The 239,691-nt window shown below is 40.8% G+C and overlaps 9 protein-coding genes across 19 annotated transcripts; 5 read left to right on the forward strand and 4 right to left on the reverse strand.

Moving 5' to 3' along the window:
• Positions 1–20,955: 20,955 nt before the first annotated feature.
• cmklr1 (chemokine-like receptor 1) lies at positions 20,956–23,554 on the forward strand. The gene is made up of 2 exons (XM_038704177.1): positions 20,956–21,109; positions 21,252–23,554. The coding sequence occupies exon 2, from the start codon at positions 21,281–21,283 to the stop codon at positions 22,316–22,318; it is 1,038 nt and encodes a 345-aa protein (XP_038560105.1). The 5' UTR covers positions 20,956–21,109; positions 21,252–21,280; the 3' UTR covers positions 22,319–23,554.
• A 4,067-nt stretch (positions 23,555–27,621) lies between these two features.
• Positions 27,622–70,444, reverse strand: wscd2 (WSC domain containing 2). 2 transcript variants are annotated; one of them, XM_038704008.1, is made up of 9 exons: positions 70,328–70,444; positions 42,840–43,772; positions 39,939–40,053; positions 37,213–37,397; positions 35,524–35,645; positions 35,270–35,444; positions 33,799–33,963; positions 33,495–33,695; positions 27,622–29,380 (listed from the first exon to the last, which is right to left on the reverse strand). In XM_038704008.1, the coding sequence occupies exons 2-9, from the start codon at positions 43,225–43,227 to the stop codon at positions 29,028–29,030; spliced, it is 1,704 nt and encodes a 567-aa protein (XP_038559936.1). In that variant the 5' UTR covers positions 43,228–43,772; positions 70,328–70,444; the 3' UTR covers positions 27,622–29,027. The 2 variants fall into 2 exon arrangements, with proteins under 2 accessions (XP_038559936.1, XP_038559935.1); XM_038704007.1 differs by lacking the exon at positions 70,328–70,444 and adding an exon at positions 66,167–66,685.
• Positions 70,445–98,984: 28,540 nt separating this feature from the next.
• si:ch211-225b11.1 (uncharacterized protein LOC561694 homolog) lies at positions 98,985–113,619 on the reverse strand. 4 transcript variants are annotated; one of them, XM_038704601.1, is made up of 14 exons: positions 113,529–113,619; positions 113,064–113,216; positions 110,261–110,395; positions 106,915–107,125; positions 106,261–106,393; positions 104,890–105,024; positions 104,320–104,423; positions 103,309–103,433; positions 101,898–102,010; positions 100,637–100,777; positions 100,398–100,497; positions 100,100–100,200; positions 99,807–99,974; positions 98,985–99,207 (listed from the first exon to the last, which is right to left on the reverse strand). In XM_038704601.1, exons 1-14 carry the CDS (start codon positions 113,542–113,544, stop codon positions 99,094–99,096), a joined length of 1,749 nt encoding a protein of 582 aa, XP_038560529.1. In that variant the 5' UTR covers positions 113,545–113,619; the 3' UTR covers positions 98,985–99,093. The 4 variants fall into 4 exon arrangements, with proteins under 4 accessions (XP_038560529.1, XP_038560528.1, XP_038560531.1 ...); XM_038704600.1 differs by having other exon boundaries at positions 113,064–113,601; XM_038704603.1 differs by lacking the exons at positions 113,064–113,216; positions 113,529–113,619 and adding an exon at positions 109,047–109,167 and having other exon boundaries at positions 110,261–110,391.
• Positions 113,620–116,173: 2,554 nt separating this feature from the next.
• limk2 (LIM domain kinase 2) lies at positions 116,174–134,685 on the forward strand. The gene is made up of 16 exons (XM_038702747.1): positions 116,174–116,417; positions 116,680–116,776; positions 123,748–123,883; positions 127,241–127,350; positions 127,710–127,895; positions 128,144–128,249; positions 129,626–129,840; positions 129,932–130,118; positions 130,234–130,320; positions 130,551–130,682; positions 131,165–131,221; positions 131,683–131,748; positions 132,243–132,417; positions 132,516–132,571; positions 132,934–133,091; positions 133,444–134,685. Exons 1-16 carry the CDS (start codon positions 116,402–116,404, stop codon positions 133,655–133,657), a joined length of 1,998 nt encoding a protein of 665 aa, XP_038558675.1. The 5' UTR covers positions 116,174–116,401; the 3' UTR covers positions 133,658–134,685.
• A 751-nt stretch (positions 134,686–135,436) lies between these two features.
• pik3ip1 (phosphoinositide-3-kinase interacting protein 1) lies at positions 135,437–143,859 on the reverse strand. The gene is made up of 6 exons (XM_038702748.1): positions 143,748–143,859; positions 143,450–143,578; positions 142,920–143,036; positions 140,114–140,302; positions 139,900–139,978; positions 135,437–137,214 (listed from the first exon to the last, which is right to left on the reverse strand). Exons 1-6 carry the CDS (start codon positions 143,857–143,859, stop codon positions 137,007–137,009), a joined length of 834 nt encoding a protein of 277 aa, XP_038558676.1. The 3' UTR covers positions 135,437–137,006.
• Positions 143,860–145,510: 1,651 nt separating this feature from the next.
• On the reverse strand, positions 145,511–160,626 carry si:ch211-225b11.4 (thyroid adenoma-associated protein homolog). Of its 5 annotated transcripts, none has more exons than XM_038704495.1 (31): positions 160,446–160,626; positions 160,162–160,342; positions 159,994–160,080; positions 159,883–159,910; positions 159,639–159,787; positions 159,415–159,537; positions 159,188–159,308; positions 158,820–158,965; positions 158,632–158,716; positions 158,419–158,555; positions 157,934–158,131; positions 157,116–157,845; positions 155,617–155,769; positions 155,336–155,445; positions 155,094–155,254; positions 154,836–155,005; positions 154,570–154,734; positions 154,331–154,479; positions 154,062–154,199; positions 153,877–153,981; positions 153,573–153,773; positions 153,334–153,484; positions 152,837–153,089; positions 151,761–151,997; positions 151,479–151,683; positions 150,084–150,272; positions 148,888–149,147; positions 148,611–148,775; positions 148,270–148,536; positions 147,984–148,186; positions 145,511–147,883 (listed from the first exon to the last, which is right to left on the reverse strand). In XM_038704495.1, exons 1-31 carry the CDS (start codon positions 160,565–160,567, stop codon positions 147,636–147,638), a joined length of 5,637 nt encoding a protein of 1,878 aa, XP_038560423.1. In that variant the 5' UTR covers positions 160,568–160,626; the 3' UTR covers positions 145,511–147,635. The 5 variants fall into 5 exon arrangements, 3 of the variants coding, with proteins under 3 accessions (XP_038560423.1, XP_038560422.1, XP_038560424.1); XM_038704494.1 differs by having other exon boundaries at positions 151,413–151,683; XR_005442536.1 differs by having other exon boundaries at positions 147,811–147,883; positions 147,984–148,098; positions 151,413–151,683.
• Positions 160,627–162,646: 2,020 nt separating this feature from the next.
• Positions 162,647–167,833, forward strand: tctn2 (tectonic family member 2). 3 transcript variants are annotated; one of them, XM_038704497.1, is made up of 18 exons: positions 162,647–162,806; positions 163,008–163,121; positions 163,805–163,875; positions 164,055–164,256; positions 164,348–164,448; positions 164,547–164,746; positions 164,854–164,974; positions 165,068–165,221; positions 165,329–165,412; positions 165,502–165,624; positions 165,718–165,792; positions 165,876–165,974; positions 166,062–166,179; positions 166,268–166,371; positions 166,540–166,687; positions 166,780–166,923; positions 167,058–167,146; positions 167,518–167,833. In XM_038704497.1, the coding sequence occupies exons 1-18, from the start codon at positions 162,707–162,709 to the stop codon at positions 167,637–167,639; spliced, it is 2,169 nt and encodes a 722-aa protein (XP_038560425.1). In that variant the 5' UTR covers positions 162,647–162,706; the 3' UTR covers positions 167,640–167,833. The 3 variants fall into 3 exon arrangements, with proteins under 3 accessions (XP_038560425.1, XP_038560426.1, XP_038560428.1); XM_038704498.1 differs by having other exon boundaries at positions 166,786–166,923; XM_038704500.1 differs by having other exon boundaries at positions 164,109–164,256.
• A 1,087-nt stretch (positions 167,834–168,920) lies between these two features.
• On the forward strand, positions 168,921–188,116 carry LOC119892300 (V-type proton ATPase 116 kDa subunit a2-like). The gene is made up of 20 exons (XM_038704501.1): positions 168,921–169,477; positions 175,080–175,158; positions 175,518–175,615; positions 175,767–175,904; positions 176,035–176,132; positions 177,837–177,963; positions 179,191–179,273; positions 179,435–179,528; positions 180,201–180,413; positions 180,803–180,953; positions 181,279–181,418; positions 181,550–181,707; positions 181,909–181,999; positions 182,561–182,679; positions 182,777–182,984; positions 183,131–183,250; positions 183,336–183,455; positions 183,582–183,699; positions 186,233–186,404; positions 186,512–188,116. The coding sequence occupies exons 1-20, from the start codon at positions 169,364–169,366 to the stop codon at positions 186,612–186,614; spliced, it is 2,544 nt and encodes an 847-aa protein (XP_038560429.1). The 5' UTR covers positions 168,921–169,363; the 3' UTR covers positions 186,615–188,116.
• Positions 188,117–189,669: 1,553 nt separating this feature from the next.
• Positions 189,670–219,801, forward strand: dnah10 (dynein axonemal heavy chain 10). Its single transcript, XM_038704502.1, has 78 exons — positions 189,670–189,994; positions 192,034–192,149; positions 192,280–192,388; positions 192,480–192,595; positions 192,721–192,937; positions 193,158–193,315; positions 194,353–194,583; positions 194,707–194,897; positions 195,046–195,244; positions 195,364–195,558; positions 195,700–195,870; positions 196,277–196,453; positions 196,530–196,688; positions 196,812–196,978; positions 197,080–197,231; positions 197,350–197,514; positions 197,601–197,808; positions 197,896–198,052; positions 198,162–198,641; positions 198,729–198,887; positions 198,984–199,100; positions 199,223–199,325; positions 199,434–199,612; positions 199,729–199,940; positions 200,121–200,277; positions 200,382–200,615; positions 200,693–200,815; positions 200,908–201,141; positions 201,223–201,446; positions 201,540–201,809; positions 201,919–202,102; positions 202,209–202,343; positions 202,627–202,779; positions 202,958–203,146; positions 203,430–203,576; positions 204,913–205,104; positions 205,377–205,495; positions 205,585–205,743; positions 205,889–206,024; positions 206,109–206,231; positions 206,302–206,433; positions 206,563–206,779; positions 206,951–207,070; positions 207,199–207,344; positions 207,426–207,578; positions 207,683–207,943; positions 208,035–208,207; positions 208,312–208,405; positions 208,607–208,774; positions 208,936–209,124; positions 209,382–209,553; positions 209,646–209,849; positions 209,931–210,011; positions 210,135–210,332; positions 210,464–210,625; positions 210,740–210,914; positions 211,162–211,343; positions 211,472–211,608; positions 211,698–211,915; positions 212,056–212,277; positions 212,457–212,604; positions 212,765–213,044; positions 213,158–213,387; positions 213,493–213,766; positions 213,878–213,982; positions 214,095–214,249; positions 214,337–214,491; positions 214,722–214,902; positions 215,024–215,224; positions 217,239–217,448; positions 217,584–217,679; positions 217,774–217,945; positions 218,038–218,169; positions 218,337–218,548; positions 218,662–218,829; positions 218,944–219,124; positions 219,196–219,341; positions 219,449–219,801. The coding sequence occupies exons 1-78, from the start codon at positions 189,751–189,753 to the stop codon at positions 219,593–219,595; spliced, it is 13,758 nt and encodes a 4,585-aa protein (XP_038560430.1). The 5' UTR covers positions 189,670–189,750; the 3' UTR covers positions 219,596–219,801.
• Positions 219,802–239,691: the final 19,890 nt, after the last annotated feature.

Here is a 239,691-nt window from a genome sequence, read left to right on the forward strand (position 1 = left end):
CAGTTTCTCTTTACTGATTAACATATTTGGCCTGAGTTGGGACACTTAAAGGGGTACTCCACTGATTTTTCATGTCAAAATCAGTTTACTTGTCATGAGGATCACTACAAAGCCTGTAAAAAGGTTTTCTGTGGCTCTGGAGGAGCTATGTCAAGTCAACTTTGTCATAAGGGTTATCTCAGCTTGGTCTTGAAGACAACAAGTTGACATATGCCACGGGTAATGGGTAAGTAAAGCTTAAAAAATAGAAAAGGAACAGAAAAAAAGAGGTTCTGCAACTGTACAATTTACAAATACAGAGAGTTGATTAGTTTGAGGTGAGTGGTGAAAATTTTGTATCTTTCTTTTTCTTTTTTGTAAATAATGTTTTGTTGGATAGCATCGATGGAGACATTTAAAAAAGACTTCTCATGGTTTGTTTGTGATCAAGTATCTTGAAGACAGCTTTTTTTCGACGGATATTTGAGACAAACCGTCCACAGTAATGCATTACATATTGACTGGTGACAAGGTCTTTCTAAAAGGAGGGATGTGAGCCTACTGTTCTGGGTTGAAGGGCTGGATGAAAAACATATTTTTCCTACCATGGTGTCATTCAAACTTAGAGAACAAAACAAAAGAGATTCATAGTTACCCTTAAATAACATCAATCCACCTTTAGCAATAGCATCCACTACAACAGCAAATTATTTTAGGGTGACGGGGATATTATAAACAGACAAAAAAAAACAAAAAAAAAAACAGCTAACTAGAAGACCACCTTAATTAAATAACTGTAACTGGAAAATTAAAAAATTATTGTTAAAGATGTCTGTGAAGATTCTCAGTCATCCAGGTCATAGTTATCCACCAAGTCCAGTTGCTCTTGACTTTAACCTTCTTTGGATTATTGTTAAACCGATTTGTTTTTGACCAGTATGCCATGGTTATTGCATTGCAAATGAGATTTTTATGCAGAGAGGAACCATGATTGAAAATAGGAGACCAAGCTAACAGCATTTGTTTGTGGAAATTAGCCTATCTAAATGCTAATTCTTCAATACTGTAGCTGGACATTAGCAAAAGAGGAAATTAGAAAATTTGCAATGATGGGTTATAGAGCAATGTTTTGATCACTCGATGTTAAATGCTCCGTATGTGTATAGCGCCTTTCTAGTCTTTTCGACCACTCAAAGCACATTTACACTACATCTGCATTCACCAGTCATACACTGAGCCTAAGTGCTCAAACGGAAACTAACATTCACACACAATTCAGGGTTGAGTATCTTGCCCAAGGACACTTAGACATGTAACCAGGGGGAGCCAAGGATTGAACCGCCAGCCTTCCGATTAACAGCCAACCCACTCTAACTCCTGAGCCACAGCCGCCCTACATGTTAAAGGTGAAGTGCAAGATTGTAAAATCTAACAAGTTAAGGTCACCATCAATAGCATTCACCATCACTGAGTTTTTAATATAATGACTTCTGTTTTTGTTTGAGTAAGGAACGGTCTAATGACAAGGTGCTATCTGTTACATTGTGGGAAATGTAGGATCCAGTGTTTTTGGAGTTTAGCCCATACTACAGGCCTCAATCTGGCTCTAGTGAATCACCCAATTTATGGAAGTGCAAAAGCATTGTTGGAGTGCCCCTTTAAAAAAAGTTGTAATTCTAGTGAGTGATGCATCTTCCAGATCTCTGTGAATAAAAAAAGTGCTTTATGTTCTGAAAAATTTAATTAATTTAGCTTGACAATGCTTCCTTTGAAGCTGACTTTGTGACTGTGATTTACTTTCTTCAAAGTGACACCCCCCCCTCCCCTTTTTTTATTACTGGTAGCGCTGAGGAGGAATATTAATTAAGAAATATTTACCTAAATTGAGGCTTAACAGAATAAGTGGTTTCTAAACTAGTGTGAGACATCAATTTAGCTCCTTTTTTGGACTCTGTTGTCTGGCTGCAGTCCAGTTGCTTACACCAGAGATGCCCATCAAAGGGATGCCCTGGCCACTTCTCCATTTATGGCTCCAAAAGAATTGATAGACTCTGCTTTGGTTGAAAAACAAGTAAAAATACGGCAGAATGGGCGACTGATGAAGGAGAAACGATGGCATGAAAATGAAGGGCCCTTAGGTCATATTGTGGACTACTTCTTTGCCCATCTGGCATATGCTCACACAAGCTAGAATCTCCTCAGCTGTGGAAACCGACAAAACCACATGGGTCTGAAGTTAAAATCATTGATGGGTGCTAATTCTGTTCTGCTGTGTTGATGCAATTAAATGCCTCATGTCACTTTGGGATTATTATCAGAATGGAACAGTCTCATGAAAAGTTAGGCGTGTGTTGTCTTTAATGCATTCCTACAATATGCTTTTATCTCCTGTATCAGTGTTGTGAAATGACTGTGATGCATGGAACATGAAGTACAGGCTTTCTCACTAATCTGTGTGGAGAAAATAAAACTTGTTTCCACTGAATATCTTGCAGATTGTGTGAAAGAATAGGTTGCTACATGCATCAGCATGGTCCTCACACAAGTCGACATGTTAAATTGAAGCGCACTCTAGAGATGACCTGTCACAGACTATTAAAATAACACCTTGTCTTTTCACTACTTGCTGGAACTGTGCTCCAAGAGGTAGAAAATCCATCTGCCCACCTGGAAAAAAAGTGACCTGTCAGGGCAGGGTATAAATCCCTCTGGCACAGACGCCTCGCCTCCTCCCCCACTGCTCACGCTCTTCTCTCCAGCCTCAGTGGAGCCGTCGGCCTGCTTGCCTTTCTGTCTGAGGAGAGGCTTTGTTCTGGGTGACAGAGCTGGGTGTCAGAGATAGAGGATCTCGTTAGACAGTCAGAGGGAAAGGGATGGTGTCTCTCTTTGCACTCTCTGACTATGGATGGCTCAGAAAGCAGGGAAGAGGGGGGCCATAAAATGGATGACAGAGTGAAGGAGAGCTGCACTGGGAGCAACAGCTGTCCTCATCTGTCAGCATCCAAAATACCTTTCTAAATAGAGGAGTTGCTCCAAAATGCGAGACCCACACACCCATTGGCAGGCTGACAAGTGCTGCAACAAGACGATTTGGGAGGTCAGGACGTATTTTTTTTTCTTAGGTGACAAGAGGACAGTGGGATCTTTGGTCTTTGGTTGACCCCAGTCTGTCCAGGAGCTCCAACAAAATAGCTAGTTTAAAGGCTGAAAACTCTTTCACAACAACAGTAATCTTGTGTTTCCTCCATCTCCCTCTGATCCAGCAGCCTGGTAAGTCTCATGCTGAGACTCCCCTCTGCTGCCTCTTCTTAAAGGGACTCAGAGAAGGTCAGAGGAAATCAAAAAAGATGTGGCTGCCTGGGGTCAAACAGGTAATTACTGGAGCTGTGTCCCTACAGTTTTCCTGCACCGGCAGAAGGGCCACGCTCCACGACAATCACAGTGCGATGCTGAGGTTTCTCCAGTTGGCCCTAGCTATTTTATACCCCAGTAAGTAACTGGTTCATTGTTTATTGTTAATATGAATATTTAAATATTTACCAAATATTTCTCTAAACTACACACAGTAAAGAAAATTGTTACTGTATCACCTCTGCATCAGTCCAATTAAAACTAAACATGACATCCAAACAAAAGTACAACAATTGAAAGTAATGTGACATCTGATTGGAGCTGTCTTGGCTTTGCCTCTCTGTCATCCCAGCGCTCCCCTGGCTGTCTCTGTCTGTACGTTGGTGTGTGGGCGTGGTCTCCTCTCCCAGCTCAGCTCCTCCTGCACACTGTCTGCTATCAGCTTGACACCTCTCAGCCTACACAGTTCATCAGCCCATCACCTCAGCAGTATATCCTGGCTCATCTCCCACTTGTACAAGTATAGCTCGGTCGAGTTTCCAGTATAATCTATTTTTTTGTGTGTATTTAAATACTTCATATACACTACTGTGTAATTCAGATACCCTCCATAATGTATAATTCCTTGCTTTTAATTCACAGCCTCTTCCTTATCTGTGAAAACACTGCAGGAATGCATCCATCTGTCCCTGACATTTGGTTCTTAATACATCAATGTCTGCAAGGATGTTCAGGCACTCAACAGGCCACAACACACAATATATTCAACACGGCCTTTATAGTAAGGTTGTCTATTTGAGACGTCAGTTCTCCGCCCCCACCCTTCTGCTCAGTTCCTTTTGTGAACTCCACTGCAAACACTTGCTGCTACCACTCGTCTCATCTGGCATTTAGGTTGTCCTTCAGTCATGTCCACGAGCTTCATGAAGACTCTGTAGAGGAATATACCTGAGCTGGCTGGCTGACTTTACATCTTAAGAGAGTCCCTAGAATTTCACATAGAAACACCCTTTATGAATGACTAAACAAAGACACACGAAATATTTTTTGGGGGAACAGACAGGCAGTTTTTGCATGTGAGCTTTTGTCTTGGCAATAGGCTTATCATATATCATATCAATAGGCTAGTCATATTTGCTTGTTTGTCAGTTTTTAGCATATACTACCCTCAGATTAGATGCCGTCCCTCTGGCACAGTCTCACATACTCGGTCAGGTCCTGCTGTTCACCTGCTCGAGGGCCTTAGCAGGGCTTACAGGTGAGTAAATTATCTGGTGGAAAGACAGGAGACAGAAATAATTATGTCTTCGCTGAGGGCCAGCCATTACAGGGGACCTTCCTCAGGCGCTTCCTGATGTTTCACTTATTATCTCACATCCACACTGGCCTGTGCTGCTCAGCAAAGTGGGTATGCAAGCCGTCAGCTCTGTCAAATGTACCAATTCCAGCACTAACAGGCATATCTTAAAGCACGCACCGATGACTCAGCAACTGTGGGTGGCTCGTTATTTTTCTTCACCCACCAAGAGATGACTCGCTGGATACTTTGTTTGGTTTCTTTGGTAACGTACAAGCGGGTGTACAAAATACAATTATAGCACCTTATAACACGATTAGACACACAATAGTACCAGATGACTATGTTTGCTTAAGTTTTCTCCTCTGCTCGCTTTTAGTTGTTTTGTAAGATGTTCATGAGATTTTGCAAATGCAGGCTGATGATTTTGTGGCAGGGGAAACTAATCCCAGCATCTCAAGGGGAACTGTAAGTGCCTGTCTGCAGCCAAACACATTATTATAATAGTCAGTCATGTAGTCTGCATTGAATGCCTGCTGCCATAGAAGTCACAAATCAATCATCCGTTTTGTCATTGTACCATTTAGACCTGCAGGTTAATATTCTGATTAATCCAGTACTTAGGTTTATGACCAAATACCAGCAAAAAACTACATTCCCCTCACCTTCAGTTGTACTTTGTGTTGAGTGCTTATCAGCACATATTAGCATGCTAAGACGCTTAAATAAGATGGTGTATAAACTTTATACCTTTTCATTCCATTTTCATTTCATCATTTGAAAATAACATTTGCAGCAGTGAATTTTCTTGACACTTTTGAATGTAAGTCACATGTTTTGTTTTATTGTCACTCTGAAGTGGAACTTTCACAACTTAAAGAAAGGCATGAATACCATATTTTTTTGAAGCATGTTGGTTTTTGAAAACCAACATGCATACATATTAGAAAAACAGCTGATTTTAAACTCATGATGTCAGAGGTTGTTAAAATAGAAAGCCATTTTCATTTCCTGAAAATGTTTCAAGCCAAAATTCATTGTTTCATTTCTACAATCACAAAGTGGTAGCAGCAATTGAGGCAAATTTGTGAGATTGGGCTATAGCAATCCAACTCCAACGGCATCCAGTGGGCCCAAATGGTAAGCATACAACAACCCCATATGGATGCCGACTTCAACATATTAAACAAAGGCAAATAGCCAGTGGGACTTTCATTTCCATCCTTTCCCTCCAGCTTCACATTTGAAGTCCTGCATGTCAGAATCTGCTGCGTGCCTTAGAGTTCAGAGGCCCCGACCCAGCTGCGACCTGAAGAAAGTTTCTCCTCTTCCTGATTATTTTCATGAGTCCTGATTCATATGATGTCAACTCCTTTACAATTAGGAGGCACAACCTAACGTTGTAACACTGTGATTACAGGCAGAAATCCCTAGATCATGTACCTGGGTCACTTTGAGGATTAAAGCGTTAACTAACTTCTTCAGTGCCGTAGGATCTCTCTGATCACTCTAACAGGATTAGTTAGTAACAGGACAGATAAAACCACACATCCGGGGCCATATTGCATTATAAAAGATGCATAATTTATAACATTTCTGCTATATCCTATTAGCTTAATTTCCCTAATCTAAAAGCTAGTTAAATGTATAATATTTATTTTGGGGTACATCTGCCATCGTACTTATAACAGTAAATGTGGATTTTAGTAAAGGCAGAACATTTTTCTTAGACTGTCTTATCTTTTGAATGGACAATGTGTACAACTGTAGTAACAAAAAAGTATCTAAGATACAATTTACTGGCATCCAAACAGTGATAAAAGATATAAAAGATGCTGATATATTTTTCCTTCATCACGGACCAAAGGGAGTATCCATAAATTAGCAAGCCGCTGTTAGATATTTAGTAGGTCATGCAGCAATGTCATGCAGTCACTGTTTTCCTGAGAGAGTAACAATAAAAGACATCCAACAACAAAGAGGTAAAAAGAGATGAAAGAAAGGTAGAGGGAAAGGAAGAACAAACATTTCAATCCAGAGTTGTTTCATTTGCAAAGAATACAAGACTGGCTTCATACATACATACAAAACTGTTTTATATCTGGATGCTGGTTTTATATTTTGTTCCAGCTTTGTTCTGGCCGTGGGCTCATCCTCTGTGTTTTGCACTTTACTTTCCATCAGTGGTCACCAATACAGACTTAACTGTCGTTTGGCATCAGCTCTGCTTTAAAGTTTAAAGTTTAAAAGCTCCTTCAAAAGCAAAGAGGTCAAAGGCACCAGGTTGGTGAAGCAGTTTCACAGCAGCAGTTTTCTCCTCAGTTACTCCTGTGTGTCACATGAAGTCCACTCCTGCAGGAGAGTTCACAGGCAGTTGACCTCTGTCAGTTTCTTGTACTTCATACATTTCTAGTTTTTCTAAATAACAGTAAGACCTGCTATGTGGAAAAACTATTATGTATTATGTATACTATTATGAGCTATAATAATAATGTCAAGGATTATAATGTAGTGCATGTCCTACTGTCTCTTGTCTGAATGAGAGGCACATGTATCTCTAAACTGTTCTCTTCCTTCTGTGGTCTGGATGAATAAAAGCCTGTTAATGTACTGATTTTAACATGGAGCCACGTGGGTCCATCTGTGCATATCACTGTTGGCATACAGCCAGCTCTAATCCTTCTAAGTATAGAGCTTGTATGTGTGTGTACTCTCACATATGTCAATGCATGTGTGTGTCCATTAAAGGTTCAGTGTGTAAGATTTAGTGTCATCTAGTGTGGAGGGTTGTGAATTGCAACCATCTGTCCAGTCTACCACTGCCCCCTAACCCTTCAAAGAGCATAGAACAGCTACGGTGGCTGACACAGCACAAAAGGTATCTCCTCTGAGACAGCACAGAGTGGCCAGTCAAGAAATTAGGTTTCTTTAGGAGAAATCATATTTACTTAATTATTCAGTAAAGTAAATTTATTGTGACTTGGCCACTGACAGATAACATGGAAAATGTAAGCCAAGAGTGCGAAACACTGTCACTGCTTCTGCACCACAGCCCATTTAAATCACACATTAGATTAAGTTTAGACAATCATTGACATGGGAAACACATTAATTCTCTCTGTGATTATGGACCATCCAAAACTGTTCGCCAACAATAATATCTGGCCCACTGCCAGATTACGGTGCTTTGATAGTGGCAAAAAATATAAAAAAATAAAATGCTTTGATGGCGGTGCTGAACCGGATCTCAGTCATGACAGCAACAGTTACTCACATAATCACTTCCTCTTAAGTGGTTTTGCCTACAAAATAAAAGCGAGAGAAGCTTGTTTACTGTTATGCAGTATTTGAAGTTGAACTGAGCTTTCACTTTGAAAAATTCTGAATGACATTAAAAGAGTCTGCAGCCAGCTTGACACACCTCTGTTGAACTCCTAACCCTTAGGTTGTGAGTCCCATACCTTACCAACTGAGCTAACCAGACAACATGTTGATGTAAGTCAATACTATGGCTTATATTCTCATCCACCATCAAACAGTTGAAAATGTTTCTCTGATGCAAAATGTATTTGCAGACCCTTGCTGTATATTATTACTACTTCTTCTTCTTCTAACGTACGTATTCAACATAGAGATAAGTGTCTGCACTGCCTGAATTCTACCAGAAGTAGAAGAAGAAGAACGTAGTGACGAAACGCGCTCTGTAGTGCTGTTTGTCCATTTTCAGCTACTGTAGAAACATGAAGATGCAATGTGGCGACATCCATGGAAGGGGGTTATGGAGATATAGATGGCTCAATCTAAGGTAATGAAAACATAATGGTTTATTATGTAAGGTCTTTACACACCACTGCAAACATAGTAATGGATCTTATATTGCATTTCTGTCCATAGATCCTCAGAAATATTACACACTGAACCTTTAAAAAGACAAACAAACATTCATGACCGGAGCCTCTTTTGATCTGAACTCAATTTTCTGAGAGTATATCATTTCCTGCTTCATGGTTGGATGATTGATAAAGATATATAATAATAAAAAAATTATCATGGGATTTACATAGATTGATCACTTCGCTTTAAATGATACCAAAAAAGAAAACAAAGTACAGCTGGACATGAGAAGTTAAACTTATTTTTTAATTAATCTTCATCACTTTCACTACGATGACAATCAACTTTATTGGCCGCATATAATTTTTACGAATTGGTTCTCTGCATTTAACCCATCCTAATTAGGATCAGTGCACCCAGGGTCAGGGCCTTGCTCAAGGCCACCTCCGGCAGTGAACCATACTGTATATATGTCGGTTCCCAAGCCAAGTCCCCACAGAGCTAATGACACCTCTGGAAAAATATAGGTTTCCTCAGCATACCAATCTGTCCAAGTTTACTCTATTACCATAAAATAATTGGTAGCTTTAAAACTCTGCTGCTGCGTCTCCATGCCTTTTAGTTTAAGCTTTAAGAGGAGGAAGATATAGAAGAAACAAATGTGCATTGTCCAAAAAAGTAACATATGTTACCTTGAGAGAATCCAAAGATACTGTTTCATTACTAGATACTAGCCAAAAAACTAGCTACTGATTACTGCATTATATTCCATTGTATATATATATATATATATATATATATATTTTTTTTTATATATTTTTATCATATAAAAAAGACATTTCCACCATTAATTGGTGCAGACTATGTCTCCAGAATGCAGAAGCCTACTTTAAGAGTAGAGTTTAATGCTCAAAATCTTCTGGGGGAGGACCACCAGACCCCCCACTCATATATTTCAACATCAAATATTTCTTTAAAATAGAGTACACCTGAGCTTTTACGCTCTGACAAACCAAAATGTCTGCTGTGAACAAGGTCTGTTATAGCCCAACTGCTTTACACATTCAAATATGCACCTTGTAGAAATGCTGCAGAAATATTGCGGTTCTAATAATAACGTACGAAATTCAGATGTATGAAGTTCCAACACTTCCTAGGAGGTTAACACCACCTCTTTGTTCCACAGATCATTTAAGCACGATTACTATTTATTTCTGGTATTGTGACTCAAAACCTCAGTCCATTGTAATCCCCACTGTGGAGTTGGATTTTAGGTAAACAGATTTATCCTGATGAGTGATGCATTTCTGCTGCACTTTAATCTATATAATGGGTTTCAAGCAGAAGACACTAATGTAGCGATAATGCTCAAGTTACTTTGGCGAACAATTCAAATGGCGTATTGTCTGGCAGGAGTGGAACCTGATGTAGTCCAAAGGAAGACCTTCCATCACACTGCAGCAGAGGAGACCAGTCCTGATAGCAGGATAAATATAAGTGTACAATTGATTGTTACACAGTAGCTGACTGCTGCCCAGATGTATTTCACACAGGAAGGTATATATAAATGAGGATTAATCTATGAGGTCAATGATGTATCTGCTGTGGCTGCCATGACCGAGCTTGAAGACAAATACTTTAAAGCATATAGATGACTAATGCAGTATGTGAACTGTATACATTCATCGGTGGAGTTGAGTAAATGAATTAATATTAGAAAAACAGCTGATTTTAAACTCATGATGTCAGAGGTTGTTAAAATAGAAAGCCATTTTCATTTCCTGAAAATGTTTAAAACCAAAATTCATTGTTTCATTTCTACAATCACAAAGTGGTAGCAGCAATTGAGGCAAATTTGTGAGATTGGGCTATATCAATCAGTTTTGTGTAAAGTGCAGAATAACCATGCAGTGTGATCCCAATACATAATTGAAGAGAATACATAGGACAAAACACACAGCAAGCAAATCAAATCAATTAAAATAAAACAACCACATGACATCAGTGTTAAAGGGATGCTGAAAAAGGTGATTAACCTGACTGAGTTCAAAGTTCTAGGGTAGACTGAAATCAAGTGAATAAAGGTAGGTTTTCAGTCTTGATTTTAAGATTTCAACTGGATGTCTTCTCTAACATGTAATGGAAGACCATTCCGAAGATGAGGGGCATGGGCAAATGCTCTGAAGCCACCTGATTGTTTGTTTGTTTTTTGCAAACTGAAGTAATGACCAGGAGAATAGCTTCAAGTGAGTATAACTGGTAGAATAAATAATAATTATATAATTGGTACTAGCTCACAGAAGTAAGATGGTGCAAGGCCTTAGAAGCTAAAAGAAGAACCTTCAACTCAGCTCTAGTTTGCACTGGTAACCAGTGAAGAGAGGCCAGAATTGGATTCTAGCTGCATCACTCTGAACAAGCTGAAAACTTCTAGTAGCACAAAGAGCGGAGACATTGGCATTACAATAAGAAAGTTAGGCAGATACAAGTGTGTGGATTATGGTTTCAGCATCACGCAATGATGATGGATTTTATTACTAAGATGAAAACATACTGTCTTGCTATACAAATAAAAACTGACTTAACTTGAAAATCAAGGAAGATTGGCCTCATATCCTGTAGAAAAGCAGGCCACACACTGGCAGGTAGAACCGGTGACACTTCATTTCCACATCTTTCAGATCACTGTCTCTGACTCCCAAATGTCCAGAGGATGTTGTGATGGACACTTGATGTGTAACAGTGGTTTGTCAATGAAAACAAGACAACAGCTGAAAGCCTGAAAACACACACTCAGTGTCCAAATCTCATTTTAGAACCAGTGTCAGAAGTACAGTGACTTAGAAAATCTAATTACAACTGCATTTGAATGAATGTATATTTATGTACTTTTATTTTATGTATGTATGTGTAACTCATTCAATTCCTGTGTATACCTTAGTCCCTTTATTATCTTTATGGGAATGTAGAAAAATAAAATAATAATAAATAAACTAATAATAACTGTAGGAAATGAAAATGAACGAATGAATGAATGATTGAATGATTGAATGAATGAATGAATGAATGAATGAATGAACACCTGCTCTGCTTTACAATATAATGCTGTAAAAATACACAAAATACAGAATTTGATCCAAGGTTATGAGGCAACCTAAAATGAAACAGTATCTTTGTATTTTCTCAAGGTAACACATATGTTAGCACATTCGAATCTTCTATGTATTCTGAATCTTAATCTTTTAGTACAACCTATTTTTACTCCGCAGGAATATTCCAAAAATCAAATAATAATATAATATAATATAATATAATATAATATAATATAATGTAGTTCTTCAGATAGAGAAGGATGAAGTGAAGTCATCTACTGAAGGACGGCCTCTTTGTTTTTATTGTGCCATCCTGCTGAACCTCCGGTGTCACTGTGATGAACGAGCTAAAATATACTGGACAAAAAACTGTGTGTGTGTGTGTGTGTGTGTGTGTGTGTGTGTTATCATACAGAATGGATGAAGTTGAATTTAATGCCAGTATGAATCTACACTCCAATGAATCTTGAGACATATTTTTGAAACAGACAACACATGTTGCACTGTAATCAACCTTATCTAAGTGACCTCTTAACTCCTTAAATATTGTTTCTACATTTTTAGTAGAAGCAGGAAGAAAAATCACCTGCAGTTCTTTATCAAAGTGTGGAGCATATTCTGAAATATAAGGCATTAATCTACGTTTCCTCACTAGGGCTTACAGTGCATTTCCCAGAGAAACACTATACCTGATTATTGTGTGTTTGATTATTTATAACCTCAGCTACATTAGGAAATCTAATCTGCAGGATGTCAGCAGGTCTGTGTGTCCTCTGCAGTGAAAGTGATTTTGCTGAAATTGATCTAAATAGGTCAGATAGGCAAGTGAGCAATTCCTTATTCCCTAATTTACCAGAGAGCTGCATCTGTTTCAGGATTTTAGGATGTATAAACTAGTTTCCCCCAAACATGTAAAATTTTCTTGTTCATTATAATAATCAAGGGAACATTAAGACACACAAGGAAACGCTCAAAATACACTAAACATGCCAGGTGCAGCAAGGCGCTTCATTAGCTTCACAAAGAATTATTTTCTCCTTAACATGTTTTTGTATGTGGAAAAAATCTGTTACTGTATTTTTAGGAAAATGTTTACACAATTAACAATCTTATTACCCTGCTAATTCCAAAAACTGCAGTACAACAGCTGGAGATGAATGTCAATCTTAAGTCTGTATAGATGACGTGGATGCTATGGCAACTCTGTTTCCCAAGTGTCAGATTGTTTATTTTGAGGATGAAACTTTCATATTATCATCTGGTTGCTGCTGTTTACATTCACCCCAGATGCAAATTCAAAAAATGTACTGTTGAATGTTCGGTGTGTATATGCATATATATGTATATAAATAACTGTATGTATTGTTTTTTTATTTATTTTATATGTTACTATATTTTACCTACACTTAATTATAGCCTATGTTGTGTGTGTGTGTGTGTGTGTGTGTGTGTGTGTGTGTGTGTAGCATGAAAGAACTACAAATTGCATTTTGTTATGCAGCCTTGTGCTGTATAATGACTAATAAACAACCTTGTACCTTGATTTGTTAAAAATACGCAGCATTACTGGGAGCTGTATCTATAGTTGAAGTATTTTGTCAGGCAGCACAGAACAGTCTAACAAACGTGACCAGTTTAGCAAATTCTTCGGTTATTTCAGAGAACAAAATTAAATCTCTAGATTCTGTTTAAGTTTGTGACTGCCACTTCCTAAATTACATTTACAGGTTTTGTTTGTTTTAGTGTTTTGGAAGACTGTTCTGACAGAATAGATCATACAGAGAAAACAGGAGAGAAGAACATCTTAAGTAAAGATCTGTATGTGGGGTGAAAGATGCCAAAGAAATTGTTCATAAAATGTGTTTTCATTTCATTCAGGTTGAAAGTGGGCGACGCAATTCTGGAAATTATGAGATGTGAGACAACATCGACTAAGAATGGTAAAGGCTTCCCTGCCTACCAGGTGCAACAAAGCTAACAGGAGAATCCAGGAAATGTCAATCAAGCACAGTCTGTACAGGCCTACACAGTCCTAAGAAGAGGTCTCCCAGATTTATTAAAATCATCTGTGATTACAATGGGTTGCAGGGCCTTTAATACAGTAGCTCTGGAGTGTATAGGCTTTACACACTTCAGGAATATTACAGGTGAATGAAGGAATAAAAATAGCTCAGGATTTAGTTTTGAACACATCTCAGTATGTTGCTTTAAAATATTTGGCAATTTTGCTTCTAACATGTTATTGTCTACACACAAAACTATTTATTTAAATTGTAAAGATTGAATCTTTATAACTTAAAGCAGCAGCATCTTAATTGAAAAATTCAGTGCTAATTTAAATGAATTAAATATTTCCAAAGTGTTTCTATTGTTGTTATATTGTTATCGTGGAAAATTACATCACTATAATTATCATTATTGATTTATTACACAATACAATTTTTTGTGCAAACATTAGGTTTTCTGGGCTTCCATATTTGAGCATCCATTATTGATCTGCAACTTTGTATTCAAACTCAAAATTAGCTCTCTTAAAGTAAAGTGCCATATGCTTTTGCCCATTCAGAGCAACCTATTAAATGTACATTTTTCATAGCAGTGGTGGTGCATTACTCAGTTTCCACTCTCCGCTGTCACATCTCTGGGTTAACTCTCTCACCCAAATGAGGGAGCAGTACAATGGAGCGTAGCTTTAATGTTGGGAGCTGTATGCAGCTGACAAGTAGCTAATGGTGATGTAACTTAACTTACATATTAGCTATATACTCTGTATGTAGCCTGTCTCATCATTGTTTATCAGAAGGAAAAATGTATCTTAGGAACAAGTTGTTACCACATGTCCTGTCCGCTGTCTCTAACAAACTAACTGCATTAGCTACTTCCCTCAACATGTTAACTACATTAGGTAGCTTGTGCATCTAGCTAGGTGGCAAATAACTGGCAAGCAACTGAAATTAGTGCCCTGAAACATCCAGTATACATCCGTAAGCTTGCTAGCTCTGCTAACGTCACATACACATAGCATACCTTTCTTTATGCATTCTTTCTAAGTGGCAGTAAAAGTTAATAACGTGGTCCCTAACATGGTTGCTGTGTGTTTTCTTCTGGACGCTGTTTAACAGATTAATTCTTTCTAAATGCTATTACGAAGATTTTGTACATATTTTAGACATATTCTCCCGCTCCTAGACAGCCACATCTTGTCCTGTCTCCCCCTTTCTTGGAGTGCGTGTGAATCAATCATCCATCCAATCCAATCAAAGTAAGGACGTTAACAAATAAATCAGACAATGCAAAAGCAATTTATTGATACAAAATTTATGGTCTTGACTGATCTTAAAATAAAGTCTAGAGTCCTCTATGTGCGAGACCGAGACATGACCGAGCACAAATGCGGTCCGAAAGGAGACCGAGACCATCGAAAAGTGGTCTTAAGACTGGTCTCGAGTACATCAACCCTTCAAATAAGGACAGCTATACACATGCATTTGTTAGGATTTTTTGGCTGTGTTAGAACTTTGCTAACACAGCCAAACATCAAGCAAGTGCGACAACACAAGACATAGCAATATTACTTACTAGTCCAACTGTGTACAAGTACAAGGTACAAGGTTGTTTATTTGTCAGTATAAAGCACAAGGCCGTAAAACGAAACAAAGTTTGTAGTCCCTTCACGCTACACACAGAACTTAAAGAGGTGGTATTATGCTCATTTTCAGGTTCAAAATCTTATTTAGGGGTTGTACCAGAACGTCTTGGGTTACGTATGTAACCCTTGTTCCCCGAGAAGGGGAACAAGACACTGCGTCGGTGACGACACTATGGGAACGCCTTTGGGTGTGGCAGGGCTGAAACATGAATGAGACTACTCCAATCCTATTGGTGTTGCTAGAACGGTAGCGTGTGACGGCGTAACTGGAGGCGTATATAAGCACTCCAGGCGGGGTGAGGTGTGGCGGTTCCCTTCGAGGGAACTCAAACTGCGTCAGTGACGACACCATGGGAACGAGAATACCAACGCCTCCGCTTGCCCCCAGTGTGCAAAAACCTGAGGCACGACTAAGAGGAGAGCGCACGGGTGCCGGGTGCAGAGGGAAGGTCCAGACTGTAAAACAGGATAAAAGTGTGAGGGGTGGCCCAGCCAGCTGCCTCACACAAATCCTGGAGCGAAGCCCCTGCGAGGAGGGCCCTAGAGGCCGCAATGCCTCGGGTAGAGTGCGCCCCTACGGCCATAGGTGAAGGCAACCCACGCACCTGATAGGCCAGGGAAATAGTCTGAACGATCCAGTTGCTGATGGTGTGTTTAGAAGCGGGGAGCCCAGCCTTGGGGGACCCGAAACACACCAGCAACTGGTCTGCTTTCCTCCACCGGGAAGACCTCAGAGTGTAAATACTCAGTGCTCTGACAGGGCAGAGCAGATGAAGTCTCCTGTCTTCCGCTGTCACATGAGGTGGGGGATGAAACGCCTGCAGCACCATGGACCCTGCCAAACTGGACAGAACCTTAGGGACATAGCCCGGACAAGGGTGCAGGATGGCTCTAATGGCTCTAACCCTCCCCGGAGAAACTGAAAGTGCCTGGAGATCCCCCACCCTCCTCAGAGAAGTGATAGCGAGTAGAAAGGCCATCTTAAGGGTCAGGTGCTTGGCCTCAGCCGACTCCAGGGGTTCGAAGGGGGCCTCAGCCAGCGCTTCGAGAACCACCGCCAGGTCCCAAGTGGGAACCCTGGAACAAGTCATGGGTCTCATCTCAAGTGCACGACCAGTGGAAGCCTCCCCAGAGGCCCATCCCTCAGAGGGGCGTGGAACGCCGCCATGGCAGCCACATACATCTTGAGTGTGGATGGGGAAAGGCCAGCAGAGAAATGGTCCTGGAGGAACTCAAGTACCATAGTCACCGGGCAGGTCCACCGCCCGTTCTCTACACCAGGTGTCAAACACATTCCACTTCAGGCCGTACGTCCTCGGGCTCTGGAGCTGAGCAGCATCTCGACTGTTCCCGCCTCCAGGAACTGGGCCCCCTCAGGGGCCAGACCCACAGTCTCCACAGGGCGGGGCAAGGGTGAAAGACCTGGCCCTCCGCCTGAGACAGCAGGTCCCTCCTCAGGGGGACCTGCCATGGCGGGCCCTCGAGGAGCGATATTATGTCAGAGAACCACACTCAGGCTGGCCAAAACGAGGCTACCAGCAGTAGACTGACACCGTCCTGACGGACCCGCTCCAGAACCCCTGGGAGCAGAGCGACTGGGGGAAAGGCATACAGGCGCAGCCTCAGCCACGTCTGCACCATGGCATCCAGCCCTAGCGGGGCTGGGGGCGTGAGGGAGAACCACAGTGGACTGTGCGTAGTCTCTCGCAAACAAGTCCACGTCCATGGGGCCGAACCTTTCGCATAATAACTCCACCACCTGGGGGTGGAGTCTCCATTCCCCGGGCCTCAGCCCCTGGGTGCGTGCGAGTCCCACACCACCCCTAGGAACGTAGTCTGTTGGGCGGGCGTTGAGCCGCAGCCCCAAACGCTGAAGGTGGGCGAGGACAACATCTCGATGCCGAACTGCTAACTCCCGAGACTGAGCCAAGATGAGTTGTAAGAAACAAGGTAGTGTGATCCAAATCAAAGCCGCTTCAGACTGCGACCGTAACCTAGCAGATGGTAAAAGTTATTACCAGTCCACAACCACACAACATCATTGTTACACATCTTACCATTAGGACTAAACGTTGAACTGTTGCTGGTGTTCTGACGATCTATGCTGCCTTGCCGAAAAATGCTACCATAGCGCAAATCGATAGACTTGACTCTACTCTGCCCTGCTCCGTTTTCCATTGCAGGTAGTACCCAGAGATAGTACGTAGCTTGTCGTCAGAGCGACGCCACACACAACTGCCGCGACGTAATGTTCAATGCAACACACACCCGAGCTCTTAAAATATATCTACGGTTAAAACGTTTCAACATTACTCATAATGTAAAGACAGAAGTGGTATGAAAACCTTCCAGCTGTGTTTTCCTCTGCCGTTGTTGCTGTAGCGGTCTGTGTGATGGCGGGAGCAGAGGGCTCTGTGAGCGGGCGGCTGGCCGGCCTCACACACTCCTCCCACGGGTTGGCACAGGCTTCCCCCGCAGCCACTTGCGGAGCTCCTCAACTCCGAAAATGTTCAAGCACATTTTTGTTCCGCCATCACTTCTCGTAAAACTGTCAATATTCGAAATCTACACAGCTGATTTCTCCCCTCAAAACTTCTCAGAAGTAGATTTAGTGATGAAATTCCATACGAAAACTGTAAAATATAAAACTTTCTGTTGCTGGCCTGTCTGGCACACGCAATGATGATGCAGTGAATAGTGAATATTCTCTCTGACCAATCAGCAGTCTGTCATGTTTTCACATTACATTTTAGTAGCCCTCAGCTGGCTTGGAGGTGAGGTGATACGAAAAAAAGTACCTGGAAGCAGGAACAGGTACAGCATTTCTACAATGGAAAACCAAACAAAGGCGAGTCGCCAAAGGGCCTCCACTCAGACTAGCTTGGTTTGAGGGCGTGCCTTACCCCCGCAAGCTGCTTGGCAAGCTTTATGATGTGTTTTCATTGTGACATCACAAGTAAAGGAAGTGAAGGGCTGGACTACAAAGCAGTGCCTTCTGTGGGAGATGGGAATTACCTTTGGGCTGGACTTTGGGCTTTTTCACTTTGCAAACCTATTACATGCACAAAAAAAGAGATATAACTCAATAAAGGAGAGGGAAAAAGCCAAAAAGCATAATACCAATACAAAATATGGTAACATATAAAATAAAATTAAACAACAATACAGTTATTTAAAATTCTGCAGTGCTTTTTTGGAATTTGTGTCTGTGGTGAATGTAAACAGCAGCAACAAGGTGATAAAATTGGTGTTAGAGGGGTATGTATTTACTATTTCTAATAGTTTTTTCTTATTTCTACTTCATTCTCCACCACAGTTTTGATGCATCCATAGTCCGTCGTCAAAGTACACTGGAAGCATCTCAGAAGCGTTTCAGCAGCGGAGCAGGCAGCCTGCCCCACATTGTTTACTTGTTATTAGTTTGTCTTTTTTGTGCTTCTAGTACCTTCTTCACAGCTCTATGTGACCCTGTTTCGTTCCGTCAACTGCAGGCTACATTTCACACAGGGAGCATTGACTATAATGGCCATGATTAGCTCCGGCAACTGCGGCGCAGCCATAACGCAAACATTACAGAGTCATTGGATTTTGGATTTTAGGGGTTATATAGCCTACCTCTGCTGCAAACACATCAGAGTGCCTCACCTCTCTCTGTCTCTCTCTCCCTGTCTGAGTCTGCTACGTTGATTTTCTCCATAAGTTGTAAAACCCCCCCACAGAACTCTTCTTCTGGACTTTTCCACCTGTGATTCAATGTATAGCAGCAGTCATGCTCATAGACTGCATATTAGAAGTGGACATAGTCATCGTGACGTTGGTTTGTGGACTGCCATTTTGAAACCTCAAGTTTGGCCAATAGGGCGCCGCCATGCTGATTTTTTGCAACCAGCAGCCCCAGACGTGACCATATTTGGACGAGACAGTGGAGCAAACGGCCATGTGTGGAGCTAGCTAGCTTTCTTAGCTAGGTGTTTGCCATATAGAATCAAAACAAAACTAAAATCTACACATTCACCCCAAATCATTTTAAGAAAAGTCAAGGCACATAACAAGACTATGAAAACTGGCTTCCTTCAGTTATATTATAAAGTTTCAATTACGCGTGTAATTGAATTGAATAGATTGGTCCCAGTGTGGGCCCCTTGTCACAATACCCGATCCAGCTATCCAAGCTGATAATTTCTGGATATTTCTAGATATTTTGTTTATATTATCTGTCCCTTTATCCCACTGAACCTTTTCAGTTTATTATCTTCTGGAAATGGGGGGGGGGGGGGTTCACAGTCAGGAACCCAGTGTTTTGTATGAATGTTCCTGTCCTCTTCACTCATTATAACAAACTCATTCATTTTCCAAACTGAGGTACATCTGTGGTTCTTCTTGCTGCTGCTTTCTCGGGTTCAGGAGGAACACAGAACATTGTGACCGGATGCATCTGCCTCGATGATTATGGCTCCACGAAGCAGAACAACCATAGAGAGCTGACTCAATCAGAAATGATTCTGTGGCCTGTATTTATAACAGCTGTTGCTTTTTGTGTGTTATTAGAAACATCTGCATCAAAAGCTGGGGCTGAAATATCAAATTAAAAATCAGTGTGTTTATTGCCTGAGACTCATTTGTGTAATGAATACCGTGGCTCTAAATGCTTTCTTCCTCTGACTGCTTTTATCACTTAGGCCAGATGTAACTGTTTGTGCATGCAACATGACAGGGGGAAGTATATGTATCTGTATTCATTAAGAAACTTCTGTTTTTCATAGGCCAGAGGAACAACATACAGGTTCAATTCTTGGGGTGGCGATGGCGATGGCGCAGTGGAAAAGATGCCTGCCTTTGGTGTGAGACACCTGGGTTCAATCCCCCATTGTGACCCATCCACCATTGTGTCCCACTTAACCCCTTGTTACTCCAGAGGCGTGCGACCTCTGACATGTATAGCAATTGTAAGTCACTTTGGATAAAAGCGTCAGATAAATGTAATTCCATGGTATTAATATAATTTAAAGCCTCACTTGTAACCAACAACAGTATGTACTAATGCCATATTGTAAAGAAAGTACAAGTAAAAGTCTTGCATTTAAAATGTTACCTAAGTAAAAGTATGTAAGTAATGACTAATTGTTTCAGTAATTGTATATACTGTGGTGTAGTTTAATTTATAAAAAAGCATCATATTATAAAAGCTCTTCATGCATTTTGTGCAAAAAAATCTTAATTAGTAAAGTAACTAAAACTGTCAAATAACTGTAGTGGAATAAAAATATTTACATTTACATTTACTCATTTGGCAGACGCTTTTATCCAAAGCGACATACATTTGAGGAACAACATACAAGCATCAACAGAGCATCAATTACAGATCTACAACTGACAAAACATACTAGTAAGAGCAGCAATAAATACTAGTAAGAGCTCATAGTACATATCACATCAATGGGGTAAATACCTAGGGAAGGAAGTAAGAGTTAACAAATTGTAGGGGATAGAAGAAGAAGAGCACAGGAAGTGCATGTTAGGTGCTAGGAGTTAGAGGTGTTATAAGAGGAAGTGTTCTCGAAAGAGATGAGTTTTCAAGAGCTTCTTGAAGTTAGAGAGGCCCCCTGCTCTATTTACCAAACATTTATCCAAAATATACTAAAACAGAAAGTGACATGTAAATTGTCAAGTAAAGTTTCTCAAATTTACTTGTACTAAATACTAGTAAATTGTACAATTAGTCTGATTCCTTAAAGACCTCAAAATGCAGTACTGAAAGTATTCAGGGGACGGAAGCGTTGAGAAACTACTCAGTCAGCTGATTGCAAAGTAGATGGGTTGTGTGGTGTTAAAGGAAACAAAACGGCTCCGCTGACACAAAGCTCTGGACACCATCAAGTCAACAACAGGAGAAGGTCTGTGCTGCAGGTATGTCATTGTTCAATGATCTGAATATTACAAGAGTTCATTTAGATTCAAAAACATTTTCATTTAATAAGTTTTGTTTGAAAATGATGTACAATTTGATCAAATGCTGTACATTCTCAATGTTTTCCTTTTTATTTCACAGAAATCTATAAAACAGTTCATCGAGGCAAAATGGATTATTTAGATAATTATGAATTAGACTATAACTACACTTCTGAAAACAATATCACTCCACACGAGGAGCTAGTTTTTCAGCACAAATCGACTTGTTTAAAAGAAGGCTCATGTATGTCTTTGCTCTTGGTCAGCGTGGTCATTTTTCTGCTGGGCTTCTTTGGAAATGCTTTGGTCATCTGGATTTCTGGCTTCAAGATGAAGAAGACGGTCAACACAACCTGGTACCTGAGCCTTGCGATCTCCGACTTTGTCTTCTGCGCCTTCCTCCCATTCAACATCGCCCACATGGCGATGGAGGAGTGGATCTTTGGCCACTTCATGTGCAAATTTGTCCCCTTCATTATGTTCCTCAACATGTTCAGCAGCATCTTCCTCCTGGTTGTCATCAGTGTTGACCGCTGCGTGTCAGTGGTGTTTCCGGTTTGGGCCCAGAACTGTCGCACTGTCAAAAAGGCATCCATTGTTGTTTTTGTGGCCTGGCTTCTCGCAATCGCACTGAGCTTTCCCTCTGTGATCTTTCGGGATGTTGGCACTCACCTGGGTAGGACCATTTGCTTGAACAATTATACGTCAAACCAACACAGTCACAAGATTGTGGCAGGGAGCCGCTTCCTTGCAGGGTTTATTGTCCCGTTCACCATCATCATCATCTGCTACTCTGTCATCATCCTCAGACTTCGAACCAGCAGGATGACTAAATCCTCCAAACCCCTCAAAGTCATGACTGCACTCGTGGCTGCTTTCTTCATCTGCTGGCTGCCCTATCACGTGTTCATCCTACTTGAGCTGGACCACCAAAACCTTGACCAGGGCATTTTAATCATTGGACTCAAAGTAGGCACTTCTTTGGCAGCGGCGAACAGTTTCCTCAACCCAGTGTTGTATGTTTTCATGGGCAACGACTTCAAGCAGAAGTTCAAGAGCTCTGTGCTCTCAAAGATGGAGAATGCGATGGGAGATGAAGGCCGCACCACCAGCCGATACCTGTCCAGGTCCAGCTCCATGGACGCCAGAGCTTCTACACACATCTAGAGGCATCACTCCAAAGCTGTCTCACTCAGTGCACTCACCTGTACAAAAAATACTTCAAATGTGCAATTAATTGCTGTAACACACGTTATGGAATATGTTGTTGCTTGTGATAACACACTCGTGTTGCATTTTTATTCTGTTGGCCACATAGAGAAATCTGTTACCAGTTTAGGCTCACAAACAGATAATGAGGTTAAAGATCTACAAGCTTGCGCCAATATCTTAACATGTGCTAAGTTCATTTTTACATGGCACAATGGATGACATCAATTTCATCCAGCAGGTGTATTTTCAGAGTAGTATTTGCAAAAGTTTTGTAGGCAATTATAACTGTAAATGTAGTTGTAAAATACAAGGACTGTAAAATATGAGGTATATTTTCTGATAATATACACAGTATATGTGTAATCATTATATTAAGTATTGTCTGTAATTATATTAAGAAAAAGAAACACTTCCACTGCCTTTCACAAGTGCAATTTTGTGTGTATTTGGAATCAAAAATGATGGCAACATCACCTTTCACAAATGTTTGTTGAATGCATGTTGAAGATACATTTTTGAGTCTTGCAGGGCTCTTGCATCGATTGTATTTGCTTTGATTAGTGACACATGTCAAAATTTAAAAGGAAGTAAAATAATCCTATGTTTCAAATCACAGCTTGTATGTTTCAAATTTGCTGGAAGGGGCTCGGGGTTGATTGATTGTTATAAAGTTTTCATCTACTTCCTTGACCTCTGAACTAAAATAATAAGCACACTGGCATACAAGAATTAACACATGGAGTTTCTTTGTCATGCACATAAACCTCAATTGTCGTTCCACCGGAAAAGGAATATCTGCGGTTTTATTTACTGATACCACAGTACGTAACTATTTGTGTGTTGTAGCATTTATATATGTTATATCAGACTGACCCAAATACAATGTGCAAATAGGTGGAGGACTTGCTGCTGAGATATATGCAGTGAAGTTAGTCTCATGAATAAGAGGAGTACAGAAATAGCTGGTGTCTTTCACAGCTCTGCATACTATACAGTGTATAGAGTGAGATGATTGTATTTGTGAAACAGTACATACAACACATACCCAGCTGTTATTAGCAGTTACCAATGGACTTGTATTTCTGTTGTTTCATGTGTGACAGCTGCACAGTGAATGCTGTTTGTGCAATAAATGTTTTTTTTCCCTCCTTGTTTGTGTTTTCTGAAATAAAGATGTAACTATTAGAATCAGCTCTTGTTGTATTACTCAATCAGAATCTTGAAAATGTATTTATTTATAACTTATCCACAGCCACGATACTATGATCATGTTCAGATGAGAATTTGGATATAAGTTAAAAGACAAGAAGACTGGAAGAATTAGAGTATTTCATCTGTAGTTCTTTGCAGTCAAAAGGTGCAAGCATTTTATGCATTTCATTTCATGGACGGCATCATTTATTTCATTGAAACCTCACTTGTTATAATAAATGCAATGATGAGCTATATTATCACTGCAGTCAGCAGTCAGTATAACAGTGCAAACTCTTTACATAACATGTTTTTTTGCCAACACTTATGAGATATGAAATATGAGCTCAGTTTGTGTTTGACAAAAAAGTAAAATGGTCCATCATTGCAACATCTCCGTGGTCAAAATGAGGTCTTCAGGTCTTCCCCTTAAGGTGTAAATTGCACACGATTAATGTGTATCTGCAGTGAAAAGACAACATTCGCTTCCTACTCATTAGAGGAATCATAACAAGAAGACAAAAAGAAGAAGGCTGCCTGGTGATTTTCTTTGATGTTGAAACAGTGGACAGAAGGGGGAGGACCCAGACCATAAAGGTTGCACGCACTGAGTCGCAATGAAATTTTGGACCATGAGAAAATGTTAAAGGGTTCACTTGAAGTGACAAACCCACACATAATTATCAGCTCTGCAGTTCATCTCACATGTATGGGCGTCACTTTGTTTTGAAAAGTGGTGGGGACATAAGGGCTCAGATTAGGGGCGTGATGATACACGAGACATGACGATGCACGAGACCAAGGCGATAAGATTTTTAACACTATTTTGAAGAAATATGAAATGCTAAAATATAAGAGTGTGGGAAGGTGGAATTAGAGCATTAAACACTCAATTTCCTGCATTCTGGAGACATTTTTTGTTGTTTAGCTTAAATTACTTTTTGGGACTAAACGTTGAACTGTTGCCTGTGTTCTGATGATCTATGCTGCCTTGCCGAAAAATACTACCATAGCGCAAATCGATAGACTCGACTCTACTCGGCCCTGCTCCGTTTTCCATTGCAGACAGTACCCAGAGATGGTACGTAGCTTGTCGTCAGAGCGACGCCACACACAACTGCCGCGACGTAATGTTCAATGCGACACACACACCATCTCTTAAAATATATCTACGGCTAAAGGGTTTCAACATTCCTCAGAATGTAAAGACAGAAGCGGTATGAAAACCATCCAGATGTGTTTTCCTCTGACGGTGTTGCTGCAGCGGTCTGTGTGACGGTGGGAGCAGAGGGCTCTGTGAGCGGGTGGCTGGCCGGCCTCACACGCTCCTCCCGCGGGTTGGCACAGGCACCGCTGAGGTGTTGCAGCGGCTCCGATCCTGGGGATCACAACACGAGATCGCCGAAGGTGCCGGAACGGCTGAGCCCTTTTTCCGGTCCTCGTCCGCGGAATCCTCTTCCCCTCGTCCCCGATCAGGAGCCCGTTTCTCGGTTCCTCCCACTCGAGTGGTGAGTCCGGGAAGGCTGACACGATCTGGCTCTGAGGAGCTAGATGTGCTTAGCATGGAGGAAACGGAACGTCATCAGCCCTCACCAGGATACGAGGAGTTGTTGGAAGTGGTGACGCGGGCCGTGGCCAAGCTGCACATTTATTGGCCACAGGCGGTGCAGCAGCCATCAGTAGGCAGCAAACTAGATGAGCGGTTTCTGCAACACCGAGCGCCACCCCCACGTCGGCCCCTACCATTTTTTCCGGATCTACACAATGAGTTGTGTAGATCATGGAATAAACCCTTCTCTGCACGGCTGTCTACGTCCCCCCGGCTGAACTACGGCAACGTGACAGAAATCAGACAGCACGGCTACGGAGCGATGCCACGAGTGGAGGAGGCACTGGCTAGCTACCTCTCTCCCAACCTCGCCTCATCCCTCCGGACGCCGGTGCTCCCCACCAAGCCGTGTCGGATGACGTCCGATTTGGCGGGCAACGAGTCGAGCTGGTGCCAGCCTACATACGATGGCTGTCCTGCAGGCATACCAGGCCGATCTCCTTCGGGACTGTGACGTAGGGGGAGGTCCCTCTGAGGAGGACCTGACGGAGCTCCGTAGAGCGACGGACTTGCCTCTCCGTGTGACCAAGGAAACGGCCCGTTCCATCGGCCGATCCATGGCTGTTTTGGTGGCTACAGAGCTACATCTGTGGCTCAACCTATCGGGCATCCAGGGTAAAGGAGAGGGCTTTTCTCCTGGATGCGCCCCTCTCGCCTTCTGGCCTGTTTGGCAAAGCAGTGGATGCTGTCGTCAACAGGTTCCAGCACGCCAAAACTCAGGGAGAGGCGTTTAAGCGATATCTCCCCTGCCGGTCAGACTCCAGGACTGCGACGGCTCAGGAAAGGCGGACACAGCCTTCATGCCACAGCGAGAAGCAGAGCGTCGCTTCGCGGGATCCCCCTCAACCAACCTGGGACGCAAGACGGCGCTCTCGCCCACAGCCCCCCGGGAAGACGGATCTGAGGACCGTCATTCAGTCTCGGCGGGCCCGGGGGAAGAGGTCCTGAGACCTCGAGTAGGGGTCTTAATTTCCCTGCCAGTCAGAGAAGCTCCAGAGCCCCGTCCACGAGAAGGATGTACGGCCTAAAGTGGAATGTGTTCACCACCTGGTGCAGAGAACGGGCGGTGGACCCAGTTACCTGCTCGGTAATTGTGATACTGGAGTTCCTCCAGCACCGTTTCTCCGCTGGCCTCTCCCCGTCCACGCTCAAAGTATATGTGGCTGCCATTGCAGCATTCCACGCCCCTCTGAGTGATGGGCCCTTGGGGAGGCTTCCGCTGGTCGTGCGCCTCCTCCGTGGAGCCTGGAGGATGAGACCCGTGACTCATTCCAGGGTTCACACCTGGGACCTGGCAGTGGTTCTCGAAGCACTGGCTGAGGCCCCCTTCGAACCCCTGGAGTCGGCTGAGGCCAAGCACCTGACCCTTAAGATGACCTTTCTCCTCGCTATCACCTCTCTGAGGAGGGTGGGGGATCTCCAGGCAATTTCGGTGTCTCCCCGATGCCTGGAGTTGCCCCGGGGAGGGTCAGGGCCATCCTGCACCCTTGTCCAGGTTATGTCCCTAAGGTTCCGGCCAGGGTCCACAGTGCTGCAGGTGTTTCATCATCCCACCTCATGTGACGGCGGAGGACGGGAGACTTCATCTGCTCTGCCCTGTCAGAGCACTGAGTATTTACACTCTGAGGTCTTCCCGGTGGAGGAAAGCAGACCAGTTGCTGGTGTGTTTTGGGTCCCCCAAGGCTGGGCTCCCCGCTTCTAAACACACCATCAGCAACTGGATCATTCAGACTATTTCCCTGGCCTATCAGGTGCGCAGTTTGCCTTCACCTATGGCCGTAAGGACGCACTCTACTCGAGGCATGGCGGCTTCTAGGGCCCTCCTCGTAGGAGCGTCACTCCAGGATTTGTGTGATGTGGCTGGCTGGGCCACCCCTTTTATCACTTTTATCCGGTTTTACAGTCTGGACCTGCCTTCTGCACCCGGCACCCGTGCACTCTCCTCCTAGTTGTGCCGTCAGGTTCTGCACGCTGGGGGCAGGCGGGGTTTCGGTGTGGCCGAAGTGGGTATCTCGTTCCCATAGTGTTGTCACAGACGCAGTTCGAGTTCCCTCGAAGGGGAACGTCTCGGGTTATGTATGTAACCCTTGTTCCCCGAGAAGGGGAACAAGGGTGCCGGTGTGCTTATATACCCCCTCCGGTTACGCCGTCACACACTACTGTTCTAGTAACACCAATAGGATTGGAGTAGTTTCATTCATAGTTCAGCCCTGCCACGCCCAGAGGCGTTCCCATAGTGTCGTCACCGACGCAGTGTCTCGTTCCCCTTCTCGGGGAACAAGGGTTATATACGTAACCCGAGACGTTTCATTCACATGTGCAACTACACCTCTTCTCATGTATTCCTCAATAGCAACATCCGTTAATAGTATTACCAACACCTTCCCCAGTGGAAATTATGCCCTCGATTCTCTGGCTGCTTGGAGTTGTTGTTGTAAAAACCAGTTGACCATAGAACATAATTGTATGTACTCATTTATTTGGGCCTTATCACGACATTCATTCCATAGAAAATACATTCAAATGTGACACATGTTCAGAAAGTGCCAGCTTGTCAATGAAAGCAAGGGCCAATAAAGTTTAAAGCATGTGTTAAAAATAGAAACAATTTCTCCCATTTGCTTGTTGCAATACAAATATTGTTGTTGATGTGTCAGCACACATTATAAAAATATATTTATATCATACTGAAAATGGATGTCAGTTCATGTTTTCTGGCTCTCAGTCATCAGTGTTTTATTTATTTATATATTCATGTAATAATTTTTTTATATTTGTTTATTACTAAGCATATGGCATAGCACATTGAGTACCATAATAAGACGTGTTGCTTATAAATCTGAGCAGAATTTTTCACACATTTGTGGATTTTCTTTTTATTACGAAGAGTGAAATTATCAACAGCTTTAACTGTCTCATAGCTCTTTTTACAACAAAGCAATTTTTAAAAATCAGTTTTCACATTCAGTATGATTAACTGTTATTAAAATAAATCTATAACGATAACGAAATCTAAACTCCAATCTATAACACAAGTGTAATGCCTAATTCCTCAGTGATCTTTGGGGCAAGTGTTGCACAGAGAAGTGCTTTTTGGATTTCTGCATCGAGTCCAGTGTTAATAAAAACATATTCACAAACAATTTAGTCAACATGTGCACTGCACACCAGAGATAAATAAATGCTGTCGAGATAAATCCTCTTCTCTCCTTGAGTCAGTGCCTTCAAGAGGGATTGTTAATCTTCTTGAATATGAGGAGCTGAGCGTTCTTTACCTCTTTATCAGTGAAAACATGACTCCTTTTACATAAAGTAAGATGAATAACTTACAAAAACTTGGAAACACACAGTATCATCATTATAGCCTGCATATTGCATTTCCCCTCTGACAAAGGGCTGAACATTTTAAAGTTTTCAGAGAAGTTCATTTATAAAATATTATTATTCTGTAACTCTGATAGCAGCAGAAGATTCGTACAGTTTAATGTTTTGATTTCTCATAATCGTTGTTTCTCTTTTGCACAAAATAAGCTCATACTGCAGTATTATAATATATTTTGTGTTAAATGTTTTTTTCACTGGCAACAAATCACCCAGCACTGTCAGGCGAGCCTCTCTATAGTCAAAGCTACACAGCTATGACCTTCTTCGCGTTAAGGCATGTGCACATGCCTACACAGCACATGTGCATAGAGCAGGATAAGAAGTCCTTTTCATTCAGCCAAAGAGAAAAACAAACCTAATCAGTTAAAACTGCCTCTTCTATTAATGCATGAAGCTGGGGAAAATGAACTAAGATGGAAAACAAACTGAAAATAGGAGGGTAAAGAAAGAAAATAAAAAGAAACAAGGGGATCACATTCATCATCTAGGCATATAGTCCTCTGGAACTCCGGACATCTTCCTTTTCTTCAAGGCAGCGTCTACTGTTCTGATCAGTTCATTGATGTTCGCTCGCATTTCAGGAGTATAGGGGTCATATTCCAGCTTTCGTAGCCCTGATCGCTTGAAGTTTCCATCCTTCTGGCCTTCGACGCAGAGCAGGCGTTCTTCAGAAACCTTCAAATCCAGAAACTGGACCATCCCCTTCAGCTTGGAGAACAGGTCCCTCTTCAGATCCTCAAAGTGGACCACCTGGACGTTCTTCCCATAATTCAGCCAGTCCAAAGTGTGGGACGCCCACCAAGGGGCATAGTTCCTCACAAACTCGGGCCACTCTGCAGGACAAATGAGAGGACAGAAAATAACCAATATAATAAATAAAGTCATGATATTGTGTAAATTGAGAACAACCACTCAGCTCATCTTACTGAAAAAATCAGGACCTGTATTTATCAAACTTTTAAGAATTATACTTAAAAGGGTATTCACTTAAATTTAACGATAAGGCACATTTATAAAGCAACTTACTTCTAATTAAAGTGACATGTAAGAGTAATGTTAAAGAGTAGCTCTCAAGTGGTCACAGTTAATCACATGCTCAGAGCAGGAGTAGCCCCTCTGACATCTACCATATTGTTCATTCTTAAAACTCTCTTTTCTTATTTGTGTAAAATATTTAATTTTAGCTAGCAATAATTGGCTAAAAGGTAGCGTATACAAAAAAGCAGCAAAGGTGAGTATTATTTAGTTGTAAGAAATGTGTGAAATAGCTTTTATTCTTAAGTTGGAGCATACTTTGCAGAAATGACAAATAACTAATTTAAAAGTCAATGTGGGGGCAGAATGAATAAGAAGTGAGAGTCATGATAGCCATTTAGCTCGAGAGGTCTGCTGCAATTCATGGTAGGGTACGTTAAGTTATTTCTAAAATGTTTGGACTGCAAAGTGCACACTCTTGGTTGTTAGTCAAACTGCGGGGCCACTCTAGGAAAATCCTTTGCTTGGCAACTTTTACTCATTGATAATATACTGGCCCATAAAAGCAACGGCTGGCAGGAGCCGTGCTGCATTAGCACGCATCTTCACTGTTAGGAGAGGTTGTCGTTAAAGTTTAAAGCCTGCTGAGTTTGGAGTGCTGTCTCAGAAACCAATGAGAGGCAACTTTAGTACCACAGTGGACAGAATATTTTATACTAGCTACATGATGTACTAGCTACATCTAAAAATACAACCAGCTATATTGAAACACTGAGGAACTGCATCTGTGACCACACTGGGTCTGTTTTCCTTCCTATCAGGCTTTCAAAGGAAACCAGAGCTTAAAATAATTACAGCTCTCCACCATGAACATTCTGTTCTGCTAATGTTTGACTGAATATTTAATTTAATTTAGATACGTATGTTGTTATTAGGAGTGGTTTGAGTTCAGAAACCCGAATAAATGGGTTTATGTAAGAGCCTTTAACTAAATAAGCTTAAATCCACCAGATAACACTGAACAATAACAGACTGTGCTTTGTAAAATGACATGCCCTCCAAAATAAGTTACAATTGCCCCTGAGTTGACTTTATGGGGCCACACTATTAGGCATCAGTGTCTGTAACATCATCTGAGCCCCAGAGTATCCCCCCCCCCCCCACCACCACCACCACACACACACACACACACACACACACACACACACACACAATGTCACGCTATCCTTTCTGCGTATTCAAAGTGGCAGCTGTCAAAAAGCTTTCTCTTAACTGATGTCACTGCATCATTTCCCCACCAACACAAGGAATAAACATTCATTGGAAATGGCAGGCCGAATGTGCTGATGTTTTCACAAAGAGAGACAACTGCTGGGTCGGCAAGTCTCCAGCCTCTGGAAAATCGATTAAAACTCACAGACAGTCAGAGAGAAGATATGCCGACAAGACAAAACCAGTTTCCATGGTTACCAGGACACATTTTGGTGGGTGAATGCACTTAGAAAAGCTGAATATACATGAAATATAATGATTTCTATGGCAAAGGGCATAACATTTTATAGACAAAGAGTTACTGGTTTCACTTCTACAAATACGCCCATGAAGAATGATGCACAAGTTTAAAAACCTTTAATCATCAAGTGGAATTTAACGTGAATAAACTGTTCTGACGCATTATTAAATGGTTGCACAATGCACACTTTAGACAACATGTCTAAAAAAGGTCAAAAAAGGACATGATGATTTGTTTTTATGTCCTAGAGGAAGTTACTTAGATACATATACATGCACTGTAACATAAAGAATTTATGCACAAGGTTTTCAAATGTTCTGTTCCCACATGCCAACAGCTTTCTGAAATGAACAGTGTGACAATTTGGGAAATAAGCTTATTCGCTTTCTGGCGGAGAGTTAGACGAGAAGAATTTATCGCACTCTCGCATCTGTCCACTACAGCCAGCAGCCCATTAGCTTAGCTTAGCACAAAGACTGAAAACAAGGGGAAACAGCTGGCCTAGTCCACCTATCAGCCTAAAATGTTATATCTCGTTTGTTTAATATGTACAAAAAACAAAGAGTAAACACAATAATTCACTGTTTTATGAGGAGTGACTTCCTGGAGTCTCCTCTGCATGCCTGCAACTGCTCAGAGATAGTTGTTTCTCCCTGATGTCAATCTTTCTGCTAAGATAAGCTAACTAGCTGCTGGCTGTAGCTTCGTATTGAAGAGACAGATATGATTCAGTATCAATCTTCTTACCTAACTCTCCCACAGAAAACAAACAAACATATCTCCCAAAATGTCAACCTAAAGTGTCTGATCATCAGATTTGGGAAGAATTTCTGTGAAGAATGTGCACATTTTCTATACACACAGTCCACACACACACATACATTTCCCTAATTAAATGTAGCACGAGAGTCTGGGGAACAAGCTGGTTTCACTTGGTGACACAAATCATCTGAGTAACTACAGTGACTGCGGTCGTGGTTTGTTGGCTAACTGTTTCATTTCTCATTTCTTAAAACAGACAATTGTGCCTGATATCATGTTGGACAGTGTTGCGCATGAATGTGCTAAAAGAACGTATTCACTGAACATGCTCATGTTTTTGGTGAAAGGTAAACTGAACGTATCCATTTGCAACTAATGATCGTGAACTAAGCTTATGCGCCGTGTTTTTTTATACAGTCTATGGTTCTAAAGCAAACAAGTAACATGTGTTGCACCAAATTCTGTGACCCATCAAGTTCTGTTTTTAAACTCAAACCATAATCTTTTTTTCTGGTGGAGGATGCGATGCAATGTGCAATGATTGGATCAGGCCGGTGGAGCGAGGCAGCTACACACCTCATTCCATGCTGGGAAGACGAAAGCAAAACTGACCAGGCTGGTAGGAAAGTAGGAAAGTAGATCGACAAACCAGAGCATCAGAGGTCCATTAGATGACTATTTTCGTTGTTTGCTTGTTGTTTTATTGGTGCTTAGTCTGCCATGGCGGTAGCGGGGCAAAAAGATTTGGGTTTGCCCTTGGGGCAGACTAGTTTCTTGTCCTTGTTTTTGCTTGTTTGTTTTGTTGCCAACTGTTTGCTTCCCCCCATCAATCAATACTAACTCAAATCTCAGTCAGTCAGCCATTCAGGGTGGGCTGAAGGTGTGACTTACTTGTTAATTCTTTGCAGTGGAAATAATCACATGTGTAAATGTGTTAACTCAGTGTGCAAGACTTATTGATTTCAGTGTGCACTGGTGTGCTAGTGAAACTCAACCCCTGGCCTGTTAACTATGTGCTATAAAGCCTTTCTGACAGAATACCCAAGGGGCTTATCTGAATGATAATCACAAGAAATCATCAACAAAGGGTAACATCACCATCCACCCCTGGGTCAACTCAAAGCCTTCTGTAAAGAAATATAATGGAAGAAATGAACGCGAACTAGTTTATTTTATCTGTGTGAACTGATCAAGCTCTTGTGAAGTGTGACCTTGCACAACACTGATGTTGGAAATGGTTGCGGAACGTCTTCAAATCAAAACCTTTGCGCTCAGCCACACTGGTTAAGAAGGTCAAACCACCCTTGGTTTATTGCTCATTTCCTCCACTTCCTTAATATCCTATGTCACCATACAGCCAGTTCTTTAAATATTACCACTCTCAGTGAAGGCATTGATGACAAATTTAGTTTCCCATTATATTTTATTAAGCTGTCTTGTGTCTGTTATGTTCAGGAGTCCTTCTGTGAAATTTAAATGTAAATGATGGTGGCTGGTGGGTGATGACTGAGATTAAAACTGCTGAGAAACTGAAACACGATTCATTTGACAGCTTTACTCAAAGTCAGCCAATAACAATTTAAAAATGAAGTCATCAGTTGTTTAGTCTTTTACAGAATGTTTTTGTTTTTGTTTACATTAGTATGCAGAATCCATTGTTTTAAATACTGTACCATATTGTGGTTACAGCAACTCACCTTTCCCTCTCCAGTGGGCTTGGGAGGCAAATCCAATATGGCCGCCATATTTTCTGTTAAATTCTGCCATAAGGGCTTTGTAGGGGTTTCTGATCATGAGGATGCTGGCGTCAAATGCTTCGATCTCCTTCCTGCCGCTCTCATGTGTCTTAATGCAGATGGTCCTCCCACTTCGCCAGTGGTCGCGCTCCCCTTTAAATCCTATGAAACGACAACATTCCACAGTGAACGTATTTAATCCACAGAGTTGTATTCATGAACGAGTATGTTTGTGAATCACGTCAGATAAAATGTTGAAGCTTACCTTTATTATAAAGGGAGCCATCAAAGTAATAGCTGCCTGTGTAGAAGCCAGTGGCAAGCTCTATGAGGTGGCGAGCCCAGGTGTTGCCGGCTCCGGGGAAACTGGCGAGGGCCACCAGCTGCTTGGCACGAGTAGGGAGGAAGTGCCGGTCCATGCAGCGGTTATCTGATTTAACACAAAGACCAATAGGCTGTATTATTGATCTGTTGTATATATAACAATACTGAAAGAATCCACAGTGATACCCAGGGGCATGATATGCAACCGTGTTTCTAAATGTGGGGTTTAGGACAATGACCTATAACTTTCCTTAAGCTTCAAATAGATACTGAAAGTTAGTCACTTCCTGCTTATTAACATTCTGTAATAACATGGGCTAAAGAAAATAAATTGTTGGAAGTTTGTGGCAAAGACATTTAACTTCAAGAGAGAAAGAGAAAAGGTCAAAAAAGGTTTCCATACAGGGATACAGACCTATGATACAGACAAATTATGGTGTTTTTTTTTGTTGTGTGTGGGTCATCTTGATTCCTTTCACCACATATTGCCCAATAATTCCCTGTTACTGAAGTTTTTTTGTCTCTGTTTTTGCTAAGGGAAACACTTTCCATAACAATGCATATGCTAGAGCAGACTGATACAAGACTTTTGGGTTTGATAATGATATTTGGTAATAATAACAAACTGTTAATAATATATCAGTCAGTATCTGTTCATCATTTTTTTTTACAAAATCAAATATTGTTGATGGGTTATTAAAGTGTTGTGACAGGATACTTTACAGCTGAACTACAATGAAAACAATTATAAACGCAACACTTTTGTTCATTCATCATGAGCTGAACTCACATATCTAAGCCTTTCTCTATGTACACAAAAAGCATATTTCTCTCAAATATTGTTCACAAATCTGTCAAAATCTGTGTTAGTGAGCACTCCTCCTTTGCTGAATCCATCCACCTCACAGGTATGGCATATCAAGATGCTGATCAGACAGCATGGGTATTGCAGGTGTGCCTTACACTAGCCACAATAAAAGGCCCCTCGAAAATGTCAGTATCTGGGGTGACCACCATTTGCCATTTTTAAAGTGAACTTTATTGGAAATTAAACTATTATATTGATTAAAAACAAAACAAAAATATTTTTAACTTGAATTTACAAAATATTTAGGTTATAAAACATCAATTTGTTATATATTACATTATCATATATACGTATGTATACTGGCTCTACTATACACAGAGGTATGAAAAAAGAAACGTGTTGTAGAGTCATGCATTATGCATTCTAGTTTACAAGAACTCAGCATTTGGACTTTGTCACACGTGATTCACCAGTGTATGACTGTGCTGTCAATGTGCATGCAGGCTGTTGCTTAAATTTGACTTTCCTGACATGCCTCTCATCTGAATGTGCCCTTATTATACTGCTGTGACTGTGCAGCCAGGTCTGAGCCACCAAACTTTACCTTGGACCTGTGTCTGGTACACCACAAAGTACTCGTCGTTTCCGCAGCTCTCAAACTCTTCCCCTTGGCAGCGGTAGAGACACATGTCCTCGTTCTCCAGCTCATGAAGAGAGAAGAGAGGAGTCGGGAAGCCGCAATAACATCGGTCCCCAGCCAGGACGGCCAGTGATTTCTCCTGAAATACAGCAGTCATTACACACTGAACACACTAACATGCACAAATATACAGTGCATGAATACACACATGCCCTCACCCTCTCTGTGCACATGTCCACACACTTGTCCACAGACATGTTTTGGATGACCGAGCTGAAAGGAAGTGCCAGAGTGACGTTGTCTGGCCTGCGGAAACACCCTTTGAAAATGGCACTGCCATCTGAAACAGACAGAACCAAAATGTTTTTCACCAATAGGAAAAAAGAACCACAATATACTCCAGCTGTATGGTTACTGAGCTCAGGCTGTCAAGATGTCAGCTGTGCTGACGTACATATGAAGCGGTCCACAGACTGTTAAGCATTAACAGGGGATGGAAACCAAACACTAAAAGCTTTTTACTGTGACAAATTCCATGGTGCAGATGTCAAATGTCACTGAATAAAATAGGAGCTGTGCATCTGCCGTATTTCCTCCTATTTACAGTTGAGCTACTGTCTGCTTTTGTTTACTGAAAGCATAACTATCAGTGCAGTGAGGCTTCAAGACAAGGTGACACCCCCTAATGTTTTATTAATTTTTGACCTTTATCTCTGACCTACAGTTGCATTTTTAATGTCATATTCATGATCTCTTTATTTCCCTGTAGTCCCCTTTCTGCCACTTAGATCAAACGGAAATGCTCTGCTCAAACATATGCAGCATCCAAACACATAGCACAAACAAGGTCTTAAGAAGCACATAATGGATCATTGATGCTAACACAGAGCTACAGATGGTCTGTATAACAACAAAGAAAAGGAAAGAAATGCAAAATAATATCCATGCAGTGGATATTATTATAGCAGTGCACTTTTACTTAAAACACTATGTGTCTCTTCGTGACAAAAAAAAAAAGAAAAACACAAAACAGCCAACTCAACACATTTCCTGCATTTCCTCTCTAATGTTCTGAGCAGGGCTCACATGATGACCGGGGTCAGAAAACACAAACAAGAAGAGCTTATTCAGCAGTCTGATGATGTCAAAAGAAGCAGAAACGAAAATAATAACAAACAAACAGCACTGATCTGGACCAGGAAAGTAAGATTTAGATTCAGTCTAAATATTTGCCATAGACGTGTGTACTGACTCTGTCCTTTCATCAGCAGATTCTTTCTAAGAAGGCGTAAGCAGCTGAGGAAAAAGGAAGCGCAAAGCGAAGAAAGAAAAGTGTGAAAGTTACCTCACCTTGTGGCCGGGACTTTTTAAAATCTCACAAAAGAAAACTACACTATCTTGCAACCATTTTTAATAAACTGCCTCAACATACAGATATTTGATAATCAGACCTTCCTTGACTTCAGTTCAGTTTTCCAGCAGCAGGCAGCGAGTGTTTAAGATGCACACCACGGCTGGCTGGGCTACGTAGGTAGCACAGCTCTCCGGGGAAAGAGGTAAACACAACAGAGCAGCCTGCTCCCAACTGTGGCATAACCCTAAATAAAACAAATATTTTCCATCAAAACAGCCAGGCCTGTTATCATTTCTGGATCAAAATAGCATCTTTGTCCCTCAGTGAATACTGTCAGTATACTCAGGTCTGCTCATGTCTTTCTCAGCACATGGAAATCAATTCCAACATTTTCTAACATATCAAATACAAATTAAATACATTTCGGGTTTTTTATTAAAGTTGTTTAAAGAAATGATTAAAATTTCAAACGTGCTCTTTTGTGTGTATTTGATAGCCCCATGGGAAGCAGCATGTGGGGAGTTTTTCTGTTGCTGCAGAGCGTCAGACTCACAGCGGCGTGCAGAGTCCTGGCTCAGCTCCAGCCTATAGATGGACAGTCGGTTAGCTCCTCCACATTGGTTGCTCTTCTCTCCTTTGCACTCCATATTGCATTCGCTCTCTGAAGCATTGGGTGCCTGGATTTTGTGGCCACAGTAGCACTCTGCTCCGAACTCCAGACCCGCGTACATGTAACCTCTGGAGGCAAGTGAAAGGAAAAGGGATTAGCATCATTAGTAAAGGAAGACAGAAAGGCTCAAGTGATTGTTCTGAGCATTCATTATGCCTTAATCCTTCACAGGCCAGCACAGATTGACATTCAGGGCAACTGGATAAGCAGAAACAAGCAAATGATGCACAGAGGATGTTGAAGTACCGATGAGAACACATCCAAACATTACAACTGGAACAACATCTCTCTTTCTGGTGAAGATCAGAGAAATCACACTCTGTGAGGCAAAGCCAATTATAAATATACTTGAAAACTGAATCCATCACACACAATCTCTTCTCTCCTTTTTGTTGCTTCGTGGAGGATCTGACTCCCAAGAGGCCTTTCTGATGCAATTAGACGTCTAACACACCCCTCACACAGGAAAAATCCGCTGGGCTGTCAATCAAACCAAAACCCCTATGTGCTGTTGCCCCTCATTTGTTGGTCTTGCTTTTATTAACTCGCTGCTCTAGGAGAGGAGGCAGGCGAGCTACAAGGAGCGGGAAGCAAGAGGAGAAAGGAGCTCAAAACAAAGATCTCTCTCTCTCACTCTCTCTCGCTTTTGGCTCCTATTCTCTGCCATGTGAATCAGTGATGGGTGTAATTCAATGCATTCGATAGAGCCCTCCCTGTTATTCCTCAGGGAGAAAAAATAGGTGAGAGAAAGATGGTGAGGGAGCAGTCGGACAGGATGTGGGGAAACAGGAGACACACGGAGGAGACGAGCAAAGGGATAAATGCTTTGAAAACTGGAGCATATGTAACTTTTTCCCCATGATTTAACCTGATGCAATCACCAGGAATTGACAAATACAGATACAATTCAAAACAAAAATTTTGATTATAAAGTACCAGCTGATGTTTTCATGTACATATACATACATTAAATTGAATGAATTAAATTTGCATCAGGTCTCCCTCCAATTTAATAAAAGAAATTGTATGAGGGTGCTCTATATGACCTAAGCCGACACCTGAGATTTACATCCATATGTCACTGCTGAACATGCAAAGCAATGCACTGACATAACAACCTCTGGTCCTCTGGCACAGCAAGACACAATATTTTTGGAACCTGGCTGCAGGTTTTTGCTCCCATTCAGACACGAATGCATAACTGAGGTTGAGTGCTAATATTGGCTGGCTTGGAGTTGGCTCTCCAATTCAGCCCTAAGGTGTTGGATGCAAGGCTGGATTATCAACCGAGCAAAGCAGGCAATTACTACAAGGCCAAAGAATTGCAAAAGGATTTGTGCTCGTGAATCCAGGCTTTTCAAAAGATAGAATCAAAGGCATTTGGCCAAAATCTACAGTCCCATTTTATGAACAAATTGCCCACACACTGACAAAAAAAAAGTCAGAGGCTCTTGAGATGAAAAAAGAATCAATTTATTCCACGTGCAAAAGGTTATTTTTGCATTTCAAGAGCCTCTTCTGCTTTTTGTATCAGTGTGCAAGACCTACCACACGGCCCCAGAACTCCGGGGGTCAGGCTCTAAGATTTCTGTGTGTCAACTGATTTATTCTAGTTTAAGAAAACATTTGTGTACGAATGTGACTTTAAAGCATAATATATACTGACATGATGTAGGCCTTAAAGTGGGTCCTCCTTTACTGCAGAACTTTGGTCATGGTTGGATGAGGTATAGGCTCTCCAGTCAAGTTCCTCCTCATAAAATTCGAAAAATAAATTGTAACACGGGAGCATTGTCGTGTCGAAACAGGAAAAGGGCCTTCCCTAAACTGACTGAGACACATATTGTCTAAAATATTATTGTATGCTGTAGAAGTAAGATTTCCCTTCATTGTTACAAAGTGGACACGCACAAACCAAGAAAAACAGCCCAGTCCATAAGTACACAAATGGCAGGGCTGTCCACATATTTTTGGCCATATAGTATGTTTTTGTTGGACAGTAATGTTATTCTTCAGTGCACTGTTTTCAACTATGAGAAAACTGATGACTGACATATACAAACATACAATCTTTCCTTAACGTCCATTCAATAGCTGTCCTGGAGCTTTCAACCATATCACATGATCTTTATCGGCAGATTCTGCCCAGTTGTTATATGAGCATAGATGCTCAAATTTCATATTGTTTTCAAACTTTGTTAAACACTGTTTCCAAGGTAAAAACAAAATTGAATGACTTGGGAAACTGGGAAAACGTGATAATTACTGAAAGCTTCTGAACAGCTAAAAATGGCCTTTGAGGGGAGATTTTTTGCTCAACTACAAGAGCTTTTTTGTTCTTAAGCCTTTAATAGTTTTTTAAAATATTTTGCACGTCAAGATATATGTCGATATTAATGTCTGTGACAAGCCTGTATTGACCAAAAACCTGGGATCATTCTGGCTCAATAAACCACCACAAATGAGGAAGTACCTGTAATTCAACATCAGCATTTTTAATTTCCATATAAGTTCTACTTCATTTCTCAGCCTGTCAGTAGAAATAAAAAAGAGAGGAAAAGGGATATCTAGTGTTTTAGTGATTTTGTTGTTGTTTGCTGCTGTCATACCTTTCCGCGCAGTTGTCCTGGCAACGAAATACAGTCATTTTTTTGTAGTCAAAAAAGGAAACTCCTCTCAGCGCTCTTTTCTTTATGTCATCAATGTAGCAGCCGATATACTTTGCTGAAAAAGAAGAAAAAAGTTGTAAATATATAATAAAATCCATACAGTAACTGATATTTCTAGCATAAGAATTTACTGCTACTGTACAACCCAGTTGAAATTATATATATATATATATATATACACACACACATATGTACATATAAATAACTGTGAAACAGCTGTTTGACCATGAAGTGAATAATACCCGCAACAGTCTCTTCTTCATATGCCTTGACAGAGTAGTAACAAAGCACATGAGGAGTCCAAAACTGGGCCAGAATCTTTATTTATTTATAAAGGCACACATCCCCTTCTAGTGGCCTGTAACTGTAGTGGCAGTCATCTCTCTCCGCATTTTTCAGTAAGTGTGTGGGGGTTGGGCTTCAGTGAACCTCTGCAGAGGGATACAGTAGTCCTTCAACACCTTCTTCACTCACATTAAACCACTGCTCCTGCTGCATTGGTTCTACTGTACCTTTAACAAGCAAACCTCTCACCATCTGTGTTGTGCCATTACCCATCTGAGCCTCTGTTAATAGCTAAATGGGGAAAGCATAGAGTCCTAGTCTCCTGCATTAATTTAATTGTTATGGTCTAAAGACCTGCATATGAGCAGCATGCGATGTGCTGCAGGACTCAGCTGTAATCTTCCTCCTGACTATTGTTGAGCTGAAAAATAATCTGCTCTACGATGAAGGGAAACATTGATTTAAATGAATCTGGAACCTCATTTTGAATAACTTAGTATTGCATGAGGGTAAAGGATGAAACAACAGATGCAACCAATGTCTCCATATTATTATTAGCTAGTGTTATACATTCAATATAAAAACATTGCACAATAACCCCCCTGTACCAGGTGGATTACTTTAACTAATGTCAACAGTGTTTCAGCTATAATCCTTCCCCAGTCTACTCCTGTTTTCCCTTCAGTACAGTATACATCTGTGCTACTGCACCACAGAGTGCAAATGTGTTTATGTGCTGCGGTCTGCATCTTTCTGCTGCAATATTCTCTCTAAATTAAATTCAGAGCCAGTGAGAATGAGTTTATTTGCAGTGAGAGGAGAGTAAAGGAAAGGGGGGGGGGGTCTCTTAACCCAAACATAACAGATTTCTAAAGATGGTTAAGACTGCAGAGTAATGAGTGTGGCGGGATGTATAAGAGCAAACAAATGCTTTGAAGCTACTAATTACTATATTATCACTTTCAGCTGCAAGCCTGTGAGGTTGGCGTTTTTTAGATAATGGAAGGATGGGAGGAAGAGGAAGACTAAGCCAGACTGAAAGAGCTTCATTTGATCAGCTTGAATTTACACTGTAAACATGTTTGTTTTGCTAGCCTTGAATAGGAAAATAAAATAGCTCACTGCTGTATTAGATAAACATTGTTGTTTAATATCAGACACTCTAATGCGCAGCAGGCTGCTGTAGTATACTGTGACTCAGAGTTTTCGTAATAGAATCACTTATTTGTTTTCTCTTCAGGCTCAGAAAGGCTGGAGTCTGTCCCGGAGCATAGTGAGTTAAAAAAAAGGACACATTTTGTCATAGCGCTAACACAGACAGAGCAGCAGTCACTCACACTTATTTTTCATATTTATGGGCAGTTAAGATTCTCCACCTGTCTGTACTGCACTCTGGAGGGAAACCAGAAACCCATATCTATGGATATTCAGTCTCTAGTTTAGGGTTTTGTTTTTAATAATTTATACTAGAGGAGGAAGAGGGAAGTGAGCCAAGTGAGTAAATGATATCCTCTAATCAGCTTTTTGATCATGTTTCATTAGGATAGGAATAAGTCAGCAGGATATTCGTGCCTCCCAAGGTCAGATATGTTGGCTGTGTGGACAGACACTTCCCATACTCAGGCTGGTATTTTCAAAACGTGCGATTTGATAGGATGTCGCATGCAAGTCAGGAGTTTATATGTAAACCTATTCTGACAGGATCATGTAGTTTGGTACACATGATTGTTTATAAAAAAGATAGATAAAAGTGTAAATCCTAAGATCACGGAATTGTTAAGATGTGATTGTGCTGCAGCTCCAGCGTGGCTGAACGTGTGCAGAGCTAAGCTGCAGCTGAAACACTGTGGGTGAGACCTTTGAAGGATTGACTCTGAGAGTGAGTGACAGAGGACTTAATCACAATCATCATCTCTCTCCACTCTCAAGAGACTTCCTACAGGACCAATGACAACGACAAATTCTCAGTCATTAAGATGGTGCAGTTTGCAATCAGAGACTAATTTGGATTGATTTCATATTAACATGGAGTGTTGGAGGGACAAATGCTGCCTGTGTGTTTGCCAGCGGATGTGCATTATAAATCACCCTGTAATGAAACAGTCTTACAATGTGTTGAATATTCTAATTAGCAACCGTGACAAAAACAATGGGGGTTGCTATAATAATTATTCTAAAAATATTGTACACAAGGATCCAGTCCTGCACAGTGAATAGTCATTAATGTTGCAACATTGTAATTATGTTTGCAATTGTTGGCACATATTGTGATCATTACCTTATTTAAAATTAATTTACTGTCCCAGTAAATTCTACTAATTAATCTACTTCTACTTTTGCTTTTGCTGATGCACACTGCATAGAATTATTGTTTTTCTTTTAATGGATTTTTTTATGTGGGAGAAGTAAAGGGCAAATTTCAACCACCATGGACAACTCATTTTGAATTGTGGGCTGTGGGAGAAGATCTGACAGGGGTCAGGTACTGAATTTGGACAACTGCCAAACTGAAAACAACAGTACTGAGACAGTATAGTAAAGCTTGGTTTAACCCACCTCTTCCATCGTCCATGTCTTTGGCATTGCGTCCTTTCAGTGCACGGTTCCAGTTGCTGGTGTAGTCTCCCCCCCTCTGCACCGTCTCCTGGCCCACCTGCCTGGTATTCTTCATCCATGGAGGGCCATACCTTCGTCCAGACCTGCGCGTCTCCTTAAACACTCTACTTATGATGCCAAGCCCCCGAGTGTCTGACAACGTCCTGCTGCCCATCTCTGAAGCTACCACAGGGTCCCTGCCCCCTCTGGCTCTGGGGCCGCTGTCCCCGACGAAGCCAGAGTGCAGGAAGACGAGGCTCCCGGCGGTCAGGTAGAGGAGGATGAGGGAAAAAAATCGGACAGGTTTCCTACGGAAATAGCGCTGTATCTTCAGCAAAGGCTTGGCCATGCTGGCTCGCCCTGCCCCTCAGACACAGACACGCTCTCCCAGTGATGAAAACTCATAAAGCAGAAGAATCAACACCAGCTCTCCCTGCTCCCACCACACAGCCCCACTGGGCCCCAACTGAAATGAAGAAAATGTCAGTTAAAGTGTCTTAATCCGGTATGAAGGTCATCCGAACAATAGCATGACTTTTCCCGCATGTATGCTTCTTCAGTCTCATGAGGAAGATGCTTTACACATGTAGACTGTGCAGCTCTGCCTGTCCTGTCCACATAAGAATCTCTCTGCTGACAGTCTAGCCCTCAGAGCTGGCTGCTCGGCCCCGGCCTGAAAGGTGAGTGGCTCAGAGTGAAAGATGATCGCTCAACACAGCTTTCACTCCAATTATCAGCCTACGGAGATGCCACACCAGCACAGCAGTGGCACTTTCTCCCACGCTGTGCAGAAGGTAGAGGGTTTTATTTAGCGGCTGAGCTGAGATCCTTTCTCCTTTGTGCGTCCGGCTATTCACTGAGCCGAACCGTGAGAGAGAGGGCGTTACTCACCATCTGCAAAAAGTTCACACAAAAATGGAAGAATAAGTATACATCTGACTAAGCTTTATCACAGGTGGAAAGGGAGGAATAACATGAGCAGGTTACGAAAAGATGAAGTCAGTGCATCACCAGCAAAGAAATACATAATAACCTTCATACTCAGCTTTAACACAAGAAGTGTCGCCAGAGACACAGAAATTATGCTGCTGTTACATGGAGTCACAGGTTAAAATGTCCCAATTCTTTTGTATTCTGTCAAACTCACATTAACGAGATTACAATTTGGAACAGAGATAAACAAAGACAATAAAAATAGGATTAAAAGCAATGAAGTATCTGGGAAGTGAATCCCTGTTGTTACTTTGTGCACCAAACAGCTAGAATGGTTCACAGCAACAAGCTCAGAGTTCGACATTATCTTTAATAAATAAGTGTAAGCCGAAAGGGAAAAAACAGAAACAAAGCTCTACCCTGCAGCGTTGTCACCGATGTCTTTGGGAACTAATCTGTGTGAGAACTGGAGGGAATTAAAAACATTATTCAAGATGATCTGAAGTGATGCTAATTTGTGTGAATGTGTGACAGGAAAAGAGCCTCACTTGATTATTTAAAGAGGTTTTTAAAAAACTGCAAAGTTAAGTCTGCTCATCCACTAGCTTATACTGTAATGTCTTTATCTTGTCATAATTCAGTTTATGATTTTACACTGATTACTGCATTTTTCTGGGATGGTTGAATCCTGACTTCCCAAATTCTCCTCTCAAAGGAGTCTCTGTTCTGGGACGAGCCCGGGAGGCTACAATTGGAAGGTGTAACGCAACACTCCACAGGGTCAGGGAATTTTCCAGAACATTCAAGGGGACACTCGCCCTCGTGGCTCTCTGTCTGCCCTGGGACAAATCAGCAGAATACTTGTCACCTGAAACCTCAATGGCACTGCAGACCCCCACATTGAATTTCCGCCCCTCTTCCCTCCAGTAGTCTGGGACCCTCAAGGAGAAATGGATCACTTTCTGCTCATGTGCATCTGGGCACAAAGACAATCCTCATCCTCTCCATACTTTGCCCCTTTGTCCTGTTCATTAACTTCTATACACCTGAAAGGACAGGTTTCATTACAGACGTCTTTGTCTGCATTTTAATTATTCAGTATTTTGTTGATTTTAAGATCAAGTCTCTCTTTCCAAAGTCGAATTAAGTTCCAATATGAAAAACTTTAAGGTTTAAACGAATGGCGTTGCAGCTGATGAGTCAAAGTTAATAATATTAATGAAGTTCACACATAGGACATAAAAGATTAGAGAGTCTCATTAGTTCAAGCTTTACAGTTTCAAAACAAGGAGAGAAATACTGTCCTAGAAATAAATCTTTTATGGCTACTTGCTGTAATATGATACAAGCGTATAAATTACCCACTACATTTCAGAACATCTGCAGTATTTTGAAAGAATTGTTCAACATTATGTGAAAATGTGTTTATTCGCTCTCTTGCTGATGTCTGTACACTAAATATAAAGATAGAGCCAGCAACTGGTTAGCTAGCTTAGCACAAAGACTGGAAACAGGGGGAAACAGCTGTGTCCTGAGTTAATAAATACCTTTAAGGGTTGTGATTTCACAGGGTGTTATATACCTGACTATTTCTTGTCCATTTTAAGCTAAGCTTAGCTAATCAGCTGCTGGCTCTAACTTCATATTTAGCGGACAGACACAAGAGTGGTATCGACCTTCTCATCTAACTCTCTGCAAGAAAGCAAATAAGCCTTTTTCCCAAACCATTCCTTTAAACATCTGTATCAGATTGATGACTTTTAGTTATCTTCATTCCCATGAACGACCTCTGTTCCAAAGGGATTCACATGCATGCAGTTACACTCTATAATCATTTCTCATACTCGTTTTTACAGCTCAACAGCTGTACAAACAACATGGAAAAGTGACTCCTACACTCTATCTGTAACCATGACGATATTTCAGTCCTGTGGCAGTGCTTTGCTCCTTGTCGATTGAGAAATGATTTATATTTCAGGACGAACGGCATGCAGTAACTCTCACACAAGCTGCCTTTGTTTCGAACTGAATACTTTGTTTGCCTCTGAGAAATTTAATCATATCTAGGTTAGGTTCCCTACAGGGTTTCAACGTCTAAATACAGTAAAAAAAATAAAACTGCATATTTCAACATGCCTCTTTTGCCTAACTCACTGCAGAGGGAAACAGTATCCTCAAAATATGTAGTTTTCTCTTGGTGGGATTGAAGCCCTGTAAGCAAAGATGCACAAGACAGCATTGTTTTAGGGCTGTGTGTGCAGAGGCCATGTTATGGTGCCTATAGCTAAAAAACAGCAAGGTGCTTTTGTTCAGTGAACAGGTCCGTGACGCTGACCAGATAGATAGAGAATGTTTGCATTTCATTTTCCCTGAAAAAAATATTGATGATATATATATAGCTCAGTGGTTAAGGTGATCTGATTCACTGAGATCAAAGTGGGTTCAATTCCCGGTCAGGGCGGGGTATCCAGGTGGACCCTTAGGCAAGGTCCTTAATGCTACTTGCCTACCTCAGGCATGAGTGAAACCGCAAATACAGCCATTGAGAGCCATACCGGCTCGGACTAGAGCAGAAAATATGGATCTGATGCAATGCTACTATACAAGCAAGCACTGAAGAAACAACTCCTAGCTCAGTGTTCTAACATCCGCAAACGGCAACTCCTATCACAACTAGAGATTGATGAGGTAAAAAAATATACTACGGCAAGGGGGAGACAGGACGACAGGTCAGCGGGGAGATGTCATTATCATCATCCCCTCACTCAGAGATTGAGTCCCAAATCACTTGACATAAGTGACAAAGTACCCTCTGAAAGTCTAGAAGATGTGAATGCATACTAAAGCCATAACCAAGACCAATGAGGGGAGCATTACCCCCCATGGAGGAGAAGGCTAGATGCCAAGATCAAGGCAACACGAAGAGAGGTTAGTCACCTCTCAGAGCTACAGAAAGGTGCAAGGAAATACAACAGCCAGACTTACTGCTCTGGCTACCCACCTAAAGAGATACAAGGGAGAAGCAGAAGCCAGGAGCATAAACCGGATGTTCTCCACCGAACCATCCAAAGTGTAGTCTCAGTGGCATGGTAATAACACAAGATCAGATCCACCCATGCCTGAAAGAGGCATCCCACAACACCAATGCTCAGTGGCTAGTGGATCTAAGAACAGATCACAGCAATCTCCCAGAACAAGATCCAGTACCCATTACAACGGCAGGCATCCAAGAAAGAGTGGCAGATATGAAGCGCTAGACAGCACCAGGACCTGACATGATCCACACCTACTGGCTGAAGAAACTAACTGCCCTCCATGAACGCCTGGCAGCACAAATGAACCAACTGCTGATGGATGGGACCCAAGGATGGACAGTCCTGAAAATGGCTCAATACTTGGACAGAGCCCAGAAGGGAATAGGCAGTAAAAGCAGGGGAGCCAAGCACCAGCTACTGGTTGATAGAGCAGTCACTCGAGACTACAAGACCAGGCAGACCAATCTGTGCACCGCCTGGACTGACTACATGAAAGCCTACGACTCAATGCCACATACATGGATACTGGAATGCTTGGAAATATACAAGATCAATAGGACACTAATAGCTTTCATCAAGAACTCAATGGGGCTGTGGAAAACAAGTCTGGAAGCCAACTCAAAGCCAATTGCACAAGTGCGGCATATACCAAGGTGATGCACTATCCCCGCTGCTGTTCTCCATAGGCCTCCATAGGCCTGAACCCCCTCAGCCAGATCATCACAAAGACTGGCTACAGATACCAGAGTGGAATAACCATCAGTCACCTCCTCTACATGGATGACATCAAGCTGTATGCCAGAAATGAGTGAGATATCGACTCACTGATCCACGCTACCAGGATCTACAGCAACGACATTGGAATGTCGTTTGGACTGGACAAGTGTGGTCGCATGGCATCAAAAAGAGGGAAAATGATCAGAACCGATGGGGTTGAACTACCAGAAGGCCACATTGCAGATGTTCAGGACAGCTACAAATACCTTGGGGTGCCACAGGCTAACAGAAACCATGAGGAGGCAGCAAGGAAGTCCGCCACAGCCAAATACCTACAGAGGCAGGTCCTGAAAGGTCAGCTGAATGGGAAGAACAACATCCGAGCCATCAACACATACGCCATGCCAGTCATCCGATACCCCGCTGGTATAATAAACTGGCCAAAGGAGATGATTGAGGCCACTGACATCAAGACACCTCACAATGCATCGAGGGTTTCACCCCAAATCCAGCACCCTGAGACTGTACACCAAGAGTAGAGAGGGAGGCAGAGGGCTAGTGAGTGTCAAGACCACTGTCCAAGATGAAACAACAAAGATCCAGGAGTACATCAGGAAGGTGGCCCCCAAAGATGAAGGGCTTAGTGAATGCCTCAGGCAGCAGAAACCTGAGGGTGAGGACAAGGAAGACGAAGAACCTTCATGGAGGGACAAGCCGCTGTTCGGCATGTACCACAGACAAATAGAAGAAGTGGCTGATATCAAGAAATCCCACCAGTGGCTGGAAAAGGTTGGACTAAAGGACAGAACAGAAGCACTAATCATGGCGGCACAAGAACAGGCACTCAGTACAAGATCAATAGAGGCTGGGGTCTACCACACCAGGCAGGACCCCAGGTGCAGACTGTGCAAGGATGCCCCTGAGACAGTACAGCACATAACAGCAGGGTGTAAGATGCAGGCAGGAAGTGCATACATGGAACGCCATAACCAGGTAGCTGGCATAGTGTGCAGGAACATCTGCCATGAGTATGGGCTGGGAGTCCCAAGGTCAAAATGGAAGACACCTCCTAAGGTAGTTGATGACCGAGCTAAGATCCTGTGGGACTTCAAGATCCAGACTGACAAACTGGTAATAGCTAACCAACCAGACATCGTGTTGATCGACAAACAGAAGAAGAAGGCTGCAGTGATAGATGTGGCAATCCCAAGCGACAGCAACATCAAGAAGAAGGAACACAAGAAGCTTGAGAAATACCAAGGGCTGAAAGAGGAGCTAGAAAAGATGTGGAAAGTAAGAGTGGTGCCAGTGGTAATCAGAGCACTGGGGGCTGCAATAGAGGCCACTGATATATATATATGTACAGTTTATATAGATACAAAACTATATATATATATATATATATTTTTTTTTGTTTGTTTGTTTTTGCTGTGGTCTCTATCACAGCCAGTTCCCTTATGTCTGGAGAATACAATGTGCAGGTCAGGGCATCTCTGTAGCACCACAATGCTTCATTTATAATGGTAAATTGTGACACACCCTGAAGCTCTTGCCATTTGGATATTGCATTTGGCAATAAGAAGATTTTGATAATATTTCAATTAAGTTTAATTAGGACACAAAGTACAGCTGAGAATGTCATTAGCTTCAATGGTATTTGTTCATAAACCAGTATTGAAGGAATGATAATTTTAGCTTGCTGATGACACTGGATGAAACGTTAAGAAATTACCAAAGTTATTACAGTTCATCCTGTTTTCATCCTGAGTTTCATGGCAGATGATGACTTTTCACTAAAAACTGCAAATGTGAAGCTCGTGGTGGTGCTAGAAGAAAAGTCAGACAGACCAACATTGCCATCCCGAGCTTTATGCCGCAAAAATGGCTACAACTTCTGGAGTCATGTGCTCATATTACAGCTTCCCATACTGCAAGTATGTGCTGTTAAAAGTAACTACAGGTGAACTTAATTCACTTGTGCGAGACACTTGTAAACAGACAGAGGAAGAGGAAACAGAACAGTCGAGATAAGAGGTGGAGCAGAGGTCTTTTTAGCAAATCATGGCAATTACTCAAGTGGAACGGACATGAACTCGCTGACTGAGCATTAATTCACATTCATATTAAATGAGCCAGAAAATATTTAATCAGAGCGGATTTAGGAGAGGAAAACGTCAAAGTTAATCTTTGGTGAGCAGGCCGACTGCCAGCTCACCAAATGGCTTCACAAGTCAATCCATAAATATTCTTCATATCTGTCGTGGGAATCATTGACCAGGGGCAGGGTTCAGCAAGACCGAGCAGTGATCAACTTTGTGACACCTCTCAAGTTCAGACATATAACTGTCAGCCAGCTTGGACAGCTGGTGGGTTCAACAAACAAAGAGTCACCTTACTGAAAGAAGCACTTTGAACACAACTGTGCTACGACAGAGATGATAGCAGCAGTAAAACCAGAGTGAAACAGTTTGATGGAAAGAAACTGCCAATCAAATAGACTGATAATGTGATATGAGGTAATCAAAAGGAATTGTTGTGCAAACGTATAATACCTCAGATACAGGTTTAGATTTTTATATGCTCAAAAAAACAAGATTTGAACTCTGAGGAGGTTGGAGATGTCGGAATTTGGATATTTTGTCATGATAGAAACAGATGAAATATTCAGTTTTGTTTCTTGGTTCTGCAGATGTAATCAATTTCCATTCCCCTGTCTCTCGATTGCCAAAAAGCATTATTTTCACTCAAACGTGGGTGAGGCTTTATAACTGCTATAACCTCAAAACCTCTAGTGCAAATCACCACCAGCTGAATTTAATTAGTTGTGATATCCTTGCATAGTTTCAAATGGTTTTGCTTGCTGTGCTTTCACAGTGGTAGAAGTTCGAAAAATACAGGAAACCGACTGTATGGTGAAATGTCAGTGAGGTTATGTTTAGTCCACAGTAAAACCAACACTGACAGTCATTAACAGTGGGCTTCTAGAGGGTAGAAACACACTGTTGTGATAGACGGCCAGTATTTACAGTAGCAGGAAGAAGTGGTTATCTGGTGCATAGGCACCAGCATTAGTGGGAAAGGAAACCATTTGAGTCTTCTCTCATTGTTCTTTTTTGTAATTCCCTGATTGTATTATGTGAAAACACAGTCCCATCCTGGAAAAGTATTGTGCTGTAACATGTAGAATGTCTTTGGTTCTTCAGCAGCAGAAGGGTTAACAGCGTTAGCAGCAGCAGCCCTGACCCTCCCATCACCCTGAGGCCTGTCTTTCCGCTCTCCTAGTGTGTTTGGTCTGCCAGTGCGCATTAGCCGTGTTTGTCAAATCAAACTAAAGATCACATTCCTCCCCCGGTGATAACGCTGGCAATGCTTGCGTTCATGTTTACAGAGCTTGTTCCAAGCCGTCCTACATGCAAAGTTGTCTGATGCCTCATTACTGTTCCAGGAGAAAACTCAAGACCACCAGAAAGCAGCAAGGCATCTCTGAATGAGAGCTGAATGCATAACATGTCTTTATTACGTATGCATAAAACAGTAACATGCATTGTGACACCATATGAATGTAAACAGTGTTTTTTTAATACATTTGCAGTCAAAAGAATGCAGTTCACATGTAAAACTGACAAAGCTCGTCAGCAGTTGGTTCAGTTAGTTGCCAAACTTTTGCTGCTCTACAGAACATATTCAAGCGGCTCGCTCAGCGCAGATGGCAACTCTTAGAAGCGCATGACCCCTGAAAACTGGAGTGTGAATATGACTGATTCCAATAACAACAGGACCACACTGCCAAGGCAGCTTTCTTTGCTTAGTGTTTGGCAAAAAAGTTACGCGCTCCAGTTTTGGCTTTGCATTTTTGTTTCAGCCATTTTAATTAAACCTGTCTTTGATCTCAGTGTGTGCCCGCATTAGTGATTGGCTTAATGCCCAATACACTTAATTACTGGTGGTCACTCAAAAGGAAGCTCATCAGCAAAGATGTCAACAGGAATCACTGCACAGTGACAGATTATATGAAGCTAGAAAAGCAGCATGAAACCAACAACACGACCATTATGCACGTTATCGTTTACTGTCTGTTATTTATCAGTATGTTATCTGTTACTAGAACCTCTGTCTACAATCCTCCAGGAAGTCTTGAAAATGTGGAACAAAAATGTGATAAGAGTAAACTAATTTTTGCTGTAATGATTGTAGACAAGCTGGAGATTGGTGGCAAATAAGAAATCCAGTGTCCCCACTCCCCCGTTCATTGACCTCTCATTAATGGCCAGCTGAAAGGTTAATGATACAAGATGTTAATGAAGATTTCTTACTTCTAACTTTAGATTTATTTTAGATTCTAGATTTTAGATAGATATTTAGATTTCCTCAAGCATGACCACCAAACTGTTGACCAAACCTTTGTATAATTTAAATGTACATAATACAATTAAACAGAAGTTTGTATGCATATTAGCAAACAAAGTGGCAGTTGTGCTGTGAAACTCTATTTTAACTAATTAAGTAAAATCCTGCCAGTTCTGATCTGGACAGAAAAGAAAGGAAAAATAGCCCTACAACTGACTGTAAAAAAATAAATAAAAAACAACAAAGACATATTTTTCAAAAAAACCCATATGGTTTAACAGTAGATGTTTGTCATGGTCCCACTGTACCTCTCCTTCTCTCCCTGTGTTTTCTTGTTTTGTTTTCCCTGTTTGTTTAAATCTATCAGTTCCTATGTGCACGACTGTCTACCGAACATGCGGTCATCTCTTGCCGTAGTAAGGGAGCACCCAGGTGGTCCTTCATATATTGATTTTAGAATAGGCCGACACACACCACCAGCGTTCAACACGTTCATGGAAGATCGCAAAACAGCAAAACAGCAAAGTCAGGATTTACTAATACTGACAGTAATACGGACATATCTGTGCTAATACACACACACACATACACACACACACACACACACACACACACACTGAGCACTGACAAGCTGAGTTTTATGACTATTTTTCAACTCTAAAATGTCTTGCTCTAAACCTAAACTTCCCATGGGAAAACAGCATGCAGCTTAAGAAGTAGGTTGAGCTTTTGGCCAGAAGGCCATCAGCGGTGATTGTAAACTAGCCTTTTCTCAAAAGAGTTAGATTTCAGATCCTGACTGACAGAAATCATGAGATTTGTGTTGTGTGGTTAACTGGGTTTTCATTTCCTGTTTTTGTGCAAATTTTGAAATGGACACTTTCTGAAGAGATTGCTATCATGATATGATTTCTGTGTTTAACCCTGTTACAGCCTACCAAAGCCTGGGGGTAATTAAGAAATGCCAGAGCATTTGGAATTGGAGAAGTTGAATAGACCAATCACTGGAAGAGTTTTAAGCACACCCTATGCAGCTTAAAAATTAAGCCCATGATGGCAGGGAAAAAGCTCATTGTAATCCTGATAATACTCAATGGTCCATTAAGCTCAGTGGTGACCTCTTACTCTGAAAGAGAAGAGGTAAATTAAAGGGTCTAAAAATAATGTAATCCTCTTCTTTGACTGGTGCACAGTAGCGTTAAGCTGCACCATTGTAATTGAGTGACTGATGATCATGTACGTTTCTAGCAGTATACTGTGATAAGCAACTGACACAATGAAATAGAAAATGGGAATGGAGGAATAATAGCTCCACTGTGATTGTGGACACAAAGCAGCAGAGTTAAATTAGGCATGAGCAAAAAAGACAACAACTTGCACAAAATCTGGATTAGAGCTAATTTTTCTACTTGTAGACTTGTTTGGTCAAGCAGTGTGGAGCCTGTGAATCTGAAGGAATGAGGGAGTGAATGGGGAGAGAAGTGCTGTAAGAAAATCTTTGATGCAAACAAGGAAAGACAGTCTGGCACTATTGATGTATCGCAACCCCCACCCCCCGTGGCAGCCACTCCCAGATCCTAGTTGGCCACATAGATGGACATTTGAGAAACAATCACTTGAATCAGTCCTCTCTAATGGCTTCATAAAAGAAGTAATTATTCTGCAGCGGGGAGGCGCTGTCAATGGGAGATCAAATGATGTCTTCTGCTATCCAACCTTAACAAAGCTCCTCATTCAGGGCTTTACAGAATATCTGCAGTTCAGTTTTTTTTAGGAAGGAAAAGAGCTTTTTCCTCTTTTTCTTCTCCCACCTTCACTAAGCACAGAATATCTCTCTCCTTTAATTAAAAGTGAATTCTGCAGCTCAGTGCTGCTGTGAACTTCACTGCTTCAATAGACTTAAGAGGGGATTGCAGAGGGTTCCAGCAAATGTTTAGTTGTAGAGGAGGAGGAATGATGGGGGAAAGAGAAAATGCCTCTGTATGTAACGTGAGGCAACTTTCAACAACACATCATTAAAATAAACTGTGAAAACCCAAAACATCCCAACAGTATACGACTAAGAAATACAGTTATTTATTAACTGAGAACAAGGCACTTTCTTTTTCCATGTTGGACGAGAAAACCTACATTTTTACTAAGGAGAAGTGTTCTCAACAGCACCAAAGAGTGGGTGTTTGGTTCAGTTATATTTGGAGCCACCTGCTACTAAATATTTTTAGTGTTAACATGACTCAGTATTTACTATTTGTGAGCTTTAACAACTGTTCTGTAAAACAAGAGGCCAGAAAAACACAACTTAAATCTGTGATGTCAATGTGAGATCTGAGAACGTTAGTCCAAATCTGAACATGTTAAATTATACACACACAACCATGGATATTTGTGGCCACCTTTACCCATGCCTGTCTCCTGGTAATTATTTTTATATACTTCTACTTTATTTTGCCAATTGCGTTTTGAGGAAAAATGTAATTTCTGCCTGGACTACGTTCTTTGGCAATGTTTCCTCTTCCTGTTTCCTGTACCACTCATCATTGGGACATGGACAGGAGGTGTACCAGACAGGGTTTAAATCCTCAGCCAATTAGTTGTTGCATGTAACTTTCCCCTAAAACCATAAATATACATTCCTGTTTCTGTACAGATCCAACCAATGAGATACAAAATTTTAATTAGTAAATATTTGAGGTTTTGGTAGTTTATGTATGACGAAAGTCGGGCCAGCTTTCCCCACGGCTCCAGTCTTTATGCTAAACTAAGCTAACCACGTCTTCCAGCTGTGAACTTAACTCACAGGCATCAGATTAATATTTATCTTCTCATCTCCCTCCCTGAAAGAAATCGAAAAAGCATATTTACCAAAATGTTGAACTATTCCTTAAACGGATTTAAGGTAAGTGGAAATAACCATCACCTTTAAAGTTGTTATGCCAAAACTGTTCGCAAAAAGTTGCTCATTTAAGCACGCAGCATTTACAGAGAAACATTCTCATACATTTGGTGTCGTGTTTCTGGTCAGCTGGTGGATGCACGTCGAATATTCACTCTCTTTCTGTTTTTGGTCTCCACCAACCCCTGAGGGATATATCTGTCTCTTTAGCTGCTAAATGCTCCACTGTGCTCACCAGCTAGTTGCTAACTTTGTCTGTCTGCTGTTTGGTGTTGAGCAGGTGGTGTACAATGAGTTTTAGAGCTTTTTCTCTGGAAACAGCAGCCTGCTGTGACTGGAAATCAGTAATGAGTGAACAGTGACAGTCAACAAAATGGTACATTTGCGAGGTATACAACCAAAACAGCTGCAGATAATTCATTGTAGGTTTATCACTACTAACGACCCCTCTTACATTACATAGTCATTTGATCCATCGTTGACATACAGTATTGATAAGAGCAGCTTTTACTCAAATTTTTTGGAGAACACCAAAACAAATACAGCAGTGTCTTACAGTACTATATCAATCATGTAGACTGAGTGGGGAAACTTATTCATCGAGGAAGACACAACTGTCCTTCTGTATCACACAGATTCTTCTCTGTTGGACAGAGTAAGAACAGAAAAACAGCCGAGTGCTCAGCAGTGCCGTGAGAGGGGAGACAGACCCTCCACTGTAGGACGCACATTAAACCTCCTGTGTCAACGAGCACCCACTCTGCTGAAGTGTCCTTAAGCAAGAAGCTGAATCCTCCAACACTGTTTTTCTGCAGCTAACCCTTCCCTCTGACCTGCTGTGATGAGAGAGAAATGAAAAGATCATTTTGGATTTGTTTTTAAAGCAATGTAATGAATTCAGTCTGAAATTACTTTTCCAAAGGCACCGACCATTACAGTAAATGTGTGCTTCAGAGGCGCTGAAGACAGTCGGGGTGAAATGAGATGGTGCCAGGTTGAGACTGGTTGAGTCTGAAGTGATCAGTATTGACAAAAATCTCCCTTAGCATTTGCTAAAGTCCTCTTTTTCCTTTTAGAAAACCACAGTGCTGTCTCATAGGCTAATGCTACACAGCTGAATCCATTTTCAGCTAAATAAATCTTTGCACTTGCCCTTTGCCCTGTTGATCCATTGAATTTTTCAGCTCACTGTAAACAAATGTGACATTTTACAATTTTAACCAATGTGTATCCATAAAAAGCCCGATCAATCTGCACATACAAAGCTGAGAAAAGAGAGGATTAGATTAGGCAACTAAAGATGCTGTCTGGAGTAAAGGGGTGATCCTGTACACAGCGCCACATGCTGGGATCACTACAGACAATACAAGCTGCTCTCTCAGCACGAAGCAAAGTTAACAGCAGGTATTCAGTAAAACAGTCAAGTATTTAGAATTTTCCAGAAAAACGGACAAACAGTATCCACTTGATACTGAATGTGTGTGGAAAAAATCTACTTTTCTTGGTCTTCAAAGACAGCTACTATACAACTGCCACGTCCCTAGTTCAATTCTGGCCAAGGTATTAAAATTACAGAGGTATTGACAAAAAGATGTATCATACATGCATTAAATTATCATATAAATCATGTTCTTCCATTAGTACTATTGATTGATTAAAGTGTAAGTAACATTTAAAGGCAGCTGGGTTTCGTAGATCTACTTTTAACTACATTCTGTTGCGTACAGTTTGATCTATAAAAGTGCATAAGATGCATAAGGTAACTGTTGTAGAATAGAATATGAAATGTGGTGGAGTAGAAGCATTAAGTAGCATAAAATGTAAATATTCAAGATAAGAAACAGAGTATAATGCAGCCAAAACATGTGTCATGATAGAAATCTTTTCTCCACAGGAAAAAGACTCTCTTGCTATTAGTATGCTATATGTCTATATGGTTTTCACCACCTATGTATCACAGCAGAAAAAGTATTTGACACCCGTGCTTGTGGAGGTGTTTGGGAAATTAACATTAACTGAAGGGAATCTGAATTGCACTGAACATCATCAGAGACACTTTCTGACGTCATGTTCCTTTTAATAAACTGACTGAAAGGATAGCATGAGAACAGGCAGCTCGTTTGTCACTCTGAGTGTTGTTGTGTACAAGCTATTTAGCTGTTTCCCATGAGTTGTTCAATGTGCACGATCACGCACGGTGCAGTGGTCTGGGTGCATTCATCTGAAGAACATGAAGTGTGTATGTGGTAGGGTGCTCTGTAAGCATGCCCTGCAAAATGTGTACTGAAGCGTGGGCCTTTTTCAGCATCACGCAAATCTGCCTGTAAAGGTCGAGCAGCACCAGAGGCCTGTTGTCAGCATATCCTGTCCAATTAAATATGAACGTCATTAGAGGCCTTGTTGCTCATACGTCCTATTTTTAGCCAACTGTTGTTGTTGTTGTTGTTGTTGTTAATGTCCTCATGTCCTAATTGTTGGTCCCATCACCTCCATATAAAAGGACAATTCCATAACTGGGTAAATTAACATGTTAAAGTCTGTACTTGGCACGATCCTGCCCTGAGTTCTCTGTGTGCTGTATTTTCATTCTTGTTTCTGTCTGGTTCTTGATTTTTGTCTTTGTTTTGAAGTTTCGGTTTTATATCAGCGTCCTCTCTTCTGTTCCGTCTTGTTTATTCTTATGTTTATTTGGATATCAGCTTATTTCAGTAACTACCAGTTCTCTTGTTCCTTCTTTCATGTCTTGGTTCTTAGTCCTGTGTCTTTAGTTTATGGCTTAGTGTGTAATCCTGGTTCTGTGTTTAAGTTCTGAGTCCTAGTTCTTAGATGTTCTCTAGTTCATTGTTCCCGTTTAGATCTATCCTGTGTTCTGTTTCATTCAGTCTGTTCAGTCTTATTTTGACATGGTCTGTGTTTCGTAACCTGTGTTCAGTCTTGATGGCTTGTTTCCTGTTGTATTTAGTTTGCCTTATTATATTCAGTTTGTATTCTGCATTTAGGTTTGGTTCTGTCTGTTTCTCCTGCTCTCTCCCTGCCTGCCTGTTTGCTTGATTAATCCACCATGTCTCTCACCTGTGTATCCCCTTCCTGCTCGTTAACCCTGTGTATGTGTTGCCTGTGTTTTCCTCAGTCTGTGTCTTGTCGTTGTAGCTTGTTTGTTGCTCTGCCTCATGTCATGTGTAGTTTTGCTCTGTTCTGTGCTTTCCTGGATCTATAACCCATTGGATTATTTCTGTTGGATAACTCTGTTCTTTTGGATTATTTCACCTTGCTTACTTTGGACTCAGCCACTCTACTTGTAAGTGTGCTCACTCTTGGTTTAGCCGTGAATAAATATCATTGAACTGTATCTGTCAGCCTTGTGTCCTGCATTTGGGTCCTAAACCTTCAACTACTACACCATTCGTGACGGTACTGTTCTATTTGCAACTTAATGTACTTCTAAAATGCACATGTATTTAAAAGTGGTCATTATGCACATTTTCAGCTAGCATTTTAGCTACCAAGTGAAGCATCTCATTTATATTTGATCATTGTTGGGAGTTGTACATGCGACAAGCAAAGTAGTGTCCAAAACAAAGCCACTTCAGATGGTTACCGTGGCTTCGCTATAGCCATTTGTGCAGAACAACCTGAACCAGCTTCACAACCTGGAGACTGAAGCAAAACACGAGTGGTATTTTTCTAACTAGCTTTCCCACCGGGTATAACACTACAGCTTTGGGTTATCTTCACCCTACAATGCTGCACTTGAACACTCGGTAAAGTTACATTGCCTTGTTAATTTTAAATATAATTAACAACTATTAAAGCGTACTTAAATGTTGTGGGCATCCCACACTAGCTTCTAGGTGAGCATTATGGCGCGTGTTACAAAGTGACGCATATAGGTTATAGAAGTAAAGGCTGGGCTACAGTCAAGCTGTTTTCAGGTAGTTCAACAGCAGTGATTTTTGCGGGAGATGGTAACTCCCTTTGGGATTTTCCACTTGGCAACCTATTACATGCGCAAAAACAATATAACACAATAAAGGAAAGGCAAAAAGCATAATATGACCTCTTTAATTCTGGACAAAAACAAGTGACTTTAATGTATGTTTAAGCCAAATCTTGAAGTAATGAGAGTACAGCTTGATTCTACAATGAGGTTATGATGATGGGCTCTGTATATGTATAGGCATTCGTTCTTTATAACTATTTAAGAGAACATAAGGGTATGCCATTTGGATCTTATTTTCTTTTATGTATTTCTTAATCAATAATATTTTATACATTCCCTTTTATATTCTCACTTGACTCACTTTTATTTTAGCCTATGTTTGTTTGTTTGTTTGTTTGTTTTTCAGCGACTTGGACAAAAAGTGGACAAAATCTAGTATCGGTAGCCATTGTAAATACAATTGTTGTTAATGCACACACAGGGCGCAGGGTTCAAGAGAAATGTTTTGATCTCTAATACGACTCCAGCCATACAAAACTGTTGTCATCATGACATCACATATACCTAAAATCAAAAGGAAATTGAGAAAGAGTCACTTCTTCGATGAGGGAAAGCTTATGTGTATAGAGTGGAGCACTGCGGTATGCAATGAGGGTGTGGGTGTGGAAGCAGAAATGGGCAAAGTATCTGGGGATTCAGGCTTTCTGACAGCTGCCTGCTTTGAGTTCGCACGAAGAAGAGAACCTCAGTGATGCAGCCTCTCCTACAATGAATAAAATATGACGACCATGCAGTGGTGTTTCACTGTTGCTCTGATGCAACATGGACAACATCTCTGAAGCAATGGAAGAAAGAAGAGGGCTGCGTGTGTGAATGTTTACAACTCTGTGTGTGTGAGGGAGAGATACAGAAACAGAAACCTCTGAAATAACCAAGCCAGATGACAGTGAGGTGCTCAATTGTTTTCATAAAATAATACTTGCACTTCTGTCCCAAAAACATATTTTTTCCTCTAGTGGCACTTTGCCATGCAGATAGTTTTGATTTTATGGGCCCAGGTTTTGAATTTCTGCCTCTGAAGCTGAAATGGACTCTTTCTTCAGTGGAAAGTAGTTTCAAAAAACATTTCTCAGTGAGCTCTGTGGATTTTCCTGAGTAACTGGGACATTATTTATGGAACAACATGCTGACTTTTTCAATACTGTTGAGTGCCAAAAAGAAATTTCCCTCTGTTATATTCGAGTGGATAAAACTAAAACTATCTGCATGGATAGATCACAGTATTTTTGTGAATTGGGTGAGCTGGCCGTTTAAGCTTCAGTTTGCACAGAATTCACAAAACTCAATGTTTATCTTCGCTGCTGATTGATCTTTAGTATAGTTGTTATCACAGTTAGTAGGAACCTTCCAGCTATGACAATCCTTCCAGCAACCAGTCAGTTGCAACACCTCAGCATCACAAGCAAATAAGCAGAAAAGCAGAAATAAACAGCTGTAAGTAATAAATAAATCACTGAAATGTTCATCTTCTGCTGAATGAAATGAATGCAAACTTAAGAGAAAAGCCTTAATCATCAATGACCCCGCAATCTCTTTTACAGATCCGCATAGCCTTTCTGGATTTCTTTGTGGTGAAACATTATTGAACAATTCAAGTGAACGTTTCTTGCTCTCAGGTCTCTCTTGGAGAAGAGATCTTAATCTCAATGAGACGGAATTCCATGAAGCCGTCCCATCTTATGATCGGATGCTTGAGCCCATCTGACAGTGCTGTAGTCAGACAAAAAAAAGAGGTTGAGAGTTTAAAACAGCAAATAATGCAGCCTGTGTTTAAGCCTCAACGGTTCAGCGTGTTTAAGTTGCCGCGGTTGACTGAGGAGAGGGCTGAACCCGGGAGTCAGTGAAGCGCTGAGCGGGAGCTCGAGCTGAGTCATCTCACCCTCAAGCAACCTGGGAAAGACATCTGCACAGTCACAGAGAGAGCGGAGGTGATGAGGGTTGACAAGGCGTGGCAATGGGCTCGTGGCTGACCAGGCGTGCTTCATTTACTGCATGTGATAGTTCCTAACATCACGGCCAACCTGGGCGGCTCAACTGACAGATGGAGAATATTAGCGCTACAGAGGAGCTCATATGTGTGTTCTGCTTACTGCCAGATTCAGAAAAGCAGCTGATAAGGGGGATAGGCTTAGGCGCTCATCCTGCTTGCTGCAGGAAATTAATGGAACAACATGTAAGGCTGCGTGTAAAAATAATAAGCCCTTACTTAAGTGTGTATAAATAGGCGAAGGTTGGTTACTGTTGCACATCTTTCAGATGAAATCCCAGTAGATGCAATTACTGAGCACAAAACTATCATGAGAATTTGCTACTATTTACCCTTTAATGGCATATTCCCAACAGGAAATAAGCAAAAGTAGTTTATCCGTTTAAAAGCTTGAACATCCTGTTACTCCATGATAATCACAGCCGTAGAGGGGTAGTTTGGGGAGGAATCAAGGGATGCACATCTTGATTTGGCCAAGTAGTTCATTTCACAGCAACTTGACAAATTTCTCAAGCAAGTGTGAGAGCTCAATTAGGGCCCAGCACGCTGAAAGGAGATCTGAAGCTGCGGCTGACACTGACTGCACAGGCTGACATACCCAGAGGGGGCTCTACTCTTTCTGATTCTGTCTCACACAGGGGCTCCTGCTGCTGTATTGCAGTATTGTTAGGACAGGGCTTATCAAAATCTCTTGACATCCTCTTTAAAGAAAAAAGCCTGTCTAATTCTTCACCGTGCAGTCTGGATGATGATGGATGTGTTTTCACAGATCAACTAACACAGCTTGAAGTGATGTTCTCGAAGCTCAGAAAACACCACAGGCCTGCTCACTAATATGGATATAATGTCTACTTTATCGACCTAATAGAGCTTAAAAAAGACTTATTTATATGTTTGCTGTCAACATAATTAAAATCAGAGGAAACAAATTATGACTTGTTATCTTTATTCCTACATTATTCTGTTTTCTTTCACCTATTAGCAGCTATATACAGCTTCATAGTGGGAATTTATACATCCATCCATCAATCCATCGTCAACCGCTTATCCTGCGTACATTTATTTAGGAGTATAAATGGTGCTTTAGTTTGAGGTCCAGCATGACCCAAAGATAAATGCTTCCCAGACTAACACACAGGCAGCACTCAGACCATTTGTGTCCTCCAGTTTCCTAAAAGTGTGGTAAACTAAATTTCTCTATTTAAAGGCTCGGCTGTTGCTCTGTTGGTGCAGCAGGTTCAGAAAACAGAGCCCAGCAGTTTGACACCAACAAAGGCCTTTTTGTGAAGCAGGGATCGAGTTGAAGAAAGGACAAGGAGGTCTGCTACTCGAGGTGAGCTATTACAGTGGTGATGTGCTAATCTCGGCGACTGGCACCATCTCAAGGTCGGCCATGGACCACAGAGAATGTGGCTATTATATTCACTGTTTTCTCCTTATGGTCTGCTCCTCATGTTTTTTCATTTTCTCAATTGCTCTCGCACTGTCTTCCCCTCTCTTCATTCTCTCTGACACACACATGATGTCAAGCCTGTACCTCCCCTGAGCGGTAAGTGTTGGACGTTTGAGTCAGTCAGTGTGAGACAGTCTGACGGTGCAGAGGGCAAACGGAGACTCTGGGTCAGACAGAGGGGAGCCAGAGTTGATGCTGCATCCCCGAGTCCCCGACTGACCTCCTGATAAGCGGTAAATATTATGATAATCCACATTTGGGGACAAAGTCTTGTAGGAATTTTTTTCTAAAACTGTAAATGATATATTTAAAAAAATAAACATGCTGCTGTTTGATTACAGTAATTATATATAAAATGAGGTGATTTAACAGTGGTTCTCAAAGTGGGGGGGAAATATGGAATATATCTAGCCAAGTGATCAAGATTCAGGCTTGTGAAAACTCAAAATGCAACTTGCATTTACATTTGCATTATTACCTTGAGAGTAATAAAAAATAAAATGCAGTTTAGGTTCTAGATAATGTTGTTTCAATGAAATTCAACTTGGCTCTTCATTTCCAGTTAATTCAGTTTACGTGGGGATTATTTTTGGTTTCCAAAGGCCTGCACTGATTTAAGACATTAGTCAGCAACAGATATTTTGTTGCACCATAATAGTTATGTTCTCTCACCCAATGTTGATATAAAAAATAATGGAAAACACACTTGCATTTGCACCCCAGCATGTTCGGAAATGGACAAGATGGAAACACACAAACACTCTGACTCTAGATACACACACACACACACACACACACACACACACACACACACACACACACACACACACACATCTCTCCCTCATATTAGCCTTTGTTGGATTAAAAAACATCCATACCCTCAGCAGGGTACCTGTCTCTGTCTGAGAGAAAAGCCTGAACAGCAGGTCAAAAATATAATTAGCTATTTAGCTTTCCTTCATTCCTTGAAGTCTGAAAAGTGTTCTTGACATACTGCCCATTAGGAAGAAAAGTACAGTATGACTAAAACTTAATACCTGACATTTGGTTTACACACTAGATGGACTTTAATACAATATATTTCGTTGGCTGTGTTGTCTGAAATTTCTTTTCAAGATTATTGGTTTGTTTTGGTCCCACTTTAGTTTGAGTCTTTCAATAAAACCCAGAGACTTGAGTCAAAGTTTAGGTTTTGGGTTTTCCCAGCTCTGTCTGATGTCTACCTGCCACCTGTTTAGGCAGTGATTATCTGGATACGTCTTACGAAAGAGGTCTGGTGCTGTGAATAATCCTCCTATAAGCTGAAAATCTGGCTGAGATGTGCATGCAGCGAGGCTGACCCACTCCTTGGATCTGTGTAACCGGAACACGGTTTTAAAGATGATCCTCTCTCTAATATCATATTTTATTTCGAGGAAAGGGGAAATAAGCTATTGCAAAATATAATGAATTAAGACATTCCCTTTATGTTGTGTATTCACACCAATAAAAGTGAGAAGAAGTGTGAAACTACTATTCTGCTTTTGAACGTCAGATACTGGAAACACTGAAATGTTCAGCACGTCTTTGGCGAAGAAGTATTTCATGCCAAGCTATTTCTGTCTAATGAAGATCTTGACATTCTTTCTTGATGGGGATGTTTCAGGAGTAAGTTCACCACCCAACCTACACACAGCTCGCACTGTGCCACTGTTATTTCACTGTCAGTTCCTCTGCCGATCTTCAAAGCCTGCGGCCACTGGATATGATCCATGGCACGTCCCTAAGAGGACACCAAGAGGATGAAGAGATAAGCTCTGGAGGAATTCAAAGCCTTCACTGCGGCCACCCCGTCTCTACACAAAGGCCTTCAAATCTGAGCACCTTTGAAGTTGTCCTCTGCAGCCACAGCCAAACGTGTGTGTGGAAAGTTCAACATCAAATTTACACAAAGCATTTCTGTCTTTCAGGATTCAGTCTTCACGGCGCAATCGTAAAGGCTGATGGCCGATGCTCCACTTAAATTCCAGAGGGACAAACTGCTGCGATTTTGATTCTGATTATTCATTAAATCAGCAGCAGCAGTGGGAACAGCACCTCCTATTCTCGAGTGCACAAAGACGAATTTCAGTTGTTGCCATAGTTCTCTCACGTCTCCTCACTTCTGCATCAGGCAGGACTGAGTTCATAGGACAGGACAGCTGATGTTAGCAACAATAAAATCTATGTGATTTTATTTTCTAAATGAGTGTGAACAGCTGAAAGCACATTATGATATAATATGGTAGAAACTGACATTACCAGAGGGTTAAATAAGAGTTACATTTACCTGAAGCTTTTATCCAAAGTAACTTACAGTTGCTATTTATCAGAGGTCGCACAACTCTGGAGCAACTAGGGGCTAAGTGTCTTGCTCAGGGACACAATGGTGGATGTGTCACAGTGGGGATCTGAACCCGGGTCTCTCACACCAAAGGCATATGTCTTATCTACTGCCCCATCACCACCCCTTTTTATGAATTACGGGGAAGGGGAGCTTCTATTTTCTATTTTACAGTGCCGTTCGTGGTATTGATCAGTTCTGCTTGGTTAGATTCCGGAGCTATGAAACGAGTGCTCCCACTGCCATAACTAGAGGTCTGTCATGCTCTGCTTTTTATTTATCAGTCTTTAGTCATTCCAAGTGCTGAACCAGCAGCAGCATGAGCAATTAGTGCCATTCATAAATTGATTTTAACAGCATTGTGATCAATCCTAACAACCATTATGTTCTTCTTCCTCTACTTTTACACTTCTCACTGAGCAGTTGGTTCAATACAATGATCTACAGTACACCCAGGTCATCAGAAACAATGAGGGGGAGAAGAGGCTGCTTAATTTGCATAATTTCATTAAAATCATAAGGAGTTTTCTCGTAATACCCTTGCACAGCTGAGGATAAATAGTGTAAGATGATTTTCATTATTATTCTGCATATTATGTTCTCGATTCTTTTTTTACCCTATAAAATGGCAAATAAATTGTGAAATATGCCATTTATATTATCTCAGAGACCATAGTAACATATTGAAACTAAGTGCCAAAAAGAAAAACACTATGTCAGACAGAGTAGCTGGACTCTTGGTCTAAAACATTAATACATGAATGAGCTCAGAGAACATGTTTTGTACATGCTAGAGTTGAAAATCTAGTAGTTAAACTAAAGAAGCAAATGAGGGGAGAAAATGCAGGTTAGCTTCTGCCTGTTTCATGAGTCTGATTTGTAGCTCTGGTTAAAAATTAGCACAAGTGCTCTAATTAAAGTCCACCGACTTCACACTTCTGGGAAAATGATTCAGTCTGTGAGCCACCAACCATGAACCTGGTTAGAGTCTAATGCATCTTTACTGCCCACTGAGCATGATAATGTACTGAGTAGAGAGCAGGGACACCTTACAGTCTGTCACACAACAGCATACAAACACCACAGGTGCAGATATTACAGATAAAAATATTATTAAGACCTCTGAACTGGATTACCATTACTGTAGGAGTCAAATTAATAGAAGAATACATTGGATTTTACAGTGCAGTGAATAGAAACAAGACAAGGCCGATTAAGGCACTACCTCTCTACTTCACTCAGGTATTTTTATCGCCTGAGGCTCAGTCTAATCAAAACATATGGCCTTTAAATAGACAAAGCCTTCTGCAGCTATACTGTACAGTCTTTCCTTTAACAAGTGGCAGCTTCTTTATTCGTATTGAAAACTAGGAAACGGATTTCTTGGTTTGTGGGTCTACTTCAGGGGTGTTAACCAGCTGTGTTCATACCAATGTGCCTCGACTAGTGACTTCTACAACACCACAAATACTCTGTGCACGTCTTACAGGACTGATTCTGAGCTGCTACAGTAAACGTTTCCCTCTGGGTTGTTATCAGATCAAATGTAACTTCACCTTACCTTAAACACGAGTCAAGAGAAGGCTTCAGCAGATGGTTAGATGTTGCAGTTCACAGGACGAAACTCAGCCTGAGGTTGGTCATCTCTCATGCTCAGGCATGTTTCATCTCCACGGCCATTCAGGCAGATATGAACAGCAGCGTGCTCTCTCATAACCAGCGTTTTTTTTTTTACTGTGCTTTCAGCCGCAGGCAGCTACTGTTATTTTATCAATCTAATTAGCTCGTGTCTCTCAGTGCTGTTCAATAATATACTGTACCGCATATAAACCGCTGCGCACTTCCAGCTTACAGTCGGAGAAGGAGGGAGTAACGTAAATGGCCCTGTAGGCTCTCCTAAGTCTACATCAGCCCCTCTTCGCTTCACTCGCTCCAGTCAGCTGTTCAGGTCAAAGCGTGGATGTGATGCAGGCGGTGGGTCGACCTGTCTGTTCTGTCGTCTGTCCGATGTGAAGGAAGACACTGTTTGACGCTGCGGAGAGGCAGCGCCGCACCGTGCGCCCTGCGCTCCCACACGGACCAACAGCACTGCCTGCTGTACTTAAAGAGACACAGCAGAGCTCACAGAGGCGCAGTGTCCGCCGCACTCCGCTCTGCTTTTTTGGGCCAAGCAGCACAGGTTTGGCGCGGTGACACACTCCCTGCTGATAAGCCAATTTAAGCTACAAATCGCCACAAAGTCTAAAGCACTCACATACTGTTGATTTGAAACGAAAGTCTTATCAGTGTATATGGCCCTCTGCTGGATTGCAGTGACAACAAGCGATGGACAAAAAAAAAAAAACATGTATACTGCAGAAATAACAGTGATATTAATAATTGTAGCAACAGTTAGTTTGAAGTGCAGCTGGGCCCTGGTTGTGCAAATGTTGGTCTGGGTAGAGAAAAGGCTCCAGCATTTACATCTCATGAGGCACCCTGTCAAGACAATACACTAACCATGGACAGAATATTATCATGTACTATCATGTATATAATTAAATCTAGTTTGGTCCTAGTTTTTAGTTTAATTTCTGAAATGTTATTTTATTTATGTCTTATCACACTTATACACACTAAAAATCTTTCACCCAAAATTGACTCAATTTGGGTCAATATAGGATCAATGTAATACTAGGTTATCTTTGTCCAGCAGGGTCAATTATGTGAATTTAATCTATTTGGGATTATATGTGTATGTAAAATATCCAAAGCTTTCCATGACTGCATGAATCCAAGAGCTGTGAGAGAATTGCACAGAAATTAATACATGGATACAAATTCACCCTTTTCTTCGTCTCCATGAGCTAAACATTACACACAGACATACAGTAAAACACCACTGGCACGTTTTGATTAACACTGAGAGTGTTTTTGCTTGCTCTGCATTCTGATTTTAATCCTGATTTCCGTTTCTGCTTCACCCCTCTCAAACCCACCTCCAGATGTTCAGCTGCTGCTGTGTGTGTGTGTCCCTGTGGCATGCGGAATTTCTAGTGTCAGATTGGGGTGATCATCCATTCTGTTTAATTGCAAATCTCCTTGGGTGTAAACTGCGCGCTTCAATCAGTTTTATCGTTCTGTCCCTGACAGTCACGACTGTTAAATCAATGGCTTAGAGCACTGCATTACACAGATCTTTAAAGGGCATGTACACAAATAGACATTCACATGCAAGCAGAGCGCACATAAGAACACAGATGGATAGCCTACAGGGAGTTTAGAGTCTCCATTCCAACTGGCTGGTGTGTGTTTTTGGAAACTGGGACGTCAAACAAAAAGATGAAGTTTTAATGAAAGAGTAGGCTATTGTGAGTTTGTCTCACCTGTATGGTTAGTCAAAGCCTACTTCTTCCCTTCGTCCCTTCAAGCTCCAGCACCAGCCATCTGTGTAAGCCACTCAGTTATTACAAGCTTATTGCTGCTCTGTCCTTAAGAGATGGTGTGCTGACACAACAGAGATGACTCTGCATATTTCAGCATCATCAATTCATGGGTTGGTTGCTGTCGCCCATAGCGCTGTCAGCTACAATTACTCTCATCTATGTGGTGACTCAGCGACGGACTCCAACTTATAGGGCCACTCTAGAAATCACCAGTGTGCAGTGTGTGATATTACTCATGCTGAATCAGGGAGACAGGACGGGACAGCGTCCAAACAACAGCATCCTATAACTCTCAGACTGTTTGAAGAAGGCAAATGGATTTTGTGTTTAGATTAACTGTACTGCAGAGTGCTGCTGATAGATGCATTTTTATGTCATTTTCAAGGGTATACACACATGCATGCATTGTTAAAGGTCAAACGTAGTGGGTAAATCATGTGGTGCAAGAGATAAAACTCCAGGCCAGCCAATATAATGTCAAACCCTTTCACATCTGCATCACAAGGCGGCAGTCGCTGCATAGAGTGCATTATGCACTGGCCTGTGTGTGACCGCCACTGGTTTATCTACCCTTCAGATGCAGAAGACAGAAGCAAATAAACAATAATGGGCTCTTTGTGTAAGATCACTGCCCTCTCATAAGGATACGTAGGTGGCGGTATTAAAGGGGGATGGAGAGAATGTTACTCCATTTTCAGATTGTGACTGGGTTAAATGGTTCTTCTGATGGTCTATTTCATGTCACAATCTGACAAATGGGTGTTGTGAGCACAGATAGCACACAATATGAAAAATAACTCCCTCTTCTACTCCCACGTATCTCAAGCCAAAATCTGTCAAAGATCATTTTATGCACAATCCCACTGTTGTATTCAAAGGGAGGTTTCATCCAAGAGACCAATCTAGCGTCTGAGCTGTAAACAGAGTCTCATCAGAAATCTACTAGAGCTACAGTATGGGAAGAAATTGAACAGTCTCATATTCTCACATACTCATTTGTCACACATTTTGCAATGTGACAGGTGTAAAACAAAATACGTCAAACTCTTACATACTGCTAAAAGAATGAAAGATATTCTTTTTAGGTTAGCAGTCAATATCACATGCAGAGACCTCGTATTGACGTCAGAAGCCAACATGAACTTCATTGTTGCTCCTGATAATCAGCTTCAGGTTTCTTAATGGACACTATTGTATAACCAAAATCAAAACCCCCACAGCTTTCAAAAACACTATTGTCAAAGAGCCATTGGGCCTGTTTTGAAGTGCTAAGACTCTTTTCAGATGAGATCAAGTAAAGACCAGGTAAAGTGCACTTGAAAACATCAGTGTACACTAAAAATATATAGTTAAATTATTACCATCAGCGTGCAATGACTATTGTCAAATGTTTTGAACTGACAAGGAAAATCTTTAGTCAGGGACAGACATGAGTTACACATACTTCTAGACTTCACACACGCATTTCCTGTATAGGTACAGTATATATGGTCTGTATAGTCAGACAAATTATACATTGTAAAGCAATTAATGTTGCTTGTTCAATGTAATGTAAAATAACCATCCAACTTTGCAGGCCTGAATCAATACAGTTGGAGCTAACTGTTGCCGGACAACAAACAAAATTGATTTAGTTTTCCTTTACTAATTATCAACTGAGATATTGCTGATTGTGCTGCATTCTTGTGTCAGTCAGCTTATAATCACGTGTCATGTTTATCGATCTGCTTAGTGATTTATTATCTGCCTGGTGGCCACACTCCCATGGGACAGATCAATGTTTCTCGGTGGTGTCAACAGTGAAACCTCCCTAGTCTGACATGTGTAGAAAGACGTCACTCCACCATGTCTACGTGTTTCTGCACTGTGATAATCATCAACAGCTGAATTGAAACCTTACCATTCCTTTCTGGAATAGTTCTCATTGATTTGACACAGGAATGACACAATCAATAAGTGTAGTCACTGTGCACTCAGTCTGACCTTCAAACCAATAAACACTTGCTTCCTGCTCCGCAGGCAGCTTTTTGGCAACAGTTGCTGTTACATAAGTGTTTATGTTGTGAGCAATTCTTTCTTTTAGTGTTTTCAACATGTTACATAAATGTTTTACTTTGCTGTGATTCAATTACAAGAACATTTTTATTGTATGGCACTGGAAGGATCTTACTGCTGAAAAACATCATGCTGAATTCCTTTTCCTAACCTAAAAAAACCCTAAAGATATTATCTATTTCTCTTCCACTTCCTTCTGACAATAAGGAAGATGTACGGCCGCAGTTATTCTTTGTTCTTACCTTGGTGTTGCCCCCTCAGGGATAAAGACACACAGCACCAAACCATAAAATGCTGCTCCAACTCAACATGTTTTGCTGCTAACTAGTGTTCTCTTATGACAGTTGCCTGCCAATAGCAACAGTTTCATCTCCGGTTTGAGTAACTCATCTTACGAGATGGCTCAGAGGTTTCACACATAGCCGACACATCCTCTGAGCTTCCTGTCTGCATATAGAGCACTGTGGTCCGGCTTCACCAACAAAAATCTAGATACATTTTAGGTCAATAAATATTTGTCATGTGGTGAAGTGTGTAGCTTTTTCCATCATGATTGTATCTATCTGCACTACTACATCACTGTCATTCCATATTCTGTTTGTTGATTATGACAGTCTGGATAAACTGTAATGCTGTGACTGACTGGAAGTCGTACATCAAGTATCAGTGACAGACAGCGACACTGACTTATAAGTGAAGCTGTGTGGGCCAGGACTATGTGATTGTGAGTGTGTTTTGTTCAGAGGGATATGCACTGTTCCTTTCTCTGAAAAATTAGGGCTCTTTCAGATAGCACATGGCAGTAGCATGACATACTGGGTTGCAGTATAAGGAATGGTGATGAAACAGTCTCAGATACAGATATAGTAAATGAGGGTGTGAAAAAACACAGGTTCCCGGTCTGTTTATCATGAAGGCCGAGAGGAAGGACGAGGTGTAGCAGGATTTACTGAGGCAGCAGTGCTCTATTAAACCGGGTGATGGATGCTGGCATTAATAATTCAGCAGTCTCTCTGAAAACTATCAAAAAATAGATCCTACATTATTTAAAGGGCACAATGAATTAATTAGAAATATGAATTAAGGATGAGATTATCCTGAGCATTCAACTTAAATCCCAGGCAGTAGCACTCCAGCAATCAACGGACAAATCAGTTTTTTACTGTAGATTTTACACACGCAAAAAAAAAAAATGTTCTGCTTCCACTGTAATTGCTATTCAGGCAGCATCTCAATGTCGTTGCTGCAGCCCGGGGTAGTATTACCAGAGACCTACAACTTTCAGTCACCACGAAAAAATAATGATTTTTTCACTGACTTTCCTTTAATCCTATTGACTCTACTGTCTGTCGTATCTCACACATATCTAACACAGTTTGGGATGTTTTGGTCAGTAGTCCTTTTTACTTGGCCGTGCTATCACTGACACACACACGTCATGTTTTTGATGATAGTGTGCCCTCACATATAAGCTATTTTTACCATCCATGAGATACTTCCTTCTGTTCAAAGACGAAAAGCATAGAAAATGGAGAAGAACTTTATTAATGACTAAGATGTGACACATGCTTTTAAGTGGCTTTGTTGCAGTTCCTCATATCTGCCTAACTGTCTGAAAGCCCAACCTCTTCTCTTATGTCTGCACTAACGCATGTCTTGTAATATAAATGACTGCAGTGTGAATGAAGTATGACAACAAAGACAAAGAAGAGTTGTAGAGATGGTTGTGTGAGTGTGAGCGTGTATTTCTCATGTTGTGGGTACATCTAATACAGTCACATTATGGGCACTCGCCTCCCTTATGGGACAAGATGCAAGTCCCCATAATCATTACATGGTGAAGACTTGGTTTAGGTTTAAGTTAAGGTCAATGTTAGGGTAATGTCAGGTTTAGCATTAGGGTAAGTCTCCAGGGAATTAGGGTTAGGGTTTTTTAATCTATCTCAATGAATCTCCCTATGTTGTCCGATGACTGTTTAGCTCTTTTAGAAACCTTATAGCTAGAAAAGTGCAGGATTAGAGAAATTTTTAGAAAATATCTTTGGTCTTTGGTAAATATTACTACACTTACTTGGTTAAATTAGCTGAATATGTTTGGATTCCCATTCCCAATTAATCTGAGAATTAATCAAAGATAGTTTACTTTGCACATCCTGATATTTAAGTAACATTCCACCAAGGTAACGCTGACCAATGGTGTCACAACTGCCAATCGTGATAAGGGGACAGGAAGATTCTGATTACTAATACTAATTCAATGATGCTTCCTGATTCAAAACCAATCTATTGACTTTAACACATTTTTAGTTTTTTTGTCACAATATAACAAGTTATACAAGTTATAGAGTGAAATTGAGTTTTGTAACTCCCTTCTGCTACATAGCAGACAATATACAATAATACAGAATCAATTATAAAAAATAGTAAACAGAAATAAACTATCATCACTGGAGCAGTGCTGAGGATAAATTAGAGTTTAAGAGTCTGATAGCTTGGGGGGAAAAGCTGCTCTGCAGTCTGGTGGTGTTGCAGCAGAAACTATATATATAACTACTATATATCTATATCTCTTCCCAGAAGACAGCAGGGTGAACAGGCTGTGGCTGGGGTGGGTACTGTCCTTTAGTATCCTATGGGCTCTGCGTAGGCACCTCACCTCACCGATATCACTGATGCTCTGGAGATGGGTACCAATGATCTTCTGAGCAGTTTTAATCACCCACAGCCCTCCGGTCCTGGGCCGTGCACATCCCATGCCAGATTGTGATGTTTCCAGTCAGGATACTTTCTATAGCTCCTCTTTAAAAGCTGATAAGAACTTGGTGTGGAAATTTGGCCTTCTTAAGCTTCCTCAAGAAATATAGTAGTTTCTGAGCTTTCTTCGCCATCGTGGAGATGTGAGATGACCATGTCAGTTTCAGGTTCTCTATGATGCTGATTCCCAGGAACACTGAAACTGTTCACCTGCTCCACCTCAGCACCACTGATGTTGACAGGAGTGTGTGTCTTTATCTCCTTTTTCCTGAAATCAATAATCAGCTCCTTAGTTTTGCTGACATTGAGCAGTAGGTTGTTTTCTGAGCACTACTCTATTATGAATTTCCTCCGGATATAAAGTCTCATCGTTGTTTGAAATCCGCCCCAATGATGATGGTGTCGTCCGCAAACTTCACAACAGAGTTCTCTCCATGTTGTGGGATGCAGTCGGGGATGCAGTCATGGGTGTACAGCGTGAACAGGAGGGGGCTGAGCACACAGCCCCAGGGGGCTCCGCTGTTGAGCACTAGAGTGGAGGAGGTGAGTCCACCAATTCGAACTGACTGGGGTCTGTTTGTGAGGAAGTTCAATATCCAGTTGTAGAGTGTTGTATTCAAACCCAGAGTGCTAAGTTTGCTGATTAGTTTCATGGGGGAGATTGTGTTGAATGCTGAGCTGAAATCCACAAACAGCATTCTGATGTAGATGTTGTTTGTCTCAAGGTGTGTGAGGGCTGAGTGGAGGTCAATGGAGATGGCATCCTCTGTGAATCTGTTGGTTCTGAAAGCAAACTGGTGAGGGTCCAGGCTGGCAGGGATGTTGTTGAAGAATGTGTTGAAGAACCAGTTTCTCAAAGCACTTCATCAGAATGGGGGTGAGAGCCACAGGGCGGTAGTCATTCCGACTAGGCACTGCAGACTTTTTAGGTACAGTAACGATGGTGGCTTTCTTGAGGCAGGTGGGAGATAGTGAGATGTTGAAAATGTCAGTTATTACATCAACTAGCTGATTGGCACAGGTTTTTAGTACACGGCCAGGAATGTTATCAGGCCCAGCTGATTTACTCATATTCACTCTCAGCAGGACTCTCCTCACATCTGCTGTGGATACTTACAGTAGCCGGTCCTCTGGAGGTGGAGTAGACTTTACAGCTGACTCCTTGTTGAGGAGATCAAAGCGTGCATAAAAGCTGTTAAGTTCATCTGGTAATGTGGCCTCACACATGATGGGGGAGCACCTGCTTTTGTAGTCTGTGATGTTTTTGATGGCATGCCACATATCTTTGGTGTTGGTGGTGTCGAGGTCTCTCTCCAGTCTCTGTTGATGTCTCTGCTTTGCCTCCTTGATGTCAGCTTTCAGTCTAGCTCTGGCGGTACTGTAAGTTTCTTTATCACCCAACCAAAAAGCAGCTTTTTTGGCTCCAGAGCCCTCACCTCTCCATTCTTCTGATTGGGGAATTAATTTATCATTTTAGTGATGATCACCACATCATCAACACATTTGCTGATGTATGATGTCACTGATGATGTATATTCCTCAAGGGTTATCTGGCTCTCCTGGGTGGCAGCCTCTCTGAACATACTCTAATCTGTGCTCCCAAAACAGTCTTGTAGAGCTGCTGTAGCCTCATCTGTCCACACTTTGACTGTTTTAATTGTTGGCAAAATGGGGACGAGGGAGGGCATTGTAGCTGCCAGGAATATTGGTGTAGACTTGGTCCACCGTGTTTGTTCCTGTGGTGGGGATGTGGACATGCTGGTGGAATTTGGGTAAAACTGTTCTGAGATTTGTTTGATTAAGGAGTCCACATGTGGACATTAGGAGTCCACATGTCAATGACAATGATACTTTGAGTCTGAAATGAAATGAGAGTCAACAAACTTAGAAAGTGACTCTGTCAGAGATCCATTTCCGGGCACGATAGGTCAGCCCAGAGGATGTTCTTATGGATTTTAGGAAGAGGGTGTATAACAGGCCGTATTGGGTTGTCTTGAACTATGTATTTATATTCCTCATCACTAGTTTGTCCCAATCGTAAGGCCTGTTGCAAGAAAGTCTTGATTTTGTTGCCAAAGGTCTGAGTGTAGAGGCATACACTATGTCACTTAATTGTCTTTCACTTTCTTTTATGTATAAGGTTTTATCCTGGACCACAATGGTCCCACCTTTATCTGTTTGGTGTATGACTATGTCCTCATTATTCATCAGATTTGCCAATCCCTGACCTACTTTACAGAGAAGGATTTTCCTTCTGTGCTCATTGAAGCGTTTGTTTGTTTTTGAATGTGTGTATCAAAAACTCATTCTAGTAATTGGGGATTGTGCAAGGAGTCACATTGTTTAGACAGGCTCAGAACACCGGCCCTTTTGCTGAAAATCATTCACACACACACTCACTCACATACACACATGCCCAAAGTCATGGCAACACACACACACACACACACACACACACACACACACAATTATTTCAGTTTTTAATTACCAACTATGAGAACCAATTTGTCACCTTTTTTTAAAATGCGTTTACTGACTGGTAAAAGTCAAGTGCTTTTGTTCACTTCCCAGTTTCTATGTTTTCTAAGACTGAATGAGAAGAACATAGATTTTATAGCAGCTGTCAAATGGCAGCTCAGTTGTGTCACCATCATCCATTCTGAGCATGCCCAGGAGAGTTGACCCACTTCATGGTGCAATTTGTCTCAGTGACATCCTCCTTCACTTCTGTCTTTTTCTGCCACTATCACCATACATAAATTCAGATGACCTCAAAAAGGAAGGAAAGTTTTCCTGTCCATGTTGACACTAAAACACAGTAAAAATCAATAAGGATCAACAAGAATCAGTGCTGCTGTTTGTTAATGGGTAGCGCATCCCTGGCCCAAGCTCTATTTTCTCTGCTACAGCATACATATCTGCTCTGTAAATCACTTATCCTGTGTTCTTCTTTGAGAATAAAATCAGAAACTAAAAGGGAGAAATAATTCGATAGAATACCCTTCCAGTATAGGCCTTTGTAGATAAATAAAACAGTAACGTCAGCACTCTGATAGGCAGAGCATATTTTTTTTGACAAAAAAAGTGATAATTAAATGTGATTTCAGTTGGACTTTAATTCTTTCATCCCATTTACACCTGGTATTAAATTGTGATTTATATCTGGATACACTATCCAGATAAGGAAAAACGCATGTCAATGCGAGATGTAAATGTGTTCGGATCGGATTTGTGTGAATCAGATCTGCCTCACACTGTGTTCTGATCTAAGGTAGGTGTAAACACAATCCATAGCCTTCAATGTGCTGGCATCCATAACATAACATTATAATGTCCAGATATTTGTTTTTAGCCAACATAAAATGTAGCAAGGGAGAAGGCTGATAGAGATGTGCCTCTAATGACTGATTATGCATCTATTCTGTGCCATGGAAATGCCAAAAGATGGTTTGGTGAGTAACGGTAAACAAAAATAATAATTAAATAATAATCAAGTAATTTATCTGTTGGACAAGGGTGTTCTAGTTTGTAAGTGGCCCCCTCGAACCTCTATTAATTCTAATGGGGATGCTGTCAATCAAGTAGTTGTTCCTCCTGCACCATTGCATCTGATACCTGTAGGGGAACCTTTTGAACGTGTTATAGACTGTGTCAGACCCTTGTCCAGAGTTAACAGCGGAAATCAATATTTACTCATGGTCATGTGTGCTGCAACCCTTGCTTTGCTGTTGACCTTACAACACCTTGAGATATATGCTGGTTCCAGTTCTCTGCCTGTGGTGACTTACATTGACCGTAACCCATGTGTGCTGCTATGCTTCATCAGGAGTACAGTATTAGTTGTAAGGTGGTGGTTTTGTTGCAAACTTATAGTTTGCATCTTAAGGGGAGGGGTGTTACGGCCACCACCGTTATCTGTATATATGTATCTGTGTTGTGCAGCTGTGTTTTATGTTAAGCAGGATGTGCGAACCCCTGCCGAGGATTGGCTGGCACGAGACCTGCCTACTTCCTGGTTCCGGCCGCTGATCTGATTGCTGCGGCGTCTGGCAACCTCCTCCAGTCATCTACCACCTTCAAGATCATCCCCTGTTTAAATAGCTGCCTACCTGTGTGAACTTGGCAGTTGTGATTTTCCCCTTCAACTCACCTCATTTGTATTGTGCTCTACAGTGGTTATTCTGTTAACTGCTGTAGAAGCGTTAGTTCAAGTGATAAGTTTTAGTGCTTAGTGTCTGTGTGTTACCTTTACAGTGAATTGTGTTAAGAAAGCAGGGCAAGTACCTTAGTGGTGGATTACTGATATCACCCAGATACCTGCAGTTAAGTTTGTTAGACACACTAGGCTTAGAGGGTGCTGCTCACTTTGCATTTTGTTTCTTACTGAACAAGTCAGAGTTTTGTTTAGTTTGATTTTGGAGTAGCAAGTGGCACTCTCTCAGTTGGAGAGACCTAAGTTATATTCGTTTCTTTGATTTGATTTAAGCAGCATCCACCAGCCCTTTTCCGTCCGTAAACCCTGTCAACAATAAACTTGCACTTTTACCAAAAACATTAGGGTTCCTGTTGCTTCTCTTTCCCCACGAGCCGGGTCGTAACAATTATGGAACAGAACTTCTTGAATAATGAAAGCACTACAGGTGGGAAATGAATGATATTGCTATGGTTTAGTCAAGCACAGACAAGGTTAACAAGGGATTAAGAACCAAAGTGCATGACACTAGGCAGAGCAGGTACATTTAATGTTTATTTCCAAGAAACAAACAATCCAGTGATTACGAATAAATAAAGTCCAGGGAGCATGAATATGCTTTGCTGAAAGTGGATCCGGCTGGAACATGTGGTTAGGGACTAGAAACCAGGTTGCTAGCAAGCTGAGGGCTAGCTGTCTGGATGCTTTCTGTTTCTAAGGCAAAGAGCAAAAAAAAAGCAAGGGAACTGGACATCCAAGAGTTTCTAATCAACCCAGGAAGTAGGGCTGACTCAAGAGCTGGAGCTGGTAAAAGGTTAGCCATCCAGGAGGTAGATTCAGGGCCAGATGCCTTTAGCCTAACTGACCGAGATGCAGGTTGGTTGCTAACAGGCCACAATGAGGGCTGAAGAATAGCAGGTGAGGGGGTAGTGACCTGGATGCTAGCTGACTGACAAACAGGCTGAGGAGCTGAAGCGTGGAAAAAGTTTGTGGCCCAGTATGCATAGTCTTTGAGCCAGGGTTTCAAAGAAACTGGACAAATTTGTAGCTTGCATTAATAGATTTCCACAAACTCCAATCTCTAAGTCCATAAATTCCTGAGAAGTTTCCACTGGGTAAATAATACTGGAGATTTTTTTTACTGCTGTAATTTATGGGTGGCACCCAAAGTGCAGGACACAGGCAGAGTATGTACAGTTAATGGCTTTTTATTTTTATTTAGTTTATTTGGCCAGTGATGAAAACTTTCAGGGATGTGAAGCAGGCAGTCCAAGGAACAAAACAATCCAATGATGATCAAAAATACAGAACAGAAAGTCCAAGTATATCTACAGGTAAATCCAAAAAAAAGGACAAGGACAATATAAGAGAAAACAGACTGAATGAATGAACAGCTGACAAAATGAAACAATCACAGACAAAGAAAAATAATACAGAGAGAGGGAGTGAAAAACAGACACATGAGGGTGAATTAGTCAAAATAAAATCATAAGTACAACATAAGACCAAAATCATAACGGAGACCGTAAGAAATAACTGTGTGCGCGACATACACATCATCTGTGCAGCTGATCTGTTACCAAGACATGTATCTAGTCACATAGTAGCTTATATGCCAGTACTGCAACACACTGAGACAAACTGACAATATTTTTGTCAGGATCCTGATGAGTGCATGTCCGAGGGAACCTAAACGCAAGACACTAGAGAACCAACGTCAAGTTCAGGATTTTAATCCAAACCAAAAACAAGCATTAAAGCTTACAGGTTGCAGAGACTGGTACATCCAAAATGATGAACAGGTAGTTCCAAAAACAGGCAGGACACACATCACACTACACATGACAATGACCAGACAGAGAATGGACAGAAACACCAAACATTTATACACAGGGACTAACGAGCAGGGCAGAAGCAACTCAGGTAACTGGGATCAGGGTTAACGAGTCAGAGAGACAGAAGGGGAAAACAGAGATACTGGATGGCAGGCAGATTACTGGAGGAAACAGAGAGGCAGGCAGGCAGAGACAGCAAAGGGGGACAAAGAGGCAGGCAGACAGAGTAATAACTGAGGGAACAGACGGAACACTTGTACTGGCAGACATGGGGCAAAATAATAACCAACACAGACAGAATACATGTAACAAAATACCAGACAAGAATGTAACTCAGACAATAACAGAAACCCACGTAAACAGACAAACACCGACCAACTATGACACAGGGATCATAACAGACAAAACCTAAACAAGAACCCAGAACTAGAACCCAGAGTACCGAGCAGACTAAACCAAAATGATGCAGAGAAAGAACTAGAAGCAAATACTACAACATGAACTAAGGCATAGGACTAGGAAGAAAGACATGGAACAAAAACCCAGATTCCCCAACAAGACACACAGACAGGACTGAAACCCAAAACCCAGACACAGAGAAAACAAAATCAAAACACAAAGAAGACATGGCCAAAATAATATAATCCAGACAAGCCCAGGACAGGATTGTGACAATTTTTATACAAAGAAAGGAATAACTAAATGTTTAACATGTGCCGAATTTACTTAAGAATAAAGTTTGTAAAGTTTGCCATAACTTAACAACTCACAAAAATATGTGATTTTTTAAAGCAGTCTGGGGCGGATTTGCTGCCTACCTTAAATTGCTCACGTGCAGGTTTTGCTCTGCAGGACAGAGATCAGGTCTCAGTGTTGATAACAACAATGCATTAAAAATACCAGGTATAAACACAAAGGCCATTTCGGGTCATTTATTATCCAGTAAACGTATCCAGATACAGATTACATTTTAATACCAACAGTAAATGGGGTATTTCAGACACCAGCACAGATTCTGAATGGACTGACTGCACCACTCGACTTGAACACTGCTCACACACGTTTTACCATCTTTACATTACAAGGACTTCTGCATCCTGACCCTTTTACTAGTCTGTCATCAAAGTTGTAGGACATCTACAAATATATATTAAATATTATCAAAATCAACTGGACAAATTCCTTAGTAATCGTAGAGGCTTCAGTAGTTTGATCTTTTCTTGAGGTGTCTCCAAAAGTGGAGATTACCAGTAGCAGATGACAGACATGCTCACAATCACAATCTCTATTAAATAAAACAAGATAATCTCAGTTACAAGTATAATGTTGATATCCACTTACAATAATATTAGTTGTCCTGTGCAAGCGTGTTTATGACTGCGAGAAAAAACAGATGAGTTATGTGGTAAGCATTTGTTAGTGTGGTACCATCTACTGTATTTGAAGAAAAAAAAATCTCAAGTAAGAGGTTAACAATACTGTGCAAACAAGAGGACAATATTTGGGGAAATTGTAGGGCAATATGAATAAGTCTGACCTAGGATTGTGTTCTACAAAAACCCATTAAAACTGAATGAAGGCACACACAACACCATCCTCAAGTCGAAAGGAGTGCAAATGCAGAAAGGCATGAAGTAGATTAATCAACATCAGGGCCAAATGCAATTCTCTGCCAGCTTTATGAAAGCAGACATAGTGAAATTTCTGTTAGACCTCGTGATGTTAGGATGATAGAAGCAGTTTATTCCTGCATCCAAAGAGGCAAGGGAAAAAAGTATTGTGGTGATACACAGAAAACATAGCAGACATTTGAGGAAATAAGAGACACTATCCTCTTTGGGAATTTGGGAATTAGGGGGTGCTGGGGGGCTGTGGCACCACCTAAATTTAGGCATAATAAAAACCGTCAGTAAAACTTATAATAACTTTCTCCTTTTTTACTGGGTCTTTATGCTTGGCACTAGTATTTGTAGTAGGAAAGAGTATTGTTTATCATTAGATTTTCACCGGCCACTAGCGGTAACATTGCAACTAGGTGTGTGCCATGCTCGCTTGAATTCATGAACATGCATAATCCGAAACACAACCGCTTTCATGCAAGATCCTGCAATAAACGCAGAATCACAGCATGCAGACTGTGGCTTTTCTCCAAACATGTTCAGACTCTTTCATGCAGCGCAGCAAGCCGCATATTGGCTTAATACTCCTGGAAAAAAAGGCACTGTGACAGCGTCTTTAGACTGACAGGGAGATAGCTTCACACAACATGCTGGAAACTCAGGTAAATTCCCACTTCAACCTTACAGTAATATTTTTTTATCAGCTTGAGGTTGACATAATCCATGCTCGTTACATGATTACATTAAATTTAATGTATTTAGCCGACATGCTACATTGTTAGCTCGCCTGTCTGGTGTAACCATAGACAGTATATTACTGGACGAAGCCACTCTGCTGATTTGAATGGAGAGCAGTGAAGCCAGTTTTGGACCAATAAAATACTACTACAGGGCTACTTCCTGTTGGCACCAGCGTCTACTGCGCATGATCGCGCAGCATAACCGTGGTTTAATGACGTAGAAAAACTGCAGAAATACCGTAAATCTGGTAGCTGCATTGCTGCACCAACAAAAAGTCTCATGGCTCGGATCGTCACTGTTTAATCAGCCCACCTACGAGGCTCACCTGCCAAACAACAACGCAGCTTCTCTGATTGCTCTGATAGTTTGTTTTTATTGCAGAGAGTTTATAATGTAAGCAATACGCTTACATCTCTCATGTGCGACGGGGTGTCACAGGGTTTTGATGTAATTTTTGGGCCTACATGGATCCCTCCATGCAGTCTTTGGTCAGCTTTACTGTCCGATCTCTGGCTTACCCCCTTGGGTGTAACGGGGTAGACTTGTATCAGCCTGATTTTGAGTGCAGTGATAATGTGGTGGGTGAGCACCTAGTGAGTGTGTTTGGTGGGGGTGGTTTTCACATGGGTTGATTGCATGGGGATGGGCTGATGGCAGACAGGTGTGCTTGGGCGTCACCTCCAATCTGCAGTCATTTAACCAGCCGCACACTAAACTCACTGAGTTTCTGCTTGTCTCCTGTGTGCAGGTACAGAGTTGTGATATGATTGTCTTCTTCCCTGGGTATATATAATGTATTATGTGGGCTGGTGGCAGTGTCTGTCATGTGTAATGTTTGAAAATTGCTGTTGTGTAAAAAGATTCTGCTTGTCTCCTGTGTGTGGGTGTGGGTCACAGTCTGGGGATTCACATGGTACAGAGCCACAGCTACTTAGTGGAGTTACCAGAGGCCCCAAGCAGTGAGGAGGCCACAACCCTCTTTATCTGACCACTGTTTAATAACTTTTGAGCTTGTATTGCTGAACTACATGCCATTTGGCAAAATTTGTTATACAAGATGTCTGTCTGATAGTGCTGTAGCTAAATTTAAGGATGCAATTCCATCAGATCTAAATTCATTATCAAGTCACAAAGTAACAGAGGACTCAGTCCCTCCCATATTGTTGGTGCTGCAGGCTCGCTGCGAATGACAATAAACTGTTGCCCCTCTAAAAAAGAAAATAATAAAACAAAGACGCTCCATGGTGTAATACTGAAACTCGCAAATTAAAGCAAATATCGCAGAAACTTCAGAGGAATTGGCGTTCCACCAAACTGGAAAATTCTCATTTTCTTTTCAGCACTGTAGCCAGGCTGACAGCGAGTCACAGCTCTATTGAGCCAAGTATTCCCATAGCTCTCAGTAGTTACGACTTCATGAGCTTCTTTAATGATAAAATTCTAACTATTAGAAACAAAATTCACCAAGACCTGCCCTCAATTGGCACCGACTTATCTCTTAACTCAGGAACCTTAGAAACAGCTGTAAAACCAGATACATGTTTAGACTGTTTTGCTTCCCTCAATCATTACCAACTAACTTCAATAATTTCTTCATCTAAACCATCAACCTGCCTCTTAGACCCCATCCCGACTAGGCTGCTTAAAGAAGTTTTACCCTTAGATTGATCGATAGAAGTGCTGACTGTCTTTATCTACAGGCTATGTACCACAGTACTTTAAAGTAGCTGTAATTAAACCCCTTCTGAAAAAGCCCAACCTTGATCCAGATGTTTTAGCCAACTATAGACCTATATCTAACCTTCCATTTCTCTCTAAGGTTCTGGAGAAAGCCGTTGCCAAACAGCCGTGACTTTCTACAGAGCAATAGTTTATTTGACTTTCAGTCAGGATTTAGAGCTCTTCATAGCACAGAGACAGCACTGGTGAAAATTACTAATGACCTCCTAATTGCATCAGACAAAGTCTCTGTACTGGTTTTATTAGATCTTAGTGCTGCATTTGATACCCTTGACCATCAGATCCTATTACAGAGATTGGAACATTTCACTGGCATTAAAGGTACTGCTCTAAGCTGGTTTAAGTCCTATTTATCAGATTGATTTCAGTTTGAACATGTTAACCTCTTTTCACCTACGTCATATTGCAAAAATTCAGGAACATCCTGTCTAAAAATGAGGCAGGAAAAACTAGTCCATGCATTTGTTACTTCCAGGCTGGATTACAGCAATTCCTTATCAGGCTGCTTGAAAAAGTCCATTAAGACTGATCAAGAATGCTGCAGCATGTGCTCTGACAGGAACCAGGAAAAGAGATCACATTTCTCCTGTCTTAGCTTCTCTGCATTGGCTTCCTATAAAATCCAGAATAGAATTTAAAATCATTCTTCTCACCTACAAAGCTCTTAATAATCAGGCACCATCTTATCTTAAAGAGCTCATAGGACCTTACTACCCCACCAGAGCACTGCACTCCAAGAATGCAGGGTTACTTGTGTTTCCTAGAGTCTCCAAAAGTAGAATGGGAGCCAGAGCGTTCAGCTATCAAGCTCCTCTCCTGTGGAACCAGGTTCCAGTTTGGGAGGCAGACACCATCTCCACATTTCAGACTAGGCTTAAGACTTTCCTCTCTGATAAAGCTTTTAGTTAGGGCTGGCTCAGGTTAGTCCTGAACCATCCCTTAGTTATGCTGCTATAGGCCCAGACTGCCGGGGGACTTCCCATAATGCACTGAGCTCCTCTTTCTTCTTTCTCTCCCTCTGTATGCAACCTCATCCTATTAATGCATGTTACTAACTTGACTTCTTCCCTTTCCCGTAGTCTTGTGCTTTCTCGTCCCTCTCCTCCTATCACTTTCTGCAGATGTTTCTGGCTCTGGAGCTGTGGAGTCTGGATCTGTGGTTGCGAGTCACCTGCTGCCCCCGTGTTCCTGCTTGACATCCTCTGTTCCAATTATTGTTATAATCATTAACATTACGATTATTATCATTAACACTACTGTAAATATCTGCACCATTTTTCATTCAGGCTATAGCAACATTACTGTGTGTGTGTGTGTGTGTATATTGTGTAGGCTCTCTCTTCTCCGCTGCCCCCCCAAACAGTTGAGGCAGATGGCCGCCCACCCTGAGCCATGGTTCTGCTCGAGGTTTCTGCCTCTTAAAAGGAGGTTTTTCCTTGCCTCTGTCGCCTAGTGCTTGCTCTTGGAGGGAACTGTTGGGTTTCTGTAAATAACATCTCAGAGTACCATCTAGACCTGCTCTTTTATGAAAAGCGCTCAGAGAACATTTTTCACACGTTGTCATGCCACGAAAATCAATTTTCTCAAAACAAATGTAACTGACAACTCTCCGAATTAACTCCACCCAGCTGTTGCGATCATTTAATTTTTCATGCTCTTATCTTGTTTTGGTTTTTTTGTATTTTTTACACTTGTTAAAGCACTTTGTAACTTGTTTTTGAAAAGTGCTCTACAAATAGGGATTATTATTATAGAGTTTTGCAATATAAACATCTGAAAACTCAGGTGCAACGTTACTGTTTGGGACTGTGAGCTGCACTTTATCAGAGGTGCTGATTTAACGTGTGTGTGGATTTGTGGTGAGATTTCTGTCCAATCAGGAGTGTTTCATTTTCCACCTCCTTGTCATTTTAACATGCAGTCCCACACACACGTTTCTGTGTCTGTCAGACAATGTGAAGGGGATTCTACCAGCAGAGCAATAATGTAGGCTAAAGCACATCAGAGTATAGAGCAGGTAGACTAATAATATGAATTCTCATTAAATGATGACATTAGTTATATTACTTTTTCTCGACATGTCAAAGAACACCGATATGTGGGATGGACTTTTGAATATGCAGAAAGTTTTGAACATGAGCAGAGAAGCTGCTGAAACACAGGAGTTATTAAAGTCCAGGAGTTTAACTGAATTAAAATTTAATAATTTATCATTGAGGTGAATAGGTGCCGCATGCACATTTAAAGAGGTCACTTTATTAAACAAAAGACACAAGAGGAGGAAAGACTGAATCATGCCTGCGTGTGTGCTTTGTGTTAAACTTTCATATAATTCAGCATTGAAGATTGCTTAAAAATAGTAAAATCTTGTCTCATCTCAATGTTGTGAACCCAAAATCTTGTCATCTCATCTAAGTGTCTTGTTACACCCCTAATTAATATGTATTAGTCTATATAACAACTTTATTTCCAACCCCAATTAAGGAAAGGCAGGCACATTGAGGTATTTAAGGGAGTTTAGAGTTTTTCTCAGCACATACACCTACAACATCTATTCCAGCCTCATCCAAAATCCAATGAAATTCTTCCCGGGAAGTTCCTTTGAGTGGGCTACAGCACTTGCTGCTTTTTAATACCGTCCTCCAGGATCCACAAACCAAGACTTCCTCACTGTGCAGAAGTCATTATTTGGAAAGCTATCAGTTCTGAGTGGTGTAGACCAGGCACATTCAATGAGATGTGCACAGACCATAGACTGTATATCCACAACTCCACATCCAGCCTCTAGCTCAGTCACTGGACTTTTTGAAGACACATTCTATTATGTAGCTAAAAACTGGACAATTCACCAATATGGCATGGCAAGACAACATCTGCCACACGTTAAACAGAAATTGGTTCCAAATGTTCCTGTCAAGTAACCTGTACAGTAATGTGACTGTTTAGACTCAGTGAAAATCTTTGAATAGTGACAACTTGCCAGAAAGCATTATAAATGTGTCATTTTTCCCTGACAATAAAACTGACTTTAACATAAGTGTATAACAGCAGTTAATTTTTGGGAGAAAGGCCAACTAATGCCGTGAGCTGTGGCCTCATTACCAGCAGGAGGTGAGCTCCATTTACGGGCACACTTATTATGCATGCACATCCCAAACAGCCTGAAAGAAAGCTACAAAAAATCCTCATTAAACAAAGGCAACCGGTGCAGCAGGGGCGCACTGTAGCATCCGAGCCTCAAAAGCGCTTATCTGCATATGAATAGTTGGCAAGATATACTCATTAGCATTTTAATGGGTTGAAATGGAAACATAAACAAATATGCTTATTCAGACATACTGGACAAATCATGTATGCACAAATATGAATATAGCCATGTTAAACCTTTGAATAGGCTGAGCATATGATAGAGAATTAATTCAAAACCAGTGGGATTCAAGCAGTTTATGTTCTCATCCTCTGCAATGTAAATACAAACCTTTTAACGTTTGTTTTACATATTTCTCTATGCTGACTGCTGTATCCCTATAGGTAACTGCCACCACACACGGCCCAGATGTGTGAGCTTTGTGCAACTAAATAGACAACAGGTTAACCACAGCAGCATTGCAGGTGCAAGAGATTTGTTTAGAGATTTGTTTCTGCAGAGTGGAAGTGTGCTTCATGCAAGTCAGAAAGCGCAAGGAAACTAGATAAGAGTGAAAACATGTATCAGAGAGGTAAAATCATAACAATACTGCACAAAAACATTGAGGAGTTTAGATACCGTGAATCCAGGAACAGACCTGACTGTATTTCATGTGTTTTTTAATGGAGGAAAAACATAGCAGATGCTCAACTTGCTCATGTCAGCTGACATCATGTTCACCAACAGTAGATGTCTGATTTGTTATGTTGATTATACTTGTCGAACGACAAACTAACACTAAGGCCACTGAAAAAAGACTACGAGAAGATTCACTATCTATCTAATGGTGTACATATGTGTCTTTGAATTTATCTCAATTATTCTCTTATAGTTTATTGAACATGAATTACATTCATTGACCATGTCCATACTAGGTTCATAACTCATATTATATTTACTTTGTATTCAGTTTATTCATACTGTATACTTGATCTTAAAAATTTAATCTTTGTTTCACTGTCCCATTGCCTGCCACTGTCCATTATCTCTTTTTTCCCCAGTATTATTTCAGTACTGCACTGACATTTGTGAAATACAACAATGAGGGGACAATTGTATTCAAACTTGATTCAAAACATTTCAGTCTAGTGCATTGTTCTTAATGTTAATATGGTGGTTTTGTGCCCGCATCATTTGTCGAATCCCATACTACCCTTAGGAATGTTGTCCGTTGGGTGGGCGCCAGCACACTCTTCTTTGCGTTGAGCCTCAGCCCTAAACGCAGCAGATGAGCCAGAACGGCATCTCGATGCCGAACCGCCAACTCTCGAGACTGGGCTAGGATGAGCCAGTCGTCGATGTAGTTGAAAATCCGGATGCCCTGGAGCCTCAGCGGGGCCAGTGCTGCATCCATACACTTGGTGAATGTGCGAGGGGAAAGTGCCAGGCCGAATGGAAGAACCCGATACTGGTAAGCCACACCCCGAAGGCGAACCTCAGGTACTTCCTGTGAGAAGGACGGATGGAGACGTGGAAATAGGCGTCCTTTAGATCTATCGTGACGAACCAATCCTCGGATTGGATGTGTGTCACGATGGCGGGGATGATGAGCATCTTGAACCTGAATCTCCTCAGAGACCGGTTAGAACCCGCAGATCCAAAATAGGGCGCAGCCCTCTGTCCTTCTTGGGGACTATGAAGTACCGGCTGTAGAACCGGCGTCTCTGTCTGGGGGGGAGACACGTTCCACGGCCCCTTTCCTCAGCAGAGTAAGAACTTCCTGTCCCAACACCGGACCTTGCTCCGGGCGGACCACAGTCCAAACCACCCCGTTGAATTTTGGAGGGCGGGTTTTGAACTGTAGTCGAAACCCATCTATGGCAGTGCGCAGGACCCACGGAGAAATGTTCGTCAGGCTCCGCCAAGCCTCTGCAAGACTGCCAATGGAACCAGCCCCTCGGGGCTGGTGGTCGGTGTCTCGTGTGATCTTCTGGTGGACCCCTGAAGCCCCAGAACGGCAGGGGAGAGCCGCTGAAGATCCACGGTGAGTGAGTCTGAACGCCGCCTGACTGCAGACCCTCGGGGCAGGCAGTATGGCGTGGACTCGATGGTGGCTGGTGCGTCCCGAACGTGTAAACCGCGGGATAACATCACCCGTTGCCACGGCGGAGGGGACCTCGGTCTGCCTCCGGGGGGGGGTGGGGGGGGTGCGGGAGGAGAGAAAGACTCCCCTACCCCGGTCTTCCCTGAGCTCTGTCGGGACTGGATGACGGTCCTCAGATCGTGTCTCTCAGAAGGCTGAGGGTGAGAGCGCCGTCTCGCTGCCCCAGCTCCTCGGGGAGGCCCCCCGAGAAGCGACACTCTGCTTCCTCTTCTCTCCGTAGGAGCTCATAGAGGGAAGGGACCTACGCCTGGCAGCCTCAGCTGCCGTGGGTCCAGACCGGCGAGGGAGGTACTGGCGGAACACTTCGCCCTGCGTCTAACGCTCCGTGGTTCTGCGAAGCTCCGCAGGATCTTCCTCAGAGGGACCCCCCCTCTGAACCATCTCCTGTAGCAGGTCGGCTTGGTAGGCATGAAGCACCGCCATGGTGTGCAAGCTTGCACCTGCCTGCTGCCATGTACGCCTTCCCCACGAGCGTAGATGTGGTGCGACATGGCTTGGAGGGTAACGCCGGCTTCTCCAGGGAGGACGCAAGTTGAGGGGAGAGATAGCTCGCAAGCGCATCCTCCACCCGAGTCATCCTCCCATAACCATGGTCCCTAACCCCCATCACATTACTGTAGTTCAGTGATCGGGGTGTGGAAAGACGTGTAGAGAAGGGTCTGCACCATGATTACTCAGTTCATCATGTAAATCAGGAAAGAATGGCAGAGACCGGCGTGGAGGTGGCGCGTGGTGCTTAAGAAACCTTTCATCAAGCTTACCACTAGCCTGTGGTGTCTGCTCCTCCTGTGGCCAGTTGATGTTGAGCTTAGCCACGGCTCTAGTCACCACCTCCAGCAGCACGTCATAGTCGGGCGCCGCCTGATGACGCCGCCCCGACACCCAGAAGTCATCGTCCACTACGCTGAGCACGTCCGCCTCCTCGGAGTCGGATTGCTGCAGCGTCTCCAGATCCAAACCGCGAGCGGGAGAAGCCGAGAACGGGCTCCCGAACGAGGAAAGGAAGCGTCGGAGCCAGCGGATGAAGGTCGGGAAAAAGCCTCCGCCGTCCCGAAATCCTCCGACCGATCACGCTGTGAACCCATGAGTGAAGCCGCCGGGCCGCATCAGCGGCCGCAGGGCCCGCACCACAGGGTAAACACATCCGGCCATCCTCGGAAAAGAGAGCCATGCTGTACCTCAGTACCCGCACGGAAAGGGCTTCGCAACGGGCGCAGGCAGCCCCCTCGAGAGGAGACATACTGCTTGTAGGACTGGAGCTTTGTTCAAACAACATACAGAGCGCCTGCTGAATAGAAAAAAGCTAATGATGAGTGTGTACAGGTGTGCTTTATACTCCTCCGGTTATTCCGTCACACCTTACCGTTCTAGCAACAAGCCAATAGGATTAGAGTGATTTCATTCACGTTCAGACCTGCTACGCCTAGAGGCGTTCCCATAGTGTCGTAACCGACGCAGTTCGAGTTCCCTCGAAGGGGAACCTTAAGTTGTCCCAAGGGAGTAAAGATTTTGCCGTTTCAAGTTTCTTCACAGGCAGCGTGCCACTACTTTGCCCTCTTCTTCAAGCACAGTTGTTATTACACTCTCATGATGCTGTATGTATGTGAAACAGGGATGATTTGATATGCCAGTGGATTTCCTGGACCGACCACACAGTTTGCTTCCATTCAAGAAAGGTCTGAAACAACTCCAACATGAGGCTCAGCTACTGGTTTAACTCTTTGCCTGGCAGAGACAAACATCTTCACACCCCACAGCAGGAGTTAGACAGTGACCCATCTCCCCCTTCATTGTCCATTCCGGGCCACAAACACATCTCTGCCACATATAAGCATTAATTTACTGCCTGTTGGGCTGCACAGTCTATGACTATTGATTAAACAGCGCTCCCAGCGCTAATTTAGTGCCCATGATACATTCTGTCATGAGGGAAGCAGGAAGGGAGCATTGATTCATGTACAGTTCTGCTAGGGGCACTTTTGTAGCACAACTCTACAACAAGGGTCTAATTAACTTCCAAACCTCTTAGAGCACTACTTTCACATTTGTCCTGGCTCTGCTCTCTTTTATCCGTAGTGTTTCTGCAGATCAGTGCGTTACCAGTAACATCATGTCGTTCAGTTCCCAGTGTGGCCATCCATACTGAAAATATATATACTGATGCTGCTTGGCACACTGTAAGAAACAACCTGTAGAATTTCCTGAATAAACATGAGGTAACAATTTGCATTTGATTTGTTTGGGTAGATATCACCATATGTTTTGAGTCTAGGGTACCTACATTTAATAACTATGACTCAAAAAAATTTGGCAAAGTCTGAGGCTGGTTGCACAAAAAACCTTAAGTTAAGATTTTCCTTAAAGTTGAGGTTTCCTTAAAATACATTTGGTTGCACAATATACCCTCAAGTCTTACCCTAAAGGTTTCCTCAAAATGTTTCCTTATCTTGTTCCTATACTTAAGGAATCCCTCAAGTGTGTTAAACCGTTGCACAAAGGACCTTAGCAACCAAAGTAAAGAAAATAATTTAAGGTACCTCTGGCTTTCTCTTAACTGCAACATAGCTGATATAAATACTTTATTTATCACAAGGGAAATTAGCATACGAAATATACATACATTGAACCTATATTAAAATAAAATTAAAATAACTTATAACACAGTAGCCACAGTAAGACAGTGCAAATGGAGTGCAGATGGAAGTAAAGAGTATAGATGGACGTAGAAATTGTTCTTTTGTCTATTGTCCTCCCTGCCATGACTAGGAGCTCTTGTACAGTCTGATGGCCAGGGGGCGAAAGAGTTTTTCAGTCTGTTGGTGGAGCTGGGCTGGGACAGCAGTCTGAACAAATCCCAAGAAGAGTGTTCCGCGACCAGGAGAATCCATGGACACGCTAAATGATGAGCAATTGCTTTTACATTATAAATTTGACCGACAGTCAATTCATGACTTATCCAACCGTCTATATGTGGATCACTCTACTTTCCGCAGCTGTGCTCTTCCAGCCCCTCTGCAATTAATGATTGCTCTGATGTTTTACACAATGGGGTCTTTCCAGTCTGTAATAGATGTTTGGTAGGTGTTTCGTGTACACAACGGCACAGTCTAGTTTATAGCCAAAATAAAGTTATTCTTACCAGTTTTATTGGACTCCCTCCTATAGTTGGCTCTCTCTTTTTTGGCGAGAACAGACAAGTTGTCATATTTCTTTTGGATCTCCTGGATGGACCTCTTAACAAGACTTCTTGAATCTATTTTTAAAGCAATTTCCTCCCACATCCGTTGTTTTTTGTTTGCCTTTATTTGCGGATCAAATTGACTTTTTATTACGTGCTTTCTTTATTAAATTCCTCCAGCGGAACAATTTTTTCCTCCTTGGTCCAATTTGGTTTTCCTTGTCTTCTTTTCTTCCATTTCTTTCCTTTCTTTCTAACTTTGTAGGCTACAGTGATAACAGGTCAAGTGCTGGTGCAAACAGTCTCTATGGTAACAGTAGAATTTTATTGCTGTAAATTCTCTATCAGTGTAGCAAACACCTTAATGCTTTTCCTTACCAAAGCAAACCATTGAACGGATACTGTGCAACTCCCTTAAGTAAATTCCTTAGCTATGGAGAAACTAAGACTTAAATGTCATACATAAGAAAGAAACTTAAGTTTTTTGTGCAACCGACCCCAGGTCTTTAACATTTTTTAATACATTATACAACTGATTAATTATAAAAATTGAGTAATATGAACACTTGATTGTAATGATTTTAATGATATATTATAATATAATATTAATCTAAAACATTGTACAATATAACTAACCAACTATTGCTTCCTAACAAGGGTGGCTACTAACAGTGTGGTGACACGAGTTTAATGGTTGCTCACCATTGCAAAACGACCTGCAGAGCAATATCAATATAAAATATAACATTAAAAAACATTATGGGGAATGTTGTTTTAACAAAGTCATCCTGAAGAGTTGTGTTCAATGTATAAATTAAAATTAAAAAAGTCACCAGTTAATATAGTATGAATATTAAAGCAATACTGCAGGGTTGGAAAATGTTCATGGTTGTCGGCATGCTATCTAACGTGTGAGTCCCAATTTCTCCCATTGCTGAAATATTTTGTGGAAATACTGAAGCCTTCAGGTATGCAAATATTCCATAACTATGTTGTGCTGCCACCCAGTGACTTTCTGAAGTAATAATCCAGATAACACTAATGTTGCCAAGTTATTCACCGACAGCAGAGAAAAAATTAAGGCTTTTTATTGAACAAAATGTTAGACACCACAAATCACAACAGGAGTAGAAATATTACAAAAGTAGTGAGAAACACACATTGATATGAAACATCTGCATTCAATTTGGTATAGCGACTGTAGATTTGTAGGAATTTGTTAAACACAAACATGATAAGTCTTGAAAAAGAAAAAAATGTCAACTCTTACAAATATATAGTTGTTTTGCATGAATACTGATTAGCATGTAGTTTGAGAACACTTGTGGTTTCACTGTGGTCACCAGCTTACAGTGCAATATAATGAAACTGTAACAAATTACACAACAGCACTGATGCACAATTTTGAAACGTCCTTGTGTATTATGAAACTAATCAGTGAAATCAGCAAGTTGAGAAGAAAACCAACATTGTCAAAACATCATGGTACATGTTTGTCTGACTTTCTAAATTTCTAAACAACATGATAACTGATGATTGTTTTAAAGCCTAATTACTTTAATAGCCCACTGCATTTTTTTATTTAGTTCATAGTAATAGTTCAAGTCAAAATACTAACAAGTGTAAACAGCAAACAATAATGTTTAAAATCAACCCATGCACATTTCAACAGCTGACAGAATCCATGACAAAGCAAAATAATAATAATGCATCTAACAAAATTAAAATATGGTGGAAAAGTTCAAATAAACTTCATTGAACCAGCCTGAGAGATTAATGGCTCAGGAAACCTTTGCAGATATTTTGCTCATGTTGACATTTATAAATTCTTTATTCTAAGATTCTATAATATTTTGAGATGCTAGACTTTTCCATGACTTTCAAATTTTTTGAGATGCATCTGTACAGTATGCCACATCTTAATTGTATTTTTAGTTGTCTATAAAATATATATAAAAAAAAAAACTTAAATATAAAAGATTTTCATAAAAGGCACTTGAGGCTACATTTCAACGTAACATTTCGTGTTACAACTTCTCTTTTCAGAAAAGCTCCAGATGAATTATTTTCCAAACCTACAGGTTAGTTTCTTGGACGAATAGAAAAAAAAATAAAAAATACGGCATCTCTAAATAGTGATAAAGTGGAAAATGTTTGCCTCATTGTTGGGAAATATCTTAAACTGTTCCTTGCGTCATTTTAAAATGATAGTCAGATGTTTAGAGCTTTTTTTTTGGTCAGAGCATGTTTTTAGTAATTTGGATAAAGAAGAGCGCATTGTGGGGCACAACATTTTAGACAATCTCGCATGAAAGTGTGACTTTCCCACTTACACATATCTCCCCTCTCCAGTTCAGGTAGTTCATCTACATTATACATTAACCCAAAGCTTACAGTTCCAACACTGACTGAACCCTTTTCTCCCCGTGTTAGACATAATTTAGACTAGACGGTCTGGTACAATCTAACCATAAACTCATCCTGCTCTCAGAGGCAGGAGGGTCAATCATTAAAAAAAACAAACATTATTTTACTGTACAATCTCAAAGTTAAAGCTTGAGTTAAAATAAATGATGTTTCCACCAAAGTGAACTTTTTGGCTTCCTCTTCTGTTAAGAAGTGTGAGACAAAACAGTGATTAACTGCAGGTTTCGAGTCAATAGAATATAAAGCACTCAATGGAGAGTTACCAGATAAGTGTTGCCCTCATTAGCCTAATTCAGCTTTATAGACGTAGATCAAAGGCACCATTTCTAATCTTTAAATATCTTGCAGGTTCCAAGATATTTAAAAAATGTCAAGTTGACTGAAAAATAATATTAACTCTGCTTAACCAGCAGAGATCAGACAGAATCCATGTGCTGATTTATCCTCATCTCATTACACATGGGTATCACATGGGTGGGTATTTACCTGCTACCCAGATCACATGTGAACGCTAGTGATGGTCAGTGAGTCTTTCTGAAACTTCTGACATCACTTTGAAATATTAACACAGAGCATTTGGGAGTGCAATTGTGTTTGTCTGGTTCTGTTTATGATTTTGTTTTTAGTTGAACACCTGTGCTTGTGTGTGTTCAAGGTTTTAACTGTTAAGTGAATGTTGTTCAGGCACTGGAATGTTATTTTGTCCCCACCACTTTTTTAAAGCATAATTTCTTCAGAAATATTACTTGCAGTTAGTAACAAATGAAAATGCCTTCACAAAGGTTTATTTGCAATGTAAATAAAACATAGAAGAAACAAATGTGCGTTGCAAAAAGAAGTAACTTAAAGGTTCAGTGTGTAAGATTTAGTGGCATCTAATGGTGAGGGTTGGGAATTCTATCCAGCCTACCACTGCCTCCTAACCTTTCAAAGAGGTTACACAGCTACGATGTCTGACACAGCACAAAAGATGTCTCTTCTGAGACAACAGAGAGTCGCCAGTCAAGAAATTAGGTTTCTTCTAGATTTATTAAGAAATTATATTTACTTAAATTATATTTACTTAATTATTCAGTAAAACCATATTGCGACTTTACCACTGACAGATGTGACATGGAAAATGTAAGCCAAGTGGTGATGGCGCATAGATAAGATGCTTGCCTTTGGTGTGGGAGACCTGGGTTCCCACTGTGAGACATCCACCATTGTGTCCCTGAGCAAGACACTTAACCCCTAGTTGCTCCAGAGGTGTGCGACCTCTGACATGTATAGCAATTGTAAGTCGCTTTGGATAAAAGTGTCAGCTAAATGAATAAATGTAAAACAAAAATAGTGCAGCACATGCCGTGATCTCAGAAACATTCACTGCAGAATCCATTTGTTACAGAGAGAAATAAAAAAATACAACAACAAGGTAATATTATGTCTTATATTCTCATCCACCATCTAATGGTTGAAAATATTGCTCCGATTCAAAACTTATTTGCAGACCCCTGCAGTATATTAGTACTACTTCTTTTTCTTCTAATGTACGTATTCAACATGATGAATGTCCGGACTGCCTGACTTCTAGTAGTAGAATTTTAAATTAGTTTGTCCGTTTTCAGCTACTGTAGAAATAGGACGATGCAAGGTGGCGACGTCCATGGAAGGAGGGGCCCGCGGTTATGTACATATAAATGTCTCATTCTTACATGTATTAAGATCTTTATACACCACTGAAAACATAGTTATGGATCTTATATTGCATGTCTGTCAATAGATCCTCAGAAATATTACACACTGGACCTTTAAGCTAAAAAAAATAAAATAAAAAGCTACGGATTATAAAATGACCCAAAAACGTGCATGCACCATAACTTTAACAACTTCTTGACACAGTTTCTTTTCCGTTGTCTCGCTTTGAACATGACAAAAGAGGAGGGAAGAGTAAATCATGCCTACATATGTGTTGCCTCAGCAGGGATGACAGTACATGAGAAAAGTTGATCTATAGGAGAAACAGATCTGAAAGCAACACAAAATGACTGAGAGCTGCACTGACTTAGATCGTATTATATATTTTGTAATGTCATGTGCTACCTGAATTTGTGTTGCCTTTTACATAAATAAAAGCATTTCCACCATAAATTGGTGCAGAAACTTTCAACAGAACGCAGGAAATGAAGTTTTTAAAGATCAAATTTCCTCGGGGAGGACCTCCCCACCCCCTGCTCATATATCTTGGCATTGAGGGTATCTTTAAAACACTGTTTAAGGATCTTTTTGTCTCGTTCTTGTGAACCTAATATTGCATATTGTAATGTCTCTTGAGCTAAGTGTCTTTTCACACCCCTAATCTGAGCCCCTTTGTCCCCACCACTTTTCAACACAAAGTGATGCCCTGGGTCAAAACTAATAATGCATTCAGGTCAACAGTATGAAGTCAAACATTTCTAAATTTGTTCCCAGACAGCTGACAATCATCATGAAAAAGTATGTGTAAATACCAGACACAAAGTAGATCAAGTTTCATAACACTTAGCCCCCCCCCCCCCCCTCCAACATGACACACACACCCACCTCCATCCTACTCAATTAATGGAATCAACGTTAGCTAGCTTAATGTTGACTTGTTTTAATTCTTATTCGGCATTTTATAGGAGGTTGGCATTACCTCCACCTACTGGATGAAACAGTGCAAAATAGAAAGTGATTCCATTCACAACTATAGTCTGTCAAGTTATTTTTAAGGTTGTTTTTTTTTCCTAATTTAGTGTCCATAGTAGCATTCTCGCAACCCCTCTGGGACCAGGTCCCCAAAGGGATCCCGACCCCCAGGTTAAGAACCACTGATTTACACATTACAGTGTTTTTTTTAATTGGTCTATTCCAGGTGACGACCATCAGAACCAAAACACCAGACAAATATGATAAGGTCATTTGACGTTTCTCTACTTCTCAAGTGGATGATGATTTCCTAAAAGTTACAGTGAGGAAAATAAGTATTTGAACACCCTGCTATTTTGCAAGTTCTCCCACTTAGAAGTCATGGAGGGGTCTGAAATTGTCATCTAGGTGCATGTCCACTGTGAGAGACATAATCTAAAAACAAAAATCCAGAAATCACAATGTATGATTTTTTAACTATTTATTTGTATGATACAGCTGCAAATAAGTATTTGAACACCTGAGAAAATCAATGTTAATATTTGGTACGGTAGCCTTTGTTTGCAGTTACAGAGGTCAAACGTTTCCTGTAGTTTTTCACCAGGTTTGCACACACTGCAGGAGGGATTTTGGCCCACTCCTCCACACAGATCTTCTCTAGATCAGTCAGGTTTCTGGGCTGTCGCTGAGAAACACGGAGTTTGAGCTCCCTCCAAAGATTCTCTATTGGGTTTAGGTCTGGAGACTGGCTAGGCCACACCAGAACCTTGATATGCTTCTTACAGAGCCACTCCTTGGTTATCCTGGCTGTGTGCTTCGGGTCATTGTCATGTTGGAAGACCCGGCCTCGACCCATCTTCAATGCTCTAACTGAGGGAAAGAGGTTGTTCCCCAAAATCTCGCAATACATGGCCCCGGTCATCCTCTCCTTAATACAGTGCAGTCGCCCTGTCCCATGTGCAGAAAAACACCCCCAAAGCATGATGCTACCACCCCCATGCTTCACAGTAGGGATGGTGTTCTTGGGATGGTACTCATCATTCTTCTTCCTCCGAACACGGTTAGTGGAATTATGACCAAAAAGTTCTATTTTGGTCTCATCTGACCACATGACTTTCTCCCATGACTCCTCTGGATCATCCAAATGGTCATTGGCAAACTTAAGACGGGCCTTGACATGTGCTGGTTTAAGCAGGGGAACCTTCCGTGCCATGCGTGATTTCAAACCATGACGTCTTAGTGTATTACCAACAGTAACCTTGGAAACGGTGGTCCCAGCTCTTTTCAGGTCATTGACCAGCTCCTCCCTTGTAGTTCTGGGCTGATTTCTCACCTTTCTTAGGATCATTGAGACCCCACGAGGTGAGATCTTGCATGGAGCCCCAGTCCGAGGGAGACTGACAGTCATGTTTAGCTTCTTCCATTTTCTAATGATTGCTCCAACAGTGGACCTTTTTTCACCAAGCTGCTTGGCAATTTCCCCGTAGCCCTTTCCAGTCTTGTGGAGGTGTACAATTTTGTCTCTAGTGTCTTTGGACAGCTCTTTGGTCTTGGCCATGTTAGTAGTTGGATTCTTACTGATTGTATGGGGTGGACAGGTGTCTTTATGCAGCTAACGACCTCAAACAGGTGCATCTAATTTAGGATAATAAATGGAGTGGAGGTGGACATTTTGAAGGCAGACTAACAGGTCTTTGAGAGTCAGAATTCTAGCTGATAGACAGGTGTTCAAATACTTATTTGCAGCTGTATCATAAAATAAATAGTTAAAAAAATCATACATTGTGATTTCTGGATTTATTTTTTTTAGATTATGTCTCTCACAGTGGACATGCACCTACAATGACAATTTCAGACACATCCATGATTTCTAAGTGGGAAAACTTGCAAAATAGCAGGGTGTTCAAATACTTATTTTCCTCACTGTACATCAAACAACAGAACAGCACAGTGTATTATGGGGTTTAAGGCGCACAAAGAATAACATTGTTTGTGGCCATATAAGGATGTATTTGGACGAGACTTTCAAATGGGATGGGTCTGTTCGCCCCCTTTGTGATGTATCTGATCAGGAAATGTGGCCTTTAAAGGACTCAGTCTATGTATTTAGCCAAAATTGCCTCTGCCACAGATGAGTGATACACTCTTACAGCACACAAACTCACTGACATTCATCACACATTGCAAGAGAAAATGTCACTGCGTACACCAGGCATTCTTCAATCAAAGTGGAGGAAATAATCATTTAAATATCAATCTTTGGTTGGAATGAACATTTGCTTAGTCTAGACAGGGCAAATGCTCACTCATACCTAAACTAAATGAAATAAAAGTAACCATAACTTTAACAGAATATCAAATGGCTTGAGTTTTTAAAAGTTCCACATATGTAAAGTGGGCTTAAGGTTCTGTCCCTTGGTAGAACAAGAAGGATAGAATTATACTTTTATGACAGAAACTTAATGACAGTGTATCGCAGTGTAAATACAGTTATTTATATGACTAAAGAGCACATCATTAAACATCCTACCACATGGTTTGGTATGTAGAGACGCACACATATGGTTTGGCTGTATTCCTGGTCATGCCACTGAAGTCAACAAGATTTCAGATGCTGGGTTGTCTAGGTTTTGTTTTTCCGGCAGGGAATCCTCAGCGTCCAGGTCTACTTTGGAAATCATAGCCGTTTTATGTCTCTGAGGGTTGGAAGAGGCAAAAGATTAGTAGAAACAAACAAACAACATCTTAGAAAAATGTGTTCAAGCACATCTGGTCAGCTCAGGCACTCATAAAGTGGGAACAATTAGTAAAATGGACTACTTAGAAATACCCAATGGTAAAGACAGAATGTACAATCAGCTAACTTATTTCTCACAAGTATTAGCCATAGCCCCGCCTCTGCACATAATACTAACATCTCCTGTAAGAGATGCTAGTGGCCACCACTGTGGTCCAGAGTAAAATAGCTACTAATGGATTGCCATGAAAGTTTGTACAGACATCCGTGTCCCCCTCAGCATGAATTGTAACTTTGGTGATCCCCTGACTTTTTCCTGTATACTTGCACAACTATGACAATCCCACTAGTATATGCTATATAAACTTTGTGTTTGGTGCTAATTAACAAATGTTAAATTTGTGAGACGGTAAACTTTATGCCTGCTTAACATCAGTATGTTAGCATTTTAGCTGGGCATTGTGTACTCAGACGATAAAAAACAAACCAAAACCCCTAATAGCTATTGCCTTTTCCCCAGTTTCCACAGTCATTTGTCTGAATTATGAGTCATATTACCTGAAGAAGTGAGCCTTTGTTGTTACAGATCTCTTGAATGGCTCCAAGTGGGATCCACACTATGGAGACCAGTGAGATGCCCCAGCCCACCCATTCAGCCCACACTGGGTATGTGTACTTCCCATAGTGAACAGGAGTGTACTGGATGATGCTGGAGATCAGTATACACTATGTAGGGAAAAGTATAGTCATAAAACTATGTTTAATAACCATCATTATTATTATTTTAATGATCATTGATCACTGATAATTAAGAACCTGTGGTGAATTTATTCAGACAGTTTAAACCTCACCAGCACCAACATAGGACAAAACAGCATCCAACAGACACGAAAGAAGATGTTTGGAGTTTTTCCTAGCATCCTCTTGACTATTAAGGAGATTCTTGGGACACCTGATGGAAAACATACTGTAAATACCTAGAATAATCATGAACCACTAATACAGATTTCCTTATGATGTGGCTAATGCGAGATGTTTAATGTTGAATAATTTACAAGCCACAGCAAATCATGGTGGCTTAGAGGTCTAAAGCATTTACCATAACCAGGACATCTGGATTTGAACATATAAACTTTATGCAGATCTTACCAAAGATCCAACAGACAGCTACAACTTCAAAGAAAGCCAAGAACATGAGGGAAACCACAGCGGTGTAGTGGTCCATCAGCTGAAACACATAGATACCTCCCTGTGCAGGAAGGAGAAAACAGAGAGAGAGAGGAAGAGAAAGTTACAAAACAACTGACACTAGTGATACAACTGTTAACCACAGTCTCCCAGATATCCTCAAATAAGAAGTGAAAGAGCCTTGCTGTTACATACTGTACCTTGGTAACATGAGGAATCCCTAGGATAAAGCCAAGGACGCACACAGCCAGGGCCAGCAGCTCTTCTCTCTTTAGGAAGTGCAGAATGATGGGGCCAAACTCATCTTTTATGAACGTAATAGCGACCTCAACTGTGGCAAACTGTGGCACACACAAAACATGTAAAAAACAAACAATTGAAAAAAGAATAAAGGTACCTTGAGAGATTTTAGCGTCTTTGTTTGGGATGCAATTATGAGGTGCAAAGAGTAAAAGAGCTGGGTAACCATGACTAGAGAGATGAGACAGCAAAGGCTACAAATGGAAATCACGTATTTATTTTAGTAATTATTATGATATGTGGGTTTAAATATGAATATATCAGCCAGCTCTTATTAAACGATGGGAGCTGATTTTGCCCGCCTCACTGCAGAAAAAGAAAGCATGACAGTTGTACTGCAGATGAAGAAGTTTGCACATTTATTTCTTGCAACAGATAAGAACGTAACTTAGGCAGTGACCAACAGAAGTGGATTAATGAAAGGAACGGAGCCATAAGATCTGGCTCCCTTCAAAGGAGCCGTAATTCCCATGAGTACTGCTAAACATGAGCAAGCTAGCATTGTCATTGTGAGTTAGCATTTAGTTCAAAGTACAGCTGTGCATAGGTATTGGCTCAAAGAGGTGTTAGCATGGCTGTAGACTCTTGTTATTTAGTCTTGTTGGAGGGTGTGTTTATCTGTTTAGCTGAAATGAATGAGTTATCAGTCACCTAAATGAACCTATAATACTATAACTGTACTTAGCCTTTTTTAGCCTGACAATTTTAAATAGCCTTCATGCTACTTAGAGTCAGTTAGGGTTAGTGGCACTTATTTTGACCACACAAACGTCCTAAATTGTACGTGAGTAATCTTTTCTGTCCATAGCGAACAGATGGATGCAGTTAGGTAAACTGTTATTGAGAAATGGTCAAGTTGAATGTGCACAGTTGTGCAAAGCAGGAAGAAATCTTCTGTAATTGTTTTGTCTACATCATTTGAGTAATGAAACATCTGCTTTGTCCTATTTCCCCAAGCGTTTACCTTCCTCCAGACGAGCAAAAAAATCTGACTTCAGTTTAATTGACAGCATGAATGTTTCCACCAAATGCAGACTCAAATATGCAAGACTCAAATTTGTGCTAAAAACTCAAATTAAAATGCTCTAGTGCATTGCTTCATGTTCACAATATCCTCCTCCTCTATCACACTGTGTTTATATGATTGTTAGAGATGTTTACCTGACTGTCTAGGCCCAGACACAGCAGCATAAAGAAGAACAGAGGGGCCCACAGCTGGAAGACGGGCATGGTGGAGAGGACTTCAGGGTACACAACAAACACCAAACCAGGACCTGAAAAAGGTGTTATGAGATGCAAATGTAGACTAATTCAGACTGTTGGCTTTCCATTAACTGATTTGCAATTCAAACCTGTGTTGTCTTGACATACATATTAGAGCAATGTATGTCGAATAAGCAATTTTAGAAAGAAGCAATTTTGAAAAAGCTTTAGAGTGTTACATCAGAAGACTGATACAACTCACATATGTACAGTAAATATAAAGCTTAGATTATTTTAGCATAAAGACATTTCTCTTTTAGCCTGTATTATTTTCTAGAAATAAATTTAACAAAATGCCACTAGAGATGTATATGTATGTATAAAATAATGGTTGCTGCTGATCATTGCCATTTGCCGAGAGAAAAGATAAAACTTAACCCACAACATCAAATACACCATCAGTATATGACATCCCTTTGAATCACCTGTTGCTAACTTCATGGTACATTTTACTTCATCTTACTGAAGCCCAACAATACAATGGCCCCATGTAGTTTGTTTTCAAACCACCGGTTACAGGCTGAATAGCCTGAACCTGAACTTGTAAGACCAGTTCATGGAAAGACAATCTGATCGAGACCAAACAATACTTTCTTAAGTTCTATGGTCAATAAAGAATGGATGGGTTATGATGAAGATAGAGTACAGGATGGTTTTACCATGTAAATAATCTATCCAGAGAATTTCATCTGTACATTGTCTTTGCAGAGATCACTGATTACAGAATACCCGCAAACCTGACTGCCTTGTTTCAACAATGCCGTTGTTGTAGTGTGGTTGCTGGGATCACAATCATTCATGCCACTTCTTGGATATACCTTTAATGACTAGACTAGTTTGAATCCTTAGCTAATCTACTAATCTTCCACCTGCAGTGTAGGCAAGAAATATTAGCAAAAGATCTGCAGCCATCACTGTGAAACTGAGGAATGGGCTGAAACTCCTGAAACACTTTTTGGCTGGCAGTGTTACACTCATATTTTTCATAACTCTTTTCATAATATAACCAATGATTAGCAAAATTTTCAATGAGGCCAGATCACAAGGTAGTGATTAGAGCTGACAGGGGATGCAGTGTTGTGATTGCCACACAGGATTCTTATCTGACCTTGCCTGAACACAAGTTGTCTCTGTTTCTAACGATGCATGACTTAACTGACAAAGCTGTTGTTCAGATGTTGTTTGAGAATTTGGTTACAGAAGCCAAAACTCTCTCTGATTATTACATTACACAAACTGGATAAAAGGCTTAAAATAACACAAAGCTAAGAAAGCGTGATGTGATGGTCATTACAGGTTTGATGCTTACCATCTGTAGCTATGTTGTCCACTGGGAGGTTATGTATATGAGCCATGTAGCCAATAGCTGAGAAGATCACAAAGCCAGCAAGGATACTCGTGAATGAGTTGGCAAATGAAACAATTAAAGTATCCCTGGAGGAGAAGGAGGACAGAATAAACAACAGAGTACAGACACAGTACCCAAGAAACTCAGGAAAACAAAGGTACTTGATAGTGAAGCTGCAATTTGATCACCAGACAGGTACTTTTCTTTTAAATCAAGAAGTTTTCAGTTTGTGAGAAAATTGTAAAATATTGGTAATGAAAGTAGCACATGTCTGGCAGGTAAATACTGTGGGGCAGTTGGGGGTTTCTGCCCACACTGTTTCCTACATTGTTGTAGTTAGTTCACTGCATAACACCCCTCATCTGATCCTGTTCTAAATGAAACTAGAAATTCCTAATGTCTTATAAAACTTTCTCCAAATCCCTCAGGCAGCATTGTAGTTAGTTTAGCAGGATGGGAGCAACCGGAGACAGCAGCTTAAGTTCATGGCCAACACAGCACATTTAGAAACAGAAGACTAAAAATGTAGCTTCTTCCATAAACGATTGCTCCTGAAAGCTGCTCTTACAACACAGACAACTGAGAGTGTGTTTATAGTGGATGGTCTTTAGAAGTCAATATATTATTATAGTTTTAGTGAAGTGAATCAAGTTGTATTTTTGTAAGTCTGTAATGCTCTCCCAATATGTACCATGGGGGAACCAATAAGAGAAGTTGAACATTGTTGATATTGATTAGATTAGTATTTTCTTCCTCTTTGTTCATCTGGTTATAAAATGACTGTGCTTTTAACATGTTTGGACCATGCAGTTTAATATCAGCGATGGATTCCCATAAATACACACAACATACAACAAAAACTAATGAACAAATTCACTATTTTAACAAGTCAATGTGATTTTACTAGAGCACATTCTGTTGGACAGTCAAAGACACAAAAACCTTTCCAGACAGAGAATATGAAATCTTTACCTGAGAATGTTGTTGTTGAACTTGTTGTAACTAGCCATTGAAATCATGGAGCCAAACGCTATTCCAATGGAGTTAAACACCTGGGCAGCTGCATTAACCCAAACCTATGATGGAGATAAAGGAGAGCATGAAGATGAAGAACTTTAGTATAGTTTCACTTAATTTGGCTTCAAAGACCCCCAGAAACCTATTTTTCATACTCTATCCTAACCTCCAAGAACAAAACATTTTCCATCTTACTTTTTCTTGTGCTATTAAGGAGACATTGCATTTTTATTCTGGCACCTGTTCCTAAAATCTACAAAGTTTCACTTTCCAAGGTGTCCTGAGTACAACCTAAATGGTTTAGTTCATTGCTGCAATAACCTCTGTTTCCCTGTTTTGCTCTGACATATACAGACAAATTAAATAGAATATAAATAAATATAAATACCATTATCAATCTCTACTGTATGAGTTCATAATTTATTTGATTAAAACTTTGTTTAAACTCTCTGGTGCCAACGTATGACCAAAGTCTTATGGGGTAGCCTACTTTTTGATGCTACTCATGCATTAACAGAGTCTCACCTTCACTTCAAACAGTTTGCTCCAGACAGGGGTCACAAAGTAGAGGATACCATTCTTGGCTCCAGGAAGCTGTACGTTATTAATGAGCAGGGCAAACAGGATGAAGTACGGAAATACAGCAGTGAAATACACAACCTGTGTGACACAAACAGTGAAAAGCAGAAATGGATTAACATGTGGATTTGTAATGTAGGTAAGGTTGCCACATTTGAGTTGTGGTCTGTTTTCAGTGACACCAGTGAGGATGTTTTTTGTTTAGCTTTCAATGAAATATCTCAATCTGGCCAGGTTCAAATTTCCAGTTGATGAATTGCGGTACAGTATATCACATATGATTGTATAATTAAACTTGCATGTTGGTAGGATACCTGTCTCTGTGCCTGACTGTTTGTTTCCCTCATAATTCCCTTATGTGTCTTTTTCTGTGTGCTGTGGGCGAGGCCTTTCTCATGATTTTTGAGACACAGTATTTTCTTGTGATTCTTCCTTGTGTGTTTCTACTGCCTAATTGTGTTTCACGCACTCATCCACCCAGCTCCAGTCTCCCCAGCAATTTCTCACCACCCTCTGCCTTTGTCAACTGCCTCTCTGCTCGCTCCATCTCCATATCCAATAAATATCCTTCTCTTATATTAACCTACTCCACAGTCTGTCTGCTGTTGGGCCCAAATCAGCATCATGTCCTGATTCTGACTTCTGTTTTGCTTGTCTTGTGTGTTTTACACTAAACTATATTCGTCAACTTCCTGAGTATCCAACTTGCAAAAGAAATAACACGTAATGTAGACGATGATGCATAAAAAAGGGTATGGTACAAGCACCATACATTGTCAACCGCTTATCCTGCATACAGGGTCGTGGGGGGCTGGAGCCAATCCCAGCTGACATTGGGTGAAAGGCGGGGTACACCCTGGACAGGTCGCCAGTCCATCGCAGGGCCACACATAGACAAACAACCACTCACACTCACATGCACACCTAAGGAAAATTTTTACCAATTAACCTGGATGGTGGGAGGAAGAGAAGAAAACCCACGTGGACACGGGGAGAACATGCCATCTCCACACAGAAAGGCCGGGGCAACCGGGGTTTCAACCCAAGACCTTTTTTTTGGGGCTAACCACTGCACCACCGTGCCGCCCTGGTACAAGCACTTTTTTAAGAATTAAAAACATGTTTTGATGTCATGAGAAAAAAAATGACTTGGTCTACAGACTAAACTATATTCCTACATACAAAAGTTGTTGCCTATAAAGCTCCTCTTTTTCTGATATTGCTGAACAATTCAGGGAATGGGACTGACACAATGTTAATTAGTTAATTAGCAATATGTTTAAACACATTTTGCAGAAAAGCAGGCATTATTCTGACCTTGCCAGTAGATTTGACACCTTTAAATATACATAAGTACACGATGACCCAGGAAATAACAAGATAGCCAAAGAGTTCCCAGCGAAGACCACCAGCTTCTTCAATGCCACTGGTTTTCTCCAGAAGCCTGTGACTGGAAAAAATGAAAAAGAAGGGTAAAATATACAAATAGCAAGTGATTCCCACTATTGTATCTTCACTTGGTTTCAAATATTGTAAAAGGTACAAAGTGTAAGAATTGAGACTACTCTCCATCTGTCCAAATACAAACTCTAGAATATCACATATCAGGTCATAACTTGTGCTAACTGCCTAGTTAGTTCAGTTAACCCCAAATCTATCTTAACAGTCCTATTAGCTGTCTGAGTCTGAAATTGATACCAGAACCAGTGAAGATTGCCTCCAAAACCGATGGAGGCCTGTTTGACGAGGGATACAGTACAGAGGTGATTTCCAGAACTACAACAGTTTTAGTGAGCTTTACTTTGTTTACTTTTGTAATTTCTTTCACATTGTGAAAAACACCACAATTTTAATGATGTCTGCTTACTCCAGTAAATGTAACAAAAGAGAAAAAACAGCTAGAGGACAAATAGTGCAAAAATCTTGAAACAGTATATTTTCTTCAGATGGAATACAGTGCACCATTCTCACTCAAAGAACTGTTGGCTGGCAGACTGCAGGTGGGTGGCATTGCCAGGGAATCCATTGGAACAGTTTCCAACAGTATTCCAGGTGTTGTTGCAGGACGTCCAGGGGAGGGTCGCTCCGAATGAGTTGAATAAATAGAAAAGTGCCCAGCTCATGAGGACATTGTAGTACGTGGAGAACACAAAGGAGATAACAACTGTGGCCAGACCAACACCTGCAGAGTGACAGGTAGGGAGGGAGGACACAAAGTGAGAGACAACTCTGCAGAAGTATATGGGGAAGAAGTTGTACACTTTACTTCTTAATTGTTATGAAATCACTCTCATACTGGTTATTTTGCAATGTGAAGTGTCAATTATTATTTGGGCTCTGGATAATAATTATGGGTATGGTTTATATCTCAGATAAAGACAAACAACAGAGAAGAGGCAGTAATCTCTGGTCAGTGGTGACAAAGGTTAAATCAAGCTAACTCAGCCACAGACAAAAGGCATTCCTGGAGCCATGGATTATAAATTCCACTGTGACATTTGGCCTGTGTCTCTTGACCACCCGACTAAAGGTGAGATCAAAGTCCTCCTACAGATGTAAATGATTCAGTCTGTTAACAACTGTGGTTCTAAGCTGTGTTATCCGATTTCAGGTTCAGGGTCGTATGCCTGTATTTGCCTTGGGGTTTTCTTTGCTGGCTTCCTCAGAGAATTGTGAGCAATGACTCAGCAAAAGAGCTTGGCCTCTGGAGCAGGAAGAGGGTAATTATTTTGCTCCAGGACACTTCACTGGGCTGGACAGGGAGGAGTAAACCTGAACCATTTTAAATACAAGAAATTATCCTCAACAAGACATTTTTCACCATTTGTTTCTTCTGTATTAACTGTAATTTCCAAAAAAAAAAAAACTTTTGTACAATGACAACAAAAAGAACTGCAAACCATTTTAAATACCAATATCTATGCTTTAAAGCTTATTCACTGACTTGCTGAGCATTAGCTGAGAAGATCAATTCTCAACTTACGTATACAGTAAAGCTAGCAGACGGTTAGCTTAGCTAAGCACAAAGATTGGAAACAGTAAACCTGGCTCTATCCAAAGGTAACAAAATCCAAATACCAGCAACATAAAAGCTTACTAACATGTTACATCTCGTATGTGTATCTGTACACAAAATAAATACAGAAAAGACAATTTGCTATTTTAAAAGGATTATATGATGGACAATTTCTGTTTCACAACCAAATTTTCTGGAGTCTCAGCTGTTTGCCTGGCAACAGCTCAAGAAATAGTTCCACACATAACAACCTGTAATGCTGTATAAAGCCAAGCTAGCGGTTCCCCTTTCCAGTCTTTATGCTAATCTGAGCTAACTGTCTGCTAGATCCAGCTACATATTTATACTTATTTATTTATTTATTTATATTTATGCTGGTGTATCATCTGGTAGCTTATCGATCTTCTCATCTAACTCTCAGCAAGAAAGCAAAGAAGAGCATTTTTTTTTAAATGTGGAACAATTCATTTTTGTATTACTATTCCTGATCTTTTGATTCATGTTATCATTGCCTGTTTTTCAGCCGTATGACAGGAATGCCATGCTCCACTGGATCCTGTGGTAAAATGGAAGGACAGGCGGCTGAAAAACAGCTCTGTGTCATCATAATGACAGAACCAAAGGAAACCCTCTCTGAGCTCTAGGATCAGCTAGAACCACTGTGTATGATACACGCTAAGCGCTCCTTCCTTTGTGATTGCCTGTTTGCCTCGTCCACTCTACACATCTAGATTACATGGTTGACTGCTCCACTGGTACACCAGACACACTTAAAGTGGGGAAGTGATGCAGAGCAGACAAAAACTGAGGGAAACAGTCAAAGCTGTCCCCTTATATCTCTTCTTTATTACCCTGTCATACCTCACCTGTCCACTACACAACCCTCACTAAGACACTGAACAAAGCCCTAAATTTAACCCATAAAAATGTATGATCGGATACAGCATACTACAGTAAATATGAGCGCATCTGTTGATTTGTGATAGATATTTGTGGGCATCTAAATCACGGATCACAGGTACATCACAGCAAACTGCACTGAGTTGCACAGGGATATCATTCAAAAGAACATACAGAAAAAAACTACCTGCTTTTGGACCTTGTTTAGCACAGAGCATTTATCAGGAAGAAATGAGCGATAAATCAAGTGAAGGACCCATACGTTTTGACCGGGTAGATAATCTCTGTCTTTAAAGGAAATAAGAAAACTATGGAGAAAAATTTGAAGTTAGAACAAGTCAGACAGCATTTTCAATTCACACCCATAAGTACTGATTGTTGATGGGTGGGCTCTTGTTTGATTTGGACAGGAATCAGTTTAATGAGCTGCTGGGTGACTGCCAGCGCTCTCCGAGTCCACACATTTCAGTTCATTCATTTGTTGGATTTACAATCAAACACCTGCTGGCGAGGGATTTGTTTTCGTAAGCACTGTAAGCTTTTAAACAAACAACCCTTTCTACGGATCCACATGTGTTTAAATAACTAAAATAGATTGTGAAAACACATCTTCAGTCACCCATAATATAATCCACATAATTTATGGATATTCAGTTCATGGTTCAGTTGATTTTATCATTTCTTTTTTAGTGATATATACTTTAATGTTCATTCGGTTCCAGAGAATGTAATTAAAAAAAAAAAAGTATGATAATGAAGTAAAAAAAGACCAGGATTGAAATGTTCCTTTAACAAGTTATCACCCATCAACATGTGAAGACAATCCATTTATCAGACAGAAAAGGGCAGATTTCATTTCAAAGAGCAAACAGAAAGCAAATTAACTGCTTGAATCTGCCAAGTCTCTCATACTGCACCACATATCTCAGATCAGATCAGAGAACCCTTCTGGCCAATCAAAGGGCGCCTGTCTACGTCTATCATTTTTCCAATTCAGTTGAGATGAAACAACGCCCACTTTCCATCTGACAAAGATCTCAATGGTATACAAATTTTTTCATACAGGTCTCAATGTGTTTTGCAATATATTCAATGCAGCAACTTTAGCAAAAATGTAATGACTTTTTTAATTTGTGGTTTGTAGAATAGGATTTGAAGTGTTGTGTTGTGTTTGTGTGACATAAAAAAATCTACATAAAACAACTGCAACTCTTTTTTTTTCTCTTTAGAAATGAGCAAAACATTGTACTTTACATACTCATTGTACTTTGTATACATAGCAATAACAAAAAAAAACATTGCAAGAACCTTTGCAAGAATGTCCCCCAAAAATGTGAAAATGAAAGAGAAGTCATCATCCCCGTCAAATAAGAGGAGACTTTGGCCTGGAGAGACACTCACCTTTTAACAAGGGACAGATTTTGGCAAGAGCATGTACAGGCCCTAAACGAGTGTACTGCCCAATAGCAAACTCCATGAAGAGCAGAGGAATGCCACATAGTATCAGCATGATGAGGTATGGGATCATGAAGGCACCTAAATCAGAAGACCAGAGAAGAACAGTTTGTCGCTGAGACTACTGGTACCTCCTGTGTTTGTATGTATAACGGTGCCTCAAGCGATACAATGTGGTAGCTGCTGTGTCACCTTTCAGATAAAGCATCCTTACTGTATAAAAGGTTTCTACATGGTTACTATTGACTTTATTATTGATTGATAAGTCATTGATGCTTAACAAATCCCTAATAACCTGTTTTTCCCCTTCATTTTAGTTTTTTTTTGCAGAGTCAATGTGTCCTTTAAATTTAGGGTAGTTAATGTAGTTATCCAGTCGTCCTCGAGCCTAAACAATAAAATAGGTTCATTTTCAATGACTCCAAAACAACATACTGTATATAACCGTTCCCCAAAACGATGTATGACCGTTGAAAAGTACCAGTCCAGTCACAGCATACCGGAGATTAAGTACATTATGTAAGTCACATGATGTTAAACACGTGGTTAACATTGTGAAAGGATCGAACTTTGGTTAGGTTTAGGCAACAAAACTACTTAGTTAGGTTTAGAAAAACATAATTTAATTAGGTATGTTATGCAAGTCATGTGAAGTTATTTAACAGATATTTAAATTAGACAGCGTTGACATTCCCGCTTAATACTATGCCACCTGACTTTGCTACATATGGCCACTAGAGGTCCCGGCCTAACAATAAGCGTAAACATGGCAAGCAGTTTTAACATTAGCTAAGTTTGACTGCAGAATTAACTTTACAGATATCATCATCTTTTTGACGAGTTCTAATTGCACCGTGACAAGTCAGAATTTTTATTCAAAATATCTTTTACTTCATTCTGACTACTCTATGGTCAAAACAACAGATACATCTGTAATTTCAGTACTGAATAACATATCAGCAGCAATGTCACTGAAAACGACACTGGACTGGTCACACATCCTAAATGACAATTGCAGATATCTGAAATTAAATTTTCACTACTATAATAGTTGCAGGCCTATTAGTAATCACAATTCATTTAAAATATCTATAACTAATGATAACAGATATCTACAATTATATTACAGTTTTAGATATAACATATTTTGACTAGTCATAATTCCAGTCAATGTCATTCTGACCAGTTAAAACTTAATCTAAGATTTAACAGGACAAAAGGAATAAAAGAGATCCTGAACTGGTATTATGACTAGTCAGAATTCAGTTGCAGAGATCTATCCACATTGGAATATCTGCAACTGAACTGTAGATAGCTGTAATGAAAACCCCATAGGCCTCCACATGAATGACAAAAGTAGTTTGAACCTTACTAGTCAAAATATAATGACAGATATCTTAAAAGGTATCTTGCAGATACTGAATATCAAGTAGCTAATAACTTGCCATAGGAGTAGTCAAAATTTAATTCTGCAACTGTCGTTTTGACTAGTCAGAATGATGTAAAAGATATCTTGAATAAATATTCTGACTAATCACAATGCAATTAGACAAGTCAAAATGACGATGTTGATGTTCATTATAGAAAGGCAAGCTAACAAATATTCCAACTGATTGCCATAGTCGCAGACCTGCATGCCTCAGTGCCGGTGTGCGGTGACGAATTCTGCATGCCTGCATGAATTGCATGTCATTTATGCTGTGAAAAGAGGTGGATACAAATCTCGTCACGTAGCCTACAAAATGTGTTCTGAATTATGCATCCACCTCTTTAGGTCGGACACTTTGCAGTGCTCACTGATCAAACGCGGTTATCACCAAGGAATGGTAGTGCATTAAAATATTAAAGACTCTAAACGTTCACAAAATATATACTTCGAATCATTTATAACCATTGATGAACCCCAAAAAGAATATTCTAGCGTTTAAAAGCAGTATTTGCAGGTAGCCTATATTCTCAAAACTCGGCATAACACCGGCCTGCCTACCTTCCCGTGCACTCATTGCACATGATGGTAGACCGTTGGTTTTGGGTAAGAGACAATTTGGAGAGATTTGCAAAAATGGGTGGGATTTTTTTTCCTTTGGATACTTTCAAAATCTAGCTGCCTACCCCTGCTTTAATCCGGAAAGGACATCCCATACACTAAAGCACCAATCCGCAGGAAGAAGAGTTAGAGTCATATCTAAACAATTATAGTTTATCAATAACGTATTCTACTTTCACAAATAGCTGCAGGCTTTATGGGTTTTAACTTAAAGCCACTCGTTAAAATAAACCGTAAAGCTTTCATTTAGTGAAAACGTTATGCTGAATTTTGCTGAGTCATGCTTTGTTACTTAACACAGATGATGGTGTAACATGACTGAGAAAAATTAAAAAGTTGTTCCTTCTTTTTTTTATTCAAAACTGGTGTTTGGCATATTTGCCCATAAACTGGCTATATAGTCAGGTTTAAACAGTGGATCCATTTTAGAGGTTCCAATTTTTCCCACAGTCCAAAGAAATGTCCAGGGGCGACTCTAAAACGGTGTGAATGTGATTGTGAATGTCTCCGTCCATGTGTCTATGACAGATTTGGCAACCTGTATAGCCTTCATAGCCAGGGTGGCTATAACAATTGCTACTTTAGACAAATTTTCTCAACATTTGTATCAATGACAAATAATTTCATCCCACTTTTGCTTCAGGTTATTTTACAGATCCGGATTATTGGTTCAGCCAAAATACCAGACCTATAGGGTCTTACCTCCACCGCTGCTGTAGCAAAGGTAGGGAAACCTCCAGACATTGCCCAGTCCCACCGCGTACCCCACCGACGCTAAGATGAACTCCAGCCGCCCACTCCATCTGGGTCTCTGCGCCTCTGCTTCCGCTGTCTTCTCGGCGTTCACTTTGAGATCTAAAGGTTTCAGAGCATAACCTCCCTCATCAGAGGATGAATTTTCGGCACCGACCTCCATTGTAGTTTATTAGAGATGAGAATAAAGTGACGGGTTTTTGTTAGGCTATCACAATCAGACAATTATGTGCCACACTTTATCCGAGAAATAACAAATTATCCTCAAGTAGGCTAGGGTATAAGCTTATATCATAGCTAATCAGACCGACAGTTAACTTCCTGGACGTCTTTAATGATACATGATGTTCAATTAACGCCTAACCTTTAAAACACTGAGGATAGCCTACAACACAAAGACCGGCCAAAGCTCACCACTTCTGTTCCCCATCAGCCTGGTCTAATACGACGTAACTGCACGACCTTTTCCATTATCACTGCTCAGCCATTAAATTAGACAAGTTAGGTAGGCTACGCCTCTTTCCAAAATAAAAGCCGAGCTGTAGGACTACTTGTCATTCAGGTCTGCGGACATGTAAATGTATCAAAAGGATGAACTTCCTAAATGTCCAGTGTTTGCTATAGGCAAAAAATATGTTGTACATAGCCTACTTGCAGAGTTGGCATGTTCATCACATATGAATCTGGGCACAATGTTTTTTGAAGAAGACATATAACCTCAGTTTAATGTTGTGTTTTAGCTGGTTTGTAGATATTTTGATGAATTGTGAAATAATTTGCACTACAGGGGAGCCAGGGGGAGCTTGAAAACAGACTCCAATCGCTCCTTTTTGTGATAATACAAATCTTAACTAAAAACTGCATTTCATTCCAAAAACTTTGATCAGGCATTTTTGTTGTGTGTCATATTCCCAATGAGTCATTCTTAAAATGTCACACAATTATTGCCAGTGTTTAAGATGATAAAGAAATTTTATTTGTTTTTTAAGTGTTATTTTTTGTTTCTGACTATAGATTCAAATAAAGCGGAAGAGTATACAGAGCAGTCTATTAAACTGTAAAATTACAGTAACAAAATCTTAGATTTGGACAAATAGAAAAATATGCCTATGACCCGAGTTTAACTATAAGCTGCATTTTTAAATACTGCCATCTCTGTGCACAGATGGAGTGTAGTTTAACTGTGTCTGACTTCTAAGAAAATAGTAAATAAGGCAAGAAACCAGACAAAATTTTCCAGAAGCTAACAGAACACACACACTCAACTTATCTGCCTGTAGACAGAGAGACGTGCACTGAAGGTACTGTATGAAGGTGAGACTACACATAGTGAGTTGTTCTTCTTTGCTTGATGCTTGATGAACCCAAATGCATAATAAATTGAGGTTTCTGACTACAGTTGCTTCCAACAACTTGCTACATATTTTACTTTTAATGCACATCAGATTTTCATACACGTTAAATCCACTTTAATAGTGACTTTACCTAAAACATTATCATGGCTCTGCAGCAATGTCATCTCAAGGAGAGAGTGAGCTCACATGAGATGTGTGTTGCAAACTTTCCATTTCCACACTGAAATATTTGATTAATGCTCAACTCAAATGCAGAAAAGGCAGGCAAAAGGTACAGGAGCTTACAGGCAGGCAGATATAGGTTCCATATTTTAGGCTAAAGGGTTCAGGTTGCCGGTTCATACAGGAGCGGGGATCGGGATAAAGGAGAAATTAAGTGAGACTGTGGCTGGAGGGAGGGACAGAGAGGCAGAATGTGGCAAAGTATGGTGAAAGATAAACCACTAACATCCATGGCTGAGCTTCAAACCTCTCTTGAACTGCTGCACTAAAGGTTAAAGATGTAATAGATTTGCCCAACTTATGTTCACACACTAATTGATTATGCAGCCTTTAATTATGCAAACAGACTAATGTTTCAACACTGATTCTTCTTTGCTGCAGTTAGGGTTGGTGATGTGGCAGAGGATAAGACACATGGCTTTGGTGTAAGAGACCTGGATTCAATTCTTACTGCAACATATTCACCAATGTACCCCTGAGCAAGACACACTAGTTGCTCCAGAGGTCTGACATACAGTATATAGCATATGTTAGTCGCTTTGGATAAAAGTGTCAGCTAAACGATTAAATAAAGTACCCGATTCAGCTGTATATTGCTGTTCCCTGTTCCAACTTAATATTCACTCACCTGACAAATACATTTCATAACTATTTCTGCTTTCCACTTTTAAAATACAATATATAATAGGCCCTACACACTAAATACTGATCATGGAGTCAAATCAGCATCTCTTGGAGGAATAATCTCATACAGTGAATAAGTCAAAACAGAACCATTTTTCTCTTTTATGGGAAGCATTTCTGAGCAGAAGAATTTCTCCTGAGTTAGGGGATAACTCAGTGTTGATGAACAAAATGTTCTGGGTATATGACATTTGTGATCATGAAATTCTGACCATGGACCTGCTCACTGTAGCATAGGCTACTGTTTCTGGGGACAATTGGCACAAATTGATATGCAGGGAATGGGGGATCATTTGATCACTTCCACTTAAATAATATAAAACAACATTCACACTGTTAAAGATATACATGTTATAACATGACAAACAAAATAATTTTATAAGGAGCATATCATTTTAAACAAATAGGTGCTCCGTGTGAGCTCCCCTTATGAAAATGAATGGGATTTATGGGGTGGTGATGGCGCAATGGATAAGACGCATACCTTTGGTGTGAGAGACCCGCGTTCAGTTCCACACTGTGATCCCTTTACCAATGTACCCCTATTTGCTCCAGAGGCGTGCGACCTCTCACATGTATAGCAATTGTAAGTCGCTTTGGATAAAAGCGTCAGCTAAATGAATAAATGTAATGTACTACGGTGGGTGTGTGCAATGCGGTCATTCTAGCAATGGGTGGCGCCACTGTTGTTCTCTTCCAGCCTGGGACCAAATCACAGTTTTCATGGTTTTCTCCTGCTTCCAGGTGCTGCAGTTGAGCCCTTCCGCTCTCCGTACAGGAATTTGTAGACTGCATTACGTCAGTTATCCTGCCAGCGGCAAGAAAGCAGCACCGTCCAGGAGGAGTGTGGTGTCTTTTTTTTCCTGTGGAGAATTAAAGGGATTTGTGTGTTTTTTCCTGTCGTATTCAGAGTCGGGAGTCCTGGGTTTACGACGGGGAGGAATGCAATTTTGAAGCGGCGCATCACAGTTCAGTATGAAACGTTTGTAAACGCACTTTAATATCGACCAAGCTCTCAGAAAGCAGATGGAGGAACCAGAAGGTGAGGAATCTTTCAGGTTGTAACTTTATACTCAGGAGAGGTTACTCTGTTTCTCTTCGGCAGAGCGCTGTAGTCCTAAAGTTTCACTCGGCGAGTTTATACAATGTGCTTACTTTTACAGTTTCAGTGTAACGTCGAACATAAAAGTTAGGGAGTCTCGTTTTCCCTCAGCTACTCAGTTTGACAAGTTTGACCTATTCTATCCGGATTTTTTTGAGTCTACAGTGCTACTCCAGTTTTAATGAAGACTAATTTCTTGCAGGTACAGATGAATGTTACTGTGCGGGTTGTGGAGGAAAAATTCAGGACTCGTTTCACATGAAAGTCCTCCAGGACACCTGGCACAACGCCTGCTTTCAGTAAGTGTTCCAGTTTATGGTTTTAGACACGCCTGCATGCACCCTCTCTACTGTAATGAGCACCGGTTTGTCATTCAAAGTCTAATATGTGAATGCTTTGTTTTCATAGAATGGAGAGGGGCGACAGTTTGCCTTGACATTGACACAATTGTTTTTCCCCCGTATTGGTCATTGCTGGCTGCTTTGGGTGTACTTACAAATGGCCTTGTGGATAATCCCAGAAGCTTCTGTCTTGTAGCCTGAACATTGGCTTAGATCTGTTTTTAACAATTCACCCTTGTTTTCATGCCTCCCAAAGTGTACCATGCAGGGCATAAATCGCTTCTGCTGTCACAGCTGACAGACCCTCTGCATGGGGAAGGTCCAGGTCTTTTGAATACACATTGGTCAGTGAAGTGGTCCTGCTATCCTGGAGGACTTTGCACAGGCTCCCTGCCTCTGCTCTGAGGCTTAGTGATTGCCACACTGGTTTTCATAGGTCACTGCCCCATAGTGAAACATCTGTGCGGGGCAGTGAGTTGCCAACAACACTCATAGGGGTTAACAATAACATTCACCTGTTCTCATGTAGAGAGACGATGGCTTAGATTTTTAAAAACTGATGATGCTTCTTGCTCAAACTGTTGTGAGGTTTCAACCAACCACAGAAAAGAGAGTGTTCAATAGTCACCGTGCCTAATTCGCCTGAATCTGTGAATGTAGCTGATTGGAGCACAGCTTTTTCTCAGAAACCACATACTGTAGAGTATATCCAAAAATCCTTTGGTTTTATGACTGGGACTGGAGTCTGGCTCTGGAGGACTTCTGGCATGTCCAGAAAGCCTTAGGAATAGAATAAATTTAATGCTGACTGTGTTGTCTGTTTGTGACAACTGAAATAGCTCTGAAAGTTTTCAGTATGTAGCAGCACATTGTTCTTACATAACCCAGCATTTCACTCTTTCCAAACACTGACTCCTCAATAATGCATACAGCTCCTTCTATCATCTCGCAAGGCAAAGTTCCTGACACAGCTGAGCTACTCATCCCCTCCCTCCCTTTCTACTTTATACTCCCTCACATTTTTTTGGGCTTCCTCCCTCGTAGCGGCGTCTTTGTCTGCAACTTCTTCAGTCACACTCTTTTATAAATTGAAGATATGAGAGGTTTGTGTGGGAAGCCAGCCTGCAGGATTATCACTCATTTACATGTGCTCCAGATTTTCCCTCTGAGTTTTGACTTCTGTGTTCAAAATGGTCTTGAGCCATCTCCACTCTGCAGTAATTTGACACTCTAATCACCTCTCACATTCTTTTTACACTACAATTATGTCGCTTAAAGATTGTACATCAAAATAGAAATGTCCTTGTTAATGTGATACCCCCTGTGTGTTCCTTTTGTCTAAATGCTGCCACTCTGCCCTCCGTGTACCTCCACCTTGAGTAACATTCTTGCAAGCTGATGTCATTCTTGTTCCAGTAAACTTGGCACTGTTATTGAGGCCCATAGGTAACGGCACAGTCCACTCTGCTGTGTTCTGCATTCCTAGACGACGATTCAGAGATCTGAGTCCGGTGTCTCAGACACAGCAGAACCCTTTTGTTGTTGTTTTTTTTTTCAAGTAAGATGGATATGTGTTATCTTCTACTTAACTGGAAATATGTAAAGCTGCAGATCTTATCATCATACGCCACAAGTAGAGGATCGGATTTTATATTTTTAACAATGCGGGGTGGGACGATTAATGAAAGTACCCAATTTCAAATTCATGAGAAATTCCACAGTCCACGGATATCATTAATTTTTTATTGCTTCGTTTATTTTGTGGTGCCACCTTACGTCCTGTGTATCCTAAATCTTGAAACATATGTAATACAGAACCCACAAGTTGATTCACTGATAAATTGATTGACGGAAAACTAATCTACAGCTATTCTGTCAGTAGTTTACTGTATATTTTGAACTGATGGTTTGATAAAATAAAAGCAGTTTCGATACACTGAATTTCATCTTGCATCTTGACAGTTTATAAACAAAACAGAAAAGATTGAGAAAATAATCTGCAGATTATTTGATAATGAAAATAATGGTTAGTTGCTTGCAGCTCTAGTCTCATCGATCTTTGTCTTCTTGACAAAAAATCAGCAGATCTTTTTTTTGATCATTATAACTGAGCATTATAACTGTCACTCTCCACTCCTTGGAAAGAGGTTGCTGTAGAAAACATTTGGAAAACAACAGTCACACACCCTCAGATAAGATCCCACTAAAAGTGAAACACTCCCTCTTAATTTTTTTAAAGGACAAACTTAAGCTCCCTCTCTCACTATCTTCACGGCATACTCCAACAAAGGAATACGCTCCAGCAAGGAATGTGGATATAAGGAAATGAGCAATGTTTGCTTTTTAGTGTTTGTACAGGCAGGACCATTGCATTGTTCACTGAACAACCACCTGAGCACGCCCGCCCCCCCATTCACCAGTATGCACAGAAGGAAGTCAGGTGTTTTTATAAGCACCCTTCCATCACTTAATCTTTATATGTTATAGGGATATAATGGATAATAATTTTAGTTTATCAGTTGGTTTTGTCTATGCTTACTGTTCAGAGCAAGGCGGATAAGGTGGAGGTTTTTGTTTTCCTGCCACACCTGGAGAGATTCTGAATGTTGCACATACCAGTTGAAATACAAGTCTTTCTTTTCCTTGCAATAACAAGGCAAATAGCTATGAGCTATATTTATATTTGAGTGTTTCGGCCAATATGCTTTTTTTGTGAATGCAAGATAGATAGATAAATAGATAGATTTGCATATTAAAGATCTGTGACCAATATAAGTAATCTGGCCTTTCAAGGTTAAATAAAAAAATAAAAACAACCTCTCAGTGCTGTCAGGTGTACTGCAAACACACTGTATTTTTGCCTTTTTAGTTCTGCAAGTTCTTGTTAAATGAGTACACCTCGACAGATTTCTCAAAAAAACATCCATCTTGCTTTAAAATGAATACTTTCTATTGGATCTTATAGAATAAAATATTTGTATAAATCAGGTCAGGTCAAAAATGAGTACACCCCAATGAATGTCTTAGTGGAAAAACCTGAGACAATTGTAATTCACTTGAATCCACCAACAGTTGAGTCCAATCAATCATCACAGAGGTGGCCACAGGAAAATTGATAATTAGGAGTGGTATTTAAGAGTGAAAAGCCAGACCTAGTCAATGCTGACAAAATGGAACCACATGGAAAGAAATGTCACAAGAAAATAATTTATTTGCTAGGCTATAAGAAAATTAGTAAAGCATTGGTAATAAGTTTGAATACTGTCACAAAAGTGATCCAAAAATTAAAAAAGGATGGACTTGTGGGAAGCTCGCTGAGATGCCTAGGCTGTCCATGGACACCTCTTCTAGAGCGTTTTTGTGATGACAGAAGTTGAAGGAAATCAGCATGCAAGTTCAGCACAGTTGGCTAAATCATTTGAAAGTCAAACTGGGGTCAGTGTTTTCCATGACGTTCACTGGAGAGGAGTGGCATGCATGGATTTCGTCCACGAAGGAAGCCACTGCATGGATGTCGTCCACGAAGGAAGCCACTGCATGGATGTCGTCCACGAAGGAAGCCACTGCTGAAGCCCGTGCACATGCCTGTCTAGAATTTGCCAAGGCCCATGTTGACAAAGGCAAAGACTATTGGGACTCTATACTTAAGATGAATCTGTTTGGCTCTGATGGGTTCCAACTGGGTGAGGAGTACAGTGAAAAATGCATGGTACCAACAGTAAAGCATGGTGATGGCATTGTTCTTGTTTGGGATGCATGTGTGCTGCAGCAGGTGTCGGGGAGTTGCATTTTAATAGATGGCAGCATGAATTCACAGATGTACTGCGAAATACTGAAAGAGGAGATGCTACCCTCACTCCGTACCCTAAGTCGCTTGGATTTTCTTCCACACGATAATGACCCAAAACATACATCTAAGGCCACTTGTTCATTTCTGAGGAAGAACAGGGTGAAAGTTAATCAATGGCAGTCCTGAAAAGATGAGTTGAACGTCGTTCTCTATCCAGGATCGTTCTTCAAGAATGGAGAAAGATAGATGTAGCTGTATGTCATCAGCTTGTCCATTCAGTGTTGAGAAAACTTGCTACTTTTCTTAAAAATCAAGGAGGCCATATAAAATATTAGATTTAGTAGAATTTGTTGTAGGTTGGTGTAATCATTTTTGCAACACAATAATAGAATAGATAGAATAGAATTTCACTAATCTTTATAAATCATTTTAAATGACCCTAGGATCCCATTTAAAAAGTTTCATTAAACAGAAACCAGAAATTTGTGTTATTCCACATCCAGACTGTATGACATCTTTCACACACAAATCAGACGTGTGGCCTTGAGTGCAGCTGTGGCCTCAGAAGCAAAGCTACCATTACTCATGTAGTCTTTACCTCAGTAAACTTTCAGCTCTGCCTCCCCTCATCATGTCAGTGTGATGAATCAGGCTGGAGTCATCATCATGCTGACCTCATGCTCATTCTTTGTATTTGTTTTTTTCATCTCAGAAGAACAGAGTGTTTGTTTCCTCACATAATTATTTTTTAATGGATGTTAAAGATGGAACATTGCCCCTGCATCACAACCAGTGCTTCCCCCTCTCTCTTCAATAGAGACACACGAACATGTGGTCTTCCCTCCATAAGACGGCTCCTTCTTAACAAATGCCAGAAAACTTTGAAATATGTGGAATCTTTGCCAATGTCAATAAGCCTGGATCAACTCTACCTGCCGTGCAGAGAGCAACGTGATGCATGAGGCTCAGCAGAGGGCTGCTGCCAGCACTGCACCAAAACATTCCCACTCAAAGTAATATTTCTGACTTATCATTTTGTCTTCCATACTACATACAGTCATGTTGGGTAAGGCTGTCGCCCTGAATTAGAAATAGCTGTTGATCAGGAAGTTAGTACGATGTCAGTTGAAAATATATTATTTTAGTCATTCCTGAATGAAACCCGTGTATTGTCACACCTGCTATGTTACTTTTGTTTTTAATCTGGAGTTCAAGAGGAATCAGCCCCGTGAACGGCTTTGTACTCTTACTCAATTGCAAAATAATATCCAAACAGTAGCAACACGTTATTTATTGTGATTAATTTGTCTGCACTTAAATCTCTTAAGTCTCTTTCACCATCCTCTGTCAAATTTCTTTGAAACCAAAAGAGGGTTGAGAAACAGTTGGTTCGTTTGCAGTCTGAATGAAGCAACAGCACAAAAACACCAGGACTGCAGACATTTCAGTAACCTAGACTTTGACAGAGCAGTTCATCCTTGATTTGTGTTCTGGCAGTCGAATCTGCTACCACCATTTTGCAGAACCAGTGCCACTTGTTTAAGGAACGCTCGTAGCCTGCAGGTGCTTTCCAGTCCGCTAGCAACTTTAGCATTCCTCACTCTGAACATTTTGTTTCACAGTCGCAGCCAGCAATGTCCTTTTAATTTGCCCAGTCACCTTCTGAGGTTACAGCTTGAATCGATCAACTGCTCGAAGTATTATTATGCAATAAAATGGAATTATGTAAGACAAGTTCTTAATATTTTCTGTTGTTTTTGTAGCATTTAACCTTGATTAGACAGTTGACAGTAGGTAGTGATTAAAAATATGTGGAGAAAGATTGCCATGCGATGTGATCAAGGTCTCAGGACTGAACCCAGGATGTTAGTTACCTTGTTTCCACCTTTTGACCGCAAGGCTAAGAGGATGCCTCATTATTTACATTGGCCTAGATAAGAAAATGCACAATGAGAATTTTGTTAAGTAACTGCAAGCTAAAACCGAACAATGAATAACCAGATGATCAGAGGACTTTGCCCCCTTAGAGATTTTTTTAGCCTGTTTTTAACAGACTGTTGTTGTCAAAGTGGTAGTGCAGTTTTCCATCAAACACCTGGATCCTATTAAGTTGCTAGAAATTGGCAAGGTATTTGGCAGCCTTACTGGTAGAGCTCAGAGGCTAATAACCAAATGTTCCTTGCATCCACCATCTGCAAAAGTTTGCCAGATTTTCCTTTCTCAAAAGTGGAACTGCTATTTGTGCAGTCTGTGTTGTTTTTTTGTTTTTTTCTGTGACACTGCACAAATAACAGCACATGAGCAAGACCCAGGCCATCTCAAGAGCGAGGATTTTACAGTGCCCCACAAGTTGTTAAGACAAAAGTACATGTTGTCGTCGATGGGAACATGCCCCCCAGCTAACGTACCTGTCCTATCCAACCTTCGGAGTTGAAAGGGTTCAACAGTGTGATTTATAGTTTCCAGATGAGCATTCACTTGTATGTCATGTACTGTATGTGATATGAGGAATCGGTTTAGAAAAAATGTGCAGATAGGTAGGCATACCTCGTTTGGGTGATGGTTCAAATCTACAAAGTCTTGCCACAATTGACTTACTTTAAATGTTTTGTTTCTTTCTCAGGATTTGTGTGGCCCCCGGCTGTTATCTAATCCTGTTTTATAGTGCTGAAACAATGTAAATGAAAAAGTCAGGCCAATTCATAAATTTTCTGACAATTATTAAATTGCTAAAAACAAATAATTGTTTAGTTGGATTGGGAATTTTCTGCTTTTCTGTGATTTATTTCAATGTAAAGACAAAATAAGCTAAATTAATTGCTAGTGAAAATAATTGAGTTGCAGCACTAATGTCTTGCTTTACATGCACATTGCCCATGTTAACCTGTACAAGACAGAGAATAGACATAGAGTACCTGTTTTTGTTATATGGGAGCCGTAGAATCGGTGCTTCATGACCCACATACCTTTGAAATGATCAACAGGTCTTTGAAATATTACGCCAGGCTTTAGAGTCTTTGCCATATCGCCTCAACGGTGATGGCTTTGCATTTGAAAAGCCCTCATGTCTTCATTCTTCTTTCTTCTTCATCCACATTGTTCTGTGAAAATGTGACCAAGACTGCTGTTGTCCTCTCAGGTGTTCTGTGTGCTGCGACCACCTGACTAACTGGTACTATGAGAAGGACGGGAAGCTGTATTGTCGCATGCACTACTGGGAGAAGTTTGGAGAGCTTTGTCATGGTTGCTCTCTGCTCATGACTGGACCTACAATGGTAAGTCTGCTGCACTTACTGTTTAACACTTTTTACCCTTTGTCAAGGCAATGTCGGTCCCAAACACTGGACTGTTTTATAAAATTCCATCTGAATCTAAACCTAATCTAAAAAGCTTTTGTGACTTTTTTGGCAGAAATCTAAGTCAAAAACTGGGGGTGTGGCACGTGATAGATGAGTTCATTTACCAGGCGAGGACATAACAGGCACTATCACGTTGCATTATGGGAAGTGTAGGATCCAGGGTTTTTAAAACCTTACCCATACATCAGTCTGGCAAATACAGGTACTTCATAGAACGTCATGGCCACGCCCCTTTTGGGCGTATAGAAAACTGAAGATTCAATTAATGTCAGTGCAATTTGAGTTGTGTTTGACAAGTCTATGCGCATTAATTTCACGTTATGCAAACTTATTAGACATGCGACCTTGCCTGAACCTGAGCATTCGCAATATCTTGTAAAATGTAAAATAACCAGCTGTTGGAGTTGTCTGTGCAGTTTCCTTCTATTTAAGGTTTTTATCTGGTGTATAACGACTATTACAACCTACCAGGCTGTTAGTGGGGCTATATTCTTTTAGACTTGATTTTGTTTTTTTCAGTTTGCATGAGGCTTCAGTCCAACACTGGGTCAGACTATTAGACCACTGTTGCTATATGTGATTACCAGTCTTTCAAAGTCTGCCGTGCCATGATCATATAACAACAATTTCCTCCTGTACTTAAATAATACCAGAATGGCCGCAGAGCGTGTCAATGCTGACTCTTTTTCAGTTTTACCCTACTGGATTAATACCAACATGCATTAAAAGGGTGTGGGATTTTGTGGTGATTATTAAATTTACAGATGAGTGACAATTTACATTGGCTGCTGCTGAACATTGCACATTGGGCTATAGACCTCACTTGTGAATTACCCCTTAAGGCACCATTATGTTCCCCCTTCAGTACAGAAGTTCTCCACAGTTCACTTCCCCAAGTACACAGGGAATCTGGTGGGAAGATGCTAGAACATGAGGTGGTTTTTAAAGCCCATCATGTTCAGTCCTCTGTGGTGAGGTGGCTCTGTAGACATTCTTCCCTCTACAAATTAAAAGTTTGCTAAATAAAACGCAACCTTGCTCAATTTAGTGCTGTCAGGAATTTTGCTGCTACAGCCTTACTCGGTCTTGTATGATCAGTAGCTTATCGACTGACTTTAGGAAGCTTTAAGCTAGATATTTCTATGTAACTGACATAACTGAGTCAGCTTTGACCCTTTTCTAATGTTATGCTATGGGTGAGCATTTGCCATTAGGCAGTATCTTTATAATGGAAAATGTATACACAGTTAAAGTTATGTAGTCTTTCCCTCATCCTAACTTTGTTTAAGCCAAGTTCTTGTTTGATACAAAGACTGCTCAGTTTGCTATCAGTTTTGAAGTGTAATTGTATGTCCGTTGTAGCAAATCCTACTACTTATGTGTAAAAAAAACAAAAAAAAAAACACGTTAAAAGACTTAATCATCCAGTTTATATTGATTGGCTTCAGACTGATGCATGTTATAGCACTGCTATAAACTGGTGTATGCTGACTGTAATCCAAGTGTCAGCCAGCTTTGATTTAGTATTTACATATTGATACATGAAATTGTAGTGTGGCAGCAGCTCTTGATGCTCACAACCGGGGTCACTTGTCTAACATGGAGCCAGACTGAAGTTTTTCTTTTTGCCACCAAGCAACACACACAATGGACCCTTCTATTTAGTATTGGCATCCTGCTTCATCAGCCAGCGAAGCCAAGTGTTTTTGGCAGAGCAGATTTGGCACTGCAGCCTCTCGGCCAGAAAGAGAATCATTGTGGTCCATCAGCAGAGGAGGGTCATGCAGAGCTGCTGCTGCTTGTTAGGCATTCAAATCTAGAACACTGTTGTTTTTGTCCTGTTTTTTAATTATTTGTTAGTTTATTGATTAACTGAAGGTGGTTGTTATATTTTAAGGCACTGCTTTTGATGGGCTTTTCAAGTAAATAATCCACGTTTGCTGTCAAGTTTCATAGTTTCCACCTCTCCCAAATGAGACCTACTTCATTGTTCTTCACTTTGATCTTGTTTTGCCAAGTTTGTACTGCTCTGTCTTGTTGCTGAAGCCCGAGGCAGGTTGTGACTGCGGTCGGAGGTGGTTGTTCGGTGGTAGGCTTAAAGGCAGGGAGTGACAGGCGGACTCCTGAGATGTCACAATGATTTGTCTGACATCACTCCAATCTGTCTGTAGCAGCAGGGAACCTATCCCGGCACTGACTCACTGACACAGAGCTGTGGGGCTAAAATACTGGGTTCAACTCTAAATGTCCTTAAATTGCAGATAACTAATCTATGATTCTAGTGTCCAAAATCCATACAACAAAGGCCTAAGTGAGTTTTGAGTACATTATGTATTCACATCTGAAAAGTAACAAAATAAAGTATATTCAAAACAGTCAGTATGACAACTAAAATGCCATGTTTGCTGTTGATGGACACTATTCTTGCATAATGCAATGCACCAAGGAAATTGAGGAGCTGCTTGTAGCCGAACAAGAAATTATGAATGCTGGTGGAACAGCCTCAGTAACATGGCAGTTAAACAAAAATAACTTAACCCAATCTTAACCCGTTTTGCTTTCCGTTTTTGAAGTTTAATTGGCAGTGGCCAACTGTGAACATAATGTATTATTTCCTGTTAGTATTAAACAGTTAAGTATATTGAAGTCAAAGGGCTATCTGTAAATACTGTCTACTGTAAAGATTAGTATATTTTCAACTGAATGCTATTGTAGTTTCAATTAAAGACAACCTTCTTGAAATAATGTATTTTTACCAGTTTCTGTTTCCACTGTGCCACATTTAAAATGTAGTCTTAACACTTAAAGTTCATATTTAAACCTGAAAGCCACAGTTTGTTTGTGCTCAGGTATGTGCACAATTAGATGACCCGGACACATTATCTCATCTTGCATGAGAGAGTAAAGCCAGATGAAGTGGGATTGTAACATGAATTTCAGAAAGGGAAATCAGCCAGGCAGTGCTAATGAGAGAGAAATGTGCATGACCGAGTGTGAGCTGGTTTCAGAGGGTTCAAAGCGAGAACGTCAGCGGGACGGGTGGCTCAGACCTGTAGGGGGAGGTGACATCATAGCAGATTCCAGACAGTGTGAGAGTAAAGCAGGTGTTAGGACTGTGTCACCGCTCACAGCAGGAGGAGGGTAGAAAGCAACACACTCCTCTCTGATGAGCAGAGCAGAGCAGAGCAGAACCTGACCACAGCATATTACTTCTCTCTTCTTCCATTTGTGTGAATGCTTTGAAGATCAGCCCATTTTGTTTGTGGTTTCCAGGTGGCCGGAGAACACAAGTATCACCCTGAGTGCTTTCTGTGTCTGAGCTGCAAGGTGGTGATTGAGGACAGGGATACCTACGCCTTAGTCGAGCGATCGAAACTCTACTGGTAAGACACCTGTACAGGACTTTTTAAAGCTATTTGCAATATTGACACTGTTGGCTTTGGAGGAGTTAGGAACTCATACAGCTGGTAGTTTTTGCTGTACCATTTGTTGGATTAACATCCTTAAACGCTAGTCTCAGTATATAGGCTAATTATATAGTGTGGTTGTAAAGTTGTTGATACACAAGTGCAATAAAAGAAGAGTTTATTATTCAATGATGGACTTGAAGAATAACAGTGTCCACAAGTTAATGTTGTTAGTTAGCAATTAATCCATGACTCCTTCGGGTTTTGAACAGTAACTTATCAACAAGCACGTGTCCACACATGCAATGATTCACTCCCTTTTCTGTTGTGTGCAGTGGAAAGTGCTACACGCAGGTGGTCCTTACACCCATGCTGGAAAAGCGCTCACACGAATCGGTCCTAGACTCCCTGCCCCACACAGTGACCCTCATCTCGATGCCCTCTGCAGCCAATGGCAAGAGGGGCCTCTCCGTCTCGGTGTTGAGGGACGTCAAGGGCTTGGCGAGTGTTCAAGTCAAAGAGTAAGTGGGACCCGATGGAGCCTGATCTCCACAGCTTGGGTGATGCTTTACATAGGACTGATTTATATGTTTGCTTAATAGCAGGGCGCAGGCATGTGTGTAAGTGTGCCACTGAAAAAAGGTGGTTATTGATAATTTAGTATGATGTAAGAGTGTGACCCCATTCTCTTTAACTTGCTGTTTTTAAATCAATATATCTCTTCTATAGTGCTAATATTCATATAGGTGTTGGTGCTATGTCATTCCAGAGTCAGAGGCATGCTTATTAGTCCAGAGGTACGAAATGCCATCCACGTTGGGGACAGGATCCTGGAGATCAATGGCCTCCCTGTCGGGACATTGCTGGAGGAGGAGGTGGGTTTTATACCTCGCACATGTCCCTGACACTCACATGGAGTGATGTGTAATCTTAAATGAAGCTAATTAGCATCGCAATTAAGGGGAAGTGCATTCCTTGAGTGCAATTTGAAAAGCTATGTTCTTATTATACAACTGTAGATGTGATTTTTGGCATTCCTCACATACCTCCATAATTTATACATTCTTCAGCTGGGAGAGGACGGTATGTAGAATGACTACCCTTAAAAGCTCATTCCCACAACCTCACCCTCACACTATCACATTCATACCTCTGTCATCATTCACTGCTTTATATTTTGTCCACACTATTTATGTCAGTAAGGGATAACTGAAATGTACAATACAATGCAGTTCAACAGCATCTCAAACTACACCCTCCAAAATGACCATAAAGTTTAATTAAACACCTCTCTAAAACAAAATCAACATAAACTGAATGTTGTTCATGAGATATATATATATATATATATATATATATAGACCAAACATCTCTGACTTTGATAGACAGGGTTTAATACAGTGAAGTCATTTGTTACATCACTACCGACCATCAGAGCTGAATGGACATTTTATTTAATATCAGAAGTAGGGTGGTACAGGGGAGTTAGGAGTGGGCGTGGCTTCCAGTACATTACGTTCAGTGGCAATTAACAGTAAAACAGTGGAAGTCAAAAATCAACACTAAAATTAGTTGTTTTTGTTCTTGAAGTCAACCATCTGTTATTAGGAAAAAAGCACACTGACTGTGTTGGATATAACAGTGTGTAAATCATGATCTGTTGCATACAATTTATTTAATTTAATACATTTCATCAGAGCAGTGACTAATACATCTGACTACCCAACGCGCATGTCAGATCTCTCCTTCTCCATGACTGCCTGCAGCTACACTTTCCATGTCTTTGTGACTGTAACATCCACTATCTACATTAGAAAACAAACAGGGGAAAAGTGGCTATAACAACTCTGTTGACACAATGTCCACGATACCTTGCTGTAGCCAATGGAGAGCCTATTCAATGTTTTATTAGGCTATAATTAATCAAAACTCAGGTTTAATTTTCTGGATGGACAGGAGTCGAAACAACTGCTCGTAATTCAGGACTGTCTGGAGACGTCTGGTCACCCTAATCAGAAGTGTGTTTATTATACCTCAAAGATAGCATACTTTAAAAAGGAATTGTTATTCTAGTACCCCATAAACTAATGAATATTAATGAAAAGTATAAGAAAATTGGAATAAAAATAGTTCATAAGTTAAAATCCTGTTTTATAAATGCAGAGAAATCGAGGGAATCCCAGGAAGAGTTTGAACAGGAACTAATAATTAAAAAATCTTAGCCAACGCTAACTCTCATCGGTTTGTTTAGGTGGACGATCTTATTCACCGCACGAGTCACACACTGCAGCTGCTAATAGAGTATGACCCAGTCAGACAGCGTTTAGACCGGCTCAGGCTGGGATCACCAGGAACCCAGCTCGGAGTCCCAGCCACCTCCCGCATGCGTCTGTCCTCGCCTTCTGATGCGGTCCTGGAGAGAACCAACGTGGTTGATGACGGCACACTGAAAAGGAGGTCTTTAAGGTTTGTTAGAGCAGCCAAAAAACCCATACAGCTTACTGTGTAAGAGTTGAGTGTACGTAATTATTGATCAACCATATTCTCTCTTTTCCAGGCGCAGTAACAGCACATGTAAGTCACCCGGGCCAAATTCTCCTAAAGAGCCAGCTTTTATTATACGAGACATTTTGCGCTCTGAATCCTTGAGATCCTCCAGTAGCTGCTCTCATCGCATCTTCCGGCCATGTGACCTCATCCATGGAGAGATCTTAGGAAAAGGTTTCTTCGGACAGGCTATCAAGGTCAGCCTCCAGTTGCCATCAGTTCTTGGGCAGTTCATCCACCATTCAGGACTTTTTTGCTTCCTTGTGTGATGAGTTTTAAGTAATGCGTATAATACTTTTGTCCCACTGACAGGTGACTCATAAAGCCACAGGAGAGGTGATGGTGATGAAGGAGCTGATCCGATGTGATGAGGAGACCCAGAAAACTTTCCTGAAGGAGGTTGGTAATCTGCTGCAGGAGGCCTGCATTTCCTTACAGACAAAACAGAGTCAATTACCTCTTTGTACATTGTTAGTGTGAGCGGTTTGCCCCGGTCTTGTGGGAAAACAGTCTTATTTTTGTATTTCATGTTGGGTTTTTTTTTCATGAATTTCATTTCTGTCTATGTGGAAACGGCTTGCAATCATAATAGTTGACTTCTCTTTCCTCTGTTTCTGCCTAAAATTCAGGTCAAAGTAATGCGAAGCCTTGATCATCCCCATGTTTTGAGATTCATTGGTGTACTATACAAGGACAAGAGGCTCAATTTGATAACTGAGTTTATCGAGGGAGGCACCCTGAAAGATTTCATCAGAGACATGGTGAGTTAAACTAGTTGATTCACTTAACCCTCTCCTTTTCCTCTTCCACAGTAGAGCACAAAAAATCCTCAGTGGCCTGTTTGCAGTGTGGGAGGGGGCTGACCTGAAGTAAACTCTGCACTGATAGAGGGCTGGCTGGCATGTGAACTGGCCAAGAGGGGGAATGAGAAAAGTTGTAGAAAGTGTTCCCAGGTGAAATGTAAAGAGCCATGCTCCCCTCCTCCCACAGCTGACTGTTTGTGAGGATCAGTTCAGCTCAGCACATGGCCCAGTGAGGAGAGGGAAAGTGGGGTTTTTTGCCTCTCATTATGTTTAAATTGTGAGGGAGGGCCAGTTTTGAATTTAATTCGTGGAAGTTTAATTTAGTTTACTGTTACTATTGAATACTGTATTCCTGTCTCTACCTTGGTGCATATTCATTTTGTATTCACGCCTCCGAGGGAGCTTCTATTCATTTCTCTCTCTTTACTCGGGTCTAACAGGACCCGTTTCCATGGGAGCAAAGGGTCAGCTTTGCAAAGAGCATCGCTTCTGGCATGGTGAGTTGGCCTCCTGCAAAGACATTATTACTATTAGTGAAATCCTTGGCTGCTATTTTGAGTGTGGAAATGTGCTCTGGCACACAGGACACACAGGACCTCTTGTGGGCATTGGAATTACCACAAGGGGTCCTGTGCTATTTATGTTTGGAGTTATTTCTAATTTAGTTTGTTAAATACTACAAAGTTTTACCTCTTAAGGCCAACTAAAAAGAGAAAATCAGTCTTCAATTTAGCTTCTCACAACAAAACAAAGTTTGGGAACCGCTGCCATGGAGTATCCTCATGAATGTAAAGGCACAGTGCATATTTTAGATTGCATTCCAGAGAATTGATTAGATCTGGATTTAGCTACAAACTTTAACTCTGAGGGGACTGATTAAAGATGGCGTCAGTCAAGGAAGATGTGCTGAACCTTTATCCAATCTAAAAGTGAACTTTAACTTTCCTCTTCGTTTCAGGCCTATCTTCACACAATGAGCATCATACACAGAGACCTCAATTCTCACAACTGCCTGGTTAAACTGGTAGGTGACATGGCATTTAACAAGCTATTACACATCATATACAATACTAAGAGTGAAGAGTAGGAATGGTTTGAACGTTTCGTGAAGCAGGTAAAAGTTGGCATGTGTTCAGCTATGAGTACAAATTGTTCCCAGCCTCGTGATTTTCAAGGACAGTTGTGTCTATATATATATATAACAAGAATTAGTAATACAACCTTTTTTTTTCTTCTTTTTTTTAAATTAATGTAAAGTGCATTATTTAATATTGCAGATTATAATAGAGCATCCAATAGCTTTTACCATATGTGATTCCTTTCCTTGACATAATGGAGCATTTTTTCTTCCATCAGTAACCATAAATTCTTATTTTTAACCAGATATGTTATCTTTATGTCTACAGTTGGGTTTCAGACTTTTGCGTTTTAATATTAAAAGCATACAGTTTTAAGGTAACCTAGGCTGTAAATCAAGTTCAAAGTGAGAGTGAACCATTAAGTGTCATCCTTTTACAGGACAACACTGTGGTCGTTGCTGACTTTGGATTGTCCCGACTTATAGTAGAGGACAAAGTTAAGCCTCCACCTGAAAAACCTTCCAACAAGAAGAGGGTGTTCAGACGTATTGACCGAAAGAAGCGGTACACTGTCGTGGGAAACCCTTACTGGATGGCTCCAGAGATGCTAAATGGTGAGCCGCTAACAAAAAAAAGCTATCAGCTTTCTTTACAGAGGGTAATTTGTTCTTTAGGGTGCATTTACGTTATTCTTTACTTCATTTTATTTCAGGTAAACGCTATGATGAGAAGGTGGACATTTTCTCCTTTGGAATTGTGCTTTGTGAGGTAAGAACATGCTGGTTTTACCCGGATTATCTGCTTTCGTTGTCTGATAACATATATTGTTATTGCAGTGGTTTTTGGCAGGCAATTCTAAAGTCCTTGGATGTGGGAGCTTTAAGGAAAACACAAATAATAGTTTTCAAATCAGCTTCTCCTCCCAGCTGTATTATCAGCTCATGACAACACAACCTTGACCAAATATTGAATTAGCAAGCAAGTTATCTACACATCTAAAACAGCAGCCTCCGGACATCACACAAAGTCAACACCCTTGTCTTCGTTTACTAACTCTGATATTTCTTGAGTGCGTGTCTCTTATCTGTATATGGATTGACGCTTAGATCCTCCTCTGTCTTATGATCCAGATCATTGGAAAAGTCTATGCGGACCCGGAGTGCCTCCCCAGGAATCAGAACTTTGGTCTTAATGTTGGGAAGTTTGTGGAGAAGTTCCTCCCTGAAGACTGTCCACCAGCTTTCTTTCCACTGGCTGTGGCCTGCTGTGACCTCACACCAGACAACCGGTGAGCACCTGCTGTTATTGTAATGTGTGTATATAGCTGACACTTTTTAAAAAGTAAAACTTTTTACAGAGTTGCTGACTGGTAGAATACTGCTTCTTAACCCGAACAAAGCAAAATAACGAGATATGCAGCAGCCGCATAGCAAACATTTATGGGACCAAATGTGTCCGCTCTCACCTTAAGCGACAGCGAGTTATTTGATCTCAGAAGTCTGCCATCTCGACCTGCCTGCACAGGGGCACGCCTCTGCTGGCAGATTGCTTCCTTGTGTTTTCTCTCAACCTTGTCAGTCTGGTTTTAACCTCAAAATCCCTCTGTATCCCTCCCCTGCTGTCTCTTCCTCCTCTCTCAGTCCACCTTTTCAGAAGCTGGAGGACTGGTTTGAAGCTTTGTCCCTCAACCAGGAGCTGGGGATCCCCCTGCCAGCCGAACTGGATGAACTGCATCAGAGTCTGAGTCAACTCCACTGGCCGAAAGACGGCTCCCCAGTCCAGAGCACAGATCAGCCATCATCACCTACAGCGGCCTCTTCTGACTGTTCCAGCATGACTGACAATGGCATCTAGGAACCATGCCTCTCTGTTTTGACCCCTCCACTAATACTGTGGATGTGGGGGGAAAAAGAACATTGCATTGAACCCGAGCCATATTAGAACTGGATAACCTGAGGTAGCTGGACCAATCTCCCCATGTGGGACCTTAACTCTTGAGAATGCCAGTGACCTGCAATGTGAGCGGGAAGACACATTTCAAAAAGAAATCCTTTTAAACCCTACACGGCCCCCATTAAACACGTGCAAGGTTTTACTAATGTTTGCTGTGTATAAAGGCAATATGCAATTTTGTTTGGGCCTTTCCCTAACAAAAGACGAACGTCTTTATAAGGTGGAAGTCCTCGATGAGTTCCCACGTGGCGGCACTTTTGTTTTTCTGGTTCTGAAGTTGTTTGTTATGTGTGGAATTCACAGACCAGTCCCTGCCCAAAAGTGGACTCACTTCACTGCAGCGGCAAAGAAAACAAATATGTTTGACAGTCTGGCTGATTGACATGTCCAAGTAAACAGAGGACAGGGCTTGAAGAAAACAAGTGCGCCTTTAGGCAGCAGTGGAAGCAAAACACACCGACTGCAAATAGTTTCATTACACTGAGATTTCGCACAAAATGGCGATGAAATGTGTTTTTTTTCGCATCCAAGCACCACTCATCCAATTTAGATGAAATAGTTACAGGTATAGTTCTGTACACTTTTTGTGTAATGATTTGTTTTTTTTAAAACAGGGCCGAAGCTCCTTTGGACAGTAGGGCTGTTATTAATAATTGTCAGACATAGTATCATACAAGAGTTGACCATAAAAAGTTGCTTTGTACAGAATAACTGGATTTTTTTCTGGTGTATATAAACGTGTACATATTATTCCTCTAATTGGATTTAATTTTCTAATGGGAACTCCTAGATTTGTAGATTTTCAGACATTTTGTCAACGATGGAAGTTTTTGCCTTTTTGCTATCATCATGTAAGGTACTGACGACCAGTTGTAACCACTATTATTTATATCATTGTAGTGTTTCTTAAATAAACCCTCTAAAAGTTGCCTTTTTGTTGTCGTTCTTCAATTTTGCATGTCAGTAAAACTCTTGCCAAGAAATCTACTCCTGATCCAATTCAGGATCAAAGTTAAATAATTTGTTCACCTGCGTTTGTCTTAAACACATGCTGCAGGGCACTGGCTGAGACATATTTTAATACTTGTATTTTTGACTGTTAGTCAGACAAAGTCAGATTTAGGACTTCACTTTTGACCCTAATAACGTGAATTTGCCATTATTATGACACTAATGATAAATAGGCATAACATTATAAATGGTTTATTTTAATAATTATTACTTGAGGCCTTAAAATGATTCTCATTGACTGTAATTTATATCTGCTAATTTTAGCATAAGAGCTGTGCATCATGAAATAATAGTTATTATATACATAATATTGTCTATTGAGACCTTTAGCTTCAAAGTTTGTCTCATCACTGTCAAAGTGTATGTGCCGAATAACATCAAGAGATCCAAACTCTCCTGTAACAGGTTGGTTCAGATTCTTTTACAAGCCTCTTCAAATCTGTTTGTCCTGCTTGCACTTCTTGCTGTATTTTTTTAACCTACTTTCTCAGGCTACAGAAATGACTACAGTAATTAAGAATTGCCAACAGAGGGAGCTGGTGCAAAGCATTCCCACTGTTAACAAACCTTGAATAACATGACACACTCCCTTCTCCTACTGTCTGATGTTGTTCTATTGGAAACATCTCAATATAATTTAAAATATACCGAATACATCACATCACAATGTCTGTGTTTGATGTTTTATTTCAGTCTCAGCAGTGAAAATATGTATTCACACAAATACTAAAGTACTAAATTCAAATATTCAACATTGTTTGGAACGCGTTGCTTATATGAAGAAAATAATTACAACCGCACACAGATGCTTAAACAGAGCAGCAGTAACCAAAGATAACCAGTGACGTGAATCCAGCAATAACCAATAACCCAAAAACAAAATCCTCTGGAGTGATGCAGTGATGACAAACAAAATACACTGAGACTTGTCAGGTGTAACAAACTAAAAATCTTCATCGCACGATGATTTATTTTCAGGCAGGTATTTTCTAAATGTTTTCTTCAATTAGTAGTTCTACTTTATAAAGATGCAAAGAAATGGCCCCTGAATACAAACATACTGCAGGTAACCATGTGCATGCATTCATGTATTTGAATGTTCCTGAACTTTTGACTGTTTCTATTCTACTGTGTCTACCCTCAAGCATCAAGGTCATAACTCAAGTGTCTGATTCTAATCTGAGAACAGGCTTCTTCAGCACTTCAACACACTCACTGTCCTGCTCTGCAAACACACACTTGAGGCTTTGTCTTTGTTTGATACCATCTGTTCTGTGTTGAGGCAGTGCTATTTTGTCCTGAGGACTAACTACTGTCTCTCATGCTTCCTGAGACCACTATATGTTCCCTGTCACTCCTTAACCTGTGGAAGAAAAGGGCAAGTCCTCTTTCATGTCTGCCAATGACCGCCCTGATGCTTTGCAACTGCATTGGCCATCAGTCGCACAAAGAGAAAAAAATCACCCGGGAAAAGATAAACAAATACATTCAGTATCCTGCTACGGCAATTTCCCTTGTCTTTAGTGGGTCGTTTTACTTTATGTCCCCTCATCCTGTCTCAGAGGAGGATAACTATTTTTGGACACTCACATCTGTGTCACCAGTGTGTCTCCAAGACAAAGCAGTCTTTATACATACGCGTGTCTTGTCCGCGTGTCCCTCGGCACAGCCAGTGGGTCAATACAAAGAAAAGCAATCACATATTCATCATGTAACCACACACCTCCTGTGGGGAGCACCTTCTTCACATGGAAACATACAAACAAAAAAAAGTTATAAACATTCCCACATTCAAAACACCATCTCTTTATGAAGAATTGGTTTCATCACACACCATTATAAACACTGACTAGTCATAGTCCATTTGACTAGAGATTCATACTGTTATTTAAGGGGGCAGCCCATGACATGATTTTCTTGACTTTTAAGTGTATAAAATATGAATATTAAAGACCTCATGACATGTTTCCATTATCAACAGATTCACCTTGTTGGTTTCTAGTTGTTAAGACTGTGTCCATGGTGCGTCAGATCATCTTGTTTGTGCCTCAGATGTATAAAAACCACAGGAAAGGGAACACAGCAAACAGCATTCAGTTCAAGTCTTTTGGAGTGAACACTGCTCCCTTTCTCCTTTAAAACCAGAGGTTACTCGGGGAGGCAGAGAGGAGAAATGAAGATGGGAGTGTTTTGGTCCACAAAAATGTATCACAGTCCTGTTTGAGGACTACACGCCTACTCATGCCCCGGGGGTACCGGCTTGCTGGCCCATAAGAGGGTCCCCGCCCTCCAGGACGGGGGTCGTCTCGGGCTCTGCCATGATTACGATGGTGTTCTCGTCTACCAGCTCGCAGGTGGGGTTGGAGAAAGCGGACAGTGGCAGGGTGATCCTCTGCATCTCGCGCTCATACACTCGCTGCTCATGCTGCTTCTTTAAGTCCTTACCCCTAAAGACAAACGGAGAACACAGATTCATTATGCTGTTACAAATCTCAAGTTAGGCCTCCTAAGTTTCTGCCTACAATAACTGATTTTCTTTTGGCCACTTTGGAATAGCAGAAACAATGCCTAACTTGTAAGCAAACCATTAAAGTCATGTCACATCTAGCAGTTATGAAACAACATAATCATTAATTTGCAGTTGTGTTTCTGACCACAAATGTTAAGTCCAAAATTCACTCTCCTTGTAGAATAGAGCCATACTATTCAGCAACCCTCTGCCTACTTCCATGGCACGGATCCGCCCATTCTCACCTGATCTCGCTCCCTCCTAATCATGGTCTACTCTATATGCTCCACCCATTCCCTTTGTTCTGGCTGGCAGCAACACAAACCACAAGTGAGGGCTCTCCGTCTTTGTCTTTCAGATACACACCTATGGTGGTGCCTGATAAAAAAAAAAACTAAACTGTCAAGCCTCATCATCTCCTATTGCTCTACATGCTCTATGTGTGTATTGTGGCAATGAATGGCTTAAATGGAAACAGCTGTCCCTCCTACATTCTTATTAATGCACCATGGTGATGTTCAATCTCCTGTGAACCAATTCTGTAGAAAAAGTTTACACTCCTTTTAACTTTTTTTGGTCTCCACTAACTCCCGAGGGAGGTGTCCGGCTCTTTAGCTGCTAAATACTCCACTATGTTCACCAGCCAGTCACTAACTGTGTCTGTCTGCTGTTTGGAGATGGCAGGTAGCGCACTGCTGTGGCTGAAAATAATGTTATTGGAGCAGTGAGAGTGAACCAAAACAATGAGCAGAAAGAAGCTAAAACGCTCTGTAGAGCTGAGGGGAACCGCCGAATCAGGTGATAACTCTCTGCATGTTCGTCAGTCCGGGCTACTCCTCGCATACAAGGAGTCATGTGATCCAGTTTTAAGAATATTGATTATAGCTGCCTAAATTATTCCTCGGAGCTAAAGATCAAAGCAATCATGCAAATTAGCAATCACTGTCAAGTCTTATTTTGCTGTATAATCAAAACAGCTATTATTATAGTGATGCCTTAAGTAGTCTTGTAACTGAAACTATGTATTGCGAAATTTTTAGGGGCCACCCAAACTATATATTTATGATAAGGAGCTTCACATAACATACTGTATGTAGATAACAGAGCCTCTTATAACAAGTGCCTCGTCAGCAGCAAACACAAGGGACAGATGGTGAAAGGGAACACAGAACTGACAAGCTGGCGAGGAGTTTATCTACTCCAAGGCAACACAGTGATGGGAAGCAGCACGAGGCTGCTTTCTACTGATCTGGAGCCAAAACTGGGCAATATACTCTTGGATTCAAAACACTTCCTACCTGCCTAGTTCAGTTCAACATACTGTGCGAAACACTGCACATTATCACCTATTCTTTACACTAGGGTGTGGTTAGATGTAGTTTCACGCATATCTGCATTTTGTTTTGCTTGCCGAGCAATTAGTTAAGAAGTGTGTACAGTCTTAGCACAAAGACTGCAAACAAGGGGGTAACAGCTCGCCTGGCCCTATCCAAAGGCAACCTAAAGGTTAACATAATGAAGCTGTGCCTTCTTTGGGGCATCCAAATCCCAAAACTCTTCCCCATCACTGCAGAGCCTCAGGGTGCTATTTGCAGTGCTTGTGGGTGGGAAGCCTGCAAGGGATCAGTTTCCTTGTCAGTACACTACCTAGTGCTACTGGTTGATGGAGAGCTTGTTCCAAATGGGGGTATAGTATGAACCTCTGAGTGCCTCTCTGGCCTGGAGAAGTCTAGAGTGAAAAAAGTCGACTTCATTTATATTGTAAGAGGCACAGGGTAGTGTAAAGCAACTAACTGCTGGCCAGAGGAGGGACAGTTGAATTGGAAAGAATATGGGCATGCTTGCAACACAACTATCACACTATTGAAGGTGATGTCACTGTACACTGAGGGCAGGTATAAACCCTCTGACATAATATGCTGCTCCTCCTTATTAATAATCACCTCCTAAAAATAGAAAACAAAGACACTGCTAATCAGATTTGAGAGGCAAAGACAGATTTGTAAGGGTATTTTGTGTGCTGGCTAAGGGAATCAGAGTGCCCTCTTTCACAACACTGGGGCTATCATTTTACATATTACATAACTGTAGCTAATGTGCAGGCTTCTCTACCCAATCTGAAGCCTCCTCCACGCTCTCTTCTCTTTCAAGAATACAAAATAAGAATGCTTAAAATAAACAGCAGGCATTTCCTTTCTTGCCATGGTTCTCCTCATGTTCTGTTGTGGTTTTCCATGATAAAGGCATTAAAATGGCTGCATTACATCAAAGTGGAACAACAGAGAGCATTGTTGGGGAATGTGAACAACAGCTGATGCCCTTAACTCACGAGAGAATAAACACACATGCTCTCATGTGTGTTTAAGTAATCATACTCGCATTTCTCTCCTGCGCATCAAGTCTACATATGACAGTGGCAATAGGAAGGCACAAGAATGATCTGAAGCATCATCTTTAGGCCTTACAGTTACAGTAGTTGTACTAAATGTAATTATCCTGGAAACAGATGCTTCTTCAAACAGAATATATAAGAATAATTAAATGCTCTACATTGGGTTCTCTTTCATAAACATCCCCTAATACTGAACCAAATGACTGATGATGCTGTGATTTAGATACTGACCTCTTGTAGAAGTAGCCAAATGTGATGCCTACTCCGAGTATGATTATAATTGCCATCATGAGGATGCCAAGGACGTAGCCTGAAAAACACAAAAGGAGAACGTTAAGAGATGAACATACAAGTACATCACAAATATATTTAGTTGACGTAGCAATGAATGCCTTGTAAGACCACCAACATCATGGATGTTTTCCGAGAAATAACTACAACACACCGAGCGTGCCAAGGTCCTTCTTCTTTTTGGGTCCTGTGCGCACTCGCTGGCTGATTCCCATCACTGGCTGCACAGCAGCAACTTCCCCCTGAGAAGCTCCTGACTTGGCCAGCTGAAAGCTCTCTGTGGAGGGAGCGGTTCCTGTTGGGTTGAGGGATTTCGTCTCCGCCGGCACAGTGGAGGCTTGTTCTAAAGACCCGATACACAATACCAGTGTTAAATTACTTTTAATTGGAGATGCTCTGAGTTGTGCTACTGTTGGTGTACAATCAATGGAAGCTAAATCATATGAAAGTAAAATATGTACATGACATACAGGTAATACACAAGACCAGTGACAAGAGGAGCTCTAGCTTCAGCCACAAAAGCCTTCCTCCTGAGCAGACTACTCCCTCTACACCTGTAACCCGCACTTGAAAATTGTTTTACCACACAGAGTTGTGCAAAATGAAGAATATAACATAGCCCAGTATACATTTGTAAATTAGTACATCATCAGAGGTTTTGCATCATTTGTACCAGGGTGTCTCTCCCTTTAACATTTCAGGATGTATTTGACCATCATCAAAGTTAGAGAGGGACGCTCCTGCTCTGATGGCGTGTGGTAGCTCGTTCCACCATTGTGGTGATACACAGATGCAAACAGCCGGGACTGGGATTGCTTTGTGTGAAGGGATTGCAGAGCCAGGCGGCGTTCGTTGGAGGAGCGTAGAGCCGAGAAGGAACATAAGTTTGTATTATGGAGTTTAGGTAGATGGGTGCAGACCCAGTAGTCACTCTGTATGCAAGCATTAGTGACTTGAATCTGATTCTGGAGGCCACGGGGAGCAAGTGGAGGTCACAGAGTAATGGAGTGACATGAAACAAGATGCGCTGCTGCGTTCTGAACCCTTTGTAGTGGTTTCACCACACAAGCTGGAAGACCTGCTAGGAGGGCATTGCAATAGTCGATGCAAGAGATAACCATGGCCTGTACCAGAAGCTGGGTGGCGAACTGAGTGAGGTAGGGCCTGATTTTTCTGATGTTGTATAGAGCAAAGCGGCACAACCGAGAAACAGCAACAACATGGTCTGAAAAGGACAGCTGGTCATCAATCATGACACCCAAGTTTCTCACCACCTTGGTTAGAGTGATGGTTGAGGAGCCAATTTGTAGACTGATGTTATGGTGGATAGATTGCTTGGCTGGAATGACCAAGAGTTCAGTCTTAGAGAGGTTTAGTTGAAGGTGGCAAGCCTTCATCCATGCAGATATGTCCGAGAGACAATCTGTGATCCGTGCCGAGATGGTGGGGTCACCTGGCGGGAAGCTTATCAATTGATATTCCAGAAAATGTACTTTACAACAACACATTTTGATAACACAAATTTTTACTTTGGGGCAGTGGAAACAATAGCAAACCTGTAAGCCATTAAAGTTGACTAATGACAAATCTAGCAGTTACAACATAATCATTTATTTGCAGTCTCGTTTCTTACCACAAATGTTAAGTCCAAGATTCACTCTCCTTTTAACTCTGTCTTGGTCTCCATTAACTTCTGAGTAAAATGTCTGGCTCTTTAGCTGCCAGTAGGGTCTCTATAAAGCATTAACACGAACTGTTTACCTCTCAGATTCATTCTTTATATTTATTTGCATAGTCGTTTATTTGATTTCTCTTCATCTGCTCTGTATTTTAGTGGTTTGTTACTGATGCTTTATTGTATAGTGTGTGGAGACACTTGTTGTAATAATGCACTTGAAATACACTTTGACTTGATTTGACTTGACTACAAGTCCATCATCTGGACTATGTGGTTTCCAATTACTGCTGGTCCATTAACAGAACCACCGATGCAACAACCTCCTCAACAGCAGTACGAAAGCCCTGACAATGCTCTCATGAAATTGTTGGAACGTAAATCAGTTAGAAGATCGGCCAGCGCATGCTTTTTGTGCCAGACATAAACAGGCTCTGCATGCTTGACTCAGTTTCCGCAGCCAGGAAGGTTAAAGAGCTGCAGATGTCAACATCTGCTCTTTAACTCTCTTTCCACCATACAAGTTGTTTACAAACTCTGCTGGAGTGAAATGGCATGAAGTCATAAATTGAAGCAGCCAATTAGCTGCTGTCTCCATGGGAAGACTGTTCCTCTCTGCCAATGAGCTCGGTTTTGGGCGTGGTCAATGCCTTTCCTGAAACTGAACTTTCTGACATGTGAGGCAGGGCTTTGTTATTTTGTGACTTGAGCTGGTTTCCAGACAAGAAGGAAACAAAGGGCCAAGTAGACCAGACTTCTCACAGTGGCTTTACTCTGACCAACTGACCCGCAAAAGACTAATACTCTTAAATGGGAAGAAGTAAATTGTCAGGAATCCATCTCTCAACATGGTTACTTTGTGGTATAACTACACCAAGGGGAACCTTTTAAAAACTTTTTAATTGACCCATCAAAATTAAAAATTTGGCTGTATCCTCATCAAGCCATCTTTTTTTGTGTTGACTAATTAGAACATTTGTATAGCTACAAACATTCCACCTCATTATTTTTCCCTAGCATAGCCCACTTTTTAAAATAATGACAGCTTTACAGGGAAGAGAGAGTAATTGCCGGCAGCATCAAGATAACAGTCTGTGAGAAAAGCTGCCATTTCAGTGTTGTTTTGTCATTAATGTGGAATTTGCATATTTATCTTTAACAGGTCGGGCTTTTGCTGCTGTTGTTCTGGCTGTTTTTCTACAAATGTGCAACTTCTTTGTGCAAATGCAAACTACTCTACTCATACAACTCTTCGTGATTATTCTTGTGCACAATGTTTACCTACCTTTGCATGCGTCAATTGCACAGAATTGTCTTTGGACTGTCCCATCTGGGCCAGCAATGTAGCACCAGGGCCTCTCGGAGGAGTCTGGGTTTCGGCAGTAATTGTGATCTCCCACACCTACAGGAGGAACGATAAAAACAGCATCAGTCTGTTACTGATTCCTCATGGGAATGTCTGTCTGTCCAATTGTGTGGATAAACCACTGGATTCATCAATCATTAACAGGACTTCACAACACTACAATGAATAGGCTGCCACAAGCACAAAGGAAGGAAATGGCAGCTACTGTGTAAAAGAAGCCTTTAACTGACAAATCAGTGGTGCAGTAGCTGAAGTGTGGGCTGCAAATATCATCCCTGTGTTTACTGATCTGCCCGTAGCAACATGTATTATTACAATATTTCAAGAAAGATGTTAGAGTTGTTTGTTATCCTGTAACAGCAATAAACAGGTGAGGGATCAAATCTTCATCCTTCATTTAAGGGGATGTTCACTGATCTCTGCATTAAAAGACATCAATTGAAGTTTACCTGTCTGTGAGTCAGGATGGATGTTAACATCATAGTCTCTAGTAGTATTGGTCCAGTTTAGACAGGTCAGACCTGTGGAGGAGCTCTGTTGTTCCCCTGTGTACTCCACACCATTGGATCTCATGCAGTCTGAGAACAATAACAACATAACGTGTGTACAATAAGCACATTATTGTGCAATTAAAATCATTTATATATTATTATGCACGTAATTTAAAGGAAATCAGGCTACACTGTATGCAGTTTTTAAAACATATCACAAATTAAACAAAAACAAGTCCACAATGTGTCATTTTACCTTTTTGATTTCCATTTGATGCACTGCTCTCTACGACGTCCACGCTCAGGAAAACAACGTGCAAAGAGAAAAACACTTTGAAGAGCTGACGGGCTGAATTCACCGACAACATGGTGCACTGCTGTGCTTTTCCTCTAAATTAACGGTGGGTTGGGAAACAATATACAAAATGGACGAAGAGCCTGTGCTGAATGTGCTTCAGACACACTGCTCCTATCGCTGGAGTCCCAGCCCTTGTTTTTGTCAGAGGAGCCCAGCTTTCTTCGTAAACAGCCTTCAGTGGGAGGAGAAGAAGCTGCCCGTTGCAGTACAAACCTCAAGGTCCTAAAGCCTCACCAGGTTCACACACATACACACGCGCGCAGGAACACACAGGAAAGAAGCTGAAAAAAAGTCTGGCAACTTATCATGGCACGCAGCCTTGTGAGAATAAACACATCGTCAAAAAAGTCGGCTTGGAAAAGCAACGAATTTCATTCACATTTTTGTTTGAGCTGCAAAAACCTGATGTTTCTGGTTACTTCTACAATCCACCCTCTTTTTATTTTTCCTGTTCCCTATCAAACAATAATTTCCATGCTTCTTACTTTATTGTATTTGTCTATAAATAGCTGCTCTGATTTCCATTTTCATACTAAAAATCATTTACTTACCATTTATTTCCCCCTGCCAACTGAGTCTTATTTGGCTCTCAGTGCTTGGTACATCTGTCCAACCCCAGTTTTCCTGCTTCCCAGGCTTCCTCTCCACCCCATGAGGCCTGTTTTTCCTCAGAGGAGGACTCTACAGAGGCTGATGAAGGACATCTGCCAATAGTATTTGCCTCTGTCTGCCTGAGCACAGGGAGCTGTATACTCAGCAGAGAGGCCCTTTGTCATTGTTGGCTGAGTGGTAAAGAGGGCAGCCAATGCATGAGTCAGTCAATGCTCACTAAGCCACTTTTCAAATAGATGCTTACCCAGTTTTCAGGCAATTACTAGAGCAAACACACAGCATCTGTCCGGCCCTCTCCATTACACTCATTCAGGGTTAGAGGGGTGCTCCCAGCATGCATTGGGTGAAAGTACTGAGGGTTGCAAGTGCAATGCAAGTTTTTAATGAGGATACAATAAAACCTTGCATGTACATTTAATTAATAGACACAATTGGGAATGAGCCAACTAAAACATATGGAAACCAATTTCCACCATAAAAGTAAGAAAAATAAATAAATAGATGATCATAATGCTTATTGTAAATCCAAATAATGCAATATTTAAATTGTATTGTAACATTGTAATATTTAAATCCTAATTTTCCATCTGTTTTCTTTTCTTGGCTGAGATTCACCTCCATCACTACGTAAAGTGAGCTGAAGTTGCTGACAATAATTTATTTTTAATCATATTTTTGACTTACCATCAGCATTTTTGTTTTAATTAAATTTTCAGAAATGGACTTCCATAACCAACTAAACTGAGCTGGAGTAGACTGAAGACCAGAACATTTGACATGAGACTTTTTTTCAGGAGTGGAAACAACTGCTAAAATCTGATATAGCTGAAGATAGACTAAAATGATAGACTAAAAACCAAAAACCCTGTGTTGCTATGTCATTACAGGCTTCACATTGTATCAGGCTAATTATTTAGTGTGTCCAGTACTTGAAGTGGGCAATGCTTGTAAGGACAGTGGTGCAGTAGCCTTTGTTTGCAATATGTTTTAGTGGAGATATCAAGCTTTGGAAAATGACACAAAGTCATTTGAAAGACAAACACAAACACTTTTACAGAATAACAACCTCAACAGTTCACTTTATTAAATTCAGCATGAACGGTTCTTTTTAAAAAATTTAAATGCACAGTTAAACTGACAAAACTTGCCAAAAAAGCATTTAATTCATCAAGATGGTTACTGTGATTCCATTTTTATAATAAAAAAAACATCTGAGCACAATGAGCTAGGACCCCCTGATAACTTGTGATAGGACAGTGGAAAAACTCTTTCATGCTCCAAATGGTGCACAAGTCTGTATGCGTGTCCACACATGCCCAATGAAAGTGGTTGTTCCTACTTGGCCTCGTGTCCTGTTGCCATAGTTAATCATTTAATTAGCAGGCTTACTGAGAAACTCAGCACTCTCAGTAACGATAACGAATGCTTTTATTAAGCCAGATGGTCTTTTTCCACTTTTATACACACGTTGCTTTTTGCGGTTTTGCCTTTTTTGAAATTTCCAACTTTGTTTTCAAGGTTGAGGCAGAAGGCATAATATTGCATACATTGTTCAAACAGAGTCTGATAGATTAAAAGTAAAAGTAAAATTATTATGCCTGTTTTTTCATTGAAACTGTGCATATGTATTCAGGCATACTGTCAAGAGCTCTAGCTACATTTCCATTTGTATTTTAAAGGGTCTGTGCTATGAAGCTTTGTCTTAAATTACTTGTGAATCTATGAAACTGTATTATATATGAATTAGATTTTTTGGCAACAGCCACAGCCATGTTTAATCAATAATTGCATAGTGTAGGCGTCATTAAGTGTGGCATAATTCGAATTTAGTGAGAATTCCTGTGGATTCAAGATTTGTTTTTCCCTATAACGTTCATTATCTAGCATTAGCTTGTTTTCTGCATCAAGAACATGACAAGAACCACCTGTAGCTTCCTTTGAGACACATGTTAATCTCGTAGAGCTCTACACACCAGGCGTTAATGTAGGTGTGGATCAAAGGGAAGTACATTGCATAAGCTTTACATATTAATCATTAATACAAGCTTAATGTCATAGCTGTTGCATAATCTACATGCTCACAAGCACGCACAATGGAAACCTCAACTGAAATAGAGGTACCTTATGTATGTCTAGAGGTATGTGAAACAGTGAAAACTGTAACAGCTGGTTTACAGTCAGATGTTGATAAATTGGTTTAGATACCGTCTACTTTGAGAATCTGCAATTTAATCACCTCTGACAGTACCACATCAAAAGGAAATAAATGTTGAGAGGATACAATAAAAACTTGCATACACATTTAATTCATAGCTTGTACAAACTCTGTCATGTCAGTGTTTGTCTAATACTGAGATCCATCTCAAACAAAACAGTGGGCTATCTGATGACGCAAGACTGCTTTAGTGTGCGGTCCGTTGCGGAGCAACTGCCAGCTCTCTATCAGATCCAGTCAATCATCTCCAGCCCTCATGTGGTTGGAAAATGGACACTTATCCAGGCAGCAGGCCTCTAATGGAGCATTAAAACATCCACTATATTCCCCTGCTGGGCACCAAGCAGCCCATTTCTCCAGATGCTTCTGCATTACATCACTGCATCAGTCTGAGTGCTGCTACTGTTGCTGCTGAAACATGGCAAACATACAACTCAGAACAACAGAGGACAGGAGCACTGCTCGAGGAATAAGAATGACTATATTGCTTAGGGTAATGGTGACCATAAAGACAGATCTCTAGGCTATTCTGCTGGCTGTACCTCTGTATAAAAAAAGCTTTATTCCTGTAATTAAAAGTTTCTGAAAATATAACTTTATAAACTCTTATTTAGAAAAACACTGCAGCAAAAACTGGCCACTGGAGCTTCTGAGGGATAACTGTTTTACTACACTGCTCTCCTCATGTGCACATGGCACCTAATACCCAATGGGTCTCTATTCTGAATAGGTAATATGATGATGGATACAACTGACTGAAGTCACTGAACTCTTACATAACCTAGTCTGCCAAGTGCTGGTGTACTGCAGCTTCAGCAGTTGCAACACTCCCTAAAGACTAAGGCTGCACATTTAGATGGCATAAGCATTCCTGAAATATCCACAGGTAATTTCATCCCGGGCTTCATCGGCCAAAAGGCTTTGCTCATTGAGTGTACAGAAAAAGGCCCTCCGTTCCGTCATAGTGGCAGCTCTCCAGCCACGGCAGCTGTCACAGCAGAGGGAAAGTGGACACCGTTCTGGCTGAGAAGACTACAAACTTCCTGTAAACACATGTGCAGGGATGAAGGATCACAAAGGTGCTGTACATTATCACATGTTTTCAACAGCCGGAGGAGAAAGGCAGCCCTGGTGAACAGGCCGCACAGAGTGCTGTGGAGAAGGGGGTCCATGAGGAGAGCAAGCCAGGCCGGGGTCAATGTCTCATCTAGAGAGCAAGAATAAATACTCACATTGTAACATTTAGACATCACATATTCATTTGTCAAACACATTCTTATTTTCAGACTGACACACTAATGTGGTACCTGGCTGCAGCTCTTTGCAGAATGCGAGGCTGTCCAGCACCTGTGCAGCACTCTCCTCTGCCCATGCAGTCAGGCTCTGTGCCAAAGCAGAGGATTCAGAGTATTTTTCAGCCATCTGCAGCAAGTAAGGCAACACATGTGCAGACATCACAGAGGGCTCCGCAAACACATTGGCCTCATCCTGCTCATACAGACTGGAACACCTAAAGCAATAATAACAGTTAAGCAACACTCAGGCAGGGTTGGTCTTTTTGTACAAGTGTATCGATTCAGTGAGGTAACATACCCAGTCTCTGAGGCCTCTCTCAGCACAGATCTGAGGTCAGACTGAGGCAGGTTACACAGCAACACCTCCAATGTGCCTGGAGTATCCCAGCATTCATCCACCATCAGGTCAAGGAGGCGCGGCAGAGCCTGGTTGACCTGCATAAGGTAGACGCTCCTCTGGCTTTCTCCTCTTCTCGCATGGTGCAACATGGAGGTAAAACAGGCCGCTTTTGTCCTCACCTGCTGGCTTTGGTCCTGCAGCAAGTACAGACCCGTGTTGATCAACCTAAACCAGAACGAACCATTTTAATTTCTGTCTGTCATCATATCATTGACAACACTGTTTGACTTCATCCATACCTGATCTTGATGGCAGGCAGAGTGCTGTGCTCTGTCAGGCTCATTAGTGGAACTCCAGCCACACACAGAGCTTCGGCACACGCCATCCTGAGTAATTCTGGGGCATCTGGGGACCGCTGGCACTCCAAGACGTTACACCAGCGCTGGAAGACGGATATCTTTGAACTGATTTGCACAAAGATAAGAAGAAAGTCAGAGCTGCAGGTAGATGTTGCTGGTATGTGACTCTATACTGAAATAAAAAAAAAGAAAGAAAAGATGATAAAACAAGTAAAACCTGGAGTCTGAGCACTGAGAAAGCAGCAGACTAGCAGCATAAAGAGCTTGGGACAGAAACTCGGGCCCGCCTCGCCGGTCCTCCAGGTCCCCAAGAAACAAGTCCAGACACTCAGGCAGAATTGGCTCCTCCAGTGGGGCTGACTGAGCAAGATGTGGGAGTAAAGTAGAATCACCTCCGGCCATCACTGCTACAAGGGCTGCAAGGTAGGTCCTGCGGTACTCCACACTTTGGCTCAACAATGCCTCCCTCAGGTTTGACTGAGGATAAAGAGCATTAGTATAGTCCTTTGATCAACTCAAATGATCAATGTGCTTTTGGTGGCTCTCAGTAGGAAACATACAAGAGATTGCACAGAAACAAGAAAATTCTGATATGTATGGAAAAAAATGTAAAGCTTTCAAATTGTTTTTAATCACACAGTAATGTCAAAAATTATGAAAATATAAACAGCAACGCGAGTACAATACTACACTATTTTGGTGGTTTCCATTGGTTCAGTTCCAACAATCCAAACACCTTGTGCAGTTCCTATTTTCCTAGTTTAACTGACAATCCCATTACATGTTTCTCTTGTTACTGTTACTTACAATTTACAGTGCGCAGTGCCGTTGTGTTATTTCTAAACATCTTTTCATTTACCATTACTACAGTTAAACTAACTCTGATCCATGACAGCAGGGTTCCCACGTATATGACGTAAGGGTAAACAACTACTGTAAAATAAATGACTAGGCAACAAGAACAGTAGTCCCTATCTTTGTCTGCATATATGCATTATCACATGTTATCAAGCTTGTTTAAAAGAAAGTCAATTAAACACTTAACAGGATATACATGGGACAGCACAACTGGGTGCTCTAGATAATGTAACATGCTGGAGGGATAATCTAAATGACCTACATGAACAGGAAATAATAAGGACAGAAATCCTCAAACTGACTGTACTTAAGTCTCCTTGATGACAGAACATAATAGATTATACACACACCCTTATGTCAGAGGAAAAAACATCTCCAGCCAGATTTCAGCCTCAGATGGCTTTATATTTAAGCCTATCTTTGCTTCCTCAATTTCCTCACATTGTGCTCTAAGAAGGTCGTTATACTGAAAGCTGTTGGACGGGTTTTTGAAAAGGCTGTTTCTTTGTTGTTGTCTGGTTAATGTTGAAGTCTGGGGAGTAGATTATGTCTCACCTGCAACACCCTTTGGATCACATCTTTCAAACTGGTCTGTTGCAAACCCCGCCCATCCACCACCCACGTAACCAATGAGAGCCTCAGATCAGGGCTCACTGCAGAGAAGTTGTACCAGATTTGACATGCCCACTTAAGATCTGCACATAGAAAGTGGATGGCTTGCTGATGGAAGGAAGACAACCCAACCTGTGGAGATGAAATAGATAAAGCATTAGAAAAAATATCTGTTGGGCATCCTGGTAGCCCCTGAATACTTGATTTAAAGGCCCTGAAAACTAATTTTCTCAACTTACTTTGAGGGATAGGGCCCTAATTTTCTGTTAAAGTTGGAACAACTTTTATTCTAAACTACTTTTGCGCTACCTCGCAATATGTTTTGTGTTACTTTGATGTAGGGCTGGGTAATTAAACAATAATGATAATTATCCCGATATAATTTTCCTCAATAACAATATAACAACTGTTCAATAAATGTTTGATATAATTAATTTGAATCACGAAAGAATTAGCGCTTCAGTTTTCTATTAAGATATTTATTTTGTTGAGGAAAGAGACTGAAAAAAGATTTCACTTAATTTTGCTTATGTATATTTGTTAAAAGAAAGATTTTTTCATTATTGTTTTACCTCAGATTTGTTAAGTGATCCACTGTTTGGTAAGTGTCACGTTCTGACCATAAAGAATAGTTTGAACCACAATTAACCATCTGTTTTTTTCAACTTTCACAAAGGTGCAAAAATCAGCCATTAAACTTAAAAGAAATAATGATATGACATTTATTGTGATTTATCATGATATGGAATGATATATAATTTTTTATCGTGATAACATTTTTTTTTTTTTAAATGTAATGTTATAGAGAAATACTTAATATTTTAGGCCGGGCTTTAAGGACTCTAAGATCTTGAGTATTTCTGTATTACAGTAAATATTCTTGACTAAATTAGCAACAATTAGATTCACAGTTCTTAGTTTTAGGTAAAAACATTCTTGCGTTTTATTTATGAGTTTAATGCTCTAAAACGTAGCTTATCTGCTTCATCAGGGATGTGTGGATGTGGTTTGATCACATCTGATTAGCAACATAACAAACAAAATGGCATCATCAGATAGTGATGAATCCTAATTGGTACACCTAAATACATGACATCATGTTTTGTCCAACACCTGCCCACTTAAAACCAGTGAGAATGGCACAGAAAAAAACCACACAGGCAGACATTGCACGTGAAATAATCTAAACTGTTCAAACTTTGGCAGAAAATGTTGTGTTCATATGTGAACACATTGATTACAATAAAATACTGATGCATTTAAGACACATACCATGTAAATGCAATGTCCCCGGTTTGATTCCGGGCCAAGGACCTTTGCTGCATGTGTGTCACACACCTGAAGCTCCCGTTGAGGTGTTTGGAGGTCATGTATGAGTGTGTTCCGGAGCTTTGACAGGTAGGTCTCGCAGCAGAATCTTCTTAGTGAGTCGGCCACTGCGATATAGGCTGCTCTCACTAGGGGGCAGCGTTGGGTTTCAGTCACCAGCCACAGCGAGGCATCCACCCTGCTCACCACCTTGCACAGGTCAGCTGAACGGGCACTGGGAATAGAAACACAGCGGGATTTCAAAGCCTGAAACTGTGTGATGAAGGAATAAACAGATCTTTTAAGTCTCACCTGTCTGTGCTGAGTGCTTTCTCTAGAATAGCTTTGATTTGCAGCAGCTGTCCGTGGAGCCGGTTGTGACAGCAGCGCTCCTCTGGACTGGGCAGTTGAGCCGCCAGTTTGATGAGGATGTTCATGTACTCTGAAGGGGGAGTCAGGGCAACCAAAGCCTTGGAGGCCATCACTCTCACACTGTAAATGGGACTGGCAGACAGCTGGAGTAAAGGAGGCAGGAAGTCTGACAAAGCTCTGGCAGAAGAAAACCAAAGACATTCACTCTCAACTTAGTCCTTCCCCACACCTTTGTATGAATACAGTATAAAATGCCAAACTATTAAAGGAATAGCAGAGATTTAGATGAGAAGATCGATACCACTCTCAGGTCTGTCCATTCAACATGAAGCTTCCGCCGGCGGACGGTTAGCTTAGCTTAGCTTAGCATAAAGACTATAACAGGGGGAAACAGCCTGGCTCTGTCCAGGCTTAGTTCACTAACTAACAAGTTATATCTTGTTTGTTTAATCAGTACAAAAAAAGTGTAGCATAAAAAATTTACAAATTCACAGTTTTCCTGGGGGTTGTATGCTGGACCATTTCAGGATAAATTGCAAATTGTCAACTGTTGTCATTTTTATGAACAAACAAGATATAATGTGTTAATAAAATATAAAATACTTTATTTTAAAAAAGGAAAATATAACGTGGTGGGTTTTTTTACTTTTGGACAACCACAAACCAGCGCTTTCCGCGTTTCCAGTCTTTGGTCTAAACTAAGCTAGCCGGCTGCTAGCTCCAGCTACATATTTACTGTACAAATAAGAATGTCATTGATCTTCTAATCTTTTCTCTTGGAAAGAAAGCAATTATCAAACAATTCCTTTAACCAGTGGTCCTCAGTCACACTATTAATTAATTAAATCAGCTATTTTTTGTTAAGCTCCTCCTTCACTGGTAAGGTGAACAAATTATTGAATACACAGGTCTAAAATTTGGTTGGAATAAGAACCTACATACTAGATGAAAACCACTGCTATAAAGAATTATAACAATTATTATTAACTGCCAAGTGACAAGTAAACCATAATCACTCTGTTGAGTCTTGGACACCAGGCTGGAGTTGGGCTAACAGAGTGAGGACAGGGTAGAGCGAGGGTTGGAGGTGCAGCTTGGCCTCATTAGGTGGACCCTGGAGGTCTTGCGCTGCCCCTTTCAGCTCGCCCAGAAGGAAGGGCTGGAGTGCAGAGTAGTGGAAGAAGAAGGCAAGGGGGGACATGCCATGCTGGGTGGGGCCAGCCTCTTCACTGCTGGGCCGCTGGCCGAGCATTCGCGAGCACAGAGAACCTGGAAGATTTTAATTAATGTTGCATTAGGGGTATTTTTTAGACCAGATATTCAATTAGTTAATTAGTCAAAAGAGAGAAAATTCATTTTCTGAATAAATAATAACTGATTTTCTTGCCATTTTAAAGACTAAACAATTAAAACATTTAATAAAGAAATGAATGGGTAGATTAACTGATAAGCCATGTTTCATTTTACAAATTTGGACTTAAAGTAAAGTTAACTATATGTGCCTGTGTCTTACTGTAAAGTTGCAGGGCAGCATTCCTCATGACCCAGCAGGGAGAACTGAGCAGAGTGAGTGACAAGATGGCAACAGCAGGAGCAAACTGAAGGACAGCTACTCCCAGACCTGAGCCACGCACCAGGGCCTGCAGAGTGTGAACCGCACACACCTGTAATGGAAAGGAAAATGATGTAACCACATTTGCCTTTGTGGTTAAAAAGACCAATACCCTCATTCTTATGGCTGTGTCTACAAACCTGTGGCAGGTCCAGTGTTTGGTCCCAGTTCTCAGGTAGAGGGGTTTTGGCTGTCTCCAGTAAGGTTTGCATACTGTGGGCTAACAGTTGTTTTGCTTTGCTGGCTTCCCCTGCTGACACAACACATAGGATGAGCATAGGCAACCCCGCAGCCCGCCGGGTCACTGATGTGGAACGAGGGGACTGCACAACCTGCAATCCCTAGAAAGAGACATGAGAGAAAATGCATCTATAAGCCTGGAGTCCAGCATCTCTGTTTATTAATAAAAAATGGAAAAATACATACACACGTGTCATCACTCACTTGTTTCAGCATTTGGGCTGGGATATCCTTGAGATCTGGATCATTGCTGCTTAATAGAGAGGCACAGAACTTGGTAAAGCCGATACAGCATCCCTCTACTGCCCCCTGGTGAAGAGAAGTGTGTTTTTCAGAGAACAGGAGCAATGACGTGACTTAATGCCTCTAAATGGATTTATAAAACTTACCCAGTGACGGCATTTGAGGAGAATACTTTTGAATACTTTTGATGCTTTCATTAGATCCTCTTTTGTTAGAAGGCACTTGCTGGGTTTGGATTCTGTGAGAATTCTCTCCACCAAAGAACCTAAAAAGATTCCTATTTCCTAATGAGAAAACATGAAAGCAAGTCATGTTGAGAAAAAAATACACACGCAGCAAACATGCTAAGCTAAACTGCCAGTCCTTTGCCATGTTGAGATAATTTTGGTTAATGGTGCTTCTGGTTCTGTTTTACCTTAAGGGAGACCCAGCAGCAGGTAAGAACGAGGCTGTGCTCTTCAGACAGCAGGACACACTCCTCTCCATCCCCTTGGCTTCCTCCAGACGCTTGGGCTATTAGAGAGCTGATGGCATTTCCCATATCACAAAAAGAAGGGGGGGCATCTGATACAGAGGAGAGCAATTTCCTGTGTGGTCTCATAAATAAATCTGAAATGTCATGTAATTCATCCCCAAATCGGTATTGTTTCTTACCCTTTTCAGTGGCACAAGCATCCTGGTCGCCATACAGAACACCCAACAGCAGCAGAGAGATTTTCTCCAGCAAGCCCAGCACCTCAGTGGTCAGACTGTGATCAAGTATGTCACAGACACCGCTGGGTGCCTCAAGCAAACACCTCTGAAGTGCACTTAAAACACCTGGAACATAATTCGTGACAGGATTTAAACAACTGAACAACATTTTCTAGGGTTGAACATAATTTATGGTGGATGTTAGTGCTGTACATCTTAAGTCTTACTGTGTATAGGCTTGGTTCTGGCAGCAAGCATCATGTCAGCCTTGGCTGTCAGGTAGTGCTCCTCCAGCTCCTTCACCAGGAATCTGACCATACAAGAGCCCTTTTGGTTACTTCCACTGCTGACAGTAATGTTAGTGCTCAGCCTGCAGTCCTCAGGCTGGTCTTGTGATCTACAGGTAGAACAACAACTGATGACTGCTTATTCTTCAAGGCTAAGGCATAACTCCGAACGAGGGCATGTTAGGAGGCACGGCTTACTTATGAAGGAGGACATTCGTCATAAGTGCTCCCATCTGAGCCTCCTGCACCCGAGGGCTGCACAGAAGCTGTTTGGTTCGCGCGAGCAGCACTGCAGCGATATCATCAGGAAATCTGGGTGGGGAAAATCTCAACAGTAACCCAGCTGAGAGCTCCCGGATCTGAAAAAGAATAAAAATATCCTTTATCTACTCTCTAAAATATTTTATCTGCAACCCTTGAGGCAGTTAAGGCAGCTCTACCTCATTTGTAGAATCTTCTAAACAGCTGATAAGGACCAGCTGTTTTGTCCTGCAGATGAAATCCCACTGTCCTCTTTGTCTGGCACAGTTAGTAAGACACCCCATGTTTGCTGCAAATTGAATTCATGAAGTTTTTAAAATTCCAAGCTAAAAAAATGTAAAACTATTATTTACACATAGTACCTAATATTGACATCATACAGTAGTATATAGAATACATTTGGGGGTTTTTTATGGGGGGGTGGGGGTGGCCTTCTTTCACTGTTTTTTGCCAAACAGACCTGGAGGTTGCCCCTTCTTTTTGTCTGGGCTCCAGGTGTCCGTGCAGGTCTCCAGCACTGCAGACAGCAACAGCAACGCTGTCTTCTTCCTCTGATAACTGTGTCCTGGTGCCAGATAGCTGTATGGAAGTTGACCCAACCATTCAACAAACCCTACATGACACACAAAGAAAAAAGTGTTGATGAAAAGAATAGAATAAAATAGATTTACTGAAAAAAGACAGAACTCTACATTGCAAATAATCCACCAAAGGCAGATATTATTAGGTCCAGTAGCCTTATTTGTCCTCCCCTTCCCCTTGATGTATTAAATCATTCAGAATTGTAGTGCAATTTCAAGTTAGGTACAGGTGATTAAGCCTCCATGAGATGAGATGTTAGTTGTTTCACTTTGCTTTAAAGCGCGGTACTGCAATAGGATACCCCGACTGCAACAAGTCAGTTCGTGAAAAGTCTTCTCCTACATATTCCACAATGAACTCTAAGTGCTATTATTGCAGACAGCAGACCATGTAAAGTTACAGAGCAGGTTCCAAACCTCAATAACATCAGCACAAAAACTGCGCGCGGGAAGCTTGGCATGGGTTTCCATGGCTGAGCAGCTGCATGCAAGTCTTGCATAACCAAGCACAATGCCAAGCATCTGATGGACGAGTCTGGGTTTGGCGAATGCCAGGAAAACGTTACCTGCCTGACTATGTGGTGGAGGAGGGATATTGCTGTGGGGTTGTTTTTCTGGGGTTGGCCAAGGCTCCTTAGTTTAACTGAAGGGAAATGTTAATGCTTCAGCTTGTCAAGACATTTTGGGAAATTCTGTGCTTCCAATGTTGTGGGAACAATCTGGGGGAAGGCCCTTTTCTGTTCCAGCATGACTGTGCCCCAGTGCACAAAGCAAGGTCCATAGAGGTATGGTTGGAATACTTTGGTGTGGAAGATCTCAACTGGCCTGCACAGAGCCCTGAACTCAACCCTATCGAACACCTTTGGGATGAACTAGAATGGAGATTGCGAGCCAGGCCGTCTCGTCAAACATCAGTGTAAGACCTCACAAAATGTTCTTCTGGATGAACGGGCAAACATTCCCACAGACACATTTCCTAGTAGTGTGGGAGCTGGTATAGCTGCAAAGAGGGTACCAATACCATATGCCTATAGATTTAGAATGGAATGTCATAAAAGCTCCTGTAGGTGTAATGTGGAGCTGTGTCCCAATGCATTTGTCCATAAGGGCTGATTGCAGGACTAAGTATTCCCTGTAGGTTTCTATTTTTGATTTAATTATTAGTATTTTACCTCTATCAATTTAAACAAAATAATTCAACATTCAACTGTGAACAACAGGTGTACTGGAAAACAGAAAGGTAGTAATTTAGTGAGCATTAGTAAGGAATATAGGAATGTATACCTGTCAGTATGGACAGTATGCTAAATGATAATCAGTCTGTAGAGTAGAACATTTCATTTTTGGGGATTTTGAATCAACAGCTGTCATATCTCACCTATTCCCTGATCCAGCATATCCCGTGCCCTCTCTGAATGGGTGGCATCTCCTTTCTTTTTGCCCTTCTGTCCTCTGATATGTGCCAAGCAGCTGTCTCTGATCCGAACCAGAAATCTCTTCACACTGGCCTGAAAATGTTGTCGAAAAGGCGAGGACTCGCAGTTTAGGTTCTGAGGAATAAACGTCCTCATTATTGACATCTCCTCTGCGGTTGGAGTGTCTTTGGTCTTTGGGCTGCAGCAGAGGAGGTTGAGAGCAGCGAGACGGACTTTGTCATTTGCTGATCCCAGAGCTAGCTGGAGGGTTTCAAGGGTTAAGCTCCCCTGCAGAGCCCAGGGAGAGCCTCCAGTCACGGCTCGATAGGAGCTCATGATGCAGGCCCAAGCGTGGAGGTGGCCAGGGCGGACTGGGTCCAGGGAGGCCAGGAGAGGATCCACAGCGGAGGGGAAGACTTGAAAGGTGCAGGGTAATAAGTGTATTGAGCTGTTGTTCTGTAGAAGAGTTGCATCAGACGTCAGTGCCTCATGAAGCACGGGCCGCCAACGCCTCGCCCACTGATTGGCTAGCTCCAGCTCAGTGCGTGAAGCAGAGTTTTGTGAGCCATCACACAGCTCTCGTCTCTGCTGCTGGATCAGGCACCTGTAAAGCTCCGATCCACATGGCGTCAGGTGATTAGTCGACAAACATTTCAGGAGATGATTGGGTATTTCAGCATAATGATCCAGCACCTGATCGATTAAAGAAACATCGAAAGTCATCATGACCACGACTGACAACATTATAACAGTTAACACTGTAATAACACTTAACCCTCACCATGTCAGAACCCAGATACGGCAGTAGGGCACAAAGGCGATGATATTTGCCTTTGGCTTCCCATGGTAGTTTGATTATTCGCTGAAGTAGAGTAAAATAAAGAGTCTTCTCTGTGTCACCGAACTGCTCACAGTCCATCTCATAGATGTCCAGCAGCAGACAAAAGGCACTGCGCACAAAGTCCGACACACCTTCCACCTGCCAATGCACAGTAAACAGACATCAGTGAGGTGTAACGGCAGTAATACATATTTAAATAATTTGAGAAGCTAGCAAGCTAATGTTAATAAAGCTAAAATTGCACTGTTTAGTAATGCCACGTAGGATAGATTAGGATAACGTCAAGCAAACGTTCTTAGAATACTGTAAACTAACCTGCATTATTTGGCTTTCCATTGAGTTTACAAAGTCAAATAATGTCCCTTTACTTAAATGTTTTTCAGGTTTTTGAATTGCAACGAAAGTATGATGTTAACATGACTTACTGGGCTTTCTGCATTGGTCCAGATAATGTGAATGAGCTCTTGCTGCAGGCTGCTGTTGTCAGGCAGAAGGCGAGCGCCCGTCTTCTTCCACATATCAGCCAGACACTCTTTAACTTTCTTCAGCCACAGTGTTAATACTGCAACAGCATGTCATAATTGAACAGGCGATATTTACATTGACGCACATGAATAAACAACCGGGACATTACTCACCTTCGAAGGCAAAGTAGTGACAACCCAGCTTCTCCTCACACAAAGTGGAGACCAGAGGAAACAAACCGTTCAGCAGTAAACACGTCTGAAAAGAAGGGAAATATGGATTTTTGTGATGAAAGCAAGCACAAACAAAGTAAAATGTGTGTTTTTTGTTTTTTTTAAAGTGAGCTTTTCACTATATTCACTTCTTTGGCATCCACGTGTGAACTGAGCAAGATGTGAGGTCGACAGCAGGTCAGGAGGCCCCTGCTCACAGCCAGCCTATCCACGCCGTCCTTCCCAGTGGGGTTGCACTGTACCTGGAGAGCACCAATAGTCAGCAGCCAGGGCTCTGAGAAATAACAGGGATAAAAGCTATTCTGTCAGGAATCTCTAGGCATTCACAGTCATTTGTAGAATTTGTAGCATATATAGCTTTTATGCTTTTTTGGATATAACTCAAAATGAAATGGGATACAAAGACCACATCCATGTACATGGCCACATACCTGGGTCAAATTCCAAACTGTGATTTGCTCATGCCATTTGTCCAGCAGTGTCTGTGGTTACCTACCTAGGTGAGAGACCTGTAACAGACTCCAGGCAGCAGCTTCTCCAGCTGTGCTCTCTTGTGCTGTGTTGATCAGCATGGCCACAGCAGTGCCTGCCAAAAGACGAGTGTCCCTGTTGCAGCTCTGCAAGGCAGGATACACTGACGGATTAAGACCAAGCAAAGGTAACGACTAAAAATGTGTCTATCTTTTGAATAAGTGACACTGAACTAATGCATTAATGAGAAACCTGTCCAAGTATTATGTTCATTAGAGCCTGCAGGATCGTCTGCACTGGTGGTCCCCCATGCTCCTTGTCCCACACTAGAGGAGCCACTTCATTGGACAACAGCTGAAATATTTGCAAACACACCTGCGGAGATCACAGTTCTCAGGTCCGTCACAAAGATTATACAACAAGTCCGTGATGAATGCAATGGACTGATTCAAGAAACACAGCTGCTCTTCACGTACCTTGACAGCAATGTAACAAAGCGGTCCATCTCTCAATGATTCTTGTTGCAATGCAACAGGGAAAAACTCAGACAATTTAATCAGCAAGGAAAGGTATGACTCTCGCCACACTTCACGACCGACAGCGCTGTCTTCCAGGAACATGCAGGCTATAAAAGGTAATAACAAACAACAATAAGTTATTAAGTTGAGTGATAAAATGTGTGACATACTGTAAAACAAATAATCTCCAGCCAGCACCAACCTCTCTGCTGATCCTCAAAAGACAATATCTGAAAAGACGACACGGTAAAAGTGATCTGCAGTGCCTTTATGCAAATACATGACAAACACAAGTGAAATGAGAGCTCTGTACCTGGTCAGTCTGGACGATGGAGTGCAAACAGTGGTGGATTTCTCTGAAAACCATTGGGTGGTCCACCTTTGCCAAATGTTGCAACATCTGTCAAACAAAGATGAAGCTTTAAAGAGATTCCGTTTTGTTTTAAGAATCGTACAGTGAACAGACATATTGAGGGCTGACCTGGTCCACTTTACGACAGGCTGTGGAGATGTTGACCATCTGCAGCTGCATGGAGATGAGGAGTCTGACAAGAAGCAGGAGGTGGCTCTCCTCTAAAACATGAAGCTGTGCCTGTGGAATTTGTCTCAGCAGCTGGACAGCCTCCTCTAAACAGCGCTCCTTACATCTTTTCACACTACTCCTGTTCATGCAAGCATAATTATACGGTCATTATCACACTTTACTTAAAACAAGTGTGACAAATACAGCGTGTTCTCAAACATGCTACGGTTACAGGTACCAACCTGGAGGATTCAGACAATTTGTCAATAAAGAGCCCGAGTGTTTGGCTAACATTTTCAGGGGCTTGATCCTGGGCGATCACACAGTCTTGCAGCCTTGTCATAAGGTCTTCAAACGACAACATTGTTTTATTAACACTGTACAGAGCTGTAACGCTGTCGGACACATTGGCAGCACGCTCGCAGACTGGTCACGTGATTTAACTACTTCTATTATTCTTGGAACAGCAGTCATCATAGAATTACAGCGACATGCTGCCACCTAGAGGTAGGTAGTCAGTAAGATTTATTTCAACTGCATTTTGTTTGCAAAGCATCAAAGATACCCACGAGGAAATCGCATCACACAAGACAACACGTTCAAGATGCAAATATCAGTGAAGTAGAAGGTATCTTAATTAATAGTTTTTTAACTAAGTAATTAAAAAGATTACACATTAAGAACTTGAAGCCACTGTTTAGCCTTTGCTTTATAGGCATAAGAATTTTAAAGTAGTGAATGTATGTGTAGGGGAGACCAGGTATGGTTGTAACATGGGGAGAGTTGTAACAACACCAATTCCACCAATTAGAGATAAGTTAGGAGTTAGGTGATCATTTCAGTATTTACCTACTTCATCTGAAAAGAGGTGCATTCAGAATATATAGAGAAAAAAATGATTTTGAAGTTGGAAAGTAAAGTTTTTGACCAAGACCATTTTTGTTTAGCATCTATACTATTGCAGATAGAATTGTTTGACTTATATTAGATTGAAATATAGTTTCTCAGGCAACATGTGATGCATGTTTCTAATTTCAAACCACTATGGTAATACAGCTAGCTAAACATTGACTGACAGGGGTGGGGTGGGTTTTAACACTTCTTTAAGAAGTGTTACAACTATCCACGATACATAAAACTAGGTACTTTCTTGATTTTAATATTTCCCAGATTGCCCTATGCAGTCTGGGCCCACCAAGCCCGCATTCTGGGGTTACCAGCATTAATTTGTCAGCACTGTGACCAGTACTCCCCATTCACAAGTTGTACACATGTTCGTGTGTGTCGTCACTCTACCTTTTCCATACTTGGTCTCCGCCGGTGGAGAGGGTAGAAAAGTGTATGGGCAGCTTGTGAGAAGTGCCTGTGCGCAAGGAAATGTCCAAAGAGTAGGCCAAAAATATAGAAGTGCTGGTACGTACCGGTGAACACCGGCCCACTTCAAGTACTGACTGTGACTCTGAATAAGAATATAGACACATTGACACACATACACACACTCACCTCTAGACCTAAGGATGCACATGAGATGTTCTTTTATTAATTACATTTTAGTAGTATTTATTAGGTATAGTTTTAAGTAAGTTTATTCTATAGATAGGCTACATTTACATACACATACTGTCCATGCGCATGGGTCATCAGACAAAGTCTGTTACAGCAAGAGAGAAACATTGTTCTTTTATCTAACTACCTGTTTTGGAAGCATTTCATATTGTGTGGCATCTATTTTTATTATTATATTTGACATCAACTCACAAGGTCTGTGATATTCTTGTAAAGGATTGAATTGGTGCCATTTGTAGTGAACAAATGTGGGTACTTTGTATAAAAATTTGAGAACTCTAGCTAAAAAAATCAGTGAGTTATAGTTACTGAAGCAAAAAGCGTTACAACCATATTCGGTCTCCCCTATGTATATTATGTGAATCTAGCTCTGGTAGTATGATTATGGATAGTACGGCGCCTGGGGAGCAGTTTGGGGTTCAGGGCCTTGCTCAGGGGGCACCTTCGGCATAGGTCGTGCTGCACTTGATCCGGCAACTCACCGGTTTCCAAAACAAGTCCTAATAGACTGAGCTAATGCCGCCCCAAATTTCTGTATACTCTTTTCACTATAGCTACATATATTTATTTATGCATCTATTTATCTATTTTATGCAAAAGGGACAGTGCACATTAATGAACATCTCTACGTGCATCAATGTAAATATGCCAGAATTAACCAGAAGGCTATTTTTCATCTGTAGTCCCCGGTCAGTCCAATAAAAGAAATAGTACACTACACTACAATATAAAAGACAATCATTATGTTTCACTGAAGTGCAGAGTGTATTAACCACTCCAGGTCAGACGAGGTCGCTCTTTCATTTAAGTATAATTTTGTTTCTCTTGTTCCCCCAGAACAAGAACTTTCCTAGGCTGTGATTCGTTAAGATCTGCGTTGCCAAGACTTCATTAACAGTTTACTAATATGTTGACCTTATAATCTGAAGTGGACCAAATGGCTAACGTGGTTGATTTATTCTTTTCTCTGTCCATTTCACGCCAGGTGACACGTGTTTTACTTTTAATTTCCTTGGCTCACACTCAAAACATTGTCGGTAAGACCTTAATATATGCGCACAATTCATCCAGTTTTTACATTATAATAGCAAACCTAGCTAACGCAGCTAACGCAAGAGCTAGTTAGAAGGCAGTCGTGCTAACGTTAAAAGTTACTTCAGTTGAATTACTTATAAAATATTTGTATAAAGCTGATACACGGAGCAGTTAAAAGAAATGTTTACCATTATGATGAACAGTTTTCCAGCCGTCATATCTCACTGCAACTGGACCGGCAGTCACCGCACTTTTACTCGGAAACACGTCGGACATCTCCCTGAACCTGAGAAGAGTTTCTCCATCCAATACAACAGGTAAAAGCTATAAAGACTTCCTGTTGCTCTACCTTTAGCATCATATGTGGTTCCGTTTCTGCCAAAACTAAGAGTTGCTGAACATTTGTCTGTGTGCCTCCTTGTCATTGCATCTCATTATGGGACTTGTTTTCTATTGTTTGCCAGTTAAGCTATGTTTTCTTTTCTTGCTCTACCAGATCATGACCTGATGAATTTGTGATGGTTTCTATTGAAATGAGTGGTGCTTGGAAATATTTTGTTCCCAGAATATAACATTCTTAAGTTTAGTTGCATACAAAAAGAGAGATAGTCGAGGATCTAAGGCCAAAAGTGGAGAGGCTCAGTTCAAATTTGATGATATTGTTATCCTTATTTCCAGAGATACATGTGATAGGGCAGATGCTGTCCCTTTTGGAGAAATCCAAATTTTCGGTATTTTCGGTTTGGGGGACGGTCCTAACATCAACCAAATAAACTAATTTCGCAACCAACCATTACAATACACCCATCCACTTAAACAACTAGACACATTAAACTTATGAAAAAACAAGGTTGTGCTTTGTTCTATCTCAGGTAGGGGCATCTCAAAAACTAAAGCCTTTTGGGGGGGATTTGTTCCTCTACTAAGACAGAAGGCAATGATGTGGCTACTTTTTGATTGTATTTTAGATTTGTTGGTTGATGATGGTTTGCTTTTACAGGAAGCATTGGTCCTCCATCATGTGTAGCTGAGGTAACACAGTGGGTGCTCACAAGGGAGCAGGTGGGAAAGGTAAGAAGCCAAGAAGTGAACAGTCATTTTCATCATATTCACAGATATTAATGCTAAAGTTAGAGGTAATTAGACATGGTGTATAGTTATAAAAACCTCCCACAATTAATAGAGCCGATATTATAACCTGAACATCTGTTTGTCTTTTTGCCACATGTTTGTTTTATTTTGTGCCCCAGACTGCAGTTAGAGTTCAGCTGACACTGGAGAAAAATCTGCGTTTGTGTCGACAGAATGAGACCGACACAGACTGCTGTCCAAAGCCACTGTGTGTCCTGGAGGCCCTTCAGGTGTCTGCCTGTGTGGGCGGCACACCTCAGGCGTCACTGCTGATCCAGGCCAAGATACATGCCCTGTTGGTTCCTGCTAATGCTGGATCTGGTAATTCAAATGAATGTACCATCGTGCTAACGATGTAAGCCCTTAGAGGGTGCCACCTTTCTAATGAATATAAATCTCCTGTCTATTTAAGATAATAAAACAGTCATTCCAAACCAAGTGTACCAACCACTCGGCTCTTGTCCCTGTGACCTCACGTTCAGAGCATGTGACGTACGCTGCTGCTGTGACAAGGTATTTACATCGCTCACATTATTACATTCTTTTAACAAAAGTGCATTTTAGGCAAATGTATTCATCAACAATAACTTAATTGTTTTTCACTCTAACAGGATTGTTCCATTGAGGATTTGAAGCTGTTTGTGTCCCACTGTCTCCCAGGGCCTTTTGGTGGACAGGTCTCTCCCACTCCAGATTATCAGTGCTCTGTGCAGTCCTCTGAAAACTCCCCGGATTGGTTTCCATTTTTGTGTGTCAATTCTTGGCCTGAAAACAACCCTTACCTTGGACTCTTTTACCAGGGAGACACAATGTGAGACATTATTGTTGTTTTGTTGTTGTTTTTTGGGGGGGGGGGGTTAATGTATGAAATTTTGTGTCATTTTTTAATCATTGATCATTGACCTTTAATTTGTCTAGTACACCAAAGCCTGGCCCATCCTTCCAACAGCCTGTTTTGTCAGCTCCAGTGCCAGTTAATGTTTATATTCAAGGAAGTCCCATTTTTACGTTAAACGACCAGTACTTCACTATTCCTCAGGTTAGTTGTGTATATGTTTTTTTTTTAGATTCTATTTTACTTTGTATTTGTTGCCCTGTAACAACTAATACCTTGGATATTACTGTTCCACAGAATGTGCTCGGGCAGTGTGTAAACAATGCTCCTGTAGCATTTTTGGAAAATTTCAATGTGAAGTGTGTTACTCTGCTACGCTCCTGTCCAACTGCATCTCCCTTACGGACATTATCAACGGCTTTGGGGATTAAAGTGAAGAATGGGCAAGGGGGTATGTTTTACCTGCTAAACATACTGTAGCAAGGCTTTGCTATGTTCGGGAGATCTTTGACTCCGTGTGTCTTTAATTTTTGGTTTATTTTTTGGGATGTATTCCAGGTGATGTTGCAGTGGAGGTAATTGATGAAGTGGCAATTGACTTGACTCAGTTTATATCAAGTGCAGATGCTGTTACCTTTTCAGGTATGGAGATTACATCATATCATCATTATTATAACAACTTAAACTGACATTTAACCCTAATGCTGAAGTTTGTTCATTTTTCTCTGAAGGTGAGAGGCTGGTATGTGAGAATGTGACAGTAGCGTTGGATTACGAATTCTATTGGAAAGGAAATGGCATCACAAGTATCACACTGACACGCACTGTCGGGACCGTCACTTTAAATAGTAGTAGTAAGTGAAATGATTTGGAATATCTCCAGTCATAGTGGATAGATATGTTTGATGTCGCTTGGGCTAATTTTTGTGTTTCTGTCTCCTGAACAGTGGCGTTAACTACAAGGTATTCTGCTGTGTTTCTGAATGGAGAATTCATAGCTCAGCCCAACTCAGGGAACCCAGGTGAGAGCAAGTGAAATAGTGAAATTAATTGGTCTGAAAATAGTTCACAGTAGCTGTTACAGTGGGTACATTTTAAATGACAGGTTATCAGGTGGGAAGGCCTGTTATTGCTGGAATTGTGGACACTTTGGACAATAACACAGGATCAATACAGAGGACGTCAATCAATCTTTGGAAACCAGGTAAAACCCATTAAGTCATGTTGTTGATTACTGGCTCACTGCATGTAGCGTAATGGTCCCAACACCATTTTCTGATCTGGTTAACAGTAGGTGATGGACTCTGTTCCACTGCTGAGAAGAAACCAGTTCTGTATGGGGAAAATTCAACATCAGGATGTCTGCTACCTGTCAGCCGACAAAATCTGACTCAGTGTAACCTTGTGAGGTCAGTAGCTCAGCACAAGTTCACGTTTGATCTTTATCTCTATGTATTTATGCTGATGTAAAATATAATATGTTTTTTTTTCCTTCAGAGAGACTGTGTCTTCTCTCCAGGCAGCTTTGATTACAGCCACATATGTGGCAAAGCGTGGAAACCCAGATCCTCTTACTATGACAGACTGGGTGAACATAAGCTGTAAGTAGATGGTGCAAAGAAACAATTCATGCAAAGTTTTCTGTTTGCTATAGTTTAAACCACTTGCACAGTTTTATTTTAACTTGTAAAGCAAATTGTCTAATGTTCTGCCAAATCATTTTCCTTTTCATTATAACTAAATGTTACCACACAACATACAAATCCCAGTTGTGACACTCAACTCAAGCACAACCACAGAGGACACCACCAGTTCATGCTATGGGATTCCATCCCACCAGCATATCCATGTTTGGAGTCTTATCACTGGCATAGTAGGAGGCCTACCTCAAAGGGATATCCGTGCTTTGCAAGTCAGGTGTGGATCAGGTCTATACTCATTGCAATGCACAGTGTAAATTGTATTCTTAATTCAAGAGGAGATGCTAATCATTGTAAGATATCATATAGCTACAGTCTGTTCCCCTGGGCACTGGATTGTGGAGGAGGTGACGTCTCTCCATGTTTGGACCCAAGGGAGACTCGGTTGTTCCCCATCACCTCTTCAGTCACCTTTACTGACATTCCTATTAACACAGGACCACCAAAAACCAGGTGCTTCCTCAGTCAGCAAATCTGCCCGCATTTAGAGGGTTGTTACGTGAGCCAAATAAATTACTTCATGTATGAGCTGCCTGACTGATTCTAACCTAGAGTGTGATGGGTTTTGTTTTTTACTTTTCCCCCAGGTTTCAGATTAACTTCACAGAGTATGACTGTAACAGGAATGATGTGTGTTGGCCTGAGCTCGCCTTCCCCATCACCAAGTATTACACAGGTGGGAATTTATCTAGTTCTAGGAAATCTGTCCAGTATTTTATTGTTTTAGTGTTAGTTGATCAGTAAATTGGAAATTGTGTTGATGTAAAATGTAATTAGATCATTGTATCCACCATGCCATCATCAGAGCCTTATGAATTTGTTAAAAAAACAATGAAGCAGCTTAATGTCTAAATTGCATCAATATTTAATGTAATGTGTAATGTGCCTTTAAATGCAACAGTGAGTGCACTTGATCCCAGAGTGTACCATTTGAATTAAAAAGAAAATCCATTCCCATATCCCACAGCTGTGAAACATAAGTACAAGAAACACTGCTCAAGTATAACAATGTATACTACTCACTTATTTTACCTTTACCCTCCCCAGGTGAGACATATTCTCAGTCACTGGCTAAGGGCCTTATCTTGGTTTTCTTCTTTATCACTGCCTCCATTCTTGGGACTCCATGGAGACAAATCCGACAGGCATGGAACTGTGCCACTCACTAAATCTCTGAGAAAAATGTAGAGGAACACACACACAGACTAATGGGAGCGTGAGAGGCTGAACAAGATGATGTGTTTAAATGTCACTGAAATGTAATTACACCTTTCTCAATTTGATGTTTATAGTATGTTTGTGGGAATGTAAATATTAATAAATATTGGTGCACCATTTTGTAATAAAGATATTTTTCTATGACTTTTTTTCCACAGCATTCTTATTGATTTGAAAGGTTTGAAAAGCTTTCAATCTGAGTTATATCCCACCGTTCAGTTTGTGTTTTTATGGAGTGCCACAGGGACTTTGGATCAATGTTTCTTCAAGGTTTAAGATGTTCCCACAAGCGATCATCACGCACAAGCACAGTATTGTTTCAGTGTTATGCAGACAACACTGAATGTAACATAGCTGCTGCTCTTTATGATTCTAGGTAGCAAAAACAGGAATAAGGTGTTCACAGATAAGTATATAGAACAGTATACAAATATATAAGAGAATTAACAATGTTGCCAGGGGTGGTCTATATTATGTAAAGATGCTAAAAGAGAGCCATATGGTTTTACAGCCTTTTAGTTATTGCTTTTAAATATTACAACCTCATGGACAAAAAGTACAAAGTTAGTTATACAAAGTTTGCCATTAGAATGAATACATTTATTATAAAGTACTTATATTCTTTGACTTTAATAAAAACAAAATACCATATTTTCCCTCCTCAATGTAAAATCTCTATAAATATGGTCAATGAAGAATCTGCTGAAGTTTTGCCATAATTTTCTGGTTACTAAGATGTATCTCATGTGTCTTGTCTTCTTGGTTTACCCCATTTGCATCTTTTTCTTAGTGCCTCCTTAAAGAAAAATACAACCTGGGTCTGTAGTTTTTGCCCTGGGCAGTCTGGTTAATCCGGTCGTGATAAGGGTTTATTCTTGCAGACAAACATATTTACAGAATAAACATTGTGTGTGTGAAGACAACTATCATCATCCCAGGGAAAATGATTGCACCACTTTCAAAAATTCCAGATACTTGTTTAGACACCATTTTAAAATATGTTTGCAGGATTATAGAAAGCTGTTACTGGACCATAAAGAGTCATGTTAAGCTCTGACAGTCTACTTAAGTCTGCCTTTTAATCAAAGAAAATGTTAAACTTTTTTATTTTGTGTTTGAAGGCATATGTGCCTTCAGACAGCGTTGAGGGCTCAAAGGCCCCACGTCTGAGAGCGTGTGTGGTGCGCAGACTCCAGGAGGCGGTAGTCATTGGTCAAAGGTAACACTGCTGTGTGGAAGTTGATCGTATTCAACAGTGCGAAGTGACGTGTAGGAGTATGGACACTGCGAGCGGACGTCTTATGAAACTTCACAAACTATGAAAGGACTTGCGACCACGTCTTTGGATGTGCTGCGTTAGCGGTCTTACTACGGTTGACTCACAGTTTCATGTTCAACTTTGATGAAAGAAGTTATTCATCTCAGAACAAACAACACGACACTCACTGGCTAGCACATTAGCTAACACAGGAAGAGCCTCTGCTGTAACGATAGCTAAAGTGTCTGTTATGCTAAGTTAGTAAAATATTGTACTAACACCGGAGCCAAGATATGAAAAGCACTAAGAAGGATTTGACTCTCTGCAACTGACGGATCTCTTACAGGAACCGCACTAGTTAGCTTGCTAGTATTAGCCCCTCGCCTGAGCAGGTACATATAAGAGTGAACTGTCAAAATGTCTCTGCTCCGAGGTGAAGATATGTGCCTGGCACAACTGTTTCTACAGTCTGGATCAGCATACGACTGCATCAATGAACTTGGAGAACTGGGGCTTGTGGAGTTCAGAGACGTAAGTCCCGTAACAGACCGCTTTTAATCCCCTGAAACACAGCAATGTCTCACTTTGAAAGTTACTGCCAAGTTTGCCAACATTGAAAGCTCGACAAAGTGCTGTTTGTTCGTAGTAACTTACGTACCATCCGAGCTTCCATAACAATTGTCACTCGATAGTCCTGATATCCCATAGGTCATACCTGGGAAATGCTGCTGTAAAGTGGCCCATGCAGCTACTTACTGTAAAGGTTATGGAGGTTTATCGTAGGGCTGAACGATTTGGAAAATTATATCTTACTGCCATGATCATTTTTACTATCATTATTCTCATTTATATTGAAAATCATACATACTGCCTTTTCTTTTGCAGGGATCTGTACCAAACAAGTGTTTCCTTAAGTCTCTATAATATGATGTGTAGGCCACACACATCACCTTTAACAAATATTGCCCTTCCTGCAATCTGAAAATTGCAGTAGGCCATATTGCGATTCCAGTGAAATGCTGATTAATTGTTCCGCTCTAGTTTGCTAGTTTGTCTCGATCATAGGGGTATGTGACCGTGATGAGTGGGGATGAGGATTGTTAGTCATTCAATTCTTGACTGAATGTACTCAGTAATACTACTCAATACACTGAGTAGTATTAATACACTCTGACTGCTGACTTATTGCGGTAAGCGTGTCGACTCATTTCCGTTTCCGGTGCTTGTGTGTGTGCCTAAGCACTCACAGTTCTTTCCATCTTTTAGTGACTGCTGTTCAATCTCATAGTTGTTCTAAAGTTTTGGTAACTGACGCTACAGTACTTTAGCTTAGCAGCTAGCGATGGCTTCTCCTTCTCCCTCTCTCTCTCCTACTTTCCCCTGCTCGGTGTGTCAGATGTTCAGTTACTCCTCTGCGGTAATGGTACGTGTAATAAGTGTAGTTTATTTATAGACATGGAGGCGAGGCTCAGTGATTTAGAAGTCCGGCTCCGCACCTTGGTAGATCAGTCTTTTAGCTACTGTAGCTAGCCAGTCCCCGGTAGTCGGTGCAGAACGGCCTGAGTTAGCCTGTGGTAGCCGTCCCCCGGCATCTCCTGTGCAGCCAGGAAGGGGTGGCTGGGTGACTGTCCGAAGGAGGAATAGTCGTAAGCATTCAAAGTCCACGGGGCATCATCAACCTGTTCACGTTTCTAACAGATTTTCCCCACTCAGCGACACACCCGCTGAGAAACCAACTCTGATCATTGGAAGCTCCATTTTGAGAAACGTGAAGTTAGCGAAGCCAGCGGCCATAGTTAAGTGCATCCCTGGGGCCAGAGCGGGCGACATTGAGTCTTATTTGAAACTGCTGGCTAAGGATAAACGTAAATACAGTAAGATTGTTATTCACGTCGGCGGTAATGACTCCCGGTTACGCCAATCGGAGGTCACTAAGATTAATGTTGAGTCGGTGTGTACATATGCAAAAACAATGTCGGACACCGTAGTTTTCTCTGGACCCCTGCCAAATCTGACCAGTGATGACATGTATAGCCGCATGTCGTCATTCCGCCGCTGGTTGTCGAGGTGGTGTCCAGCAAACGATGTGGGCTTTGTAGATCATTGGCAGAATTTCTGGGGAAGACCTGGTCTGATCCGGAGAGACGGCATCCATCCCACTTGGGAAGGAGCAGCTCTCATTTCTAGAAATCTGTTTATTAGTGGACCAAATCCATGACAACCCAGAGTTGAGACCAGGAGGCAGAGTCGCAGTTTAACACACTTCTCTGCCCTTCTTTTTCAGCAGTTACCCACCCAAAACCCTACGCAGAGTCGCAGTCTAACACACTTCTCTGCTCCTCCATTTCAGGAGTTACTTAGTGAAAATCCTATAGTGACGGTGTCTGCCCCCCGACCATCGAAATTATTTAAAAAGGTAAACAGAAGAGGAGCTGTGCATAAAAATTAAAACCACAAGAGCAATAGTGCAAACGAATAGGAGAGTTAAATGTGGACTCTTAAACATCAGATCTCTCTCTTCTAAAGGTGTACTAGTAAATGAACTAATATCAGATTATGATATTGATTTATTTGGTCTTACTGAAACCTGGCTGGGTGATGGAGAATATGTTAGCCTAAATGAATCCACCCCTCCCAGTCATATTAATACTCACATTCCTCGAGGCACAGGCCGAGGAGGTGGAGTTGCACCTACTAATCAGCTCTAAACCTAAACTAAACTATAACTCATTTGAAAGCCTTGTCTTTCGCACCCAAGTTGGAAATCACTGCAACCAGTTCTTTTTGTTATAGTGTACCGAGCACCTGGCCCGTATTCTGAATTCTTATCTGAATTTGCAGAGTTTTTGTCAACTTTAGTCCTTAAAACGGACAAAGTTATTATTGTAGGGGATTTTAATATTCATGTGGACGTTGAGAATGACAGCTTTAGTACTGCGTTTATCTCTCTGTTAGATTCCATCGGCTTCTCTCAGAGTGTTCATGAACCGACTCACTGTTTTAACCACACCCTCGACCTTGTTTTGGTGTATGGTATTGAAATTGAACATTTAGTGGTGTTCCCACAGAATCCCTCTTTGTCCGACCACTGTTTGAAAACTTTTGAGTTTGTATTGCTGAACTACTCGCCATTGGGCAAAAATTTCTATACAAGATGTCTGTCTGATAGTGCTATAGCTAAATTTAAGGATGGGATTCCATCAGCTCTAAATACATTATCTAGTCACAAAGTAACGGAGGACTCCTATGCTAGTTTCAGTCCCTCCCAAATCGATCATCTTGTTGATAGTGCTGCAGGCTCGCTGTGAATGACACTCGACTCTGTTGCCCCTCTAAAAAAGAAAATAATAAAACAAAGACGGTTAGCTCCATGGTATAATACTGAAACTCGCAAATTAAAGCAAATATCACGGAAACTTGAGAGGAATTGGCGTTCCACCAAAGTGGAAAATTCTCGTTTAATTTGGCAAGATAGTCTTAAAACTTATAGGAAGGCCCTCCGTAATGCCAGAGCAGCGTACTACTCGTCATTAATAGAGGAAAATAGGAACAACCCCAGGTTTCTTTTCAGCACTGTAGCCAGGCTGACAGAGAGTCACAGCTCTATTGAGCCAAGTATTCCCATAGCTCTCAGTAGTTACGACTTCATGAGCTTCTTTAATGATAAAATTCTAGCTATTAGAGACAAAATTCACCAAGACCTGCCCTCAATTGGCACCGACTTATCTCTTAACTCAGGAACCTTAGAAACAGCTGTAAAACCAGATACATGTTTAGACTGTTTTGCTTCCCTCAATCATTACCAACTAACTTCAATAATTTCTTCATCTAAACCATCAACCTGCCTCTTAGACCCCATCCCGACTAGGCTGCTTAAAGATGTTTTACCCTTAGTCAGCACTTCTATACTAGATATGATCAATCTATCTTTATCAACAGGCTATGTACCACAGTACTTTAAAGTAGCTGTAATTAAACCTCTTCTGAAAAAGCCCAAACTTGATCCAGATGTTTTAGCCAACTACAGACCTATATCTAACCTTCCATTTCTCTCTAAGGTTCTGGAGAAAGCAGTTGCTAAACAGCTGTGTGACTTTCTACAGAGCAATAGTTTATTTGAGGATTTTCAGTCAGGATTTAGAGCTCATCATAGCACAGAGACAGCACTGGTGAAAATTACTAATGACCTCCTTATTGCATCAGACGAAGTCTTGTCTCTGTACTGGTTTTATTAGATCTTAGTGCTGCATTTGATACCATTGACCATCAGATCCTATTGCAGAGACTGGAATATTTCATTGGCATTAAAGGAACCGCTCTAAGCTGGTTTAAGTCCTATTTATCAGATCGATTTCAGTTTGTACATGTTAACGATGAGTCCTCCATGCACGCCAAAGTTACTCATGGAGTTCCTCAAGGATCTGTCCTTGGACCAATCCTCTTCACTTTATATATGCTTCCTTTAGGCAATATTATCAGGAAATATTCCATAAGCTTTCATTGTGCAGATGATACTCAGTTATATCTATCAATCAAGCCAGATGAAACTCATCAGTTAGCTAAACTTCAAATGTGCCTTCAGGATGTTAAAACCTGGATGACCTGTAATTTTCTCATGTTAAACTCAGATAAAACTGAAGTTATTGCTCTGGGGCCTAAGCACCTCCGTGATGCATTATCTAAAGATATAGTTTCCCTGGATGGCATCGCCTTGGCCTCCAGCACCACTGTAAGGAATCTTGGAGTTATCTTTGATCAGGACATGTCGTTTAAGTCTCACATTAAGCAAATTTCAAGGACCGCCTTTTTTCACCTACGTAATATTGCGAAAATCAGGAACATCCTGTCTAAAAATGATGCAGAAAAACTAGTCCATGCATTTGTTACTTCTAGGCTGGATTACTGCAATTCCTTATTATCAGGCTGCTCGAAAAAGACTCTTCAGCTGATCCAGAATGCTGCAGCACGTGTTCTGACAGGAACCAGGAAAAGAGATCACATTTCTCCTGTTTTAGCTTCTTTGCATTGGCTTCCAGTAAAATCCAGAATAGAATTTAAAATCATTCTTCTCACCTACAAAGCTCTTAATGGTCAGGCACCATCTTATCTTAAAGAGCTCATAGTACCTTACTACCCCACCAGAGCACTGCGCTCCCAGAATGCAGGGTTACTTGTGGTTCCTAGAGTCTCCAAAAGTAGACTGGGAGCCAGAGCGTTCAGCTATCAAGCTCCTCTCCTGTGGAACCAGGTTCCAGTTTGGGTTCAGGAGGCAGACACCATCTCCACATTTAAGAGTAGGCTTAAGACTTTCCTCTTTGATAAAGCTTATAGTTAGGGCTGGCTCAGGTTAGTCCTGAACCATCCCTTAGTTATGCTGCTATAGGCCTAGACTGCCGGGGGATTTCCCATGATGCACTGAGCTCCTCTCTCCTCTACTTTCTCTCCCTCTGTATACAACCTTATCCCATTATTGGATGTTACTAACACAACTTCTCCCCTTTCTGGTAGTCTTGTGCTTTCTCGTCTCTCTCCTCTCTCCTATCACTTCCTGCAGGTTTTCTGGCTCTGGATCTGTGGCTGCGGGTCACCTGCTGCCCCCGTGTTCCTGCTCGACACCCTCTGCTGCAACGACTATTGTTGCTAGTCTTATTGTTATTATTGTTATTATAATCATTAACATTACGATGGTTACCATTAACACTATTATAAATATCTGTACCATTTTTCATTTAGTCTATAGCAACATCACCTTCACTGTCTGTACCTCTGTGTGTATATTGTGTAGGCTGCCTCCCTCCCCTCTCTCTCTCCCTCCCTCCCTCTCACTCTCACTCTCACTCTCACTCTCACTCTCACTCTCACCCCAACCGGTTGAGGCAGATGGCCGCCCACCCTGAGCCATGGTTCTGCTCGAGGTTTCTGCCTCTTAAAAGGAAGTTTTTCCTTGCCTCTGTCGCCTACTGCTTGCTCTTGGTGGGAACTGTTGGGCTTCTGTAAATATCATCACAGAGTACGGTCTAGACCTGCTCTTTTATGAAAAGCGCTGTGAGATAACTGTTGTTGTGATTTGGCGCTATATAAATAAAATTGAATTGAATTGAACTGAATTGAATGTCTCCTGCACCTGTTTCAGCTCAATCCCAGTGTGAACGCATTCCAGCGAAAACATGTCAATGAGATCAAAAAATGTGAAGAGATGGAGAGGATCCTTGGTAAGGATAATTTGATCTTCTAACATGAAGTTTACCAGTAAAGTTCCCTATCTATTTATTGAGTTGGAGTTGTAGTCGAGCTTTGGGGAGGAAGTACAATTAAGCCACAGATGACCTTCTCACTGAATTGAATTGAGAGCCAGTGACCCTACAGTCATGAGAAATGTCAGCTGGTTGTAGATTTAGTTGAATGAAATGCCATCCTTGGTTAACTAATCTTTTATTATTAGATTAAGAGAAGAGAATAACACACAGTCAGATTTTGCTCCAAATACAATGTTATTCAAAGGCTGCTCAAGGTATTTGGAACGGATCCATTTGTGTGTGTTATAAAAAAGATTGCTCTTTATTTTAAACAGGATACCTTCTGAGGGAAGTCAAGAAAGCAGACATTTCACTGCCAGAAGGAGACATGAACCCAGTGGCTCCTTTACCCAAGCACATCATGGGGATTATGGTTTGTTACTTTTTGATGTATCGTCATTTATAATTTTTGAATATAATATGTTGACAGTGGTATTTCTGTACAGTGTCACAGAGTTAATGCTACTATGCTATATCACTGTGTGTGTGTGTGTGTGTGTGTGTGTGTGTGTGTGTGCGCACAGGAGCAGCTACAGAGGCTAGAAGTGGAGTTGGGTGAAGTAACCAGGAATAAAGAGAAGCTGCAGAGGAATCTGCTGGAGCTGACGGAGTACACACACATGCTGCGCATCACCCGCAACTTTGTACAGAGATCTGCTGAGGTTAGTGTGTCATCCACATTTTCATGTGTGTTGTCTGGCAAATAATTATTTTCTCAATATGGCAATTAGAATCTGCTCGGCTCTGCGATTTGAGTTTTTTTATCCGCTTGCATCTTGTCTTTACTTTTAGCGAGAGCCCATACAAGTACAGTATGAGGAGTTTCCCTTCCTAGAAAAAGACACAGCGATGGACTACAGCAGCATGCAGAGGCTAGGAGCCAAACTGGGGTGAGGGATGGAAATTCTGCTAGCCATATCAGTGTTATGTGTATGCTAGTTTTTGGACATGGATTTATTTAAGAGTTGACATTAGGCACTAGGTCTGTCACTGTTCACCAGTTTTCACAATAGTCGTGACATTTTAAAAATTAAATAGTAATATCTTGGGATATTTAAGCCACAATGGTATCATGCCGAAAAAGTAAATGGGTTGCACAGTTGCTGCTACGCATTTAAAGAAAGTTTAAAATGAGGCAAGCCGCACTTTTATTTGTTCCTTTTTTTTTTTTACTCTCTCTGTCTCCCACACAAAACCTTATTATTAGAGTCTGTACTCCTCAAAACAGTTATCTCAGTGGTGTGGGAATTCTCTGGACACTGTAAAAAAGACAGACATTTAGTTGAATGTGAATGTAAATTGAAATGAAAAAACGTTGCTTTATTCACCAAACTTGACTATCTTGCCTTCATCAGAGTAGCATTGAGAATGTGCAGCAAAAGAGACGTTTTAAAAGAAATATATCTAATCTCTACTACCGCTATTCTGCAACATAGAAAGTATCACAGCTACAGCAGGCAGCTTGTATTTTGTTCAGTTGAGCACAATGTGACATCAATAATGTAAGATTGTTTAGGTAACATCAAAGCTACAGCCACTGTGACATTAATCAAATTGCTCACATGCACATGTGTCTCCCTCATCCCTATTTCCTAATTAATTTATCCAGATAACAATTGGTTGTCAGGTGCAGGTTAGCTTATCTAATAAAACACATGCACCATGAACTCACCGCAGTGGCCTGGGTTTTAATTGGACCAGTGGCTCATTTACTGCATGTCATCCCCTCTCTCTCTCTCTTTATCCACAATAAAGACAACAAAATTGCCCAAAATAAAAGCTATTGGTTGTCACTTGAGCCCAACCGATATGGGATACCTATTTTGATATTCGAGGATTTTAAAATTTGTTATTCTGATTTATCGGAAAATATCCTTCTTTTTTTCCCCCTTCTTTTTAGAAACATATAACACAGACAAAGATTATCCATAACGTTTCTTATGTATAGTTATGAGACCTTACCAAGATAACATGACATAATGCAGTTTAAAAGTAAACTTTTTTTCTTTTGTTATAAGTAATACTTACTGCTGATTATGTCAGCTGATTGCTGTGTTTTGTGGGCAGTACAACAGGGGAGCTGCAGAGTGCCCCCCGGTGGGAATAGTATGCAACAACACCACTCATAACATGATAGAAGGGGCCGTTGTCTGTCTTGCCGTTTCTTTTTTAATTGTCATTAATTGGCTGTTATAAACACCAATACATTTATTTGCAATTAGCTTATATCAGGCTCTAGTTGTAACTGTTAGTTATTTGGATATTTTTAAGCTGCGAGCATAACAATTTAAATATCAATGTGAAGTTGCTAGTGCAAAAGAGAGTTCGTAAAGAATCGGTGGAAAAAACAATAATTTTATTGTTAAAAGTTTTTCTTGTGTAATCACAAAACAATCTTTTTTTAATTTTTTTTATTTACAAGTGTAATTTTGAACATAAACAATGTTTTTAATGAATTTTGAATTCTGTTATTTTATTGAAGATTATTGTTGATCATGATATCATTATTGTCATATTTTAAATAAAAAGTTTGTGTGCCCTGTAAGCTCCTATGTTGCTGTGGCTGTTTATGAATAGTCTTCATTCTCTTGCAGTTTCATTTCTGGGCTTATTCAGAGGGGGAAGATCGAGGCCTTTGAGCGGATGCTTTGGCGAGTGTGTAAAGGCTACACCATCCTCAGCTATGCGGAGATCGAAGAGTATCTGGAAGATTCTGACACGGTAGGTTTGTCAAAGCTAACTGTGGCCACGATTTGTGCTAAAGATGAATTACTTTTGTTATGTCTTCCCTGCATTACAGGTTGAGATTATCAACAGGAAAGGTAGAAGAAACAATTCTATGGATTACATATCATTTGGTACAACAAGAAAACAAACTTAAAATTAATTAAAATTTTATTTACTGATTTGCTGTATATCAACTTTGATAACTCATTTTGGGTCTCATCCAAGAAATGCTTTTAATGACAAATTGGATCTTAGATTCTGCGCCCGCACATGATTTTGATACATTTTTGGCTTTTTTGGGACTAATCTATATTCTCTAGTCTGTCTTTTTTGTAGGTAAGAGGAGTGTGCAATAGAAATCTTTTATAAGCTGATGCATATAAATCTTTGTGTTGTGCCATGTTCAAAGCCATTGAAAATAAACCATACTCTAATTTAATAAATTATATATACTGAAATAAAATAACAATATTTGTAAAATTGAAAAACACTTTGTATTTTCATCTTCTTTATTATAATTATTTCCTATATCATAGCATAGAATAAAATAAGAAAACATATTTGCTTGGTGTTACATGGTGCATGGTGTTAAATATGACCAAAAATATCATTGCCGCTTCATTTAGTTTGTTTTGATTCCCCAGTGGATTTTGTTAAGAAACAGTGCAGAGAACAGAGTCTTGAAAATTCATCGGTGACCCTGTTGTGAAGTCGGTTCTAGTCCTTCTTGCGGTTCTCATAAACACTGAGTGCTGCGATCTTGTCCATTCATATTGTGGGAGAGCACTAATCCACTTATCCATTTCCTCTGCTTGATCAGAAGGCAGGCATGCAGGACTGCGGCTGATCAGTAGTGGAATGTCAGGACTTATTTTCACTGATGGAAAATCAGGAAGAATTACAAGCTATGTTGGCGTGTCGATGAATCTTGTGAAAAGAAAAGGCTTGACATAAAAGCGTAAAAAGAAACGACAGTCATGCTTTTTCAAAAATTGGGGCGAGAAAGCCGTGCTTTTCAGGTCAAGAATGAACTTTCACTCTCAAATACATCTCAGTTAGTTTTAATAATGAACAGCTTGATTTTACACAAGTTAATTTTTAGAATATATACAGTTTTTGAACTTGTGAGTGTAACCAGCACTTGAAAACCTACTCTGGACTATTTTCGATAGAGCATCCGGGTCTTATGATTGAACATTTCCTCTTATTTTCTATCTGCAGGGTGAGCCGACCAAAAGCGTAGTGTTCCTGATCTCTTACTGGGGAGACCAAATTGGCCAGAAAGTGAAGAAGATCTGTGACTGGTAATAATTTCACAATCAGTTATCCTAATGGTTGCTCTATTAATGTCAGAAACAGGGGCTGGTATCGGTTTGTTTAGGAAATGGGTTTTGATTTATTAACTTTTTTGCCTGCCTTAGTAGTGGTGCGTTGTGAATAACATGCTTTTCCCCCCCCTCTATAGCTACCACTGTCACTTGTATCCCTATCCTAGTAGCAATGAGGAGAGGAATGATGTTGTGGAAGGACTCAGAACTCGCATTCAGGACCTGCACACAGTATGTCTTTACTTCTTTTTCTTCTCTTTTAAGTATCTAATTATGCAGATGTTTTAATGAGTGACAGAAAAAGCAGTTATTCTGTGTGTCATTCACCAAACGTTTACTTTTTCCTTTTGTTAGCTCTAATCTCCCTGTTTAAAATATTCTCTTAGTCATTTATGAGCTTGTCCTGGTAAAGGACTACAAGATGTTCCAAAACAAGCCTTTTAGAAAATCTTGAGTTCAGTGAATCACATTACATCCAGTAAGGATTTTCCTTTTTCACCAGTCTTCAATGGCCAAAGAAGAAAGAATTAAATTGAAAGGCTGTTTTTTTTCCCCCCTAAAAGATTAACACAGTTTTTCTCCTTCTCCAATCCTGGCAGTTGTGAGGGTCAGTTTCTGTCTGGGGCATTTCACCGTGAATCCTTTGGTAGCGTTAACCCACTGTGACTGTAAAATAGAATTGCACTCACCCCCTGAAGCACATGATCAGCATGAGGCCTCAGCTGAAAGTTGAACCGTTTTTTCATCCCCTGCCTTTTCTTCACTGTTTCTCATGTCTGCCTCTTATTCACATAGTAACACTTACAAATGCCTCTTGTTTAAAATATAGATGTTGGCGTTTTGAATATCTTTTTAATGTGATCTACCACACTAAGAGTCCTGTTTATCTCTTTCTGTGTCCAGGTACTTCATAGGACAGAGGACTATCTGAGACAGGTCCTGATTAAGGCTTCGGAATCCGTCTACACCTGGGTCATCCAGGTCAAGAAGATGAAAGCCATCTACTATATTCTGAACCTGTGTAGTTTTGATGTTACAAACAAGTGTCTGATCGCTGAGGTGTGGTGTCCTGTGGATGACATTCCCACCCTGCGGAGGGCGCTAGAAGAAGGATCGGTGAGGAAACTGTTAAAGAGTGAAGTGTCTTCGACTTTGGCCTCACTGCAGGCTTTGTTTTTCTGTTTATTTAACCCCGTGCAGTTGCTTCATGAACTGGCTTCTTTTGTTTAGTTTAACAAAAAGAATTTAACGTGACTTGGCAAGGGTACTGAAAGGCCACTGTTAATTCAGTGTGCAGGCTGACGAGACGAGAGTGTGTATTTGGGACAAAACAAAGATGCACTAATGGGAATAACTGTTCCTAAAAAGGTTTATCAGTTTGCCTCCGGGGGGATGGGGGTTGCATATGCTTCCTACTTAGCAGTGACAATCAAGGGTTTTAAGACATTATGGTGAAATTAGTTTATAGGGCACGCTGACATTTTGATTTGACATTGATATTTCAGAGAAAAAGTGGAGCCACAGTTCCTTCCTTTGTCAATCGTATCCCCACCAAAGACACTCCCCCAACCCTGATAAGGACCAACAAATTTACCTCTGGCTTCCAGAACATTGTGGATGCCTATGGAGTGGGCACCTACAGGGAGGTTAACCCTGGTGAGTGGGATCCTTTTCCTCTCTGTATTTGTACACATGAATTATCAGATAAGGCTCCAAAAATAAAACGTAACGTGAGCCCTTAATTTATCACTTTGGAGATTTTTAAAGGTCTTTGTTACTTTATCAGAAGTCAAAGATGTGACAGCTACATGCAGTCTTTGAAGAAAAAGTCACAAAAGAAACATTTATCGTTCCTTTTCTAATTGCAATGTTGTAATTGTGTGATATTCCTTCCTGCAATAACATGTGCATAATGTAACAAAAATGAATGAATAAAAATTTCTTGTTCTGTCTTTATTTCTTTTTTCTCCTGTCTTCTTAGCTCCTTTCACAATCATCACCTTCCCGTTCCTGTTTGCTGTGATGTTTGGGGACCTGGGTCATGGAGTTATTATGGCTGTGTTTGCTTTCTGGATGGTGCTCTATGAGAACAACCGCAAACTTAAAAACACAAGGAATGAGGTGAGTAATCTAAAACATTTTTTTTTTTAACCTAATACTCATTTGAAAATAGTAACTTAAGTAATAAGTAACTTAACGAATGCCAGTTTGTGGCATACAGTGTAACTGAGTGATTCTGTGTGCATGTGCAGATCTGGAACACATTCTTTGAGGGGCGTTATATAATCCTGATGATGGGCCTGTTCTCCATCTACACTGGCCTGATATACAATGACTGTTTCTCAAAGTCCCTTAATATCTTTGGTTCTGGATGGAGCGTGAAAGCCATGTTCACAGCAAATGTCTGGAAGTGAGTACTTCATTACAAGAAGGACTTCATTGTAACTCAGAAGTTCATAAGTGCATAAGGATTGTATTTAAGGTTAAGACCATTAATAAACAACCGATTATGTGTCAAAAGATATAAAGATAAGATGACATTTGTGGACTTGTTTCATAATGACATACTATACATGTAACACAAAGTGGTGGTTTTATTTGTGCCCAACAGGGACAGGGATATCCAGGGGAATGGTCTTCTTACTCTGGATCCAAATGTTACAGGAGTTTTCACTGGACCATACCCTCTGGGAATTGACCCAGTGAGTTGAGAATATTGAGGACAAGTCATCATGAATGACACGTCATGACTTTTTATTGTTGCTTCTCATCTTTGTGGTGGTTTTAAAGAGTTTTCATCATACAGTCACAGTAAAAAGCACTCAGGACCTAATGTGCATTTCAAGTTATACCCACATACATACACAAGCATACTTACATAATTGCCAAAAAACTAACAAAACATGATAATTAGCTTCCTGGTTACTGCAAAAATAGGCAGTTTGCATGCACTGGTTTTACTGATCAAGTACAACAACTAGTTGCTTCTTTAAATTACAGAAATGGAATATCAATCCAGTCACATTCTGAAATACACTTACCACAGGGACAATAACAATAAATTGGGTTGAATTCTTGGAAAGTAAATTATTGAATCTCTTGGTTTCCCCTTCCAGGAACAATAATGTTCTCCTTACATTGTCTAACCAACGAACAAAGCACAGCTATTCTTTATGGGCTTTAAATCACAGTGCTAGAGTTAATATTTTACCAATCAAAACTACTCACTGTAAAATATAGTATGTCTCTTTTCCTTTGCAAAGATTTGGAACCTGGCAACCAACCGCCTTACATTTCTGAACTCTTATAAGATGAAGATGTCAGTGATACTGGGCATCATACACATGAGCTTCGGGGTCATCCTCAGCACTTACAATCACTTGTAAGTACCAGTTTGTTTTTTACATCGTAAAGCCCTTCATTTTGTTAACGATGTTATGGTTTTTAATACCTTGACTCATTTTTGTCAACAAAAACAGGCACTTTAGGAAGAAGTACAACCTGTACTTGGTATTTCTCCCTGAACTCCTGTTCCTGCTGTGTCTGTTTGGGTACCTGGTGTTCATGATAGTGTACAAGTGGCTGGTCTTCTCTGCTAAGGACTCCAGACTGGCCCCGAGCATCCTCATGCACTTCATAAACATGTTTCTCATGCAGGGTGAAGTGCAGCCTCTCTACCCAGGACAGGTGAGAAGCTAATGTAAAGCTCCTTTCCTGCTACAGTGTAACGTGTGTCCCTGTTCTTACTGAACAGATATCAGGGGGTTCAAAAATACAATACAGATGTCACTGAGACGGTTCATAACAAAGCAATGTTGTTTTGCTTCTTCCAGTCTGGCTTCCAGGTATTTCTGTTGGTCATTGCTGTTCTCTCAGTGCCTGTCTTACTCGCGGGGAAACCCATCTACCTTTATTGGCTTCACAATGGAAGCCGCCGCCTAGGAATGTACAGGGTGAGGTTTTGAAATGCACGTCTCCAATTATTTGTCCTCTGACTGTAAATAGGCAAATCTGATCAGTTTATCTGTGTGTTCTTAGGGATATGAGCGTGTACGGCGTAACAGTGAAGAGGAGCTCTACCTGATGAGGGCTCATGACATGGAGGAGGGCAGCAGTCACAGTGATCTCTCCACTAGTGGAGACTGCCACACAGAGGAGGTCAGCACAGCAAATCCTCTGGAATATTAGCCAATAATCCTAAACTTCCTTATAAGCAACCATTGTAGATTTTTTTATTTTTTTTTACCGGAGTATGTGATGCTGAGTTTTGTTTTGTTGTGTTAGTTTGACTTTGCAGATGAGTTGCTGCATCAGTCCATCCACACTATAGAGTATTGCCTGGGTTGCATCTCCAACACAGCCTCCTACCTAAGGCTCTGGGCTCTAAGTCTGGCACATGCCCGTGAGTATGATGGTTTGCGTTACAACACACACAGGTACTTTGTCGCTCCTTCAAACCTGAACAAGCGCACACTGACAGGGTGAGAATATACAATTATAAATAACTCACGAGTAGCTTATTTAGATAGAAGTTTTATTATCAAAGAGCCACTTCACATTTTATTCCCTCAGAAACGATAAACAATTTACTTTTGTTCTTGCATGTGTGTACATGACAGAGATGCTCGCAAGTCTTTGAGCTAGAGTCCAAGTCAAGTCTCAAGTCTCTCATGGTTATAATGAATGTTGTATCACCTGCTGTGTTCAAACCAGGCTGCTTATAAAACTGCCTAGCTATAAGGAATACTGCAACTGTAACCTGTTTTTCACTTACAGAGCACAACCATGTAATGTGCAATGCAATTAATGACAGCTTATGAACTACTATAAGTCAACACACCCTGCTGACTCTCAAACCCAGTGTAACGTTATAACTAAATAAAACTGTAACGTTACATGATCAACAATAAACCTGTAACCTGTTTGCAGCCAACGGTAATAATTAACGTTATGGCAGCTAGCCGGATGTAAATGATTACGTTAATCGACCACCACAAGTTTGGCAAGCAAACAAACGCTCGTTCATCTTTTTATAACACAGTCGGAGTTAACCTTAGGTAGGTCGCAGCTAAAGCAAGAAGCAAGCTAACATTAGATGGCCTATGTTGTGCTAAACATGTTTACTCACCACAGGTAACCTATTTTGCGTTCAGCACTTCTTTGTTTGGGCCTTGTTGTTTGACGTTTTAAAGCCAAAGTTTATGATAAATGGCACAGCAACTGCTGGTGTTTCCTGTCCTCTCTCACTTGTGGCCGTGCGCAGCTGATACTACATGTTACTTAGGCAGGTTATAGGTAATGAAGGGAGGGGAATAACAGTATGCTCATCAGACGTACCAGATGTCACCATCATTATGAGAGATGATTGTTCACTCATAAATATACAGAAAATAAGATTTTCTGTAATGCACAGCGGTAAGGGGCTTTACAGCATGCACACTTGGATAAGAGTAATACAGTGTGTCCTCAATCATCCAGCATAGAGGTTGTGGGCATGGATACAGTACAGGTCAGCCTGCCATGTTTCATTGGTGAATGTATATTACTTAATTCTGTAGATCCCCCAATACATTTTCTCATAAATATCATTTTTACTAGATTTCTGCATCCTATTTTACACAATTCAAGGGTTATCAAAAAATATTAGGTTGATGACCCCTTTTTCAGTTCCTGCATTTGGTCACGTTATATGTATAAAGCAGCACCCTGGATTCTCAACCTGTAAGAAGTGATATAAAAAGTGTAGGTGGATAATTAAAGTTATTTTCAAGCTGTCCTTTTCTTGACTGCGCCACAAATGAAATCACATTTTGACCCAATTTGAGCACATGTGCAAATGTTTTCACGCGTGGTATTTCATGGTTTATTAAACTGATTTTAATTTGTTTTGCATAACAAATTATAATCAAATGGAAAATTAAGTACATCCACTTTAATGTCTCGAATATGTATATATAGAATATGTATATATAACTGCATTCTGTTAATATGACTGATGGTGTTGCAGAAATCTTAAAAGGTTATATGTTGTCACATTACTGGTGTGACTTCAGAATTTCAGAGTGAAATGTTTGTCAATAGTTGTTCAGTCCCTCAAAACCCTAACAACCAATTCAAACCCTTTTGCAACTTTGGTCATGACGTCATGACCAAGGACATTAATAAGAGTCTAGATCAAAGCCAACAAATGCTAAAATCACTGAATTGACCCTGCCTATATTTGGGACAGGCCTTTAATTTCTTTTGCACAAAACTGAAACTACTATTAAACTGTTTTTTATTACAGAATAATACTTGTATAAAAACAACATACTGCAGGATGAGAGCAGAGAGAAGTGTGGCAGAAGTTAACAGAGAGCGATGGACTTCACATGACAGGATTTAAAACCTGGATTCATTTTTATGAAACGCTGTTTTGAATATCTTGATCGGTGGACCCTTACAGACTAAAGAAATATAAATAATCAAGGAACGGACTCATCCGGACTTAATGAGCAGACTTAACGAGCGCTTCGAAGGTAATGGCAGTCGGCACTTTTTTCCCTTTCCGCTCTTGTACCTGCCAGGTTACCCCGGTAGATCTATAAGAATTAGACTTTGGGGCTTGTTTCCATTAAATGAACTGAATTGTGGAGAATCTAACCAATCTAACGATGTGTAGCATGTACATATGGACATATTGATCATATGTTTAAACATTAATATTTGTATCAATGATCTAAGCAGTTAAAGCAGGCGACCCTGCGGGTTTAAGAGGTTTTATACATCCAAAAAACTAGACCAGGTGTTAAATTGAGGTAGTGGTTTATTTGCCAATAAAGGAGACAGGCGGCTATTTGGGACTCGGCTATTAATTGAAGTTGTACGGTAAATAAACTGTTTGTTGTTATTCTCTAAATAGATGGTGCACATACTCTTTTTTTCTGCTTTAATAGAGCTATCAGAGGTGCTTTGGACCATGGTGATGAGAGTAGGGCTACAAATGGGCACTACTCTCGGGGTTTTATTCCTGGTGCCTGTGTTTGGCCTGTTTGCTGTTCTCACTGTGTCCATTCTTTTGGTAATGGAGGGTCTGTCTGCATTCCTTCATGCCCTCCGGCTGCACTGGTAAGATAACAGTAACCACTAAAGTACTTGTATCACTGACATGGCCAATGTGCTGTGAATTATTTAAGTGTTTTATATTCATAGCAGCTTTTTGTTTTCTTCCTCAGGGTGGAGTTTCAGAATAAATTCTACAGTGGGACTGGAGTCAAGTTTTGCCCCTTCTCCTTCTCTCTCCTGCCCTCCAGCTTTGAGCACGATGGCTTACTGTGAAAGGACTATTTGCTAATACTGTTAGGTGGTAAATAGCCAAAACAAGCCATCAGACTTATTCCAGATGTCATGAGACTTTTTTCTGTTCATCTTTTAACAGTTTGTCATAAAAAGACATTTAATGTTGAGCTTCACAGATTTCGGACTAAAAAACGCTGCCCTCCCAACAGTGTACTGACAGTACAGAGTGCACTGTTGAGAAGTTACTGTTTCTTATTGCAAATGTATACATGAATGGGTATTTTGTACCAGATTCAGTATGCGTCACTGCAGGACATTTTGTGAGGGTGAAATTCGAGGCTCAAATTTAAAATGTAACTCAAGTACTTAAAACTGTCAGTTTTCTCATGAGGCATATTTGGTAATAGTTGTAAATGTCACTTGTATGGAGAACCACATCTGCCAAACTTATTAATAAATAGGTAAAAAAGATATAGCATTTTTAGTATGTAATGGATGGCCCCAACATGTTGCTGGTTTTGATCTTTTCGTGGGATTTGCTGATTAAATAAGATGAAAGATAAAATAACATCCTCCTTTTCCTTGAAGAATAATATGTCTATTTCTGTTGGTTCCATTTTGACTTTCTTTCACTGAGTTTCAGTTATGGCAGGTCTGGTTTCCATACACTGGGTAGTGAGCCACCTTTCGGTTACATAGTTCCTGCTCAACCTTTTGTTGAGCTGACTGCCTTACAGAACAACCAAATGACGACATACTGTGTAATTCTCCAGTTTCCTTTGTATAAACATTGCAAAGGATCTTTGACATTTTCAGTATGGAAAAGTGTTTGGGCAGGTGTGTGATGATATGTATATACTTTTACAGAATTATTTTTTAATTTATTATATTTTAAAATGTTGCATCAGAATTAAAGATGAATGTTAATGGGGATATGATTTTTACTTTAATGCATTCACAGTATTGCCTATGCGTCTGCCACTTGCTGTACAATTTAACATTCCATGCAGGAAAAACTTTAATCATTCAACTCTGCTGGTCTGGAGAGCCATATCCATATTCGACACAGTGGTTACATCTTCTTTGGACAAGACTGACATGAGGCATTAGTAGTATTTACTAATTGTTTTGAATTTCTTGGTACTGTATGTATGGAATTGGTATTTTTCTAAGGGAAGGAAACTTAATTGTCGTAACTGTCGCATTATTGATGTCTGCACTTTTTCATTGGCAAAACATTTAGCAAAAAGTAAGATACGGGAATTTTTGAAAGTCATGACCTTCTATGTCAGGTTGTAATGGTGAAAAAAAGGTATCAAATCTTGATGATGCAAGTGGCAGACACTGTTTTATCGGGGGCAAATAAGCAAATAATGATCCATTAGCAATTATTGGTTGAAGGGGTATTATATTTCTTCTAATGGAGCCCTAATCTTGCCATTAATTTTATTAAGAATTTTGGGGGGTTTTTTCATTGACAAACACTCCATGTTCCTTTTGAGAATATCCTCATGTCAATAATAAATTGTATTTGTTTTGAATTGAGTCTTCCCCCTTGCATTTGTTATTCTATGTGGGTTTACACAAGCTACATGGAAGTTGACACCAAGACATTTCACCCACTTCATGTTTTACATTTTAAATGTGTTTCAGAACTTTTAGCACCAAATTCATCAACTTAAATCTTGTGCGCACTACAATCTGTAATTCTTGGAAAGCGATCTTTGTGCTGCTTTTGTTGAGATGTGATTTAAATGAAATGTACACAAGCAAACCCATTTGACTACATATAATAATAATAATCTTTATTTGTAGAGCACTGTTCAAAAACAAGTTACAAAGTGTAGAGACAATAATACCCAAAAGACAATAGTACAAAAACAATACAAGATAAAAGCAAGAAAACATTGAAATGACTAAAATACATGTTAAAGATAAATGTAAAATTAGTAAAATAGAATAAAATAAAGTCAAATAAGATCGGGAAAGGCTCTCCTATAAAAGTATGTTTTAAGAAGGGAAGAGTTCACTGACTCAGCCGACCAGATTTCCTATAAAGGCTTTGGTGCAGTATGCTGGAGAGAGATATTTTTTTTTATTAAACAAGTTTTCTAAAAGGTTAGTCATCTACTTGTACATTTTTGATTCATTACCTTATTTGTCATTTAACTTATTAGTTTTAAATAAATTACTGAAATAGCACGTCATTAAGTCTGCAACCTACAATAATTATTCTGCAATAATGGCTAAAATTATTGACAAGTTAGTATTTAACATTAATAAATTAGACACCAATGTAGACTCTGCCTCTTGCACAATGATTTTAATTAATAAAATCTGCTGTGACTGGAATTATTATAGTGGCCTAGTGTGAAACTACATTTGGAATTATAATGAATGTATTAACTATAGGTAATATAATAACAGTACACTAAGTAGCCTATACTATAAAATTAACACAATACTTTAATTTAATATTAGAAACTTATCCCTATAATGTAAAAAAAACATTTTATTCTATATAAGTTTCTAATACTAAATACAACTATTAGTTCTAAGTAATATTTTGGAGGAGTTCTATAACATCTTTGGTCCAGCGCTAAAAGGTGACCCACAACGCTTTGATGAAGTGCTGTACAGAGTGGATAGCTTGGTTTTGCCTATTAAGGAAGTCAACTTTAAACCTTTCAACATTTGTAGGATGAGCAACTGGAAAATGATCATGTCAGACTTCAACAATACCATGCAGGTGAGTTTAAGACATCCAGCGTGCACAAGTTGAAGGTTCTGGACCAACACAACATTGGTAGTCTCAATGTACTTACCAATCTTCTGTGTGCCGTACCTCGGTTATCAAGCTGACTCACTTCTTGTCAGGCTATTGAGGGAGAGGTGGTTGTGCCCTTATAATTTCCATAACCTGTATGTAAGAAAGGTTATTTCCCTTATTTTCCAATCCCAATGTTGACAGGTATAATAGCACCGCCTTGCAGTCAACACTCTGGGAACACGTTTCCCGGTTCCTGTCTCCTCCAATCACCAAAGGCACGAGACGTTTAATGGTTGCCAGGCAACGTGAAACCGCTAAGTAAACTTGGACAGTTACTGGCGACCGCAGACTACTGTTGTTTCAAATGGCGACAGTTGTTTAATTCTCCAAATGTTAACTTAATGAATGGTGACGTTTTTTTTAAGTATGGTCCACGACGATTTACGAGTGGAGTGGATCCGACACTGCGTATCTGTCGGTTTCAATTTCCCGGACGGAACCAAGTCTTTCGACGAGCTTCTCAATCGGGAAGATGGAGAAGAGAAAATTATCCGTTACTTGAACTTTGTCTCGGAGGAAGACTCGCCATCTTGTCTTCTGTTTTTCAAAACTATTAGAGAGGAAGAAATTGAAGTTGAAATTCCAGTCGGTAAGTTAAGTTGGCAGAGGTGTAACTCCAGTTTGTGCCTCTCATTAACGCTATTAGCATAGGGGAGACAGGTGTTGTGCCTAATTCTGCCTGCCTGCCGAGAATTGCATGCACCTCGCGGGTGATAACGGCTGAGAAAAGAGGTGGATGCAAATCTCCGCAGGTAGCCTACAAAATTTGATCTGCCGAATTATGCATCCAGCTCTTTAGGTCCTTTTCAGACACTGACGCTGTGCTCATTGATCAAACGGCGTTATCACCACATATATTTACTAAATATCAAGGAATGGTACTTCTGCTAAGTTTATTTAACACTATTGATGGACCCCACAAAGAATATTATAGCGTTTAAAAGCAGTATTTGGAGGTGAATGCAATTCTCGGCAGGCAGTAAAACTCGGCATAACACCTGGATCAGTCGGTCACACGTCCAATTTCTCAGGAACAATTCAACAATTCACTCTACACATGCTTACTTTAGACCTTATTCCACATGGGGAAAAATAGCACCCTGTGGCAGACAGAGCCAATTTTAGAAGGAAAAAAATAATTTTGAGGTAGGAAAGTATTTATTCAAACTTCATTTATTTTTGTTGTAGCAATGCCTGCTTGGTAATTCATCTCATCAAACTTAAATCATGTTAATTGTGTGTCTATGTAAGTTAAGGTGGCCAGATTTCTGAAATGAAAACCGGGGACATTTTTGGTTTGGTGGTCAGTATGTCATTAAAAAATATAATGTTATTATTCATGAAATTAAAATGGGGGACAATTTCGGTTTTATAATCTGTCAAATATAACTCTTCTGAATGAAATCAAGTCATTTTGCGGCAGAAACTAGCTTTCAGTCAATAAATAGCCTGCAGTCCCATTCTGGCAAGTGTAATACTGCATTTTCTGTGTTGTTTTAGCCATTTAAAGGTATTTTAAGAGGTAAAAAGTACTAGGTGAGTTATAATCTATCAAATTTAACCCTCATGAATATAATGAAGTAATTTCAGGGAAGAAATAACCTTTCAGTCAATAAGTAGCTGCAATCACTTTCTGGCAAGTAGAATAATGTATTCTATGTGTTGTTTTGGCCATTTATAATTCATTTGTTATATAACTCATCATCTAGTTTTGCGGGGATGCTCAGCCATGCAAATTCCCTCCTGTTGATGTCCTAGTTAGTAAAGAGTAATAGATTCTGGAAAGTCACAAACAGCGAGGATCTGTCTCTCTTCCAATGATTTGTGCTCCCCATCTCGTACAAAAAAATGCAAGACAAGAGGCGAGCACTTCACTAACAGAGACACTTGCTACTGAACAAGACTCCCTGCTCCCTGAAAACAGAAAATGTTTCTGTTGATACCTGTTCAGAAAAAAAAGATTTATATATGTAAACCTGTTGCACAGAAGGTGACTATTATGATGTTATGATCGTGGCTCTGGACTCTTAACTTGTTTTAACAAGCTATAAAAGGTAATGCCCTGGCAGTGGCAAATAGCTTTGCTTTTGTATTTGATTTGATTAATGTTTAAGTTGAGATTTACAAGAAATATTTTATTGCTACTGTATACTGCTGGTAAAAAGCACATTATTTGTTTAAAGTGTTTGCAAACCACATGTTATTGCACTTTTGTGTATATAGCAGTACATTTAAATGAAAGGAATTCATTATTCAATTTTGCGCAAAACTATGCGATTGATCGCAATAAAAAATTTTAATCCTTGCCCAGCACTAAACTATATCAGTTTCTAAAAGATTAAAAGAACCGTTAACCTAACCGGCGATGTTAAAAACCAATTAGGCCATTTAAAACACAGGCCATTGTACTGAAATTGTCTGAGCAAGACCCTTCTAATCTGGATGACTAAAAACATTTTTAACCACTTTCCTAAGTTGAAACTCCTAACTTGTAGAGAAAACGTTTACCTCTGTGACCCGAATGAATGCTAATACGTGAGAGGCACACACTGGGGCTAACGAAGGTGTAGAAAGTGAGAAATATGTGGACAAAAAGACTGCATCTAACTACCTCGTTAATAACCTCAGACAGGGGGAAAGATGGAGACTCTTCAGATCCTGACAAGAAGTCCTGGACCCAAGGCAGTGCGGAGATTAGCTCAGGCTCAGATGAGGCAAATGAACAAAGTCACACTCACAGTTATGTAAGATCCAACCTTTATTCAAACCCTCTTTAATTGCTTTCAAATTGTAGCTGTGTTTGTAATCATGTATTGGTGCATCATCGATGGAAAGGAGATGATAAACTTTTGCAAACTGGTTTTGTGTTTTCAGAGGACTGAGGTTCAAGTGGTTTATCACAATGAGATTCACATGGCAGTGAACGAATACCCAGAGAGATTTTTGAAATCCCGTGTCTTCTACTTTATCAGGAACACAAAGGGTGAGAGGACAGTACCGTGTCAATACAACTAAAGCGTGCTCAAGCACAGAAAACGGATTAACCAAGAGATTATTATTTGTGTTTTTAATAGAGACCATTGTTGAACCACTGGACATGAATGAGGCCAGAGTCCTGATGCCCAGGCTATTTTCCATTGGCATGCAAAATGGAGACCCCCTTCTTGTGCTGCGGAACAAACTTACCCAAGTAACATTTCCCAGTCAGACAAAAACTTTATGTAACAGCAGAAAAAAATGTCAATGTCATCACCCATGTATATCAAAAAATTCAGATTTTTTTTACAGGATGCATATTTTACTGTCTCTTGTTAGGTGTATATACCCTTGCTCACTGCCCACCAGATGCAGAAAATTGGTGTGGGTTATCAAAGAAGGAAAGTTTCTCCTCAGGAGGATACCAGTGGAGAGGGTGAAGAAGAGACTCCAGTGAAGTCAAGTGGACAAGTCACAATTCGTGATGAATTGCTCAACAGAACGCACAAGTTTTTGGGAATGCTCAACACAACTATCCAACAACTTCAGATTCAAGGTTTGTTTTGTTAGATATACCAAAGGCTCATTATTTCATGAGTTTAATGTTTCACTACTAAAAACAAGTACACATTTTATTTTAAGCATATGTTGAGCTGTACATGCCCGGAGACTGTAAACTGTTGTGAAAATACTGCTCACTTATATTTTCAATGCTCATTTCATAACCTTTTAAAATAAAAAACATTACAATCTAAAATTCAGTCTCTTTGTCACAGATGAGATTACACTGCACGTCCCTGAGCTAGACCTGGAGCCGGAGGTGGATGTACTGCTCTCTAATCCAGAGATAGTAGAGAAGTTGGAGCAGTGTGTGATGAACTGGCAGGCTCAGATTACTATTGTTATAGAGGAACAGCAAAATAAAAAGCACCAGGTTTGTAACCATCCCTATATTCTTTCAACCCAGGCAGGCTTGGTGGTTTGTCACAGTTAAAGAATGTAAATTTAGCTGAAGGACTTAGGGTCAGACACTGGCATGTATAGTCCCTGCTGCAGTGTTTCCCATTAATTCATTGTTTCAAAATGAACCAAAAATATATTAACATAAAAGACTTCTAACGCTGTGTTTTCCCGCTGCAGCCCCCCGCTGCTATAAACTCGGGTTTGAACAGCGTTGAGTGTTTCCCATGGTGTTTCCACTGTCTCTTGTTTGTGAGAAGGCAATCAAGCTTGATGCTAAATTGCACACATATTAGAGCCTTTATGGTAAATGCAGTTAAAAGGAACAGAGCGAGCTGACAGGCAAGGTTAACGACTTTATTCTGGCTATTAAATCTTAATTGTACGCAATATGAGCACAACATAAAATATAATTTATTAAATTGCGTTGGACTTGGTGTAAGTAGAGCGAGGATACACATGTGACAAAGTCCGGTTTTCAAAATAAGGTGTTAACACAACGTTTACAGTATATATGGAAATAAGATTTATTGAATTATATTCACAGGAAGTATTAAACATGTTACTTGTGTCCATTAAAAGTAAAATAAAATATTAGGGAAAGTACTCTCAAATTATTCTTTGCTTTATGGTTGCTGGAAAAACATTAAATAAATTAGGTGACTTTTTGCTTTTTAAATTGTTTACTAGGCCACAAAATTGTTAACAAGAGTGCAAAGTTCTTCATAGATCTAGCCTCTTTATTTTGCTTTTAAAATGCACCAAATGAATACACTTAACTTTAAAATGTACAAATTTTTCTTCCGCGGACCACCCGTGAGGGTCGATGTCCACCCACCATAGTCTCACAAAATCCTGTGGCGAACACTGCCTGCTGAAATGTCTGAAGTGTTAGCAGAAATGAAATCCCTGTCAGCTCATAATGAAATTTTTCAAGAAAGAAAGCAGGAAAAAAATACACCGTGATGTCCATAGACCAATGTGAAACATTCACTTTGTGTTTTCCTCCAGGCACCTGGCCCTATGGCCGAGATAGTTTTTTGGCAGGAGCGCACATCCATCCTGAATGCTCTGAGTGAGAAACTTAAACAGCCTGTGGTAAAGAAGATCTTGGAGGTGATGACCAAAGCAGATGCAGGCGTTATTCAGACCCTGGAAGGAACGGTTGCTGAACTGACTAAATACCGTGTGGAGTCAGATGATAATTTACGCTTCCTGAGCACACTGGAAAGATACTTCATGGTGAACTTTTTTTTTTAAATGCATTGTTGCTGAATATTCTTAACAATGTCTAACTGGAGGATAAAAAAATTGTTCTTCAATCCTCATCTTCACTTTTATCAAAGTTACTGTTGTCTGTTGTAGAATCTGGCTACTGGAGTAAATTTTGGTGTGATCCTGGAGACCATCCCTCCCCTGATGAGCAGCCTGCAAATTGTGTGGATGATCTCTTGCCACTATAACACAAACGAGCGCATGGTCCCTCTAATGGAGCGTATTGCCTGGCAGCTGTGTGAACGTGTGGATCAAGTAATTGATGTTCACACGCTATTCAAGTATGTGTGAATATATTTTTCATAGGAAGTTCAGGTTTTAGATAGAGTTTAACTTAAAATATTGGTCAGCAATCAGTCAGAACCCTTTATTCGCATAGGTTGTTTTGTGGTTTCAGTATAATTTAACAATGTGCTGTGCCTTGGACAGAGATAAGAGGGAAGTGGCCAAATCTAAGGTGCATGATGCTAAGCAGGTTCTCGACAAGTGGAAGTCATCCTACTTTGAAATGCGTGCTGAAATTGAAGAATCCGATAGGGATCCACGGTGGGAATTTGACCGGAAGAGACTGTTTGAGAGGACTGATTACATGGCTTCCGTCTGTCAGGACCTGTACAATGTCTTGCAGGTCAGTGTACATACACTTCATAAATTCTGACCTCTCACTCAATAGCTGAACATGTGAAGATACATAAAAAGCAACTCAGTTATTTAAAATTGTTTTCCTGGATTTGTGATTTTGTGCAGATTTTGGAGGAGTTCTATAACATCTTTGGTCCAGAGCTAAAAGGTGTGACTGGTGACCCAAAACGAATTGATGAAGTGCTGTGCAGAGTGGAAAGCCTGGTTTTGCCTATTGAGGATGTCAACTTTAATCCTTTCAACATCTGTAAGATGAGCAGCTGGAAAATGATCATGCAAGACTTTGACACTACGGTGCAGGTGAGTTTAGGACATCCAGCATGCAGAAGTTGAAGGTTCTGGACCAACACAACAAGTTAATTAAGCTTTGCTAGTATTAATGTACTTGTCAGTTGTCTGTGTGCTGCACCTCTGTTATCAAGCTGACTCACTTCTTCTCAGGCTATTGAAGGAGAGGCCATCAACTTCATTGATCAGTCTTTTAAGACACTGCGCTCTTCAGCGGCTGCCTTTGACATGCTCCTGAAATTCAAACACATCCGCTCCAGAGAGGCCATCAACAATCATTTGATGAGAAAGTTTAATGACATCCTGGCTCAGTATTGCAAAGAGGTACCGTACTGTGAAATCAAGAAAAAGTGCTGATTGGTGTTTGACGTCACAGTTATATTTTAAATGCTATCAAATTATATGATAATATCAGATCAATACAAAGCTTCAGTTTGAGGAACACTGAGTCCATGCATGTGTATTGCAATGTGACTTACATTGTACTACCAACATTTACAACTAACTAAATTTAGTGATTACCGTGGCAATTATTTCCTGTACATTTGATGTATCAAGGTGGAGCACATTAATCCATATAAAACCATGAAGTTAGATTGCACGCAGCTTCATCATTCAACACTGTTGTATTTTAAAAAATTAGGAATTTGAATATAGTGAACATGGTCTGCAACAAGCACTTTTGTAGAAAACTTCTGCAAAGTCTTAAGTCTTTTTGTCTTTGTTGTAGGTGGAAAGCATAAATGAAATATTTGAGGCAAAGAAGAACAAACCACCACTAAATAAGAATGAGCCTCCTGTGGCAGGAGCCATTAGATGGGTCCGATCTCTTTTCCATCGCATCAAACACACCATCCTTCCCTTCCTGCAAGAGCCAGAGATGTTGGAGGGAGAACAGAGCAAAGTGGTGAGTTATGTCAATGTTCCACAGCTGTATAGGTTTAAACTTTTTGTTATTGAAAGCCTTGCTACATTCTGCTTAGGCCAAGGACAAGTACGTGGAAATGGCTGTGCAGATTCGGGACTATGAGGTGAAGAAGTATAAGAACTGGATGGCTGAGACAGAACACAACTTGCCATTGCTAATGAAAAAAACCCTGTTGGACAAGATTACCAGTGAAAAACAAATCCAGGCAGAACTGGTATATATCCTATACTATTTACTTACGTATCCCTCTTATTCAGTATTGTGTAAAATACAGATATAGTAACTATTCTTATTCTCTCAAATTCCCTACATTTGTTTTGATTATTCTCATTTTAAGGATGTCCCACCAACTGAAGGCAGTCAAAAGAGGGGCATGCGATACACTGTGAACTTTGCTCCAGAGATCAAGGAAATAATTTCTGAGACCAACAGCCTTGTGTCACTGGGCTACTCTGTGCCGTATCTGGCTCAAAATATTGCTCTACAAGAGCACAAATTAATCAGGTAATGCTACCCGCCAGTAACTGAATACAGAGTAGATACTAAATCACAAAACCACTGATTGGTGTAGTCTCTGGCCTGACCTCTATAAATCTTGGTTTTAGGTATGTGGATGATCTGCACAACCTTGTCAACTGCTACCACTGTGTAATGGACAGCCTTAGTGAGGCACAGTTCATTATGCTGGCTCAACAGATCAAAGCGGTGGAAAAAGAGATGCAATTTGGAGTCAAAAGACTCAACTGGAATTCCTTGGGTATGATGCATGCAGAGGCACAAATGTTTGTGTAATCTGATTTATACACACTCAAGGTCTGATGAAATGAATATTGTCTGTGAAATTGATTTCAGATAATATGTTTTTATCTATTTAGGTATCGGAGACTTCATCAGCCGGGGCAGGCAGGCTGTCTCTAAGTTTGAGTCAGTTGTCAGTCAAATTCAGAAGAATGAGCGAGAGATCGATTCCAAGTTGCAATCCATGGTGATGGCAAACCTACTGAAATTTCCAGTCCCAGATAAATCAGACAACTTACCTGGTAAAACTAAAAGAAGGATATTTTTTATCAGATGTAATAATTACGTTATAAGAATTCATTTTCATTGACTTGCAATTTTTTTCAAGGTGTCAAGGAATTCTGTGAATGTATTGAGCGAGAGCGGACCAAGACTGTGAATTTACTGAGTAGGAAGCATGCCGACATTGGACCCCTCATTACTAAGATAGAACATTTGATCATGGAAACCAGCAGTGGCAAAGCCAAATGTATGGTTGATTATTACATGTACTGGGAACGCAAGGTACTAGACTCCCTTGTGAAGATGGTGCTGAGGTAATTACGTGATAATGCTCCTTTAAAATGCAGTACAGTATCTTTCTCAAGCATTGTAACATCCCTCTTGCTGACTTTCACATTTAGGAACGTTCAGGCCTTCAACGTGGCGCTGATGGGAAATACTGCTCTTTTCCAAATTGATGCCATCCTCTCTGCCCCTAAGATTGTGTTGCAGCCCCCAAGCAATGAGATCTACTGGCTCATCATGCAGTGTATCAGAGACTGTATGGAGAGCACCAAGGTGGGATCACCATGATTCTCCATGAGTTTCACAAAATTTTTGTCCAAGTATTATTTCTAATCTTACACGGTTGACGTGACTTGGTTGTGCTTATATTTCTGTATTTCAGCAATTTGTGCGTTGGATGCGTGGGACCTGCATTGAGTGCCCCCCACAACGTGTGAGTGGTGAAGAGGAGCTAGTGACATTTACCTTCTGCAGTGACGTGTGGCAGCATCCTCAGATACACGAGAGTGCCAGGACAGTGTACCAGAATGTTCAGAGGCTCCTCCTGTCTGTGGATCGGTACCTTGACCACTGGAGACGCTATAGGCCCCTTTGGGAAAGGAACAAAACCATCGCCAATGAAAAGTTTGCTGCCAGAAAACCATCCTGTGTCATGTATGATGATAAGCTGCAGTTCCTTTCTCATATCAATCAGGAGGTGATGCTGGAGTCTTTGTTTAAGAATGAGCACAGCATCCGTTTAAACCTGGAGCCTCTGGCTCACACAGTGCGGGAGATCGCTGAGTCCTGGATCAGTTCACTAGGTAGCCTGCTCAACAAGCCTACCAAGGAGGATCTCTTCAACTTGAGAGATGAACTCATGGTATTGAATCATGCTGTACTGTTTGTTATTTTTATAGTAAATATTCTTTTTATATGTGATTCATCCATGTGTTTTTTTCTACAACAGCAACTCTCTATGAAGCTGAAACAGAGCCCTGACACTTTTGAAGAGCTAAAGTCTGTCCTTAGCACGATCTCAGACATCAGGGATATGTCTCTAGATGTGGAGATGAGATTCATTGATATCCAGGAAAGATACAGAACACTGGCCATGTACAAAATAAAGGTACTGTGTGTTTAATGTTAAATTATTTTGCCTTGAAAGCATAAGTTTATAGTGTTTCCCTTTGTTGAATTCCTTCGTTGTATTTTTTATGTGTAGGTTGGGGAGGATGAACTGGAGCTGGTGACCAATATCGGCCAGATGTGGAGTGACCTATTTACAGAATCCAGAAAAGTGGATCGAAGTCTGACAGATGTCAAGAAATCATTTACTGAGGTAAGACACCAAGACCAAAACATCTCCCTAAACAGAAAATTAAATGTACTGTTTATTTTGTGTTTTTTTATTTTATTTAAATTTTAGGATCTTTTCTTATTCTCCCTCCATTACACCCCCAGATTACAAAGGAGAAGACTGAAGAGTTTAAGAAGGAGTTGTCTATCTTTGCTGAAAGCTTTAACATGCATGGCCCTGGAGCTGTGGGAGATGATTTGGAGAAAGGTATTTGTGAACTTGAACCCTGCCTTTGTTACATCCAGAAGAACAAAATATGGTGTTATATCTTCAAATGTAGTGGAGCAACCAGTCTCTTTCTTTTGTTCTTTGCAGGACTGACCATTATGGAAACATGTGAGGCGGACCTTGCCAGGGTAGTGGCAGGACGACAGGAGCTAGCTAATGCTGAGAAACTGTTGGACTTACCAGTCACCGTGTACCCAGAGGTTATCAGCATTCAGAATGACATGAAGGGCTTGAGACAGATATATGGTATCTATAAAGCTCAGAAGGTCAGATGTGGTGGTTGTCGGTGACACATCTAAGTTACATATTAGGACACATTAAACGAAATTCTGGTCAAAATGGTTTTTCAAATATTTCATGTGTTTGTCCTTTACATCTTTAGGATGCAAAGACAGAGTGGTCTCAGACCTTGTGGGTGGATTTAAACATCCAGCTACTGCAGGAGGGTGTTGAGGGTTTCATAAAAAGCTTGAGGCAGCTGCCCAAAGATGTGCGGGCGTTACCAGTGGCCTTCTTTCTAGAAGGACGCATGAAGGAGTTCAGAGAGTCCCTGCCTCTTCTGCTGGACCTAAAGAATGAGGCCCTCAGAGACAGGTCAGTCTGCAGATTGACACCAGAATCTAACCAAAATAAATCTGACACCCAAAACAAGATGCAGATTAATAATAGTATCAAATTATTGTATGCTGACCAGGATATATATATATATATATATATATATACTGTATATGCCCACCTCAAAATTTAAGTGTGTTTTTATGTTTTGTGCTGCAGACACTGGAAGGAACTGATGGAAAGGACTGGCACTAGCTTTGAGATGAACCTTGACAGCTTCACTCTGGAGAACATGTTTGCTATGGAGTTGCACAAATATGCAAATGTCATAGGTGACATTGTCACTTCTGCTGTAAAAGAGCTCAGCATTGAGAAGGCAAGCGCCTTTGTGAATGGCCTTAAACTGTGGATTTGTTGAATTAGTTTATCAGTAAAATCATAAAAACTTATGAAACATACTATCTGTATCTGTGCTTCCAGGGAGTGAAGGAGGTGGTGGACACCTGGGAAAACATGAATTTCCTTGTGCTGCCCTATTTTAAAGGCACCCAGGAACGTGGTTCTATTCTGGGTGCAGTGGACGAGATCCTGCTGAATGTGGACAACGATGCTATGAACTTACAGAGCATGGCGGGCAGCCGTTTCGTTGGACCTTTCCTTGGCACCATACAGCAATGGGAAAGAGACCTGTCCCTTATCAGTGAGACCATAGAGGTCAGTGAGACCGGCCAAATCGCCGTCATACTTAATGTGACCTATAAAATCCCTACTGATTTTTTTTTCTTGCACAGGTATGGTTGCTGGTACAACGGAAATGGATGTACCTGGAGAGCATATTCATTGGTGGCGACATTCGCTTGCAGTTACCTGAGGAAGCCAAGAAATTTGATAACATTAACAAAAGGTTTAAAGAAGTGAGTGTTAATATACACATACAAACATAATATTAGCCAATCAAAGTACTCTCAATCTCACAATAATATCTTCTTCTTCATTTTCTGTGTAGATAATGAGTGGCACAGTGAAGGCTCCAAACATTAAGAGGTGTTGCCTGGTTCCAAACCGGCTAACAGACCTGCAGGCCCTGAGTGATGGCCTAGAGAGGTGCCAGAAGAGTCTTAATGACTACCTGGACTCCAAGCGTAACGTGTTTCCTCGCTTCTTCTTCATCTCTGATGATGAACTGCTCAGCATTCTGGGGAGTAGTGACCCTGCTTGTGTCCAGGAGCACATGATCAAGGTATCGGGGCAGAGGAAGATCACTGCTTGCCATGTGTGTGAAACATTTTCCTAGATAATTTTCTTTTCTTCGTTCCACAAGATGTATGACAACATAGCATCTCTGAGGTTTGATGTGAAAAGCAACGGGGAGACGGTAGCTGGAGCCATGGTGTCTGCTGAGGGTGAGGTGATGGAGCTGAAGAAGCCCATCCCAGTGGAGGGCAGGGTGGAGGAGTGGATGACAGCAGTACTACTGGAGATGAGGAGGACTAATAGACTCATCACAAAGGAAGCAATCTTCCGCTACTGTGAAGACAGGGGCAGGTATGTGTAGATACTACATGTGTCTGAGCAATTTGGCCAGTGTCTGTGTATGCAAATGAGCCACAGCAGAGTTGTCATTTCTATGTCTCTCAGGGTGGATTGGATGCTGCAGTACCAGGGCATGGTGGTGCTGGCTGCAAATCAAGTGTGGTGGACCTGGGAGGTAGAGGATGTCTTCAAAAATGTGGCGAAAGGAGAGAAGTGCGCACTGAAGAACTACGCTAAGAGAATGCACCAGCAGATTGACGAGCTGGTCACGCGCATTACACAACCTATGAAGAAAAATGACAGGCGAAAGATAAACACCGTGCTTATCATTGATGTCCATGCTAGGGATATTGTAGACAGCTTTGTACTTAACAGGTAAACTTAACTGTTGCCAGTTTCAACCATTTGTTTTATCGCACATGAGTGTAACTCGTGTGTTTGAAGGTGAACTTAAATGAAATTAGAAATGTTATTATCTTTTCAGTATAATGGACGCACGAGAGTTTGAGTGGGAAAGCCAACTAAGATTCTACTGGATCAAGAAACATGACAACCTATTTGTGCGTCAGTGCAGTGCGTCATTCTCTTACGGCTATGAATACATGGGGTTGAATGGTCGATTGGTTATAACCCCACTGACAGACCGGATCTACCTCACACTCACACAGGTCTGAGAAGCTTTGCAAATTTGTATTAACCAAACAAATTAATAAAAACACCGAAAGCTGTTTCAGAAGCAGGATCTCTGCATGTGGGTGTGTATTTGTGATGCAGGCCCTCTCCATGTACCTGGGTGGAGCTCCTGCTGGACCGGCTGGTACAGGAAAGACGGAGTCCACTAAAGATCTGGCCAAGGCTTTAGGCCTGCTCTGTGTGGTTACAAACTGTGGTGAGGGCATGGACTACATGGTAAGGAACCTCCACTTGAAGAGCCAGAAGCTACTGAAAAATATGTCTAGGTTTAGGGTTAGAAAATCTGTGTTGGAAAAATACACCATATACACATATAACTGTATCCAAAATTGTTGTCTTGCTGCCCATGTGCTCATTTGTATCAGTGTCAAAAGTGATAGCCAAAAGTCATTTGTATGTAGTGTGCAAACTTTACTCAGATGGACAGTAGCCACACTTTTCTTTAACTTCCATTTGCCATTAGCTTTTTTCTTTGAATTATTTTCCTCTTTGTGTGCAGACTGTGGGCAAGATCTTCTCTGGCCTTGCCCAGTGTGGAGCTTGGGGCTGCTTTGATGAGTTCAATCGTATCGATGCCTCAGTGTTGTCAGTTATCTCCTCCCAAATCCAGACTATCCGCAATGCTCTCATTCTTCACCTTAAAAGGTTTTATGTAAGTCTATTGAAGTTAAGCACAACTAATGCAATACAAACGTTGAGAATAATTCCTATATTTCAAGATGTTTCACAAAGATTGAAGGTTATTTCACTTATGATAATTTAAGTTTTTAGTCGAAGAGTTGTTGACCTTTATTCTTCCTAAACCACCTCCTTCTCACTATGCACATCAGTTTGAAGGGCAAGAAATCAGCCTGGATGACCGCATGGGGATTTTCATCACCATGAACCCAGGTTATGCAGGACGCACAGAGCTGCCAGAATCGGTCAAAGCCCTCTTCAGGCCCGTGGTGGTCATTGTGCCTGACCTGCAGCAGATCTGTGAGATCATGCTCTTCTCTGAGGGCTTCCTAATGGCCAAGGTGAGGGCTGCTGATGATGTTTTCCTCCTCAGCAATTTATAATGAACCATGTATGTGCATTATTACTGTAATGTACAAGTTTTCTACATATTAGTGTTCTCAGGTAATTCAGAAATGCCAGGATCATGTATAATGAATTACTTGAGATTTTCTGATATTATGTAAGCCTGGAGGGACACTTTTCCATATAAACAGGGGAACAACCTTTAACTCTACAATGCAAACTGTTTATCTATGTTAATTTCTTATTGAGGATTTTATTTCTTCACTTTTGTACTTTCAGGTGCTGGCAAAGAAGATGACAGTGCTGTATAAGCTGGCTCGTGAGCAGCTGTCCAAGCAGTCTCATTATGACTTTGGGTTGCGAGCTCTGAAGTCTGTCCTAGTTATGGCAGGAGAGCTAAAGAGAGGCTCACCAGACCTCAGCGAGGTAGTTATTAACATTTTCATGTTTCATTTTCATATAATGAATAGAAAACTTCTTTGTTTTGCTTCCATTCAACATGGAAGTGTTATTCATTTGCGATCCCTCAGGTATAGGCTGCAGCTTGATTGCTTTTGGGAAAATGCTGGTGTAAATGAATGGCACTTTGTTACTAGTGACTGACGGCTTTGGCCTTGTAAATGTAGTACAACTGGGTTTTGAACATATTATGCCATAATAATAGCACTTTGCACATAGTACAACATACACTTTTTTAGCAAGATTTGCACAGAACATATTGAACATAGCATATTTGCACATTTTGTATCAAATATTAATTTACCATGTTGATTGAATATTTATAGCGTACTTGTTGAACACTAAACAGTGGTTGATTGTGTTGTCTTCCACTGGGTGCTTGGGTGGGTACTCGGCTCCACCTGAAAGATAGTGGACTTAGACGAGGCTATGAAAGTACTGTAGATACATTTGGTCATAACTGATTTACAACGAATGTTGGGTTTTGTGTACTAACATATGCGCTATAATATAGTGGTGTAAAACTGCATGCTAGGACATTAGTTTAGTGAACATTGTTTAAGTTATTTGCATAAACACTTTCCTGTCCTGTCCGGTGTCTGCTCGGCTAAAAGAGTCCCCTGAGTGAACAACCACCATTATAAATGTTCTGGGAGGGACCAAGTGGTGGGATAGGAGAGCGGGGGTAGTTGTATTTATTGTAATTATGTTTTATGTGTGTATTTTGGGGATAAACAGCAGTAAGTATCATTATAAATATTAGGTGTTAAATTATATTCAATATATTGTCTATGGTAATTTAGCCACATTTTAAGAATAACAGAAGCATTAATGGAAGCATCCAGTGTTGTATACCAGGGACACTACAAAGGCACCAGTTTCTACCTGTCTGTGTTGCTGGTTAGGTCTCACTCTCTGTGCTGCTCTAGTTGTTTTTTGAATAAACACCACATGGTTAGGTACGTCTTATCATCTTGCAGCTGAATGGTCATTCTAACAGTTGAGAATTTGTTTATATTGCCCAGTGTAAGAGTTCTTAAGCCAACGATTCAGGTTGAATATGAGAAAGAATCACTTTTCTGGTATCTGGTATTAAAGTACTGTATTACAGGTTTTACTTCTCCTTGTCACTTTATTTGAAATCTGTCTCTTGTAAAATTACCCTCACACAGCCCCATGTTAAAAAACACCTGTGTAATCTTGAAAATATTTTCCACTTTAATTATTTTTTTTGAAAGATTTTGTAATGCCTTGTGGTCTCCTATCACGTACTCGCTGTTATTTCCATCTTTCCTCCCCACAGGATGTGGTGTTGATGCGCGCTCTCAGGGACATGAACCTGCCAAAGTTTGTGTTTGAGGACGTGCCTCTGTTCCTCGGGCTGATCTCAGACCTGTTCCCTGGGCTGGACTGCCCTCGTGTCCGCTATCCCAACTTCAATGATGCTGTGGAACAAACCCTGCGGGAGAACAGCTGTGTCATACTGTCTAACCAGGTGTCTCATCTGTATCTCTATTTGAGATACAGGTTTTCCTACACAACAGATAGATAGATAGATAGATAGATAGATAGATAGATAGATAGATAGATAGATAGATAGATAGACTATGTCTGTGCAAGTGAGTGTAGAATGATGTGCATTGTGATTCAAGATAAATAGGTCTCCTCTCCTGTACTGTGTTGGGTTTCGTTGGCAAAGATTTAGTTTCAGCATGTGAGTGTTTAGATGATGACACACCCTGTTCTTTATGCTTTCTGTGGTTTCAGGTGGATAAAGTGGTGCAGATGTATGAGACGATGATGACCAGACACACTACTATGGTGGTGGGCCCAACAGGTGGAGGGAAATCGGTTGTAATCAACACATTATGTCAAGCTCAGACCAAGTCAGTGTCAGTTTACATCACCTAGTTTTACACTTCTCTCCTCATCATTTGTGCACATAATAGTAACCTTTATTTCATGTCATAATTAGATTGGGATTACAAACCAAGATATATCCTCTGAACCCTAAAGCCATGAGTGTGATTGAACTTTACGGTATTCTGGACCCTGACACTCGAGACTGGACTGATGGGATCTTATCCAACATCTTCCGTGACATCAACAAGCCTACTGACAAAAAAGAGCGGAGGTAATAAAAAAACAAACCTTACAGGTGGCATTTAATCAGTGAGTTGATCAAGATGTGCAATGTGTCAGTGATGTTATTCATTCATACAGTACATTGCAAAGAATTTCTGTGGAATATTACAAAAGACATGAACATTGACTCACAGGTACATCCTGTTCGATGGGGATGTGGATGCTCTTTGGGTCGAGAATATGAACTCGGTGATGGATGACAACAAGCTCCTCACTCTAGCCAACGGAGAACGGATTCGTTTACAGAGTCACTGTGCCATGCTGTTTGAGGTTTGTCTAAATTTTCAATATTGCTTTCTGCTGTTCTGCAAAGCAACTTTGAGAGAATAATGTAGGGAAATTTCACCATCACAGGTTGGAGATCTGCAGTATGCTTCCCCCGCTACTGTTTCCCGCTGTGGGATGGTTTTCGTTGATCCCAAAAACCTGCGATACACCCCATACTGGCAGAGATGGGTGAACAACAGATCTGGCGGGGTATGAGAAAAACGCATATACACTGTATATAATAATTGTACTTGCTTATAAATGATAATGGTTTTTTTAGGAACAAGACGTGCTCAACAAACTGTTCGAGAAGTATGTGCACAGCTCTATTGACATGATTGTGGATGGAATCGTTGATGGGAAACAGGGCCCAAAACTGAAGACTGTTGTCCCTCAGACAGATCTGAACATGGTGGGTTAATCTCCTATGATCCATCCATCCATCATACTCCAGTACTGGTATTGTTGTATTTATTTTATTAGGATAGTCCCATGTTTAGACTACTTGGGTGAACTGTGCATGTGTTGGCTGTGTGTTCAGGTGACTCAGCTGTGCTTGACACTGGATGCGCTGCTTGAGATTGAGACTAGTAGAGCTGAAGTCCTGGAGTGTTACTTCCTGGAAGCTCTGTACTGCTCACTAGGGGCCACATTGCTGGAGAGCGGCAGGACCAAGTTTGATGAGTTCATCAAAAGGCTTTCCTGCTTAACCTCAGTGAATGATGAGAACATGCTGGCTGGACCTGGTGAGATCCCAGGTAAAAAAACAGATAGATAGAAATGAGAATTTGGAGAATTTGTTTGGGAGGTATGGCTATATATAATATGAGATTATAGTTTTACTTTTACACTTTGCTGCTACTGCTATACTCTAATTCTGAACATGCATACGTGCAAGTCTTACTATTGATAAGAAAATGTCCATACAGGATACCTCCCGACTCTCTATGATTTCCATTTTGATGGAACACAGGAGAGGTGGGTTCCCTGGAGTTCCCTGGTCACCAGATACATCCACAACCCTGAAATGAAGTTTGCTGATATTCTAGGTAATGGTCAATTTGGTGAGCTATGAGGCAAGGACAGAAGTGTCCTGCATACATACATATGGATTTAAACATTTTGGCCCTCCCAAACTTCCACTTCTTCCACTTTGATTCCCCCATCTTTACTTTAGTGCCAACTATCGACACCACGAGAGCCAGCTGGATCCTGGAACAGATGGTGAAGATAAAGAGGCCAGTGCTTCTGGTGGGAGAGTCTGGCACCTCCAAGACCGCTACCATTCTGAACGTCCTGAAGAACTTGAATGCAGATACAACTGTGAGTTTATCATCTTACCATGCATGTGCACATTTGTCACTTGAGTTTGAATACTTTAAAATTCTTCCCTTTTGTTTCTAGATTACTCTGATCATCAACTTCTCATCCAGAACAACGTCAATGGACCTACAGAGAAACTTAGAAGCCAAGGTGGAGAAAAGGACCAAAGAGATCTATGGGCCTACAGTGGGGAAGAGACTGCTTGTCTTTATGGATGACATGAATATGCCAAAGGTACCGGCTCCGAGCTCTCAACCAAGTTTCTTATCGCCTTTACTGTGGTGAGTGACAACGCTTGTATTTTTGATAATATTGTAATATACTGTATGCTCGCCCAGGTGGATAATTACGGCACACAACAGCCTATCGCACTTCTGAAGCTGTTGTTGGACCGGGGAGGCATATATGACAGAGGGAAGGAGCTTAACTGCAAAATTCTCAAGGACCTTGGCTTTATTGCTGCCATGGGAAAGGCAGGAGGTGGGAGGAACGAGGTGGATCCCCGCTTTATCTCACTCTTCAGTGTTTTCAGCATCCCCTTCCCTGCAGTGGAGTCCCTCCACCTTATCTACGCTTCCATTATCAAAGGCCACTGCAGAGTGAGTATTTCTTTTCCACATACATCAATACACACCAGAATTTCAGTCATCAATATCACTCAGATTTGTTAAACCTGATCAAATCTTTTAGCCATTTGAGGACGCCATACAGAAAGTTTGTGATAAGGTCACATTCTGCACTCTGGAACTGTACAACAACATCATCAAAGATCTTCCACCCACTCCCTCCAAGTTCCACTACATCTTCAACCTGAGGGACCTGTCAAGAGTCTACAATGGACTGACCATCACCAAACCTGATGGGTCTGATCAAGCACAGACACTCTATTAGCAGATTAACAGAGATGGTGCAGTTACAGGTCTGTGTTTCTAAATGTCTTTTCTTCACCTAATTTCTCTCACAACAGGTTTTTGACTGTCACCCAATTTGTGCGTGTCTGGAGAAATGAATGCCTGAGAATCTTCCATGACAGACTCATTGATGAAACTGACAAAGCCTTGGTAATTGTTATTAATAATAGCAGTGGATATTTATGCTGTAGATTCTCTTTTGTATTGACTGGAGGGACAAATACAATATGTGTAATTGTTTCTCAAGCTGTAACTACAAATGTAGGCTCAAAATCTACTGCATACTAAATAGTTTTGTAGTGTTGTTTTTCAATTTTCAAATGTTCCCAATGTGGGGCTTTTTGCCACCAGGTCCAAGGCCACATAAAGAACCTGATTGAAGAGCATTTCAAGTCTGACATGGAGGCAGTCATGAGGGACCCAATTCTTTTTGGAGACTACAGGACAGCCCTCAGTGACACTGAACCAAGGGTCTACGAGGACATACAGGACTACGATGCTTCAAAAGCTCTCTTTCAGGTAATGTCAAGTTATTAACTGTATTATTAACTGTTCCTGTTGCCTCAATCTAATGTTCTTTTTGGAATGTAATAGTAAAATAAATGTGACAATAGTCAGTTATTTTCTGTCATCCTGTCTTTAAATATACTGAAAGTCCACTGAGTTTTTGCATTCTGCAGGAAATTCTTGAGGAATACAATGAGAACAAGTCGAGGATGAACTTAGTACTGTTTGATGACGCTCTGGAACATCTGACCCGTGTGCACCGCATCGTCCGCATTGATCGTGGCCACGCACTACTCGTCGGTGTGGGGGGCTCTGGCAAGCAGTCCCTCACCAAGCTCGCTGCCTTCACTGCCGGCTGTGAGGTTGTAAAACACAAGAACCATGAAAAGTGTTACAATTAAACTTTTGGTGTTTAGTGGTGAACAAGAAGATTTGGAATATAGTGACGCTGTCTTCCGATGTTGAAATAGCAGTCTAAAGGGAAAATTAGGGTTTGAGAGGTTAAGCAGCATTAAACTAGTGTTTTTTCACTCTTATTTCTATGTTATCAAACATCTCATGTGAAGAGATATTTGCAAAGAAATCTCCAGCATCTAGTAATGGAATCTTCTTTTCCCAGATGTTTGAGATAACACTAAGCAGAGGATACAGTGAGTCAAACCTCCGTGACGACCTGAAAACACTGTACTTGAAGCTTGGCATTGAAAATAAGAAGACAGTGTTCCTCTTTTCTGATGCACATGTTGTTGAGGAAGGCTTCTTGGAACTCATTAACAACATGCTCACCTCAGGTTGGATATCACTCTATACCCCAGGCTCATCCTACATTTATCTTTCTTAAAAGCTACAGCTGTAGCCCTCTGATCATGCTTTGTCTTTATAGGCATTGTGCCTACATTGTTCCCTGATGATGAGAGGGAGTCACTTCTCAACCAGCTTCGTGATGAGGCTCTTAAGATGGGAGCAGGTCCTTCCAAAGAGAGTGTGTGGCAGTACTTTGTCAACAAGTGCGCCGACAATCTACACGTTGTTTTAAGCATGTCTCCAGTGGGCGACACCTTGAGAACACGCTGCAGGAACTTCCCAGGTGAAAAACGATGTCAGACTTCACTTGATTTGAATATAATTTCTGATTTTATTTAACCAACTGTGTGTGCTTCTGTCTCAGGACTGATGAACAACACTGTGATAGACTGGTTCCTGCCGTGGCCTCCACAGGCGTTACTTGCAGTGGCTCAGTCTTTTCTCGGTGTGTAATTACACACATTTGTATCTTTTTTGCTTTGTTTTTGTTGTGGAAAAGTTTTTTTCTTTACTTTGTTTAGCTGCAATGAGACCTACAACTGAAAATTCTGTATTATATATTTTACAGGTGAAAGTCCAATGATTCCTGTGGCACACTCTGCAGCAGTGATAGCTCATGTATGCATGGTCCATAGCTCTGTGGGTGACTACAGCAAGCTCTTCCAGCAGAAACTCAGGCGTTGTAACTTTGTTACTCCAAAGAACTACTTGGACTTCATTAGCACCTACTCTAACCTCTTGGAGGAAAAGGACCAATCTATCCTGGGTGAGAAGATGGAACATGTTAATTAATTCAGTGTCTCTGTGGGAAGGGTTACACTGGTGCCACGTGTGCATTAATACGTTTGTGATGATGTGAGAGACTGTGTTTTGTTAACTTGTTCTCTCCTGTTCCAGCTCAGTGCAAGCGTCTAGAGGGAGGTTTGGATAAACTGAAGGAGGCCAGTGAGCAGCTGGCTGAGCTGAATGTCAAGCTAGCAGAGCAGAAGGTGGTCCTCGCTGAAAAGTCCACAGCTTGTGAGGCCCTGCTGGATGAGATCACCACAAACACCACTGTAGGTCAGTGAGTACCCGCATCTCTTACGCCAGAGTTATAATAAACACAGTGTACTGTAGGCTTCCGAAACTAAACACAGCTGTTACAAACCACTTATCAATAACCTTTCCTTCTAGCTGAGGAGAAGAAGACTCTGGCAGAAGACAAAGCCAAAGAGATTGAAGAGCAGAACAAAGTGATAGCTGTTGAGAAGAAAGAGGCTGAAAGCTCCCTGGCTGAGGCTCTGCCGGCATTAGAGGCAGCCCGCAACGCCCTGCAAGACCTGGACAAATCTGATGTCACAGAGATCCGGTAAACTCTCCTCCTTACTCAGAGTGTCATTTTCATTCTGTTGCTGAAAAACCTAACGATGATGGTCAGACTGATCAGGTTCAAGGAATAAACAGTGTAAGTGATGTTGACACGCATACTAAACTTCTGTAAAAGAAAACTGATGATATGCAAAACCAGGACTTAATATACCAAATAGCAAACTTATGCTCTCTGTTAATCTGTTCACATCCCTCTATCTGCCTTGTCCTGCTGGTCCATTATGTAGATCCTTTGCCAAGCCACCCAAACAGGTGCAGGTGGTTTGTGAGTGCATCCTGGTGATGCGTGGCGTCAAGGAGATCAGTTGGCAGTCAGCCAAGGGGATGATGTCAGAGGCTAACTTCCTGCGCTCGCTGATGGAGATGGACTGTGATTCCATAAATAACAACCAGGTCAGGACTGTCAAAGGTAAGTCAGCTTCATGATCAATGGAAACCTAAAATGCAAATGATAATACCCATGTTCTGCATATTATAGAGGCATTTGCGTTTGGCAAGTATGCCACAGTTGTTTTTTTGCGATTGCCCCACTGCTAGGCTTCCTAAAGAACCTCCACACGACCTTTGAGGAGATGCAAGCCATCAGTAAGGCTGGCTCGGGAATGCTCAAGTTTGTTGAGGCTATCATGGGTTACTGTGATGTTGCCAGGGAGATAAAACCCAAAAGAGAGAAGGTAATGTATGGTTTGTAAGTGCACATTACATCAAGCTCTGTAAGAAGGAACACAGATTAAACAGCTAAACTGTTTTATATTTTTTTAAGTTGGCACGCCTAGAGAAGAACTTCTTTCACAGTAAGCGGGAGCTGGAGCGGATTCAGAGCGAACTTAGCGACATCCAGAAAGAGTTGAAGGCTCTTGGAGAAAAGTACCACGCCGCTATCGGGGAGAAACAGCTGCTACAAGAGGAGGCTGAGCTCATGGAGAGGAGGCTGATAGCTGCTGACAAACTAATTTCTGGCCTGAGCTCCGAGAATGAACGGTGCGGCTATAAAAGACCCACCACTGGAGGGCACAATACCTGCGCCTAACCAACCCTGCTCAGAGTTGCTTATTTGTTTATTTTTATTTTTGTCACCCCTTTTCTTCCTCCTGTCTGTCTTTTCAACTCTTCCCACTCAGGTGGACACAAGATTTGGAGGAGTTGAAGCAGCGTCGTGTACGTCTCCTGGGTGACTGTCTGATCTCTGCTGCTTTCCTGAGCTACGAAGGGGCCTTCAGCTGGGACTTCAGGAATGAAATGGTATACCAAATATGGGTTAAGGATGTGCAGGAGAGAGGCATCCCCTTAAGCCAGCCTTTCAAATTGGAAAACCTTCTGACTGATGAGGTAGAAATCAGCAGGTGAGAAGAAACTTATAGACAAACTGATATACAATATGAATTTGTCCTATCAAATGATAGGAATTACTTGTTGTAGTAGCAGGGCGGCTGCTTGTTGCAAATATATGGATCTGTCTTTATTTCAATGGCTCTTAACACTGACTATAGGGCTAACGTGTCAAATAAACCTTGTGTGACAGATGGGGCTCAGAGGGCTTGCCTCCAGATGAGCTGTCAGTGCAGAATGGAATCCTCACAACCAGAGGGAGTCGATTTCCCATGTGTATTGACCCTCAACAACAAGCCCTCAACTGGATTAAAAAGAAGGAAGAAAACAATAACCTCAAGGTACAAAAAAGCTCATACATGTGTACATTTTGTGTCTTTACTGCTTACAAGTCCCAGACAGACTGCAATAGTTCCCCATTGCTTACAGCCCCGAGTCAGCACTTTGGAAAGAGTCACTACGTGCGGTCCTGACAGTGTTATCATCAATTTTCCCCCCCAGATCTCATCTTTTAATGATCCAGACTTCCTGAAGCAGCTAGAGATGGCCATCAAATATGGATTCCCATGCCTTTTCCAAGATGTGGATGAGTACATCGACCCTGTGATTGACAATGTCCTAGAGAAGAATGTAAAAGGAGCAGAGGGTAGACAGGTCATCGTGCTGGGTGACAAGGAAGTTGACTATGATCCCAACTTTAAACTTTACCTCAACACCAAACTGGCTAACCCTAAATATTCCCCATCAGTGTTTGGAAAAGCCATGGTCATTAACTATACTGGTAAAATCCTTTGGCAAGGGCAACCATAGTTTTTGTGTGTAACATTTGAACAGCATATACTAAATGCTTTGCCTTTCTATTTCTGATCATTTATTGTAACTGTGTTTGTGTAGTGACCCTTAAGGGTTTGGAGGACCAGTTGCTGAGTGTTATCATGGGCTTTGAGAAGAAGGAGCTGGAGGAGCAGCGTGAGAATTTGATCCAAGAGACAAGCAACAATAAGAAACTGCTGAAGAACCTCGGGGACTCCCTGCTCAGAGAGCTGGCCACGTCTACAGGCAACATGTTGGATAACACAGAGCTGGTTCACACATTAGAGGAGACAAAGTCAAAAGCCAGTGAGGTCAGTTCAGCTACAGCAAACATTAGTGAAACTCATGGAACAATATAAATTTCACCAAAGTTATTAACCCCAGTTTTTTCTGTTGTTTGATGTTGTGATAATCAGGTATTTCAGAAACTAAAGTTGGCTCAGAAGACATCCGTTGACATTGATAAACTCAGAGACGGCTACCGACCTGCTGCCAAGCGCGGTGCAATCCTGTTCTTTGTACTGACAGAAATGGCTCTGGTGAACAGCATGTACCAGTACTCTCTAGCCTCCTACCTGGAGGTGTTTGACTTTTCACTGCGCAAATCTCTGCCTGACTCTGTCCTGCTCCAAAGACTGAAGAACATCATGAACACTCTGACATACAGTGTTTATAACTATGGCTGCACAGGTAAGATATTAAAGACTAAATAATGACATAGATTGAAAAATGTGCATTTCTTTAGATAAAGCACAGTACTCATGATTACTTTGTAGAAGTTAAACTTTCTGTTTTCCTTAGGTCTGTTTGAGAGACACAAGCTACTCTTTTCCTTTAACATGACCATCAAGATTGAGCAGGCAGAAGGGAGGGTGCCTCAGGAGGAGTTGGAGTTCTTTATCAAGGGTGAGAAATCCAAGAGAAGTTTAACTCTAAAATATTTAGGTAGATTACAGTGATCACAAACATCTGTATGCACACAATGTACAAAGTAAATTTTCTTATTTTTCCACTAAAGGTAATCTATCGCTAGAAAAGAGCACTCGCAAAAAGCCTTGTGACTGGCTTCCAGACCAGGGCTGGGAGGACATAGTGAAACTCGCAGAGCTCTTGCCTGAGCAGTTTGGCTCTCTGCCTGATGATGTGGAGAAAAATTCCACTGAATGGAAGTCTGTAAGTGACTGACCACAGTGACAAGAATCACCATAGGCATTTCACTGAATCGGTTGAGAGTCTAACCCTCGTTCTATTTCTCCTCAGTGGTATGACTTAGATGGCCCAGAACAGGCTCCATTCGCCATGAAATATGAAGAGAACCTGTCAGCCTTTCAGAAGCTGCTGTTGCTGCGCTGCTTCCGTGTTGATAGGGTCTACAGAGCTGTGACAGACTATGTCACTGTCACCATGGGCGAGAAGTGAGACTGTTTCTATTAATTTTTCTGTTCAATTAATAATGCATTTAAAGATATATACACAATATGTATATACTGTCACTGTGATACAGTATACTTTATATACAGTTAATGTATATACACCACTGTGGTGCAGGTTAAATTGACAGAGACAAAGTTTACAGATGATATAACTATTTAAACAGAGAGAAATCAGGCCCTGAGTTTCCACTTGTTGTTGTATTTCTGCTCAGATATGTTCAGCCCCCTGTGATCAGCTTTGATGCAGTTTATGAGCAGAGCACACCTTCCTCCCCCATTGTCTTCATCCTGAGTCCTGGCTCTGACCCAGGCAGTGATCTCAAGAAACTAGCAGAAAGGTCAGGCTTTGGAGGCAAGTTGAAGTTCCTCGCTATGGGCCAAGGCCAAGAAAAGGTACTGAAGACTTCTTAAGACTGGTCAAGTGAATTGAGTGTAAGGATCACTAAGTAGTCACACTAAGTAAAAATAAAAAGTTAAGAAGTTGAGAGTAATTGTCTTCTGTACCTGTAAAAAGGTGGCACTGCAGTTGCTGGAGAGGGCTGTGTCCCGTGGTCAGTGGTTGATGCTACAGAACTGCCACCTGCTGGTAAAGTGGCTACAGGAACTGGAGAAGTCCTTAGAGAGGATCACCAAGCCCAACCCCAACTTCCGTTTGTGGATCACCACTAACCCCATTAAGGATTTCCCCATTGGTATCCTGCAAAAGTCTCTAAAGGTGAAACACATTTTCTCTACCTTCAGCAGTTTGGATTTTTGTAGATGGGAGCGTTAAGTTTCTAAAATCACACAAGGAATTCCTCAAATACGTGTTGTATTTTATGTTTTTATTCTGTATGTTGGCAGTATGACATTGTAGCATTTCAAGTACAGCAAGGTGATACTTTTTAAAAATTGTACACACCAGTGGGGGATAACCACATTCAATGAGCATGGAAGTAACAGTCACATACTCCCAATACATATCAGAATGTTTTTTGAAACTAGTGTTACAGTTTTTCTCAGTCGCTTTGGTGCATTTCTCGAATGATCCTTAACATTTGCAAAACAGAACAAAAAGTGCATTTCTCTAAACAGGTAGTACAAACATCACAACACAGTGGATTACCTGCAAAAGCCCATAACTTGCTCAAAATCCTTAGTCTATTTCTCAAAAGCAAATCTTTATGTCATTGAACTGGTCAGTGCCATCAGAACGACAAGTTCTTGTGTCTTGTTTATGAACAAGCAAGTCAAAATGTTTAGCCATCTTGTCTATATAACAGTGTACTCTGTAAGTATTTTCTGATGTACACTTTGGCTAAGATTTTGATGACAATGATTGAAAATGCACTGCACTTTTTTTGTGTGGCATATATCACTTTCACCAGTACAAAGTTATGCTTTTACTGTTCGTACTGTAATTTGTTGACAGAGCATGTCCTTGTAAGAAGAAAAGAAAGAGACAGGACTGTTGGCTGTTGTATCACAGTTTCTCTTCCACATCACAAGAGATATCTTCATCAATTCAGGACACATTTACAAAAAAATTCTAATAGACATGCACATTCATATATATATATACGGAAGCCCTAATCAAATATTTTTTTACTCATCATTTTCTCGTGATTTCAAGATAAGCATAACGGTAATTATAGTGTGGTTTGTTGTATCATTGGTTAGCTCACTTGGTAGAGCATAGGACTTATAGGTTTAAGGTGTTCAATTCTCACTGAAGACTAAACTTTTTTATATTTTTCATAATCCTCTTCAATAAAGTTCTAATGAAAAGACTTTCACATGCTCACATTACTGTAAAGCACGTGTTGGACTGTGTGCGTTCTTGGTCCACATCCATCAACCTATGGACTTTTCATTTCCCCATCATTCCCAGGCAGAGGAAATTCCTTCTCATTCAGGGGAATCCATGTAACATTACACATTTCCTGATGAGCCCTGTGCTCTACCAACTGAACTAACCAGTGACACTGATAATTGCTTTGAAATTATCGTAAAGAACCTGCCAGCCCCTGTATTCAGCTATGGTTTGTTATCTCGTGATCACGAGAAAATTAATTATCCCGTTCTCAGGGGAAAACAACATTCATTTTATATATATACATATATATTATATGTATTATTTTGTTTATATACATATATATTATATGTATTATTTTGTTTATGGTCCTTAAGAAACAACATTTCGTTTAGCTACAGTATATACTTGTAGGCAAAGGATATGAATAAAGTATTTTAACTTTTATTTTTGATAACGTGTTCAACCATTTTGCATGTAGTGACTAATGCAATGAACTTATGCCTAGATGTTTTGGGGGGTAAGATTGTTCAACAGAGACTGGTATAATTCATTGTGATCAGCAGGACATAAGCAATTGATAATGTAGGAAACAGCAGACAATTATACATAATCATTTGCAAATGAGAAAGTGATTTTGTGATGTGCACAAGTGATGAGATGATGTGGAGGTTGAACAATTAGTTTTGAGAATTTCAATTCTGATCTGAGAAATGCACCCAAGCGACTGAGAAAAACTGTAAATGGTTTAACTGATTTACACACATTTGTGAAAAATCTCAAACAAGGGAAGCATTTTAGCTATCCATATTTTGGTAGGAAAAAGAAACCTTGAAAGCTGAATATGAGGACAAATGGCTTGTTAAGACCTGTGTTTTGATGGGACAGGAATTAAAAATTGCCAGGTGTTTATATGTACTTTTAATATTGTGTACAGGTAGTGACGGAGCCTCCCAACGGCCTCAAGTTGAACATGAGAGCCACCTACTCTAAAATATCAAATGAGGCCTTGACTGCATGCCCACACCCTGCCTTCCGCAGCCTTGTGTATGTGCTGGCCTTCTTCCATGCTGTGGTGCAAGAGAGGCGCAAATATGGCAAGATTGGCTGGAATGTCCTCTACGACTTCAACGAGTCTGACTTCTTCGTAAGTGGCACAGGAGTCATTTGCATTACGTTAGATATCATTGATTTTGTTAGATTTTTAGTCTCTATTTAAGTGGTTTAATGACAGTTATATTTCACTTTTTAGTGGTTTAAACTATGTAACTGTGCTCAACAGGTGTGTATGGAGATTCTGAACACCTACCTGACCAAAGCTCACAACCAAGGAGACAGCAATCTTCCCTGGGGAAGTCTTAAATACCTTATTGGGGAGGTTAGGCTGAACTTATTATGTTTAAATAAATTGTATATTCATTATGTTTCTAGCTTATGCTGCAAGTTTCGCTTGTCCGTATAATGTTTTCTAGGTGATGTATGGTGGGCGAGCCATAGATAGCTTTGACCGTAGGATCCTGACTGTCTACATGGATGAGTACCTTGGAGACTTCCTCTTCTACAACTTCCGGTGCTTCCACTTCTTCTGCAACAAGGACGTAGATTACAAGATCCCTCCAAATGGCCCAAAGAATGTATATGTTGGTCAGTTGTTGTTTTCATTATGTCAAATTGCCTTATTTTAAAAAAAGAGAAGTAAATGTTCTTTCATCACTCACAGCTATACTCTGTTACAGATGAGATTGAGACACTGCCACTGGCAAACACATCAGAGGTAACGGGTCTTCATTCCAACGCAGAGATAGGATACTACACGCAGGCAGCTAAAGACATGTGGCATCACCTAATAGACCTGCAGCCTCAGACCGGTAGGATTTACTTTTCATCTCTCTTGCCTCTCTGAGAGCAGAAGAGCATCCCCAGAAATAATATATATTATTTTTCAAATGGAGAAGCTGTTCCATACTGTTAAAGGGTGTTTGCCTTTCACTCTTTTCCACCATGCTGACAAGTTACACACTCTCTTATGCCTCAGGTGAATCTGGTGGAAGCATCAGTAGGGATGAGTACATCAGCCAGGTGGCCCAGGACATTCAGAACAAGCTGCCCAAGTTATTCGACATGGACGTGATCCGTAAAAAGTTTGGCACAGACGTTTCCCCAACCTCAGTGGTGCTGCTTCAAGAACTGGAGCGCTTCAACAAACTAGTGGTCCGCATACAGCGCTCTCTGGCTGAGCTGCAGAGGGTGAGAAGGAGGGGCGGGGGACAACAAGATATGGGGGGGGTTAATACAGACAGGTGTCGAATCTTTGTGCTTCTCAGGGTTAGACTTGTTCTGATTCTCCTTGTGTCCCCCAGGCCTTAGCTGGTGAAGTGGGAATGAGCAGTGAGCTGGATGAGGTCGCTCGGGCCCTTTTTAATGGTCACATCCCTGCCATTTGGAAGAAGTTAGCACCTGACACCTTGAAATCCCTCGGCAACTGGATGAGCCACTTCCAGAGGCGTTATGAACAGTATAATTGCTGGGTGAGGATGGACACACACTACCACAGATAACCTCTTATAAGTAGCCGTCTGCATTCACACAAGTTATGAATACATTTTTATGTCTGATGTGTCTGTGTATGTTGTTTCCACCAGGTGGATGTGGGAGAGCCAAAGGTTATGTGGCTATCAGGACTCCATATCCCAGAGTCCTACCTGACTGCCCTGGTCCAGGCCGCATGCAGGAAAAATGGCTGGCCTCTGGATCTATCCACACTGTACACCGAGGTGACCCAGTACCGCAGTGAGGATGAAGTCAGTGACAGACCTGGACAGGGTATGAAATGACTCTCACCATTTGCACGATTAGCGATGAGTTAGAAAGACTAATAGTCTTTTTCCGTACAGGCTGCTTTGTGTCTGGCCTGTACCTGGAGGGAGCAGACTGGGATATGGAGAAGGGCTGTCTAGTGAGGAGTAAACCAAAAGCTCTGGTTGTTGAACTGCCAATTCTCAAAGTCATCCCTGTAGAGACACGCCGCCTCAGGCTACAGGTGCGAACCACAAGCGCTACAAGCCTCCATACAATACTTTAGTTCACTATTTTGATGGCTTTTCCTGTTGTCCTGATGTGTGAATTTCCGTGTGCTTTTTACCACAGAATACGCTGCGGACACCGGTGTACACCACGTCCTTGCGGCGGAATGCAATGGGTGTGGGACTGGTGTTTGAGGCAGACCTGTTCACCACCATGCACATCTCCCACTGGGTGCTCCAGGGAGTCTGTTTATGTCTCAATGCTGACTAAAGACAGCCCTCAGCCGCACTGAGCTAGTTTGCTTTCACACAGTCTATTTTGGCATATTAATTAATAACAATGTCTCATGTCTGCTTTTTGAGAGAACAAACATGTTTGATAGCTCTGGCTTTTGGGCAGATTACAGGATAAACAAATACATTTTTATTAAAGATTGTACATGGTTTATAAAATAAACTGATAGACACATAAGAAAACTAGGGTATTTTTGACTCAATATCTACTTCATAGCTTTCTTTATTTTCTCACTAGGTGGCAGCACACAACTGTACTGAGCTCTTCACTGTGGGCAGTAGCTCCAGGGATTTCTCTTTGGTGTTACAGTGGACTAAAGTCCCAGTATGTTACAGTGAGTCAGGATCTTTCAGTGTCAGTCTGCTGTTTATTAATGAATACATGTTTGCAGTTGTTGTTGTTTCTCTTTCAATAACACATTTCAGAATTCTGTCCATTCTCAAAAAGGACAGTAGATGCTCAATATTGCTGCGGAGGTTGTAAAAGGGAACGTAAGCTGCTGCATACAGTGAAAAATGTACCACTGACCAAAAGCTGCTAAAGTTTTCTGAGGTCAGCATGCCAAAGTAGGTGAAGTTTACTCTAAAAATCAGACCACACCGGAGCACCTGGCAGCTGGTGGGGCAGTGACGTCACAGAAACACAGAAATAAAAACAGCAACAGTTTTGAGCCATACAGTAACACATGCAACATCCATCATGTAGCAACATGAAAATATGTTAACATTTACTAAGTCTTAAGTCCTGTAAAAGCCCAAGATCACTGCCGTGCTTCTCATTACTGAATTGTGTATCTTAAAAGGGCCCCCTCTGAATGGCAAATGGTAAAGAACCGGCCCCTTCTCAGCTCTATCTGGTATGACTATCGCAAAGAGTGAAGATCAGGACATGTGTGTGTTTCCCTGTTGAAAGAATGGTGTGTCTAATGAACCTACACTTCATGTGAGTGAGCAGATCTTCAGTGAATGCACCTACACAGACAATGATGCAGGTACTTCTGCTTGTCTAGTATTAGGGGGAGGAAATGATGCAAGCAGGAGAATAACAAAAAATTATTTTAAAATCATCTCAGTGGAGCCTAACTCCAGTCACCCTCCTCAAAGGTCAAAATGATTTTCAGCTGCTTGTGACTGAAGGGATTTACATTAACCCCAAACACTATGGAGTGGCCTGGTAAAATACCATGGGTGCCCTGAAACAAAAGACTGACACATCATTTTCCAGATCTCCCCCCCCCCCCAAAGTTTCCGTTTGTTGTGATTGGGAGCAGGTGGGGTATGTGGGCTCAGTCCCATTCAAGGACAGTCAGTTTCTCCCTTTTGTATAGGGGGTGATTAGTGCCAGTCTGAATGCCCTTCTGTGAGTGTCAAAGTGTGCCGTCTCTCATTACCTGAGAACGTCACCAAAACTACAGAGCACTAGCCAGTTGCATAAGTGCTCTTTGCAGTCTGCAGCATCTTTTGCAGCTGGTGAGAGATGCAGCTCAGCCCATGAGGTGTAGTCTCCCCAACCACAGATATACATCTTGGGCTCAAGTTATTGGTTGCAGCGCCAGGAGTTTAGTTTGGACCAGGACCACAGCCCAGTGGTTACTGTATGCTTGCACTGTAAACCTACATATCCCACAATTAATGGACAAGGGAGGTTACAGTGTCCTATGGTGGTCCTGTGCATCTATGTCCTATGTAACCATTTTGTCCTATGGTTACCATCATATAAGCATAGGACATATATACATATATATATATATATATATATAACAACTTGGTCTCATGGGAGAGACGTACCTCTGACCACATTTTTGCAGCGCCACATTTACAGTATTTACTCTCAGGTACATTTTGCCACAGCTTTGAGAAACAAATGTCCACTGGGGGTGCTAAAGAGAAGGACTGCAGTGGACCATTTTAATCTCATTAGAAATGGGCACATGGGGCTTCAAAATTTCTGCCTCTAAGACTAAATATGTTGTATTTGGTTTTAAAAGAAAGTTACCTAATATAGGGCTGTATATGTATGAGTCTCTACTGGAGAGTTTTTTAAATTTTTGGGTGTATGATTTGAAGAGCGTATGACTTGGGCTGTGCATGTAGATAAAATTGTGCTGAAATGTGAAAAAGTTCTGAATGTTATGAAAAGTCTGGCTGGGTGTGAGTGGGGGGCTGAGAGGGAGACAAGACATTGTTAATTTTCCAAATATAAATATAATATAAATATAATACTTTTTTTTGTCACTGTAAATCAGTGGGCTAGGAAGCTGGGCTTGGAAAGGGGAGGTATTGTAGAGCACACACGATGGCTACCTATGCCCTGTTGGGTGCTGCCTGAATTGAACATTGACATTTCTTTTCTTCAGGAAAAAGATAAGAGGAAAGTGACCCCAAGAACAGTGGAATATCTTAATTCAATCAGTGAGAGCACTTTAATTGTTTTTACAGATGGATCTAGAGATCCAGTTTGGATTGAAGATTGGTCGACGCATTTCTAATGGAAGTTCTGTTTTCACTACTGAGTTAATGGCAATTCTATGGGCTTTATGGTGGATTGAGGAAGCTAGACCTAAAGAAGTCACTATCTGTTCTGATTCTGCAGCTGCTCTGGAAACGTTAAGAGCAACCTACAGCTCGTCCATTGTGAATGACATTTTGAATGTGGTTTGTAGGCAAGGCAAGTTTATTTGTATAGCACATTTTAACAACAAGGTAATTCAAAGTGCTTTACATAAAACATAAAAGCAACAGGGAAATATAAAAAAGTTTAAAAGCAACATAAAATATAATAAAAGTTACAGTGTTACAATCAGGGTTAAAAGAGTTAAATGGATAAAAGCAATGATAAAAAGCTAAAAACAAAGAAAAAGAAAACAGGACAGTAAAAGTTACAGTGCAGTGTAAGTTATCAATAAAAAGAATAAAATTAAATAAAAAAATTAAATATTTAATTAAAAGCAATGGTAAAAAGAAAAGTCTTCAAAAGAACTGACTGTTTCAGCAGACCTGCAGTTATCTGGGAGTTTGTTCCAAATATACGCAGCATAATAACTGAACGCCGCTTCTCCTTGTTTAGTTTTGACTCTGGGGACAGAAAGCAGACCTGCCCCAGACAACCTGAGAGGTCTGGATGGTTCGTAACAAAGCAGAAGATCAGAAATGTATTTTGGCCCTAAACCATTAAAATTGGGTTTGATTGCAGCACCACTTTCTGCTGGGTTCCAGGGCACGCCAGGGTGAGGGGGAATGAGCAGGTGGACCACATTGCAAAGGAAAGCTTAAGCAGAGAAGTAGATATCCACTTATCCATGGGGAGAGGGGAACTGAGGGAAATAATGAAAGAGGGCTTAACTAAAGAATGGCAGAGAGGGTGGCAAGGGGAAGTCCGGGGTAGACACTTCTTTTCTATACAACCTAAAGTTAGGAAAATATGTTTTTGTACTTCTCTGTCCTGTAGGGACTCAGTGAAACTCTGTAGATTGAGGTTGGGCCACTGTGGGTTAAATCTTTGTGCATTGTAGGAAAGCATGTCTCAGGCTTGTGTGAATGTGGGATCCTTTGTGGTGTCCGAACAATAATACTGCGATGATGTGTTGAGAAGAAATCCGCTTGACACTGTTCTTGATCATAAAAGTTTATTACATCAAGGAGTTCAGCATCAATTACAAGCTCTGCAACAGCTTGGAGAGTGACCCAGCCCGATGGCCACTGTCTTTCTTTACATCGAACATAGCTTATATAGGACATGTTTAGGTATCTGTTAGATACCATATAAGGGTCTGAGTCTGCAAACTAAGGCACCAATCCATATAAGGGCACAGTCCTGTAGAATAAGTGTAGACATCTGTTAGACACCATATAAGGGTCTGAGTCTCCACCTAACCACTGACCTCTACTCTCCCCTTAAAAGGTCACTAATCCTCTATCCAGCTGCTACAGTGCTATGTTAAACTGTTATGCGTCAAATGCACATATGTTATACACCACACCTTGAAACAGTAAGGTATGTTTTTCTAGAATGTAGAAAGTATAGGACTGAAAGAAGGGTACACTTTGTTAGATTGACAGGGCTTGGAATTGAGACTTTTTCTGTTGCATCTTTGGACACAGTGAGAAACACAAATTGATCTCCAAGGCAGTTCTGCAGTTTCTACATGATACAGGATTGTATGTGAGAATTTAGATCTAACTCTGATCAACACTGCAAGAAGAAGAAGAAGAAGAAATCAGAGCGTCAAACCGATAAACGTCGTTGTGAGCTAGTTAACCAATTTATCATATATTTTACTTAGTATTTACAGTAAGTATATCTCTGTGTGTCTGATTGTCTTTCTAGTTTAGTTAGCTAAGTTAACTAAGTTGTAGTTAGCCAGGTGTAGTTAGCTAGCATAGTTATTGCAGAAAGTTAGCTTTATTTTTTAGTTTACTCATCTTGGTTTAGTGTGCTGTTCGTTTTCATTATGGCATTTGTTCGTGCGGTGTTGGAGGACAGAAAACGCGTCGCACTTTCACCTGCCACCGTCTTATACACAGTCTGCATCACGCATATTACTAACGGCCGTTTCACCGATGCATCGGCGGAGGAAAGGGTATCAGAAGTCTGGAGCTGAGGAGCGATGCCATCAGTGTAGCTGAAACGATGCGTTGTGCACTCAATTATTAGTATTACATCCTAATAATTAATTCATTTCAATTCGTGAATGAGGTTTGAATCCAGCCATGGGTTTCTCTGTGTGGAGTTTGCATGTTCTTCCTGTGTTCATGTGTGTTTCGGTGTATAATGTTATATTTGAAAATGTATACTGAGTTTTGTAGACGACGCTGAAGTTAGCTTCCGATTCGCAGCTTTATTTTATTTGTGAAAATGACAAAAGGGTGATTTCACTGCTTTTTGTCCACATGCAGACCACATTAGACCAGGTCCAGATCCCAAACCACTAACGTTATACCTAGAGCTCTCAAATCTGGACTAGATTACTCCAGAGAGTTAGCTAACGCACTAGCAGCTCATTAATATGGAGGTCCTCAGCGCAATGAAACTTAAAAAGACACATTAACGTTACACATACATATTATTTAACACATCTCAGACTGAACATCAGCAGAGACAGAACATTAAAAGCTTCATAAAGGTCGGTCTTATGGCAGGGCTGGTGGTTGTTCTGTTTGGCTTTTGTTATAATTACATTTTCTTCTCTACAGAAAGGAAGGACCTGAATCTGTGGAGGCCAGCCATTATTAAACATCTGTACTCGACTGCAGCTTCTTCCATAAATGGAAATGCATCACACCAACATTTGTAAATCACAGCTAATTCTGTAGAGTAAAAAAATCTGTTTTGAAACAACCAGTTTGGAGATTAAGAGTAAAAACACATGAACAAGACATTTTACAAATTACAAAAAATATTTTTAGCTTTATAAAGATATAATTTATTGCAGGGCTGTTTTACTTTTAGTCACACGGTGGCAGCATTGGCTCACAATACAAGAAGAATTTGGTCTTATAAATGTTCTATATGTTGTCTTTACTTCAGGGTTTTTTCACACATGTACAACTTGTGAACTGCTTGATCTGCCTTTTCCACAGGTTTCTCTCGGTAGTTCTGCATTTCAACCACGATGGAAGCTGAGAGGTTGCTGTGATGGTGTTATATTTTATAAAGATGTTTTTACTTTCCAAAACATACACATCAGCCGTTATGGAGTCCACTGCACCTGCCCCGCTTAGCAGATTGGCCAAAAGATCCTCATAGATGGATGAGGCAGTCAGCCTTCGTCAGTTAACGGTTTAACACGGGACATAAATGTGAAACCAGCACAGAAGTCTTGGTTCGCGGTCTGGTTAAGATCTTTATTAATGAAGGCAAAGCCAGATCAGTCCTACAATTTATATTATCTTTGGCCAAAAACATACTCTATCACATTTGTCTGTTTATAAGATATCTACCTGTGTGTATTTTCATGTAGAGCCAGTAAATGTTATTTAAAATATTTTTTTAGTAATAAAATCTTGAGAATTGCACAGCTTTGGTTTGCTCTGGAGTCTTTTGTAGTTTAAAATGATGTTTCATTTTGACCACACCCATTTGGTACATCCACACATTTTAAAAAGTTCCAATCTTGTGTTTGTGTTAATTGATAATTGCAATTTATAAATATTAGAATACATTAATAGTTTTATGTAAGACATGTTTAATCTTTAATGCACTCTGTTGCATCTGTTCAATATATGTATATATATATATATATATATATACAGTGGGTACGGAAAGTATTCAGACCCTTTTAAATTTTCCACTCTTTGTTTCATTGCAGCCATTTTCCAAAAATCAAAAAAGTTCATTTTATTTCTCAGTAATGTACACTCAGCACCCCATCTTGACAGAAAAAAACAGAAATGTAGAAATTTTTGCAAATTTATTAAAAAAGAAAAACTGAAATATCACATGGTCATAAGTATTCAGACCCTTTGCCGTGACACTCATATTTAACTCAGGTGCTGTCTATTTCTTCTGATCATCCTTGAGATGGTTCTACACCTTCATTTGAGTCCAGCTGTGTTTGATTATACTGATTGGACTTGATTAGGAAAGCCACACACCTGTCTATATAAGACCTTACAGCTCACAGTGCATGTCAGAGCAAATGAGAATCATGAGGTCAAAGGAACTGCCTGAAGAGCTCAGAGACAGAATTGTGGCAAGGCACAGATCTGGCCAAGGTTACAAAAAAATTTCTGCTGCACTTAAGGTTCCTAAGAGCACAGTGGCCTCCATAAACCTCAAATGGAAGACGTTTGGGACGACCAGAACCCTTCCTAGAGCTGGCCGTCCGGCCAAACTGAGCTATCGGGGGAGAAGAGCCTTGGTGAGAGAGGTAAAGAAGAACCCAAAGGTCACTGTGGCTGAGCTCCAGAGATGCAGTCGGGAGATGGGAGAAAGTTGTAGTAAGTCAACCATCACTGCAGCAATCCACCAGTCGGGGCTTTATGGCAGAGTGGCCCGACGGAAGCCTCTCCTCAGTGCAAGACACATGAAAGCCTGCATGGAGTTTGCTAAAAAACACCTGAAGGACACCAAGATGGTGATAAATAAGATCCTCTGGTCTGATGAGACCAAGATAGAACTTTTTGGCCTTAATTCTAAGCGGTATGTGTGGAGAAAACCAGGCACTGCTCATCACCTGTCCAATACAGTCTCAACAGTGAAGCATGGTGGTGGCAGCATCATGCTGTGGGGGTGTTTTTCAGCTGCAGGGACAGGACGACTGGTTGCAATCGAGGGAAAGATGAATGCGGCCAAGTACAGGGATATCCTGGACGAAAACCTTTTCCAGAGTGCTCTGGACCTCAGACTGGGCCGAAGGTTTACCTTCCAACAAGACAATGACCCTAAGCACACCGCTAAAATAATGAAGGAGTGGCTTCACAACAACTCCATGGCTGTTCTTGAATGGCCCAGCCAGAGCCCTGACTTAAACCCAATTGAGCATCTCTGGAGAGACCTGAAAATGGCTGTCCACCAACGTTTACCATCCAACCTGACAGAACTGGAGAGGATCTGCAAGGAGGAATGGCAGAGGATCCCCAAATCCAGATGTGAAAAACTTGTTGCATCTTTCCCAAAACGATTCATGGCTGTATTAGATCAAAAGGGTGCTTCTACTAAATACTGAGCAAAGGGTCTGAATACTTATGACCATGTGATATTTCAGTTTTTCTTTTTTAATAAATTTGCAAAAATTTCTACATTTCTGTTTGTTTCTGTCAAGATGGGGTGCTGAGTGTACATTACTGAGAAATAAAATGAACTTTTTTGATTTTTGGAAAATGGCTGCAATGAAACAAAGAGTGGAAAATTTAAAGGGGTCTGAATACTTTCCGTACCCACTGTATATGTTTGCAACCGCATAAGATGTGATTAATTTTATTGACAACCTAATGAGGCTGTATAAAATGTGTAAATACCCCATTCTTCAGGACACAACACATAACAGTAAGGACTTCATAATGTGCCTGCCTTAGGCCCAGCGACCTGTCTGTAAACTGTATGGTATGCTTAGTTATATAGGGACGCAATATCTACAGCTAAAGCTGATGAAAATATTGTCAGTGTGATATAAGTAGTGGTGTGTACATAGGTTACAATGTGTGTTTCTTACAGCCTACATAAACAAATAACTCAGATTCCGTTTGAATCTCCCCAGTTTACTATTTATCCTCTTAGTAAAGTTCATTACAAGTCAACTTTACATGCAGAAGATCAAGTATATGGTTGTGTTGTAACTGTAGACAAAATAGCACAGTTCAACAGAGTAATAGACCCCCGCGGTAAAGTAAGCGCACCATAAAACGTGGGCGTTATCGTGTGCAGTGCGTGACAGGACCATCCACTGTGTGATTGATAACACCTGATACTCGCACATTAGTTTCTATTATGGGTAAGTAATGGCTACTCCTGCCAGACACTAAAGTGTACTAAACTTTACAGAGTAGTGATGTTAAGTTAAAACTGGCTGGAGGGGCTTTAAACAATAAAAAATATGAAGCCTTTGGCTCTTTGTGATTCATTTGAATTCTAGGCTATTATTTAGCTTTGATTCCACATTCTCACCACTGCGCATTGGAAAGAGCGTTATGGCGACACATTGCTCTGTTTGAGCAGTCCTGACAGGTGTGTTGAGCATCCATCCATCCATCCATCGTAAACCGCTTATCCAGCGGACAGGGTCGCGGGGGGGGGGGGGCTGGAGCCAATCCCAGCTGACATCGGGCGCAAGGCGGGGTACACCCTGGACAGGTCGCCAGTGTGTGTTGACCAACGAATGGTTATTTATTGGTCGTAAACCTAATATTTATATATTGATTAGTACCTACATAAACGTAATAATGGTTTTGGTCAATTTCAAATCAATTCTAAATGTGACGTCATGATAATAAGGTTCTTTGACGTCCTACATTTATTTATTATTTTTTAAATCAGGTGTGACATCGTGCTTTGATCTTTGAAGATAAAGGCAAAAAGTTATTACACTGCATTCAAAATGTGACATCACTTGGCACATTTCTTCGGATTGAGTAGGTTTTTTTTGTAATCTATTCAACATTTAGTATACAAGGTGATATCTTCACATATCTTGTTCTCAAAGCAGGTTTTTTTTTGGTACAAGTTACAACAAAAAAAAGAAAGTTAAGTAGAATACTGAATCAGAACTGGTGGAAACATTTAACTTGCAGAAATGGGATCAGCATTAACAAAATTAATGTTAAGTCATAACGGTAAAAATAATGACCTTCTGTTTGATGAATCAAGATCAAGACTGTATATTTTAAGGTTTCCCCTGCTGACTGAACCTACTAGTCAAATTGTCCAGTACAAACAATTTCAACAGGCCGAGAAGGACGTGGCTGTGAAGATCATTCTTAATTACTTCCCCTGGTCTGGTAAAAGGAGGTTGGACACACTTAAAGAACTCAGCAAGCTTGACCCAGACAAGAACAACTTGGTCAGGTTTAATCGGCATTTTAAATATTTACTAAACACTTGTCTGGAATTTGAACTGCTCGACATAAATCTGTACGACTTCATGAAACTACAGAACTTCAAGCCACTGTGTTTATCTGAAATCAGAGTAATCACACAACAGCTCCTGGTGGCTCTGAATGCTCTCAAGAGCATCGGTCTGGCTCATAAAAACATCAAGCCACAAAAGGTAATGCTTGTGAATCGGTTGCAGTCATTCAAGGTGAAACTGATTGGTTTTGGTGCAGCAGGGCCAGTTTCCACATTGAGGACGGACACCACCGATCAATGCATTGCCTACAGGGCGCCAGAGGACTTGCTGGGCCTCCCAGTGAACGAGGCCATCGATATGTGGGCACTAGGTTGCACTTTGGCCTTCCTGTACCTGGGACAGCACCTTTATCCCACAGAGTCTGAATATGCGGTCATGAGAGCCATCGTGCAGATGCAGGGTCTGCCTGATGAACACATGCTGAAAGACGGAAGGACCAGCACATTTTTCACCTGTGAAAAGAATTTATGGAGGCTGAATGATCAATATGAATATTACCTCAGAACAGGCCACAGGGTCTTTCCCTCTGAGGGGATTTTCAACAAGTTTACCAGCCTGGATGACATGGCGAAGACCCACTCAGAAGTGAAGAATGGTGCTGAATATAAAGACACACAGGCCTTTTTAAGCCTCATCAAACAGATGCTGCAAGTGGATCCTGAAAAAAGAATCACCCCCAGCGAAGCTTTAGGGCACAATTTTGTCACAATGAAACACTTTCACACTAACAAAGACCCTTATGTGACATCTGCCTGTTTGGCCATGGAAGACTGCCGGCAGGAGCATTCATTGGTTGAATGCAAACCCTTAGGAATATTCGCTAGAGTATGGAATCGTCCTCCCATTGAAAAAAATTACATTCTGCTTGATAAATCAAGACTGTATATTGTAAGGGCGCCCCTGGTGAAAGGAGTTACTGGACATGTGGTCCGGTGCAAACTATATCAGCAGGCCAAGGACGTGGCTGTGAAGATCATTCTTAATTACTTCCCCTGGTCTGGTAAAAGGAGGTTGGCCACACTTAAAGAACTCAGCAAGCTTGACCCAGACAAGAACAACTTGGTCAGGTTTAATCGGCATTTTAAACAATTACTAAACACTTTTCTGGAATTTGAACTGCTCGACATAAATCTGTACGACTTCATGAAACTACAGAACTTCAAGCCACTGTGTTTATCTGAAATCAGAGTAATCACACAACAGCTCCTGGTGGCTCTGAATGCTCTCAAGAGCATCGGTCTGGCTCATAAAAACATCAAGCCACAAAAGGTAATGCTTGTGAATCGGTTGCAGTCATTCAAGGTGAAACTGATTGGTTTTGGTGCAGCAGGGCCAGTTTCCACATTGAGGACGGACACCACCGATCAATGCATTGCCTACAGGGCGCCAGAGGACTTGCTGGGCCTCCCAGTGAACGAGGCCATCGATATGTGGGCACTAGGTTGCACTTTGGCCTTCCTGTACCTGGGACAGCACCTTTATCCCACAGAGTCTGAATATGCGGTCATGACAGCCATCGTGCAGATGCAGGGTCTGCCTGATGAACACATGCTGAAAGACGGAAGAAGGTCCCTTGTATTTTTTACCAGTGAAAATTATTTATGGAGGCTGAATCATCCACTTGAATACAACCTCAAAACATTGCGGATACCCTATTTGTCTGATGGGATTTTCAACAAGTTTACCAGTCTGGATGACATGGCGAAGACCCACTCAGAAGTGAAGAATGGTGCTGAATATAAAGACACACAGGCCTTTTTAAGCCTCATCAAACAGATGCTGCAAGTGGATCCTGAAAAAAGAATCACCCCCAGCGAAGCTTTAGGGCACAATTTTGTCACAATGAAACACTTTCACACTAACAAAGACCCTTATGTGACATCTGCCTATTTGGCCATGGAAGACTGCTGGCAGGAGCATTCATTGGTTGAATGCAAACCCTTTGAAACATCAGGAAAAGTGATAGGTTGGAATGGTTCGTCCATTACTAAATCGGATGATATGAATGAACCACCAGCCACAGCTGACATTGTCACTGCTGGAAATGAAAACAATGGACTACCAGACAAAGTAGCCAGTGCTGGCTTTAATGACCCTAACTCTGCTGGGACAGATGAGAAACCACATGACACAGATAAGGCAGCTTCACCTGCTTCTGTTAGTCATAATTCACATGATAGAACTGAGGAAAATGAACCACCAGCCACAGCTGACATTGTCACTGCTGGAAATGACAACAATGGACTACCAGACAAAGTAGCCAGTGCTGGCTTTAATGACCCCAACTCTGCTGGGACAGATGAGAAACCACATGACACAGATAAGGCAGCTTCACCTGCTTCTGTTAGTCATAATTCACATGATAGAACTGAGGAAAATGAACCACCAGCCACAGCTGACATTGTCACTGCTGGAAATGAAAACAATGGACTACCAGACAAAGTAGCCAGTGCTGGCTTTAATGACCCCAACTCTGCTGTGACAGATGAGAAACCACATGACACGGATAAGGCAGCTTCACCTGCTTCTGTTAGTCATAATTCACATGATAGAACTGAGGAAACTGAACCACCAGCCACAGCTGACATTGTCACTGCTGGAAATGACAACAATGGACTACCAGACAAAGTAGCCAGTGCTGGCTTTAATGACCCCAACTCTGCTGGGACAGATGAGAAACCACATGACACAGATAAGGCAGCTTCACCTGCTTCTGTTAGTCATAATTCACATGATAGAACTGAGGAAAATGAACCACCAGCCACAGCTGACATTGTCACTGCTGGAAATGACAACAATGGACTACCAGACAAAGTAGCCAGTGCTGGCTTTAATGACCCCAACTCTGCTGGGACAGATGAGAAACCACATGACACAGATAAGGCAGCTTCACCTGCTTCTGTTAGTCATAATTCACATGATAGAACTGAGGAAAATGAACCACCAGCCACAGCTGACATTGTCACTGCTGGAAATGAAAACAATGGACTACCAGACAAAGTAGCCAGTGCTGGCTTTAATGACCCCAACTCTGCTGTGACAGATGAGAAACCACATGACACAGATAAGGCAGCTTCACCTGCTTCTGTTAGTCATAATTCACATGATAGAACTGAGGAAACTGAACCACCAGCCACAGCTGACATTGTCACTGCTGGAAATGACAACAATGGACTACCAGACAAAGTAGCCAGTGCTGGCTTTAATGACCCCAACTCTGCTGTGACAGATGAGAAACCACATGACACAGATAAGGCAGCTTCACCTGCTTCTGTTAGTCATAATTCACTTCAGGGCAACACTAACAATAATAAAGGAAACACACACTTTGTTGAAGTCAAATGCCGGAAGAAGTGGCTGAAGAAGATCAAGCGATTCTTCTACAGGATGATTAAGCCATAAGTTGCTACACAGCACATTTGATTGAAGACATGTCATTGGAGGTTTTTACACATATGCCGAGTTATATTATTCTTTTAGAACTTGCATCTATTTATTTCAAATTTATATCTTTTACACTTATCTATGTCAACTGTATGTTTTGTGCAACTGTATATATATATATATATTGCAAATATTCACATTTTGTAAATAACTTCCACATTGTTTTTTTCTTTTACACATAGTTATATTATTCTTTTATAACTTGCATCTATTTATTCCAAATTTATATTTTTTTTACATGTATGTATGTCAACTGTATGTTAATGTCAAATATTATGCATATCAATGCACAATCTGCCATTTATATTTGTATTTTTGGCAACTTCATATTGGTGTAAATACAAATCCTCTCCATCTGTAATATGTAAATATGTAAATATTTATGTAAATACAAATCCCCTCCATCTGTAATATGTAAATATTTATGTGAATACAAATCCTCTCCATCTGTAATATGTAAATATGTAAATATTTATGTAAATACAAATCCCCTCCATCTGTAATATGTAAATATTTATGTAAATACAAATCCTCTCCATCTATAATATGTAAATATGTAAATATTTATGTGAATACAAATCCTCTCCATCTGTAATATGTAAATATGTAAATATTTATGTAAATACAAATCCCCTCCATCTGTAATATGTAAATATTTATGTGAATACAAATCCTCTCCATCTGTAATATGTAAATATGTAAATATTTATGTAAATACAAATCCCCTCCATCTGTAATATGTAAATATTTATGTAAATACAAATCCCCTCCATCTGTAATATGTAAATATTTATGTAAATACAAATCCCCTCCATCTGTAATATGTAAATATTTATGTAAATACAAATCCTCTCCATCTGTAATATGTAAATATTTATGTAAATACAAATCCTCTCCCCCTGTAATATGTTTGCACAACATCCATCTATCCATCGTCAACCGCTTGTCCTGCGTACAGGGTCGCGGGGGGCTGGAGCCAATCCCAGCTGACATGGGGCAAAAGGCGGGGTACACCCTGGACAGGTCGCCAGTCCATTGCAGGGCCACACATAGACAAACAACCACTCACACCTAAGGACAATTTAGGTTCAACCTAGCCTGCATGTCTTTGGACGGTGGGAGGAAGCCGGAGCACCTGGAGAGAACCCACACGGACACAGAGAGAACATGCAAACTCCACACAGAAAGGTCAGGGCAACCAGGGTTTGAACCCACTACCTTCTTCCTGTAAGGCGACAGTGCTAATCACTGCACCACCGTGCCACCAGCAGAACATCCAAGGAAGGTTAAAATCAAGGGCAACTGGACTTGGTTTAAGAGACGTTTCGTCCCTCATCCAAAAGACCTCTTCAGGTCTGATTGACTGGTTAGGAAACTCAGCTATTTAACCTCTGTGGGATCGTTAGCAAAGATGATCAATATCGCTGGTTCATTAGTGCTCCTGGATGTTGCAACGACAGTCGTAGTGCAGGCTCCTGTTCTCTGCTACATTGTTTTTTGCAGCCTGGTCTCATGGGAGAGACGTACCTCTGACCACAATTTTGCAGCACCACATTATGTATCCTCTGGTACATTTTGCTACAGCTTTGAGAAACAAATGTCCACTGGGGGTGCTAAAGAGAAGGACTGCACTGGACCATTACGATCTCATTAGAAATGGGCTGTAGCTGACTTTCAGTTTTTATTATTTAATTATAAATACAACATTATCTTAAATATGTTGTGTTATTTTAGTGATATATTCATTTGCCCTAATGGAAGATGTAACGTTAGAAAATCCAATCACATGCACTCACGTCTATAAGCTGTCTAACCTGTTTTCTCTCCCGTTTCTCAGTTCTCCCTCTTTTAATGGGAAGCAAGTTGTTGTATATATATATTTATGTATATATGTCCTATGCTTATATGATGGTAACCATAGGACAAAATGGTTACATAGGACATAGATGCACAGGACCACCATAGGACACTGTAACCTCCCTTGTCCCATGATTGTGGGATATGTAGGTTTACAGTGCAAGCATACAGTAACCACTGGGCTGTGGTCCTGGTCCAAACTAAACTCCTGGCGCTGCAACCAATAACTTGAGCCCAAGATGTATATCTGTGGTTGGGGAGACTACACCTCATGGGCTGAGCTGCATCTCTCACCAGCTGCAAAAGATGCTGCAGACTGCAAAGAGCACTTATGCAACTGGCTAGTGCTCTGTAGTTTTGGTGACGTGGACAGCACCGCGGCCTCACAGCAGAAGGTTCTGGGTTTAGACCTCACTCAGCCCACTGATGCCAGTCGGGCAAAGCAGCTAATGCCTGGGGGATTTAACTTTAGAGCCGAGGTGTCACCAAAGGTGTCACTAGCCAGGTGGCTAGTGAGCTAGCGCTTGATATCCAGGTAAATAAATAAATCAGTTGGTGTGTTTCATAGACTGTATATAAAAAGGTGTGTTTCTGTGCTTTGTCAGGATGTGCTGACTACCAAGGTCAAGTTGTCATGGCCTGTGTGCGGCGAAGAAGATAAATAGATGGCTGATCGGTCTGCATTTGCTGCTATCCATCACAGGTTGTTTATTATATTCAGTCTATAGTTATTCCTGATCAGAAATACGTGCAGTGACCACGACCTCTTAACAATGATTTACGTAATGGTGGCAGGTAACTTGATTGACTGATTGTTGACATTGTGTATTGTTGCTATATTGTGTCTGTATTGTTTGCAGGGTGTCCCTGGGGTCTTAAAAAGTCTTAAAATGTTTGTGGAAAAATTAAAATTAAAAAAAATAAAAATTAAATCCATTAAAAAGTATTAGTCTTAATAGTCTAGTATAAGTCTTAATTGCCATTTAACAAGGTATTACATTTTGTAGATATTTTTGTAAATGTGAAAAACCTGTTTGCCTAAAGACTTTATTTATTTATATTGCATAGCAAAACATACTAGAAAGGCAGTGCTTAGCGAGTGTATGATTATTCTGTGTAACATTAGGCGCAGGGATCTACCGTGCGCTCTTATACGCCACTATAAATAGATCCGTGTGAACCGGTAAAATGATTTACGAGTAGGCTACAACGTACCATAAGCTACCACCACGCCGGACCCGCAATGCTAATCGTTCAAAACATCAGGAGCGATCAGGAGCACCGGGATTTTCCCGGTGGACCGGGAACAGCCCCGTTATTCAAAAACGTAGAGATGCACTTCCAGAGGCGAAGTGGTAAGACAGAAGACAACAGGCCCAACAAGCCCATGCGCTTTTCGTGAACAGATCACAGCCTGGATGGAGCGTGACTGTTAAGGTTGGGTGGTGGTAGAACTCAGGTGCAAACACAGACCCGGTGAAGGTGTGAAAAAAGTTTTTATTCTTGATAACAAAAACAATAACTAGGCAAGGGTAGGGAAGGGAAGGCCAGGCTGGGAAGCTAGAGAGCTTGTGGATCCAGGAGTGTGGCTGGCGAGGGGGCACAAGGCAGCGGAGGTCACGGATGGCGAAAAACAATCTGGCACCGGCCCTCCAGGAAGCTGGAGCTTAAGAGCACAGCGGTGATGAGTTGATCTGCTGCAGGTGTGGAGGAGAGCCAGGTGCCGAGCCAGCTACCACGCCCCCCTGCACAGAGAGAACACACCTCCCAAGCAGCCATACAGCCCAAGCTGTAACAGTGACATTAAAAAAATGTTTGATGTGCTGCAGCAAACTTTCCAAATGTTGAACTCTTAGTTCTGCAGAAATGGTTATGATTATTGACGAGTTAGTAGCCTACTTAAAATTAAATTTAGGGACTAACTACCAGAGCGTTTTTCTGGCACAAAGTTAATGAATACGAAACAACCCCAAACTGAAACAGCTGTAGCTGGAATTAATATAATAGCGGTAAGCTATACACTGTACTATTATATGAAATTATAATGAATATAGAACCATAATTTATATATTAATATCTAACTAAGAGTTTACTATTTTATTAACAATATACTCTTAACTTCATATTATAACAAAATACTAATAGTCATACTAGTTCCTCCTCCAAGTTGTGGATGGAGCCTCTGCAGTAGACAGATTTAGCCAGAGCCAGGATGCCGCAGACAGCAGCTGTTCATCGCAAATGTCTGTGCTACACTGCCTACACTACTAAAGTTTTCCATCACTCAGTTTATTCTCTTGAGCTTTGTTCCCTTCTGGCCTATTTTATTATTTTAGTTGTTTTTTTTTCTGGCCTGTTGTATTGGTCAAGTGGTCGATGAAATTTATCACAAAAAAAAAGATTGTCTAGTTTTACAGTCTCAAAATGAATATATACATAATGTAGCTGCCAGTAAAATACTGACAGCTAAAGTTGCCAGCATGAAACTGTTATTTTACAGTGTAACTACTGTAATCAATAACAACAGTTTATTACTGTAAAAAATATTACAGTATTGTGCTGTATTGAATATAAGCACTAAAGACATTAGCTTACAGCATAAACACTGCTGTAAGCTAATGATTTAAACATTTTACATTTCAAAATAAAAATACCTCAAAATTTCTAGCATATAAATGGATCAGACAAGAGATGGCCTTACAACATGTGGCATTTATTAAAGTCAATGCGCTATCAAAAAAACTAAATGATAAATAAGTACATTTTTGTAAAATATAATTCATTAAAACGCAATTTCTGAACAGGTTCTCAATATGCTATACTAGCTTAGTCCATGTATCCTATAATCAGTTAAATTATTTTCTTGAACTATGACGGCCATGTAACATTATTTATTAAAGCCACTGCTTCATACACCTTCAGTAACTGACAAATTTACAGTAACGTAATTCTTGTAAAATACAATCCATAACAACAATTAATCATCTCAAGCAGATCCTCAACAATCTTTCAACAACTTGGATACCATACTTAAAACTGTACCCTGCCTTCAGTATCCATAAGTTATGATCATGACGTGCAATAGAAAGCGTGTGAAAAAACAAACCTGGAACTAACAGTACTCAACTCAAACAAGAGGACTCAGCTATACTGAACAAAACGCAATGCTCAGACATGTTACCTTAAAATGACCTCATGATGATCTGGTTGTTTGAGGGCTTTCATTTGTTTCCACAACACATCTCCTGTGTGTACATAAAGCCTCACTCAAAGTCCAGGAGATTTTTTTTCACCTTCCTCTGGCTGGCCTTTGTTCCCCTCTTAGGGTTGATACTGTTGAAGTGCCTAAAACAGAGAAAGCATAAAAGAAATTAGGTGTGCTAAGTAAAGATTATTTGCACTCAATATGTAATCCTCTCACATTAGACATTCCGAAGTCAGTGTTTCAACTTAGCATGTTTCCTAAATCTGACATATCATGGTTATTTTGTGATTTAGTACAGTAAATATATTATATATTGGTCCTTTAAGACTGTACTTCGGATTTTTTCAACCATGGTGTCTATTGTTAAAAAACTTCAGATATGCATGCATTATCCTCGGTTCAGACCTCACAGGCAAGCGCAGTGAAGCCCTCCTCTCTATCACCCTCTTTTGATATCAAACTCAAATTTGAATGACCTTTATTGGCAGATGTGAGAGCAACCTAATAACACTCTATATATCTATTATCTATATTTTAGCATTTAACTAGTAAATGTATACAGTATATGCAGTTTCTGAAACTTTGTTTAGGCTCTATGTTTTGTGTCCATGTATGCTTGCAACATGGGTTAACACAAAGTAGGCTAATGTCAAGAAGTAAGTTTCACTTTGTTATGCTTTTGTCTTTTACATTTGATAAAATCAACACACAATGTCATAACTGGTTAATGCTGACTTTGATAAGATTGAAATTACCTTGTTAAGTAAGCCACAAGAGCAGGATGGATAACAGTGTGCAGGCTTAGGCATGGAAGAAAGCACCTGGTGGTGATCTCCTTCGTCCACTTCAGTGCTGCCAGGGCTAGTATCCGGGTGAAAATTGTTCTCAGTTCTTCATCTCTTTATTATCCTTCCTATTATGTTGATTAAAATCACTACTCTATAATGCTAAACTCGTATTTTTTAATTTATGTAAGTTGACCGCGTGCTAAATGAGGTGGTGTGACGTGAAGCAACATGACGTGATCAGATGAGTTACGGGCAGACTCAAGCAACAAAACAAAAAATACTGTATTATACCATGACATTGTACAGTAGCTTGCTGTTAATATGTTTTTCAAAGGCATCAACATTGACAGTATTCAACTGTATTTACAAATAACGGTGCATTACTGTACAAAATGTCCCGTTATTTTACAACAGTTTGTTACAGTGTAGTAAATGTAAGTTAAATGTGCCTTGTGTAGTTTTAGTGGCTTCTAGTAAGAAGGTTTCAGATTGTAACCAACAGTACACCCTTTCCACATTTATGCCTGAATATAAATAACAGCTATGTCAGGTAGTTATCAACTGGTCTGCGTTTGCAGGCAAGCTAACAGTATCTAGTTTGAACCAACTAAAACACAAAATCACACTGTTTCATATCATTTGCAGTAATGTTGTGCACATAAATGTCACAGCCTGTTTAAGAAAATGGATCTTTGCAGGAAATCCGACCAGTCCTACACATACGCCTATTCAGGCTGTTATAGGCAACTTAAGAAAGTTGGTGAATGCCTCAGTTTTTAGGTGAGGTTACAACCTGGTCAAGTATAGGCGATAAAAATGTTATAAATATAATTAAATTCCAAAAGAAAAATGTCCACACTGCCCCTTTTAAAGGTGTGTTTAAACTGTTACAGCTCAAAGTGGCATGGCAGTCTTGAAATATTTTGAAAAAGTCTTGAAAAAGGTCTCAAAAGGTATTGAATTTTACCTTAGGATTCCTGTATATACCCTGGTATGTATTTGTATACCACGTCCCCCAGTTCTGATGTGAGGGTCTTGGATGACCCCAGTGGTGCCAGCATTAATTAGTGATGCTCATCTCCATGAGGCCAAGTAAGGCTGAAAGTCTGAAAATAATCATTGCAATTGCTGTTTATTGATGTGATATAAACAGATAGCTAGACCCTTTTATGCAACTGTTGAAAAATGATTAATTACAAGTGCTCTGCAAATG

This window comes from Micropterus salmoides, unplaced genomic scaffold (genome assembly GCF_014851395.1).
Source record: "Micropterus salmoides isolate LMB-PRFRI ecotype aquatic unplaced genomic scaffold, ASM1485139v1 Ms_hic_scaffold_7, whole genome shotgun sequence".
NCBI classification, from domain to species: Eukaryota; Metazoa; Chordata; class Actinopteri; order Centrarchiformes; family Centrarchidae; genus Micropterus; species Micropterus salmoides.

What these genes read in the sequence shown, in the direction of transcription:
- LOC119892300 (XM_038704501.1), top strand. Translation starts at nt 169,364, where the DNA reads ATGTCTCTGCTCCGAGGTGAAGATATGTGCCTGGCACAACTGTTTCTA. An exon ending in TTGTACAGAGATCTGCTGAG is followed by an intron (nt 175,905 to 176,034) that starts GTTAGTGTGTCA and finishes CTTTACTTTTAG; the next exon opens with CGAGAGCCCATACAAGTACA. An exon ending in GAGACTGCCACACAGAGGAG is followed by an intron (nt 183,456 to 183,581) that starts GTCAGCACAGCA and finishes TTGTTGTGTTAG; the next exon opens with TTTGACTTTGCAGATGAGTT.
- si:ch211-225b11.4 (XM_038704494.1), bottom strand. Translation starts at nt 160,567, where the DNA reads ATGTTGTCGTTTGAAGACCTTATGACAAGGCTGCAAGACTGTGTGATC. An exon ending in CAGCCCAAATGCTGAAACAA is followed by an intron (nt 153,774 to 153,876) that starts GTGAGTGATGAC and finishes GTCTCTTTCTAG; the next exon opens with GGATTGCAGGTTGTGCAGTC. An exon ending in TGCTGCCCTGCAACTTTACA is followed by an intron (nt 153,090 to 153,333) that starts GTAAGACACAGG and finishes AAAATCTTCCAG; the next exon opens with GTTCTCTGTGCTCGCGAATG.
- si:ch211-225b11.1 (XM_038704600.1), bottom strand. Translation starts at nt 113,277, where the DNA reads ATGGAGGTCGGTGCCGAAAATTCATCCTCTGATGAGGGAGGTTATGCT. An exon ending in GCCAGCCAACAGTTCTTTGA is followed by an intron (nt 106,394 to 106,914) that starts GTGAGAATGGTG and finishes CATTTTTTCCAG; the next exon opens with TCACAGGCTTCTGGAGAAAA. An exon ending in TTTGTCCTATGTTGGTGCTG is followed by an intron (nt 99,975 to 100,099) that starts GTGAGGTTTAAA and finishes TTCCCTACATAG; the next exon opens with TGTATACTGATCTCCAGCAT.
- pik3ip1 (XM_038702748.1), bottom strand. Translation starts at nt 143,859, where the DNA reads ATGTTGTCGGTGAATTCAGCCCGTCAGCTCTTCAAAGTGTTTTTCTCT. An exon ending in TGCAATTGACGCATGCAAAG is followed by an intron (nt 140,303 to 142,919) that starts GTAGGTAAACAT and finishes TCGGGTCTTTAG; the next exon opens with AACAAGCCTCCACTGTGCCG. An exon ending in TTTGGCTACTTCTACAAGAG is followed by an intron (nt 137,215 to 139,899) that starts GTCAGTATCTAA and finishes GTTTGTCTTTAG; the next exon opens with GGGTAAGGACTTAAAGAAGC.
- tctn2 (XM_038704497.1), top strand. Translation starts at nt 162,707, where the DNA reads ATGGCTAACGTGGTTGATTTATTCTTTTCTCTGTCCATTTCACGCCAG. An exon ending in TCACACTCAAAACATTGTCG is followed by an intron (nt 162,807 to 163,007) that starts GTAAGACCTTAA and finishes TATGATGAACAG; the next exon opens with TTTTCCAGCCGTCATATCTC. An exon ending in CAAGGGAGCAGGTGGGAAAG is followed by an intron (nt 163,876 to 164,054) that starts GTAAGAAGCCAA and finishes TTTGTGCCCCAG; the next exon opens with ACTGCAGTTAGAGTTCAGCT.
- dnah10 (XM_038704502.1), top strand. Translation starts at nt 189,751, where the DNA reads ATGGTGACGTTTTTTTTAAGTATGGTCCACGACGATTTACGAGTGGAG. An exon ending in TGGCCATGTACAAAATAAAG is followed by an intron (nt 198,888 to 198,983) that starts GTACTGTGTGTT and finishes TTTTATGTGTAG; the next exon opens with GTTGGGGAGGATGAACTGGA. An exon ending in ATGACATGAATATGCCAAAG is followed by an intron (nt 207,579 to 207,682) that starts GTACCGGCTCCG and finishes ATGCTCGCCCAG; the next exon opens with GTGGATAATTACGGCACACA.
- wscd2 (XM_038704008.1), bottom strand. Translation starts at nt 43,227, where the DNA reads ATGGCCAAGCCTTTGCTGAAGATACAGCGCTATTTCCGTAGGAAACCT. An exon ending in CAGGACAACTGCGCGGAAAG is followed by an intron (nt 37,398 to 39,938) that starts GTATGACAGCAG and finishes ACTTGCCTCCAG; the next exon opens with AGGTTACATGTACGCGGGTC. An exon ending in TGGACATGTGCACAGAGAGG is followed by an intron (nt 35,445 to 35,523) that starts GTGAGGGCATGT and finishes GCTGTATTTCAG; the next exon opens with GAGAAATCACTGGCCGTCCT.
- cmklr1 (XM_038704177.1), top strand. Translation starts at nt 21,281, where the DNA reads ATGGATTATTTAGATAATTATGAATTAGACTATAACTACACTTCTGAA.
- limk2 (XM_038702747.1), top strand. An exon ending in TCATGACTGGACCTACAATG is followed by an intron (nt 123,884 to 127,240) that starts GTAAGTCTGCTG and finishes TGTGGTTTCCAG; the next exon opens with GTGGCCGGAGAACACAAGTA. An exon ending in AGAAAACTTTCCTGAAGGAG is followed by an intron (nt 130,321 to 130,550) that starts GTTGGTAATCTG and finishes CCTAAAATTCAG; the next exon opens with GTCAAAGTAATGCGAAGCCT.